We start from the raw sequence: 288,358 nt of genomic DNA, 5'->3' as shown, positions 1-288,358 counted from the left end.
CGAAGTGTAATCTCTCCTCCAACTGCCTATAATTCACTCACTCTTATTTTGAGTTTGACTTTGCTGTCTTCATTCTTCTCGAGTATCTGGCCTGGTTCTAGAGGGGACCCAAGAGGCGTGTCGGCCTTCCTCTTCAACCCCTGCTGATGAGGTAGGGGGATAACTGCTGCTTCCTTGGCAAGGTGATCATCGTCCTAAAGAAACAATTTTAAAAACCTGATTTAAAATCTTTACATCCAAAAGAGAAAAGAAAAAGATGTTATAATCACAGGAACATAAACAGCAATAATTACCGTATTTTCCCGTCTATAAGACGCCCCCATGTATAAGACGTCCCCTATTTTGGGGGACTCCTATTTAAGAAAATGGGGGGGTGGCCTAGAGTATAAGACGCCCCTTAATTTTTGACATTATTTTTAAGGGGGGAAAACCTATTCTTATACACTGAAAAATACGGTATTCTTTTGGGAACCCAAAAAACATATCATATAGTATCCTTTGTCGTATCAGCAGCTGGTGTCGCTGCTGAGAATACAGGAGCTCTCATTTCTTCTTATCAAATACAGTGAAAAAGGCTGCTGCCCTCCAGACCTGCCATATAACCAATATGTTTCAAAACAATGATTTATATTTGTTGCAGACCGAGGTTTGGGATATTAAATCCCTGCCTGAGCAAGCATAAGGGTAGGTGGGATTGGGTGGGAGTATATTTTTAATGCTGCATTGTGACTTGAAAGTAGGATAGGTTCAGGCTTGAATACCTTTGCACAATCCAACAAGTAGCATAGCCTTTTCTGAGAGGCGAATTTTTCATCTGCCGTATAAAAATGTCAATTTAAAAGGCTACAGCCCCACTCCTTTAGGACAATCTCCATCACTCATCTATGAGGCAAAATTCACCCCACAAGCAGACACCACTGAAATCTGTGTCGCTGGCTGAGATTTCCCCCACCTAACAAAATAGTATTACATATTTTAGGAGAGAGAGGCAGGCAAAATTAAACTCTGAGAAATATGAATGTGGAACTGCCTGTGGCTTCATGAATCAGTGGGGATGGGGAGGAGGCATATACTACTTCAAGACAAATATTCCCAGCAAGTGGAAGCAGATCAGATTTGCAGTACGAGGTCAAGGATAGAAGCATGAGACTAGGCTAGAGAGCAAGGCCTGAAAACTGGTTGCATTGTGTTACAACTCCACTACTGTGAGTCATGGGGAGGCTGTGAAAGAATAAGGAAATTGCTTACAGTGCTTTGGAAGCCAACTATTTGACCCAGATTGTTTGGATTGTTAGGCGGTTCTGGACCACTTGCCCCTGCCTCAGGAATGATGGTAGGATTCAGCACAGCTTTCTTTTCTTTTAGGTTAAGGACAAGCCCAAGTTCTGGCAGCGGCAAGCAGGAAGGCCTGCTGAGGCCAAACAGCGTGAAGTACAGGTCGACAGCCCCACAGCGCAGCCTCCAGTCGTGGGATGTACCTATGGAGTAAGGGAAAAAGCAACCATCTTCTCACACTGTCTGTGTGCCTTTTGAAGCAGGTTCTACTGCAAACTGTAGGAAATGAAGCAATTCTTCCTGTACCTGCCGGCTGCTTTGCATCAACAGGAGCACAACCCCTAACAGAGACCAATAGGAGATGCCTCATCACTCCGTAATAACAGCATGCATTCTGCTAGCAATTTTTAATCGCCACCACCACCATTTCAGCAAAGACAAATTAAGTGTACCGTCATGCCTTCCAGTGGACCAACCTGGGATTTAAAAACTAGGTCAACTCCCAAATAAAGGGAATTGCACGGAACAGGATGACATAAATCTATATACACGGGCCTACAACAAAATGCAGCGCTTGTTCCAGCACAGTTAGTATCAGGGGAGAAAAGTCTGCCCTGCTGGAGAAGAATAAGCTTAGAAATATTATTAGCAACAACCTACGCCTTGCCAAATTCTATCCTGAGCCAGCTGCTTGTGTTCCATAGTACAAATAGCCATTTATAATTCTGAAGTTGTTAAATCAAGCTGGACCAAGCAACAGTTTCACCACCTGGCTATTCCACAGCTATTCTACAGAAAACGCAGTGCATTAAGTCGACAGTATCTTTTCCCCCTCCTCAGCAGAGAAGGGTAATGTTTGCCCCCCCAAAATCCCAAATCACCTTTGTGCAAGAGACAGGCTTTTCTAAAAAAACACCAGCAGCCAGCACTCATCTTAGGCCATTTTTCCCCCAGCCACCAAGAAAATAAGATGTTGGACTAGGTGGGCCTTTGCTCTGAACCAGTATGGCTCTTCCGAGCTCCTGACATTCAGCCTATCCAATGCCAAAGCCTTGTCCCAGATGTTCTCTAAGATCCCCAAAACTCAAAAACATATTGAAAGTCACAAGCGTTAGTCAAAAAACAAAAACCCAATGCAAGAGAGTTTGCTGGACTGACACCTCTGTAAGTATTTTTATGTCATAGAACGGGGTCTCTTTTATGTACAGTGGTGCCCCGCTAGACGAATGCCTCGCAAGACGAAAAACCCGCAAGACGAAAGGGTTTTTCGGTTTTTGCGACGCTTCGCTAGACGATTTTCCCTATGGGCTTGCATCGCAAGACGAAAGCCCATAGGGAAATCTCGGGGACCTTTTTTTAAATGCTGGCGGTGGGGAGCAAAGCCTTTTCCCCCCCTCCGGACTTCAGAAGAGGTCCAGGAAGGCCGGCGGGGGCGAAAGGCTTTGCTCCCCACCGCCAGCATTTTAAAAGCGTCCGGGATAGCAGGGAAGCGCTTCCCGCTATCCCGGACGGCTTTTGAAGGCAGGCAGGGGGGGCAAAGACTTTTGCCCCCCCTGCCTGCCTAACCGGGGGCTTTTAAATCGCCCCGGGACTGTCCGGGGCGATTTAAAAGCCCCCGGACGGCTTTTGAAGCCTCCCCCCGCCGCCCGGCTTCGGGGCATCGTCCCAATGCCGGGCGGTGGGGCAGGAACGCCTCCCCCAGCCGCCCGGCATCGGAACGATGTCCCGAAGCCGGGCGGCCGGGCGGGAAAGCCTCCCCCCGCCGCCCGGCTTCGGGGCATCGTCCCGATGCCGGGCGGTGGGGCAGGAAAGCCTCCCCCAGCCGCCCGGCATCGGAACGATGTCCCGAAGCCGGGCGGCCGGGCGGGAAAGCCTCCCCCAGCCGCCCGGCTTCGGGGCATCGTTCCGATGCCGGGCGGCTGGGGGAGGCTTTCCTGCCCCACCGCCCGGCATCGGGACGATGTCCCGAAGCCGGGCGGCCGGGCGGGAAAGCCTCCCCCCCCCCCGCCCGGCTTCGGGGCATCATCCCGATGCCGGGCGGCTGGGGGAGGCTTTCCTGCCCCACCGCCCGGCATCGGGACGATGTCCCGAAGCCGGGCGGCCGGGCGGGAAAGCCTCCCCCCCCGCCCGGCTTCGGGGCATCATCCCGATGCCGGGCGGCGGGGCAGGAACGCCTCCCCCAGCCGCCCAGCTTCGGGGCATCGTCCCGATGCCGGGCGGTGGGGCAGGAACGCCTCCCCCAGCCGCCCGGCTTCGGGGCATCGTCCCAATGCCGGGCGGTGGGGCAGGAAAGCCTCCCCCAGCCGCCCGGCTTCGGGGCATCTTCCCGATGCCGGGCGGTGGGGCAGGAACGCCTCCCCCAGCCGCCCGGCTTCGGGGCATCGTCCCGATGCCGGGCGGTGGGGCAGGAACGCCTCCCCCAGCCGCCCGGCTTCGGGGCATCGTCCCGATGCCGGGCGGTGGGGCAGGAACGCCTCCCCCAGCCGCCCGGCTTCGGGGCATCGTCCCGATGCCCGGCGGTGGGGCAGGAACGCCTCCCCCAGCCGCCCGGCATCGGAACGATGTCCCGAAGCCGGGCGGCCGGGCGGGAAAGCCTTTGTCCCCCCTGCCTGCCTTCCCAGGGGCTTTTAAATCGCCCCGGACAGCGGAGAAGTCCTCCGGTGTCCCGGGCGATTTTAAAATGCCGCCCGCCAGAAGAGGTCGGGGGAAGGCTTTTTCCATAGGAACGCATTAATTGATTTTCAATGCATTCCTATGGAAAACCGTGCATCGCAAGACGAAAAACTCGCAAGACGAAGAGACTTGCGGAACGAATTAATTTCGTCTTGCGAGGCACCACTGTATAAGATTGTCAGTATCACAATAAGCACAATATGGTACTCCCATTGAAACAAAAAAGCCTAGTTTCTACTGCGTTCTCATTCCAAATACAGCATTGCCATTAATCTTGATAAATGTTTTAGTTCCTGTACACAGATGACTTTAATGAGAAACAGTTTTAACAAGTCATAACTGAGTAGAAATCCGGATTATTACACTGGCAACTGAGGACCACACCTCTGGTCCACAACAGCTTATGCCAGGAGAACAAATGTGTTAATCTTTAAGGTCTCACAAGACAAAATGATGCTTTTCTTGTAGGCAGGCAGAGTTGCAGTGCACACCGTCACTGCAATGCACCACCGTCAACATCCAGCCACTGCCACTAAAGACTCACCAGCGAGCCTCTTCGCCACTTCCTTGAGCCTCCAGTTCCAGTCTCTCTGCACCAGCCTGAAATGCAGCTGTGCTCCCAAAGGGAGCACAAACAGTGAGACTAGCAGCGAAGTCCTCAGCTTGCAGACAGCAAGGCAGGCAGCTGAGGTAGAACTGGGCTGCCCCGGTGCTTACGCTTTCCCTGAACCCAATTCCACTGTGAGCACAACAACTAAGCCACACAGTCGGGCTGGTTTGCCACACTATCCTCTATGCCACCTCAAGCTGCCCAGAACAACTAACTGGTTTTTTCGCCAGCACGACAGACAGCCTGCATTTGAACATGCCCATTAGGGCTGGGCGATATCAGGTTTTCAACATTGTGATATATCACCGGCTAAACATCACAATATACTGATGTGTCATGATGTCTGAAATAAGGATGGAGCTATGTAGAGACATTGACTGACTTCACGGTTTTTCAAGAATTGTGTTTTTTGCTGGTGCATGTTCTTGTGATTTGTTGCCCCCTGCATGAGGCAGCGGAGAGCTGAGCTGGCAGAGTTAACAGGGACTGAAGGAATCAAGAGATACACAGTGGGCTGGCTTCATGGCTTTCCCCACATTGTGATTTTTGCATAGCGCGTGCAAACACACACATGCATCATGATTTGTGATCTATTGCCAGGTCAAAAATTATGAAACTGACATAATGATATTGACTTCAAACTGGTTTTGGAAAATATATTGATATATCGCCCAGCCCTAATGCCCACAATGCCAAACAAAGGCAGTCATATTCACACCCACACCCACACCCATTTGAACTGTTTTAGAACAAATGGTTTTTTTTAAAAAAAAAAGATCTGTTAGGACATATGTTTGTTTTCTCTGTCATAACAGGCTTGTGTTTTTAAAGGGTAATTAAGAGAGAAGGACTATATCACTCAAACAGCCTATAAATAATTTTCTAAATGAAATAAACAAAATAAAATCTCCAGTTGGTAATGGATGCCTAATCAGTTTGCGAGCTTCAATGAAAATCACAAACAATGGTGCTGAATCTTAAGTCACAGATAACTAGGCAAACGGAAGGTCGCACAATTTGCCAGTGAACAGCAGCAGCACCCCACAAGCTGATCTGTTTACTGCATGAGGAGCTAAAATGGGACAGATTTTGGTCATCTGAAAGCACGTGACTCCAGTAAGTTTACAGAGTAGGCGATTTCCAGAAAGGAAAAAGATGTTAAGTAGCAAACAAAGCAAAAGGCACATGTCTCAAAGAAAACTGAGCAAATAGGAAAATTACAAGACAAGATTCCCATGGATACAACTGTCACGAGGGCCCACAGTATATGATACCCAGGGTTGCCTACGGAGATGCAGACCCCTTTGCCCTGATAAGACTTTTCGGAATAGCTGGGAAAACACAATGAAACAAAAGCCCAGCTGTTCATGTCATCCAAACTTGAACAAGTCTTACAGGAGATAAGAAACTAGGGATTTCCCCACCACCCCCATTTTATTTCACAAATTATGTCATCACTAAATATACATTGGTTTCTACAGCACCTGGAAAATAACAAAATCTTACTAAAGAATTAAGTTGTTCATTTGCAAAGGCAGTTTTCTATCTGAAGAAGTGTGCATGCACACAAAAGCTTATACCCAGAACAAACTTAGTTGGTCTCTAAGGTGCTACTGGACAATTTTTTTTATTTCGACTGCGTCAGACCAACACAGCTACCTACCTGAATCTAGAAACTAGCACTGTTATCTTAACTTAAAGACTGATCAGTGAAGATCTGAACTGTTACTGAAACAAATATTAATTATTTTTAAAAAATTCAAACTTAAGTATAGTTGAATATCATCTCTCATTTTAAAAAGGTTTGGAATTCTCTATCTTTAGCTTTCTAGAGTCTGGCATTTCACTCTTTCTCTCCAAAAAGCAACAAAAACATTTGTTCTCCTTTATGGGCTTATAGGCATCAGCAAGTTTCAAATCATTAAACCTGAATGGGTGGTTTACCCTAAGAAATATTCTTACTGGCACTCTTGAGATTTTGTAATTGCTCTTTACAGAAAGTACATTTTGAGTAGAGCATTCACATGATTTGCACAGAGATTTATGCCGTTAACACTCCCCCCCCAAAAAAAAAAATAGAGAAGGGAACATATCTCCTATTATGACTCCTTTTGTTACAACAAGGTCAATGAGTTAAAGACTAGCTTTGTACACTCAATTCTCTCGAGGAAAAGAAAAGGGAACATGAACTCCCCGGTGGGTAGATGTAAACTGTTTACTTCCTGAGTATGACATCTGGTTAAATCTTTCCAAAAAATTAAGTAAGGCGGATCCCATTCCCCCCCAGGTTGCTTCAGCCCCTAGTGGAGCTGAAAGCTTCCAGGCTCTAAAAATAATGATGCATAGAGAGCACACAGCCATTAATGTCCCCTAGAAGAATACAAATAAAAGTTTGTATGTAAGCACTGTAAGCAACATGCCAGATTTTGAAGACAGTGCTGGATAAGGCTGATCTGCTAAATGAAAACAGATTAATAGCAATTGGATGTTGATTCTTGGGTATCTTCCCCCGCCCCACATGAAGGAATAAGCAATGGGTTGGGAACGTGTAGAACCTTTGGAAAAGGCACATGAATATTCTGCTCAATGACTTTCCCCTGCAAAATTCACACAGATTTAAAGAACTAACAAACGTAAGGTTTTTCTGTATGGCCCAATTCAGATATAACAATGAATCACAGTTTGTTATAAGCAGGAGCATTGGTACCAAACATCAGCTACATAAGACAAACTAGCAACCAGGTACTAGGGTAGGTGGGATGCAGGTGGTGCTGTGGGTTAAACCACAGAGCCTAGGACTTGCCGATCAGAAGGTTGGCGGTTCGAATCCCCGCAACGGGGTGAGCTCCTGTTGCTCAGTCCCTGCTCCTGCCAACCTACCAGTTCGAAAGCACGTCAAAGTGCAAGTAGATAAATAGGTACTGCTCCGGCGGGAAGGTAAACGGCGTTTCCATGTGCTGCTCTGGTTCGCCAGAAGCAGCTTAGTCATGCTGGCCACATGACCAGGAAGCTGTATGCTGGCTCCCTCAGTCAATAAAGCAAGATGAGCGCCGCAACCCCTGAGTCGGTCACGACTGGACCTAATGGTCAGGGGTCCCTTTACCTTTACCTTACTAGGGTAGGTGGGTTTGGGGGGGGGGGGCTCCTGTTAATGTATACAGCATTTGGGTTGATCTAGTCCTGACCAAAACGAAAGCCTGGACGTTAGGGAAATGCTCCCAATAAAATGCAACATACAAAGAATTTCAAGTTGCATGCCTTCATCTGCAATCCAGTGCAATATGTCTTGAAGGCATGCAGGATATAGCAACCATGATCGAAACTGCATAGGTTTGGCTTTGGGGAGTGCCTGGATGGAAAACTGCTTGGGAATCATGTATGCTGCCTTGAGAACTATGTAAGAAAGGTAGGATATAAATGAAGAATTAATTAAATAACCCCTTCTCTAATCAGGGCGACTTATTTTCAAGCAAACATGCATACAGCCAGGCTGATTTGTGTTGTTAGAATTTTTTTGAAAAAATAAGTAGCAAGACTAATACTAAATAAATTATAATAGTAATAATAATATTTAACCTGAATTCATAAGTTTCCAGAGCTGATCCACCAGCGCTTCATTGCACAAAGGAGATTCCATGTTCTTGGTAAAGGGAGGGTTCTTTGTCAACATATTCAATATCTTATGTCTAAAAAAAAAGGACAACAGTCAGCTCCTAACCCATATACAATCTGGCCTCCCAGTTATTAGGCTTTGCATCTTCGCCAATCTTTTTTTGGCTCCATAGTTTTACATCATGATTACAAGGGTTGAACGTAAACTCAAAACATGTCCCCTGGTGCTCGCCTCATCGCAGGAAATCAAGATCAATGACCTTACACAGGGTTCTAAAAATGTATCAAACAGCCATTTTTGTGAAAAGGCCTGGGGGCAGTAACAGTCAGTGGAAATAGCAGGAAAAGAAACCGAGAGGGGGAGACCTGAAAAGAGGCTGCAGTGTTCAAAGCTGTCACTATCTAGGTCACCAGGGGAACTGACTTGTACTGGCAAAGTCTAACCTAAAGCAAACAGGCAAAAAGTTCAATGACAAATGTATCATTTATAATCTTTGTCCCTCAGCTACAAACAAGAAACCAATTTATATTTTCTTTGGTATCTAAACATAACAAAGCCCGGCTCTACTCTCAATACACTGAGCCCCAGTGTGGATTTTATTTTATTTTTAAAGAAAGATGTAAAGAAAGATCCTGCTTCTATGGCCAAGAATTGAAAAGTACAGTGGTACCTCGGGTTACATACGCTTCAGGTTAAAGATGCTTCAGGTTACAGACTCCACGAACCCAGAAATAGTATCTCGGGTTAAGAACTTTGATTCAGGATGAGAACAGAAATTGTGCTCCGGCAGCACGGCAGCAGCAGGAGGCCCCATTCGCTAAAGTGGTGCTTCAGGTTAAGAACAGTTTCAGGTTAAGAACGGACCTCCGGAATGAATTAAGTACTTAACCCGAGGTACCACTGTAGATGCAAGGCCTTTATAAAGAAGTATGAACGAGTGCAAGGAAAAGCACAAGACCTTCCCCTTGACCTCTAAGGGCTTTGCCATGAATAATTCTCATCTCTAAAGGAAGTGGGAGAGTGCTGCCCTCTTGCTTAATAGCCACAGATTACCCTTTGCTCCAGAATGCAACCAGTCTCTTGATTCAGGCAGAAACAAAGTTCTGGTGAGAAGGATCGCCATTCTAACCTGTAGCCACTGAGATGTTGTTCCACCACAACTCTCATCAGTGACAGCCAGCACAGCCAATGCTCAGAGATGGTGCAACTCAACTGAAGTGTCGCAAGTGCCTCGCATATTTCCATCATCTGAAGCTGAGGGTCAACTGTTACCTGAAAACCCCATGCATGCTTCTCAGAAGAAAAGCAACATAGCAATAGGTGATTTTAAATCCTTCCCACCGGAATATACAGCACAAGATGGTTTGAAATCTATAACCTAAATGAAACACCTTTCAAGTCGCCAGCAAGGAAGACTAACCTGACATAAGGCACAGGGTCATTCTGGACCATATTGAGCAGCCACTGTAGTTCCTCGTAACTTCTGTCAACTATGAAGACAAAATGAATCTCTTTTTAAGTAAGATGTTGGAACTGCACCAACTAGAAGTCAGAAGTTATTAGAAAAAATATCGTCAAAAATACATATAGCCTTTAAGAAATAGAATGGAGCTGATGCATTATAATGTGTCACTATTAGGTAGGATGAATGGACTCTACAAATCTTGCTCTTTGTGACACACGATTTCCCACTTTCCCTCAATTCTTCTCTCTTGTATTTGGATGCAGTTGCTTAAACTTCTGGAATTTAGCTGTGAAACCTGTTCCCCCCCCCCTCCATTTTGGGTCCCACACTATAGGAGTCCACCCTGTGCATAACAGCTCATTTGGGATGCTGACTATTCCCTCCTAGCAAAGTGCATATATTCTATATATACTCCCAACACTTTGCGTGTACAGCAGAGTACAAAACATTTCTCATTGCAAATCAATTGCCTACACACAAAACCCTCCTGCTACAAGATGGCATCATACTCAAGAAATTGAGCGGTCAAATGAATTTTGCCCAATCCAGACAGTGATGAGGTTTCCCAGCTCCTACTACATTTGTTTTCAAACTAAATTTCATGGCAGATTGTCTTCCATGGAAGCTCATCAGATTCCTCAATGAGAAGATCAGTAATGGCAAACAAGTTTCCTTGAAAGAGAGCCCACAAAACACTACTTGTCTGCCCCAAAGATTCAGAGCTTAACGAAGTGGCCGTGGTCTAGGGTGCACAGGTCTAGATATTAAAGGCCAAATAACTGTTCAGCGCAACAACTTTTCTTCACCTTTTGTGTAATCAACCACTGCCTCCAGAGCTGCTATTCGGATATCCACAAAGTGCCCATATTCCGCATAGGACTTAAAGACAGCAGGATCACTTGGGACGTGCCCGTTCTTCTGTAGTATGCGAATGGCATTCAAGCAACTAGGCACATAGAGAAGGGGGAAGGAAGAAAAATCTGTTATAAAACCTGCATTCCAGTCACTGGAATAAAAACTTACTTTAGCATTATCACAGCAAGTTCTTGATGAATTTCACAAACTGAATTATGCCAAATTAATGTGAATTCTTTTTTTTTAGGAGCCTGTTAAAAAATTTTACAAAACAGCAACACCAATAAAATATCATTCTTGACTTCCAAAGAGTTCTAAAGAAACCTGAGCTGAAAGGAGAGTCCTAAAGAAGCTATTTTCTTTCTTCTGTTGGATATTTCACCCAACACAACATACACTAGTAGAGAATTTCAAACCCGTAAGAGCAGGGGCAGGGAACCTTTTCCAGCACAAGGGCCACATTCCCTTCTTGGCAATGTTCTAGGGGCCACGTGTGCCAGTGATGGGTGGGGGCAGAAGCAAAAGCGAGTGGAGTAAGAAATGTAAATGTTAAAGGTAACGGTAAAGGGATCTCTGACCATTAGGTCTAGTCGTGGCCGACTCTGGGGTTGCGGCGCTCATCTCGCTTTATCGGCCAAGGGAGCCGGCGTACAGCTTCCGGGTCATGTGGCCAGCATGACTAAGCCGCTTCTGGCGAACCAGAGCAGTGCACGGAAACACTATTTACCTTCCCGCCAGAGCGGTACCTATTTATCTACTTGCACTTTGACGTGCTTTCGAACTGCTAGGTGGGCAGGAGCAGGAACCGAGCAAGGGGAGCTCACCCCGTCGCAGGGATTCGAACCAGCGACCTTCTGATCAGCAAGTCCTAGGCTCTGTGGTTTAACCCACAGCGCCACCCACATCCCTAATGTAAATGTTACCTTTGCACAATAGATTTGTTTCTGCGCACACCCCTCTATCCGGGCAAACAAAAGGCATTTTATTAGTCAGAGGGAGGATTTCAACATCATGTTCTTCTGACAGTTCCGTCATGCAAGCATTTCTGCTTGCAGACGGAATGATCCCCCTTCTCTTCTCCCTGCATGCTGTTCTGAGGATTCAGAGGGGATTTGTGGGAGTCATGGCAGGGGAAGCCCTTACACTAGCTTCTGCGAATGCAATGGGTTCACAAGTGAATCTGGCCCAGAGGGCACACTTCAGACAGACAAAAATGCTTAAGGGGCTCTTTGTAAATACTGGCTACAGGTAACGAATCATAAGTCTATGATGTTACAGCAAACCTAACATGCCTCACTTTATCATGTCTGAATGGTACAAGACTGTCTCGGCTTGCTTATTTGTTGTCGCTGGCATCCTTTTGTAACGAGAGACAATGGAGTGTGCCGTCGGGGGTGAGGTCAAACCACTGTGTGAGCGGCACCAAAGTGGCGTCCCTGAGGAGCAAGCCTGGGCAGTGTGTATGGAAGTCCTGGGCTGCCCAGATGACAGGACCTCCCTCTCCGCCTTGCTAATACTTCTCCTAGATGGGCTACCTTCCCATCTGCTCCTATTATCTGCATTTTCTTTATAAAAGCCCAAGAAGTAGTTATACAATAAAGGAGGGTACAAAGCAAGGCTGGTGAGTGGCATGAATTGGGTGAGAATCCCGAGGGCCAAGCAGAGAGGCCCAGAGGGACATATTTTGTCTCCAGGCCTGAGTTCCCCCACTCCTGCATAAGACACCAAGACTAGCAGGTAAGTAAGAGGACGCGGGTGGCGCTGTGGGTTAAACCACAGAGCCTAGGACTTGCTGATCAGAAAGTCGGCGCTTCGAATCCCTGCCACGGGTTGAGCTCCCGTTGCTCGGTCCCTGCTCCTGCCAACCTAGCAGTTCGAAAGCACGTAGATAAATAGGAACCGCTCCGGAGGGATGGTAAACAGCATTTCTGTGCGCTGCTCTGGTTTGCCAGAAGCGGCTTAGTCGTGCTGGCCACATGACCCGGAAGCTGTACGCCGGCTCCCTCGGCCAATAAAGCAAGATGAGCGCCACAACCCCAGAGATGGCCATGGCTGGACCTAATGGTCAGGGGTCCCTTTACCTTTTAAGAGGACAGTCCAGATACGTTATCAGAAAAATCTAGCCCCTTGCAGCATCCTTCCCAAGTGCATGGCTCCTTGTTTAGGATTCCCCTACTGCTGACCAGCATCAACCCGCTCTGGAGATCTGTGCTCATGAAGAGGCTGAACATGTGCATTGCCTTGAACATAGACATGTGATACGCAAAACACACTTAACTCAGTGTTACGCCACCATAAACAGTAGATTTTATCTTCCCTTTGTTGCATAAGATCAAAAGAAAAGGAGAAAGCTGTGGTTTCAAGTCCTACAAACATTCTGTTTTTAGAAGAGTATTTTCTCTTAAGGTCTTTGCACAATTTGCAAAAGGACTTTCTCGGCACCCGTTAAATCTCCCCACTGTCTCCCTCGTGTGTTTATTGAACACAGTGAGAATATTATGAAGAGCTACATTGTGCAAGAACAGAACGAGTGCATCAGGATTAACAGCAAAGTAGGAAGAAGTGAAAAAAGATGGGAGTGTACTGTGCTTTTTAGATTTGTATTTGCAGGAATTAAATACATTAAAAAAAAAAAAAACATACCTGACCGTAATGGTGTGCCTATAGCTGGGCAGTAGCTTTTCCATGTTTAAGAACCTGGTAATTTCTTCAAGAATGAGGCGAACATCAGGATTTAAGTTATCAAGCGTCCGGGCTTCATTGTTCACACTGACAGCAGGAGTTACAGAGTTTGCTAGCGCATCTATCAGCTCTGCACGGTAATAGTTGTCTGAAAACTAAAGCCAAAGACCGAAATAGGAGATAACAAGCATTACCAAAAAATAAATAAAATTGAGAAGAAGAGCACTGCTCTTTTAGACAAACTCAAGTCTAAAAATGAATAGAAGAGGGTAAGAGTATTCCACATCACAACATTTAGCTGCAGGTCCTGTTCCTATTACAAGTAGTACTTAAAGTAGTTCTCTGCACATCGAAAGTGTAGGGTCATGGATAGAAAACTGCAATGTTTTGAGTCAACTTTTTTTACCTTGTTTTTTCTATTGTCGTTGTACTTGATCAGATCTAAAATGAACGTCAAAACCTCTTTAGGACATAGATTATGGACATCTCTCAGCAAGGCCATTGCGACAGGCATCGTCTGCAAAAAAAAAGGACCAAGATTAAACGAGCAACTGCTTTCGTTTAAATATTAAATCAGAATCGACAGCTTTTGCTTTGCCATATGATGTTCTGCCGTCTACCAGTCCGGATTTCCTCCACTCCATAATTCAGGAGGTAGAAGCATGAAAATCAACATAAGAACATGCTAGCTAGCTGGTAATAAAACCAAGTTTATGAAGTTATCAGGTGCTTTTTAAAGTCATTTGGGCAGGTGGTCATCACGATAGGTCACAGCAATGAACTCCCTTAACTTGTGTGCTATTGTAAAGGCAGGATTCCTTTTGTCAGTCCCAAACCTCTCTCTGCCTCATTTCATTAAACGGCCTTCAGCTCTAATAATTTCACAAATAGAAAGGATATTGCCTTCTATTCAATATTCCGCACGCATAATTTTATACGTCTCCCCACCCCCCAATTTCTCCCCTCCTGATTTCTTTAGCTTCTCTTCGTAGGGAAAATACTTCTGTACTTTCATTTCTTTTGAGGCAGATGGGACTTAGGACATCTATCTCCAAAAGGGTGCTGCCACTCTTCAGGCGAATACATCCAATACCTACAACCATTTCTCTTTTGCATCCACCACTGTAGACCAGCCTTGAACAAGCTGTAAGAGAAGCTGCTACGTTTAGAAAAAGCTAAATTAGGCAGCAATTGGCCTTTTACCTTCTGCAGAAAGTAGCTCTGGTAGTTCATGAAGTTATTGGTTTTCACAATGTTTGGGCAACTTTTGCAACAGAACATCCGGGTGAAGAGCGACTTCATGGCTGGTGGTCCTGTCCACGTGCTCACCATGAAATTTGCAATCTACATAATTAGGGAGCAAGAGAGAAGCTACATTATTAGCAAGAATGTGAGGTTTGATCTGTTGCCCTCTCCCAAACCCCGACTCCTCTCTTTCTTACTTTCATTTCCAAAGGACTGAGGAGAAGAGAAGCTGTATTAAGTGAACAAGATCCGTAACTGTTTAACAGATAGAAACTTTCAATCAGCACTCCCCCCCCAAAAAAAACCTTTCCTATCCCTGAGTTGCCTCTTAAGGTGCTTTTGTGGAATTACTGTGTTGCAGAAGATACTGAAACCTATCTTAGGACCTGGATCCCCAATGTGGTGCCCATGGGCACCACGATGCCCTCAGACAACGCCATAATACCTATCCAGCTCCCCTGCCTCTTGTCTTTTTAAAAAAGAATGAAAGGGTTTGACGGAGGGTGATTGGGTAGGTGGGGGAGTTATCTAGGGTTTTTTTGGGGGGGCTGCTTTTTCTCTGATGTTTTGGGACATATGCAGGTATTTTGCCTGTTTTTGTGTTTGGGGTGGGGGGAATGGTTTTGAGCAAGACTTTTATTCTTATTCATGAGACTTTCTTAGATTTCTCAATGGACTCTTAGGCCCAAAAGGGTTGGGAATCCCTGTCCCAGGACATGCAATCAATGGTGTGTAGGGTAAAAGCCATGTTTCTGTGCCCTAGAATACAACCAATACCATCGTACAGCTGGGGAGAGCAAGGAAAGGTTCCCAGCAGTGACTTAACAGCTGTCAGGCAGCTTCTTTGCCATTATCAATCTGGTTAATTCAGGAATGCTGATGAGCTTGCAAGGAATCCCGTGGTTCGAACACAGTTTGAAAACCAAATATACTACCTAAAACCAGACAGTCTCTCACCACCATTGCTTCTATAAACTGGAAGTATGGAAATGGTTTTTACAGGTCATCTGCAACTAATTATCTTCCCACAATCGTGATCTGGTTTTAATTGTTTTAATTGTTTTCCTCCCATTTACATTTCAGACAGTCTCCCCCACCCTAGTTACTAAAGCCACATATTCATTCAGTCTCTGCAGAAGACAGTCATGGAAGTGGCCTGAGCACTACCAGTTTTCTCAATTTACCATGCCAATAACCTCAATGCAGATTTCAAACATGCCTTAGCCGCCCTGGGAGTACGAGACCACCTGAAGAGAAACAGACAATTCTGAACCCTGTCTAGCTTTTAAGATACGGTTGGACAGCTGAAATCAAGTTAACAATCAGTATAACAAGGGAAAGTTTGCTCAGCTCCCCCAATGCACAAGCCTATTTTGCTCTAGCTAGCTTTCTCATCAGTTTCTGATACAATGTACCATGGTATCCTCCTGGACCGTCTATAGGAGATGGGTTTCAAGGGTTCTATAGGGGTTACGTCTAATCTCTAGGGATGGTTCCAGAAAGTAGAGTTGGAGCACTGCTTCTCAGCCCCCTTTGAGCTACAAAATGCCAGAGCACTATACTGTCTCCAGTGCATTTAACATCTACACAAAACCATTAGGAGTGGTCATTCAGGGATATTGGGCAATGTTTCACCAGCATGCTAATGATACCCAGTTCTATTTCTCTACAAGATCTGAATTGGGAATGGCTGAGAAGACCCTGGGTGCAGTAGTGAGCTGGATGAAGACTAATGAATTGAGTATGAATCCTGGCAAGATGGAGGCTCTGTGAGACAGTGGATCTGACAACTAATGAGGCCAGCAGATTGTTAAGCTTGGAGTGAAAATTTCACCACTCCTCTAGATTTCTAAGGCGCCAAAAGAGCTTCAAAGAAAAACCTAACATACACTTTGGCAGTCTTTAAATATGTTAGAACAGCAAACTTCCTTTAGGCCTGAGGATTAATGCAAAAATAAAACTGTTGGTTCAAATGTCTCGTCTCTTCTTCAACAATTGTTATGAAACGTTTTTCTAGTTTCCTTTTACAGACAAAAACTTAAGTTGCTTTGTTTTGACATCAGTCACTTAAAAACACTTGATAAATATTTCCATAAGGCTGGACGCCAGACCGGTTTAGGAGACGTGGTGAAGTTTTAACTCTTACTCAACTGTGTGAAAATATGTAAAAGAGACTGATATTTGGCAAAACCACTTAAAACTAGAAAAGACACATTCACCAAACTTCATAGAAATTGCACCCATTTAGCCTGCCCCCCCCCCGACAGTGAACATCAAGCTATACAGGGCTGAACCCTGAAACATCTGCCACTCTATTCAATATGACAATTCAACACCTGGTCAGATCAAAGAGTGGGGGACCACTGTGGGGTCACATAGTTTCACAAACACAGGGGAGGAATTGCTACACAGGTAAATAAGTATAGGAACTCGAGCCCATGGGAGGAGATAGAGCTTTTTTTGGATAGGGTAAGTCCTCTTTGCTATAGAGTTTTCAAGTAACCAGGGGCGGAAAACTACATGCATTTTTCTCCTATTGTTCAAGTTTAGATTCTCTGCGAGCTGCCCAATTTAGATGTCACAAATGCTACTGTGCAGATTTCCAGCAATGACAAACCTAGACAGCATCTTAAAAAGCAGAGCCATCACCTTGCCGACAAAGGTCCGTATAGTTAAAGCTATGGTTTTCCCAGTAGTGATGTATGGAAGAGAGAGCTGGACCATAAGAAGGCTGATCGCCGAAGAATTGATGCTTTTGAATTATGGTGCTGGAGGAGACTCTTGAGAGTCCCATGGACTGCAAGAAGATCAAACCTATCCATTCTTAAGGAAATCAGCACTGAGTGCTCACTGGAAGGACAGATCCTGAAGCTGAGGCTCCAATACTTTGGCCACCTCATGAGAAGAGAAGACTCCCTGGAAAAGACCTTGATGTTGGGAAAGATGGAGGGCACAAGGAGAAGGGGACAGAGGACGAAATGGTTGGACAGTGTCCTTCGAAGCTACCAGCATGAGTTTGACCAAACAGCGGGAGGCAGTGGAAGACAGGAGTGCCTGGCGTGCTCTGGTCCATGGGGTCACAAAGAGTCGGACATGACTAAACAACAACAACAACAACAAATTTCCAGAACCTTTGATTGCATCTGTCCAAATTATCTCATGAAGTTTGTCTGGCATGGCCCATTCCTACCTTTGCAAGGCAGAAGCATGCCATTATCCTCACTCGGTAGAAGCACTGCTCTTGTTCAAGTATATCAGTCAGCGCCAGTCGTGAAGCTGGAGTAGGGAACTTCTGGAGGGCCAAAATGGATTCTTCCTGTGCAACCACATCTCTCTCGTATCGGAGCTGGTACTGCCACATGAAGTCAGCCTGTTCGAATTCTACCTTCCTCAGTACAGACATATCTGGGTCTATTCTGATCCAGAGTAAGGGAGAATCAGCACTGAAAGAGAGGACCAGATTTTGTATCAGCACTTAAAATACAGCAAATGTGTGCAGACATTTTAACATGGGACTGCTAAAACATGGCACCTTAAAAAGAAACCGGACTCTTGTTTACTTCTTTTTGCACAAAACCAACAGTTCTCGCTTAATACTGTCTGAACAATCATGAAGCTGCTGACAACCTGATAATATCAATCTGAACAAGCTTGATGACAGCTTTGCACTTTATAAATTTCCCAGTGGAAGGGGCTTCAGTGTAGAAACAATGAACAACGGGCATCTCTGAAATTAAATCTTTCCCTGGTTTCCTTGCCTCCACTTCCAATTGCTGCACTTCAAGAACTTGCCCTACATTCCCCTGCATGTTCAGCACTGTCATAAAGAGACTGTGGCTCATATGGACAGTGTGGGAAGAAAGGCAGCATCTCCTAAAAGGGCAGATATGTGAAACTAAGCTTCTGCATTCATAGTGCTGCTATTGGGACTGGGGCCAGTATGATTCTGTGTGTCTGGAACAATACTATATAAGAGCTTCAGGGAAAGCAACAGCCACACTTTACTTTTCTAAATTAACTTACTCCATGGCAGAAAGATCCATGTCAACTTCCTCACCATTCATCAGAGGAATCTTTTTCTTCTTATTTCTGCATTTCAAAAAAAGAAGATGTCTATTAAAATAATTTTCTCGTTTTCTTATTGCGCAAAAATGTATCAAATGATGTTTAAATACAAGCACGTTAACAAGGCCACAAAGTAAATCCTCGATGATGATATTATGAATATCTTCATTTAATCATATAAACTGTCCCCAAATATTTTGCCCATCCCCACTTCAGAGGTTTATCCTTATCCTAAACTTCATACTTTCTATGCCCTGGAGACAGAATAATGCATCCTGAATACCTCTTTTTGGGGGGGAGGGGGAATAATGCTTACCTGTTTATATTTTTCAATCACCAAGGGAAATCTATCACTAGAGTGGCTGAACAGTAGCAGAATGGTGGATTATTACAACACACCTTTATCCCTGAAGGATTCAAGGTCATATTAGTGACTAAGGGTTGTCTCCAACTCTGTTGCTTGGATCACAAAGCAGCTTTCCACTCACACACTGAAGCTTCCCCTCCTCTCCTCCACAGACCCCTGCATATCCTGCAAATCTGCTCCGGAGAGTTGGGGGAGTTGCTCTGGAGCAGCCTTTGGGGATACACAGGCAAAGGAAGGAAGTCCCATGCTGGACTGGATACAACTGTCAGATCTTCTTACAAATATGATTCTTGCATTAAAACAGTGGCCACAACAACACTAATCACCCCCAACCTGTCGGCGCGATTTTAGAAGCCACGATCCACATGGGAAGGAACCCACACAGCACTACCTATATCTGGAGAATGAAACTGGCACTGGGAGAAGCCAGAGGGTGGGTTCTTGCCATAGGACCTAAGGACCCCCCTGGTGGCTTGTAAGTTGTACAACTGACAATAAAGTATTTCAATTCAATTTGGGCATGTGTAGCACAGTAGCGGGACAGAGTGACGCTGTGAATTAAACCACAGAGCCTAGGACTTGCTGATCAGAAGGTCGCTGGTTCGAATCCCCATGATGGGGTGAGCTCCTGTTGCTCATTCCTTGCTCCTTCCAACCTAGCAGTTCGAAAGACGTCAAAGTGCAAGTAGATAAATAGATACCGCTCTGGCGGGAAGGTAAACGGCGTTTCCGTGCGCTGCTCTGGTTCGCCAGAAGCGGCTTAGTCATGCTGGCCACATGACCCGGAAGCTGTACGCCGGCTCCCTCAGCCAATAAAGCGAGATGAGCACCACAACCCCAGAGTCAGCCACGACTGGACCTAATGGTCAGGGGTTCATTACCTTTACCTAGCACAGTAGCAGCTACCATACTGCCTACGTTAACAAAAGGAGTAAGCTACAGAATATGAAAAACAAGAAAGCAGTAGTTATTTCAGGTACATGTTTCACAGGGGAAGTCTACAAATAGTCTAAACCCTACCGTCTGCTTTTCGAGTGGCAGGGTATGTCGTGTTTAAGGCTGTTTTCTTCTATCTGAAGCGTGTGGTTGAAAGATCCATCCAGCTCTTGCACCGTCACTTTCAAGGGGCCCTTAGGGAGGAAATGTATTGTATTACCAGAACAAATGTTGAAAAAGGCTGACAGTAGCAATAATTTAACCCAAAGGAACATCTCCACTCCCATCGTTCAGCCCAGACACTGTGGTCCAGCCTCTACAATTCTATGATTCTATGAAAGTAGGTTTCTAGATCTCAAAGAATATGCTTGCCATCTCATTTTAAAATGTAGTTCTGTAGTGAACAATAGGAAACAACGAAGTCAGGAGTTCACTGAATATTGTGTCTAAATGCCAGTTGATTCAAAGTTTACTTTAGATGAACACTGCAGATGAGTAAGTTAAAAGCCTCACTATAATTTATATTGATTCACAATAATCTAATAATAAACATGATGCCCAGCTACAGAAATTACATGCAAATTTCTGTATTTGCCATAGGCAACTATCTTTCTACCAGATATGGTTCAGAGCTCCGAGCAAGTTGCCCACCAAAGGTTGACGGTACAAATATGTACAGTAAAAAGTAAAAGTCACAGAAAATATGTAGCAATTTTGACAATTTTCAGGAAAAAGAGAAAAACTCACTCACCACATATTTCTGTGTCCCAGGAGATGTATAGTCTTGCTTTATTTCTAACTCTAGCACATTTCGTTTTCTATTAAATGCAAAGCTGCCATAAAACTTTACCACACCACTCTGATCTCTGTGAGACTGAATAGGATAATAACAGATAGGTTTAGAAATATGCAAAAACTAAATTCCTCAAGTTTACAGAATTGCAACAGTACACCCAAAACAAGCATGACGGTCTTGCTTCAATCAGACTTGTGACGGAAATTCTAATGGACTGTCTCCATAATTTGCAATTTGATGTATAACATAAATGCAGATTTTGAAAATACTGCACAATTCCTTCAATTCCGACGCTAATGGCTAAAAGGAGATCATTCAACTTCTGAGCTTTCCCTCCCTTTATGCATTTCAAAGCTCATAGCTTGCTGCTCTTGGGGGCAGGGGACACGTGTCTGCTCTCACTTCCCCACCTAAAGCCCTGACACATTCTTGTATTTTGAAGAAATTCCATGGCGTTTTCATTAATTAGGGTTTTATGTATCTCACCAGGACTTTTACTTAAAGCATTTGGTCTAACACAAAAAGAAGAGGGCATTTTAGTAGCAAAAGAGTGATTTTGTGAAAGTCAAATAATGAACATTTGGAAGCAAAAGCTTTGCTTTGATTAGCAAAGTCTTCAGTGTATCCTAACTCCTAAAAGAGAATCATGAATCCATACTACACTGAACTGCTTATTTGTCTCTGTGTATTTACTACAAAAGACTCCCTTTTCCAGGGTGCTTCTGTCCACCATACAGGACTTTGTGGAAACTTGGAAACTGACTTCCAGATGCACAATTCTCCTTGTGAAAAAAATCTACTACCGTATACAAAGTGTGTCAGAACAGCAGGTGAAATCCACAGTTCTGAATGAGCCCCTATAGAAATACCAGACACTAACTGCATTTGTTTCTGTGAACTTCACTCCATATAACTCTATTTTGCCTTTATCAAGGTGGACTGAAATATTATTGAAAGCACCAGATCAGTATTGCCAGGCAGCTTTGCAACTGCCAACTGAGTTCCGCACCAGCCAATCTCTCTGCTATTCATTTGGGTGATTTAAACTACTTGTACATAGACCCAAGTGTTTTGCCAGGGTGAAATTTTTGGAATTCACTTCTAAGAATGCACCAGACGGTGGCATTTTCCATATCTGCCTTAAGAATGTTTTTGAAAATCCTCTGGATCCTTGCTGTGTAGCTTGGCTCTGTGGTTTGTCTTTCAGAACAGCGCACACTGGTACGAAATGCTGCATTTCTCCTCCGACAGTAGCATCTTGAAAACTAAACAATCAGCCACAACAAGATGCAATTCAAAAGGAACAACAGCAATCTGAGCTAAATCTTAAACTTCACTATTTGAAACTCTCTAGACAAATTTAAGGCTGCTTCTTATGTCCCGGTGTATTCATTTAACGGGCCAAAGAACAGCTATTTTTCATCTCCTTTGTTACTAGCCTGGAGCTAGAACGAAAAAGGATACACCCATTGCTTTATTAACGGTTGAATGTCTTTGCCAGAGACATTGGAGATGGATTTCAAAAATCCAGATGTGGAAACCAGCATCTGACTCCACATATGAGACTGGAACTTCTGAGATGAGGCAGTGCTGGCCAGGCTCAAGAGCTTGTTGAAAACCTATGGTGAAATTAGCCTCGGTTAGTAATCAAACAGGCCCAGCGATCATAAACTTTTAAGAAATATCAGTGATGGTAATATCATAGGTACAGTTCATTGGAAACAAAATCAGGTAGGACCCAAGGTGATTCAGACATTACGTTCAAACTGTGCACTGCTAGATGGGCAGAGGATTTCAAACCACATCTCTATCAAAGGGGATGGTCGCATTTCCTGCAACTATTTTGAAATGAAGATGTGACAGAAAAGATGTCAGCTCTAGGATGAGGGTTTTTTTTTGCAAGCTGATGTGGTGCCTCGTTGGATAAACCCATGTCCCATATTATACAGCATCCTACTTTCAAAAACAACCAGCCAATGCCTCTGGAAGCTGGAAAGAGGACCATAAGTTGGTGGCCTCTTCTGATGGGACCTGTGGCCCTCCAGATCTTGAGAGTTCAAATCTCTCAAACCTCAGCTAGTATGGCCAATGGTCAGGGATTATGAGAGACGCAGCCCAACAGCATCCAAAGGGTCACAGGATCCTCAGCTCTGTCTTATTGCTTGCATTGTCTTATTGCATTTACTAGCACTGTCTCTATACTGGAAATCACATTCAGCTGTGAAGGTTCATAACTTTTGATATAGTCACTGTCTGCAAGTGGCTTCCTTTACCATATGCAGAAATTAAGCTGCTGAAAGTGTTTACCTAAAATGTTTCCATTGAACAAAACAGTTCTCTGCAGGAAACAGATTGAATCATTTAAGTAAATGGTGAGTACCCTAGTTTTTGTAAGCCGCGGCCTGATTTCCATGACATGTGATCCATGACACAAAGAGGAAACCTCGCTTCCCGGGTGTGGTTATAAATCGGCCCAAACCACACCAATCAATTATACAAACAGCTAACCACGCTGAGAGGTGCCCGTGCAGTCTGGGCTGCAGAGAAAGTGAGGTTAAGGCAATATGATGCAGCTATAATGCTGAAGTGGAGCAGATGCAGGCCTCTAACACTATCTGACAACTTCGTATGTGATGCTCTGACATAGGGCTCAAATATAACAAATAAATGCAAATTGTTTAGGGCACCAAAAACAGAATGCTGGCTCTCCCTTAACCATGGTTAGGTAGATAACCAAGGGCAGTCAGTGGGATCACACACTCTGTGGAGAAAATTTCCACCTTCCTGCAGTGACATGAAAAGCAATGCATTCCTACACATGCCTATACAGAAGTAAGTCTCAGTGAGTCCATTGTGGCTTACTCTCAAGGTTAAGTATGCATGGGATTGAAGCTTAATGGATAGCTCATGACCAATGTCAGCTTTGGTTAAAGGCTAAACCTCTTAACTAGGTTTTGTTAACCATGTTCTTGTTTACAAACCCTGGTTAAGCAAGTCAGAGGTAGCTGCAACATAAAATATATTCAAAGCTTGCTTTGATGCCATGTGGATGACAGTATACAAGATTTAACACCTGTACATGTATTTATCTTAGATGACAACACTTTGGTCATTAAAAAAAATCAATAAAGTTTGTTTTAAAAAAGGAGAGAAGGGGAAGAGGTTGCTAACCCATGATTCTCTAGATGTTGCAGGACTCCTCCCACAATCCCTGACTTTTGGTCATACTGGCTAGGGCTGATGGGAACTGTAGTCCAAAAACCTGGAGTGCCAAATCTTAGTCACCCCTGTTGAAAGCCATTAATTGAAGATGGTGCTGATGTCAGTACAGACATTAATTAGGCGGGGGGAAGGGAGGGAGTCTGCTCTAGAAAGAGAGCCCACAATTATGGTTGGCATAAAACTTATGTGGCCAAGAGGAAGTTCATGGTCTGAGGGCACCATCCAGTTGTGTATTAACGGTAATAAGCTTCATAGTCTGCTTTTAGGGTCACATTTTTTATGGAAGGCACTGAAATTCAAGTATTTTTTTATTTTTTTTAAAAAGGAATTATAAATAGGAAATTTTAAAAATGTCCAAACACTTACTTGTAACATGAACTCCATGCTTATTCTGTTTTCTATGAGTCTCATGACTAGGTGGGCTTTGCACTGGAACATAGTGTAGTACTCCCATGATAATGTGTGAGGATGCTTTATAGAAAAATGCAGGTGTGATGCAGGGCTGGAAAATGAAAATCAATATCATTTCAGGAATATTTAATTTTGCATTTTAAGGGTAAGTCCCACATACAGCAGAAAGTTCAAAAGTAAAAATTCAAAGAGTCAGACAGGATTCTCCTAATTCAACAATTGAAAACTAATTAATTAAAACTCTGATTATATTAAGAACAGAGGCTCAAGAAGTACGCTCACAAATTTTACTCAGTGTTTTTAAAAAAATATTCTCAGGTAAACTTTGGGTAAAACTAAAACTATATGGGTAAATTGCAAAATATTAAACATTCAACATCAGCAGTTTACTTCTGCCTGTAACAATCTATGAACAGTTCAGACAGGAGCACAGAAGGGAGGAAAGAGGAGAAATAATGACTATCCTATATTCTCTTTCATTGAGTACTTTAAAAAAGATATGAGCAGACCCTTTCCGCTAAGTAAGTCAGCAGTAATTACAATGGGGTGGTACTCAATTAAGTTTACTCAGAGTAAAGGTAAAGGGACCCCTGACCATTAGGTCTAGTCGTGGCCGACTCTGGGGTTGTGGCGCTCATCTGGCTTTATTGGCTGAGGGAGCTGGCTACAGCTTCTGGGTCACGTGGCCAGCCTGACTAAGCCGCTTCTGGCGAACCAGAGCAGCGCACGGAAACGCCATTTACCTTCCCGTCGGAGTGGTACCTATTTCTCTACTTGCACTTTGACATGCTTTCGAACTGCTAGGTTGGCAGGAGCAGGGACCGAGCAACAGGAGCTCACCCCGTCGCAGGGATTCGAACCACCGACCTTCTGATCAGCAAGTCCTAGGATCTGTGATTTAACCCACAGTGCCACCCGTGTCCCTCCTTACTCAGAGCAGACACAATTAAATTAATGGACCTATCTTAGATACGTTCATTAATATCAATGGGTCTACTCTGAATAGCACGTGTTACTCCTGAACCTCTCCTTTGAGCCACCAAAAGCCGTCATCTCGCTGCTGGACCTTAGCCATTCTTAGCCATCACTAGCCACCTCCAAACTGCCTAGCCAGCAGTGCTTCAAGCAGCAAACCAGTGGTAAGGAGCCAGTGAAAAGGATCTATAACATATTGGAGAAGAGGTATTTAAGCGGCCTTTTGCTTTCAATTAAAGCCTCTTTAATAAAACTATTCTCGGACATCTGAATTAGGCAACTCAAGTTGAACAACTGTTCCCTTTCATCTCATATTGCTTATAAATCCATGTTGCCATCCCAATATAACCAGTTTAAGACTCTGGATGTAGTATTTCAGCACCATTTAATGAGCAATAAAGTCACCTCCCTCCATATGGCTACATAGAATGAGGTTCGTCAGCCATATGCTCTAATATTTTTTTAAAAAAAACTGCAGTATGCTCAAAGCTGATGTGCATCAGTCATTAGAAGGACTCTAGTGCTTGTAAAAATAGCAGAACGTGTGTTTTAAAGAGATTTTCACACCTGTAGCAAAATAGTTTCCCTTTCCTTTGAAAGGTTTTTACTCTACTTAGCATATATTTTGTTAATATACTTCCATTCTGTAATTCAAAGAAGGCAAATGTTTACCAAGGATGTCCTTTATGGGACCATTAGGTAGCTGAGGTAATGAAGCCTTTGGCCAAATGTCTCATTACTCACCTGAAGAGTGTGTGTGTGTGTGTGTGTGTGTGTGTTCGTTCGTGTGTGTATTATTGGCCCTATAAATCTCCTAAACATACTTGTCCTTTTCTTTTCCTCCACCAAAGATTGGATGAAGTAAGACTCCACCGGTCTTCAGTTCATACACAACTATTTTGTCCAGTTCCTGAAATGCAAATAATAATAACAATATTGCAAAGGTGTATTTGGCTACAAAGAGAAGACAAGCTATACATGGTCTTGTTGAAGCATATTAAAATTATGAGCATATTCAATTTGGTTTCCATCATTTCCCCTCCTTACAAATGTACCCATCAGGGGAATACTGTGCATTCAGATCACAAACCCTTCCCCTTTTAACTCAACTTCCACTACTTCATATCAAAGATAAGCAGGCACAAACATTATCTGCAAAGAGCAGAACTGCACACCACTGTGGTTTTTCAAGTGCATTTCAGATAATCCTGGGGTGCCCAAGAGACAGCTTGGGCACCACTATTAGTTGCCCCTGCAATGTGTGATTGCCAGAGAGCACTGAATGAATTATAACACACACACACACACACACATTTTCTACACAACCCTTGAAAAGAGAGGCAGTTTGCCTTCCTTTCCATCTGCTGCTTGGTACCTTACTCTCAGTGAACTGTTACTGAAAAATTGGGTGGGTTTTTTTGGGCGGGGCAGATCTGTAAAAAAACCCAGTGCAATATTCCGACGACAACATATGAGGCTGTTTAAAAGGGGAAATGAAGACAGGGTGCAGGGTTAGAAAATTAAATCAAGATCACTTGAAAGCTTTTTATGGCAAAACCCATCACACTTGTTGACAGATATAATAAAGACACGCAAGGAAAAGAGGCAGATGGTCTGGACTAATTCATAAACCATGCACTTGGCAGAAGGGTGTAGGACCCCCTAAAACAGAGGCCTAATTCTCACTAAGGTAGAAAACCAGTATCTGGGCTGTTCTTTCCTCAGACAGCAAGTCAGGGCTCACATGATTGGATGCTCGTCTGCAGGGGTGGGGAAAGAACTGCTGGGTCCTACCTGAATGGCTGTTCTGTCGCTACAGCAGGGCATCACTGAGGGGGTTTAGTGCCACCCTGTGGCTTGCAAGGGTGGGTAATTACCTTTGACCCAAGGGTGGCATGGTGGGTTGCTAACACACTTCCAGAGAGAGAAAAACCTGATCTGTTAATGCTTATGTAGCCAACCCAATATAACATAATGCTTCCTCAAACAGAGGAACACATTGAGGTTGAATTTTGACAAGACAGAAGTGCAGGCAAAAGTCCTATTCTCGGCCCTTGCCCGTCCCCTCAGGCACAAGACACAGAAGGTTAACCCTTCACTACACCCAACAGGAAGTATTGTTTTTGGGGGACAGGAGATGGGCAGGTGTGGAGGACTCCCTGGTCCTGAATGGGGTAACTGTGCCCCTGAAGGACCAGGTGCACAGCCTGAGAGTCATTTTGGACTCACAGCAGTCAATGGAGGCGCAGGTCAATTCTGTGTCCAGGGCAGCTGTCTACTAGCTCCATCTGGTACGCAGGCTGAGACCCTATCTGCCCACAGACTGTCTCGCCAGAGTGGTGCATGCTCTAGTTATCTGCTTAGACTACTGCAATGTGCTCTATGTGGGGCTACATTCGAAGGTGACCCAGAAATGACAACTAATCCAGAATGTGGCAGCTAGACTGGTGACTGGGAGCGGCTGCCGAGACCACATAACACCGGTCTTGAAAGACCTACCTTGGCTCCCAGTACGTTTCCGAGCATTCAAAGTGTTGGTGCTGACCTTTAAAGCCCTAAATGGCCTTGGTCCAGTCTACCTGAAGGAGTATCTCCACTCCCATCATTCTGCCCAGACATTGAGGTCCAGCGCTGAGGGCTTTCTGGCGGTTCCCTTACTGAGAGAAGTGAAGTTACAGGGAACCAGGCAGAGGGCCTTCTCAGTAGTGGCGCCCACCCTGTGGACGCCCCCCCCATCAGATGTCAAAGAAATAAACAACTATCTGACGTTTGGAAGATATCTGAAGGCAGCCCTGTTTAGGGAAGTTTTTAACGACTGATGTTTTAATGTATTTCTAATCTTTTGTTGGAAGCCGCCCAGAGTGGCCAGGGAAACCCAGCCAGATGGGCGGGGTATAAATACTAAATTATTATTAATAATTATGATGATGTCACCCAAAGCAGCTTCACTGGTCAGTTACCCAGGGAACACTGTTTTGCCAAATATTTCTAGAACTGCACACATAGGTATTGTGTAATCTCCCACTTAATTGTGACAGCTTCACCTTAAAATGCGTCAATGGAAAGGATAGCTCCATTCGTGCATCCCCTTGTGTATCTGTGTAAAAGGATAAAGATGCTTTCAAAATCCATCGGGGTTCATTACCTCCTTGATCCAGTGCCGATACTCATTTACACCAAAGGTTTTCTTCATCCAGAGGCCATAAATATAGCCAGAGATTCCTTTCAACACCCACTCATCTGACCTGTAAGCGAAGAAGCAACGCAAGAAAAAACCCTCTTGATTTACAGAATCTCCATGCTGAATGCACTCTTAGTGAAAATACTTTAAAAGCTAACAACTCTAACCATCTAAATAAATAAAGGACTAATGAACCAAGAACAGATGTATATATCCTGGCAGTAAGTGACTCAAGAAAGCCTTAACTGTAATTAAAATCTAGGCAACTACATCTTTTGGTATCTTTATTTAAAATATTCTCTAGCATACAGAAACTTAAAAAATCTATGTAAGTAAATAGACATTAAGAGCTTGTAGGTTATCTTGCAAATTTAAGAAACCCCAAATGTGCTATGATTGCTGTGATAGCTATAGAATTTATCTGCATTTATGCCTTTTTATAATGATTAACATACCCATAGCCAAAATTCGACGTGGGAGTTATCTATTTTAAGATGTACTCACCAAGACATTCTAGATATGAAACAGCCAAAAAACTGCTGGGCCAGAGCCTGAGCCAAACATCTCCTGGTCAGCGGGGTCTCATCTATTATCATTGCACTGTGCAAAAGGTTTGTGCTAAAGGAAAAACACAAACAAGCATATGCACAACGGTGGCAAACAAAATCTTCAGGAGAGACAAAACCCTCCACCTCAGTTTAATCAAGTAAACATGAACAAATAATAGCAGAATTTTAACAAGCGAAGTATAAAACAGCTTTCTTAAGTCTTATATGGCTCAGCTTCACATGCAACATGAAGCCAAACAATCACTAAGTGTGAACCAACAGGTGTGTGTACTCAGAGTAAAAATCACGGCTGCATCCCTCCTTTGCCAAATGCACTTTGGACTATGGTCACAAAATTAAAATTGGGAACATTTTAAAACACCCTATGCTTCTAAAACTAGCTGTTAGTGGCACCCGCCCTGTGGAATGCCCTCCCACCAGATGTCAAAGAGAAAACTTTTAGAAAACATCTTAAGGCAGCCCTGTTTAGGGAAGCTTTTAATGTTTAATAGGCTATTATATTTTAATATTTTGTTGGAAGCCTCCCAGAGTGGCTGGGGAAACCCAGCCAGATGGGCGGGTTATAAATAATAAATTGTTGTTGTTGTTACTATTATTAGTGTTATTACTATGCATTGGATTGAAGTCAATCCGGCAATAATAATAAATGTCACAGGCATTTAACGTTTTGGTGCTGCCATGTTATTTACAATTCTTATCTCATCAGTCGATTCTATGACAACCTTTGGCATCATTTTATAAGCTGGAAACTGAATTGAAATGTGGAGCTAGCTCAAAGGCATCCCCTGCAAGTACGGAGCTGAGTTTCAGCCAAAAGCCCAGGTCCCAGTATAATGTTATCCTTGGTCCTATGAACATAAATGATGGCACTGAGTTTCCTTTAAAAAGACAAAACAGCAAACACAAAAAACCTCTAGTGATTTGGACTGAAGTATCTCTCTGCCAGCATGAGATACGATTAAGTGTGATGGATATCTGTGCATTTCTCAAATCACTTCATTTTAGTTGGGTTAGTTTTGAGTAAAGGTAAAGGTCCAGTCGCAGACAACTCTGGAGTTGCGGCGCTCATCTTGCTTTATTGGCCGAGGGAGCCGGCATTTGTCCGCAAACAGCTTCCGGGTCATGTGGCCAGCATGACTAAGCTGCTTCTGGTGAATCAGAGCAGTGCACGGAAACACTGTTTACCTTCCCGCTGGAGCGGTACCTATTTATCTACTTGCACTTTGATGTGCTTTCGTACTGCTAGGTGGGCAGGAGCTTGGACCGAACAACGGGAGCTCACCCCATCGCGGGGATTCAAACTGCTGACCTTCTGATTGGCAAGCCCTAGGCTCTGTGGTTTAACCCAGAGCGCCACCTGTGTCCCAGCTAGTTATAAGTACTTACCTAAAAATGCTCATGGAAGCGTAAGCAGCTACTTCAACGTAGGCCTCGTCTACGAAAACTGTCTTGAAACAGGAGTAAGGATAGCGGCACGTAAGTATCTCTTCATAGAATTCAAATACTTCATGGAGATAAGATGTGGTGTGTTTGAGCAGCGGGAGAAGCTGGGGTAAACAGAAATGAGTCACCTACAACAACAACAGAGGAGAAAACCTTTTTAAAAAACAAAACCAAATTCAAGTCAGCAAATAGCTAAAAGTGAACATTAGAAAACGCTGCCAATGGAAAATATAAAGATTAGCAAGTTTGACCCTGAGGTCACCATCACTGCATGCATATAGCTTAGAGATGCAGAACATGAGGTGGTGAACTGGCTATGCAGCTTTGCTAGTCCTCCACAGCTTTCCAGAGATCCAGGAAAACAGTTACCGTGAGGCACAGCCTGAGGCTACGTACAGCAGCCTATCTGCAGTATGAAGTGTCATAAAGTAGCAGCTTTCAAGGAGTGAACTTCCAGCAATTGGAATCGACTGCAAGTTACAGCAAGAATTGGTACTTCCCAAAGATAAGGCAACAGACTTACGACAACACACAAAACTTTTATAAAGCAATAGTGAGGGGAAATAGTAATATAAATAAAGCGATAAATTTATATTCCGACTTGGAATATAAATAAGTTGCGATAAATTTATATTCCGACTTGGAATATAAATAGGTTGAGAACTTATTTTAGCTGTTATTCTATCTCTGGGCATTCAGGACAGGGAACATGATTTCTTAAGAACTAAGAAATATAACAGGACAAATTAAAAAATCACTGAAAAATCCTATATGACCAATAGTGCAAGAGTAAAACCCTAATCAATAACCACCCAAGAACCTCACACCAGGACAAATCACGTGGAATAGGATAACAACAACAACAACAATTTATTTATTATGTATAATAAATAATCTGGCTGAGTTTCCCCAGCCACTCTGGGCGGCTTCCAATTGAGTGTTAAAAACAATACAGCATTAAATATTTAAAACGTCCCTAAACAGGGCAGCCTTCAGATGTCTTTTAAAGATAAGATAGCTACTTATTTCCTTCACATCTGAAGGGAGGGCGTTCCACAGGGTGGGCGCCACTACCGAGAAGGCCCTCTGCCTGGTTCCCTGTAACCTCACTTCTCGCAATGAGGGAACCGCCAGAAGGCCCTCAGCGCTGGATCTCAGAGTCCGGGCAGAACGATGGGGGTGGAGACGCTCCTTCAGGTATACAGGACCAAGACCGAGAAGTGCCACACAGAGGCTGCCTATGAAAAGAATTACCTCATGCATGTAGGGATCAACAAGGATTTCAAATGGTCCAATGGCCAAGGAGATGTTAGATGCTGCAGTTGGAATTGTCAGCATATAATGGAAGGTCTTTTTCCTCATATCATGAGTATACACTGTTTCCACCAGGTCTCCATTTGAGACAGCCACCATTGTGGCATCCACAGTATATTCCAGTTTCCATGTGCATAGTTCAGAGTATGAATCAACACAAGGAAACCAAAACCTGGAGAGAAAGTGAAGTCATTAAAAATCATAATCATCTTCCCAATCCAAGACAAATGTTGCAGTACTGTGGTGCCTCGCAAGACGAAATTAATCCGTTCCGTGAGGCTCTTCATATAGCGGTTTTTTCGTCTTGCGAAGCAAGCCCATTGACAGCTTAGCGGGATTAGCGCTACAGCTGTCAAGCGGCTTCCAGCGATCAGCTGTTAAGCGGCTTAGCAGCGGAACAGCTGATAAGCGGCTTAGCAGCTTAAGAAAAGGGCGGAAAAAGCGGAAAAAAACCGCGGGGGGATGCAAGATTTTTTTCGTCTTGCGAAGCAACCCCATAGGGGAATTTGTTTTACGAAGCGCCTCCAAAACGGAAAACCCTTTCGTCTAGCGGGTTTTTCGTCTTGCGAGGCGTTCGTCTTGCGGGGCACCACTGTACTTGATGTGTAGGCATCTGGGGCCTTGGCTTTACTAAAACAGTACAATCCTGAAAGCAGCTGACCCTTCCCAAATCTTTGATAACTGCATTCTGTCAATGCATAAACACAGAGAACTACAAAAAGCTAGCCAGTTTAGGACTCCCGTGAGGCTACTACTCCATGATAAGAATCTCACTTCTACAATACTGAAAGACTGATTAGTCTGGGGAGGCTTCGAAAGTTGCCCTTCAGAAAAGTACACTGCAAGGCACACTTGAAATATGTTTGCACCTTGGCAAGACAGCTCCCGGGGTCCAACAGTGATGTCTTCAGTCCTTTGTTTTTTGTTCTTCTTGTTGTTGATGATACAGGGAATGTACAGATTAATTCCTCCACCACAACCACCACCCCCAAAAAACCCCAGGGGTGGGGATGGGGAATTTATTCCAGTTATCTTGAAGTGGCATAACATATAAAAAATGGAAAGCTAAACAGGTAAAACGCTAAAATTTGTCCTTTTCTATTCGGACAGACCGCCAGTCTTAGGTGCTTTCTCATTCATTTTAACAATGATAAATCAGACTCTGATAGCTCTGGAAATTAAATATACATTATTCAAAAGAGAAGAAAGGGAGGGTAATGAAGCCACCACAGGTCAACTGACCCTATATTTACTGAGCAGCACGTACAATATCTATTTTTCTGAATGACCATCAATTGAAAAGCTGCCCATTGGCAATGGGTGCACACATGGGTTATTTGTTTTCTTCCATGTAAGGAAAATGCCATGTCTCAATGGTCTTAAAATATTCTGAAATGACCGTAAAGCAAAACAGGACCTGATTTCCAACTTTCACAGCACTCTTCGATTTCAAGGCCCATGGGAAATGGGAGCATAAGACTCTGCAACTCTCACCTTGTAGAATTTTGATACCCGCAAGAGAAGACATGGGCCCCCCTCTCTGCTAAGCTTCCTTCCACGTTGGGTACCACAAAATGAAGGCCTCCTTTTGGCTGGTCCAGAGAAAAGTTGATATGTACCTTCAAGACTTTTAATTCTGCAGCAGGAAAAGAGCAGCCACGTAATAAAATATGTATTAATCTGGCATTTCTGGAAGAAACGTGGCAAACCCACCATTAACTATTCATTAACTTGCAAAACCACTTTGTACTCAGAACCTCATGGAACTAAGCAAGAGAAAAAGATGAAAGAATGAAGGTGAGATCTTTGACGATGACCCAGGACTCTCAAAGCGAAACAGAATTTTCTATTATAAAACACATTTTATTGAAAATATGCGCGGGAGATTATTTATTTTGGTATATATTTTTCTGTACACAGAAGCTAGTCTATGAGGGTTGAAGTAACTCTTAAGAACTTGCCGTAATTCACATAATCAAACAGCTTGCCTGATCTACGCCTCAAAATCAAAAGCGCTCCACCAGCATTGCAGGGCCATTGAAGCCCTGCCAAAGTGCAGCAAGGCCTGGAAAACTATTCTAGATCGCTAGCAAGTCTGTAGCACTTTCATTTTAAGGGTTTCTGGTCTTTACCATCGACGTGCTTCCAAAGGTCTGACGGCACCTTGATGCACAGCTCTCCATTTCCAGCATCCGGGTCCACAGCACTGACTGCAGCAGCATACGCATTGGAAAAGTAGTTGAGATTTCTCCTGCAACACAAAGGACTCAGAGTTCAAATTCAAAAAAGGATTTGGGGTCAAGGGACTTCACATGCTGCAAGAAAGCAGATGAAAAACGCCCACAACAGAAGTGCTTAAAATTGTCACCTCTAACAGTAACCACTTAGAAATGCCACCTCAACACTCATGGGCAGATTGTACACCCTCTTTGAAATGTCACAAGAAAAGCTTAACTGAGAAAGTCATTTGATTAGCTTGAGACAATTGCAGTGAAAATCCTCTCCATCGCTCCACTTATCATGACTTCATGTGGCAAGGGCACACGGAGCAGGGTCTGCCCTACACAATGGAACTGGAGACTTAAGCACATATGGAGAGAGGGAGTCTCCTAAATATGTCAGTCCCAGGCCACAAAAGACGTCGAAAGGGTAGGATCCAGCACCATCAATTGGGCCAGGAAGCCAAATCAGCAGCCAGCATGATTGCCAGAAAGTAGGCTGAGTATTATTCTGCCTCCTCACATTTGACAAAATAATGGTCTGAATAACTATAGCAGGGGTTGGCAAACTATGGCCCCCGGGGTCCTAAATCCGGCCATTTAAGAACCTGCTGCGAAGCCGAGACTCCCGGCGATGACGGTGGGAGGAAGAGGCTGAGCGGCGGCGGCTCTGCCAATCACAACGCCGTGCATGGTTTACCTCAGCGCGGTGCAGGGACTTCTCTGCCAATCAAATGCCGCGCCTGGTTTACCTCAGTGGCATTTGATTGGCAAAGATAAACCAGGTGTGGCATTTGATTGGGAGAGCCGCCGCCACTCGGCCTCTTCCTCCCGTTTCCGACCTGGTGCTCCTATGGGCCAAAGGGTGGAGCGGAGGAGCTCGCTTTGCCTACAAGAAGCAGCAGCGGCGGTTGTGGTGGTGGCGGCAGTCCCTGGGAAGGTAAGAGCAGTGCCCTATTTCTCTAGGTGGGGTGGAAGCCTTTTTCGTGCCACCACCGCCAGCCCTTCGGCAAATGAGGCAGGCGGCAAACTGAGAAGGTGGCTGGGGCTGGGGGTTGCGTGGGGAGGAAGACTACTTGCCCCCTTTGCCTCTTCTTCTAGCCCTGCCCCCCCTGGTGCCGCTTCTCCGGAGCCGCCACCCCTCCTTTGCCTCGGCCGTTCTCTGCATATTGAACTTGCCACCCTTTTCTCCGTGGGGCAATTGTGGGTCTGTGTGTGTGTGTTTTGGGGGGTGGCTGAAGGATGAGCAGCATGGTGGTGGGTGAGCTTGTCTGTTGAGGAGCCTTCCCCACACTGCTTTAATGCACACCATTTTATTTTATTTTACTTTACTTTACTTGTTTTATTATGCCTGCCCTTTCCCTGCCCCATTCTTCCCAGTGTGCATAGGAATTCGTTCATTCCCCTCCCCCCAAAAATATAGTCCATCCCCCACAAGGTCTGAGGGACAGCGGACTGCCCCCTGCTGAAAAAGTTTGCTGACCCCTGAACTACGGACTAGCCTGGGAGATACCGTATTTTTCGCTCTATAACACGCACCTGACCATAACACGCACATCGTTTTTAGAGGAGGAAAACAAGGGAAAAAACATTCTGAATGAAACAGTGGATGTATCATTTTTGTGCTTCATGCTGTGGCCACAGACATGTGATCTGATGATGAATTTGGGGTGACCCAAAGCAAAGATCCTGAGGATCCATGTGGATCCATGCTTTTTAACCACATTTTTGCACCATTGCAGCCCCAGGCAACAGTGGGTGCGTGATTTGGGGGGGCAGGCTGTAGCCATGGACATGCTATGTGATCTGTTGGTGAATTTGGGGTGACCCAATGCAAAGATCCTGAGGATCCATGTGGATCCATGCTTTTTAACCACATTTTTGCACCATTGCAGCCCCAGGCAACAGTGGATGCGTGATTTTTGGGGGGCAGGCTGTAGCCATGGACATGCTATGTGATCTGTTGGTGAATTTGGGGTGACCCAATGCAAAGATCCTGAGGATCCATGTGGATCCATGGTTTTTAACCACATTTTAAGTGGGGAGGGAAGGAAAAACACAGAACGGACAAGGAGCACGAGAGGGGTGTGCAGAGAAGCAGCTGGCTAAGAATGCAGGAGAGGGGTATAACGGCAGGGAGGAAAGGAAGGCAAAAGTTTTCCCTCACCTACCCACCCAAGCCAGCCAGCTCACGCACGCTCTCTCTCTCTCTCTCTCTCCCTCCTGCATGTTTTCAGCAGCACTCTGCTTTCCCCTCTGCTTGCCTGGAGGGGAGGGGCTTTCCCTGCTCTTTGTTCCGTTTGAGCAAACACAGCAAAGAAACAGAGGAGGGTAGGCAGTAAGACCCTGAGGCAGAATGCAGGAAAGCAGCCGCTTCCTCTTTTCAGGTTTCCCTTCTCCGACACGCGGTTTGAATTTTGCCTGATTTTTCGGCTCCAGGGACCACACATTCGCTCTATAACACGCACAGACATTTCCCCTTCCTTTTTAGAAGAAAAAATCTGCGTGTTATAGAGGGAAAAATACGGTATATTGATATATTGCCCAGGACCAGCATGAGGAGCAGATCACGATGTCGGTTTCACTCAGCGGTATATCGCTGATGAAACCGACATGCTTCCGTGTCCCTCCACTAGCAGCACCCCCTGGATGAAGTTGCCCTGCCAGCCGAGGGACTCAGGAGCACGGCGGTTTCATCAGCGATATACCACTGAGTGAAACCGACATCGTGGTCTGCCCTCAAACCACTGCAGAAGGAGAAACAAACTGCATCAGTGAGTGCCGATACAGCTTATTTCTCCCTCCGCATCTTTAAACTGCTTGGCTGAGGGGCACCCAGTTGCCGCTCCCTTCAGCCAAGCATTTAATGTAGCCCCCAGTCCGGCAATGGCAGTAGGATGGGGGCTCCATGAAACTGCCCACTCATCTGAGAGACCCTGATGTCTCAGCAGCATTTGATCGCTCAGCTGGGGTGGGAGGGGGGATGCTTCTTCTATGCCACAGCTGCGCGAAACCCAATGCTGCTGTGGCATCAGATGGTTCAGATGGGGGGTGGAAGAAGCCTCCCCACAGCCCCATATGAGCGATCCGATGCTGCTGAGGCTGGCTGCGGCCAATGCAGCTTGTTTCAACATTGCGGTATGTCGCCAAACTGTAATGTCTGGCTGGTGATACATTGTGATGTTGAAAATTTAACATCACCCATCACTACTATAAAGGTAAAGGGACCCCTGACCATTAGGTCCAGTCGCGGACAACTCTGGGGATGCAGCGCTCATCTCGTTTTATTGGCCAAGGGAGCCGGGTACAGTTTCCGGGTCATGTTGACAGCATGGCAAACCAGAGCAGAACACGAAAATGCCATTTAGCTTCTTGCCGGAGTGGTACCTATTTATCAACTTGCACTTCAATGTGCTTTCGAACTGCTAGGTTGGCAGGAGCAGGGACCGAGCAATGGGAGCTCACCCTGTCGCAGGGATTCGAACCGCCAACCTTCTGATCGGCAAGCCCCAGGCTATGTGGTTTAGACCACAGCGCCACCCGCTGTCTACTACAGACTGCCTTATATTACTGAAACCATTCTTATTGTGGTGCTGATCTTTTCCTAAATGGATGATAATATACAATGTGCGAGCTGTATGTTCAGTTTTAACATTTTGCATATTACGTTTCAGGCCGCAAATGCATGGAAACTCAGAGTTAAAAAAGCAACCTTCCAAAACCAAGCCACAACGAATCCCATTCATTACCGCCAACTCATCTACATCCTGTTGCACTCTAATGGTGGTGATTTCACAGTCAATTGAGCTCCTTGGCTGGGTGGCTTTGCACCATACCCTTAACAGTCTTTTAAAGGCTGATCTAATGAAGAACAGAGAATATCTTTCTTAGTTGGAGTCCTACAGCAAGTTCTTCACAGAACTAGTTTTACAAATATGTAGCATTGCTTTCTTTCCTCAATGAGCTCAAGTTCATCTGCTAAGAGATACTTTTCAAAACTAGCAATATCATGCCTGAAACAAGTCAATAAAATTCAGCGACTAAAAGGAGGGAATAAAACTGCCCTTTCCCCATTTGACTTAAAGGTTTATTAGTTGCTCCACTATAGCTTACTTTTTTACAATATGCCCAACATGAGCACTATCCACAAGGTTCGAACACAAAAAAGAAGTCACAATACTTTCTTTCCCACACCAACTCATCTTCCACAGAAAAGGAGGGTTATGTACAATAAAAGGGTTTGAGCCAAATTAAAACCTCTCAAAAATCAGACATGACCTCATTTCAAAGCTTTCCTTCCACCTCATTCCGTACCCACCACATACTGAGTAAACTTCATTTTGAATTTTTGAAATCTAACTTGGAAAACTCAAAAGGCTAAACTGATTATTCATGAATATCCCAGAGGTTATTCATGCATAGTCCAGAGGATGTAAACACCTCGGTCCTGAAGGACAAACCAGAAAGAATTTTTGACCATTTATTAAGAAAACATGTTAGCTCAGTTTTTAGCCTTTGATAATACTATGGCTGCTGCACAAATGGTGACTTGCATGTATAAATAAGCAATTCCAGCTCAAACATCACAGGCAGAACTTTCACTACCATCTCATGCCTTCATAAAACATGATACTCTTCCATGGAGTCAATTCATACACTCAGAAAGGAGTCATAGAATGAGATGATCAACAACAATCAATGTTCATGGTGTGCAAATTAGCCCTAGCTTTCCAATCTTGCTTTTTTAGTTGTTGAAATCTATCCGAATCTGAAGGCTTGGAGCATGTTACTACCAGCTAAGTAGCAAGAGGAACAACAAGAAGATACCCACTACAGTGGTACCTCGGTTTTTGAACAGCTTAGTTCCCAAACAACTCAGTACCCGAACACTGCAAACCCGGAAGTAGGTGTTTTGGTTTTCAAACTTTGACTTGGAAGCCAAACGTGCTCATGAGCTTCCATTTTTACCGTTGTGCAGCTCATTTGAGTCCCCCACATAGTAATTAAGGCTTTTTTCATCTTGTTTTACCCTTGCACAGCAAATTTAAGTCCCCCCCCATCATAATAAACGTTTTTTCATCCCATTTGTAACCTTGAGCAGCTAATTGAAGGCCCCCCCATCATAATTAAAGCCTTCCATTTCTGATTGCAGTGTTCTGAGGAGATATTTGGTGCTTTTGTTTTTTCTATTTTTTGTGTTATTGTTTGTGTGGCTTTTTCATTTTTGTGGCTGTGGCTTGTTTTTCATTTTATGAGTGATTGATTGATGTGTGACTGCAAAAATGGATAAAAGCCCCCCATCCAAACAATGACTATCATCAGTGCAGGTAAGAAAAAAAAATAATCATCTACAATACTGCCTTATTTATTTTATCGTACAGAAAATTGATCACTGCTTTCATTTTATGGATCAATGGTCTTGTTAGATAGTAAAATTCATGTTCAATTGCTGTTTTAGGGGTTGTTTTTAAAAGTCTGGAACGGATTAATCCATTTTGCATTACTTTCTATGGGAAAGTGCGCCTTGGTTTGGGAACGCTTTGGTTTTGGAACAGACTTCCGGAACCAATTAAGTTTGAGATCCAAGGTACCACTATATTTCAAGTCAGAACTACCACATGCTAACTTATCACTTTACACTTTACATTTGCTATTTTACTGCCACTTTGGAGAGGTCCTGTTGAAGCTCCCTGCAATCCTTTTTATTTTATTTTGTTTTACCATCTTTAACAAATCGTATGCTATGCCAGTAAATGCAGTCTATCTGTACACTTAATTCTTTCCAGAATCAGATGCAAGCCCAGCAAAAATAAACCATCCGTAAAGCGATTCTTAATTTGTACCTTGCCCTAATGGCATTTTCATATTTTAAATCTTTTAGTGATTATCACACATAATAAGCACCAGAAATAATAAACAACACAAGTCTCAACTTCAATATGAATTTCAGGGATATTCAAATCAACTTACTTTAAAGTAAATATGATACAGGAATATTCTGCCTCTAATTATCACCAAGGGACAGCTTTCCGAAATGTCTGTATCTAGAGGGAACTTGTGGTTAGATACTAAATACCAGTGGGTTCACAGACAGAAATGGGCCATATTTTATGTAATGAGAGGTAGACTCCTTGGAACAGAGGCTAGTATTTCACAGAAACCATTATTTATTTTGTTCTCTTTTTCACATGTGCATTGGTCCTGTTCAAATATGTGACTCATTGTAGAGGAATCTATTTAGAGGACCATTATGGTGGAGGGGGTGTCTTATGGGTATGCTTACTTTCCATACAAATGGTAGTAGCTGAGAAGTGGCGATCTGGATTGACATCCTTTCACTATATATTCATTTGTATTTAACACTAAATCTTCGTGGCACTTACTGATACTGAAGGCCCAAGTCTCAACTTAAAACCAGTGCAAGCCAGTTAGAAGCTTCTTACATACTGCTGAAAATGGAATTTGTTAGGCACATGTAGTCTTTTATTAAAAATAAAAATGTATCAAAAATAAAGATATACTTTGGCCAGGGGTACTGTTTTGCTAAGAGAGATTCTGGCCTTTGTTGTGACAAAACAAAAAACCTTTCTCTGGGTTGTACATCTGTCACAGATTTATTTGGCAAGATGCATAGTTAATCTAGACTATTCCAGCAAATTATTATTTCAGCTAGTTAAACTAGTTGGGGCCTCTTTCACCACACCCTTAATATATAAAGATACTACATAGAAGAAATCTTTTTTAGGTGTCTTACTCAAAAATACACATACAGTATTTGTAAATTGTGGGTGTAAGAGTTGATTGTTTCCTGTTGGCTCAGATATGCAACATTACTATGTACAGTGGTACCTCGGGTTAAGTACTTAATTCGTTCCGGAGGTCCGTTCTTAACCTGAAACTGTTTTTAACCTGAAGCACCACTTCAGGTAATGGGGCCTCCCACTGCCGCCGTGCCACCGGAGCACGATTTCTGTTCTCATCCTGAAGCAAAGTTCTTAACCTGAAGCACTATTTCTGGGTTAGCGGAGTCTGTAACCTGAAGCGTATGTAACCCAAGGTACCACTGTATCCAGAATGGCAATTCTAGCTATCACAAACCAGGATAGTTGGTAGACCACAAGACTCTTAATCTCGGTTGTGGGTTCATGCCCCATGTTGGGCCAAAGATTCCTGGATTGTAGTGGGTTGAACTAAATGATCCTGGTGGTCCATTCCAACTCCACAGTTCTATGATTTGGTGGGGAAGCACTGTCTTCCTCCACAAAGACATGTCTTAAATAAATCCAGCAAAGCTTTATTTGTACCACCCAGAGTCTCTGCTTGCACGTGCATCCTTTTTATACAAGAGGGTATGGTGTCATTGGGAGTCAGGTAGGCAGCAGGAACCTAAAGTGTAAGAATGTGCCATCATTTCCCAACAATGTCCACTAAAAGAAATACTTAGCATCACTGTAACATTTTCCCTAAATAGTCAAAGCACTTCCCATACTTTATCTCAATAATCTTTCCAACCATCCTGCAAGACAGGCCAATGCTATCGTTCTCATCAGTGCTATTTTTCTGGAAAATGAGGTGCTAGAACTCACTATGAATACCTCCTTCATTCTCTCAGAATGACAATGGCGCACAGTTGAGAGGTGCCAGAACTGAGTTCCAATGAGTTCCGCCCGAAGAAAAGCCCTAGTTATCATATTTCAGAGCGAGGCTGTAATCTGAAACATGCTTCTTTGGAACCATTCCATTGAAATCCATGTCATATCATTTTGGGTCAGTATGGTTAGGATCAGCCCATGAGACAGTAGGATCTAGCCACTAGGTTGAATTCAAACCATGGGCCCCTTTGACAGCTGGGTAAGGCTGCCCAATCGTTGATAATCAGCATTATCAAGATGTCAAGCGCAGCATTTTCTTTTGCCTGTGCATTGTCTGAAAGTAAGCAATGCAGGCCGCTGTGAGAACAGGATGCTAGACTAGATGGATTTTTGGCTTGATCCCGGACTCTTCGTATGTTCTATATTATTTCAAAAACTTCAGATTTGTGAAATACTAAGACTTCCCATCATTACTTCACTTTTGACACCTATTAAATGTGTTGATCAATCTTGTTCTTCAAGAACACTCATGACTCAAAGCCCACTTCATACCCTATCAAAAAAAGATATTGATCACTATTCCAGAGACGGTAGCAACTATGAACTATTTACTTACTGTTTTGACTCATGGTGACAAACCTCCAGCGTGGGGTCATTATAAATAAAAGCCGCTTCCAGATCGTTGACTCTCACTCTGTATATCCTACATTGTTTACTGTTCAGCTTGATTCTATTCAGATTCGCAACTGTGGGAAATATTGTCAGCTCCACGTAACCCTGCACAGATTTAAAAGAACAACGTTTACACTCCAAAGCAATCTAGCTTTATAAATACTATTATAACGTCAAAATGAGTTTTCTTTTGCATCAACTGAAAGGTTTAAAAGCGCACCAGCTCTCACCAGATTGCTTCTCATACTGCTTGTTAAGGACACACTCTGTGTCAGAAGTGAGAAAGTAACAAGAGGAGTGCAATGTTCCCTTCAATCAACAAAGAATGTCCTATGTACTGTACAGCTAGGCTGACCAGATGCAAATGAGGACAGGGCTCTTGCATCTTTAGCAGCTGTGCAGAAGGAGGAATTTCACCAGCTGCAGCTTGTCATTGTTGCAACTATTAAAGCAGAGGTGGGAAGCCTGTAGTCTTCCAGATGTCCTTGGACTCTAGCCCCCATCAGTCCCAGCTAGCATAGCCAATGCTCAGGGAAGATGGGAGCTACAGTCCAACATCTGAAGTCACCAGCACCTCTTGCCTATATTAAAGGTACAGGAGCCCTGTTTGTGTGTTTGTTTTTTGGCCACCCTACATCCAGCATGAGGCGCCATGATTCTCCTTCACAGGAGAACTCTCCTTCACAGAAACTAGGGGGCACATTCCTACACTTTTCAAAACTTGTGATACTGCCTTGGGTCACATAGCTTGTGATACTGCCATGGCTCACAGAAATACATTAGTGCTTTCAACCAGCCACTGTAAATTAACGGAGCACACCTTATGACTTGGGACAAGACTTTAAAATGCTGCTTGTCCTGAGACACAACCAGACCTTTTGGTCTCTGGTTCTCCCCTTCCTATTTGTTCACACTTTTAACTCCAAGCTCACAGCAGCATTTATGAGAGCCTCCCGATTTTCCCCACAACTACCCTGTGAGTTAGGTGCCTGGCCCAACGTCACCGAGCGAGTTTCATAACTGAGAAAGGAATTGAAGCCACATCTCCTTGATCCAATTCCAGTGAAATCTATCACACCGTATCAATTCTCCCTGTGCCATGGTCCCTGCATCTTTTATTTTAATCCTGTTTCCTTGCTAAACCAGAAATGTTGTCATGGGCATACAGCACTGTGAGAAAATGTGGCCAATGAAAATGGGGACAGCGGGCACCAGGTCCTTAGAATAATGGATTAGGGAAGGTGTGGAGAACCTTTTACCAACCAAATGTCACTGAACTACACCCCCACCCCTTCAGCCCCAGCTACCATGGCAGGTAGCCAGGGATGATGGGAGTTGCAGTTCACCTGGAGGGCCAATGGTGGCTGACCTAACCTGCCTGATAATTTAACTGATAGGCAAAGCAATCCAAAGTAAACATGGAAATGCATGGAATTGTGGTGTTGCGAAGGAGGGAAGCAGCGGGTTCACAGATGCATTCCAAACCCTGCCAACAGAGAAGGTTGGGGTGGCAAGTTTTGTTTTTATTGCTACATCAGCTTCAGCCTGGTAGAGCTGAGGGGATCCACAGAGCTTCTGATCCAGCAGACCCCAGGGGACCAGGGCTCTCCCCCACCCAAAAAGGCCCCTTTCAAGGGCCTTCTGCCCACCTGACTGTAGCAGGGGCCACCACTGCAGAACCTTACCCACAGACAGTGCTCCTCTCTACCAACAGCCTAACTGCCTCCAGCCACCAATGGTTTATGTGTGTGCAGGGTGGGGAAGGACTGAGCTCTTGCATAGCTCAACATGATTACATCTGTACATGTAGAATAATTTGGGCGTTTTAGAGGGACTTTTAAGTATATACTTTTACATCACACTGTGAAGATTTGTCCACTAAAATTTCATCCGTGTTCCCAGAGAAGCTACTCAGATACTAAACCCAACCACAGCTCCTTCACAGTACATGTAAAGGTATAGCAACAAACAACTGGAGGCAGGATCACAATCCCATCAAAGCCTTCTTCACTTTGACCTAAAAAACAAAACCCCACCCTAACATAACTATTCAGTTCTCCCCCATGAAACCGAGGAAACAAGAGACACAACTTGGTTGGTGGCACTCATTCATCTGCAGCCCGGGGGGTAAGCACATAAAAACAGAGCATGTGGAATATATTACGGGTTCCTGGGAACACAAAAGCTCATGAAAAATGAAAGAATTTTGCACTGAAATACATCGATCTCTATCAACACAAGGATGTTGTGCTAGACCCTCCAAACAAGAATTCAGTCATTCATGTTTTATTTGCTCGATAACTCATTTCAGGAGACAGGAATTTTCTTCCCTCTATTTGTAAACATCGGGATTGACTACTGCAATGTGCTCTTTGGGACTGCTCATAAACGGCTTTCAGCACACAGCAACCTACCCTGTCAAGTGTGGAACAGTACTTATATGTTGATATCGTTCCACATTTTTTATGTAAATATCAATAAAAATAAGCCTATATAAAAAGGTGTGGAACAGTATCGACATATAAAACCTGAATAAAACTGCATCCTCTGCCTTTTAGCTTTTCAGTGTGATGGCACTGACTTTTAACACTATTTATAAACTACCATATCTACAATTTGTAGATGAAGTGGGATCATCACCCTGCCCCCCCCCAATAAAGAATTATGCAATGGCTTTAATGTTGCATATCTCAGGCAATACTTTTCCTGTTAAGAGCCAATCTGGCTATTAAGATCAAACACAAAAATCCTGTCAAAAACCAGCCACCTCAATATCAATTATACCAGAAAGTGGAACAAGTTTTTCTCCATAATGGTTTTGGAGTTGTGGAATTCCCTTCCAACAGAAACATACCTGAGCCTCCCTGTGGCAGCTTTTGGAAAAGACCACAATATTTTCTCTTTTAAGAGGGCATTGCATGTTAAGTGAATTTTATTATTGTCTTTTTATGATGTGTTTTGAAGATTTTATTTTCAGAAATAAATTTTGCTGTTTATTAACCTGGGCCCATCTTAAGCAAATAAATAACCAATGGGGAAATGCAAAGTTCATCTGGCTTTAATATTTGAATGGTTTATGCCTAATCTATCCCTGAGGTCTTGGCAGTGAAGCTGATCCTTCACACTTCTTAGGCGTGGCTTTTTTGGCTCCATAAACAATTCCCTGCTGTTGTGATTGCAATCATTTTAACAGGTTTCAGTTCAGGATAAACTCTCACTAAAGTCAATTGAGGTAGCATGAAATTTTAGAGCACTTCTACAAGCAAGCTGTAAAATAGTCAGTGGCAGTTGAAGGCCAGCTTGATGGTAAAGAACAAAAGGATGGGCTAGGCACCTAAAGAAAAGGATAAAACTCCTCTAGAATAACCTCTCTGACTACTGGTATTTTGTAAATATTACAGCAGAAATGTGAGGTTGTTTGTTGCCACAAACTGGGATGCATGGCATACATAGCATGAAGAAAACACAATTAACCAAGTATAAAAGTGAATCCCTTAATAGCCAGAAGATTAGAGGCTTAAGACGTAGACTTTCACTACGTTAATTAAATAGGAACATGGGGAGCTGGCTTATACCAGGTCACGCTATTTGTCCAACTAGTTCAGGACTGCCTGGTCCAACTAGCAGTGGCTTTCTAGGGTCTTGGACAGAAAGTATTTCCCATCACCTGGTACCTGGTTCTTTTTGTTGGAGATTCCAGGGACTGTGCCTGGGACCTCCTGTACACAAAACATATACTCTTCCTTCGAGCTCTATAGTCCCTTCCCCTCAATACAGTGGTACCTTGGGTTAAGAACTTAATTCATTTTGGAGGTCCATTCTTAACCTGAAACTGTTCTTAACCTGAGGTACCACTTTAGCTAATGGGGCCTCCCGCTGCCGCTGTGCCCCCGCCACACAATTTCTGCTCTTATCCTGAAGCAAAGTTCTTAACCTGAGGTACTATTTCTGGGTTAGCGGAGTCTGTAACCTGAAGCATCTGTAACCTGAAGCGTCTGTAACCTGAGGTACCACTGTATACTTACAACAACAGATTTTCTCTGGAAATTTATGTTGTTGATACAGACCACCTGGTGGGTTGTGCTGGGGAAAGGAAGAAAAAATTCAAAATAAAGATCTTGATGTGTATAACCTTGCAGAGAACTAGAAAATAAGTTATCAGACCATCTGTCTGCCTGCACTCATGTGTCACATAACAGATTTTAGACACAAGCCATCCTGGGCACTTCATCATAAAGAATTATTGCACCCTCCATAAGTGGCCAAGTATCAAGCTGATATCAAGTAAACAACGCCTATATTGTATGTGTGAGTATGCACCACATTTAACACTGCAACAAATAGAGAAGATTCCTTCTATATATACTGAGAAAATATTATAAATTGTTTTCTATTAATGCAGATAACATCAGTTGTGGGTTCAAAAATATCAGTAAATTTTCTAATATTCCATTATATACTCAAGCAGCTAGACATGTACAACTGAAGCTTCTCTCCTGGGTGGGATTCTAGTTAAAACACATCCACCCCAGCAATTCCAACCCAAAGCAGCCAACTACGATCATGCATTAGTTTTAGCACCCTTTTTCCTCTATAGTTCTCAGATTGTTTGGCACTTCACATCACAATTAGCCATCACCAGAAACAAATGTAGATAATTCCCAGTATTTCCTGTATCTAAAGTACAGTATTCTGAAGTCAATGCAATAGCATAACATGAGACGTTAAGCTGAGATACGGAAATATATTCTTAAATAGCCTCAAACCAATAGGAATAATAGACAGTGGCTGAGGCAACCCAGGCCGATGGAAGACGTATTTCATTGTTGTTGCTGTTGTTGTTATTACATAAAAATATTTCAGTTCAACTTGCTTGTGGATCATTCATGGTACTTTCATGTTCCAAGCAAATTTTGATGCCTAAGGAACTAAGGTCACAAGTCTAATTCTATGTATCTGAAAGTAGGCCTCACTGAATTCAACAAGACTTACCGTACTTTCAAGTTGAAATAGTTAGGAGTGCACTGTACATAATTACATGTATCAGGGAAAAACCAAAAATGCAGTTTCCCACATTTTAATGGAATTGATTTATATTACCAAACTAGTTGCTGAAATGCAACTTCAATTTCTCTCCAGTTTCCTCATCACAATGTAGTTTTTTTAAACAACCTGCAGCTTTCTGGACTCCAAAGGCCTATTGCGTCAGTTTAAAAACATCAACCTATGGTCATAAGAAAAGAAACAGTAGCAGATACTTATAATTTATAAGGTCTTGGGCTCTCAAACCCCTTGTCTCCTTTCTTCCTGTTCATCATAAATAGTAGTACTGAACCTTGATGAAAATCAAATACACATCACAAGCCTCATTAGCAGTCTTTTCAAAGGTAACTTTAATTCTTCCTTTCTTGGCTGATTTCTTCCCATTAAAGATCTTTCACCAGAAAATTTTAGAATAGTCCAAAGAAATGTCCAAAGAGGCAACATTCCCCATAAAGCATTTTCGGAGTGTGAATACTTCAGATTTCGGGAGACCTAACCTACTAATACTGACCTCTTAAATTAGGGAGAATTATATATGTATCAAACTTAGTATCTGTTGTGCAACTTACTGACATTTAATAAGGGAAGGGGATCCTTCCTAGAAAGAGAACTTCTCCCACCCCAGGTTAAAAGATGACGACTTCTGAATCCTCTAAAGACCTACCAAAGCAAACTAGATACATCTCTCTTTTTTGTGTAGGCATTTAGCTATTTACAACTGCAAAAAAAGAGAGATCTCTTGTCTTGTAGTCTATTTACTAAAGAAGCGACAGCAGTTTCCAGTGATTCCTGGCTAACTTGATAGGCGCACTTTTAGACCAAAAACTGATCACTGACTAGGTTTCTATCTGGGAGAAAAAATCCCAACATAATGCAGTATGCAACCTTCCTGATTTGTGGGGGCAGCATCTGGACCTAGGAGTGGGCGAAGCTGCTGCTGAGCTGCCCCCAAACTATCCTATGGGTTTGTAGTTACCCTTCCTTGAGCCAGGGCTGGGTACAGCCTTTCTCTACAAAGGCGATGCCAACAAGGGGACTCCTGATCTGAGAGGTCGCATCTGGTTTAAGCAGGTGCGTTGGCAGCTGTCAAGGTCTAGAGATATCTAGCCAGCATGGAGCCCGCTTCCTTTTGGAGCTTGTCTAGGAAGGGGGCGCTTTTCCTGTGGGTCTCCCAGGAGGATTCTTGTTTCACGGCAGGGATGTGTCGCTAGAAATGAGGTGGGCATGAGGGCTACTGAAGCTCCGGCTAGGAATTTGGGGCGCGGAGGGAGAGCTTGTTCCGAGGCGAGGAGCTGCCGCAACTTCAACTCCCGATTCTTCAGCGGGCGCGGCTGCCTTGTTGAGGGGACCCTCGCTAGTCCTCATGAAAAGCGAGTTGCTTTAGGGAGGCGGTGGGTGTCCTGTGAGGAAGAATGACGTCCGAGGGAGGCAACGGCTGCAGCTCGGAGGCCTCCTCTTAGAAGGGTCCCGCCGGGGCCTGAGAGCGAAGTCTGGGCGGACGGCGGCTCTCAGGAGGCGAGGCGTCTCTCTCCACGACCGGCGGCTCCCCTTAGGCCCGCTTCCAAGTACACAATCAGCGGCTCGCTTCTGGCGAGGCGGCCGCCATTTTGCTCGCAACCTTTGACCTCACGTTAAAGTGGGCGGGAAGGTCGTCGACGCAGTAGGTTTGTTAAACCCCCACCTCTCCCCTCGCGCTCCCGTTTCAGATTCGTCAGCGGGCCAATCAAGAGGCCGCGTCTCACGCATACGCACGAAAGCGAAGAATGCTCATGCGGAGCGAAACGAAGCCGCCTATTGGTGGACACCGTTACCACGGCGACCTGGATTTGCTTTGGGGAAGTAGCTCGCGCCCGTTGGGAAGCTTGAAGGTGGTTTGAGGGAAGAGTTTCGCGCTCGCGCGCAGGCGCAGTGATTCCTCCCTCAGGCTGCCCTAAGCAAGGGCGGAGGAGCCAGTTGGGAAATAATTCTCATTTTCAGAGCTTTTTTTAGTGGCTCTCCCTTAAGTTAGATGGAGCATGCCTAGGTTTTGTAACTTTCTGGCATAGGCGTCTTCGTTTTGCACCTCAGGCTGTGTCCCCTTTGGAAACAAAATTAATATTTTTGTTTGTATTTGGAAACACAATAAAATATAGCAGTAGCGCCTCCTAGAGAAGCATTCTTTGATCTGATTTGCAGATGTGCTTCTGAGCAGACTGTGCCTCTTTCCTTTTCATAGAGGAAATCTTCCCATTGACAGTTCATAACAATAAACCATCCATGCAAACGCCAAGAGTCCTGCTGGATCAGACTGTTGCTGTTTGCATCCTCTGGAGAGACAATGGAGTGCGCCTCTGGGGATGAAGTTACCAGCACCAGTGACCTTCCCGGGGTGCAAGCCTGGGCAGTGTGTCTGGAGGTCCTAGGCTGCCCCGACTACAAGACCCTCCTCCCTTGGCCTCACTGATGTGATCCAAAGGAAAACACAGCAATACTGTTTTGGCATCTGCTTGGCTGCAGGAGTTGCACAAAGCACCATCCAGCCATCTAAGGGACTCCACACTGGATTTGTGTAGGGTTTACTCCTGAGCCTTTTCTTCTCCCAGTGGTTTAGGATCAGAGTTTTCCTTCTCCTAGATGGCCTCCCTTTCCTGGTTGATGAGCCCCATCTGCTCTTCATTTCCCTCTGCAGCACATGCAGAAACCGCCTGCTTGAACGTTGGACCCCACTATTGGTCTCTTCCACTCAATCTGCCTGCCTGCGTCGCATGAAGGGTCAAACTAAAGGCCCATCAAATTCAGCATCCTGTTTCCCACAGAGGCTGATCATTCCCATAAGGGAATGAAGGAAATAGCCCTCTCCCATCATTGCTCCCTGAAACAGTAACAAGTTGCACCTGAATCTGTAATTGTCATACTGCTATCATTGTAACACACGTATTGAGGCATGGATAAAGTTACCCATGTAAGCATATCAACACCCTGTCGTGTTCAAATGCGAATCGACATTACCTGTAGCATGCTGCCACAGTGCAAAGTGTATTTAAAATGTGACAGGGCATGAGTGACGTGCTGCTACACAGGAGCATTTTAGCTGTGACTCACATCCAATGACTTTCATCCACAGCAAGGAGTCTACAAATAGGGCAAGACCTGTTTAGATATCATTGGCCAAGTCCAAAGAGATAGCATGGTGACTTGTTTCCCATCCCACCCCAGACCTGTATCACAAGCAGGTTTTAAAATTTGATTTTAATATGCCTTCTGAGACTGAGATGGGTTGCAATACCATGGGCAAGAAATATATAAACACCCCACATGTACACATATCTCAATTTCCTTCTTTCAGTGGGTTTTGTTACTGGCCCCTCTACATATTACAATATGATACTACTATATGCTTTATTATACATCAGTCCAAGAGATTTTTACCTCTGAGATTCCAACACAGCTTTATGAATAAGGTTTTAATAATAGACAGTTGCAGAACGTTTAAAGAAAGTATTTGTACACTGCATTTTTAGCTTTTCAAAACACTTCAGTTTTATCTATAAAATAATTCCAATGCTGGATTTCAGCATTGTTACATGATTAACAGAAAATCCCTAGGATTTTAACTATTGCTGCAAAAATCCCAACAACCCCATTCCAAATTTGAGCCACCAGTCTTTATGTTCTCTTCAGTCATTACTTCTTATGAAACGGGTCTTCTAGAATTATAAACTTTAAGTCCATTCTGCACTGAAGAACGAGCATATTTTGTCAGCAACGCACCAATCGTTTGCTTCTCTGAACATAAGTCCCTGCAAAAGAATACAAGCACTATTCATGCAACTTCAAAGACCACACAGAAGGACCATTTGCTTCAGTTACTTTTAAAACACTCCAATTCAAATTATGGATTTATCCCTAGTATTACAGTGCATCATATCAAATGCCACACACTCTTAACTGAAGAACAGCAGTGGAAACAAAGAACAAAGTAACAGGAAAAGGTGCAGAAGGAAATAAGAAAGTTGGGTTGTGAACAGCTTCAAAAGCAAGGAGACCTAAGTTTATTCTGCAAAAAGTGAAGCCATTCCATTAAAAGATATGAAGATGTTTGTGGTGAATTGTGCCCCGTGAAACAAAAAATGAGGTATGTTTGTGATTCTGTAACATTCAGTATTTTTATTACTTACTGTATATATGGAGCTATATCAGCTTCTGTCCATTTCTCCCTAATAGCGAATAAACTGTTAAATCTTTCCTGGTTATCTTCTGGTAAGTCTTCAACATTTAGGAAGGAAATGGTTTCTGGTCTGGAAGATTTGTCCACAAGAGCCAACCCCTTGAAATAAGAAGATATAGAAAACAGAATCATTGCATTTTGTCCTGCTCCTACTTTGAAGAGATCAGGGTTGGTGAACCCAGCCCTCACATTTCCTCATCCTCAAAAAGACCATAAAAGGTGGGTTTTGAACTCTGGCCTGATCCACTCCAACATACTGAGTCTCCTCCTGCAGAGCAGTTTTATTTTCTTCTGCCTTGAGAGCACCAGTTCTACACCTGACACACGACATTTCCATGGATGTAAACTGCTGGCTTTATTTTACCTTTAACTGGTCCTGTCTAGTCGTCATTCCTTCAGGGACGCTCTGCTGCCATACTTCTTGGAATTCTGCAAGACTGAATTTGACTGCGTTTTGTAAGAGCATCTGTGCCGTTGCTCTGCATATCTTCTCTTCATTCATTTCAAAGTAAGTCTCGCCTAGGAATGAGTATTAAGAACACAATAAATTATGGGTGGGGGTCAACTAAATTTTACTCACAGCAGACCCACTGAGATAAAGGAACATGACTAAATTAGGTTCATTAATTTCAGTGGGTCCACTCTCAGTAAAACATAATTAAATACCATCCTTTATCTGAATTCTTAAAAAAAAGCAGTCACTTTAAAAGTATGCAGTTTGGGCAAATTTGGATATATCGTAAGTGTGCCCTAACAATGTATATTTACCAGGGAGTATGCTGTCAGTTTTAGAGTAAAAAGACTCCACAAGTTAGGGAACCAACCACTGTCACTCTCCTTCTCCCTCACCCTGTGCCCTTTTCTCCTTGACTGAAGCTTGGCTGCAAGCAAAGCATGTGGCACAAACCTGGATTTAAACTGGATGATACAATGACCTATGCAGTGTGCATGAGAAGGTTTAAACTTCTAGGCAAGAATTTTAGACAGCAGCTGTGTTTCACAGCATAGGTATAAACAAACAGGTTGTCTCTATTACAGCTAATTTGGCAATAATGCTGCTGCTACTCACATTTGACCAGATACACTGTCTTCACTTTTGTCAACCCCTGCCTACAACTATTTAATCAGGTGCTTTAACATTATTACTTTTTTAAAAAAACATGCACTCATGGAACTAACTTACCTTCATCAATGCATCTCTTTCCATAACTCACAAGAATGTGTTCTATCATTTCCCTGGAACAAATGTTTTGTCTACTTTTAGTATATGAACAAAAATTATACTACCATATGTTACAGAATTTGGCCATCTCAGTTGATCCTCATATTTCTTCAGGTTTGAGGGAAAAAACAAAAACACCTGTACTTAAATTTGTAAATAGCAACTGGGTTTTCCCCATTCTCCTACTGTTTTCCAGAAACTGTGCCTATATTCCATTCGTTATGGTGCCAATGGGAACTCTTTTTGTTTGTTTGGGGATCATAGCTGCATAACTGGGGGTAGGGTTAAGCAAATCCCATGTGTTGATGTTCCACTCATAGCTGTCAACCTTCCCTTTTTTTGCGGGAAATTCCCTTATTCCAGCGCCATTTCCTGCTGCTATCCCGGATTGTTAGATATTCCGTAGACTGTCCCTGGGACAGGTGAGGCTGCTGATCCCTTATTTTTGAGGCTGCTGATCCCTTATTTTCAAATCTGAAAGTTGACAGCTATGGTTCCACTGAACATCCCCTCCAGCACCTGCTGATATTTTATGTATCTGAAGTGGTCCAGAGGATGGAGCTGTTATAACCAACAGAACAAGAGCAACTTCTGAATGACAAATGAAGGTGAGGGTGGGCCCTTCTATTCTGGACTAAAATTCTGGACCTTACATTTTTATGCAAGGGCTAACAAAAGAACTTACTTGGGCTCTAAAGGTCCGAGTTCTTGAAGACATATGCTTAAAGGGACCTTGCTGAATGGCCAGGACTCGGTATATATCAATTGTGTCACATGATTCAACAATTTCATCTCATAATCAAAGTCTAGAATCCGCCAACAACCTGCCAAGCAGAGAAGCAAGGTCATAATCAAAAAACAGCAGAAATGGTAAAACTTCTTCTATGAAAGTAGACTATGATCTTCCACATCTTTTTAAAGAAGAGGCACTCTAGCCAAGTACCCATTGTTATGATACCGGGGACAATTCATACACTGCAGAAATGTTTTGCATAGTTGTCCAAAAAAGAGTTCTCTTCTATGCACGCACGCACGCACACACACACGTGTGCTCCTCTACATGCACACCCAAATGGTGTTCAAGATTACAGCCTGTTACTTTGTCTCATTTGAAAATGGAACCCAATCTTATCTGCACAGCCTCTGTCCTGAAAAATGGAGTGCCACACAAACAACACAAAAACTGGCTTTTAATAAAAACTGAGGAAAGCCAGCTAGAGTAGGAATAAGAAAATGCTGTGCTACTTTTCTGGAAAAGAGAGCTTCCTACGGTCACCATAGCCACCATGGTCAGTCAAAATAAGATACGCCCATAATTATCCATCAAAATCCTTGCAAGTAATTTTAATCCACTCCTTTTCTTGTTACAATATAGTAGAATCAAGTAAATCAACCTTTAAAGCTCAGAAACCTTTAGATAAGAAGGAATTCTAAGAGACAGGGAGAAAACAATGCAAATAGACCCCCCCACACACACACATTAAAAATATGAGCTCCAGATTATCTCCAAATACCTTCAATTTGGCATGCTTTTAGAACCTTCAGTTGATCCATTATTTCTTCCTCACTTGCTTGGACTTGATCTAGTAACTCTTCTGTTGTGTACTGTAAAAGACACACAAAAGTATTAAGCCAATATTTATTCTCATACTAGACTTTATGACTATCTGTCTGTAAGGGTTATAGCCAATGAATTTATACTGTTAGCATGCAATGGGACTACTTCTCCTCTCCCTGTGACCACCCCCTTCTCTTTTATTAGGTTGGGGGAACCCCAGAATATATTGAGAGGGATGTGGGGAAAGTGAAAGTACTTGCACTAATGGGACAACTACATTTCCTTGGATACAACCCTGAATCTCCATTGACATTGATAATGCTACATCCCACAGTGGGAACGGGGTGTAGGAAAGAGAGATAATGTATATTACTCTCAAACTGGACAAGCATACACTGCACCAATCCCAAGTCCTTGCAGCATGCAAGTCCTATCTCAGCACATGCCTCACTTATCATAATGACAGATACTTAAGTAACAATGTCAAAAAGAGGAAACAAAAAACAGCAACCCCATCAACTTATTTTTAAGATTTGTGAAGTAATTCAAACTCTTTAAAATATAATTTTTCTGGCAACCTTAATTGTTTTGAATTATGTGTTAAATAGAAGTAGATTCCCATCTTCTTGAACACCATATCCACTAATCTGTTGGTTATAGATAAGCCAAAAGGAATGAACCTTCTGGTACTCTTGGAGCTAGCTTTATGTTTTGAAACATAATCCTTTGATAAGTAGCATTGGGTAACAGAGGTGAAACAGAGGATTCAAAGTTCATCTCTGCTGTGAGCTCGTTAGGTGACCTTAGCCAAGTCTCTCTCTCTCCTTTCCTACTCAGCTCACTTCCACCAACAGGGAGAGAATAATACACACTTTTACCTTACAGGATTGGTGTAAGGTAGGGCAGTGTTTAATACCACTTGATATTCACCAGTTACACTCATTACCTTGCAATCATTTAATAGCTTCATTTCTATTCTTTCACAAGAGCAATCTAAACTATGCATTTTTTAAAAGCTGATGCCCAAGAAGCTTTTCCACCAACGCCTCTCCCATTTTTACCTTTGATTTAGTTGAACTTCTCTCGTTTTCACTGTCTGGTCCTTCATAAGGATTTTCCATCAGAAGTTTCTTGAGTTTCTTTAACTTAGGTCGGCATCTTCTTAGTTCCCAGTAATTATTGGAGAAGCCTGCAATCTATAGCAATAGCCTTAATTGGAATTTGCCATTACTAATATTTAAATCTGTCAGTCGCAGACAGAGATCCCCTGATCAGCATCAGACCTTGTAATGAAAATATCAGGATTCCCCTCTGTTTGGCATATTAGATGCTCCTTCGGAGGGCACCTTTCCAGTTTCCAACAGAAGGTAGCCATTGAGGTGGTGAGAAGAAGAATGAATGCAAAAAGGAGAAACGTGTTCCCAAAAGCACCAATGAAGAAAATTTATAAGCTCAATGTGTTGCAGAACACAAGATCCATCTGTGGGATCAATCTTAAAAATTCAAAATGTTGTAGAACAGCTGAAGCTGCTTGCACAAACATTGCTGCCTAGCTGGCACTGTAGGGAAGACCCTTTTGCAGAACACATTTCTCCTTTTTCCGTTATTTATGGTTCTGTGCCTCCCTCCTGTTCTTTTTGTATTTGGGTGGTGCGCCAATGAAAGACAAATAGGACTTGCCCTATGGACGTGCAGGGCCAGAATAACTCCTGTATCTGCTTCATGGTCTTCTTGCCACCAAAATGGCAACTTTCAAATAGGAAAAGAATTCATGCTAGTGTTCTGTCACATACACTTTTTCTTTAAGAGAAATAAGATGCTTGTAAATCATGTAGCTAGAAATGGGGAAAAATAATAATGCTATGTATGGCACCTGATTTGAAACTGGGTCATCCAACCACCAAAACCAGCTCTGTGTTCTAATTCCTGTTCAGCCATTAATATTTTTAGGTTATCTTGGATCAATCCTTCTTATTCTGCTAACCCAAATCATAGAATTGCACTAAGCATAAGATAGGACCACCCCTTATAAACCACTTTGAATGCCATGGAAGGAAGGAAGGATATAAACGTGATATTTTTTAAAAGAGTATATAAATGGGAATGGGTTAGAACCTACATTTTCAAAGATAGTTAGCCATTTGCAGTTGGCTTCAGAAAAGTCTCTCACTCACACACAAAATACCTGAGTGTAAAGTATATTAGAAGCTGTCTTGTTTATACCAAGCTGCTCTGGAGTTTCACAGCCAGGTATGAAAAGCAATGTATTAGAGGTATCTGCAATTTTCATGTCATAGGTTTTATCTTTACTGCACAACACAGCATGTTCATCGCGGTCTCCACGGATCACCAGGCTGCAAAACAAAACAAAACAAAACAAGGCAATTAAATACAGAGTTACTGCAGCAATGGTTTGTTTGGGTTTTTAAAGCAGCATTTACTTCTGAATAGCAAACTTTTAAAATAATGAAAGGATGCTAGGTATCAATTGTTACAAACGATACTATATATCAGCATATTATGTATAAAAACAATGAATTTGATTTGCTCAATGTTAAAAACAAACAAGCAAAAAACCAGCCAAACTCTAACTTCATTCTCCCCATTTGATTCACAACATTTGGGCCCTAGTTCAACACATGCGTCACTGTGTTGTTATTTTTAACAACCCAGAAGTGCAGACAATAAGGCAGGCCACAAGTCTTTGCTATTTCAGTACACTTTGTTGTGCATAGACTGTACAAATATGTCATGCAAGTCTAAAGCTGCATCACTCTGCGATCTACTAAGGTGTAACCATAAGTATAAATGCTTACAATCCTGCATACAGGATGCATCCAATTGAAGTCACTAACCATCAGGACTTATTGAATAGCAATCTGATAAAACACGAATGCATTGCAACCCACAATTTCTAAATGTTGATCATCCTGCCTTGACATAAAGGCGAGTAAGGCAGTTCTCTTTTTTCCTCTGTAGTCCAGCCTTGAATCCCACCAGGGGGAAAAGGCTGGGTAAAATTAATGCATAATAATAATAAAATAAGTTTAATAACACTTTAAAATATATTTTTTTAAAAAAAACTGGCTGACACTTAAAGCGGGGCACACTTTCAAAGCGGTCTTTTCAAGTGGAAAATGTTAATTGCTCCAAAATCTGAAAAGCCAGTCATCCTGGTAAGGAAGGGGTGTCAATGGACTTGTACTGTATATAAAAACCGTGAGGAGCTCTCCACGTGGGAACTACCTAGGACATGCTATTAACCCTCCGGGCCGCCTGGGGTCGCCGTAGCCTAGAGCCACGCCCCACCACAGAGCCGAGTGCTAGAAAGTACCGTTTTACCCGCTCCCCCCCCCCGCAGCGTGCGCATGCGTACCTCCGCCCCGCTTCCAACTCGGCGCAAAGCTCCGGCTCCAGCTGCAAGAGGCGGCACTCCCCGGCGTCCGCCGCCTGGAGGCTGAAGCTGAGGCACTGCGCCGCGGGGAGCAGCTCCGCCGGGTCCAACTTGGCGACGTGCAGGGTGGCGTCTACTTCCTCGCGGCTCCTCATCCTCGTGGCGGGGGTGTGTGCGGCCCGTAACGGAAATAACGGCCTCCTCCCACGTCTCCTAGCAACGGCGCGCGGAGGAAAAGCGGCCCGCTCCAAAAGCGCGCCAAAAACCGCTCGGAGTGGGCGGGGCCTGGCGCTAGATGTTTCTCATTGGTAGGTGGGAGGGGACTTAAAGCGGCAAGGCTGTGATTGGGCGCGAGGGTGAAAAATCGCTGGTGTACTGAGCGCGCGGCTTTTACTTAAGGGTTGATCTTATGGTTCTTGTGCATGTTCGGTGAAATAGAAGGTGGGAGGGAGGGAAGATTATTATTTTTTAAATCCCTGTAAATTTTTAAGAAGTTAAAGCTTCTGTGTTCTCTGTTTTAAAAAATTACTCCTAATCCAGAATTATTTCACTAGTGTTTAGTTGAGATTCCTGCATTGCAGGATTACATAAGCCCTATGGTAGCCTCCAGCTGTACAATTCTATGAGTCTGTGTTGGATTATTTGCAATTAACTTTCCTATTTATACAGTATTCAAAACACAATGCTCTTCGCAGTTTACAGTATCTTTAACTATTTGCACCACACAAGCAAAAAAAAAAAAAAGCATGGAAGGGTTTTTGGTTTTTTTAAAAAGCAAAAGTTAAGGTTTTCCCATCTAGACCTACGCATATTTATGCAAATGTTAATCCAGTGAATTCAGTGGAGTTTACATATAAACAAGATTGCCAGCTGCCCATGAACCGGGCTTGGTGACTTAGCAGCTGCCAATGCAGTATCTTTAGGATTGGAATGGCATGATCCTGTCTGGCTGCAGCCAATAACCGTGTTGCAGCTTCCAGACCATTTTTCCAGGGAAGACACATGTAGGGCACATTGCAGTATATATTACCTCTAAATGGGTCAACACCAGACTGCCTCTCCTTTTGAGTTTGGGAGCAGATTAAAGGCTGTATAAAGAATGGTGTTTTGCTCTTCGTGCGGCTTCCCCCTGTGGTGAGCCACAGAGGTGCAGATTGGATCGTCTTCCTGGGCAGTGTGGAACAGTATTCCTAGGCTCTGGACCAGCCTCACCAAACTCAAGCTAGCCCCATGGTCCTCCTAAATGGAGGTTTTGTGTTTCGGCTGGAACTTTGGAGCACTTGTTTCTGGCACAAATCAGCTTTGTTTCTGGCACAAATCCTGGCAGGTGCTCTTGACAGGTGCTCACAGCTCTTGCGCCAAAGATTGTGGGTGCCCACAACGAAGGGCTTCAACTTTGCCCATTGACTTTGTGGGGCCTCATCCCCACAAATATATTATGGTGTTGTTGTTTAGTCATTTATTCCTGTCTGACTCTTCATGACCCCATGGACCAGAGCACACCATACGCTCTCTTCCACTGCCTCCCGCAGTTTGGTCAAACTCATGCTGGTAGGTTCAAGAACACTATCCAATCATCTCGTCCTCTGTCGTCCCCTTCTCCTTGTGCCCTCCATCTTTCCCAACATCAGGGTCTTTTCCAAGGAGTCTTCTCTTCTCATGAGGTGGCCAAAGTAGTCCCAGCTTCAGGATCTGCCCTTGTAGTGAGCACTCAGGGCTGATTTCCTTAAGAATGGATAGGTTTGATCTTCTTGCAGCCCATGGGACTCTCAAGAGTCTCCTCCAGCACCATAATTCAAACGCATCAATTCTTTGGCGATCAGCCTTCTTTATGGTCCAGCTCTCACTTCCATACATCACTGCTGGGAAAACCATAGCTTTAACTATACGGACTTTTGTTGGCAAGGTGATGTCTCTGCATAGTGGGTGCCAAAGCACCCATGGTCTCCAGTGCTCACAGCTTAGCCTTGTGGGGTGGTCACACAGATATGAAAGCAACAAGGGAAGCCTTGGGAATGGGCAGAAGTGTCTTGCTTTTCCTTTGTTGCTGCCCACTTGCAGATTGCTGTGCCCTTCCTAGCCACACGGTTGAGGCAAATAGCAACTGCCTGACCGTTGGTGACCAACTTGGCAACCCTTTGTTTATCATTGAAGATCTTCTGTTTCTCAAGGGGAGACTGTTATAGTGCAGGGATAGGTTATCTTTGGCCTTCCAGTTGCTATTGAACCCTCAGTTCTTACTTTTCCCAGCCAGGATTGCTAATGGGAAGGAATAGAGTGGTCTGAGAACATCTGTAAGACCACACATTCCCCACACCTATGAAAGGCACTCCTCAGTCTCATTCTATGCCCAAATAAAGCCACATGGGGGCAGACTGTTACAGCACACACAAAGTGAAACCTGTTGCATTGACAAACGTGAAACACAACTAGAAATCTACTCCAGAAAGCTCAGCAGATACTGACTGTTCATTTCCTGCTTGCTTTCACTGCTGGAGAAAGTTTGTGGCATGTACCTCCTCATAAAAACAGCAGCTGGATTCATTCTTGCAAATGGAGCACATTACAGTGGTGCCCCGCAAGACAAAAAACTCGCAAGACGAAAAACTCGCAAGACGAAAAGACTTGCGGAACGAATTAATTTCGTCTTGCGAGGCACCACTGTATTTGGGAATGGGATCACACACTGGCTTGTGGTCTTCAGCATGTGATTGTGTCACTGTCTTAATTCATCTTTTTGCAGAACTATAACTGTGAGCACTGACTTACCTATTGCAGAAGGGTGTGGGAAGGATAAGTAATGGCAAATACTTGTGCTGTCTGTCCATGTTTCAAGAGCTACTATTGCTTGGGTTTGCAGGATCACATTGGGTACACAGCTCCTTGCATGTACTTTTGGCATACTGTGATGCAGATGGTGCAGAATACTTTGAAGGGTAAGCATGACTTAACGTGTAGCATGTTTGTGGACTGCTGTAAAATGTACATATAGATTTTTGGTTTGGATTTGGTTAGCAGCCTCCAAAATGAAAGAAGCAACTTTAATAATAATTTTCAGACTTTTAAAAGGCTTGGTGATGATATAAAAAACAGAGGATTTTTGCCTCCTCTTTTGGTTTCTCGTGAGCCTCTGATCATATCAGTCAAGGCTGTTTGTGGCAAAAATGGAAGATGACTAGCACAGATAACCGTCATAAATTGAGGCAATTATAATGGGGCCGATTGACTTCTAGAGAAAGGAGGTGCTGGAAATTGCCCACAAACATATTGTGGGTTTGTCAATTGCCTAGTGTAGCTTGGCCTAAAAAGCTAGTTGTGATTGTTCTTTTAACCACAGGATGTCTCTTGTTTAGGTGTGACGAGTTTGTGAATTGTGTGTGACGTTCAACGTGTTTTGGAAATAGAGCAGAGTGGACACAACCAGTGTGGTGGTCCTTGGTATTAGTAAGTATTGATGTGTATAGAATTAAAATTCTAAATTTCTAGAGCAGCACAAAACCGTTAGATAAGATATCCTCTTAAATAGCAATATAAACCACAAGCTATCCTCTTCAATAGCAATATAAACTACAACAACTTAACGTATGGGGACCATAATATCTACGGAGCAGATCCGAAATGCAGCAGAGACAACCAGCCCCACCCATCCAATATACAAGTGTGTATTTGTAGATAGCAACTGAAGTGAGAATGCTTCCGCTATCCCCCCAACTTAAGATCACATTAGAAGGTAACTAAGGTTTATTTGCACATAATTGCAGGCTGAGGGTATGACGGAAGGCTCACAGCATTAGCACTCCCAACAGATCCTGCAACCTTAATTAGATTTCTAGTGGGACCACCAAAGCCATAGATTTGTATTTTGCACAGAGTAAGTCGCACTTTTGTCTCATGCAGACCTAGTTCAAGATTGCCAATCTCTTTTGTTGTCGGAGACTGGCTGGACGAAAATTATATTTCTGTTTTCCTAAACGTACATCATAAAATGGCCTAGTCTGCACATAATGCTAAGCCATGGGTTGTAAAATTACTGCTCTGAATACATTATTTGTTGTTGGTTTATAATCCTTGGTTTGTTTTAGCTATTGTGGCTTGGAGTTATGTCCCATCTGAGCATCTTTTCTTGATTTGTTTGGCCATTCCTTAGATCTTTACAAAGGAACAAGGCAAGAGCAGCTGGAAAACAAAACAAAAAAATGGAGATAAAGCTGTGGTTTATTTGGTCATCTGAGGGACAACTTGTGGTTAACTCATGGTCTTTAAAAGAAACCATGGCTGGACATTAAGTGTGAATCAGGCCAGTGAAGTGACACTGTAACAACCAAATTAGGTAGTTGCAAAGTTGTGATTATCTCCCTCGCCCCCAAATTACTCTTCCTAGGAGATAATCTCACATGCACAAGGTTTGTTGTTTTGTAATAGGCAGAATAAAATAAAAGCTAAACATAATTGAAACTGGGGGAAAATCAAGTTCTGGTTGCACCTGATCAAAATGAAGACTAAACATTACATTTGATAGACTTCACTAAAAGCAAAACTAGAGAACTGACATGATTTCATTAGATAAATGGAAGCAAAGCAAATAAACACATGGCAGAGAGTCTTATTTCTTTTGCTGAGCTGTCGTGCAATTACTTGCAACTGGTAAGTTTTTGAAGCGTTGGCACCAGCTTAATACATTTTGCTGCATGTTGATAAGGGTGATTTCTCCCAACCCAATCCAAAAACTGATTGAGTGGCAGTTGAATCTTGCTTCCTTGCTATTGATGGACCACCATCTTCCATGGCACTTGGAGGTAGTCAGCTTGCTTAGGTAATGTAAGGTAGTCCACAGGGCCAGGGCAGGGAAGAGACCACTTGCCTCCACATTACCCTTCTTCGGCTCCCTGGGACAGTCACTCTATTTTGACTGACGGTAGAGTTACTCAGGGATGTTACATTGGGCCAGGAAATAAGGCAGAAATAAGCAATGGGTTTTGGCTGCAGAATAGTGAAGCCACGGAAGGAAGGAAGGGAGTAAACTGTGAACATTTTGAGCAGCAACAAAAAGAAAAGGACATATGACAATACTCAGGGGGGAAATCAAATTATTTCTCATTAGTACAGGAAGTTTGAAACCGGTTGGTGGATTCCCAAAATACAACCCTTCTGGATCTCGATTTGTCAAGAAATTTGTCACTTCCCCACCTCAGTTTGTCTGAAGCTGGAAATGTACCCACACACTACAGAGAGATGGTGTCCCATTCATCATTAGCTGCCAGGGGAATTATTACCAGACACTGGAAAGATTTAAATGGGGCTACCCTCTTAACCTGGTACAACAATCTGTGGGAGATAGCCTTATTGGGAAAAATGCACTTTAAGAGTAGCAAGAGGGCAAAACAAATTATTTGTAATATGGTATGATGTTATTAATTATGTAAAGGATGACTTGCACAATTTTAACCTGTGACCAGCATTCAGATCCATGGTTGCTCTAAGATGACAATCTTCCCTCCCAATATGCTGTCTATATACATCAATGCCTAAATCCAAGACCAGACTTTCTGTTTTCTGTTTATTGTTAAGAAATGCATAAATAAACTCCTAATCTGTACCCTTCCTACCTCTGTATCCTGAATTTTTCTTTGTTTATTGCATATTTCTGTATTATTTCTTGAACTAAGTGCCTTCCACATTGTATGGTTATTCTGAATCTTTGTATTCCTTAAAATCAATAAAACAGCTCTTACTGTCAGAAAGGTGGTATCCAGTTATTTCCTCCGCTCAAGTAAGACACATTGAAATTAATGCGCCTAAATTAGTCCTAATCATTCATTTCACTAGGACTACTGTGGGACACAAGCCCTAGTATTTAAGGTGCTGCAAGGTCTGTGTTGTTTGGTTCTATTCGGTGTGGTTATTTTCTCACAACGGTGTGCAGTGTGGCACAAGCGTACCAGGATGAGTGGAAATGCATGCTGTCACTCAGAAGTCTACCTCAGCCTATGGACCTGTGTAATGCAGAGAGAATTAAAAGAAGCAGAGATAAAGGCAAGACTATGGTGCTGTGGGTTAAACCACAGAGCCTAGGACTTGCCAATCAGAAGGTCGGCAGTTCAAATCCCCACAACGGGGTGAGCTCCCGTTGCTCAGTCCCTGCTCCTGCCAACCTAGCAGTTCAAAAGCACATCAAAGTGCAAGTAGATAAATAGGTACTGCTCTGGCGGGAAGGTAAACGGCGTTTCCGTGTGCTGCTCTGGTTCACCAGAAGCGGCTTAGTCATGCTGGCCACATGATCCGGAAGCTGTACGTCGGCTGCCTCGGCCAATAAAGTGAGATGAGCGCCAGAACCCCAGAGTTGGTCATGACTGGACCTAATGGTCAGGGGTCCCTTTACCTTTTATGCAGTGAAGCAGACCATGTAATCACAGGATACCTCTGACACATCTGAAATTAGAGGGCAGGAGCCTTCAGAGCAGAGGTTGGTTCAAAAGTTTATATACTGTATATCAGGCATGTCCAAGGGACTGTGATCTACTCCCAGTATAAAAAAAAAACTGGTAGTGATTTACCCATTGTCATTGGAGGGAGGAGGAGCATGCGTGGGGTGGGTGGGTGGAAGGGGAGCGTTGCCAAGAAGAGTTTGGATTTGATACCCCGCTTTATCACTACCCGAAGGAGTCTCAAAGCAGCTAACAATCTCCTTTCCCTTCCTCCCCCACAACAAACACTCTGTGAGGTGAGTGGGGCTGAGAGACTTCAGAGAAGTGTGACTAGCCCAAGGTCACCCAGCAGCTGCATGTGGAGGAGCGGAGACACGAACCCGGTTCACCAGATTACGAGTCCACCGCTCTTAACCACTACACCACACTGACTCTGCCAAGGGTTGCTGAGCTTTTTGGGGGGAGAACAGAGTTGTTGACCTTTTTTTGAGATGATCCTGCAATCTACCAGGGATCTACCGGTAGATCGTGATCTACTGGTTGGACATGCTTGCTGTATATATTACTGATGTACACACCCCAATCTCCAAGCAGTGTGAGATTCCAGATGCCCTCTGTTTCCTTGGAATGAGGGGCATATATATTTCATGATAAATGGTTTACATATAAACAACCTGAGCTTATGGAGGAGGCACTCACAGCATGAAGGTCTTGCTTGCAAAGTAGGCATTGGTCTATGGGGCTCCACAACAACTAATCTTTTTTTTTTTAAGAATATTTATTGAGCTTTTACATAGACATAAGTTTACAAAATACAGAAAAAGGAACAAAGTATATAAAAATAAAAAAATAAAAAGGAAAACATACAAAAATACATAAAAGAAAAGAAAAAAGTACCAATACAAAATACAAAAAACAAATAGTTAAGAAAAAATTAAAAACAAATCCATTTGTTATGACTTTGAGCTCATTAGCTTGTTTCCTTGACCTCCTCACACCTCCACTTTTTGTATTCCCATTTACATAATCAGATCAGCAAATCCTTACCCTTTTTCATTTATCTTAACTCTATATCTTAACATATTCTAGCTCCTTATTTTCCTCCATTATCAATTCATTTTTGCATACTCTTATTAACTTTTGTTGCTAATGCCACTTATTTTCAATCCAACATCATTTTAACATTCATTAATTTTACAATGTTTCTGTAGATAGTCTTTAAATTTCTTCCAATCTTCTTCCACCAACTCTTCTCCCAGGTCTCGGATTCTGCCAGTCATTTCCGCTAATTCCATGTAGTCCATCACCTTCATCTGCCACTCTTCCAAAGTGGGTAGATCTTGTGTCTTCCAATACTTTGCAATAAGTATTCTTGCTGCTGTTGTTGCATACATAAAGAAAGCTCTATCCTTCTTTGACACCAATTGGCCGACTCACAACAACTGATCAAAGTAATATTGATTTGATCTTGAAAGAAAATTATAAAAATGTATTAGGAGATAATTTGTGAGGGCCCCCAAGATTTTGACTGCCCTCTGCAGGGTTTACTCTGGCACTGTTCCTCTTCCCAGCCCCTCCAAGTGTCCCTATTTTCCAGGGACAGTCCCCGATTTACAGTTTCTGATTTGATCCTGGAATGTCCTGCTTTTCCATCGGATGTCCCTATTTTCATCGGAGAAATTTTGGAGGCTATGTGACCCCTAGCCAAAGAGATAAATAACTATAAAACCTTTAGAAGACATCTGAAGGCAGCCCTGTACAGGGAGTCTTTTTTAATGTTTAATGTTTTTATATATGTTAGAAGCTGCCCAGAGTGGCTGGGGCAACCCAGTCAGGTGGGCAGGGTACAAATAATAAAATTATTGTGGAATAGCAGGTCCCTATTTTCATCAGAGAAATGTCCTCCCCCTTTTGCTCCACAACAGCCCTGCGAGGTAGAGGCAGATAAGCGTATGGCCCACGGTCACCCGGCGAGAGCTGAACCTGGACCACAGCTGTCAGCTTTCAGATTTGAAAATAAGGGATCAGCAGCCTCGAAAATAAGGGATCAGCAGCCTCATCTGTCCCGGGGACAGTCTAAGGGATATCTAACAATCCGGGATAGCAGCGGGAAACGGCGCTGGAATAAGGGAATTTCCCGCAAAAAAAGGGAAGGTTGACAGCTATGACCTGGACCTTTCCAGCTCATGATCTCCCATTTTGCACCACCGCACTTGGCTTGGCTGGCGGAGCCCCGACTGCCTTTCTGTTACTTATTCTTAGGAAGAAGAAACGCAGCGCAGCTTCTTAATCGACCACGATCCCCCTTTGACCCATTTTTCTCTCCTCCTCTCCCCCCCCCCCAGCTGTTGTGGAAGGAAGAAGAACAGGAAGAACTCAGTTAAGTCGAGGGGGGAAGGGGAGGGGGGACCCAAGCAGCTGGAGTTGCTTCCCTGTTCAGCAAGCAGGCAGGCGCGCAAAAAGAAGCGCCGCCTCTCCATTTCGCTAGCTCGCTCTGCAATCTTGTGAAAGGTCGCTGGTGGTAAATGAAGAGGTGAGCCCTTCCTCCCTCTCCCCACCTCCCCTTTCAAGCCTTCCCAGCCCCCCTCCGCCGCCGCCCTTGCCCTGAACTGGATCATCCTGCGCCGCAGCTGACATTGAGCGCACGCTTTGCGCAAGCAGCGCCTGTGCCCAGCCAGTGCCGGACGGAGGGGGTCGCTGGTGCCTCGGCTGGATCGCCTCTGCTGCAACCACGTGTCTCCCTCGCCAGCTGTCTGTCACACACCACAACAAGAAAGCCAGCGGGGGGATCTTTTTTGATCGCCTGCAGAAGGAACGCACGACTTTCCCCCAGCCCAGGTGAGTGGAAAGCCCGGGGTGGGTGGTGGTAGTTTCTGTTTGAGCTTGGAGAGCCTCCGGTGGCTTTTCCTCCCGTGACTGATGATGCAAGAATGCAATTCTCCGGGGACACAGAGAATCTGCTTTTATATTTCTCCCTGCGGCAGGATTGGAGGGGAGAAGGGCTGCGTTCCCTTCGACCCGTCCGCAGCTAACATTCCCAAACTGCCGCATGCAAAATTATTGCAACGTGAAATGAAGGTGGGAGAAGGGGGTGGGAGGAATCTGCCCAAGAGCGCTTGAATGCAAGGCTTGCAGGACGGATCGGAGCGAGGCAGCTCCTCGGTTCCTGCAAAGAAGAGAGGAGCGCGCGAGGAGAAAAGGGAAACTTGTGAAAGCGAGGAATAAAACGCCTTTGCGCGTTGCCAGTTGCGAAAGAGCTCAAGGGCAGGAGGTGAAACAGAGATGCAGCGAGCCAACGGGCGAAAGAAGTTTTAATTGAAGCGGGGCAGAAATGGTCTCTGGAGAGCGCAAAGCTTAGAGTGGAAGATGCCACCGTGAGGGACGGATGGGAGGGGTTAGGCACAGAATTGGGCTGCTGGAGGGGGGCTCAGGGTGATGTTGAGGTTTCTCAGAGTTGAAAGGGACCCTGAGAACATTTAGTCCAACCCCCTGCAATGCAGGTATATAAAGGTGGCCCATGTGGGGATCAAACCCACGGCCTTGACGTTATCAGCACCACGCCCTAGCCAACTGAGCAAACTGGTGTTTGGGAGGTTAGATTGCAAAGCGGCAGCTTTGAGCACTGGAGAGGCTGAGGAAGGAATCCAATTCTGCTCCCTGTTAACCTTCTGGCTCTTGTGTGCAGCTGGCCAGGTTAGTGCCGAGATGGAAGAAAGCAGCCTGGGCACCATGCAGCAGAGAGCGACCGAGCTGGAGCACATGGCCGAGGTCCTGCTTACAGGGGAGCAGTTACGGTAGGAGAACTGGACTTTTCCCATTGCACAAATGTCGTGAAAGTGAACTGGGGAGTGGGAGATCTTTTTGCTGATGGGGACAGGCGGGAGGAACCACTACTGGGGGGCCTGGAACTCTACCATGGGCAATGTGAGGGGTCTGCAGCGGGTGCTAGGGAGAGTTGCATGTGCCACTGCCCTGGTCTTCCTAACCTCAGATGCACTGGACAGGGCTGGGCCAGGTGCTCAGATGCAGTGGAAGAGGCTGCACAGAGACATTTTGGCCCCTGAGGTGCCGTCCCCTTCCCATCAGGAAAGACAGGGTGGGTGAAGATATACAGTGGGACCTCGGGTTACATACGCTTCAGGTTACATACACTTCAGGTTACAGATTCCACTAACCCAGAAATATTACCTCGGGTTAAGAACTTTGCTTCAGGGTTAGGGTTAGGGAACAGAAATCGTGCTCCAGCGGTGTGGCAGCAGCGGGAGGCCCCATTAGCTAAAATGGTGCTTCAGGTTAAGAACACTTTCAGGTTAAGAACGGACCTCCAGAACGAATTAAGTACTTAACCCGAGGTACCACTGTACATCAGGAACAGGGTGAGGAAAGATTGACATCAGGATATGCTGGCCCTGGGGACCCTGCCACCTGAGGCGGTCACCTCCCTTGGCCTCATGGGTGGGCCGGCCCTGAGGCTGCATTGAAATTTGAAAACAAGAAGAAGAAAAACCTGCGCCTTTGAGAATACAGTGGTACCTGCGGTCCGTTCTTAACCTGAAACTGTTCTTAACCTGAAGCACCACTTTAGCTAATGGGGCCTCCTGCTGCTGCTGCGCCGCTGGAACACGATTTCTGTTCTCATCCTGAAGCAAAGTTCTTAACCCAAGGTACTATATCTGGGTTAGCAGAGTCTGTAACCTGAAGCGTCTGTAACCTGAAGCGTATGTAACCCGAGGTACCACTGTACTGTCCTGCTGCTTATGTCTTTTTATAAGGTTTACAGAGAAAATGAACACTCTCGTGCACCTAGTTTCATATGTGCATTCTTCAATGGCATGAATCACCATAGGCAAAACTTTTCAGGGTAGAGAAATGTCTTGCCGCGTCCTGCAGTATCTGTAATCTACTGTAATTTTGTGCAATTTTCAGTTCAGTCCAGTGAATTATTGCTGTGTGGGTTATTTGACAGCGGGTCAGCCAACGAATTTAAAAAGGCAAAGGGAGGAGGAGGAGGTGGAGTAAGAAAGGAAAGATAGTGACTGCATTCTTTGTATGCCATGAGTGTTTAGCATGGGCAGCTTCTTATATCAGACCAAACCTGTTAATCATGCTGAGCTCCCTTCAGGCTGCATAAAGTCCAGGTCATAAGATAAGACAGGAAAGTGGGGGAAGTGAGTAATCAGAATGCAGGTCTTAGCATCTCTTGGGCATTAAATTCATTATGGAAACTCTATTCATCTTTCATGCGGTCCCAAATTAATTAATTCCCCCAAAGAATGAATGGAAAAGTGCCAATACCACAGCAGTACATTTAATTTTGGAAGATTGCTCCCTTAAACCCAATCCTGAACATGTTTCCTGAAAAGTAAATTCTGTTGATCTCAGTAGGATTTACTTCCAAGGAAGAAGGATCACGTCTTAAGCAGAATGACAGTGTTTTCCCCCCATACATTTCCTTCCCTATTTTTAAGAACTAGCGTGTAACGGTGGTGGTGGTGGGATTCTGCAGGTGCAGAAGTCATTATGATACAACTTTCTAATATCTGGTGCGAGGGGAAATGATTGTGTGTTTCTATGAATTAGGGGGAAAGCACATATCCAGACTCCCGTTATCTGTATAATAATGTGTGGTTTGGGGCCTTTCCATATATTTATAAAAATTGCACTTCTCTTTTAGCAATTAAATACTGATCCTTTCTCTCTTAGCAATGTAAATCTCCTTAGGAGAGCCCTCCTGGATCAGACCAAAGGCCCATCTAGTCCAGCATCCTAATTTCTCAGTCGCCAATCAGATGCCTACAGAAAGCTTGCAAGCAGGACAGGAATGCAACAACACTCTTCCCACTTGAACTCCCCAGAAACTGGGTGTTCAAAGAAGAGGCATACTGGAACTCATTCTTGGCCAGAAGCCATTATCCTCCATGAATTTGCCAAATTCATCTTAAAGCGGTCTTGGTTGGTGGCCGACCATCACTACCTCTTGCGGCAGTGACTAGAATAGAATAGAATTTATTATTTTTACCCCGTCCATCTGGCTGGGTTTCCCCAGCCACTCTGCGTGGCTTCCAACAGAGTATTAAAATACAGTGGTCTATTAAACCTTAAAAGCTTCCCTAAACAGGGCTGCCTTCAGATGTCTTCTAAAAGTCTGGTAGTTGTTCTTCTCTTTGACATCTGATGGGTGGGTGTCACCACCGAGAAGGCCCTCTGCCTGGTTCCCTGTAACTTGGCTTCTCGCAGTGAGGGAACCACCAGAAGGCCCTCAGCGCTGGACCTCAGTGTCTGGGCTGAACGATGGGGGTGGAGACGCTCCTTCAGGTATTCTATTCCATAGCTTAAGTATTATATGAAGAAGTAATTTGTTTTGTCTGCCCTGAATTAAGTTTCAGCATTCAGCTTCGTTGGATGGACCCCAGTTCTAGTATCATGATAGAGAGGTTTTTACTTTCTCCAACCTCAGTGAATATCCTTTTAGAAAATACTTGGGTAAATACGGGCGCTTTGCCAGTAGCCTGTACAGATAATAGATGGAGAGAAATCCATTTGTTGCCTTTCATTTTCCGAAGGAAGAGGTATGTGCTACAGTATGGAGAAGGACACAGCCTAAAAATAAATACACATAACATACACATCTAAAGAGCAAAAGCTCCACAAAATGGCAAGGGACCAGAAATAGCCTTTGTTGGGGAGGGAATCAAAAGCTCTGAATATTTATAGGAGTCGGCAGAAGAAGAACCGAAAGTTCACAAAATGGCAAAGGGAAGGAATTGTGTTATCACGAGCAAAAGCCGATAGGTGTCTCTGACACTTACCTGCCATTTTCCCAGCAATAATAAAAAAAAGAATAACCATGTAAGAAAAAGTAGCATATCTATTGCTATGTCTTCTAGTTCCTGAGAAATGAAGGTATAAACTTTATAAGCTAAATTAGCAGCTTCTAGAGATTATCATAAAGAAACCGTTGCAGGAAGAACTTTGTAACACTACTAAATTTTGCACCCATTGCAAGGAAATATGCTTGGGGATGGTTGAGGAATTTGATTGTTGCAGATTTTAATATGAACTGTACTTTCTTGTTTAATGCGTGGTTACAAAATACTGTGATAACAGGATGAAACAGATTTATAAATAAATCTATGAGAAACTGACCTGGGCCTGAAATAGTCTGGTCTGTCCATCCCTAAATTTATTTTAAAACTCTGTGGTGCATACGTTGAATTTTATAAAAAAAAAGATTCAAGGGCAGCTTGTTGACATGCTGTAGTGAGGCAGGTTGACTGATGTCTATAACTGGTTAAAAATGTTTTAACCAGTGTTGCATTTTTAATATGAGTGGCATGGTGGAATAAGCAATGGAACTGGGTAGGGCAGAACAGGTGCACAATTGGCCTTGGGCATCAGCGGCCACAAGGTAGAATAGTTTCTGCTAGTAAACTTCTGGCTGATCGAAAGGCAAGGATTTCGGACTCCCAGTCATTGAACAGTAGTAAATACAGCTCTTTTTAAAAATTCTCTGGAGTGGTTAATCTTTTGCTAACCGTTTATTTCTGAGGTTCAGGGCTGGCACAAGAGATTGTGCCGCAGACTCCTCTTTGCAGCAATAGCAGCAACACGGCTATTCTCTTCCTTCCATCCCATTTCTTCTCCACCTCTCTCCCCCCCCATCCCACTTTCCCCTCCCCATTTTTGGGGTGGAGAGCTATTCCATTATCTGTAGCAGCACAGGTGTCTTCTCTGCCACCTTATCTTCCTTGCCTCTCGATGAGAAATGGGGTCCAGGTGATCTGGGCGATGTTTTAAAAATGAATCTAAAAGCTTTAAAAAGATTCTAAGTTTGAAACGCGGGTGGTGCTGTGGGTTAAACCACAGAGCCTAGGACTTGCCGATCAGAAGGTCGGCGGTTCGAATCCCCATGACGGGGTGAGCTCCCGTTGCTCGGTCCCTGCTCCTGCCAACCTAGCAGTTCAAAAGCACATCAAAGTGCAAGTAGATAAATAGGTACTGCTCTGGCGGGAAGGTAAACGGCATTTCCGTGAGCTGCTGTGGTTCGCCAGAAGCGGCTTAGTCATGCTGGCCACATGACCCAGAAGCTGTACGCCGGCGCCCTCAGCCAATAAAGCAAGATGAGCACCGCAACCCCAGAGTCGGCCACGACTGGAGCTAATGGTCAGGGGTCCCTTTACCTTTACTAAGTTTGAAAAAGTCACAGCAGTGCCACAGGTATTCTCTCGGCCACCTCGCCCAGAATGCCTGTATCCAAAGAAGGAACCCACCCCCCTTTAAATCTTGTTTTGCTTTGTTATGGAAACTGTACATCTTTGGAAAGAGGAACATGGGAAGAAGAGAGGAAGTGTCGAAGACCAGCCACTCAAGCATATCAATAATCAGTGGAGATTTTTATACTGAAGTCAAAAAATTGTCTGCATCAGGATTCTATACCCTTCAACAGGACACCACTAACATTCCAACCCCATAGGGAATTGTTTGGAAGTAAAGTCCACCCCAAAGTATTTAAAAACAGATCATAGTGTGCATAGTCAGCAATTGAAATAAATGCAAACATGCAGAATTAGCATATTTTGAGTGTCAAAGTGCTTCATAAACTCCTTTATTTGAAGGAGTTTTCTATCTGAAGGGTCAAGGCCAAGTCTGGTTTAACAACAACAACAAAAGAACCATAAAAAGGGAGCGAAGAAGCTTTGAGTTTCCCCATCTACAGTGATCACCTGTTTGTCGGACTGAGGAGGCTCACAGCTCACCTGGTCACAGGTGATTCCACCGTGGTCTTTCCATTTATATTTGAGCAATTGTTTCTAACTTTTCATCTGTGCATTTTAATTAGCACATACAAATTATGTGCAACTGTTTTGTCATCTTGGTGGGGGTTTTTTTGGGTGGATCATTTCCACTTTCCCCCCTCTTTAGCATATTTTGAGGTGTCGGTAGGTGCACAAGTTCACATGGAACCAGCGACTGCCATTTTGCCAATTTGTTTGGGCTCATTTCAAAGGCTTTCAAGGGGGTGGGAGGCTCCTTCACAGTTCGCCTATTGTTTGATCTCTGCCAGACTGATATTGTGGTGGAGAAATATATTCAAATGGGGTTGTGTGGTGCTGTTTTATCAGCGGTCTCCATCTGTAGGGTAAGAGTGAAATTCTTTAAGAATGAGGTGATAGTGTTATCGTTGTATTTTAAAAGCACTTGGCTCTACAAGCATAGCCACATGCCTGTGGACCTCCCAATAATTAAAAAAAACCCAGGCATTTGCGAGTAATCGATAAAATTCTTGACTGAGCTTAACAAATCATTTTTGAGGAAAGGGTGGCTATTAGAAACCTGCTCCTTAATTGCAAGAAATCTACTACCTAATCAGAAGAGTTAACGGCAAGAATCTCCTCTTCAATATGTTGAAAAACCACATTCCACATAGCATTTATAATCCCAATTGACATGCAACCAGCCCTCGTTTACAACAGGTTTTATTACAACTAGATTTATACTTCACCTTAAATTGAATTGAATTTTGCTGGCAAGCAACACGGGGTCAAGTTTGTTCTAATGAAGGTCTTGTAAAATGGCTGCCATTAAGCTTCTCTCCCCCCCCCCTCTCTCTGTGTGTGTGTGTGTGTGTGTGTGTGTGCGCGCGCATGTGTGTCTGTCTGTCTAACATAAGAATGAGTGGGTGCATATGTGAATTTCACTGCTCCCTGCTCATTTCTTCCCATCCTCATACAGCATGGGGTTTTGCCCCATCTCGTTCTCATGCAGGTGGGTGTGGAGGACTCCCTGGTCCTGAATGGGGTAACTGTGCCCCTGAAGGACTAGATATGCAGCCTGGGAGTCATTTTGGACTCACAGCTGTCCATGCAGGCACAGTTCAATTCTGTGTCCAGGACGGCTGTCCTACCTGCCCACGGACTGTCTTGCCAGAGTGGTGCATGCTCTAGTTATCTCCCGCTTAGACTACCGCAATGCACTCTACGTGGGGCTACCTTTGAAGGTGACGCGGACACTACAATTAATCCAGAATACGGCAGCTAGACTGGTGACTGGGAGAAACCGCCGGGACCATATAACACCGGTCCTGAAAGAGCTAATTTGGCTTCCAGTTCGTTTCCGAGCACAATTCAAAGTGTCGGTGCTGACCTTTAAAGCCCTAAACGGCCTCAGTTCTGTATACCTGAAGGACCGTCTCCACTCGCATTGTTCAGCCTGGACACTGAGGGTCTTCTGGCCTTTTCCTCACTGCGAGTGAGGTTTCAGAGAACCAGGCAGAGGGCCTTCTCGGTAGTGGCGCCTGCCCTGTGGAACGCCCTCCCATCAGATGTCAAGGCAATAAACAAACATCACTTTCTACTGCTATCTAACCAACTTTGGAAAGGTGCTAAATTCTTTGCCGTCATGTTTTCCTCACAGCAAGGAGTTCCATGGCTCAGCTTTCCTCAAATTTGTTCCGAAGGTATTGTGACTCAGCTGGCCCGTTTTAGGCAGAATTTGCTGAGCCAGGTATTCTGAGTGGAGAAGACTTGGATATATATTTTTTCCCCTTGCTATCCCTTGAAGTATTTTACCCATCTCCTGTCATTTCTTCTCCCATTCCCCTTTCGTACCCAAATTGTACCTTATTCCCACCCTCCAAATGGCCAATTTCATCCCTCCTCCTTGGTCCAATTTCTTCCTATAAAAGTTTCCCTCTGTTTATTTCTCCCTCCTTTCTCTAGCCTGTTTGCTTGGTGATTAAATATTAACTTTTATTTCACTTTCTGATTTCCTTCCACTTCTCCTTTGGCCCTTTCCCCTCCAGGGAAGGAGGGAGAACTTCCTTTCCACCTCCCTCCTTGAGCATCTGTCTCCCAGCCACCTTTGCACAGCATATAAGGAGCTGCTGGTATTGACATTCATCAGAAGACACTGAGTCAGTGGTGGCACTGAAGCTCATCTGGAAGCAGCTCAAGGCTCACCTGCGGTGGGTCCTGGCTCACTGTTTGAGGAACACAGAGTATCTCCATGGCTGAGACTCAGCTAGAAAGAGGAACGTGGTGTGAGAAAGCATCAAACACCAGCTGCAGTCAGCTGCCAGAACTATGTAACTAGTTTTTCCTAAGCAAGGAGCATTGTGTCTTTGAGATGCCTCCTCCTAAAGCTCCTAGACTGTGTGTTTTCTGCCAGCTGGCTTTTGTGTGTCAAATAAAAGGCCACACAAAATCTGGGATGCCATCTTCCCGTTTTTCGTTGTGAGAGCACAGCAGCCGTTTTGGTTGCTGCGATTTCATGACATGGTCGTCCCCCCCCCCAAAAAAACCCCCACACTTTTTCAGGCACAGCACCCTAAAACACACAATCAGGTAAAAAGCATGTTGCAAAATTGTGGCAACCAAAATGGCTGACGTATTCTTGCGATAAAAAACGGGATGCCCCGGTTTTCCTGGGACACTTGCGGGGTATATTAAAACTTTGTCACTGGAAATATATTGGGACTTATGGGCTAAGGGTTTGCCATACCTCTTCTAACACAATTCAGTTAATATCGTAGCTCAAAACCAAAATGGCTGCACTGCTTCATATGTGAAATAACTTAAAAGCAAACTTCTTCCAAATAACCTAAGTGCTTTCTGGTGTCACTTTGCTCTTCTGTGAACAGTTAGGAACACATGAAGCATCTTCTTCTGAGTCAGAACATTGGTTCATCTATCTGTGCAGGATTTTGGACAGGTGACTTTCTCAACTCCCCACTTTGAGATGCCAGGGATATTGAAACTTGGACCTTCTCTGCAACTCAGCCAAAGCCCTTCTTCAAATTATCTAAGCATTACCCAGTCTTGCTTTATTTTAAAATACATTTTCTAGAACACCTATTTCAAGGCCTAGGCTGAAATCCTATCTCTTTCCCTACAGCCAAAAGTGCTAAAAAAAGCTGCAAAGAACCATGTACCAAGCCTCTTGCCTTTTGTACGCAAAAATAGACGTGGAAACATTTATACGGTGTCCATACAGTCTGCTTAGCACCAGATCTAATTTTAATGTGTCAATTCCTGGTTTGGGTCCAAACTGACAGTGATCTAACTGCATGCAACATGCTGGTCACATAGCAAGTGACACTCATGAGAACTATATTCTCATTGTCTCTTCCTCAGAAGCCAGTTATGGCTTGGAATAATAGGAAGTTCCAGTCATGGTCGTGGGATATGTAGCTAGAAGCCTGAGCTATATATACTGTACATAGTGACAGTTCAGATCCCGGTTGCTCTTCAGAAAATGTTGCTAGAGAGCAGAGGGTCAACTTGGATTCCCTAGTCAGGAGTGAGTGAATGTCACGGACTGGCTGGAAGCAGAGGAGTGGTGGAAGGCAACAGCTGGGGAACCCCCTAGGGAACCCCAAAGTGAAGAAGAATCAAAGCCAGGGTGTTGGTGGTGGGACAACAATGAGTGGTCAGAGGGAGAAGAGGGGGCAGATGGGGAGGAGGAGGTGTCGGAAGCTGAAGAGGCAACAGGGTTTAGTGAGCAGGAAGAGGCTGTGGCAGAGAGCAGTCCAGACTCAGAGGCAGGAGAGGAGAAGGGCCAGAAGACGGAGATGGTATGGCCTGCAATATGAGCAGGCCTGCAATGCTCTGGGGCAGCCTTGTAGCTGCCACGAAGTCCTGATGTGCTGGTCCCGGGGGCTAACTGAGAGGCGAGGTCCGATTCCAGTCCAAGGTCGATGGTGCGGTATAGAGGCTGTCCGTCAAAGCTGTAGCTGGGTCCAAGGTGGGGAGTCAGGTGGGGTCAGGAACTCTGGCAGAAGAGCAGGACAGGGTGCAGGCAGGAACAGGCTAGCAACAACATTGCTCCCGCAACCTGAGACTGGGGCTGACTGGCTTTTATCTGGCATAGGGCGGCCCCGGTCCACAGGTGACTCGCCTCTCCTGGCCTGGAGGTGAGCACTCCTCCTGTGAGAACTTAGTTCCCTCCGCCTCTCTGCCCTGAGCCTCTGCAGCTCAGGAGAGGCTGGAGGGTTACCGGACCCAGAGGCAACCTCCTGTTCCCCTGACGGGGCTGAGAGTGGAGCACCTGAAGGCAATGGGTCCTCCATCACCTCAGGGGCCAGAGCAGACTCAGCTGGTGCCTGCACCTGAGGATCCAGCACAGGTGAGGACCCTTCAGGCTCAGGCCTCAGCCCCGGCTCAGCTGGTTCTGGAGGCGGGGAGTCCTGTGCAGGCTGGGATTCTTCAGGTTCAGCCTCTGAGTCCAAATCCCAGGCCATCACACCTGAGCCCAGTCCTGATGTAACGCTGCAATCCCCCAATAAAATAGCATGAGGGTGCTCCACCATGTTCAAGACCTCCTCCACCAGCTTAGGCAGGAAAACTATAGCGCAACTACAATGTAGTTCAATCAAATATTGAGGGGAAGGCCTTTTGAGTTCCTCACTGTAGTTCTCAGGCTATGAAGCATATTTGGCAGCAGAGGAAAATCCCAGGCCAGGAAGCTTATACCAACAGATCCTGAAGAGCCCTCAGCATTCATCCTCATGATTGCCCATGCTTGCTTGGGCCGGTGGCAATTGTACTTCGGCAACATCTGCAGGGCCAAAGGTTCCCCAGCCTTGCTAGAAATATACAGGGACAGTACAAAAAAAGTCTTAGATACCAGTCACCACATTTGCACCTCAGTCTAATGTTTGAACCTCCTGCTATACTTACCTGTGCATGTATATATTACAGCATACATCCACAATGTTTTCCTGTAGCTCTGGATGTCGTTAACGTGACTTTTGGCAGCTGGGTATCACAAATAATGTGGTAATGAGAAGCTTGTTAACACTTATGTGGAAGAATTATTCCTGGCTGCTGCCGACATTCAAACTCGTTTAATAGACACGCTGGAGTGTGTTTATTTGTTTTAACATATGGCACTGGAAAACTGATTCCGTGTTTCCTCGTGTTTTTATTTTCCGTCAGGCCAAGAACCAGTCTCACCATCTGCCAGGCCTACAACAGTCTTTAAGTACTTCGAGTGTGTCTCTGTTGGAGAGTTCAACTTGTGTAACCATCATCTCCCCTTTGCAAGTAACTCCGGTCATTTTAGTTCTGTGAGGGGACCTAGAGATCTCTAGCAGATGATACATCGGCTGAAGCAAGGACAGTTAAGCTGGAATAAAATCAAAATTCTAGGGGCATTCACACTCAGTATGTGTGTACCATCATACCTTGGGTTACGGACTGCTGAAACCCGGAAGTACTGGAACGGGTTACTTCCGGGTTTCGGCGGTCGTGCATGCGCAGAAGCGCCGAATCAAAACCCATGCGAGCACATACGTGCTGCTGCGGGTTGCGAACATTGCGGGTTGCGAATGTGCATCGCGCACATATCACGTTCGCAACCCGAGCCACTGTACCTGAATACTTGAGCTGAAATGCTTGTATAGTTATTCACATGAGCGTACACTCTGAGTACCTGTGTACACAGTACGCGAGCTTTGCAAACCAACAAGTGTGCGTTCTTTCACGCAAACACCTGTACATGGGTAGAGACAACTGTGTTCAGTGTGCTGTGTGAACAAGCCTATTGTCTGCCCTCCTTTTTCCATTCTCAGACTGTCCTTGTGTTTTCTTTTTTAAATTTTCCTATTCATTTCTATATTTGCTGCTGCTTCCATGATCTCCAGACACCAGAAAGCGAGCTACTTTTTAAATGAAAGGGGGAAAGGGGGGAACAGGGCCTAGAAATTCTCCGAAAGAAGACCTCCACCACATCTGGCCTCCCTGTGGCTCCCGTCTTGTGTATAATTGTGTTTTCCTAGTAGTGTCAGGGGAAGCGGGGACATTGCTCACTTTCCAAAAGAGATGCCAAGAAGGCTCAGGCCTATGTGGGAGTCTTGCCATCTTCCCTGGATGGAAGCCTGATTGCTTCTTAATTCTAAATGCTTCCAATTCTTAGTTGTTGCTTTTTTAAGGCTAGCGTATTTCAAATGGAAAGATGCTCCTTCTGGAACCGCCTTTCCAACGTTGCTCCCCATGCATTGCTAGACCTCTGTGGTTATTTGATGGGCAGGCACTTCCTCATGCAAATTATAACTGAACCATAAGGTGGAAATCAAAATAAGGGCCGGCCCTATTATTAGGCAACTGATTTTGTGTGTCGTGAAAGAGCAGGACATTTTTAGTTGTAATAAAATAATAATAATAATATTGTTATATTTTTACTGACAGGGCATGGGAAAAACACTGGTGGGATGTCCTGCCTCAGGTGCCAAAATAACTTGACTATTTTGCTGCCTTGGATATTCCATACCTTGACTTTGCCTCAGGCGACAATGTCTCTTGAGCCAGCCCTGAATCCAAAGCATGCTTACCTGTAAGTTTAACTCCATCCGAATCTATAGGACTTATCAGAAGTGAGGATACAAGGCCAGCGATACCTTCAAAAGATGTTTATTATTATTATTTAGCTGACACCACTGCTTGCAACTCTGATACGAGCTTTTTCTTTCCAGCTTGTAATGTTGAGGCAGATGCCATGCAAAGATTTCTCACGGCGTGATATTGTTTGGTTCACAGGCTCAGACTGCATGAAGAAAAGATAATTAAAGATCGGAGACATCACTTGAAGACGTATCCAAACTGCTTTGTTGCCAAAGAACTGATAGACTGGCTGATTGATCACAAGGAGGCCTCTGACAGGGAGACTGCAATTAAACTGGTGCAAAAATTACTGGATCGTAGCATCATTCACCACGGTGAGTGGGAAGAATTAGCACATCCGAGCCCATAGCCAGAAACTATAGTTAAGGGTGCAGGCAGGTCCGACCTGGTGATCGTCGTGTGTTGTTAGTCAATATGAAAGAACAAAAACCTAAATAAGGATTGTGAAGATTGCTTAACTATTATAATAGCATTTATATTTGGAGTGTTTAGCATGCGTTATTTTAGGGCCAAACCAAACATTGCATTATTCACATTTTTTTTAAAAAAAATAAAAGTCCTGTTTATTTTGAAGAAAAAGCAGCTGGATTAAATCATCATTTATTTATTTTTAAATTTTATGTTATTTATTGAAAAAGTATAAAATTATAAGTGAACAAGGTAAAATAAGGCAAGACGTGACAAGCATAATAAAGATAAAATAAACCCATGTAGAAAATATTTTTAAAAGAAACATTACATGATTGTTATTGTAGTTACCTTAAACACACATTATAAAACACACATTATAAAAATGAATTCCGAAAATCATTAAATTTGTCCATGACAAGCCTACGTTTGTACATGACTTGTTCATGTGTTGCAAGTTTGTGCATATTTTCTTTCCATTTGTTGAAGGGAATTTATGTATGTGTACACACACACACACACACACACAGGGCTAGCCAATGTTTTCCCCTCCAGATGATGTTGGACTACAACTCCCATCAGCCTCAGCTAACATTTTCAGGGGTCAGAAATTATGGCAGTAGAAGTCCAACAACATATGGTAAGCCACATGTTGGACACTATCGGACCCCGTGCACAGATTAAATCCATAGGTCTCTCTTACCCACAGTCTCAAGATCGGAATAAAAATAAGAGACTGAACACTAGGTTGGTAGGAGTACAAGAAAGCAAAAAAGAAAATTTGCAGAAAATTAAAATAAGATGTGTTAATTAACCTAACGTCAAGAAAAGGAGCAAAGGGAGCAAAGCAGAGAAAAACAAAAAAAGGGGTCATAAGAAATGATGGAAAACATGGAATTGCAAAAGGGAGTTTAGTGAAGGAAGATAAGAAGGGGTAGAACTCTGAAGATAGTTGAAACTTATAAGACGTTTTGAATAAATATTGGACAATGGAGGGAACTGTTAAAGAGAAATATATAGAGATTTAAGTGCATAAAAGAGAATGAAATAAGTGGACAAAGGAACTGAGAACAGAGATAGGCTGAAGCTGAGAGACAAAAAGACCAGTAATTGATTGGCCGTGTTCACATGTAACAATAAACTGGGGTTTGTAGCTTACGATAAATGAAGATCTAGCCACTTGCTTTGACTTCACACCTACCCTGGTGTAAGCAGGATAAATAAACTGGGGATTGTGGTTTGTTGCTTCTGAACAAAATGCCATTGGTAAGTCGGCAACAAACTATGGTTTTAGGTTGGCCAGCGATCATGCCTCTCTAGATAGCAATGATTCAGGATCTCATCTTTGAACGTAAGGGGAGAAGCCAAGTTTTCCTGGTTTGTTTAGCCTGCGCACACCAAAGGAGGGTCAAAGTGGGAGCGACTGGGCAAATTGCTTATTCATCATAAACCACAATAAGCCAGAAACCTATCATTACCTGTGAACACGGCCATTGATCACAAGATAGAAAGAGAGTTTTGGTAAGTGGTACAAACCTAAGGCGGGGCCCTGTTTGTGGATTGCCCTCCCTTCTAAGAAATGGCCGGTGCTGATTCTTATTAGTTCACAATGCAAGCTGAAGGTCCACTTGTTCACTTAGGCTTTTGTTTGGTGTTGCAGTATAAAACAGGAATGAGTGTGACGTTCACATATATGAGTGCTGGAGGTGAAGTAGTTAAACAAGTTACCCAATCAGAACCCAGGGGGGTGGAGTCAGAGGGACTATAAAACCAGCTCTGGGAGGGGTGAAGGGGGGAGTTCGTTGGGAGTTGGGTGGTTGGTTGGAGTGTGAGTGAATTGGGATAGAGTCTGTGGGTAGGTTGAATTAGTGTAGCAAAATAAGCTGAGTCAGAAACAATTAGGAGCTAGGAATACAAATAAATATCTGAGAGGTGGTTTAGTGAGTGAGAGCAGGTAGCGGAAGTTATAGGTCTGGATAGGCACCCCATGGTTGTAATTGACTGATACCGTTTATGAAACCACATGCTTATGAAACTGCAATAAATAAACAGAAGTTTATGTTACAATTTAACCCTGACTGGACTCGGTATTTTACCAGGTAGGGCCTGGGTGGTGGCAGCGAGAAATAAAGTGGTGGCACAGGGATCAATAGACGGTGAAACGTCCGGAGACCCTGTGTGATCGCCACAATGAGGATTAGATGTTATTCTGTTTCCGTGTTACGCTGGTTTTAATATGTGTTATTTATTTATTTATTTATTTATTGTTGTATGCTGCTTTGAGTTACTTTTGTGGGGGGAAAGTGACTTATAGGTTTAATAAATAAATAAAGTGGAATAAAACTGGAATTCTTCTCTTCTCTTTCAGCCTGTAAACTTTGCACAAATTACTATTTGTGTGTTACTGGAGTCAGTGTAGTGGTTAGAGGATCAGGGAGACTTAAACTTAAGTCCCCACTCAACTACAAAGCTCTGTTATCCTCCAGCTTAACTTATCACACAGGGCACTATGAAGATAAAATGGTGGGGGACACAGAACAATGAAACACCACCCCACGCTCCTTAGAGGAAGGGTGGGGTAAAAATGCAATAAACTATAATCAACAGATTTTTTTTAAAAAGATCAGTAATTCCCCCCACCTATAAATGGCTGCTGATAATACAATAAAGTGGGAATACGTGTAGAGCTTCACAAACTAAGTTTTTTTTTAACGAAGTACAATAAAAGGTCAGTTGCTTTTGTGGTTTATCTGAAGCCTGGTTTTTTTTGTAAAGGAAAACAATGATTTAGTATCTGCATTGCTTCCAGATTCATAATGATAATTGCTTCAAGTTCTTGATGTGGTGTTTACTATTTCTTCTTCTTCTGGGTTCTGCACTTCAGTTTGCGATGAGCATAAGGAATTCAAGGACCTCAAACTTTTCTACCGCTTTCGGAAAGATGATGGAACGTTCCCACTTGACAACGAAGTGAAGGCCTTCATGAGAGGACAGAGGCTCTATGAAAAGTAGGTTGCACACAGAACGTTGACACTGTTAGCTGCTCTTTATCGGCTTTCGTTAACAACTAGAAAAATGGTCTTACATTTGTAGGTTCTTGCTGAAATGCATTACCCTTTGTTAAGAACGCCATCTTCCATCTCCTCAGTTTTCCCAAGAGAAAGGTTATACTGACAGAGATGAGTCCTGAGCATATAATTAAGATTTGAAACAGATGGTTGCATGGAGATTCTGAATATCCTGTCAGATTATATGGGTCAAATAACAGAGGAGTTTGCCACCTGCGACGAGGTCCGTGTCATATTTGCTCAGACTGAAGGGGTTGTTTGCAGCATGCCTGATTTAGGCGCAAGTAGCAACAAGTACAACATGTGAGCTGACATTTACTGGAAATGGATATGCAAAAGGTGAACAGATTGGTCAATTCATGAGGGGTGTTTTGGTACAACACTAGCATTCATGAGCAGCGCACGTGGTTCTTTCAGGTGCAAGAAACAGAGTGAAATGTGTTTTTATTTGTCTGATTGCAGCTAAGGATGGACCAACGTGTCAGCTTTGTTTCCTCTCATTTTCTCGTTTCCACAAACTTAAGTTCTGTCCCCTGTATTACTCTGCAATTTTCCTAAGTCCTCAAGACCACACACCAGCATTTTAGTGTGAATTTCTCATTAACATGCACGTTTGTATGGAATTTTGCCTAGTATATGCACTTCTGCAAAACAATTTCCCCTGAAAAAAAGCATTTTTTCTGTGTTACTCTTACCAATAAACCAAATATACCTCAGTTCCCAAACGCCATATATAACCAACTTAAAGGTAAAGGTACCCCTGACCCTTAGGTCCAGTCGTGGACAACTCTGGGGTTGTGTCCGACTCTTCGTGACCCCCTGGACCAGAGCATGCCAGGCACTCCTCTCTTCCACTGCCTCCCGCAGCTTGGTCAAACTAGCTGGTAGCTTCTAGAACACAGTCCAACCGTCTCATCCTCTGTCGTCCCCTTCTCCTTCTGCCCTCCATCTTTCCCAACATCAGGGTCTTTTCCAGGGAGTCTTCTCTTCTCATGAGGTGGCCAAAGTATTGGAGCCTCAGCTTCACGATCTGTCCTTCCAGTGAGCACTCAGGGCTGATTTCCTTAAGAATGGATACGTTTGATCTTCTTGCAGTCCATGGGACTCTCAAGAGTCTCCTCCAGCACCAGAATTCAAAAGCATCCATTCTTCGGCGATCAGCCTTCTTTATGGTCCAGCTCTCACTTCCATACATCACTACTGGGTGATAGTCACCAAATAGGGGATTGTAAATCTTTAGGCACAGAGACAGAAAACAAGTACGGTAGGTCAATTGTTATTCATCTGGTCACCAGCGGTAAGTAAACAGGCCACCATGATCAATTGGATGTAAGCTGGCTGTCAGGTCTAGCGTTTCTCCCACACAAGACATGGTATATAAATTCAATGAATAATATAAGAAGAAGAACACGAGGAAACTGTGATAATGGTTCCTCAGTCCAAGTAGGATAGATTTGCTTTTTGTTTGTTTGTTTGTTTTAAATTTCCCTTCTTTTTGTGTTTCCCTTCTTGTTCCGTTTGTTTGCAGTAGCCAGTGAAACAAATTTCCCTTGCTTTTCAAATGTCAAACACAGCAAATGGAAGGACATGCTGTGTTTTCAATACACTTCCCTAATGCCATAGAAGAATGTTTTCATAAACAGAGGGAAATTGCAAGGCTTAATGGCTGTGGTTAAAGTTAGATGTTCCAACTTGGAACTTAGCCTAAAAGAGATGGGAAAGATGCTCTCTGCCCTAGTGCTAAAAGGCAGAAAGATCCTTCAGATTCTCCCTTCCGCACCTACTTCAAATAACAGTGTTCTAAATAGTACATGGCAACCACAGAAATTTTTAATGTAAAGGAAGGCCTGTGTGTTCTCAATAGGTTTTAAGACAAGCCAAATTCTACAGCAAGGAAACATGTTTTCTGCGCTCAGAATAAATACACACATGTTATGCTAGCATTCATTTCATTCATATGAACTAATATTGAATTCATATTCAATAAACTACTATTAACTAATATTTAAATAAACGAATATTTGTTTCAATGTGAATTAACTGAGCCCAACCACTGATTTTTCTAGCCCATTAACTGGTATCCCAAGGTCTAAGTAAGAGGTTTTTCCTATGCTATGTGGGCCCTTTTTAAAAAGGAGATCGAACTTTGTTGTTGTTTAGTCGTTTAGTCATGTCCAACTCTTTGTGACCCCATGGACCAGAGCACGCCAGGCACTCCTGTCTTCCATTGCCTCCCGCAGTTTGGTCAAACTCATAAGATTGAACCTACAACCTTGCATATGTTGTAAACTGCCCTGTGGTCTTTCTTTTTTGAAGGGCAGTCCTGTTTACGAACGATTCGGTTTACGAACTCTGCAAAACCGAAAGTAGTGTCCCGGTTTGAGAACTTTACTTTGGTCTAAGAACGGAATCCGAACAGTGGAAGGGCACCGGTGGTGGGAGGTCTCATTAGGGAAAGTGTGCCTCGGTTTAAGAACAGTTTCGATTTAAGAACGGACTTCCGAAACGGATTAAGTTCGTAAACCGAGGTACCCCTGTATATGCATTTTAAAGTAGAGTAAATAATAATAAAATAGTGGAAAACCATCTCAGGTTAAGTCTTTGAGTGCCAGTAAATACTGTGATAGTGTGTGTCTTTAATATAATTTTCTGTTTCAGTTAGTTTATTCCCTTTCCATGTTGTTCTATGCCCTATCTGGTGTTGTGAGGCTTTAAAGTCTACATTGGATGACACAGTCATTAGGAAATAACTGTGTGTTTAAAGGGGAAGTAGACAGGATGACTTAACAGGCTTTTCATTTCCATTTGAAAGATTCCCATGATGCTGTTTTATCATCTGAGACTGTACAAAATCTGCTTACTAACAGCACTTTTAAATCCACTTTGTCAGGCTACCTGCAATCACTTTGTCAAGGCAGATGAAGCAGAGCTGTCTAACACACAAAAATCCCATGTATCTCCTGTTATACGTTAGAGCTGTGGCTGCAGGTGGCCTTTAGCCCTTGCAGGGGGTCAGTTCCGTTCAGGTTTGTGTGAGCTATGCGGTCAGCACCCATTAATGCCACTCTCCACCACTGCATGTGACCCCCAAGCAAACTTTTGATGTGGGTCAAGAGTGCTTCATAACAAGAAGGTTTCTCACTCCTGCTCTAGAATGACCAAAAATTAAAAGCGGAATGGAGATGGGATTCTGCTTGATTTTTAATTATTGAGCTCACTGGGAGGTAGGAACAGGTTTTGTGCGGTACTGAAACATACACTGACGGTCTCCAAGTGTATACCTCTTGACTTCCTACAAAAGTCTTAACTAGGTCTCAACTAGGGCCAGGGCCTTTTCAGTACTGGCCCCGACTTGGTGGAATGCTCTGTCACAAGAGACTGCGGGACTTGACATCTTTCTGCAGGGCCTGCAAGACAGAGCTGTTCTGCCTGGCCTTTGGGCTGGACTCGGTCTGACCCTTATGTTTTCCCTCCTCTTACTGTTTTAATCCATGGGCTACTTTTAAAATGAGGCTGCATTTTAACCTGTATTTTAGATTGTCCCCCCCCATTATGTTTTTATTGTAATTTTACTGGTGTTAGCCACCCTGAGCCTGGCTCTGTCCAGGGAGGGAGGGGGTAATAATAATAATAATAATAATAATAATAATAATAATAATAATAAGTGATTTATTGCCATTCACCCCTATGTGCATGAAATGTGAGATGAAAAGCACTGCATTTGGGGGGCCAATTTAATGGTAAGGGCAAACCTGCCCCCCTCTCTGCCCCATACTGACACTTACAAGAGTTCCCATGGGAAATGCAACAGGTCTGTCTGTGCTCCAAGCACAACACAATGCCCATTCAGCCTTACAGACGCAAGCCCTCCCTACCCACCCACCCCTGCAAAACTAAACATAAAAGAGAGTGTGTGTTCTAACATTGCACCTATCTCTTAAAACTGCTTATAGAACCTGTTAGGTGGTCTGCTCAGGATCAAGATCAAGGCAGGCGGAGAGGGGGAACTGAAGCCTTTCCTTCTTCTATTCCACTTTCAGTGAGAGTCAACACTCAAAAACTGATGTTGCTGTGAATACCAGTGGGATGTGTTTAACATTGTTTATAGTTTGATAGACACACACATGTGAACACAAACACACACACATGTTTACCATGATGGGTATATTTCTACCAATTTTAATTACAGGGCTCATTTGCACAGTGGGCTTGTGTCTGGACAATAAAATCTCCCTGTTGCACCTTGTTTTTGAGTTCCTGTTACCATGGTGAGACCATGCATGCTTGAGTAGCTAAAAATTAAACTCTGTTTAAACTCTTTGTCCGCTGTTTGGATGTGTCCCCTGTGTGGATAAAACACAGTCAAAACAAGATAGCTTTTGATAATGTTTATTGGATTTACACATCACTCTCCAGTTTGCCCCCTGGCAAGATCCTTGTTTTTCCTCCCCTCTTTTCTAAAACCCAGAACATTTTGTCCCTGCCAAAAATTAAGGAGGCATTAGCTATCATCGCATGCAGATGCGTAGCTTCCGAGAGTTTGTGTCTGTGTGCGAAGTACATGAATTACATGGGGTAAACAACCTGGATACATGATGCAAGCAGCTAACTAGATTTGCTCAGTAAAGAGGTTTCAAATCACAATTGATTGTGCTAGCTTTCTGGCCTCAGTTTAGCTTCTCCCCTGAACAGGGACTGTTGAAAGGTGTAATTATCAGACCCCAGCTTCCTCCTGCTGATGGAATAAGAAGGAGAACCGGGGAATCTTGAGGTTACAAAATCAGATAGCAAGCAGGGTCACGTCCATAGGGGGAAGGTAGCTAGTTGTAAGGAGGCCTTAAAGGTAAAGGGACCCCTGACCATTAGGTCCAGTCGTGACCGACTCTGGGGTTGTGGTGCTCATCTCGCTTTACTGGCCGAGGGTGCCGGCGTACAGCGTAGAGGTCATGTGGCCAGCATGACCAAGCCGCTTCTAGCAAACCAGAGCAGTGCACGGAAACACCGTTTACTTTCCCGCCGGAGCGGTACCTATTTATCTACTTGCACTTTGACATGCTTTCGAATTTCTAGGTTGGCAGGAGCAGGGACCGAGCAATGGGAGCTCACCCCATCGCGGGGATTCAAACTGCTGACCTTCTGATCGGCAAGTCCTAGGCTCTGTGGTTTAACCCACAGCGCCACCCGCGTCCCCTAAGGAGACCTTACCACCCTCAAATAACAACATGGCAGGCATAAGGGGAGTGTAGCTGCCGAAAGCCTTCTGGACCATTTGGGCTCCATTTCAGGATCTAGAGCCTTTTCACCAAATGAAACCAATCCCCTAAAATCAGCTGTGATACACATGGCAAGATTGACAATAATGAATAAAGTTAAACTAATTTATGTCCAGAAAAATCCTTTGGTTAAGAGTATTAAAACCAAGACACACAATATATTTTAGGAGATTCTCTCTCCCTCTCCCTCTCCCTCTCCCTCTCCCTCTCCCTCTCCCTCTCCCTCTTCCTCTGTGTTGGAAGGGATTCATACTACAGTATATGAGACTTTATAGGTCAAAAACAGAACTTTTGTTTTCCTCAAAATTTCCCCAATCAGCAGATTCCTTTAAAATATTGCTATTCATTTATGTTTGGATTATCCTTTATTTCTAGCCGCTGTTTTGAGGACTAAATTAAAAGGAATCATTCCCATTGCATCCTATAGACTGAAAGTTAATAAGACGCAATCCCAAGAAATGAGAACTTATATTTTTGTTGGAAGGAAGGATGGGGTTTTTCTCCCCAAAAATAACCTCAGACATTTCTGAGGTTCAGTTTCAGATCAATTATTTATTCTTTCTGCTGTAATCTTTCTAGCAATGCATATACACATGTTTTTGATATTAAACTCCCAGGATTAGTGTATAATCCAGTATCCTACTGTTTCCACTCAAATGGGCATGAAATCAGCAATTTTATATTACGAGGGATCATATAAGTACCATCTTCAGTTTTGCATTTCATTGCTGAGATATTTTTTTAATGTACTGTATATGTGGATTCTTAGCCTATAATGAATTTCCATAGATTTTGAACAAAACCTTCTTCATTGCACAAATTTATATTACTCTAGATACTGAGAACTGATAGAGACCAACTGCTATGTCCATTCAAATATAGGGGGTTGGACTAAAAGTCCTTTTCGGTCCCTTCCAACTCAACAATTCTCTGATTTTATGGAATGTTCTGCTGCCACTACATGCAGCTGAAACTGGTGCAGTCCACAGGAAGGTTTGATTCTAGTGCCTCTATAAACTGGCTCACTGAAAATTTCTGCCCCGTGTGTATGGTGATTTAACTATTACACTGATATGAGAAAAGAATATTTTCATGTCTGGGGTTTATCAGGTTCGTTTTGATACACATCTCTAGTGTTGCAACACAACTGGCTCAAGCTATTCCTTGTCGCCAACTTTGGCATTTCATTGATGATCTTGCACAGGTCCGTGGAGCACAGGTCCGTGGAGAGCCAGTGTGGTGTAGTGATTAAGAGTGTTAGTCTTGTAATCTGGTGAACTGGGTTCGCTTCCCCGCTCCTTCACATGCAGCTGCTGGGTGACCTTGGGCTAGTCACACTTCTCTGAAGTCTCTCAGCCCCACTCACCTCACAGAGTGTTTGTTGTGGGGGAGGAAGGGAAAGGAGAATGTTAGCCGGTTTGAGACTCCTTCGGGTAGTGATAAAGTGGGATATCAAATCCAAACTCCTCCTCCTCCTCCTCCTCCTCCTCCTCCTCCTCCTCCTCCTCCTCCTCTTCTTCTTCTTCTTCTTCTTCTTCTTCTTCTTCTTCTTCTTCTTCTTCTTCACAACAGACATGACTGCAGAAGTGTCCTCTGGGAATATGCCTTATCTGATCTGTCAAAATTCATGCCCTACTTATATGTATACCAGTCAGGATTGTTAGGGTAAATCCCCGCTGCAGTCGTAGCATTTGCCCACACTTCCACTTGTTCTGCCACTTTCCCCCGGGAAAAGCCACTGTTTACAGCTGAATCGATTTTTTTCTGCCATTGGATGTTTGTTCTGATTCGGCACTAGACAGGTTTTCCAGGGGAAAGCAGCCAAAAAACCATTCAGATCCATGCCTAGAAAGCATGGGGCAAGCGGAAAACCTCCCGGACCTGTCTTTTCAGGCTTGGGACAAGGCAAAATTGTGTACGAGCTCTTAAACAGCTTCATTCCCATTTCATTTGTTTTGTTTTGAGTTTTATTTATTTATTAACATTCTTATGTTACATCGGTAAACATTGTCATATTACTTCACAAGGCTTATTATAATATAATTTTCAGCATGTATACAAAGTTTATATACCTAAAGAAAAGAAACAAGGACAAAAAACTATTCCAAAATCATATACGGTATGTACCAACACTTTGGACTTCCTGTCTATCCCGTTGTATATTCCTTTTTTACAAATGAATGTACTCTTCTTATTGTATATTTCTTTACATTTTATCTAATACATTCCTATATCAAGATGTACCCTTGATCTTATTTCTCAGCTCAGTCTCTCTCCAACGTCAATCGAATGCTAGCATAGATAGCGCACCGTTACTATATTTTTGAACATATATCTACCCCACTTTTCCATGAATTTTTGTTTTGAATTGCCTCTCAGGCTGTTTGTCAACTGCGCCATTTCAGCAAATTCTTGTAGCTTGTTATGCCAATCCATTATTGTCATTTGAAGTTGTCTGCAAGTGGCAGTTGTCCAGCAAGCCCATGAACAATTTTTCGGAAGACGTCCAGGTGGTTAAAGTGGCATAAAACCAGCATAGGTCTGGGGTTCCAGAGTCTTTGTTCCGTCCTTCCTGCTCTTTAGCTGATCTCTTCTGGATTCCTGAAGTGGAAGTCCTGAAAGGTCCCTGCTGCCACCAACAATCCCCACTTGGCAGTTTTCCAGATTCCTTTCATGCGCTTGTCTACTGCAGCCATTAGCATCTCTTTTGTTCTTCCTGGCCACACCAAGCAGCCGGGCATGTTATTTATAGACTCCTCAAAGAACCATTAACAAAGAATTCCCACTCAGAGTCTACAAAACCTGGATGAGAGCTGCTTAGAAAAAGCCTTAGCTTAATGTCTATTGGCTTTAGAGAGAACAGGATGTGATCAAAGGTATCATCTCTAAAATGTTGTCCGTACCATTTCTATTATTCTGAATCAGCAGTCAAGAACTAACGTCTTGCATTTGAACGGAAAGGGGCTTGTCAAATGATTATTGCATCTGATTCGCTTTTTATTGATGCAGTCAGGGAAGTATTTTAGCTCAAGCTTCGTTTTCTCCTGATAAATTCTATTAAAATAAAAACACTTGGTACCATTAGGTAAAGGGACCCCTGACTATTAGGTCCAGTCGTGACCGACTCTGGGGTTGCGGCGCTCATCTCGCTTTATTGGCCGAGGGAGCCGGCATACAGCTTCTGGGTCATGTGGCCAACATGACTAAGCTGCTTCTGGCGAACCAGAGCAGCGCACAGAAACGCCGTTTACCTTCCCGCCAGAGCGGCACCTATTTATCTACTTGCACTTTGATGTGCTTTCAAACTGCTAGGTTGGCAGGAGCAGGGACCGAGCAACGGGAGCTCACTCCGTCATAGGGATTCGAACCGCCAACCTTCTGATCGGCAAGTCCTAGGCTCTGTGGTTTAACCCACAGTGCCACCCGCAACTCTCTTGGTACCATTAGAATTATAAAAATGCCTACAGCAGAGCTTGTTCCATTCACAGGATTTCGCCCCTTTCACAAACAGAAGAAGTACTTCTGTTTAGCCATTAGTGGACCTGAAAGGAATCTGGAAAATCGTCAAGTGTGAATGGTGCAAGCCTGTTATTTCATGTTGTAGGCCAGGAAGAGAAGAACTCAGGAGAAGGAACAAGTGAACTTATTCTACAGTTCACGTAACACGAAGTTTCGGATGAGTTCATTGCCCTATTACTTGGTTAACAAAACCGTCAGTTCCCACCCCCCACTGAAACAACTGACATAGGTCTAATTTTAGCTTTCACTGTGGAATTAATATGTTGCAAGCTTTCTCCACTAAGTTCCTGGTCATATATTTCATAAGGAAGTTGGGTAGATAAGCCTGATTTATCAAACCTGCAAGGCAGTTAAGAGGAACATTTTTAAGGAGACTGTAGCAATACAGTTATAGATCAACTATTTAATGTGATGGATGTGCTGTCTCATGTCTTCCACCACCAATATGCCACAGACCACCTGTATGAATCTTGCATAGCACTGGCGTCTTTCCGAGCCCTACAGAGAGATCCTGGGGATTGATCCTGGAAGGTTTCAAATGCAAAGCAGATAGATGCTTTGGTTTGGATGATGAGGGGCCCTTGCAGGGAAGAACTGGGAGCTGTGTTTGGATAAAAACATCCTTGTTTCATTACTATATGGCTCAGTCTGCTCAGATGCTGTTGATTTTATGCAGGACCTTTTGCTTACAAAGCATGTCCTCACCCTCTGATCTATGTGTAAAAATGTAAAGGGACCCCTGACCATTAGGTCCAGTCATGACCGACTCTGGGGTTGCGGCGCTCATCTCGCTTTATTGGCCGAGGGAGCCAGCGCCCAGCTTCCGGGTCATGTGGCCAGCATGACTAAGCCGCTTCTGGCAAACCAGAGCAGTGCACGGGTGGCGCTGTGGGTTAAACCACAGAGCCTAGGACTTGCCGATCAGAAGGTCGGCGGTTTGAATCCCCGCGACGGGGTGAGCTCCCGTTGTTCGGTCCCTGCTCCTGCCAACCTAGCAGCTCGAAAGCACGTCAAAGTGCAAGTAGATAAATAGGTACCACTCTGGCGGGAAGGTAAACGGTGTTTCTGTGCGCTGCTCTGGTTCGCCAGAAGCAGCTTAGTCATGCTGGCCACATGACCCAGAAGCTGTACGCCGGCTCCTTTCTTAAATTCTCCCAACTGGAAGCAACCACTTGTGTTACTTACAATGTCCTTGCACCATCCTTGGGTAAACCCGGACCAAGGTGGAATTAGAACACATTTCTGCAGTTTAACCTTCACATGCTCACGTTTCCTCTCCCTCCCTTCTTTCGTTGCAGGCTGATGAATACCGAAAATGCACTTTTACAAGCCAGGGAAGAGGAAGGAATAAAATATGAACGCACTTTCATGGCATCTCAGCTGATTGACTGGTTGATCCAGGAAGGAGAGGCCACCACAAGGTCTGAAGCTGAACAACTTGGTCGCAGACTGCTGGAGCACGGAATTATACAGCATGGTGAGAAATGTTCACTGCTTTAGTAAGCTCTGTCTAGATGCGAAGAATCTCATAAGGTGATTGCATGTTTTAACATGGACTGCTTAACCCTACATATTTTAAGTGGTGGGCATATATATACTGTGAATGCTCCTCACTTTTGGAATCCCAGACAGGCAGCAAAACAGAAAGTTATATTAAGTAACTATACTTAGTAGTTAGTGGTCAGCTTGGTGGGTCACAATTTGTGTAGATCTGGCATCATTAGATTGGTCATTTTGACCCATGTCCTATTGAGCGGCTTATATTTCCTTTTCTGAGAAGGGTATATCCTTCTTTCTTTTTTCAGCTGTACCCAAGAAGGGTTTGGTTGTGGTGGTTTCTCCTCCTTGTGGAAAACCTGTGATTCAGAGTTCAGCACAAGCTGCCAACTGTGAGAGCCCAAAGTTGGAAAAGTTAGTTGCGACCTGAGTCCAGTTTAAAACATCAACATAGGATTTGGGCTGTGTACACATCGCCAGCTCAGAACACAGCAAGGTTTTCCTTTTTCTATATATTGATTGAAGCTGAGCAAGCCCATCATAACGCAGTATTTCATAAGGAGTGACAGGGCAGATACAGGGCAGATAGGGATTGTGGCTGATGTCAGGTGTGCACTGCTTTCCAAACCAGTGGCGGGAGTGCACTGAATGCAGAATAAGCAGGAGTGTGTATGCAGCCTTAGTTCTGATGCACACTCTGCATTTGCTGTGCATAGGAAGCAGGGGTCCGAGCAGTTTTCCCCTTGCCCTGCTCCTTTCCAAGGAAGAACCCACTCTTTAGTGATAGATCGGAACAAATGCCAATCCAGGGGGAAACCCAAGTTGCTGTTTGGTCTGATTGAGCACTAAAGAGTGATTTTCTCCAGGGGAAAGCAGCAGGACAAGACAAACTGTGGATAAGCCCTTAGTCTTGACTATCTTTTAAGTCCAGTTGATTTTAAAAGCTGCAAACTGTTGGTCACATCTTAAGCAAACTGTTAGTTACAATCCAGCAAAAGTTAGTTACATCTTAAGTCCAATTATGCCTGGTTGTTGCCAGCAGAAGGTAATTTTCAGGCGAGATTTGGGTAGTGTAGGGCTTGGGCCACATCATCCATCATTTCTTATTGTCCTGTATTTACTTGTAGTGATCTGCTCACTCCTTCTTGTCCCTTGGCAATGCCAACCCTCAAAGGGATTGAATTACAACTGGCTCTGAGGCTTTTCGCTTTGGTTTTTTAATCTTACTGCTCTTCAACTTGGGCTGGAAATAACGCAACGAATGACTTTTCGCCAGCTTACATCATAGTTGTGCAATTAATCTTGCTGCCCGAGAGAAATTTATAGGGTGCCAGCTGCTAAGGGCACAGCCCACAAGTAAAGTGTACTCCCTTGGCCTCTGAAGTGGCAAGAACATGCTATAGGTAAGGACTGGGAGGTAAAAGGGAGAGGTAGAACAGGGTGAAGATAAGATAATGCCGGGAGAGAGAGAGAGAGAGGGAGAGAGGCGCCACTGCAGGTTCTTAATCTGCACATCACACAGACAGATATGCCTCACATTCGATACTGGTTCCACCATCAGCCTTGGCCTCTTCAGGTCCCCATCTGCTTCAGGCGGGCTGTCCATCTTTTAAAAAATGAAAGTATCACAGCACCACTTTTACCAGCTTTCTCTAGACAGTAGATTCTCCTCATTCTAACGGGATTCTGCAGACCCTCCTGCCACCTTTGCTAAGAACTTGCACTAGGGCTTTGTGGGGGGGGGAGTATGTGGCTGATGTTCAGTTAGGTTCCACTCAGACCTACTGAAATGAATGGACCTAGCTTAGTTGGGCTTATTGATTTTAATGGGCCTACCCTTGAGTAAAACGTAGTTGAATATCACCCAGAGCCTTTACGCAGCAGTGAAACTGTCTCTTCCTCTCAGAATGGTACAGTCCCAGGGACCTACAAACCTGACCACTATATTGAACCTCTCTTCCCTCTCTAAATTGCCTTGAAATTGCCCAGACAAACTCCAGCCCTTCACTTCTTCCTGGAAGAAAGTGAGTTGATTGCTCCTGGCCTTGTACCAGTAGTATAGTGGATTAGGAAGGGGAATTGAAACACAGCTCCAATACTCTCCCCGCTAGAGCGGGAGCGATAATATCAACTGCTGGCATGCCAGGGTGTTGGGAGACCCACGTTGGTGTGGCAAGTGAATGAGGGGATAGCAAGGCTTTCAAGTTTTGCTATGGTTTGTGGTGGAATGTATACACAAAGAGAGGCTGGATGCTTCTTTCCTTTCACAGGGTTGCTATCTCATGCACAAGATAGCTCAGCTAGTAGAGCATGAGACTCTTAATCTCAGGGGGTTGTGAGCTCGAGCCCCACATTGGGCAAAAGATTTCTGCATTGCAGGGGGTTGGACTAGATGACCCTTGTGGCCACTTCCAGCTCTCCATTTCTATGATTCTAAGTAGTTGTTGTTGTTTAGTCATTTAGTCGTGTCCGACTCTTCGTGACCCCATGACCAGAGCACGCCAGGCACTCCTGTCTTCCACTGCCTCCCGCAGTTTGGTCAGGCTCATGTTTGTAGCTTCGAGAACACTGTCCAACCATCTCGTCCTCTGTCGTCCCCTTCTCCTTCTGCCCTCCATCTTTCCCAACATCAGGGTCTTTTCCAAGGAGTCTTCTCTTCTCATGAGGTGGCCAAAGTATTGGAGCCTCAGCTTCACGATCTGTCCTTCCAGTGAGCACTCAGGGCTGATTTCCTTAAGAATGGATAGGTTTGATCTTCTTGCAGTCCATGGGACTCTCAAGAGTCTCCTCCAGCACCAGAATTCAAAAGCATCAATTCTTCGGCGACCAGCCTTCTTTATGGTCCAGCTCTCACTTCCATACATCACTACCGGGAAAACCATAGCTTTAACTATATGGACCTTTGTTGGCAAGGTGATGTCTCTGCTTTTTAAGATGCTGTCTAGGTTTGTCATTGCTTTTCTCCCAAGAAGCAGGCGTCTTTTAATTTCGTGACTACTGCATTTGTCATTAAAAAGCTAAAGCAGGCCGAAGATCTTTTGTTAAAGTTCAAAGTGTGTTATGAGTTATACCATCCTCTGCAGTCAGAAGAAAGCACCTCTGAGTTCAGTGGAACTGCTGCCCAGCTAATTCTGAGCAGGACTGAGCCAGGAGTGTCTCTTCCAATATCTGCTAGCCCTGTTTGTCCTGTCAACAAGCCGTCTCTTTTTCTGCCAGATTCTCTGTGTCAGTTGAAGGCATACCTTTTCCATTGGGCCTTTGAGAGGTCGAGGATGTGTGAAGCCCAATTTAGTCTTCTGTCTGCTGCTGTGCTGTAATTGTTATGGCTGAAATTTCAATACTTTATCAAAGGGGTTTTTTTAAAAAAGATTTTAATAATTGCACAATTGCATGTTGTGTTTTATTCGAATACTTTATGTGGATGACCTGGAATCCTATGGGATGAAGGTGATTAAAAATTAAAACAAGCAAACAAACAAAAAATAGAACAAGGCTGCAACCCAGGTTTCCCCGATCAAATCAAAACATGCTAATGCACCACCTGAAAACAAGCAACTTCCTCCCACTGGCAACTATAATTTTTGGCCGGCTACCAAGGGCTAATCCGACAGTGTTCTGACCCAGTCATGCAAGATTTCCCCTGGGGAACTGAAACACATTGGAATTGCAGACAGAGGAAATGTATGCAACTTCCTTGTTCCTGTTTAATGTTAGAAATGGAGTGTTCTTATTGACTTTCCAAGAACTTAGGATGAAAAGGACTGGTGTAAAATCTGATTAAAGCCCAGAGAGGCTAAGCTCTTTATTTATAATACTTTGCCAGTAGGAGATTTGGTTTAGAGACTTAGTTTCTATAGATTTCATTGTGTTTCACCCGAGTTAGAAACGATATTGGTTACACTCAGCTGAGATGGAATGATTATGGATTTTAGCTGTAGCAAACAAAAATAACATCTGTTTTGACTGCATCTGTACTTATACTGAAACTAGCATAGCTAAAGAATTAGAAATCTTCCCTTCTCACCTCCCCCCCATCCTGTTTCCAAATTGCAAGCTAACTTTGAAATAACAACAGCTGCCTGCTTTTCACTCCGTTGTCTGTTTATTGCAATCTTTATAGAGTCTGCTCAGTTTGCAAGTAAATACCATGGATCCGCTGGCAAGTCTCCTCTGCTCTCCAAGGGCCGAGCCATTCTTTGTGACTTACATGTCAGCATTGTCAATACAGTTTCAATTAACACTAATTGGCATTCTGCTGTAGCCTGGCAAGAGCTGAATGAGATATTTGGCTGACGACTGAGTGTAGGATAAAATACCTTTGTGCCTCATTGGTTGTCTTTATAAACTGCTGTCACAGTTTATAATAGAGCTCGACTACCCTTATTGCTGAATAAGCACAAAGAATAATGACATGCAGTTTCCTTCTCTAGTTAATTTATTGTCATAGAAAAGGGCCTGACTGTCAACTTTAGTTCAAATCCTAGCATTGAGGCAAGAGCTTTCATATCAAAATGCCTGTCTGAATAATAATAAATGTTTTGTGTTTCTATAACGCTTTTGAGTGTGTATAGCATTTCATGCACATTAATTTGTCATAACCTTTACAACAACCCTTGCAGTACTATTATCCCAGTTTTGCAGGTACAGTAGGTGAAACTGAGGGGACAGACATCTGTGGAGTTGATGGCAGAGACAAGGTTCCAACCAGAATTTTAGGTTAACCACTATGTTACACCAGCTCCCTCTCTAACCAGAACCTTCTGTTTCCTCTTGAATGTCTATCTGAAAATGCCACCCCTTTCTGGCAATGCTCTGTGCCTTAAGTTGGTCCTGGTCTTTCCCAATTTGGTAAACTTGAGATGTATGCATACCATGTACTGAATGACTGCAGCATGCAGAGCTTGGCTGCAGGAATTGTTGGAAGGAAACGTGCAAGGCACCATCCAATGGTCTTAGGGACTCCACTCTGGATTTGTGTAGGCCTTTTCTTCTCCCAAAGATCTCCTGCAAGGCAGCAGAGGTTTAGGACCAGAGTTTCCCTTCTTGTAGATGGGCTACCCTCCCAGGTTGATGAGCCCCATCAGCTCCTCACTTCCCTCTGCAGCCCATGCAGAAACTTCCTTCTTGACCATTGGACCCACTACTGGTCTTGTCCACTCAATGCAGGGGAAATCTCTAACTCACCAAAGGTTTGAGACCCATTGGCTGCCCTCACTTGGTTTAGCTTGGCCAGTGAAAGCTATTCCCGGGGTGTAGCCGCTGTCTCATGCTGACAACCCCACTATAAAGGTAAAGGGACCCCTGACCATTAGGTCCAGTCGTGATCAACTCTGGGGTTGCAGCGCTCATCTCGCTCTATAGGCTGAGGGAGCCAGTGTTTGACTGCAGACAGCTTCCGGGTCATGTGGCCAGCATGACTAAGCCACTTCTGGTGAACTAGAGCAGCGCACGGAAATGCTGTTTACCTTCCCGCCGGAGCAGTACCTATTTATTTACTTGCACTTTGATGTGCTTTCGAACTGCTAGGTTGGCAGGAGCAGGGACCGAACAACGGGAGCTCACCCCGTTGCAGGGATTCAAACCGCCGACCTTCTGATCAGCAAGCCCTCGGCTCTGTGGTTTAACCCATAGCGCCACCCACGTCCCTCCTATACATCTGCATATAACCCCACCCTGGGATCTATATCTTGGTATGACACTAGACTGTTATGGAATGCAGCACAAGCATTTTAGAAATGTAGACTAGCTAAAGATCTGTCACCTTTGCTGAGACTGGGTAGCGATGCCCCTTTCCCTAATATTTCAGCTACCTTCAGAAGGGAGAGGAGTGGTACAGGCTGTGTCTCTCCCATGGTGGAATGGATGGCAAAAGTAAAAGGATCTGTAGACACAGTTGCAGTTGGGACAAACTGTTCCTTGACTTTAGAGATCAAACTGTCCTCTGTCAAAAGTAATCTATTCTAACTGCCTGCCTCTACAGGAAGTTCGACAAACACCGGCTCCCTCAGCCTGAAAGTGAGATGAGCGCCACAACCTCATAGCCTTTGACTGGACTTAACCATCCAAGGGTCCTTTACCTTTTCACCTTTAAAGCATAGATGATAGATGGCCGTTCACACTTTGCTTAAAATAATCTAACAAAGAGTAGTCCACCACCTTCCAAGGTGGCCCATTCCATTGCTGAACCACTTATATCTTCAGAAAGCTCTTCCTAATGTTTCGTCTAGATCCTTTTTCTTGTAATTTGAACCCATTGGTTTAAGTCCAACCCCCTGGAACAACCAAAAGTCTCTTTTCTTGAGCCCAGTAAAACATGATGAAATGTTAGGAGAGCGGGATATAATATTGGGAATTGGCTTGGATAGAAAGATAGATGAACACCAGTAACTGAACGTCTGGATTTTTAATGACAGGGTAGATGTTCTGAATTGATGCTACCATTAAAGCACATTTACAGATGCCAGATTAGCTCTGAAGACCAAAAAGCCTTTGGAAGGAATAGGGGGAAAGCTCTCTGCAATATCATATGTTTTTGTCTTGTGGTATTTATTCTCCACTGGGAGGAAAACTGGAAGGGAAGCCCTTCTGCTATTGTACTTAGTGGGTCAGTGTGTGACACATCAGGGTTATGCAGAGATGAAAGCTGCACATTTAACGTGAAAATCAGGTCATCAATCTCTAGGAAATATGGGCAGGGCAGAAAAACACAAGATTTTGCAAATGCAAAAGAAATGAGTAATTTTTTTATTTTTAAAAAATTGGTCACTATCCTAAAGCATTTATAGAAGATTCATGTGCCAAATGTTCAAAGGATGAGGAATTAAAGATTTGGAAATCTGTGGTGCTTTCCATAATGACAGTGATTTCTTCAAAATCTTTTTTATTCAGTTCTTGGAAGATTCTTGGAAGGAAAATAAAGTGGACTTTATTCAGATATTTTCTTTGTGAGCTGGGCCAAGCTTGAAAATAATGTAGCTGGCGAAAGTGGATATTCAGTGTACGTGGTGGGTGGGGGGAATCAGACTTAGGAGACAGCTAGCCTTATGTTCTCTACCACTGAGTTTGGTTTTTACTTACAGTGCTCAAGCTCTGTTTCACTCTCACCCACTCACCCCCACAGTTATCACTGCATATGTTTAAAACCATGAGATCACCTGCTTTCTACATAATGAAGTCAGACACCATCCATGGTGTAATTAGAATCTAGGAACCAGGAAATGAATTGCTACAAAATGTAACATCCTCTGCAATTTTAATTTTAAAACTATTCAGCTTAATGAAGGCCTTGGGGGGGAATTGGAAAGCACACCTGGTGGGGCAAGCCAATAAAGTTGCCACTGAAATAAACCAGAAAGCTGAAATAAAGCAGGCTGAGATGGAATCTCTTTAATAACAATAATTGCAAGCGGCAGTTGAAGAAGCGAATGGCAGGAAGCGCAGCAATTTGTCTTTTTGTCAGCGCTTGGAATAATGAAATTTTGGCTCCCTTAAAGAGGGCATGTATTGCGGTGAGACCTGGAAAACTGACACCCAGTGTTGTAGGTGGGTACGATGGTCAGCCACAACACCCGATTGGTAGGTCCCTCGAAGCTGGGTGCAATCTGGCCAATGGGATGCAGCCCAAACAGTTCGAGGGACCTATTTATACCCATGCATGTGACCCAGAGCTTCCTCTTTTGGTGCGTGCATTCGGAATACCCACCCACCTCTCCCTACTTTTAGGACTTGTGCGCTTGACCTTGCTATGCCATCATGTGTCATTTGTCATTGGGACAGAGGCATGGCAGGAATTTTCCCCACTTGGCTGATTGGCTGTTGCCATTTGGGTTTTGCCTGCCGCATAGCAAATCGTCACAACTTGTAAGGCTGCGGGTAGGCACTGGTTCAGGTGACAGGCATGGGAGAACACTTTCACCATCCCTATGTGAAGGGTATTCCGTTAAAGGAATCCAGGGACTCAGTGGTTTGGTCAACCCCTGAGAGGGGGTTGTGCCTGTGTCGGAGTCCAGGGGGACATTTGGGTGGCGGAGATAGCCTGTTCCCAGCTTTCCGCTTATCCAGGTGTTCACCCTTGGCTGACCTATGCTGGTACCCTGGGTCAGCGCTACCTGCATGGCAGGGAGCTAGTCGAACCAGAGCCTATGCAACCACTCACTTTCTGTAATCAATAACGTTGTGGCTTAAATTCCTCTAAAAACCAAACCAAAATTTGAGTCAAGTGTGAATTTATTTAGGGGGGAAGTTTCTGGGTCTGAACACGCAATTGCAAGCGGCAGTTGAAGAAGCAAATTACAGGGAGCACAGCAATTTGGAATAATGAAATTTTGGCAGCTCCAATCTTTGTCTTCCTTAACTTCCATATCATCTCAATTGTCCAAGAAGATAGCTTTAGATGTCCTGATCTCCTCCTTGCTGTTATCCCCATCACTAGTTCAGCCACTGCGGGGCTGGGGGATCAGGATCACAATCCACATGGAAGTGTGCAGTGCATAAATGCCACACTGCATGTTACCTGCTATTTCTCTCTCTTCTAGTGTCGTGCTACATACAAAATTGAGGTTATAGGAAGTTGCCGTGTGGTCATTATCTTAGGGCCACCTTAGACTTTATGAATCGATTTCATGGAAGGAAATTCCATGTGGCTAATCATTAAAAATCTACACCTAGACTGGACTGTGTGATGATTCCACTGTTCCAATAATGCTCCAGCTTTAAAATCCATGTTAGTATATGTCCTTATAGTTAGGTAACTTTTTTGGTATCTATTCCTCACCCTCCATAGTCTGAAGGGTGCTTCAGACAACCAGTAGTGACCCATCAGTTTGAGTCCGAGAACATGTGAATGGCCTAATCATCTGTAGTATTGGAGCTGTAGGCTAATGAAGGATGTCAGCTGTCTTCCATGAAGAAGACATGAGTTTGTGTGAATTTATTGCTCTGATGCAACCCGGCACAAGCTATTATTTGCAATAAGTGAAATGGTGGCTAACCAATGTCCAGCCAGTACAGTACTTGGTTTATTCCACTTTTCTAAGCAGGAGAGAAATGCTTGAATTCTAATCTTTTACGTCAGCATCATAAATTTGAGGAAACATCAGACCATCTTAAACGAATCACTAAAGAAAACTTTAACACAATATGGGGTTGCAGTTTACCATTTTAACTATCTCCTTCAAGCAGTATTGTTAGGAGTTAAACAACACCCTTATTATTAATATTTGATTTGATACCTCCTCTATGCTTGCAAGTCGTCACTCGATGTTTGAGTCATCAAGCAAAGAGCATGCGGGAGCATAGCCATAGAGTCTTTTTAAAATGGAGTGGTGTGATGGAATGGTAGGCGATGTTTCTACATTCAGTAATTTCATAAGAATGAAAATATACTCTGGATAATGATTCACTGTGAAAGTACCAAATAGGTAATATTCAAAATGATATATTTAATGCTGATGTTGTAGTTGTTGTCCAAAATTTGGTGAATTGTGGATGTTCAGGTTACATTATCGAATTACTATGCACTAAGGGACGTGGGCAGCACTGTAGGTTAAACCACAGAGCCTAGGACTTGCCGATCAGAAGGTCGGCGGTTTGAATCCCTGCAACGGGGTGAGCTCCCGTTGTTCGGTCCCTGCTCCTGCCAACTTAGCAGCTTGAAAGCACGTCAAAGTGCAAGTAGATAAATAGGTAGCACTCCGGTGGGAAGGTAAACGGCATTTCCGTGGGCTGCTCTGGTTTGCCAGAAGCGGCTTAGTCATGTTGGCCACATAACCCGGAAGATGTATACCGGCTGCCTCAGCCAATAAAACAAGATAAGCGCCACAACCCCAGAGTTGGTCATGACTCAACCTAATGGTCAGGGGTCCCTTTACCTTTTTAAGGTACATTCTTACGAGCATTTTTTATTCATTACTTTTGATTTTTATCTGCTTTTCATGCTTTTGCTTATGAAATGTTTTGTTTTGCATAGCATTTTGCAATATTGTGTACAAAACTTCTATTTGAAAAATTGACATCACGCACAGATACTGTGAAGGAATCTTGACAACCCCAAGAAAACTAATAAATGTCCAAAAACATACAGATGTGAATGCTGACAGTAACCTAAATGTGACTTTCAGTGTTCTTTGGTGCATGTCCAATGAGAAGTGAGGAACAGGTATCTTTAGACAGTCACAAATTTCATCTAGGATGGTTAGCATTCACATGAGTCTCAATATTCAGCAGTTTTGGACATTCCTTGCAATAGAAATGAACCCCACTCTGTATTCTTTCTTCAAGTCCATCATTCACTCATATATATATATATATGCGCGAATGTCCAACACATTTATTTCCATTATTAATTGCAATGCTTTTAGGAAATGGAAGCTTATCCTCCCTGCTGCCTAAGGTATTCAGGGACTGCAGCTTTTAAGAACTAGTGGTTCTGGACAATTACTGCTGCAATAATAACGTAGATGCATTTATTACACTGCAGCTACTTCTGGGTGCAGAGTTGAGCCTGGCATTCTTATTCAACATCAAAGCATGTTGTGTAAAGTTTTGCAAAAAGTAAAGAGATCATTGCTGCCCTGGGCAACTTGGGGAGGAAAGATGGGATATAAATTCAGTCCGTCTTGGCACCAAACATGTTCTCAAACCTGGCATAGACCTTTTCAGAAGTTATAACAGCAGATAGGTAGGAAACACACCTGGTTGTGAGTAGCTCTTGCTGCCTTAAGGGCGAGGAGTGAGAATGAACTGATGTCTCTGTTGAGAGAGTGCATGTTGAAAAATGTAATATAGCAAAGCCTGTCCTGACTTATCAAGGCTGATCTAAATAATAAACACCAGGTTTTGTGGTCCTGGGCCCCTGTTAGCACAGAGACATACTATGAGTGTGTACAGGAGGAGAGATTGGTATTACCAAGGAGTTCCAGAAGCCAGACGTTCAGAGCTTCATGTGGAATGGGAAGTCCAAAACTCAGGTTGGCTGGCCAAGCTCAAAAGGAAAGCATCTGTCTAAATGGAGTGGGAGATAGGAAGGTTGTGAGTTAGATAGGTATCACTAACACTTACCTGGAAATATTTAAAGGCATATCAGTACATAGAGACTCAATCTGTTCTCTGGCGGATGGCACCACTTTGTAGCCTAAAGACAAACAATGTTGATCTTTCCTCCATTCATTCTATAGCCTCCAATGGCCAACAAAGGCATTACAGTAGTATGCAATCCAAAAAACACCCAGTTCGGGTCTTGGTTCATCTTGATATATCCATAATGGCAAACATAACAGGTTTTTTTTTTAAAGTTTCCCCACTCCAATTAGGTAAGTTCTAATATACGGCTTGGAAGACTCTGTAGAGAGCAATGAAATCTGAGTCTGTGGCCTGTCCAGATGACCTGTTTATTGAGCATTCATCCTTTCCTTGCACAAAGCTTACATGGAGGTTATATTATATCTTGTCTTCACTGATCATCCATTCTGATTTGTTTGTGGGGCACCTGTACACCAAAGCGTGTTCTCCATAATAGAGAGCACGTATTGCGGTGGGGGGCCAAAAAGGCCACCCCACTGTTGTTGGGCAAACTGGCCTCATGCTGTGATTGGGCAAGGAGTGTTGCTGGGGAGAATAAAGGAATCCAGGGGCTTGCCATCCCTTTCATCCTAGTCTCTGGCATCGGATTTGGGCCGTGCAAGCCCCAGGGGGCATGAGGGTGAGAGATGGGGGACTGATGTCCAGCTTCATTTCTCCCCAATATCGTTCTCCCTGACTGGCTTCCGCTGGAATCCGGAGGTCAGTACTGTCCCTGGGGCAAGGACAGATAGTCGTAACCAATGCCTAAGCAACCACTCACGTGTGTGTATTTAAATAAAGTTGTGGCCAAATTCATGCCAAAAACCTTAAACAAAAATTGATGTGTGAAGTGTGAGTTATTGGGGTGGCTTGGGGGACCTCGACGCGCAATAAGCGTTTCTCTTGCGTTCATCCCAATCTGCTTGCGTCTTCCCATTTTTGCTGATGTCTTCTCCACCCCAGTTCAAGTAGCTTACTGCAAGCATTGTCCCCTTATTCCTGACACATTCTGTATTCTCTATCCCACTAAAAAGGCCTTTCCACTTCTCTCTCCCTCTCACCTATTTTCCTTCCCAGTGTGCAACAAACACCATTTTATAGACAGCAATCTGCTGTTCCAGTTCCGAATGAATTTCCGCCGGAGGAGGAGATTGATGGAGCTGCTCGCTGAGAAGTCCCGCTTGATGCCGGAGAGTCACGACAGTCCCTTTTGTCTACGAAAGCAGAACCATGACAATAAAAAGCACACCAGTTTTCTCTCAGGTATTTGAGTACCAAGGCAGAAGGAAGTCTTCGTGGTATTAGTAGGAAAAAAATAGTAGTTTATCAATTTCCAGTGGCATAGCGTGGGGGGTGCAGGGGGGGCCGGCCGCACCGGGCGCAACATCTGGGGGTTAGGGTTAGGGGGCGCAAATCCACGGGTTAGGGGGCGCAAATTACTTGCCTTGCCCCGGGTGCTGACAACCCACGCTACGCCACTGTCAATTTCTATAGTACTTTCAACCAAGATTCAACAAGATTCACTTCAGCTCACTCACAGAACCTGGAATATGTGCCTCTGAGCACTTGCAGACTGCTTTGAGGGGAGTGAAGAGTATGCATTAAATGCTGTTTGAAAAGGAAGGGTTAAAGTGATAGAGTTCTAGAGAGGAGAGGAATAAATGGTTAGAGCACAATCTAACCAAATGCAAGTCATTGCCACCTTGGATTAGCTGTGTGCTAGGTCATCTATCCCTGAGGAAATTGTTCAGCTGTTCCATTTTTTCCAAAAGTTGGGTTTTCTGTGCTCTGGAAAAAATCCAGAAGCCGAAAAGGGGAAGTATGGGAGGAGAATGTTTCAATCATTACATTATGCAGGTGCCCTGTAAACAATCTAGTACAAGATGACAGCTTCCCATATTGAAGTTGATCCTCTTTTGTGCTATTTATGAAAGCATAAATCTTTTCTTAATTTAGAAGAGAAAGCAGAAGAAAAACGTTAGTAATGTGAGCGAGCATTCTGGCCAGTTTAGTCTTTATATTGTGCAACTGACTCATAGCACAATCCTATACATATCTAGCCCAAAGTTAGTCCCGTTGGGTTCATACGACATTGCAGCCTGAAGCATAAAACAAAACAAAAAACTACTTGTGTATGGAAGTACCCTACATCTTTCTAAGATGTAGCTGTTCATGAATGGGCAACACAAGTTTTAGAAATTTAGGTGACCGCCGGATATAAAATCAAAGCAGTGGCATTTCTGATATAATAATATATAGGTGAAATGGACTTAGAAGGCCATCCCAAAAAACTCAAATGCTTTGCTTATTTGTTTTGAAAAGCACCATTGTACTAGAGGAGCAGTTTGTCATCAAAGTGATGGAACTATTGAAGGTGACAAGATGCACTAGAACAGGCACCCCCAAACTCGGCCCTCCAGATGTTTTGGGACTACAACTCCCATCTTCCCTAGCGAACAGGACCAGTGGTCAGGGATGGTGGGAATTGTAGTCCCAAAACATCTGGAGGGCCGAGTTTGGGGATGCCTGCACTAGAAACTTCTGAAGTTATGAATCATGGGAAGGCAAACTAAGATCCAGGGGCCAGATCTGGCTCAATCGCCTTCTCAATCTGGCCTGTGGACAGTCTAGGAATCAGTGTATTTTTATATGAGTAGAATGTGTCCTTTTATTTAAAATGCATCTCTGGGTTATTTGTGGGGCCTGCCTGGTGTTTTTACATGAAGAAGAAGAAGAAGAGTTTGGATTTGATATCCCGCCTTTCACTCCCCTTCAGGAGTCTCAAAGCGGCTAACATTCTCCTTTCCCTTCCTCCCCCACAACAAGGTGAGTGGGGCTGAGAGACTTCAGAGAAGTGTGACTGGCCCAAGGTCACCCAGCAGCTGCATGTGGAGGAGCGGGGAATCGAACCCAGTTCACCAGATTACGAGTCTATCACTCTTAACCACTACAACACACTGGCTCTCTAGAGTAGAATGTGTCCTTTTATTTAAAATGCATATGGGTTATTTGTGGAGCATAGGATTTTGTTCATTCCCCCCCCCCAATATAGTCTGGCCCCCCACAAGGTGTGAGGGACAGTGGACAGGCCCCCTGCTGAATAGTTTGCTGACCCCTGTTATGAATGTTGGTAAAGAGAATTGTAAGAGAGAGAGAAATTAATTTATGTCCTCCTGCCTATTTCCCTTCCTCCTCCTCCTCTGCTTGGGAAAGTGAGCCCCACCAAGGAGATAAAGATTGTCTCAGCAGTGAGACGGAGCAGTATGAGTAGCTGTAGCAGCAGCGGGTACTTCAGCAGCAGCCCAACGATCAGCGGCAGTCCTCCAGTTCTGTGCAACCCCAAATCTGGTAAGGATCGCTAAGACTTGTTTGCATTGGTGAATGTTGGATGCACTTTTTTAGATGCACCTTCGCATCATACATGCATGCTTAAAAAACAAAACAAACCAGAAATAGCAACTGCTGATATGATAATGGGAATGACTGTAAAGGGATGGGGCTGCAGTCTGGGTGGCGCTTGCTCCTCCAAAGCTGCTATTAGCTCTCCCACCAATGCGAATAGCAGCTTTCGAGGGGGAAGAAATGATTAAACACCCCCCCCCCCGTCAGCCTTCTGTAATTCCCTACCCTTAGCACCTGCTAGTAGTATTTTTGTAAATCCAAATATGCATTTAAATCCAGATATACTTTACCCCTTAGAAGACATCCAGGCAATTTAGCTTTGAGATAGCAGGAGTGTATTTGTTTTTAATGAAGGGGCATGTCTTTGCAAAACCAAACACCCATTATTTCCCTCACAGAATTCTGGGCACCATTGTTTCTTATGGGTTGCCCGAAACTGTAATTCTCTAAGGGGTTAACTGCAGTGCCCAGAATGCTCTGAGGGAAATAATGTGCTTTGAATGTGCTTTAAATGTACAATGTGTATATGGCCAAAACCAATTTACATTTAAGGAGGGGAGGACTAAGCGTTTGCATGTTCCCTCATCTTTAAAAATAAATATATATTTTTTGTACATTGAAAACTAAGGAAAGGCTAGACCAGAGTTCTAATGGGCTATGTTTGAATATACGGGAGTTTAACACATGAAAGCGTTATCTTCAAAGCTTAACCTGAATTGGTCTAGCCCAGCAACAGACCTCTCAAAATCTGTTCAGGTTTTCCTGGACTCTGATTCCTAATTCTTCAGCTTTTCTGTGCATGACTCAGGTTTTAATCAATGGCGTATAGTTTTATTCCATTTTTATTCCAAGTTTTGAAAGCTTCAGTTTGATTGTTGTTGCGCTTTGTGAATTTCCTCCAAATTACCTCTTATGTAAACTGCTCAGATGGGATGCGGATGGCGCTACGAGTTAAACCACAGAGCCTAGGACTTGCCGATCAGAAGGTCGGCAGTTCGAATCCCCGCGACGGGGTGAGCTCCCATTGCTCAGTCCCTGCTCCTGCCAACCTAGCAGTTCAAAAGCACGTCAAAGTGCAAGTAGATAAATAGGTACCACTCCGGCGGGAAGGTAAACGGTGTTTCCGTGCGCTGCTCTGGTTCGCCAGAAGAGGCTTAGTCATGCTGGCCACATGACCCGGAAGCTGTACGCCAGCCAATAAAGCGAGATGAGCGCCACAACCCCAGAGTCGGCCACAACTGGACCTAATGGTCAGGGGTCCCTTTACCTTTACTAAACTGCTCAGAGATTTCTTTTTATATTAAGCAGTTTCTAAATTATATACGTAAATAAATCAGGCCAGTTCCCTTAAAAAAAATAATACAGTGGTGCCCCGCAAGACGAATGCCTCGCAAGCCGAAAAACCCGCAAGACGAAAGGGTTTTTCGGTTTTTGCGACGCTTCGCTAGACGATTTTCCCTATGGGCTTGCATCGCAAGACGAAAGCCCATAGGGAAATCTCGGGGACCTTTTTTTAAATGCTGGCGGTGGGGAGCAAAGCCTTCCCCCCCCTCCGGACTTCAGAAGAGGTCCAGGAAGGCCGGCAGGGGCGAAAGGCTTTGCTCCCCACCGCCAGCATTTTAAAAGCGGTCCGGGATAGCAGGGAAGCGCTTCCCGCTATCCCGGACGGCTTTTGAAGGCAGGCAGGGGGGGCAAAGACTTTTGCCCCCCCTGCCTGCCTAACCGGGGGCTTTTAAATCGCCCCGGGACTGTCCGGGGCGATTTAAAAGCCCCCGGACGGCTTTTGAAGCCTCCCCCCGCCGCCCGGCTTCGGGGCATCGTCCCGATGCCGGGCGGTGGGGCAGGAACGCCTCCCCCCCGCCGCCCGGCATCGGGGCATTGTCCCGATGCCGGGCGGTGGGGCAGGAACGCCTCCCCCAGCCGCCCGGCATCGGAACGATGTCCCGAAGCCGGGCGGCCGGGCGGGAAAGCCTCCCCCCGCCGCCCGGCTTCGGGGCATCGTCCCGATGCCGGGCGGTGGGGCAGGAACGCCTCCCCCAGCCGCCCGGCATCGGAACGATGTCCCGAAGCCGGGCGGCCGGGCGGGAAAGCCTCCCCCCGCCGCCCGGCTTCGGGGCATCGTCCCGATGCCGGGAAGTGGGGCAGGAACGCCTCCCCCAGCCGCCCGGCTTCGGGGCATCGTCCCGATGCCGGGCGGTGGGGCAGGAACGCCTCCCCCCGCCGCCCGGCATCGGGGCATCGTCCCGATGCCGGGCGGTGGGGCAGGAACGCCTCCCCCAGCCGCCCGGCATCGGAACGATGTCCCGAAGCCGGGCGGCCGGGCGGGAAAGCCTCCCCCCGCCGCCCGGCTTCGGGGCATCGTCCCGATGCCGGGAAGTGGGGCAGGAACGCCTCCCCCAGCCGCCCGGCTTCGGGGCATCGTCCCGATGCCGGGCGGTGGGGCAGGAACGCCTCCCCCCGCCGCCCGGCATCGGGGCATCGTCCCGATGCCGGGCGGTGGGGCAGGAACGCCTCCCCCAGCCGCCCGGCATCGGAACGATGTCCCGAAGCCGGGCGGCCGGGCGGGAAAGCCTCCCCCCGCCGCCCGGCTTCGGGGCATCGTCCCGATGCCGGGAAGTGGGGCAGGAACGCCTCCCCCAGCCGCCCGGCTTCGGGGCATCGTCCCGATGCCGGGCGGTGGGGCAGGAACGCCTCCCCCAGCCGCCCGGCTTCGGGGCATCGTCCCGATGCCGGGCGGTGGGGCAGGAACGCCTCCCCCAGCCGCCCGGCTTCGGGGCATCGTCCCGATGCCGGGCGGTGGGGCAGGAACGCCTCCCCCAGCCGCCCGGCTTCGGGGCATCGTTCCGATGCCGGGCGGTGGGGCAGGAACGCCTCCCCCCACCGCCCGGCATCGGAACGATGTCCCGAAGCCGGGCGGCCGGGCGGGAAAGCCTTTGTCCCCCCTGCCTGCCTTCCCAGGGGCTTTTAAATCGCCCCGGACAGCGGAGAAGTCCTCCGCTGTCCCGGGCGATTTTAAAATGCCGCCCGCCAGAAGAGGTCGGGGGAAGGCGTTTTCCATAGGAACGCATTAATTGATTTTCAATGCATTCCTATGGAAAACCGTGCATCGCAAGACGAAAAACTCGCAAGACGAAGAGACTTGCGGAACGAATTAATTTCGTCTTGCGAGGCACCACTGTAAATGGATGGAATATTTGCGTATTCCTTAGACCTAATATAGCCAGAATTCAGCAACCAGCTAAAAGTAAACGCGGAATGGAATTAGGTACGTTGTCATCTTAGGCATATGACACCAGCTGCTCCACCGAGCGCTTTCACACCCCCACTGGTTGTGGCAACCAGCCCTAAATCGGCTGACAATCCAAGTTTTCTGACCCGCTTAGCAACAGTTTATAGATCAATCTGTCATTCTTCTCCATTACGCAGAGAGAACAGTGACAGCAGTGGCCGGCATGTGAAGACATTTACTTTATTCGAGCCATTAATGAATGAGGTCAGCACAGGAAAGGGGATAGCAACGATGCGATCATGCTGTTTGCTAAGAGGAATTAGGAATACTTCAGCAATCGGTTCATTTTCAACAAGCCCCTCTATGATAAGATGAAAACTCTCAGCTTCCAAGATTGTTTTCTTTCTAAGCTATTTCCTGTGCCTCTAGAAAGACGAAACATCCCCCCTTTGTGCTCTTCCGACTGATATTAAAAGGCGGAGGAGGGCAGTAAAGAAATATGCATTTTCCCATCCACACTGTTATCTGCTTCAAAGGGAGAACAGAATGTCAAAGGGAATTCTCACACTCTCCTTTCTCACTTCAGTCTTCCCTTCAGTTACGTATAAATATACTGGCGTGTTCTGAAGATGATTTCAGTAGCTCTGCAAAGGCATTAACCTGCGAATATGAGGGCTCCAACTCAAGTGACTTGCCCTGTGTACAACACGGTGCAGGCGTGTCTCCGGCAACTATAGGAGACACTCATGATTAATAGTGCAATTCCCTCTCCTTTCCCCCTTGTCGTGGTTTTATTTAAAATTTATTTATCTGCGTTCTTTAGAATCTGGGCACGTCCTGGCTGCACAGTTAAGTGTGGGAGTGAACACACTGGCCTCTGAAAAGTGAGCAAAAATCAGAAACTGTACCTGTCAGCGATGCTCTGCTGTTTTATATCTTGTGGCGGGGAAGTGCACCTAAAAGGAACACAAAAACACATATTATTTATTTAGCAGTAAGCAGTCGTTCCTTTATTGCCCACTACTATCTACCCTTGTGCCAAGAAACAAGGGTGTAGCATTCATTTTAGATCCAAAGATTAGATTGCAAGTGTTTAATTGAGGGAAAAGATTTTTGTGCAGATAGATAGATAGGTAAGAGAGCTGAAAATAACGCCGACAAATTTTGCAACTGACAAGCCCTGTGCCCCTTTGGTTCCATATAGTACATGAGTTAAAGGTAAAGGAACCCCTGACTGTTAGGTCCAGTTGCGGACGACTCTGGGGTTGTGGCGCTCATCTCACTTTATTGGCCGAGGGAGCCGGCGTACAGCTTCCGGGTCATGTGGCCAGCATGACTAAGCCGCTTCTGGCGAACCAGAGCAGCGCACTGAAACGCCGTTTACCTTCCTGCTAGAGCAGTACCTATTTATCTACTTGCACTTTGATGTGCTTTCGAACTGCTAGGTTGGCAGGAGCAGGGACCGAGCAATGGGAGCTCACCCCATCACGGGGATTCAAACCGCCAACCTTCTGATCGGCAAGCCCTAGGCTCTGTGGTTTAACCCACAGCGCCACCCGCATAGGCGAGTCTAAAAAGCCTGGGACACAAATTGTCACAGCCATCTAGCAGCTGGGGAGGCTCATTTACCAGAAATAATGTATTTAGCATTAACTCTGGAAGTGTGTACTTGATTCTGACCAAACTAAGCCTCCCTGATGTATATTGTGTTCTAGGAGGCTTAAACCCAAAGCAAGCATTGGTTGCCAGGTTTGTTGGTGTGTTTTTCCAGCTCTCCTACCCCACCAATATTGCAACAATAGTTTTTCATTTCAGCAGTATTTTGCTAAGATTGTAGTGTTCCGTTGCTAATTAGAAGATTGGTTTTTGTTTCTTAATGTGGAAGCGACATAGGAGAATCACAGCTGGATGACAATGTCGTTGACAACCTGAGTAAAGGAGACATGGTGATTCCAGACTAAGCAATCCCAGCTCTTGTGAAAGTCTTTACTTAACATCCTCCTTGTGTATTTGCAGTATTGAAGAGACCAGTGACTCCTGATGAACTTCTGATGCCTGGGGCACCATATGCCAGGAGAACCTTCACAGTATGTCTCCAATTACCTCAATTATCTTCTGTTGTGACATTTTGATCCATTATTCAGACATAATAATGGATGCAAAAAATAGATAAAGGAATATTTTCATTCGCATTTTGGTACAATTTTGAGCCCAGGGTGTTTAATCACAAAATCTGAAGGACTATGAAAACTGTGTTCCTATTAGTCCAGGAAGTGTGTGAATCAGGCCAGCTTTCTTAAAATTGTGGCTTGGTTTGCCTAAAATCCCTGAGCGACCCTAGAATCTGGTGAATCACAGTGGATTCACAAGAATATGCTTGTGTTGTTTTGGCTTGCTACCAAAACAGCAACAAAGAGAATTGCTAAAGCATTCTTGTTCCCTCTCAAGATTGTAGGCGATGCCGTCGGGTGGGGATTTGTGGTGCGTGGGAACAAGCCTTGCCACGTCCAAGCTGTGGATCCCAGCGGCCCAGCAGCTGCAGCAGGAATGAAGGTAATTTTAACGAATGCAGGTTAAGTACTTTAAAAAGGGGAGAGGGGATGTGTTGACATGAAGTCAGGACTACTTCAGATGTGACACCACGCAACACAACTCTATACACCTGGTGTGGGGACATACCTTCCAGCGTTCCTCTGATGAGAATCAGGACGCATGTCTTTTGCTGACATGCTCTTGTGGGAGCCAGCTGATTCGTGTGAAAGCACAGCATCACAGCAAGCACCATCTTGCCCTCTTCCCTGAGCTTGGCAGCCACACTGGAGAGGGAAACAGGCGGAGGAAGGAGGGGGCAGTGGGGGCGGACTGTGCACCCGGGTGTCTTCGCTGAGGGGAGTGACATTTGGCACGCTGCCCGCCCGTGACTCCTAAGCCTACCCCAAGCCGTCAGGGGAAGGGGGAGCTGCGCCACTTTGCCAGCGGCATTCCCCCCTTCATTTTGACAGCTGGGGGAGGCTTGGGAGTCGTGGGTGGGCGGTGCGCCGAATGTCTGCCATGGGCGGCTCGCTCCACCCCTGGCTGCAGGGCGCGTGCGCCACTCCATGCACCCAAGCGGCTATCCCATGCCTGGGAGCGCACCCTCCACACCCTGCCCCCCTTGGGAGCGTGCCCACCGTGGGCAGCGTGGACATATGCTCCGCCACTGGTGGGAAACGAGATTCTGGGATCAAATCAGGAACTGGGATGGTTTCTGTAATTCCAGGATTGTCCTGGGGAAATTGGCACACTTGAAGCATATGTAAGGATTTCCATGAGTAATTAGGTAAAGGTAAAGGGACCCCTGCCCATTAGGTCCAGTCGTGGCCGACTCTGGGGTTGGGGCGCTCATCTCGCTTTATTGGCTGAGGGAGCCAGCGTACAGCTTCCGGGCCATGTGGCCAGCATGACTAAGCCGCTTCTGGCAAACCAGAGCAGTGCACAGAAATGCCATTTACCTTCCCGCCGGAGCGGTACCTATTTATCTATTTGCACTTTGACGTGCTTTCGAACTGCTAGGTTGGCAGGAGCAGGGACCGAGCAACGGGAGCTCACCCCGTCGCGGGGATTCGAAGGGCCGACATTCTGATCAGCAAGTCTGAGGCTCTGTGGTTTAACCCACAGCGCCACCCGTGTCCCCCACAGCGCCACCCAAGTAAATACATATGAACTATATACAGTGGTACCTCTGGTTGCGAACGGGATCCGTTCCGGTGCCCTGTTTGCAACATGAAAGGACGCAACCCATGTCTGCGCATATGCGCATGCACGGGTCATGATTTGCCGCTTCTGCGCGTGTGCATGACGTCGTTTTGCGCATGCGTGAGTGGCGAAACCTGGAAGTAACCCTTTCTGGTACTTCCGGGTCGCTGCGGGACACAACCTGAAAAAACGTATCATGAAGCAAACGTAACAAGAGGTATGACTGTAATTACATATTGCCACACAGGACACTGCTTTATGCTTACTCAGACCATTAGACTATCTCGCTCAGTGCTTCCTGTACTGCCTGACAACAGCTCACAGGGTCTTTTCTCAGCCCTGCCTTAAGGGTGTTGGGGACTCAACCTTCTGCATGCAATGCAGATATTTTCCCACTGAGCTACAGCCCTTCCCCACCATCGCATGCCACTATCTACATGGGATCTTCACACTCCTTCCTGGCAGAAATGTATTCCTGTAGGAGTTTTAAGCTGGCCTAGGACATTGCCAGGTTTGCGTCTTCCTTTCCTGACGCGAGTCTCCTTTAGGCTTCTTTATGCTCAGCGCAACAGTAATAAGAGCTGGCAGCGAAGAAGAATCCGTCCTGCTCTAAGAAGCTTTGTCTGCCAGAATTGCTTGGAGCAACCAACCAAAAGAGACCAGACCAAGAAAACTTGGCAAAGAGGGAAAGGGCAAGAATTTGAAGAGCAGCCAAAGCTCAGCGTTTTGCTTTCTAGAATTGTCCTTGGCACCGAGGCAGCACCCTCTTCCCTGCCTTGTTGAGATGCACCCAGAAGTCTACACATTTCTGGACGTTGGCTGCATGCTGTGGTTGTTTAGAAAACTTGCAGTCTTCCTTCCCTCCACGCTCCGCATGTTATGCTTCTCTCCTTTGCACTGTGTGGTGCAAACTCCTGGGGCAGGACTTTTGGCCCGCCGCTCCCCATGTGCACTCGAAGGCCTTTTGTTCCAGAAAGCTGTAAGGAAGATATACTTACAAAGCCAGCGCTGTGTGTCTTGCATTCCATAAGACGACTTATTCAAAAGCCATCAATCTCAGTGGATTCCAAAGAGAGAGGCCTGAACCAAGCCTTTGTAGCGGCGAGGAAAATTGCCAGGATTTTAATTTCAAGAAAAATGAGTCTTGGGTCTGTCTGGAAGGCCTTCATTTATGGTGTGTGCACGACTCTGTAGTAGCCTAGTGGTGATAGAAATGTGCTCTGTACTTTCTCGGTGGGGTGGCTTTTCATAAGGATGAGAGCAAGTCTTTGGCATTGAAAGCAGATTCTGGATCCTTTAGCAATCGCTGGCATTGCTCCTGCATAGCCCATCCATTCTGAGGGCTGCTCATGGGCTATATGGCCAGAGGAGTGAAAAAACCATGGCAGAAGGACAGCATCTGCCTTCTGCTGTTGGCAATGGAGTGAATCTACTGCTTTTTGCAGAAAGAAGTTCAGAGGAGGTAGGGCAGGTCTGGAAAGGCTCTTTGGCTGTCTTCCCACCAGGTCCTTGCAAGCTCTTTGAAAATAAGTCTGGTGAGAAGTGGAAAACTCTCTTTGTTTTCCTCGTTCACTTTACAGGGTTGGGCGTTACATCACAAGACTGAAACTGAAGTGGGGTAAATATCGACACAGCGATAACATTGTGATTGCAGCAAACACCAGCAACTCACTCCCTATGTTAAAGACACACCATGTAAAGATTGCACAGAAATAGACACGATAAGGCCTGCCCTCTGTTTCCAGCACGAAAACTGTGAAACCACCTGCTCAGGGTTTAGTTTGGGGCTATTTTAATCTCATTGTGTTGCTAAATATGGCGAATATGCTAGCTGTACAATGAAAAACCGCGCTGGTTCTTACTTTGGAGACAGAGCAGATAGTGTAAGCTGGGCAACACATCTCTCCTACTTTTTTGTTGTTGTCTGGGAGTTTGAACAAACATCAGCTGTTTTCCGATACGGTTTTACTCGATGGCTTTTCTTTAAATAATACGACAGATGAAACAGAACTGGCATTGGTCTAGTATATAGCTGTCAACTTACAGATTTGAAAATAAGGGACCAGCAGCCAAAATAAGGGACCTGCAGCCTCACCTGTTCCAGGCACTCCAGTCTTCCTGTCCTCCTGCAGTTTGGTCAAACTGATGCTGGTAGCTTTGAGAACACTGTCCAACCAACTTTGTAACCAGAGGTTCAACTGACTAGAATCTGAATCACATGCACCACAAGGCCTATGCAGCCTCAACTTAAGATGGCTCCCCGGCCTGGCTTTGCACTGCAAAGTTTGCAGCAGCACGTGCAACAAAATGGCATCCAGCATTCAAAAACCCCTTCAGCTTGCATTAACTAGCAACACACAAGGCATGCAAGCTCCACCCCCCAGTCGTTCTTGGACTTCTTATTGGGTGAGCAACACAGCCAAACAACACAGTTGGAGCCTCCCTCCTCCCTGGCCGGCAGGGAGGGAGAAGAGCTGCTTCCTTTGAAATTTAAGGGACATCCTTTAAGGGACATCCATCAATAAGGGACAGCAGCGGGACCCGGCGCTAGAATAAGGGACTGTCCCTTCAAATAAGGGACACTTGACAGCTATGGTCTAGTAGCACTTTTGCAGCTGGTTTGAGGACCAAAGTGGAGCTTTGGCAGAAGTTCTGAGTCTGCGAATCGTATACACACCCCACACATTTAAGAATCTCCAAAGAATCCTGCATCAGAGACAGAAACATCTGCTGAAGGGAAGTGCAGGTGGACTGTGGAAGATGGAAGAAGGATTGCTCACTTCATTTCTCCACTGCCGCTTCCCCTTTCTAAATGGCACCCTCCCTCCATCACTTTTTTGATAATTAATGTCTCCAGATTTCTGCTGACTGTACAGTTTGGCTCTGAATTTCTTCTATTGGTTGTATTCTCTGCCAAGAGTATAATAGATTTCACCTGCTGTTACACTAGAGAATGAGCATAGCCGAAGAATCTTTATAAGTGTTCTTTGATATATAGCTATTAATCAGCAAAGTGCTACTGAGTCATGTCCTTCCTTTGGTGACATCATATTATTGCAAAGAAGCTGGGAAAAGGTGGGCTGGACGAGGTAACTCTTAGGTGGATTTGCAGCTGGTTAATGGACCGAACCCAAACTGTACTCACTAATGATTCCTTGTCATCCTTGAAAAAATTACAAGTGGAGTGTTGCAGGGTTCTGTCCTGGGCTGTTGTTGTTTGTCTTTATAAACAACTTGGATGAAGGAATTGAGGGGATGCTCATCAGATTTGCAAACTGGGAGGGGTAGCTAATGTCACCTCGTATTTATGGGACTGCCTCTCCTGGTATGCCCCGCAGAGGACCTTAAAGTCCATGAATAATCACAGTTTAGAGGTCCCGGGCCCTAAGGAAGTCAGATTATCCTCCACCAGGGCCGGGGCCTTCTCAGTGATGGCCCCCGACCTGGTGGAATGCTCTATCCCATGAGACCAGGGCCCTGCAGGATTAAACTTCCTTCCGCTTTCAGTTTGACCCTAGCCTGATCTTTTATTCCCCTTCCTTCCCTCCCCCTCCCCTTTGTATGAAGATTACCCGCTCAGGGATCCCACAGCTAATTCTCCCCTGGTCTCCTCGCTGGCCCAAATAGGACTAATTTAGCCAGCTAGCCCTGGTGACCATCTAATGTTTATTGGATGGATCTTCCCCCTAAATTGATTTTTGAATTCTGAATTTATTGTTATTCACGTTTTATACTGTATTTTATGCTGTTTTTTTTGTTGCATCAATTAAGTGTTTTAAATTTGTTGTTAGCTGCCCTGAGCCCGGTTTCTGAACCGGGAAGGTCGGGGTATAAATAAAAAATTATTATTATTTTATTATGAAGTCGGGGGCATGGGGGGGTTGCGGCTCTCCCCAGGTGTCATCTCTGAGGGGGTGACCAAATGGCACACTGTGGGGGGCAGCACTTACCGTGGGGCCTGGCCTGCAGCTCGCCTGAGCCACGCATCTCTCCTGGAAGTAAGGCGATGGCTTGGGGGCCCCCGCTGCCCAAAACAGCAGCGTGGGGCTTGCGTCTGCCATGTAGACACTATGGGCAGCTTTCTGCGGCACCCCCGGGTGTGGATCACAGTGGCGCCCCCCCTTTTTAAAGAGCCAGTGTGGTGTAGTGGTTAAGAGTGGTAGTCTTGCAATCTGGTGAACCGGGTTCGTGTCTCCGCTCCTCCACATTCAGCTGCTGGGTGACCTTGGGCTAGTCACACTTCTCTGAAGTCTCTCAGCCCCACTCACCTCACAGAGTGTTTGTTGTGGGGGAGGAAGGGAAAGGAGATTGTTAGCCGCTTTGAGACTCCTTAAAGGGAGTGAAAGGCGGGATATCAAATCCAAACTCCTCCTCCTTTTCTTCTTCTTCTTCTTCTTCTTCTTCTTCTTCTTCTTCTTCTTCTAAAAGAAAACAACCTTAAAAAACCCAACAATTCTGATAAACCCACCATTTTGGCTTGCTTTTGTCAAACCAACAGGACTGTTACTAGCCACTTATCTTTTTCAAATTAGTTTTAAACAAGGACAATCTCGAGGCTACAGTACTTTTTCTAAAAGTTTTTGTAAGAAGATGCTTGCAGGGCCATTTAGATTAGGAATGCATAAGATACGAAGGCATGTCGGGCTCTTTGTCATCATGAGTTCTGGGAGCCGCAACAGCCGTACCTATTCAAATTGCGGTGAAGCCGCTCCGAGTGCATATGCCAGCGCAGAAACAGTGCTGCGCTTATGTGTTAATTGAGCTCGTAAATTCCTGCCTGGGCCGCAGCCCAATTACAGATGCATCATGTTGCCAGACTGCACAGCTGAGACCTTTTGCCCTTTCGGAGCATTTGCTGACTACTTAAAATAGCCCTTGGCCAACAGCTTTTGCTGCAACGGTGAAAACCGTTGGTGGAGTTCGAGTGTGGATTTCATGCTCTTTATTCAGCTCATAGTAGTGAGGAATGGAAGTTTTCCCGAACTGTCTGCTTTATATACATTATTTACACAATGGGCTCCACGTGATTGGCTAATTCTGGGATTCTCCTGTAGGCCAATCAGGTTGCAGATTCACATCCACCTGAAGTTGGATTGGGTGGCTCCTGCAGACCAGTCAGACTGCTGCATTCTGAATCCTATTGTTCTAGGACCAATCAGACTGCTGCAATTTGGATCCTATTCAACTCAGTACATAACAAACAGGAAGACAATTTGGACACTGGAAGTTTGGGAAGAGTGCAGAAACTTAATAGCGTTGTAGACAACCCCGGTTTCTTTGGCCCTGCTGTTGCTGTCCTTGAGTTAAGGTTGCCACCTCTTGTTTCCTGAAGCACCGCTGTGCCAGGCAAAAATTCTACTGGTATAGCTTTACCCACCATGTAGATGGGGAGAATTTCACCTGTTCCCTTTCTACATGAAGAGTTTGGATTTGATATCCCGCTTTATCACTACCCGAAGGAGTCTCAAAGCGGCTAACATTCTCCTTTCCCTTCCTCCCCCACAACAAACACTCTGTGAGGTGAGTGGGGCTGAGAGACTTCAAAGAAGTGTGACTGGCCCAAGGTCACCCAGCAGCTGCATGTGGAGGAGCGGAGACTCGAACCCGGTTCCCCAGATTACGAGACTACCGCTCTTAACCACTACACCACACATGCAGGTGTTCAGCCCTCTGGAGAACCAGCAATACAAAGGTTGATACAGCCTTCTCCTCTGTGCCACATCATGATGTGCTGCATGTAATGGTGGCTCTGAACTGATGGTGGCGAAGCAGAATCATAGCGTTGGAAGGGACCTCAAGGCCATCTAGCCCAGCCCCCCTGCAGTGCAGATCTTGAGGTTGGAGCAAATAACTCAATGAGAATAGCAACACAGTGTGAATCGGCTATGAAGCAAAAGGGAAATTACCTGCTGCAGCTTATTAAAAAGGAACCTGAAGCTTAATTATTTATTACAATTATTTCAGGGTTAGTCTTATCATAAACTATGGGTGCTCTTAATGTCCGCTGGAAAACAGAAATGAACTAGTTTGCGTGAAATGGATGCTGTGATCCATTTGGGTCTCTCCCCCCCCCCACTTCATTCACATGTGCAGGAAATGAAAACAACAATTCTTGTTGTCATTTCTCTGAAACACCCCCCCCCCCAAAGACTAACCATTACGCCGTCAAATTTACAACCTGTGCATTAAATTAGGTCAACAAGTTTACGGCTCATGTTCTGCTTAGCTGACATATTTACTTCCCCAAATTGTTAACTTGGAAATCAATGTCGGTGAACTTAAAAGAGCCTCATTAGCCTTACTGTTCTGATCTGAAAAACTCTGGTTTGGCGTCATATCAATTAACTAAACAATAGTATTAACAAAATTGTTTGATCTTTAAAGTAGAAAGTGCCAGGCTTACCTCTGCTTAGAACTGGTGTCCTCTGACCTGTAAATCTTCCCTTATAATCCCAGATGTGTGGGTCCTGTTGTGATTGTTCAGTGTGTGGAGGGAGGCATTTTTCACATGCTTAAAGGCACCCTTGCCATTAGGATTAGGCAATTAGGCTTTTTACATTGCACTAGTTACCCGCAATATCCAGGAAGGAAGATGAAGCAGTGAGCTTTTCAACAGGTTACAGTGGTACCTCGGGTTACAGACACTTCAGGTTACAGGTGCTTCAGGTTACAGAATCCGCTAACCTAGAAATAGTACCTCAGGTTAAGAACTTTGCTTCAGGATGAGAACAGAAATCGTGCTCCGGCGGTGCAGTGGCAGCAGGAGGCCCCATCAGCTAAAGTGGTACCTCAGGTTAAGAACAGTTTCAGGTTAAGAACGGACCTCCAGAACGAATTAAGTTCTTAACCCAAGGTACGACTGTAGTTGAATCTTTCCCTCAGCTGAAGGAGTGGCAAACCTCAGGAGGAGGGGGCAGATGCTAGGCTGATAGGGTAAGAGCAACTATTACAATGGGAGCGTGTGAAATCCTCAGTGCAGGATATCTTGATCCTGGGAGCTCAGGTAAAGTCATCAGATCCTTTGAAGTCTATGCATTGAGTAAGGACATTCCTGAGTTATCTTCCGAATCTACTCCTCCAGGAGAAACAGTTGGTTCTGTCTGGTATGTATGTGATCTCCCAGATGCTTGATGCTCTGGGAGGGAGAGAGGCAGCAGTTCTGGAGATTTATCAGAAAGCCGTGACTCATGGCACATGGTGGCTAGGTCCCAAGGCGCCCTGCAAAGAATGGTGCTCAGATAGGCGTAGTAACCAACCCCTGCAGAAGAAGAGGGACTACTTCTCTGAATGGCTGGTACTCCAGCTAATGAATGGCCAGTGCAGCATTCTAGGATAGCCACCTGTCATGTGCTTCCGATGAAGCTTTGTTTAAAGGTAAAGGTACCCCCTGACCGTTAGGTCCAGTTGCGGACGAATCTGGGGTTGCCTGCTCATCTTGCTCTATAGGCTGAGTGAGCCAACGTTTGTCCGCAAACAGCTTCTGGGTCATGTGGCCAACATGACTAAGCCACTTCTGGCGAACCAGAGCAGCGCACGGAAACACCGTATACCTTCCCGCTGGAGTGGTACCTATTTATCTACATGCACTGGTGTGCTTTCGAACTACTAGGTTGGCAGAAGTTGGGACCGAACAGCAGGAGCTCACCCTATCACAGAGATTCGAACCACCGACCATCCGATCGGCAAGCCCTAGGCTCAGTGGTTTAGACCACAGTGTCACCCGCATCCCACCTGAAGCTTCGTTTAGGCGAGTTCTAAACATCCTCCCCTACCCACCCTATACAGGTGGCTGAATATGGACTTGACGTCCAGCGTTTGGTTTGTGCCACATTTGTTCAGAGGGATTACTTCTTCCTCGCTTCTTTCTTAGGCTGTCTTCTTGCCTTTGTCCACCTGTACTTCTCTGCCTGCTCTGTCTCTGGCTCAGATATGGTCAGAACAGGAGGCGGAAAGTCAGGCCAGTGGGGGTGTTGTCCCACAGTTTATTGGATGTTTCCTCCATGCTCCTGTCGAGAATGTTCATGGTAAATAACCATTGTTTTGTTCTAGCCTGTCTATGCATATTCCCTCCCCATTTGGCACTCCAACATTGCCTTGACTCAGCAAACTGGATGCAAACTGTAGACGCTTTAGCTCTCAGCGCAGCTTTCCTACAAACAGGCTGCTTTCTCTCTCCTTTTGCCAAAGCAGTAAGCACTCAGCGATGGGTTTTATCTGAATGAAAATAGCACCTCGGGACAGAAGGAGTAATAATACAGGAGTTTGTTTATTTCTCCTTAGACAAAGTTGTTTTTTCTCACCTCCACAAATTGAAACCTGGTTTGCAGCAAGCGTTCTGCAGAAAGTCTCGAACATGACACTAGGCATGTTTTGAGCCTTAAAGGCGGAAAGCGAATGCCAGTTCTCTGGACATGCAATCTTGTGTTTATGCAAGAGCTGGATTGCTGCCTGCACCCACACCGCCCACTCTTTTTAGCCAATGGCGCACTAGCTAGACATACTCACATACACAGTAAAATGTAGTATGCAGAAAAAGATTCCTCCCAAGGGTGGATGTTAAAGGAATGGGGAGCAAAATATGTTACTGGTGTAGAGCATGGAAAATGAGCCCCTGTCTGCAGAAAGTTTCACTCTGAAGATGAGGAAGAAGGAAGGAGTTCTCTGCAGACTAATCAGATTAGACCTTTGGCACACACGAAAAAGGTTTATACGATGCTTTAGACAAGCATATAAGCCCCTTTCACATATTACTTGCAAGAGAGTGGGGCCATGCTCCTGCCCCACTCATTTATTTATTGCTTTAGGATCCACACTTTGAGAACTATGGTCAACAAAGTGGTATCACAACAGATATAAAATGTAATTGAGATTCAAATGGGCTCTAGTAATTTTAAAACAGCCATTTCCTGACATTAAAAGCCTAACAACCCACACAGAAAGGCAAAGGCCTTAGGGAAGAGAGAGGCCTTCAAGGCCTAGGCAGCTATGGATGAGCCCTGTGGGGCCACCACCAAAAAGGCCCTGTTAGCAGTGCCACCCTCCCACAGTCACATCTCTTCTTCACTGGCAGACATTTCAATGTCACTTCATGTCAATCTCAGAGTCCTAGCAGACTGACACAGGGAAGATCATGTTAGTATTTCATGCAGCCGATGCTGCAAATGTGACTGGTGTGAATCACATGCCTGTCTGAGAAGACTGTGGGAATGGAAGACAGCCTTATCTGTATTCCGCTGTGTGTACTTTGTAACATACTTTCACTTTTTTTTGTTTTTTCAGAGCTGAGGAGAATGGTGAACATTATGCTGTAGTCTGTATATAGTGTGTAAATAAATAGTCGTTTAGATCTACGGTGTCTCTTCTTGCTGTTATGCCAGAAAATTAGTGTGCATATATCAAGCTGATACAGTGGTACCTCGGGTTACATACGCTTCAGGTTACAGACTCCGCTAACCCAGAAATAGTACCTCGGGTTAAGAACTTTGCTTCAGGATGAGAACAGAAATCGTGCGGCGGCAGCGGGAGGCCCCATTAGCTAAAGTGGTGCTTCTGGTTAAGAACAGTTTCAGGTTAAGAACGGACTTCTGGAACGAATTAAGTACTTAACCCGAGGTACCACTGTATATGATGCTGAGCTTCCTGGAGAAGAAGGGAGATGCCTTTTCCAGTGCTGCTCACATTGGAGGACGCTTGAAGTTCTGGCCGTTTGCAGGCAACCCCAGGGTGTTTCCCAACAGATCACGTCCAGCACTTTGAATTGAGCCCAGGAACATATCTGCAATGAGCACAAAGAGGTGCAAATTGGTGTAATATGTTCCAACTGCCTGGCGTCCAGAGTGGAGTCCCTACGGTGGTTGGATGGTGCCTTGCATGCCTCCTTCTGGAAACTCCTGCTAAAGGGGTGCCCAATGTATTGTTCTGCTTTCCTTTGCACCACGTCGGCAAGGCCAAGAGTGGGGCCTTGTCATCTGGACAGCCCAGGACCTACATACACACTGCACAGCTTTGCACCAACAAAAACGTGGGAGGCAGCATTCACGAATTGCCGATCTCTGCAGCCACAGCAGGCGCTGTGATTCTCCAGCATTCTGACTTCACCCCTGGAAGCACACTCCATTGTATTTCAAGACAGATGGGTACCAACAACAAACTGGCATCAATTAGCAGCCAATATTTTTCTCCAGTTGATGTTTCTGGGCAACCCTTGTCAGTCACACCGCCTGATCTTGCCTCCAGAGAACCACAAATTAGTGTGTTTATTTGTGAAATAGCCGTGGTGTGCCCTGTTTCTCCATCCGTCCCCTTTCCCCACTCACTGTAACAGTAATTTTTTAATATAAATTGAGTAAATAAAATAAGGAGTCAGATTTTTAACAAGTTGGAGGAAGGGCGGGCAAGGGGACCAGTGGAAGAGCAGGGCAGGAGAAGCTGCAGTACTTAAAATTTACAGAACTAATAACCTTGATATTTTGTGAGATGCTGGTATATAAATACATTTAGTTATTCATTCATTCATTCATTCATTAATGAACCTTTGATAGGAAATGCACAGCACCCCAGATTTGCAAGCTGACCATTGTGTTGGAGAGGAAGATGTTAAAAATAATATATTTTTTGTTGGCCTTGAGGTTTTCTACAGCCTGTTCTAATAAGAGCCCCCCCCCCCCCGGGAATAACCAAGGCGGTGGTGGGAATTGCTTCCTTGTTGCATGTAATGGGAAATCAGCGTCAGGTTTACAGAGGTTTGTTCAGGTTCCACAGTCAGTATCTTTGAAGCTTCTCCGACGGAAGTGCTGGCGTTCTGCTGAATTGTAATAAGGTTGTGTCCGATTCCTCCCTTTCTCCAGCTGACTTGCTGTACAAGAAAACAACCAGGTGCCCTTGTTGACAGTAGTTCATGCTGACATTGGTGACTATCGGTTGGCTCACTGTAATGATTTATTATTATTATTAATAATAATAATAATAATAATAATAATAATAACTTATACCCTGCCCATCTGGCTAGGTTTCCCCAGCCACTCTGGGCGGCTCCCAACCAAATATTAAAAAGATATGGGTTAAGATTTGCCCAAAAGCTTTGTAAAATGAAGTGCTTTGGGTTTGTTCCAGTTAAATGATGCAATGCTGCAGCCTTGCCCTTGCCAAACCCTTCCTCGTTCCTAGCCTTTGTTTTGTTTCATTTTATTGCCATTATAAACTTTCATGCTTAGCACATTGAGCTTATTAACAATTTCCAGAGGGGTAGCCCATGGCAGCAGAAAGAATCTTGCGACACTATGTAGACTAACAAATTTATTACAGAAGCATAAGCTTTCTTTTTTAAAAAACAGGGTTCTTTGAGTAAGCAGTGTATCAGATGAAATGGCATGTAATGTTAATGGGTTTTGAAATATACTCGGAGTCGAGAGTGGATTTCATGCTCTTTATTCAGCTCATAGTGGTGAGGAGGAATGGAAGTTCCCCCATAATGTCTGCTTTATATACATTATTTACACAATGGTTCCCACATGATTGGCAAATTCCGGGATTCTCCTGTAGGCCAATCAGGTTGCGGATTCACTTCCACCCGGAGGTGTATTGGGTGGCTCCTGTGGACCAATCAGACTGCTGCATTCTGAATCCTATTGTTCTAGGACCAATCAGACTGCTGCATTCTGGATCCTATTCAACTCGGTACATAACAGGTTTAAAATGGCCAGAAGTGCTTGGGATTTAAGATTACGGCAGACGTTTTGCTGACATGGTTCATCCCGCATTGTCTGTGAGTTTCGAAGTGTTTTCTGCTGCATATGGTGTTGGGCCTCTGGAGCAGAATGTGTTGCCTTCGCCCAACACTATGAGCATCCTTGCCTCTTTCTCCCCCATTTCTTTTAGGTCTGCCAGTTTGTGGTTTCGGTGAATGGGCTGAACGTCCTCCATGCAGACTACAGGACAGTGAGCAACCTCATCCTGACTGGTCCTCGAACCATCGTCATGGAAGTGATGGAGGAGATAGAGCCTTGAGGAGGACACTTTGAGATGAGGACACCTTGTCCAAGACAATTATCCTGCCTTCAAAGTACTTTCCTCCCTCCCCTCCACCCCCAGTTTACCAGTAATAAATACTTGGGTGGATACGCTCTTCAGCCAATCTTTGTACCCATGGTACTGATGTGCAGACTCACCTGCGCTATGCTGTGGGCCAACTGCATATCCGAGATGTAGCCAGCTCAGGTGGCCTGCATTACAGATGGCTGTGGTACCAACAGAAGGGTCAGAATCATGTCAAGAATCGCATCCTTGCAGGTTTCCCCAATGCTATGCCGCTCCTCTTTTCCTTCACAATTTTATTTCTGCAATGGAGCCGCCGCTGAGATCATCCGAAGGACTTTCACCTTGGGAATTGGGCAGCATCGTATATTTTCATTCGCACTTGTTATCGGAACTGTAATGTGCCAATTGGAAGCATTGCCAGGTGGTGTGTGTGCATTACTTCAGGAAGCTGTAGCAGAACATCAAATTCTAATAAATTAAAAGGAGGTGTAAAAGTAAAGGGACCCATTAGGTCCAGTCGTGGCTGACTCTGGGGTTGTGGCGCTCATCTCGCTTTATTGGCTGAGGGAGCCGGCGTACAGCTTCCGGGTCATGTGGCCAGCATGACTAAGTCACTTCTGGTGAACCAGAGCAGCGCACGAAAATGCCGTTTACCTTCCCGCCAGAGCAGTACCTATTTATCTACTTGCACTGGTATGCTTTCGAGCTGCTAGGTTGGCAGGAGCAGGGACCGAGCAACGGGAGCTCACCCGTCGCGGGGATTCGAACCGCCAACCTTCTGATCGGCAAGTCCTAGGCTCTGTGGTTTAACCCACAGCGCCATACAGCAAATGTGGCCTAAGTGAACAATTTGGATACACCCCGTGCATTTTTCTGGCACTGTTAAGTCTTAAGTTGCAGAATTGTCGAGTTTGAAGGGACCCAAGGGTGATCTAGTCCAACAACCTACAATGCAGGAATCGTTTGCCCAATGTGGGGCCTTGAATCCACGTCCCTGAGACCAAGAGTCCCACGCTCTATCCACTGACCATTGTTCAGTGACTGAGCACATGCTTTGCATGTAGAAGGTCCCAGACTCCACACTTGGCAGCTACAGCCAAGCAAGTAGCGATGAGAAAAGCTTTTGGCAGAGACCCTGGAGATCCACTGCGAGGATCTGGGTTTGCATCTCTCCTCAAGCTTCCTGGGCGAGTCACTATCTCTCATCCTAGCCCATGTCAGAGCATCATTGTGTGGCTAAAATGGGATAGCTCCCTTGCGTGTTACCCTGAGCTCTGGAGAAATGCCAGGATGTACATATGAGAAATAAAATATTTCTCAGTCTCAATGCCGCATCTTAATGAGGACAATAATGATCTACCTCCCGGGATATTGTGGTGAATGTAAAAATCCTTCAAACTCGTGCATTAACTGAGCTTTCACAGGCCATATAGTTCCTTGAAAAGCGTGGCTTTAATAGCACAGCGATAACTAACAGTATGATGCTCAGTGGCTTAAAAGAACCTATTACGTATACAGTTTGGGTGGAATGACTGGATCTGGGAGGCTTTGTTTAGCCTCGTTTTCAAAACGCTAAAAATAGAGGAAGCTGCAGCCATACCTGCATTAAAATGTGCTTCTCTCACTGTTGAGTAATACGCGCTTGCTTTTAAAAGAGCAGAGCTTTCACTTTTTGTAAACTCACATCTGAATCATTGTTTTGTAGAATGCTGAATGAACTACGGAGCCAATCCTACCTTAGAGCCAAAATATTAAGTGGGTTAGGCAACAGGATTTGGGGGTTGTTGTTTTTTCAGGTTGTTGAAGGTAGTTGGGGGGGGGGGGAAATGAATTATTTCTTATAATGTGGACACTCAATTCACTTCTGCTGCAATAAGCAGGTTTTTTCACATTAGGTCCAAATCCAAAATATTGTCTATTTTCAGCATAAATTTAGATTCGCAGACCATGATGAAGCCCCTAGATTGAAATGTCTGAATCCCCCTTTTAAAACCCAATTCCTGGTTGAAGCTTTTAGAAAGCGGTGTGTGTGAGTGTGTGTGTGTTTAAAATTTGGCAGCATATCTTCAATAGCAAAATTCAAACACTTAATACTTGTAATTGACCCTTTCAAATGTGACTTTAGAGAAATTCACTCCTGTTTGTGCAGGGAAAATGCACATTTGGATATAGGCTTGCTTTGAGCTACGGTAAAATGTGATAAATTTCGAAAGAGGGGGAAATATTTGTGCCAGCTTTGTAATTTCTCGCTCCGATGAGGAAAGGTGTGCCATAATTTTTTTGAATGTATACATATTTATATGTTTTCCACAAGACCGTGTAAGCTATACATAGCAGAGGTATTCTGGTACTGTTCGATTTATATATGTCAGTTGAGTTTTTGAATAAACCTTTTTAAAAACGGGATTTGTTTGTGGCCACGTGTAAAAGAAAACGTTACTATCTCGGTGTTCTTCTCCAGTAAAGGAGATCTTTGACTCATGGGCCAAACTTGGCACATCGGGGCGTCGGGGGCAAGCCACACCCTTTGCAAGCCACACCCTGTGGGGCAGGATTTGGCCAAAACGGGTTTTGCAGACACCAGTTGTCAGGAGCCTCTGAAGCATTGTGCAAAGCAGGGTTGAGCATGCATTGGCTGGTGTGTGTGGAGGTTCAATCCTGTTCAGTTTGGGTGCACAAGAATTGTGCATGAATTTTTCTGCTTGTCAAATTTGGCCTGATTCTGATAAGCCAGAAGGCTTCTCCACCCTCAGTCACACAACAGCTTTATTGTGTATATGTGCAAAGGGTGAACGCAAAGTAGTAGTTAAAATGCCATGTTGATACATGGCCATGTTCATCAATAATTTTTTAACAAGGCCCATCTTTTTGTAATAAGTAAGAGCTCAAGGTTAAAGTGGCCTTAACTTCACCCACTGTTCTGCTCACATATAAGCAAAGATCTCTTGTATATTCATATCGCTGCGACCAAGAAGCTTTTGCAAGAGTGCTCTGTATAAACACTGACCCCCTCTTATTGAGGAGTGCGGGTGGTCCGTGTTGTGGCAGGCTGTGGCAGTGCTTGAGTGACAGGCGTATTGTGTGACAGGAGACCTTGCGCCTGAATGCGTATCGCAGCGCAAATGGGCATGGACTCCTGACCCACTCGTTTTATTTATTTATTTAAGCGGTAAGTGATCCCAGAGAAGGTTTCGATAAAAAACACTTTTTTAAAAATGGAACCATTTCATCTAAATATCAGAAAGCAAGGTCATCGGTAGCTGGCAGCAACCAGAGCAACAATAAAACCAAATATAAATAAATGAATAAATAGCCAAATAAAAATAAATAAATCAGAAAACAACCCAACACTCTTAACCAGGAAAATGCCTGTATGAATGAAACTGTTTTCAGCTGGTAACTAATGTTCATAAGAATCAGTGATAGCGCCTCTTTGAGGTTTGGTAGTCGTGTTTTTACAATCATTTGCAGTTTTGTATTTGTTTCTTCCTACATGTTTTTGTTCTTTGTTTTCTTTCCTTGTTTTTCTTTTTCCCCTGTATCACTTTTTTTTCTTTATAATCAAAATGCTTTTGATAAAACATTAATACCAAATTGAAAATGAAAATAAATAAAATCAAGCAGTATAGAAATTTTATGAAATTGGTTTTTTAAAAAAGGAGAAATAATGTATTTGCCTGCTGCTGAAAGGCAAGTGAGCCTGTCTGGGTCCTCATTCTACTCTTGGTGCCAGCACTGAGAAGGCCCTCTCTATAGTAGCCATCTGCTGCCCCTCCCATAGGATGTCTTCCCATGGGTGAGGAATTATTATTTCATTATTTACTATATTTATTAGTCACTTTTTTTTCCAGAAAAGCAAAGCACAAAGCCACTAAAAAATATGAAGATTAAAAACAAGGATAGACAACACACACAGAGAGAGACACACACAATCCAACCCAATCCCATCCCACTAAAATGTAATAAAAGAAAATCAGATTCAAATACCTGACAGAACAATCATGTTTTTGCCTGCCCCCCCAAAAAACATATACTGATGGCACCAGATGTAAAGGTAAAAAGGACCCCAGTCAAAGGTGATTATGGGGTTGCGGCGCTCATCTCGCTTTCAGACCGAGGGAGCCGGCGTTTGTCTGCAGACAGCTTTCGGCATCATGTGGCCGGCATGACTAAACCACTTCTGGCTCAACAGGACATCGTGACGGAAACCAGAGCGCATGGAAACAGCGTCGACCTATTTGTCTACTTGCACTGGCATTCTTTCGAACTGCTAGGTTGGCAGGAGCTGGGATGGAGCAACAGGAGCTCACCCCATCACGGGGATTCGAGCCGCTGACCTTCCAATCAGCAAGCCTAAGAGACTCAGTGGTCCTGATATACTTATGAGGTACATATCAGGCCACTCAAGACATTTGGGCACCTGAGGTGGACTCCAAAACGGTGCCTCTCTCAGTGCCAGGGAAGGAGGGGTGAGGGAAGATCTATGTAAGGAACTAGGGTGGAAGGAGATTGACATTGGGATCTGCTGCCCCAGTGGATCCCACCGCCTGAGGCAGTTGCCTAATGGGTGGGTCGGCCCTGGGTTACATAGAAGGGATAATAAGATAAAATGACAGGAAGTATTTGAAACCCGCGGAACCAGAGATTTACAGAAGATTGGAAGAAATATACAAACTATTTGAAGAGCAACTGTAATCAGCGAATTACGCTAGTAGGACTACAAGAGGTTTTGTAAGGAGAAATGTATGAAGCTGTCAGGGAACTGCCATCGGAAAGAGAGATGGTGCAGAGGCTCCAGCAGACTCGGAGAGATTCTGCAGCGGAGGAGGGAACCAGCAGGGGGAGAGCAGAAGCTCCGGCAGAAGGGGAGTCGGAGGAGGGAGGGCTCTGGGATACTTCTAGTGAGAATAGTGCAGAGGTAACAAGACCCCCGTTGGCAACTCCCACCCTTCGCCGGAAGCTGTCACGCAGAGAGTCACGAAGGCGCATGTCCGTGAAACAACTTTTATGTTGGCGTAAATTTCGTAGACGCCCACTGTCAGATTCTACCAGCGACTAACGGAGTCACGCCTTGGGAGGCTCCGTTAGTGCCTCGGTTTGGTTGACCAGCCAAACACCAGAGGGATCAAGCTTTTACGCACAAGCAGCTCATTATCCCATCACAGCAATCTGACAGTCTTTGAAAGCAGCTTGTGCAAGCAGAGGGCATCATGAGCGAACCAGCCGGAACTGCAGGAGCTGGAGCTGGAGCAGGTCCAAGCCTGGAGGAAAGGTACAGGGCGATGGAGGTCCAGCTCGCGCTGCAAACGGCGAGGCTTGAGGAGAGGAGGGCTCAAGATGCGGATAAGGGGAAAACCGCCCCACTTGCCAGAAAGGTGCCTGGATTGGTGCAGAGATTTGGGGGGGATCCCAGGAACTATCAAGCCTTTAGAACGGAGATGCAATATGCTCTCAATCTACTGTTTGATGACTTCACCGATGAGAACTCTAGAGTGGCGTACGTAATTAGCCATCTAGAGGGAGGGGCGAGGGACTGGGTTCGACCCCTGATGGCAGCCAATAATGATATCTTAAAGGACACGAGGAAGTTTTTTCGCGCCATGGACTTGATGTTTTCCAGCGAGATTGAGCAGGGGGTGGTGCGGAGGCAGTTGATGGCGTGCAAACAGGGGAGCCGATCTGTACGTGAGTACTGGACTGAGTTCACTATGCTTACTCATAGACTGGGGTGGGATCTAGCAAGTGAACCTATTCAAATGTTATTTGAAGAAGGGCTCTCTCCGACCGTGAAAGATGAACTTTCCCGGGCGCCCAGGGCGGAGTCTATGGATCAGCTGACTAAATCTGCACTGTCCATAGGAGCGCGCCAAGAAGCAAGAGCTTTGGAAAAGCGGGAAGGAAAGGGGGAACGTTGGAAGGACTTCCGCATTCCAGAGATTCCGGAGCAGTCTTTCCCGCCCGCAGAGCCGATGGAACTGGGAACAGCGCGCGCGCGCGCAGTTTCAAACACCAGTGAAGGGCGGAAGAAGGAGGGAAAGAGTGCCAAGAGATGTTATCTCTGCCAACAGCCAGGGCACTTTGCCAGAGTTTGTCCGCAAAGGAAGGAATGGCAGGGCATGGCGGGAACTGTTGGGGGAAAGGAGGAAGGAGAAATAGAGGAGCAAGTAAAAGCCAACGCCTGGTTGCCAACATCAGGGCACAGCAGCCAGGCCAGGGAGTAGTGAATGTGCCCACGCCGGAACCTCCAAGACCAGCGCTTGTGATAGAGGTGTTGCTGGAACTGTCAAACGGACACCCACTAAAGATAAAAGCGCTATTGGATTCAGGCAGCTCCTGTAATTTCATGAGTAAGGAGTTTGCTGCTGAACACCAGATACAAACTCTCCCATTAAGTAAGCCTTTGCAAGTAACCACGATTGATGGGAGGGAACTGTTGGGGGGAGAAGTGAGCCAACAGACTGTACCAATGATTATGAGGGTGGCAAGACACACAGAACTGATAGCGTTTAATGTAGCCACCTTGGGAGGAGCTCCCATCATTCTGGGAATGAGCTGGCTGGCACTACACGATCCGCTAGTAGGCTGGCATCAGAGGGTGGTTTCCTTTGGTTCAGCACATTGCCTAGAACACTGCAAGGAGGGAGAGGGTCAGGCAGGGGCCAGAGCCACTCTAGCAGGGATGGAAGTGACTGACAAGGGGAAGGTGCCACCACAATACGCTGATTTGATTGACGTCTTCAGTGAAAAGGAAGCAGATAAACTGCCCCCGCACAGACCCTTTGACTGTCAAATCACCTTACTCCCAGGAGCACAATTGCCAGTGGGCAAGCTGTATGCCATGTCAGACCGTGAGATGCAGGAGTTAAGGGAGTTCATTGACAAGAACCTCAAGCGAGGTTTCATCAGAGAGTCACGAGCGGTGGGGGGCAGCCCAGTGTTCTTTGTGGACAAAAAAAACACGGGCAAACCCAGGCTTGTGTGTGATTTCAGGGCCCTAAATGCTGTGTCAGAACCAGTGACTTTCCCTATGCCCAGAATTGATGACATTCTGACACGGGTGAGAAAAGGGAAGATTTTTACCAAGCTGGACCTTAGGGGGGCATATAACGTGATACGTGTGAGGAAGGGGGATGAGTGGAAGACCACTATGTTCACCCCCTTGGGGGCGTTTGAGTACCTAGTTATGCCTTTTGGATTACAAGGGGGCTCCGCCTGCTTTCAATCATTCATGAATCACGTCCTGGGGCCATTGCTTTACAAGAACTGCGTGGCGTTCTTAGATGACGTCCTGGTGTACTCAGAGAATGAGGAGCAGCATGTGCGAGATGTTAGAGAAGTACTGAGCAAACTGCGAGAAAATCGGCTGTGGGTGAAACTGGAGAAATGCCAGTTTCATAGCAGGGAGGTGGAATTCCTGGGGTACCGGTTGTCTGACAAGGGGTTGGCTATGGATCCCAGCAAGGTTCAAGCGGTACTGGAATGGAAAACACCAAAGACCAAGAAGGACGTGCAAAGGTTCCTGGGCTTCGGAAACTTCTATAGGAAGTTCATCAAGAACTTTGCCCATTTAACAGCGCCCATCACGGATTGTCTTAGCAGCAAGAAAAAATTTGCTTGGACGGAAGAAGCGCAAGGGGCATTCGAACGCTTAAAGGCAGCGTTTGCGTCGGAGGAGCAACTTTTGCACGTGGATCTACGGCAACCAATGCGAGTGGAGACTGACGCGTCAGACCGAGCGGTAGGGGCCGTGCTTCTCCAGCCGGGGAAAGATGCGTCTGAATGGAGACCGTGTGCATTCTTCTCGCGGAAGTTGAACAAATCCGAGAGGAACTACACAGTATACGACCGAGAACTGCTCGCCATTCATGAAGCATTCCGGAGATGGCGGCACTTGCTGATTGGGGCGCAGCACAAGGTTCAAGTCCGGACTGACCACAAAAATCTGGAGTACTGGAGAACAGCCCGAGTGCTGAACCAGAGACAAGTGAGATGGGCCCAGGAGTTCTCCAAATTCAATTTTGAGATTCGTTACGTGCCAGGGTCCGAGAACGTAAGGGCGGACGCTCTTTCCAGAAAGCCTGAGTACTTAGAGGGGGAGGGCGCGCCGGAAGCAAGGCACGTAATCCCTGAAGACCGCTGGGTGTGTGGGGCGGCTTTGGTGGGGCAGAAAGAACTGTTAGAGGGTACGGAGAACGACGAATACGCCCAAGAGAAACTCAGAGAACTCAGGAGGACAGAGGAGAACACAGGGGGGTTTGAAGAAAAGAGTGGGGCGTTGTATTACAAAGGGGCACTGTACATACCCGATGGGGAACTGAGGGGCAGAGTACTCAAGCAGTTGCATGATAGCCCCACAGCGGGGCATTTTGGACAGCACAAAACCATGTGGTTGGTTACCAGGGAGTTTTGGTGGCCCAAGGTGAGGGAGGATGTACGGGAATATGTCAGGGGTTGCGACAGGTGCCAGCGAGCGAAAGGGGAGAGGGTGGCGCCAGCGGGGCTCTTACAACCCTTACCCACACCAGAAAGGCCATGGGAGGCAGTCTCCATAGATTTTATGACGGACCTGCCAAAATCCAAGGGCAAAACGGCGGTCATGGTAGTGGTAGATCTATTAACTAAGATGTGTCATTTTATAGCCTGTTCACATGCGTTCACAGCGGAGGAAACCGCCAAGTTGTTCGTAGAGCATATTTTCCGGTTGCATGGCGCCCCCTTGAGGGTGGTCAGCGACAGAGGGAAACAGTTTACTTCCAGGTTCTGGAGGAAACTTATGAGCTTACTGCACGTGGAAATCAATTTTTCCACTGCCCGGCACCCGGAAACAAATGAGCAAGCGGAAAGGGCAAACGGGATTTTACAACAATACCTGAGGTGTTATGTAAAGGACTGAGAAAATGATTGGGTAGATAAGTTACCTCTGGCAGAATTTGCCTACAACAACGCTGAGAACGTGTCCACAGGGCTGAGTCCCTTTCTGGCAAATTATGGGTGTCATCCCAGGGCATTTCCAGGAGAAGGAGGGGAGAGGTGGAGTGTGCCGGCGGCGGAACATTTTGTTGAAGAGATGGAAGCCATCCACCGTCAGCTACAACTTAACTTAGAGAGAGCCAAGGAAGAATATAAAAAGCAAGCAGACAAAAATAGGAGGGAAGGTGAAACTATAAGGGTGGGAGACCGGGTGTGGCTATCCACCCAGGGACTACCTTTCAAGGGGGGTTGTAAGAAACTGAAACCCAAAAGATTGGGACCCTTTGAGGTCATACAGCAGGTGAACCCAGTAGCATTCAAACTCAGACTGCCCAGTCACATGAAATTGCACCCAGTATTTCACAGGTCATTACTGTCGCCGTACCGAGAGGGACGTGAATGGGGGGGGGGGGAGCGTGAGAGAGAGGTCTCCCGAACGCCCGTGATAGAAAAGAGAGAACGCGACATGAACGTGGCAGGAATCATTGATTCCAGGTGGAAGGGGGATCAGGTGGAATATCTGGTAGAATGGGAGGGGGAAGTAGAGTCGGAAAACACTTGGGTACCCGCTGAGGTAGTCAATGACGAGGTTTTAATAGAAACATTTCATCGGCGTTTCCCAAAAAAACCGCAACCCGTGGCACGATTTAGAAGGGAACACTTTGGGACCACCGATGAGGAAGGAGAGTTTGGAGGGTTCCCAGAGTCAGGGGTGGGTGAGAAAGCCGACTCCGACGAAGAAGAGGAAGACGGGGAGAGAGACGGTAAGCCATGGTTAGAAGTGTTTGAATCCTCGGACGACGAGGAGAGTTCCTTTAGGGGCTTTCCGCCCTCACCGCCAGTGGGAGAGGAAGCGGGGGGTGAAGGGGGCCCTGAGGGGGAGGTGGATGTCAGGGAACTGCCATCGGAAAGAGAGATGGTGCAGAGGCTCCAGCAGACTCGGAGAGATTCTGCAGCGGAGGAGGGAACCAGCAGGGGGAGAGCAGAAGCTCCGGCAGAAGGGGAGTCGGAGGAGGGAGGGCTCTGGGATACTTCTAGTGAGAATAGTGCAGAGGTAACAAGACCCCCGTTGGCAACTCCCACCCTTCGCCGGAAGCTGTCACGCAGAGAGTCACGAAGGCGCATGTCCGTGAAACAACTTTTATGTTGGCGTAAATTTCGTAGACGCCCACTGTCAGATTCTACCAGCGACTAACGGAGTCACGCCTTGGGAGGCTCCGTTAGTGCCTCGGTTTGGTTGACCAGCCAAACACCAGAGGGATCAAGCTTTTACGCACAAGCAGCTCATTATCCCATCACAGAAGCAGTGCAAAGCAGAGAAACCATAGAGATATTAGTTATGAGTTAAATGTAATTGTGGAAGTAAGAAATGTATATTTAGTGAATAGACTGGAAAATTTTCAGATGTGGTTGATGGAAGTAAAAAAAATGGTATAAGATATGAAAGTATGTTTAATTATTGTTGAAAATGATACGTTGAAAACTAATAAAAATTTATATATGTAAAAAAAAAAACCCACCATAGAAGGGATAATAACACAGTTAAGCCCATGGAGGTTGGTGCGTGTGAAAATGAAGTGACCGATTCTTCAGCTATTTGACTGATTTCCTCTGCAATTGCACACGTCCTGAACAATTTATGATTTTATTTAATTTACTGGATTTCTATACCGCCCTATACCCGGAAGTCTCAGGGAGGTTCACAGAACAGATCACAATATATGAAATCAAACTAAAAACAATAACCCAATAACACACAAACACACCCTGCCAAAAATAAGAGCCACTGAAAGAGGTGGATGCAACCATTTCTCTGCTGCTCAAGCCAGTGGCAAAATCTGCAACGGTTTCAGGAAACGGCATTCTCTGTGACACAACGAAGCGTCGCTCTTTGCATTGCAAAGGAATCCATCCCAGCGCTGTCACAGCAACTGAAACAGTTTGATGTGTGCAGCACCTTCTTCCAAGCACATTTTACGGCTTAAAAAGAGCTTAAGCAAAGGGGCTTTCACAGAGTCAGCTGCCTGATGTTTGATGCCTATGTGAGATGACATCTTTATGAAGTATTTAGGGGCTGGGACTGTTCCCACTGCATTCCATTAAGGGAAACGGCACAGTGCAGAGGCAAGGATAATGCTTATCTCAGCATATTCTTTTGAGAGTCTCTTAATTTATTCTCCGGCATAAAATCTGCTGGCTTTCTTTGTTCCCGAGACAATCTAGTGTTTTCCTCCAACTCTCAGTTTGGCTCTTGTATTTATTTATTTCTTTTTAGGTGATATCATCCTGTGACTTACTTAATAATCTCTTGCCATTTCCCCTCCCCCTCTGCTGCTTAGGGAAAATGGGTCACAATTTAGCTCTGCAGTGCCATACAGTGAGGGTGAGTGAATTTGTGCATGTTATTATAGGTCCCTCTGAGAATTATCTGCTTGCCTGCTGATTCATGTTATACTCTACCTCGTTCTGTGTTCTCAGACAGGGCAAAAATTAAACTTTCTTTGCATTTTAACGAGAAACTATTTAATCCACATTTTTCCCCCAAACACAGCCAGCCTTTGAAATTCACACACCTACGAATTTTGCAGTGCAGTTCTCCAGTCAAGAACTGTGTACAAACATGCATATTCTATGCTACGGTGTGCATAATAATGCACATATTAGTGATCATAATATATAAAATTTCATTACATGTGGGCCCTCCAAAATGTAAGCCTCCAAAAATGCAAATAAAGCAAACTGCATATAAAATGTGTTTATTTGGAAAAATTCATACTAAAATGCTGACAAATTTTCATAATTTACAATATAAATTTGAAAATGGTCTCTCATATAAAGTTGGGCTATGCAGGTGTTGGCTGAGGAGTAAAGTTATGTAGAAGCAGAGAAGTAAATGTGCATAATCATTTTTTTTTTCAGTTGTCGGAGGTAAAATGGAGGCTAAAACTCCCTACTTACAGCTTCAGTCTCACCTGCCTGAGGTTAAAGACAGACTGGGGAAAGTATATGGGAAAAACGTTTGCAGGATCAAAGCCACTCCTGCCGATAGTGCTAATAAAAGCAGATGGTTATTTTGCAAGGAAATCCACATCGAAAGAAGCAATGCAATAAGTAAGTAAATAATAATCATATAGTAGAGTGAAATCTACACATAAATATGCACATGCAAGTGAAAATAACATACCCAAATGCATTATGCTAGTGGAAATTGCTTTGCAAAAATGTCACGATAGGGCATGGTTGGCCAACTGGTGCTAAAGAAGGACAGGACTTTTTTCATGTACGCTACCACAGCAGCAAGAATTCTTCTGGCAAAGTATTGGAAGATGCAAGAACTACCTACTCTGGAAGAATGGCAGACAAAGGTGACAGACTTCATGGGACTAGCAGAGATGACCGGCAGAATCCGAGACCAGGGGAAAGAGACAGTGGAAGAGGACTGGAAGAAATTCCAAACATATCTTAAAAACTGTTGTAAAATTGAGGAGTGTTAAGATGTCAAGGGGTAAGAAGTAGAAAATTACAGCTGTAACTAATAAGTTTAAGGAAATCTAATGAAAGGGAACTAATAGACAAATCGACTAAAGGGTTGCTAAAGAACTGCAAAATAAGGATGCAGCGAAAGGGAGGTATGGGGAAGTCGGAGAAAGAAGGTGTACGAAATTAAGGATATGAAATCATACATGTTTAATGTTTTGTATGTTTTTGTTTTGTGTTGTGTTTGTTTTTTATTATGTGTTTGAAAAATGAATAAAAATTATTTTTTTAAAAAAACAAAAATGTCACGATAGGCCAAATTGCAAAGAAGAAGAAGAAGAAGAAGAAGAAGAAGAAGAAGAAGAAGAGGAGGAGGAGGAGGAGTTTGGATTTGATATCCCGCCTTTCACTCCCCTTCAGGAGTCTCAAAGCGGCTAACATTCTCCTTTCCCTTCCTCCCCCACAACAAACACTCTGTGAGGTGAGTGGGGCTGAGAGACTTCAGAGAAGTGTGACTGGCCCAAGGTCACCCAGCAGCTGCAGGTGGAGGAGCGGAGATGCGAACCCAGTTCCCCAGATTATGAGACTACCGCTCTTAACCACTACACCACACTGGCCAAATAGTGAAATTTTTACCAAAATGCTGCTGAATTGTCACAAGGGCTGTGCTAAATTCACAAACAGATGTGGCAATGTGAGGAAGTGAACACGGGAACTGAGGAATTAGAAAGTGAGAGAAACAATCATTGACAGGTGCACCCCTCCCTGTGTGAAATCACACACACAAAGGTGTGTTTCTTTGCATGACTTAAAAAGGAATGGGGAGGCACAGAATCTCCCACGCAACATGGGACTGGCTCTCTGTTACAGAGAGAACACTGTGAGATTTAAAGAGAAGAAAGGGCACTGCTTTCTTATTCCGGTAGATCCCTGGTTGTGATTGTGCCTTCATTCGCTGGTCTTCCAGCATTGCTTCACCAGCTGTAAAAGGTTAGATCTAGCGTGGGTGGCAGGCAGGCCACATCGCTAAACAGAAGATCACTTGGATCAGCCAACCATAAGAACTGCTGACTTTTCGGGATTCAACTTCACAGTGCCACAAGACAACAGCACTGTGACCCATAAATAACCCTACTTTTTCAACAATGTTTTTCTTCAGCCAAACCCTGTTTCTTTAGACAATGGCAGCTATTTACAAGCTCTGAATCTGAATGCGTGAACAAACTCCTTTTTTCAAAAAAACACCCTCACAATTACGATAGATTGTCGAGATGTGACTTTTTATAAACGAAACACTCCTCCTTTCTGTTTACACAAAGTGCAAGTAACCCTCTCTTATTTGCACTAGTGCTATTTGCAAATGTGTGACTTGCAATTTGCCTTTGTGGTAAATGCATGGTTTCATAAGAGCTGGTTTCACTACATAGACTCCATGGCCTGTTTTCTAGGCAGTTGCATTTTATTTGTTCTCATCCCAAAGAGCATCTGATCAGCAGTGAGATGTTTATCTTGCCTTAGACACATGGCCTTCCAGGATAGGCCCCAGACTCCAGAAATGTGTAATAAACAAAAATCTGCCCTTATTCCCTTATGGGGAACACAAGAGCCCTTATAGAGTCCTTTGTAGGTTCTCCATCGGTCGGAGAAAATAACAGGGGCCAGCCAGAGAATATTGAGAAGCAAAGCAGCTAGTAAGCCTGATCTTTATTGAACTGTTGCAATAGGGTGCTCCCCTCACATGCAGGAGAAAGGAGGAGGACCCAGAACCAAGGTGTGTCCGCCCTTATATAGACATTTTAAATTGCCCGCCCTGGAGTCCAAGAAACATCATGCCTACATCACAGAAAGGGTGTAGCTCAAGACCACCCCCCAGATACATCATACCTACATCACAGAAAGGGTGGTCTACAACAGAAATCTGAGTGCATTGTTTATCTCCTGTCTGGCAGACCTGTTAATGGTCACTTGATTGGATACCCTGGGGAGCCTGGCCAGTCTTTTGTAATGACAAATAGTTCCTGAGCCAGGTCACAGGCTCACCCTATTCATACACAGATATACCCTTAAGACAGGATTTGTGGAGGAGGAGGAACACAGAGAGAAAAAATGCCACGGTACATCTGTAACAGTGAAACTGGATGCCTCCATCTGCCCCAGCTACAATAAAACAGGTGTCTCCTGTATTGGTCTCTACAGCCACAGCAGGTGCTGTAACTCTCCAACAGTTTGACTTCACCTGCAAAGGCACATTCTTCCATTGTCTTCTGAGACAAACAAATGCCAACAAAAGACATGGCACTCCAGAATGAACCCTGAACTCCAGAGATGCAATTCCCCTCTTCTCCCTTCCTCAGAATGTGGGCTTTGAACCAAAACTGAGGGTGGGAGGACAAAGCAATGTCCCACATTTCTCAACAACCTTTGCTGTACTGTGCAGACTTTCAACAAATCAAACACCCCAGCCAGCAATTGCAGGGCAAATATGGGTTTTCGTGAGTCTAAGCTCATAGGGTGCATCCAGACTGCTGCTATTTTGGGGTTGGAATCAATTGCATATTTGCAAATTCAGATTGCGCGGGAGGTCTTGCACCACAAACCCGCTTCCCTAAAAGATCAGAGTTTTGGTAACCCGAAAAGTGATGGGTTGCTTTGATGCAACCACCATCTAACCTCCCTGCAAACAAATCAATAAACAGGTTGTCTGAAAGCACCTATTGCCTTCAACATTTACCCATGGGAACTGAGTACAATAACCACGCACCCTGCTTTAAAGAGGACACTCTTCTATTTCAAAGACTGTCAGAGAACAGTCCTCTTCTGTTTGAAGGGCCATCTAGACCAAGTCTGGTTTAAAGACGAAGAACCATCAGAAGGCGGGCCCACACCGAAAAGGCCCTGTTCGTGTTAGTTGCTAACCTAGCGTCTCTTGCCAACAAAGCAGAGAGCAGGGTCTCAGTCAATGACCGTAAAGCCCAGGTTTTCAAAACTGGGTAAATATAAGGACAATCTTTACCAGCGAGAGGCAAGTCCTGAGTCCTGATAGGGACCATCGGAGCATAGACCTCACATCACCCATTTCTCAAGCTATTTTATAACTCATGCAACTTTCTACTTTATATCACTTGTTTTCAACTGATGTACCAAAGCATGTACTGAACTGGCTCTTGACCTGGTTGTTATCCAAGCTATGGTCCTTTTCTGCTTACAGAGACGCAATCTAAAATAAACATTGCAGGGTAACCCCAATGGCCTCAAATGTATTTTCAGCGGATCAGCTCTGAAACCTGATAACCCCAGTTGCTTTCACCCGAGCCAAGCTGCTTCCACAACACTTCAGCCTGGCTTGCCAAATGTTCAGAAAAATCAGCCCCTAAGCTGCTCCAGAAACTTTCAAAGCAGTAATCCATACGCGACTCCCCCCTGCCCCCCGTCACCTGCTAATGTCAGCAGACTGAGCTGGGAAAAAGACTGGCAATCTTCACTTCTAGCAATAATGTGATTAATATGTTTTAAATTGAAGGCCAGGAGTCACGACTGGTTGTTAGAACTCATACACGTTGCATGTCCAAGGTTCCCAGCTCAAAAATCTCAGGAGACAGAACTTCAAAAAGACCTTTTGCCAGCCAGAACAGACAGCACTGTGCCAGGTAGGCAAAAGGCTATACAAGAGATAGTTTTCATGTAAAATATGGGGAGATCTGCTACGTTTGAAAATCCTGGTTTCTCCTGCACCCCATTTTTTTCTTGCTTGTTCCGCTCCAGATACAGATCAATGGAGATGCCAGGGATCAAAGTAAAGGCCTTCTACATGCAAGAAGGTAAACGGCATTTCCGTGCGCTGCTCTGGTTTGCCAGAAGCGGCTTAGTCATGCTGGGCACATGACCCGGAAGCTGTACCCCGGCTCCCTCGGCCAGTAAAGTGAGATGAGCGCCACAACCCCAGAGTCGGCCATGACTAGACCTAATTGTCAGGGGTCCCTTTAACAAACAATTGTGCTTTCACCAATCAGAAAAGCTCCCTACTAATCAACAGATCGATTAAAGGGGATTACTTGATTCATCTACTAAAGTTTGCAGCCCCATATATTAGATCTGCTTTTATTGAATTGCTAAGGATACTTTTTACAATTATGCATTGTGGTTGTTGTTTTTTTAAGTACACCACTTTCTAGAGGAATCCATTCCACTGTGAAGTAGCTCTTACTGTCCGAAAGTTCTTCCTAATGTTTAGTAGGAATGTCCTTCCTTGTCATTTGGAATCTATTGGTTTGGCTCCTAGCCATGGGAGAAGAAGAAAACATCTTGCTCTATCCTCCATGTGACAACCCTATAGATATTTGAAGATGGCTATCATATTTACCTTGCTGGGACGCAGCTGGTGCTGTGGGTTAAACCACAGAGCCTAGGACATGCCGATCAGAAGGTCGGCGGTTCGAATCTCCACGACGGGCTGAGCTCCCATTGCTCAGTCCCTGCTCCTGCCAACCTAGTAGTTTGAAAGCACCTCAAAGTGCAAGTAGATAAATAGGTACCGCTCCAGCGTGAAGGTAAACGGCGTGTGCTGCTGCTCTGGGTCTCCAGAAGTGGCTTTGTCATGCTGGCCACATGACCCAGAAGTTGTACGCTGGCTCCCTCGGCCTATAGAGCGAGATGAGCGCCGCAACTCCAGAGTTGGTCACAACTGGACCTAATGGTCAGGGGTCCGTTTACCCATTTACCTTTATCATATTTACCTTAACCTTTTGCCTGTCCAGTGGAAAGCAAAGAGCTTCTCTCTCTTTTTTTAATTTGAAAAATTACTTTGCAGAATCTTGTTGCATATTCTCAGCACAGAACTTTAACAATGAAGTTAGAGCCCTTGGGTGGGTGTTACCCTTATATACATTTACCTCACTGAGCTTAGTGAGCCTTATAGGACTGCATTGTTAATAACCTGAATATCAGATTTTACACAATGCTGCCCTCTGCTGCTTTAAAATGCTTCTGAACCTTTACGAATGCAATGACTTTTCAAAAGCGTAGAGCCAAGCCACACTATCGCATGACCTACATTTTAATCGTGTTGCGTACCAATTAATTTCTCTGGGTCCACAAGCTTTTATTGCTGTTCTAAGCCTTGCCTTGAGAAAACCCAATCTTACCTGCTGAACTGAAGCTTGGTTAAGCAAAAAGCTCTCTTCAGATTTTCCAAGCATCTGATAATATCCGATTGAGCGGATAAGATCGGATTTCTGCAAGATGCAACTGTGGAACAATGAGAAAAGCTCTTCAAAATTAATTGGTACATAATAATCAAGATCAGGGTAAAGAGGAAGTGTGGACAAATGCTTTGTTTTGTAAACAGCCTTTAGGTAAAGGCAAAGGGATCCCTGACCATTAGGTCCAGTCGTGGCCGACTCTAGGGTTGCAGCTCTCATCTCGCTTTATTGGCCGAGGGAGCCGGCGTACAGATTCCGGGTCATGTGACCAGCATGACTAAGCCGCTTCTGGCGAACCAGAGCAGGGCACGGAAACGTCGTTTACCTTCCCACTGGAGTGGTACCTACTTGTACTTTGACGTGCTTTCGAACTGCTAGGTTGGAAGGAACTGGGACTGAGCAACGGGAGCTCACCCCGTCGTGGGGATTTGAACCGCCGACCTTCTGATCGGCAAGTCCTAGGCTCTGTGGTATAACCCACAGTACCACCCGCGTCCCAAACAGCCTTTAGTTTTTCTGCCGGCCCTACCATTAGGCAGAGCCAAGTGGCCATTTCAAGCATCAGGTGATGGGATGTTTGGGAAGGCAATAGTGGCAAGACACACATGCATACCAGTTTCTCCTGATAGGAAAGGGGGAGAAATTTTCAACTCAATTCGCATCTTCCAAAACAATATGCAAACTGAAACACAGTGATCTATCAAAATGTGCACATCTCTGAATTTTGCAACACAATGTTCCAGTCAAGTGAAGGAATACTATTCAGCTACCACATCCCTAGATGGTTGGTGGAAAGACCCTGAGTGAGAGGCGGGGAAGGGAAGATCTCCTGGGATGAGGGACTGGGAGAAGAAAGGAAAGCTCCCCAGTTAGAGCTGGGAGGGCTCACGTCTTTCTGTGGGTTACAAGGGTTAAGAAAGCAAACCTTTTCAGCAGGGGGCTGGTCCACTGTCCCTGAGACCTTGGGGGGGGGAGACTATATTTTCTTTGGGGGGGGGAATGAACGAATTCCTATGCCCCACAAATAACCCAGAGATGCATTTTAAATAAAATCACCCATTCTACTAATGTAAAAACACCAGGCAGGCCCCACAAATAACCCAGAGTTGCATTTTGAATAAAAGGACACATTCTACTCATGTAATAACAGGCTGATTCCCGGACCATCCACGGGCCGGATTTAGAAGGCGATTGGGCTGGATCCAGCCCCTGGGCCTTAGTTTGCCTACCCATGGGTTAAGAGCTAACTTTGAGAGAGGGCTCTGCCTTTTCTTTTCTTTTCTTTTCTCTTTCTCTGCATTTGTTTTTAATTAAATTAGCTTCTTTTACAGTACAGTAGTACCTCGGGTTACAGACTCCGCTAACTCAGAAATAGTACCTTGGGTTAAGAACTTTGCTTCAGGATGAGAACAGAAATTGTGTGACGGCGGCGCGGCAGCAGCAGGAGGCCCTATTAGCTAAAGTGGTATCTCAGGTTAAGAACAGTTTCAGGTTAAGAATGGACCTCCGGAACGAATTAAGTTCTTAACCCAAGGTACCACTGTACTGCATCATGAAAAAGTTTTAATAAAATCTTAAGGGGGGGATTCCACGTCCCATCAATGCAAAAATTTCAGCTTGCGCAGTGGGGGGGGGGACTCCACCTCATGTGTGCTACATACCCTCCCCAAATCTGCTCCCCCTTTTTTCCAGGGAAAATCTGAAGTGACAAAGGAATCTCTTGCATATGATGAACCAGATATATGCAAACCAGATATACGAGGCTCAGGAGCAAAAGCCTTTCCCTCTTAAAAGTAATTATACATGTAATTATTGCTTGATAACATTATGACGGCTATATATTTAAATGTAACAAGCGTGCCAAACAGGATAATAATATATGCTTAATTGGTAGGGTAAGTTTATGTTTTATAAGGAAGTGTTGCAGGTTTTAATTTTTCCTCCCACCAGCATTTCAACCTGTCTGTGGTTGAAACTGAGCTTTCTGTCGGTGACTTCAGCGTGTTCTAATCCTTCTAACCTCCTTTGGGGTAGGTTTGCAGGTATGGCAGAAGGAGATAGGGTCTGCCCGTGCGATGCCCACCTGGTGGAAACTCTAGCTCACTTGGCCCTTAAATGTAAAACGTATGATGATCTCCACCAACAATTTCTAGACCATCTATGTATTCCAACATGGAAACTAGAGACAGAGGTTATACACTTCTTATTACAGGGGAGAGACCAGGAGCTCCTCAAGAGAGTAGCTAAGTTCCTCTATTTGACTTTTTTGTCACCAAAGTACGCTACAGGATCCTGCCCTTGCTGGAAACCCACAGAGATGATACAGATTGCTTGCCTCTTCTTCTGTTTGGCAAATGACTGTACTGTTGAAATGGCGACGAGATCGCACTGGCCTATTTATTCTGAATGTATTCTGAATGTTCAGATGTGATGCCAATAAAGGTTACTTGACTTGACTATAAAAAGGGCTTAGCCTGAGGTTTAGAGAGTGAGTTGGTTGGTTAGTTGGTTGGTTGGGAAAAGGTAGTTGGGAAAGCAGTTGGCAGACAGATGGAAACCGAGAGACACTTAGTGCAGCTGGTTATTGTGTGAGGGGAGGTAGAAGAGTTAGAGGCAGAAGAAAATGCATTTCAAATGCATTTAAATGCATTTATTTGTGATTGCGGGGACGCGGGTGGCGCTGTGGGTAAAAGCCTCAGCGCCTAGGGCTTGCCGATCGAAAGGTCGGTGGTTCGAATCCCCGCGGCGGGGTGCGCTCCTGTTGCTCGGTCCCAGCGCCTGCCAACCTAGCAGTTCGAAAGCACCCTCGGGTGCAAGTAGATAAATAGGGACCGCTTTCTAGCGGGAAGGTAAACGGCATTTCCGTGTGCAGCTCTGGCTCGCCAGAGCAGCGATGTCAAGTTGGCCACGTGACCCGGAAGTGTCTTCGGACAGCGCTGGCCCCTGGCCTCTTGAGTGAGATGGGCGCACAACCCCAGAGTCTGGCAAGACTGGCCCGTACGGGCAGGGGTACCTTTACCTTTACCTTTATTTGTGATTGCAATAAACTACAATCTTCATTCGGGACATGGGTGGCACTGTGGGTTAAGCCACAGAGCCTAGGACTTGCCAATTGGAAGGTCGGTGGTTTGAATCCCCGCGACGGGGTGAGCTCCTGTTGCTCGGTCCCTGCTCCTGCCAACCTAGCAGTTCGAAAGCACGTCAAAGTGCAAGTGGATAAATAGGTACCGCTCCGGCGGGAAGGTAAACGGCGTTTCCATGTGCTGCTCTTGTTTGCTAGAAGCAGCTTAGTCATGCTGGCCACATGACCCGGAAGCTGTACGCCGGCTGCTTCGGCCAATAAAGTGAGATGAGCGCCGCAACCCCAGAGTCGGCCACAACTGGACCTAATGGTCAGGGGTCCCTTTACCTTTACCTTACAATCTTCATTGTTAACTTAAGAACCTGACTGAGACTAAGTGATTTACCAGGGAGGACCTGGTTGGTGGCAGCGGATTAGTGGTGTACGGGTCAATAGTCCGTGAGACGGCCAGGGGCTCAGTACGAATGCCACAGATGCTTTAGCTGAGATTCCTGTATTGCAGAGGGTTGGACTAGATGACCCTCAGAACCCCTTCCAACTTTACAATTCTATCATTCTATAATGGCAAAATACAGCGAAAACCTGTGAAGGAGTCCACAGGCCTCTGTGGTTGATTTGTCAGAACCACACTCCTATTTAATCCAGGACTGCACTTGATTTGATTGCAGCCTGTTTTTTTTCACACATACCTCACCGTGTTGCTACCTAATAAATGACATTTCATATTGACATGAGTACAACACAGCTCAGTCATCACAGCTGAGGATGATGAGATCTCGTAAAATCCATGGAGGAAATTAAGGTAAATGAGTCAGGCAACCAGCATTTCAACTAATAAAAGGGGGGAGGGAAGTGGACTTCCCATTCAGATTTCTAGGTATGTGTACTGATAAAAAAACTCACATCTCCAGAAATGACAGCATGGAACGAAGTTTATGCACAAAGAAAACACTGGGAGATTTACTGTTTCAGTAAGTATGCTAGGTGTTTCGACTAATTTTGCCCTCCTCATTATGCTTTTATGTGACAAATTAATTGCACGTCTGGCTTGACAGCGAGTGATGGGGTGTCCAGGGAGAGAATTTGTTTGCAATAGGAACCTACATAATTTGCAGACTGAAACACAGCTACCTTTTGAAATTCACATTTCTCTGAATTTTGTGATGCATTTCTCTAGCTGAAAGGTGTGTGCCAGAATTCATGTATTTTTAATGTTGTTTTTTTTGGGGGGGGGAGGATTGTTAACAGGAACACACCTACCCGTGCCACCAAAATTCTCCATAGTCTTTAAATGTCTTTAAATGCCCTTTGAAATGGGCTTCTTACTGTCATTGTGTTACTGCCTCCCATGGAAAATACTATTTTGTTTCTTGTTGTTTAGTTGTGTCCAACTCTTCATGACCCCATGGACCAGAGCACGCCAGGCACTCCTGTCTTCCACTGCCTCTCGCAGTTTGGTCAAACTCATGCTGGTAGCTTCGAGAACACTGTCCAACCATCTCGTCCTCTGTCGCCCCCTTCTCCTTGTGCCCTCCATCTTTCCCAGCATCAGGGTCTTTTCCAGAGAGTCTTCTCTTCTCATGAGGTGGCCAAAGTAATGGAGCCTCAGCTTCAGGATCTGTCCTTCCAGTGAGCACTCAGGGCTGATTTCCTTCAGAATGGATAGGTTTGATCTTCTTGCAGTCCATGGGACTCTCAAGAGTCTCCTCCAGCACCATAATTCAAAAGCATCAATTCTTCGGTGACCAGCCTTCCTTATGGTCCAGCTCTCACTTCCATACATCACATGCTGGCAAAGCTTGACCAAAACATTTTGCTGCCTGACATAAATTCAAGGTATGAAATACCCAAGACTGATCAATTTATTGTGGCACCTCAGGAGGGAAATCCCAGCAGCACTTCTTGCGCTCCCTAGGAATAAAAAGAATAGAATAATAATGTTGCACGACACCCCTCCCCCCCAAAAAATATTTGAGTAGTGCAATATTCCGGGGGTTGGTTGCAGGCGATTACTCAGGGTTTGTGCTCCCTTTGGAATGAGGTGCAGCAAAAACTGTGCACCTAAAAACATATATGGTTTATACACAACCTGATCCTACTATGGAGGGGTTCATAGCATCAACACCCCAAGAGGGTCTTGCTTCACCCATAGTCACAGCCGTGGATGTGAGCAGAAATCAGGCATAGCCAGGGCTGGATTTAGGTTTGATGAGGCCCTAAGCTACTGAAGGTAATGGGGCCCTTTCTATGACTATCTGTCCTTTGTCAAGAACCAATTGTCGCTGTTTTTTGTGTGGAATATATGCTATATGGTAATTTATGGACCTAATAGGTATCTAAAGCCATTTGTACTTACAGAATGTAGGCACCCTATATATAGAAATGAGCAAACCAGTGATGTTTTAGGGAGCAGGCTAGCAGGCGGGGCCCATTATTTACATCATAGGAGCCCACACAACACAAAACACTGCTGCTGTATGTAGGTTTTATTTTATTTGTTTTTTTATCTTATATTTTGGAAATGTACATCCAGGTGTTTTTTCCCCTTTCATTTTTTTTCCGGCCCCCAAGAGAGCAGGGTCCTAAGCTATAGCTTGTTTAGCTTATATGTAAATCCGACACTGGGCTGCATAGCTCTGCCTCACAGGCTTCTGCTTGTTTCTTCGCCCAGCATCTAGCTCTCACACACGCAACTCACCTGTGGCCTTTTTCTTTTCTAATGCCCCGCCCATCTGGCACAGAGCCACTTCCTTTGTTACCTTAACGCCCCATATTTAGAAGGCCCTTATCAAGAAGATTGCCTGGCTGTTCCGTCACTTTCATTCCTTACTTAGATGCCTACAATTTCTGGATCCAGGAATGAGAAGGGTCTTGGCATGCAGCCTACCCTACTGCCACTTCATTACAATAGCAAATGAAACAGTGGACTCAATAGCATCATATAATTGTAGAGTCAGAAGGGGCTCCGACGGTCATCCAGCCCAACCTCCTGCAATGCAGAAAATAGAATTATAGCAGGCTTCCTCAACCTCAGCCCGCCAAATGTTTTGAGACTACAATTCCCATCATCCCTGACCACTGGTTCTGCTAGCTAGGGATCATGGGAGTTGTAGGCCAAAAACATCTGGACGGTCGAGGTTGAGGAAGCCTGAATTATAGCATCAGAGGCTAAGGCCTAGGGCTGGCTCTGGTCAAGTCTTGGGTGAATCAGTCTCTCTCTCTCTCTCTCTCTCTCTCCTGTTGTACAACAATCATGGGAAGATTAGAAAGGTACAGTTATTTGTACATTGAAACATGCTGCATCAGTGGATTGCAAGAATCAGGCAGGACAGAGTTGAAATCTGACACAAGGTGGCAGTCACACACTTTCCTATTTTCCTCCTCCTCTCTCTCTCTTTTAAAGGCACAAAAGGCAGAGGGAGCCAGAGACTTTCCTCTTTGAAAACTGGCCCTCCTCCCTCACTTCAGTTCCTTGAAGTACCTTTCAGAATCCCAGCCACTCTATTGGAAACTGGGCATCAAGCAGCAACCATGCATGAACCCGATTACTTCTCTCTCTCTCTCTCTCTCTCTCTCTCTCTCTCTCTCTCTCTCTCTCTCTCTCCATCCGTATGAACACTTCAGGAATCTGCGGCTAAACCTGCTCACTTCCTTCCCCCTCCCCTCCCTCTCCCTTTCTTTAGCTGCATGCAACAATTTCAGGCATTTCAAGCGAATGTTCCTTGTGACAGTTCCAGAGAGGAAAATAAATGGTCCAGAGTCCTTCTGCATCAGAGGGAGGGCTGGGCAGAAAAACCCAGGCATGCCTTCTTTCAATTTCCACACACAGTACTGCAGAAGAGGGCATGGAATGCAGCGCTTTTTATTCTATTTTTAGAAGGGAGATAAGGGGTCTGTTTTGGATTATGCCTCTCGGGGCCGGATTAATTCACGCAAGGCATTAATTAACAATAGGCAGACGGTCTCATGTTCCATCCCCAACGTCTCCATCTAGGGCCAGGAATATTCCCAATCTGTTCGAAACCTTGGAGAGCTGTTGCCAGTCAGTGTAGACAATACTGAGGTCCTGGATGGACCAAGGATGCAGCATGCAGAGCCTTGATTCTTCAACATCAACTTCGCTGGACTGGTCATGGTGTGCGGATACCTGATTATCGTCTTCCAAAGCAACTACTCTATTCCAAACTTAAAAACGGAAGGCGTAATGCTGGTGGTCAACAAAAGAGGTTTAAAGACTCTCTCAAGGCAAATCTAAAAAAATGTAGTATAAACACCGACAACTGGGAAACACTGGCTCCAGTTGGAGTGCTCCAATTGGAGAACAGTCTTTACCAAAGGTGTCATGGGCTTTGAAGATGCTCAAACTCAGGACGAAAGGGAGAAATGTGCTAAGAGGAAGGCACGCTTGGCAAACCCTCACCGTGATCAACTCCTGCCCAGAAACCTATGTCCCCACTGTGGAAGGACATGTGGATCCCGAATTGGCCTCCACAGTCATTTACGGACTCACTTTTAAAACTGTGTTTGTGGAAGACAATCTTAGTCAGCTACGAGCGATTGCCAAAGAAGAATAATGCAAGTCTGCATTAACACATTGGAGCCTCTGTTTGGTCAATAGAAGTGCAGTGGCGAAGATTGTCCTTGAACAAACACTTCCTTGTGGGAACAGCCACCCATCCACCCAACCAAAGAACTAATAAGCGTGTCCAAGAGTCTTGCGGCATCCAATGCTGGATCATATATGGCTGGGAGATGGGTGCATAGGTTGCTCTTGGAGGTGTGGCCCTCCAGGCGTGCAGTTGGGCACCAAATGTACAGTTGTCAAAAAGAAAGGTTGTACAGTTGGAGCACTAATAATGTGAAGATGGAAAAACTGAGTGGGAAACTAGACATATTAGGCTTATTAACTGTGTTAAGATCCCTTAAATCTGATGTTTTCAACCTTTTCGAGTCCATGGCTCCCTTGACCAACTACATTCTTTGAGGCAGTGAGGTGTAGTGGTTCAGAGCGGTGGACTCATAATCTGGTGAACCGGGTTTGCGTCACCGCTCCTCCACATGCAGCTGCTGGGTGACCTTGGGCCAGTCACACTTCTCTGAAGACTCTCAGCCCCAGAATGTTTGTTGTGGGGGAGGAAGGGAAAGGAGATTGTTAGCTGCTTTGAGACTCCTTAGGGTAGTGATAAAGCAGGATATCAAATCCAAACTCTTCTTCTTTCTGTGGCACCATTGTGGCGCTCAGGAGCCCAGTTCTGTCACCCCTTGCCCTCAGAGCTGGCTGCCTCTTGCCCTTTTTCAAACATTCTCCCTTGTGGAGTGCTCCCTCAACCTCCTCTCTCTTCTCCTGGGAAGTCCTCCAGGCAGCTGCTGCTGCAGCCCCTGGTCTCTGAGGTGCCCCCCTCCCTGCCCCAAAGAGAGGTGACTCCTCACACTGTCCATTCCCAACAGCAAGGGCTGGAGGAATGGCTGGCTAACTGGGCTCCCTCTCCCACTTGCTTCCTTACTCTGAGGCCACCTCAGCTCCTGGCAACCAAGACCCCTGGCCAGCCCCAGAGGCACCATTCACCTGGGGAGCCTGTAGTCAGGGCTGCTGCAACAAACAGCTGTGCAAGACTTTTGTAGGCAGAGATGCGAGAGGGCAGAAAAGGAGGGAGGGAAGGAAAGAGGGACAGGGGCCATTGTTGCCCGCGGCACCCCTGACCATCATTCAAGGCACCCCAGGCTGCCATGGCACACTGGTTGAAAACCACTATCTTAAATGACAGGCAATTTCAGGGACAGTGTGCGCACAGATTGCACATGGGTGGAATGCATGCAGTTTCCACACTTAAAACAAGATGCTCCTATTAAAGCACCTTCTTCTCTTTTGGCCAGAACCTCCTCTTCTTTGGACAGGTGACATTACTGAACCAAGGCATAAACAAATCGCAGAATTACTTCTATGGTGAAATGGCCTCTTATACAGGGTGCAAGCTGTGTTTTTTTTTTTAGCCAGAGCAACAACTTAATGGTGAGTTCCGGCACCTTTTTTCTTTTTAAAGAAAGCACTGGGTGTAAAGCCAAGCAATATTGTGTTCATTGGCTTTTGTGTGCCTTTAGGGACGCAGGTGGCGCTGTGGGTTAAACCACAGAGCCTAGGACTTGCCGATCAGAAGGTCGGTAGTTTGAATCCCCGTGACGGGGTGAGCTCCCATTGTTTGGTCCCTGCTCCTGCCAACCTAGCAGTTCGGAAGCACATCAAAGTGCAAGTAGATAAATAGGTACCACTACAGCAGGAAGGTAAATGGTGTTTCCGTGCGCTGCTGTGGTTCACCAGAAGCGGCTTAGTCATGCTGGCCACATGACCTGGAAGCTGTACGCTGGCTCCCTCGATCAATAAAGTGAGATGAGCGCCGCAACCCCAGAGTCGGCCACGACTGGACCTAATGGTCAGGGGTCCCTTTACCTTTATGCAGGGCTGTCTGACAGAGAATTTGTGAAGTTGGGAAATCTGCTTTTAACTCCCACCCCTCTCCACGAAACCTTCAGCATTTCTTCTCAGTCCTCATTCCCGGCCCCTTACCAAGCCCCAAAACACATAAATAGATCAATACTAACATGCAGCTCTCTCTCTTCCCTCCCCTGATGTTAAAATGTAAATTTTAAACTGCTTAGCAGGGGTGGGGAATCAGGTGGATGAAACTTTGTTCCCAGCCAGGAGCAACCAATAAATGAAGAATTCTGCTTGCTGAAGAGTCCTGTGCAACTGGAAAGCTTGCATGCTTCCATTCCAACAGCAATGGATTTTTATTTATTAAAAATGCTTGGGCATCACTTAGGGCAGATGTATGCTACACATTTATGAAGTGCTTTTTTCTTTAAAAAAATGTTTAGGGGTTCTCTCATTTTCCTACTCATATTGAAATACTGCCCTTCAACGAGGCCAAACTTAGATTCACGAAATGTTTAGGGGTATGTGTACCCCTGCGTCCCCCCAGGGGAAAAAAGCACTGCATTTATGAGTGTTTATAACAATTTCACTGTGACAGCCCCCCCATGAGAATTCCAATTAAGGGAGGATACAGAGAACTACGCCTGCACTTAGGTAAGGTTAACCCTGCAATCCTATACAGTACATTTCTATTCAGAAGTAAATATTGGAGTACTTGTACTTCGAAGTTGGGCTGCGGTGCAGCAGCTTAAACCAGTTTTAAAACCCGTAGTGTTTTAAAATGCCTTGATTTCCTCCCCCTCCTGGGACGGGGGGGGGGGGGGGAGACAGCTGTCCATGTGCCAAACGAATGTTGTGGGAACCGTGCCTTTGAAAGACCACTCCCCTCTCCTCCCAAGATGGATTTGTAAGCCCATTTCCCATACTTGGAGAAACCCTCTCGCTTGAACCAAAAGGCTCACATTTCTCCCTCGTTCCCATTGTACACCTGGCAACACCCCCCACCCTCCCGCGGGACTGCCCTTCCTCAACTCAGGAGCGGAGTGGAGAAGGTAAGGGATTGGGGTGAGGGCTTGCAGGAAGGAGAGAGGGAATGGGTGCCGGGGATTATTCTTGCGTCTTGGAATCGCTGTATATCTCTCCCCCACTAACCCACCTCGCTGCTCCCCCCCCCTTTTCTCCTCTTTCTCCTCATTTCCACCTTCTAGTCTTTCATCGGCTGCCTTCTTCCTCTCCCATTGCTGCTGATCAAACAGAAGAAAAGGGCAACTGACGGGGGAGAAACAAACTTTTCCTAAGAGTTTGCTGCTTGGTTTTGAGCTTGCGCGCGCGCGCGCTGCTGCTGCAAAATCTGGTTTTCTCGCAGGGAATTGCACCCACTTTGCAATGCAATAAAGCAAAATTGTTCCTGGCTGCAAAGGTTTGTTTGATTTCCAACCCATCCGGCTTTGACCATTTAAAAAATGAAATAAAATAGTAATTGGGTGTGTCTAAAAAAAAAAACCTTAACAGAGGATGGGGTGGGTGGAAAAAAAGGCGAAACATTCTAAATAGCTAATCCCCTCTCCCTTTTCTATTCTTCTTACCTTCGTTTCATCAGTGAACAAAGACACATCTGTGCGCCCTGTAATGATGGGGTATAGAAATAATTTTCCCAGAGAGATGTAGATAAGGAAGGGAAGGGGATTTGGAGTGAGCGGGTGCGCGCGTTGGTTTAAAGGGAAAGCGAGAAATGTCTCCATCTGGAGGTTTTGGAGACGTGGCTGTGTATTTGGGTGGGTGGGTGTGCTGTGCGCTTTCTGAGGAGCGCGGTTGCCTAATCGGAACAGCCAAGAAATGCGCAAAAACGCGCCTTGCCAGATAAATGGATAGCTTTCCTTCCTTGCAAGCAGCACCCCTCTCTCGGCGCCTGGGGCTCTGCTATTCTGCCGGCGATGATGGTGGTGGAGAGCTGCTGGCTGTGTGAAACGGATCCTGTCCCAATATAATCCCTCGAGGCTTAATCTGAGCCGCGGCGGGTGGGGAAAACCCTCAGGACGCTCCCCGGGCCATCAGTGAAGCCATATCAAAGGCGAGAGTGCCAGTGCGCACGTGCAGATGCGCAAGGCTTCGTTTGAACCCGGGCTGAACCTGCACGTCTTTTCCCCGTCCCCCTCACTTCTCAATGGCAGGGCACACCCCTGTTATGTAGGTGCAGTGGTAAGAAAGTACAGAGTGCCTCTGAACATGTGCAGAGAGCCTTCCCTCAGCACTATGCAAGGATTTGTTGTTGGGATTCAAGCCATTTATTTATTTTGAGACTAGAGAAAAGCAATAAAATAAGTAACTTGTGGGAATGTTTCAGCAATTTTTTGAGAAAGGTCAATACAGCGTCTCTGCCCACCCGTCCTCATGTTTGCCTTGATTATCCGAACCTGTCACAGGTGTAGCAAATAGCACCTTTCAACCCCCTTGTTTTGTTTTGTAACTATGCAGGAATGTTAATTCAGGTATAAATGCAGAGGGGGGCCTTTGTGAAATGAAATGGACATTCCAGCCACCCTAGGTTTTTATATTTGTATTCTGCAACATGTGGTAAATGCAAGAAACACATTGAGTATCATGTGTGGAAATGTTTTGGGGTTTTTTTTGAGGGGGGGGGCTTGCCCTGCAGTCTGTTAATGCTGTTAAGTCGAGGTAGAAAGTGGAAGAGAGAGTTTTTCGAGCACATTCTTTCCTTTGGAAGCTATGTGTTCACATGACAGATGTGGGAAGTGCCAAAAACTGATTGAGGGAACTTTCTGACGGCCTGTTTATTGTACATTTATCACGGTTAGTTTGCAGGGAGATTAGATGACAGCTGTCTAAGGAGCATTCCTTTTGAATTGTTTGTGGGGATGCTGACTATTTAATAATATCCTGCCATGGTCTCCTGTCATTCCCTTCCAGTTCTGGCTCGTGGCCTGTCCCACACCTTAACACGACGAAGGCCAATATTTCTAAACTTAAAAGTGTGCAAGCTTACCTGTTGAATGTGCTCAGGCTGGATCTCTCTCTTTTGATTCAGAGTTGCAGGTAATATGACGAGTGGTATCCTAAAGGTAAAGGGACCCCTGACCATTAGGTCCAGTCATGACCGACTCTGGGATTGCAGCGCTCATCTCGCTTTATCGAGAGCCAGTGTGGTGTAGTGGTTAAGAGCGGTAGTCTTGTAATCTGGGGAACCGGGTTCGAGTCTCCGCTCCTCCACATGCAGCTGCTGGGTGACCTTGGGCCAGTCACACTTCTTTGAAGTCTCTCAGCCCCACTCACCTCACAGAGTGTTTGTTGTGGGGGAGGAAGGGAAAGGAGATTGTTAGCCGCTTTGAGACTCCTGAAGGGGAGTGAAAGGCGGGATATCAAATCCAAACTCTTCTTCTTCTTCTTTATTGGCTGAGGGAGCCGATGTACAGCTTCCAGGTCATGTGGCCAGCATGACTAAGCCACTTCTGGCGAACCAGAGCAGCGCACGGAAACCCCATTTACCTTCCTGCCGGAGTTGTACCTATTTATCTACTTGCACTTTGACGTGCTTTTGAGCTGCTAGGTTGGCAGTAGCAGGGACTGATCAATGGGAGCTCACCCTGTCGCAGGGATTCGAACCGCCAACCTTCTGATCGGCAAGTCCTAGGCTCTGTGGTTTAACCCACAGCGCCACCTGCATCCCTACTGTATCCTACTGGTGATCTAATAGTGAGTGCAGAACTTTTAATGCCATTAGAGCAGGGGTCAGCAAACTTTTTCAGCAGGGGGCCGGTCCACTGTCCCTCAGACCTTGGGGGGGGGCGGACTATATTTTGAGAAAAATAATAATAACGAATTCCTATGCCCCACAAATAATGCAGAGATGCATTTTAAATAAAAGGGCACATTCTACTCATGTAAAAACACGCTGATTCCAGTACCGTCTGTGGTCCAGATTTAGAAGGCGATTGGGCCAGATCCAGCCCCCGGGCCTTAGTTTGCCTACCCATGGAGTAAACAAACAAACACACACACAAACACAAATGGTGTGATCTGGATTGTGTGCTGCACTTGCAGAAAGGGCTCACGTCTATCGGTTCTGCATTTCCCTCAAGTTGCCCACAGCTGGCTTTTCCCCAATAGCATACCATATACGCATTGCTCAAGAGTTCTCCTGTGTGGCCACTGTGTGATGAACACAACTGCTCAGCAGATGCACAGAGAAAAGTCTTGCCCCTCCTGTTCTGATCACCACTGCCAGCCTTCCCGTTGTGGTGCATTGCTGGCGCCAATCTTCGTTGGCTTCTGAGAACCTTCACAGCAGCTGAAACAGCAGGGCTGCATTTCACCTGTCCTATATGAGTTTCCAACATGTGTGGAATAGCTTTATATAATAGTGGGGGGCGGGGGGCGGGGCGGGAATGATACTGCTCAGATTGTTGCAGTAGCTTTCCTGTGCCTGAACAACAGGCACAAGTGTTACTATATTATTGATATTGTATTTTGTATCCAGTGCCTTTGGTGGGCAAGGAGACCATACAATCAGACATGGGCAAACTTGGCCCTCCAGCTGTTTTGGGACTACAATTCCCATCACTGTTGACAACTGGTCCTGTTAGCTAGGGATGATGGGAGTTGTAGTCCCAATATAGCTGGAGGGCCAGGTTTGGCCATGCCTGCCATACATCAATTGTCAGGTTTTAAGGATGCAATTGGAGCCTCAGCTTCAGGATCTGTCCTTCCAGGGAGCACTCAGGGCTGATTTCCTTCAGAATGGATAGGTTTGATCTTTTTGCAGTCCATGGGATTCTCAAGAGTCTCCTCCAGCACCAGACTTCAAAAGCAATCCAGTGGCACCTTCCCATGTTGTATAAAAAAACACAAGCATACCTGTCTCTTTGGCCTCCATTGTCCCAGGTGCAATGAGTTGGGATTTTCAGGTTAAAATCCTGAAAACCTTACCAAGCAATGTGCTCAACTTTCCTGCTATGTGTGTATGTATAACCCTCATAGTTTGAATTAAGTAGCTGGGATTAAAAAATATATAGTGAATTCTGGAGTTTAAAATCTTCAAATTGAATGTCACTTTAACTTGAAATAACACAGATGGCGCAGAAAGCTTCCCCCTTAGTCTGGTCATGCTGTCTTATCCAAGAGACAATATCTTTGGATTCTACATTGGTTTTAACATCATGTTTGTGAAAGCTTCCTTGGTAAACCATTCAAGTTACAACAAGAGACTGTTGGGCCCAAGGAGTAAATCTCAAACATTTTTGACCTGACCTTTCCCCCCCCTTGATGGTTCTATTCCAAACCTTTCTGCTATTCTGCCCCCTAGCATATTCACACCCCTAATACCTGGAGAAATTATGTTTATCCTGGCAGCTGAAGGTCTAGTAGTGAATTAATTTGAAACCTGTATCCCCTTCATTAGGGATATGGGTGGCGCTGTGGTCTAAACCATTGAGCCTAGAGCTTGCCGATCAGAAGGTTGGCAGTTCGAATCCCCTCAATGGGGTGAGCTCCCGTTGCTCGGTCCCAGCTCCTGCCCACCTAGCAGTTCGAAAGCACGTCAAAGTGCAAGTAGATAAATAGGTACTGCTCCGGCGGGGAGGTAAATTGCATTTCTGTGCGCTGCTCTGGTTCGCCAGAAGCGGCTTAGTCATGCTGGCCACATGACCCGGAAGCTGTACGCCGGCTCCCTCGGCCAATAAAGCGAGATGAGCGCCGCAACCCCAGAGTCGGCCACAACTCGACCTAATGGTCAGGGGTCCCTTTACCTTTACCTTTATGGTTTGGCCTGCTCTATGGGCTGCATTCCATGGTAGCTCTGCTAAGACTTAGGTCTATTAATTTTAATGGGTCTAACTTAAGGTTACCAGATTTTTTTCAATGAATCTGGGGACACTTTTCAACTTCAGTTGGAATGGATGGATTTTGTCAGGGGACTGATTTGTAAATCCGGGGACTTTCCCCGGGAAACAGGGATGTCTGGTAACCTTAGTCTAACTCTGGGTAGATCTTAGTTGGATGGGGCACTTTGTTCTTCAAGTGTTTGCCTTCAGCTTCTCCCATTCTAAGGCTGAGCTATCGCTAAGGCGATAAATCACTTTGGAGAACCATGTCAGATTTCTGGTGGGAAATCCCCTACTGATATGGTCCTTCACACCAAAAGGAAGGAGAGAAATATCCATGCATGAAGAAAAGTAGTATTTCAGGGAGAAGCATTCGAGAGAAGTCTAGAATATATGCAAGGAGGTTTAATGTGTGCCATGCACTCAACCACAAAAAACAAAAGAACCCAACCCATTTGTTGTCTAAAGTGATTCAGCCCAGACACAGGCTGACAACCTCACTGAGAACTAGGCTAATGAGACTCTCTGCATGACGAGACACCAAGCATGCCCTAACAATATTTCAGCTTCTAGCAAGCAAAAAATAAAAAATCGCAAATATGTGGCGTCCCCTCCACCTATAGTGCACAGGGCATATTTTTGCTGCAGGGGATAGCTTTGTTCCTTGCTTCCCTAATATTTATTTATTTTACAGTTTTAAAATAGTCGTTCTGACTAGATGAGGGCTGCAGGAGAAAAAAAGTGGGCTTTTAAGGCACGAGACTTCCTCCGAAGAAACCTGGAAACTGTAATTTATTAAGGGAATTGTAGCTCTGTGAGGGGTGCACTACAATTCCCAGGATTCCTGTGGGGTGGGTAAGCCACGTCCTTAAATGTGCTTTAAATATATGTTGTGGATGTGACAATATATACTGTATTTTTCACTCTATAAGATGCACCAGACCACAAGATGCACCTAGTTTTTGGAGGAGGAAAACAAGGGGAAAAAATATTCTGAATCTTAGAAGCCAGAACAGCAAGAGGGATCACTGCACAGTGAAAGCAGCAATCCCTCTTGCTATTCTGGCTTCTGGGATAGCTGCGCAGCCTGCATTCACTCCATAAGACGCACACACATTTCCCCTTACTTTTTAGGAGGGGAAAAGTGAGTCTTATACAGCAAAAAATACGGTATAGTTTATAGCGTTTGTATTTCCCTTTCCCCCTCAGCTAACAGGAAAATAACCTTGACGAGAATCTTGCTTGCCACAACTGAAATCCCAAAGGGTGACCACAACATCTGTTGATTAAATACTTCTGTGCGATTACAGGTTTGTTGATGTTACATACATCCGATGGCAAAGGAGAAGACCCACCGCTGGTTCAAGATGCTGAGCTGGTTCCTCTTTGTCTTCATAGCCATCACAACTCAATTAATGACGCACGTCCGGGGTCAAGGTAAACTTATCTCTAAGAAACCATTATATTTCACGAGGGCTCTCTGATGTGCAGAAAAGGGGCTCCTGTGTACAATTCACGCTCTCTCATTAAGCAGTGCATATGGAAACAAATTTGATCATGGAAAGACAACCTGGTGCTGGCAGATGTGAACTCCAACACCCATCATCCCCTGTCACAATGGCTAACACAGTAGCCAGGGATGATGGGTTTTGTAGTCCCACAATTTTGCAAGGACACCATGTTGGCTACCCCTGATTTAGACAAACTAAAATGTTGTGATTGGAGGAGTGGCTACTTTGAATCCCAGACAGGATGCCGTGTTTGTGTTTCTGTGCAGGTCATACTATTCATTTTACTTTACCTCTGAGAGCATGTGGACCATTGTTCTAGGAAACAGGTCTGGATAACAGAGTACCTTCTTCCTCTACCCCACAATAAGTTTTTTTTTGCCAGTTCCATGAAACAGGTGTGGAATGTATGCAGCCTTTGCCAGTTTAACGAATGCCCTCCGTATTGTTCAAAGTTTCTGTTTTCTAGCACCTGCCTTCAAATACTGATCACTTCTGCTTGGTTCCATAACAGCTGGTTTTACTTTTAACAAATATAACAATACTGCAGCCATGTTTGCCTAGGAATTGTGACCCTTTTTGACAACTGGATGTGTGCAGGGGTATGCAAAAAACTATTCCTTTCCGTTTATGGATATAGGTGGACATAAATAACTAAGACTCTCCTGGTACTTTAGAAAATCAGGGCTGCAATCCTAACCCCATTTACCTGGTAGTAAGCTCCACTATACTCCATGTGACTTACTTCTGAGTAGAGATGGTTTGGATTGCACTCTAACCAATTTATTATGACGTAATAAAGTCCATTTTATCGGATGCACAACGAGTCATCCTCAGCTGCCAGGTATATAAACACATTGGTGCAAAAAGCTAAAATCAAATGAAAAATCTACTGTCTGTTAAATGTGTTCAGAATAAGACCACTGACCCTTTACAACAGCAGGATTGGTAGACTAATACATGTTTACCCTTCTGGAAAGAGATGGGCATGCTTGTTTATATGTGTTCTCAAGTGCTTCCTAAATTCATAATTTATTTCTACTAATCTACTTTACGAGTGCAAGATCTTATGCACTTTATGGACCAGTGCTATGTATGCTTACTTGAAATTAAGCTGATTTGAATCTACTGAATTTACATGCTGTCCTTGCATTCTGGAAAATGTAAGGCAGAAAAGCAAGGTGGGCCAGGAATGGCAATGCTAGCAACTGGAATGAGACTCTGCATTTGCTTATCTGCACACTCTGCAATTCAAACAATATAAGGAAAAAAGCTGTTTTAAAAGAAAATGAGGTTCTCTTCTGTAAAGAAAGCCACCAGCTTTCTGATTCACACACTGAGCATTTCAGACCACCTTCCACGTCTGTCGTCAGGAATTATGTTTCTGGAGCACTAACAACAACAATGAAAAATGTCCAAGTTTCGATATGATCTGCACAAACCCAAAGGCCTTGAACTTGTCTCTCGCCTTCTTTTGGATGAATGCTTTAATGTCGCTGCCGGCCATGCGCTTGCACATTCCTGCGAAATCGCTTAACAAGCTTGAGCTTCTGATTTTTATCAGCTAACTTCACCGATACGTAGACTGATTCTTTTTCTTCTTTTGCAAGAAGTGAGATTTTATTCCACAGGCTATAAAGGTGCTCCACAGAAATAAAGATTCCCTCTCCAGGTTGGTGGTCCTGAAGTCATTCCAATCAATATATTGTTATGTTTGTCCGAGAGTTAGATTTATTTTTTCACTTTCTCTAGTTGTATGTGCTTTCTTGTGCAGGAATGATAGTCTTTGCATAACTAAGCTAAATACTTGCTTTAAGGAACTGTTTTGGCCCTTATATGGTCAGTTATCGGCACGGAAATTGTTGGGTCTCATTTCTTCTTTCTTTCCATTTGAAGAAACAAGCAAACACTGGGTGGAGATAATCTAGTTATGTAAAGACTTTTCTGCACATTTCTTCTAGACTGTTGTGTTGTAGGTTTCCAGTATATACACAGAAACACCTGACTGAGTTTGTCTTTCTTTTCCTATCTGTGTTGGACGAGTGACCGGTTCATGGGTTCTGGAAATGTGGTTTGTTTGGTGACGGCTTCTTATCAGTGATGTTGGTGCTCTTGTTTCTCTGATAGGAAAAGGACCATAGCTCAGTAGAAGGACCCATGTAGAGTCCCTTACATCTAGAGCAGTGCTTCCTGACCTTTTTTTGGCCATGCCCTACCTAAGCATCTCTAAAATCCTGATGCCCCCCCATGACATATAATTCTTATTATTCAAAAAAAATTAGCTCCTATTCACACGGAGGAAGCCTAAAGGGTCATTAACTTGGTCTAAACCAGGCTTCCTCAACCTTACCCCTCCAGATGTTTTTGGCCTACAACTCCCATGATCGCTAGCTAGCAGGACCAGTGGTTAGGGATGATGGGAACTGTAGTCTCAAAACATCGGGAGGACCAAGGTTGAGGAAGCCTGGTCTAAACAAGCTTCCAAATCGCCTCCCTTAAAAAATCAAATCACCCCCCCCCCGTAGGGCGTATGCCCCATATTGGGAACCGCGGTTCTGGAGTTAAAAAGATCTCCTCCAATAACAGTACTGGGAAAAACCTTGGCCTGAAGGACAGCTGCCAGTCAGAGTAGAAAATCCTGGGTGAAATGGTAATAAAGTGGAAAATTTAATAAAAATGATTTTTATTTTTTTAAAAATAAATGGTTTATTGGGCCAAGCCCCAGGATTTTTACACCAAACCCAAGATCTCCTTTCTCCCCACCCCCCTTTCAAAAATATTACATTGCTTACAGGGCAGCTTCTATACATATAAATGACCATATGTGAATATGTGTTGTGGGGTTGCACATTGAGGTTTTTTAAAAAAGGACCTTGGAAAGTCCCTGTGGTACAGTGATCTAACTCAGTAAGAGGCAGATGTGTATTTGTGTATTGTGCGTATATAGTTGCGTTGTACATTTACATACATATATAGTCCTGTGAAAGAAACGGCTGTTATTTGATCTAAGATGGCATGCGCATTGCCCATTTAAAACACAAACCTCGAGATGGAAAGAAGACACAGTCCTTACCAGAGAAGAATGGCAGATTAAATTTATGGACTATGCCAGGTATAGGCAAACTCGGCCCTCCAGATGTTTTGGGACTATAACTCCCATCATCCATGACCACTGGTCCTGTTAGCTAAGGATGATGGGAGTTGTAGTCCCAAAACATCTGGAGGGCTGAGTTTGCCTATACCTGGACTATGCTGCAATGGCAAAAATGACCGGAAGAATTAGGAATCAGGAAGACCAATTTTTTTAAAATAAGGAATGGGGAAAAGATATAATTTATCTTAAAAATCATTGCAAACCATTAAAATTACTAGTAGGATTGGAATGACGCTTGTAGTTAACTATGGTTAACTATGGTTGTAAAGGAGATTTGATAGAATTGGATTAACAGAGAAGATGCAGGAGGAAAAAGGTTAATATAAGGATCCACAAAGGGGAGGAGGAAAGTCCATGGGAATTTGTGGAATTCTCTTTTTGTTTTGGTTGTTTGATGATTGTAAATTTCACAATTTGGAAAATTAAATAAATTTATTTTTTTTAAAAAAGATAGAAAAATAACAAAATACTGTACTGTAAACTGTTCATTAGCAAAAATGCTAAACAACAGGACTGGCTTATGGTGGTGCCAGATCAGTGAAAACTAGTCTCGTTCAGCCAAAAACATGACTGATGCCCCATCGACCCTTTGCATTTAAAGCAGTAACAGTCATGACTTCCCTCAAAGAATTCTGGGAACTGTAATATGTTATGGATGCTGAGAGTTCTTAGGAGACATCTGTTCCCCCCTCACAGAGGTGCAATCCCGAGAGTTTTCTGCGAAGACGGATATGTTTTCAAACCACTCTGGAAACTGCAGTTTTATGAGGGGAATTGTTGTTGTTGTTTAGTCATTTAGTCATGTCCGACTCTTCGTGACCCCATGGACCAGAGCACACCAGGCACTTCTGTCTTCCACTGCCTCCTGCAGTTTGGTCAAACTCATGCTGGTAGCTTTGAGAACACTATCCAACCATCTGGTCCTCTGCTGTCCCCTTCTCCTTGTGCCCACCATTTTTCTCAACATCAGGGTCTTTTCTAGAGAGTCTTCTCTTCTCATGAGGTGGCCAAAGTACTGGAGCCTCAGCTTCAGGATCTGTCCTTCCAGTGAGCACTCAGGGCTGATTTCCTTCAGAAAGGATAGGTTTGATCTTCTTGCAGTCCATGGGACTCTCAAGAGTCTCCTCCAGCACCATAATTCAAAAGCATCAATTCTTTGGCCTTCTTCATGGTCCAGCTCTCACTTCCATACATCACTACTGGGAAAACCATAGCTTGAACTATACGGACCTTTGTTGGCAAGGTGATGTCTCTGCTTTTTAAGATGCTGTCTAGGTTTGTCATTGCTTTCCTCCCAAGAAGCAGGTGTCTTTTAATTTTGTGACTGCTGGGGTCTCTTAACAATTCCATGCCATTTCAATGAACTACCATTCCCAGGATTCTTTGGGGGAAGCCATGGCCACTTAAAGTGGCGCCATGGTGCTTTAAATATGTGGCCGAATTACGCTTACTTGCCAGGAGGTGGGAACCGAAATGAAATCAGTTAAGGCTACTTTGTAAAGGAGCCTAGAAATGTTACTAGCCTGAAAACATTTTGCTAGCCTGCTGGAGGCTGACAGATGGAGAACCACACCCCTTCCACAGTAGCCTTTGACTTTCTATAATGGGTGAAAAGGAAGGGGACTTTCGTCCTCTGGCAGCCCACCTGGTTTCTATACTGATCACAGAGGAAGGACAGACCACTGCATCCTTTCACACACACCCCACTCCTTCAATGGCTTAGCATCTTGTTCTCATTCATTCATTCAAAGTCTCTGTCTCCCACTCCTCAGCCAGAACGTTCCAGAGCAGCTTCCTTATCAGTGAAAACAGTCCCTGCCCTTGGCCTTACTATCTAAAAAGACACCGCACAAAAGGGGTGGAGGTGGAAGAAGAGAACAAGTGGATTCAATTCATTGTTGCTATGGCTACCAGGCAAGTGATTAATTACAAGACTGCGTCTGGCCAGCAAGTGCAGGGTCTCTTAATTTATATCCAGACAAGTCTCCTTGCTTCTACTTAATTTGAGAGGTCTCTCTCCCCCCCCCTTCTATACTGTTTTACCTGACAAATGCAACAATTGTATGCTTTTGCCATTGTCGTTCTTTCTTCTCTGTGGAGGGTGAGGAAACACCCTGAAATAATAACAACAACAACAACTTATTTTATTTATACCCCACCCTGTGGGTGGTTTACAGAATACATAAAACATAATAAGGCACCAAACATTAAAAAGTTCCTGATAATCATTTTTTTGTGCTTGCTCCAAAGGTTTATTTAGGCTGTAATTCTATACCAATTTTACTTGTGAGTAAGCCAAGGCGCACTGAAATGTCTGCTTCTCAGTAGACTTACACTTAATAGCAGGAGTGAGGAACCTCCTATTTACATGTCAATTTGGCCTGTGAGGCCATTTCTCCCAAAGTCACATCCACCTGTCAATCAGGTAGTGTCACACTAACGGGTGGGTGATGTCAGCTGATGGGCACAGTTCAATTCCTCATTGGCTGAGCCGGCCAGTTATCCACAGGAAACTACTGTGTGTATCCAAAGCAAAAGAGTTTAGCCTCCCAGCTTGCAGGGAGGGTTAAATCCTGCTCAGACCCCTGCAGAGAGCAGGATTGAAAACTCTGCTCTCCAGCTGATGAACAGAGAGCTCAGATGGTTACTATCTCTTCCTCCCCAATGGGTCAACCTTGGTAGGTGGGTGGGACGGCCCATCTATCAATCAGCTGACCTATTTATGATGTCAGATGATCAACAGGATGGGAGGGGGGTCTGTGCTCCCCCTTGCTTAAGAGGGACAAAGTGAATTAATTAGTCAATGTAATTTCATATTTTAATGAACCTCTCTTGGTGCTAGTCATATCTCTCGGTTCATTCTTCTCTAGTTACCCCATCATTGGAGATCCTGAATCATCTAATCCAATCAGCTGCAATGCAGGAAACTTTTGCAGCCCTGAGATTGAGAGTCTCACACTTTGAAAATGAATTCAGTGTTGCCTTTTGTAATAGCAGCCGGCTGAGTTTTCTAAAATGTGTCAGAGAACCCCGCAGTTACTTCAATATGAATCTGACACACTACATTTTCAGCAGGCCACTTATCTCATTGTTGTTATATTTCTCCTCCCCTTCCATCCCTTCACCCTTGCCCCAAAAGAGGTCCACATTTTCAAAGATCTGTGGAGGTGGTTGGTGTGTTTCCTCTTGGCCCAAGGTTGTCTCTTGGTCGTTACAGCTGATGGATATTTGTGGGTGTGGTGAGCATCTTTTAAGCACAACCAAAATGCAAAGCCATGAGCACATTCCAGAGAAGGCCAGGCATCCTTTTAATCTCACAGATACTGATGTGAATTGATTTGGATAGACCATCTTGGTCCGATTCCAGAGGCTGCCACTAACAACCTCTGTACAACCCAAGATTCTGCAATGGCCAAGTGGAAGGAACCTTCCTCTTAGCAGCAACCACAGTCATCAGCATGCTATATAATGACTTGTGCCACTGCTGATCACTAGAAGCATAGCATGACCCTGATCACCTGAGTGTAGCACAACCCCCCTCTGGACTCTTGGTCACCCAAGAGAGGGCTGATCCCTCAGTCTTTCTCACTGCAGATTTGAAAGGTGGGGTTATTGGTAAGGTGGGGTCAGGTCATTGCCCCAATGAGCAGTGGCGTAGCGTGGGGGGTGCAGGGGGGGCCGGCCGCACTGGGCGCAACATCTGGGGGTTAGGGTTTTAGGAAGGAGGAAGGCCCATTTGGGGGGGGGGGTTCGGGTCAAAGTTTTTGAGTTTTTTCAGGGAGGAGGAAAAATGTTGAGCTTGTTTTAGGGGAGCCACAGTTGTTCAGCTTCTTTGGGGGAGTCAATGATCTACCGGTGATCTACCGCAGATGTCCAGTGATCTACTAGTAGATCATGATCTACCTGTTGGACATGCCTGTTTTATGTAAATCGCCACAAAAAGCCTGAGCAACCTCAGGTCTGTGAGCTTCCTTTGAATTGCAAATGGCAGGTCTTAAGAAGTGATCTCCGCTCCCCCGCTCCAACTTGGGGGCTCCTGTTGCTATTTTGCTGTAGGATCTAATCACATTTTGTAGCAAGTTCAGGTTGTAGCATTGCCATGGTATTTTTATAACAAGAAAAGTGATAGGAAATGTACTGTTGGAAGTATCCTGAGTTGCACCCTGAGACTTGAAGAAGAAACAGGAAGTGTAGCAAAGCAGGAAGTGACTTCAGCATCAGTCTAACAGTGAAGCGAGATCAGCTCAGGACACTCGAGGAAGCAAAATGGTTCCTCTTTCTAGCTACTCTTTCTCACGCAGATACATCAGCCTGCAACACAAGCTGAGTTGCACCCTGACACTTCCACCAGATGCAACATTGTCTAACCTCCGCACAAACAAATCATTAAAAAGTTTTGTCTCAATTGCTTGGTGAGGTTGCCCCTGGCATTTAGTTGAGAACTCAAGTGCTGTTGGTTTTGGATCCTTGCCTTTTACCCTTTTGTTTTTATGGGCACTTCCACCATTGTTCCACCAGATTCTGAGTAAGCATGCATTGCTCAGGTACTCAGTCTTGTTTATTTGTTTGTATTGAAATGCATATGCATGGCTTACCCAAAGGCTTGGGGTGGTGATAGTAAAGGTAAAGGGACCCCTGACCATTAGGTCCAGTCCTGGCTGTCTCTGGGGTTGCGGCACTCATCTCGCTTTATTGGCCGAGAGAGCCTGCGTACAGCTTCCGGGTCATGTGGCCAGCATGACTAAACTGCTTCTGGCAAACCAGAGCAGCACACGGAAACACCGTTTGCCTTCCCACCGGAGCAGTACCTGTTTATCTACTTGCACTTTGACGTGCTTTCGAACTGCTAGGTTGGCAGGAGCAGGGACCGAGCAACAGAAGCTCACCCCGTCATGGGGATTCAAACCGCCGACCTTCTGATCGGCAAGTCCTAGGCTCTGTGGTTTAACCCACAGCGCCACCTGCATCCCTTTGGTGATAGTAAGACCCCACTATTAGGGCATTTTCACCCTCATCAGCAGAATCACATAGTGCAAATCTTTCTAAAGTGTACCACTCAGACTGCAGAAAAGAGATTGTATGTTTCATTGTTTGTGCAAGAGCAATGGAGACTATGTCACGGTAAAGGCAGTTCAAATATGTCTGGAGTGGTAGAGCTCGGAAAAGCTATCTCAGATGTGATTCTGCTGGTCATGTAGCTTGGTTGCTGGGAGCACACCTAACTGAGATGTGACAAAGCTGGCCTATTCTCTGCAATTCCTCTCTCTGACTCCATTTATCCAGCTCACGTTGCTTGTCTCTGCTTGCCTGAATTGCTCAGTTGCTGTCATGTATATTAAATTCCTTTTGAGGCTATATACAAGACCAGTCACTTCTTACAGTTGCTCAGATGAACTGGGGGAAGTACGGTTGGGAATTAAACTGGCCTGATGTTTTAATGGTAGGATTTATGTATGCTGTGTGTGTGTGTGTGTGTGTACATGTTACTTTTCTGGTTTGCTTTGGGGCTCAGCTTCATTATTTAAAAAAAGTTACCGTATTTTTCGCCCTATAGGACGCTCCGTTCCATAAGGCGCACCTAGTTTTTTGGGGGGGAAATAAAGGAAAAAAAATTATTTCCCCCCCCCCAGGCACGGGGCTGGGGCAGGGGAAGCCCGAGCTTCCCCCAACCCCAGCCCCCAGAACAGGCAACTCTCCCCAAGCCGTGGGAGCCTGGCGCCGGGCTCCCGTGCCTTGCGGAGAGCTGCACGAAGCCTGGGGAGCGAGAGGGGTCAGTGCGCACCGACCCCTCTTGCTCTCCAGGCTTCAGCGAAAGCCTGCATTCGCCCCATAGGGCACACACACATTTCCCCTTCATTTTTGAAGGGGGAAAAGTGCGTCCTATGGGGCGAAAAATACGGTAACACATACATCAATTATGTGAAGCTGCTCTGAACTGCTGGGATGTTCAGGCACAAGGAAGTTCATGCACGGATGTGCACGAACCACACACCAGAAGGAGAAGCCTTTTAATACCATTTCAAGCACAATGGTTCCCATTTCTTTTGCTGACGATGCAGCAACCTCACCAAGTTGAATGGCTGAGATGGGAAGGAGCAATAGGGCATTGCAGTGGAAAGCTTGAGGATATTGTAGGGTTAGGAAATTGGAACTTTTGGTTCGGCAAGGATGAGCGAGGCAGGCATAGGACGAAGGTGGAATTGCTTGGAGGTTTGCCACGTTTAGCAGAGGAAGGCGTGGTACTGGGTGGAGAAGGAGAGTTGCTCATATGCCATCGCACTCTGGGCAATTTGCAAGGCTTGTGCCTTGCTAGTTATTTTGAGCTCCAAGGCAAGTCTGCACAACTTGTCTCCCCTGCCAAACCGAGCTCACCAGCTGCATATGATGGCTTTCTAGATCTCTGACAACCTACTGTCTCTACAGCCTCAGGCAGCACCCAACCAGAGGTTGTTAAGCTCCTGGTTTGATTGAGTGGATTGCAAATTGTGCAGCACTGGGCTACAGGCAGATCTGTGATTCTGATATCAGTAATAGATGTATTTGGCGGGGAGTGGGGGTGGTATGTGCACTATGGGATATCTTTTTAAAATGTTGTACCAGCATACAGGATTACCTACACAGCCACGTCAAATAAATTAACTGCTATGGCTTTTCCACACCTCTCACGGGAATTCTGGCAATTTTAAATAGTCTGTAAATTCTCTGGATCAGAATTTCAGAGGACTAAAATTTGTAGGGTCCATCGGTGGGAAGCCATGTCAGTTGGGCATATTTATGTTTATTTTGTTAAAAATTATTGCTTTAGTCATCTGCAAAGCAGTTACAGAGTAGACCTCTTCTAAGTGACATTCTGCCTAAAACTAAGGGACTTCTAGCACACTTAATCGCTGGTAGGCTTGCGAGCACCAGCGAATCAGTGTATTCCATGTTGTTAACTTGGTCCACCCACCACCCTTTGAAAATTACAATGCTCCTTTTTCCTGCATGCACTATAAAACATACTCAAAATTCATGCCTTCCCAAGTCTTTCACAATATGACCTTGAGCAATCTCCACCTCCCTACTCTCCAGGAGACCCCCAAAAGCTATAAAGCGCCCATTAGAATGTTCCCTGCACCATAACATAACAAAGAACAGATAATACACACCAAAATAAAGTTTGTGCATCGACTTTGCTTGCTAAACTATAGGATGTTTTAACCTCTAACCCCAGCATTTCTTTGTCTTTCCCTGTGGGGACAATAGTGCTTTTTTTACATTTATTGTGTAGCTTATGTCTTTGGGAACTGATAATTCACCTTGACGTATTTCAACGTCGTTTTACAAACTAATAGACGCTCATCACGGGACTCTCCTGATAACCCGCATCCTTTGTCTTGTCTGAAAATTGTGTCGTCTCTTGTTTAATTTGAATGTCTGTATGTGCTGTAATCTTAAGTTTTAAACGAAGTGCGGGAAGTCCTTCAGTGCTTATATTTTTGCTTCCCTTTCAGTGGCCCCGCCGTCGAGATTAAGATACACTGTTGTTGCTCATGACAGTGTTCAGATTTCATGGAAAGCCCCTAAAGGGCAGATTGATGGATATAGACTCCTGGTGACTCCAAATGCAGGTAAAGGGGGGGGGGTGAAATGCTACCTTTCCCCTGTATTGCCAGTTTTCAAGCTGAGCTCCAAAGAACCTGATGAGGGATTTGTCCATTGAAGATGGGACAACAGCAGCCCAGCCCAGACCCATTTATTTATTTTTACAAGTCACTGAGCTAAAAAGCTAGGCTGGTTCTACACTTGGCATCGCTGAGGCATTGTTCTTTCATTCTAAGCTATTGTCTTGGCAGCAACAACAAAGCTGCTTTCTCCCCACTTCCTATCAGATACTTTGCTCTAAGGAAAACAACAGGCATCGGAGCCCACTCCTATGGCCTGAGGTCCCTTCGCCTCCTCCCAAGAAGATATATGAAGGGGCTGGGTCCCCTCAGAGTCGATGGACATTGCCATTCAAATAGTGAGGGTGAGTCCCCTCATGTGATCAACTATGCAGGGCATAATCCCCCTGCCCTATATTTTATTTACTGTACTTTTCCGTGCATAAGACTCCCCCATGTATAAGACGCCCCCTATTTTGGGGGACTCAGTTTTAAGAAAATGGGGGGAGGTGGCTCAGAGTTGTTGAGCTTTTTTTGGGGGGGGGGAATTGCCGGAAATTGCTCACATGCAGCACCGATGCTGACAATCGCCAGCAGCTGCCAATCCACTGCCCACAGCAACAGCTGATCACCAATGAACCTTTCCCCAGCAGAAATTCACTAACCCAACTGAGAAAAGCTGTCCGCTGACAATCGCGCGCATCCCAGAACAGCAGCCACCAATCACGGCAGCGACAGCCAATCCACAGCAGTCTTTGCTGCAGAAACCAATCACCAACCCAATTAGGGCAGCAGCAGCCAATCCAAAGCAGCTCTTCTAGCAGCTAACAATCTCCTGCTCACGGCTGCAGCCAATCACCCTCTCCCCCCCATTCACTATCCATGTTTAAGATGAGGTGGGTGGTGCTGTGGGTTAAACCACAGAGCCTAGGACTTGCTGATCAGAAGGTTGATGGTTCGAATCCCTACAACGGGGTGAGCTCCCATTGCTCGGTCGCTGCTCCTGCCAACCTAGCAGTTCAAAAGCATGCCAAAGTGCAGGTAGATAAATAGGTACCACTCCAGCGGGAAGGGAAACGGCGTTTCCGTTCACTGCTCTGGTTTGCCAGAAGTGGCTTAGTCATGCTGGCCACATGACCCGGAAGCTGGACGCCGGCTCCCTTGGCCAATAAAGCGAGATGAGTGCCACAACCCCAGAGTCGGTCATGACTGGACCTAATGGTCAGGGGTCCCTTTACCTTTACCTATAAGATCAGGCACATTTGTGAACATTATTTTAGAGTAAAAAAACCTTGTCTTATACACAGAAAAGTATGGTAAGTTGGCACCCCTGGTGACAGGGAAATGCCCTGAATAGTATGGGATAACACACTGAACCCGGGCTCATGGTTTAACTCTGTCCAGGCTAACCACAAGCTGTAACCATGGTTTGGCTTGGCGAAACTTGCAAACCAGGCCTACCCAGGTAGCTTGTTCACTCACACAGTCTGCTTGTGCAAAGGCTTTGGGAAATGTTTACAGCTGAAGTTGGAATTACCGTTATGCGAGCATGCAAGACTCCATTGGCTCAACACTCACAGTATTATTGTAACTGAGGGGAAAATTGCATGTTATACACATCATGCAGCCTGGATTATTTTAAAATTCAGCAGAAATTCAGCATCATGCTTCTGTTGCTGCTGAGTTCAGAACTGCAGCCTTTAGCAAGCCCTTTAAAAAACCCAGGAACAGTTGACGCTTTCTTACACACATCTGTGTGTAACTTGTAGTTTGCCCTTGAGGATAGTGTTTGCTGAAGAGATATTATTCTGGCTGTTGCTGCAGAAACTCTAGTTGTAAAGAAATTGAAGAAGTTGTACTTGCTTCATGCAGTGATCAAAGGTATATTTAGGGGAGAACACCATACATTTGGACTATTCCTCTAAACCTACTCTTTCGCCTAGTTAGACAATGTTTGCAAAAGGTTAAAGGCTGTTCAGTGAGAGCATGCCTTATGTCTGCAACATGGCTGTTCTGAAGAGTTTGGCAGTTAACCGTTCTGAACTGCAAACACGGAGCTGCTTAAAACCAAACCGTTAGGGCAAAGGGACAGTGCTTGCAAAACTGAGTGATCAGCTGATTGTCTGGGCTTGCAGAACTTGGTGCACTGGACTTTCCAGGTGCAACTGATCAGTGATGCCTCAAAGCCCTGCTTTTAACTTCCTCACACCTGATGTCGTATGATACACAAGGCATGGCTTGGCTGAGACAGCCTCATGGGCCAAATGGGGAGGTCTGGCAGGCCTGACTAAGCCTGTATGTGGGAGACTGCCATTGTCATGTAGCAATTCCAAGGACCAGACATTTCACAATCAACCCCATCACAATGGTCGCAAGCTTCTTGCCATGCTAGCTGTATGAATCGATGCAAACATTTCTCCCACAGTGTTCAGATTGGGATATTGCTTCTGCTGCCTCTGAGGGTAAATGGGACTTGTACAGATATTGACCTAGCTGCCAAAAAGTTTAACCTTCACTCATTTAAATAATAACAATAATAAGTTTTTGAGAGTCACTATCTGGCAACTTTAAGCTTCCCTTTCTGGAGTTATGTCCATGCTTAAATAAACTATCATTCTTTGCAATCCAAGCTATGCCAGAATCTCTGTTCCTTTCTCTTTCATGAGACTTGAACCCTTAGGAGGCTGTAAGGAGCCCTCCCTCTCTAGCCATAGAACTGGTTCCACCAGAATCTTCTGGTGTTGGATGCAGATAAGTCTTCTCTGGATTTGAAGGCTTGCAAGCCACCCACTTAAAGGGATGGAAGGACCTGTCAATTTCATTTCTCTGAGTTTCTCATTCTTTCAAATTTCGGTTCTCCACATTTTGCAGAAATTGCAATTACTTTTTTTTAAAATCATCATAAAATTCACCAGCATTTTGGTCTGAATTTCTCCTAATAAACACATCGGCTGTATGCAGTTTTGACTAATGTACACATTTTTGCAAGCAGTTTTCCTTAATGTAGTGTGTTTTTGTTATTCTTCACTAATATCATCATTTTAATGCACTTTTTCCCCATTTCATGAATCTTTGTAAACATTTTTTGGTTGGGGAACTGCATTGCAAAATTTGGATAAGTGCAAATTTCAAAGGATAGCTGCGTTTCATTTCACATATAGTTTCAGGAAGTCCACATTTGATAGATTTGACTTTAAATGTAGCCAAATCAGATTTCTCCACCATTTCCTACTCCCTTATAAACAGACCTTGTCCGTTTGCATTTGGTGATATCAGGGGTGGTGAGTCATGCCCTCTTGCTACATGGCAAGATGACTCTAAAGTTCAGCAGGTATGAATTCACAAAAATAATAGACACAGGTCCCACTTTACGAATGTTCACTGTGCAAAAATTCACTCATGCCAACACAAGGAATTTGTAGCCAAACCACTGCAGATTCTGTGGTTGGGAACGCATTAGAAATTTCCCCATAGGAATCAATGGAACTCATCAACTCATTATGTGAACAGAACTTGCCAACTTGCTATGCAAACAGTTGCCTAATGAACGACTTCCAGGAAATGTATTGTGTTCATAAAGTAGGAGCTGCATGAACAGCTTCATAATGTGGGACATGCTAGTTTTCTACAAGCAACACTTTTTATTTGGGGTTTATATCCAGCCATAGGGACGCGGGTGGCGCCGTGGGTTAAACCACAGAGCCTAGGACTTGCCGATCAGAAGGTTGGCGGTTCGAATCCCCGCGGCGGGGTGAGCTCCCGTTGCTCGGTCCCTGCTCCTGCCCACCTAGCAGTTCGAAAGCACATCAAAGTGCAAGTAGATAAATAGCTACCACTCCAGCGGGAAGGTAAACAGCGTTTCCGTGCACTGCTCTGGTTTGCCAGAAGTGGCTTAGTCATGCTGGCCACATGACCAATAAAGCGAGATGAGCGCCGCAACCCCAGAGTCGGCCACGACTGGACCTAATGGTGAGGGGTCCCTTTAGCTTTCATCCAGCCATACAGACTCCATCCCTTTTGTTTTGTAGTGTAAACATTTCAACTGTAGTGCTTCACGTTATGGAAAGGGATCCCAGATTGCTCAAGGCTCTGTAACTTTGCTGCCTATGATTGCAAAGGATTAACGAGTAATTTCCCAGTGAGGAGACAGGTAGAAACACGATTTAAAGTTTAAACTTATGCCAAGGATGTATCGTATTGTGTTGAAGAATATATGAATGCATAGAGCTACTTATTTATGTATCTCCATATCCAAGCTGGAATCTAAAGAGGCTTTAATAACTACTTTAAGATTTTGGAGGGGCTTGGGTGGGGTGCGGGTAATGGAATGCAGAGTGCCTTTTTTCCTTGGAAAGTTACACCAAAAAAGTTCTGGAACAAATGGGACCGTTCTGATTTGTTATAAGACAGCTTTGCATGTTTATATAGTTTAACTGTGGATTTATGTTGCCTTTATGAAACAGGAACATTGCATGCACATACAAAAATGTGGATCTCTGTGCTATTTTTGTTTTTAAATTAAAAATGCAACTCTGGTCTTTTTTTCTTTTTTCCCCCCTTTCCGGCAGGTGGAAAAACCAACGAGCTCACTCTTCAAAACAATGCAAACAAAGCAATTATTCAAGGCCTTATCCCCGATCAGGGCTATACGGTACAGATTGTGGCTCTTGCTAAGGATCAGGAAAGCAAAGCAGCTCAAGGCCAGTTCCGAAGTATGTTTTCTCTCCCGTTATCTACGTTTCTCACAGGGCTTTGCAAGAGGCTGGTTTTTGATATGAGCATTTGAAATGTGTTTTGCAATGTGGAATGTGTGCTTTCTTGCCTGTCATCACACCGCAGAGTCTTGGAATCAAGGATCCAAACTTGAAAAGAAAAGCCCCCAAGGCTGGTGCAGACATGGGGAGCCAGATTCAACTAAACAGTTGTGTTAGCAGGAGCCACTGCAATGAGTCCTGCTAGTGTAACTGGGGCTTACCCACCAATTCCAACACAACCCGCAAATCTGCTTGGTGGAAGGGCAAGAGAACCTCCAGAACAGTGCGTAGCAGGAAAAGTGGGGAGTTCATTCCATCTGGCTTCTGATTATGGAATGATTGTAATAGTGTGACGCTGATTTGCAATGCAGCCATACTTTATCTCATACTTAGAGAACTCCAGCTTCTCCAGTTCCAGCTCATAGCTCCGTGGCAGAACACATGCTTTGCATGCTGCAAGTTCAATCCCTTACACCATAAGAAATGAGGATGGGGAAAGAGATAGTTTAAAATACTAACTAATAAGTGGCAGGAAAAACCCCTGCATAAGACTCTGCAGAACCACTGCCTTTGGGCAAGGGCCTTAGCTCAGTGGTAGAGCATCTGCTTTGCATGCAGAAGGTTGCAGGTTCAATTCCCAGTATCTCCAACTAGGGCTGCCCCTGTATGGGCCTCTGGAAGGCTGCTGCCAGTCAGTGTAGACCATACTAAGCTAAATGGACCAACAGCCCAAATTGGCATATGGCAGATGGTGCTTTTCTTATGTGACATTCACAGTACAGTGATACCTTGGTTTTTGAACATAATTTGTTCTGGAAGACTGTTTGAGTTCTGAAACGTTTGAAAACCGAAAACTCAATAGCCGACAGCTAGGGTGCAGGATCTTGCACTCAGCAGAAGCCTCATGGCATGTTTGACTTCCGAGGAGTGTTCAAAAACTAAAGCATTTACATCTGGGTTTACGACGTTCGAAAACTGAAATATTCGTCAATGGAGACGTTCGAAAACCGAGGTACCACTGTACATAATATGGAGTCCTAAGGTACCTGTCTGAGTTCTCCCAACTCCAGACACTGATCTTAAAAAACTCTGAACTGGAGCATATACTAGGGTTGCCATATTCCCCAAAGTGGAGAATACGGACAAAGCTGTTGAGCCTTTATAATTTTATTTTATTAGGTCGAAGTAGTTGAGCTTTTTCAGATTTTTTAAAGGATTTAACAACAACAACAAATCACCCCCCTTGACAATTCTGCACAAAAATACTCCTGGACACCATTTTCCTTCCCAATTCCTGGATGTTTCCAGGAAAACCCAGACGAATGGCAGCCCTAGCATATAACCTCTAGGTGCAGAGCCAAGTATGGACCAGTGGACTTCTCCCGTCAGATGTACACCAGAGTACAGGTGGGAGTACAGGCTTTTGGTAGCCTGCGACATCCCTGGCAAACTCACAGAGCAGGCTCTCCTTTGCTACAACCGAGTGATGTGACTTGGATGCTTATCTGGTATGCAATCAGATCTTCCCTTCCATGTCTCTGCCTCTTGAGGCCAGTGCTCTCTCTAGCTCATTTCCATGCCCCTTGGTGCTGTGGGCCCAGAGCTGTAGCTAGGTGATCTTGCGCCCCTGGCAGAACCATCCAGATTGCGCCCCCAGCCACAGACAAATTAGCTCTTCTTTCCGCCTCTCCTCCAACCTCCACCCTCTATTTAAAACCATTTCTTAACAGGCAATAATCAATATTTATATTTATGAACATATTTTTAGCCAATTTTGTATGCCCCAATTGCCTGCGCCCCTGGCGGGGGCCCACCTCACCCCCCCAGCTGCAACCCTGAGTGGGTCACTGGCAGTGACCCCTAAAATATATGAGTCTGGACCCAGAAGGAAATTGTGCATCCATTGGCAGAGGCCTGATATCTGTTGATGAAGAGAAGCTGGGCCAAGCTCTCTCAGAGCCATTTCTCATCATAACTGGCTGTATTATTTGATATAACACTCCGATGCAAGAAAACCGCCAAGCCACATGCTGCTTTAAAGTTAAAGAGCAAACTGTTGAATGGTTGATCCAGGCTCTGAGTTATTAGCTGTGGTTGTTTTCAGAGTTGCTTAATTCCACCGGAAAAGCAAGGTTGACAGTGTGATTTAGAATGCAAGGCTGTCAGTATATTCCAAAGCTTGGCTTTGGTCTGTGTTTATTGGCTGCAGTGAGACGTCCAAATGGAAGCATAACGGCTTGTCTGAATGAAATCAGACATCTTGTGCCTCTCGGAGCCCGCCTTAAATGTGGATGTGCTGTAAATGGATAAGAGTTCTGCGGGCACCTTAAAGACTGACATGTTTGCCATTTGCAAAACAAAGACAAACCTCTGGTTACATGAAACATATTCAATAAACACACAAGACGTAACCTGCTGTACCTTTGAATAAATAAGGTATATTATTCATTGTATCAAATTGTAGATTTCAACAGAAGTAGCTCATAAAGCTCATAAACCTAGAGTTTGTGCTACTGATGAAGCCCAGGACGGTGAAACAAGGCTAATATCCCGGAAATCCTTGTCTTAGACTCTGTGAAAGGATTCTGTGGAACTGTAACAACCTTTCACGTGGATTGTTGGACTCTATGAACACACAGGTGGAATAGACACTTATACATGCATGGACCTTATGCATGAACTGATTTGAGAATGAACTGATCCACTGGGTCTTCTGCTTTTTTCTTTTTTTAAAAAAAGAATTTTTATTAAAGTTTCAACAAATTTTATCATAACAAAACAAAACAACACAATAACAAACAAAAAACAGTATAAAACATAAAAAACAAAAAGAAATATATAAATTCAAATCTTAATTTCTTGTAGCTTACTTTCCCGACTTCCTCACACCTCCCCTTTCTGTATTCCAATTTCTAATTTATTTTCAGCAAATCCTTCCTCTATTTTGACTAATTTTAATATTGCTTATTTTCTTTTAAATTAACCATTACCGCTACTCATTGAACTTTATGAGCTACTTCTATTGAAATCTACAATTTGATACAATGAATAGTATACCTTATTTATTCAAAAGTACAGCTGGTTACGTCTTGCGTGTTTATTGACATGTTTGCCATGTCATAAGCTTTTGCAGACAACTGTTATCTTGAGTTGCAGGTAAATATGTACACATGGTTGGCATTGGGAGGAGGTGGGAAACAGCGAAGTCAGAGGGAAATGAAACGCTAAAACGTAGATGAAATGCTAAAACATCTTATTAACAGTGGTAATTCACAAAAAATAAATAAACACAATTGTGTTGACAACACAGGTGTACCAACATCGGGAAGCCAATTAACACATGCAGCACCATGAAGAATGCATTACCTTGTGAAACGCCCCAAAATCTTTTGATGAATTGCAGTATATAAATCTAAAAAATAAAATAATTTCCCCACCAACCCCCACCCCAAGAGTAGATATACTTGAAAATCAGGATAACAGGTCATACATCTGTTAAAGTAGACTGCAGTTCACAAAAACTTAATAATTTGTTAGTCTTTAAGGTGCCCTGTCAGTGGCGTAGTGTGGGGGGTGCAGGGGGGGCCAGCCGCACCGGGCGCAACATCTGGGGGGGGCGCGTTCGCAGCTCTCTGCCCCTACCTAAAATCCACGGGTTAGGGGGCACAAATTACTTGCCTTGCCCCGGGTGCTGACAACCCACGCTACACCACTGTGCCCTGTAACTGCTTTTGCTTCAAGAGACAAGCAGCAACTCTCTGAGAAATGTGGCAGATAGCTAACATTTCTTAAGACCACTAAGATTCATCTTTATTTTAGCGGCTGATTCACATAAATATTATTGTTACTATTCTTTTCCATTTCATTTCTATACCGCTTTATATTTTTAAAGAACAAAATCTCAAAGCGGTTTACAAGCTGCATTAAAACACTGAAAGAAAACAACCCAGAATAAAACCATTACTGAAGAAAGTATACATTCAAAGCAACAGAACTAACAGGAAACTAAAAGATTTCCAAATAAAACATTACAAAGCTACGGAATACATATCAAATGCAGCAAAGTTAACAATTTTTGCTACCTTAAACATTTCAAAAGAAAACATTACTAAATGCATACTAATGCATATTTAAAGCAGCCTAAGTAACAAGAGAATAAAATAATGTGTGAACAAACTGGAGTTTTACAAACTTGTGTTTGCAAATTAAGTGTATGGTGTATATCCTCACTTTGTAACCAAGGTTTGGTTGTGATGCTTTTAAGAGCGTCTTTTCGCTAGCAAGCCATAATATGTGAAAAGGCGCAAAGGAAGGATGAAAAATATAAAAGGGGAAATGTATAACTGACAGATCAGTAGCATGACTGAAAGAGGGCCATGAGCAGAACATGATTTTTTAATAAGATGAAGCCACCTCCTCCCCAACAAATGCTTTTAATAGATGGCTTTTATTAAGTTGGTTACACAATAATAGAGGCATGGTCTTGCTGCAGTAAGACTATATTTAGTTTTCCACATTTTAGGAAGACTGTACAAATTGGAGAGGATTCAGAGGAGACTGATGACAATGGGTGTTGGTTTTTTCTTTAAAAAAATTCAGAGATATAAGAAGCATCTGAAAGGGTTGTTTCTAGTCTAATGAAGAACAGATAAGGGTAACATTAAAATAGTTCGGCAGAAACGCCAAGAACCATTTTTCTTCATTACAGCTTGGAAAAAAGTCAAGACTTTCATTAGCACTGTATTCACTATTAGCCAATAGTTAAGGGGTTGGTTTAGGTTTATAAAGCTTTTTAGGGTTTAGACGCGGGTGGCACTGTGGGTTAAACCACAGAGCCTAGGATTTGCTGATCAGAAGGTCGGCGGTTCGAATCCCTGCGACGGAGTGAGCTCCCATTGCTCGGTCCCAGCTCCTGCCAACCTAGCAGTTCGAAAGCACATCAAAGTGCAAGTAGATAAATAGGTACCACTCTGGCAGGAAGGTAAACGGCGTTTCCGTGCGCTGCTCTGGTTCGCCAGAAGCGGCTTAGTCATGCTGGCCACATGACCTGGAAGCTGTACGCTGGCTGCCTTGGCCAGTGAAGCAAGATGAGCGCCACAACCCCAGAGTCGGTCATGACTGGACCTAATGGTCAGGGGTCCCTTTACCTTTGTCCCATTGCAGTCTCTGAATATTCAAATCAGCCGTGCCTTTTTGAATTGGTTCTCTGCTCACCAAATTTGGACATTGACGGCTCAGAGAGAGGAATCTGTGACATCCCTCCTACAAGACTGGACTCCTGAAGACTCTTTTCACATGGGCTGGTGCTAGAGTTAAGCTCTTTTGCATCCTTGTTGCCTGCTTCAAATGTGTTGTTCAGATTGGGCCTCAGTCACGCATTGTGCTATGAGAGACCAGCCTTTGCTGACCTGATGACTGCTCATTTTGCTGGTGAACCGTTTATTTTGTTTTATTTCTCTTTTTTGCAAAAAAATTAAAATATTTGGCAGCTGCTAGGGACCCAAAAGATGCGGGTGGCACTGTGGGTTAAACCACAGAGCCTAGGATTTGCTGATCAGAAGGTCGGCGGTTTGAATCCCTGCGACGGAGTGAGCTCCCATTGCTCGGTCCCTGCTCCTGCCAACCTAGCAGTTCAAAAGCATGCCAAAGTGCAAGTAGATAAATAGGTACCACTCCAGCGGGAAGGGAAATGGCGTTCCCGTTCGCTGCTCTGGTTTGCCAGAAGTGGCTTAGTCATGCTGGCCACATGACCCAGAAGCTGTACGCCAGCTCCCTCGGCCAATAAAACAAGATGAACGCCGCAACCCCAGAGTCGGCCACGACTGGACCTAATGGTCAGGGGTTCCTTTACCTTTAACGTGGACCCAAAAAGGAGTCTAAACATTTTAATATATGTAATAGGCATATGTTGGCGACAACAGAATTCAAAATTAGAGCATGGGAGAAATGGAACACAAACTGCCTCATGTAGCACAACATGGTAATTTCATCTAAAGAAGCCCATTTAATCACTAGGATGCAGGGTTTGTTATGCTTAGCTGTTCCTGTTTTAACTCTGTCCACCTTTGCAGTTAAAGATATTGAGAAGAAGAAGGAGACCTCAGGAAAACCCAAGGTGAAGCCTGCCACCCCAACGAAGGATATTGAAAGTACACAACTTCCAGAAGTAGAAGGTCAGAGTTTGTGGGGAAGGAATGTAACATGGCAATGTTTTCAGTGTTTTCTAAAACAGGCCACATTGTAATATACACGGTGGGCATTGTTGCAAGCCAACATTTCGCTTTGTTCTGTTTAAACCATTACTCACGTCAGTGACTTTTCAAATACATCGTTAATTATTATGAGAACAAAATGCTACACATCAGTAACGATACAGTATTTTGGTTCAGTTTCAGTGCTCTGCACACCTGTTAAAGCAGCAAATTTAGGAGTGGTGTTTGTAAAAGTAGAGCTGTTCCACTAGTCTACATTCCAATCTGAGCATGGTCCATCAGATGTGGAGTTGGGAAGTTTTCTTCAAATTGTGGAAAGAACCCAAATCCTCCCCCATCCATAGACTTGACCAAGTAAGGTTAGGATGTTGAGTTGTCCATTAAGATAAAAACCAACAGGAATGTGTCCTTGGAAAACAGCAAGCTTAACTCCATGCCAGTCAACATAAGCCTTGAGCAAGCAAGCACTTTTGTCGTGAGAATGATGTTATTTTCTGATTAACAAACTAGGTTTGTCAAGGGTAATGGTAGAGTACGTTTATAATGAGACATGCTTCGTGCTTAAATAGCTTCTGGGATCAAATCAGGTATTTTTTCATGCTATTATAGAATTCAAAACACCCTTTAAAAAAAAATAGCATTCCAAAGTAATTAGACCCCATTAGCAGTAATTTGCAAAGAATAAGCACATGCAAGAGCCTAAGATTTCCAATCTCTAGACTTCTGAAATCCTCTGTCTTTTCAGGTTTGTATGCTTGTGGGGAAATTTTGTGCTTATCTCTTTTATTCCATGCTGGAGAGAGTCTGGCTTATTTGGGGGTTACCAGTAAAAAATACTTTGCTTTTGAGCAGTATTGGTCATACTAAAGTGTCAAGTGTCTTAAATGCAGAAGGAATACATAGAGAGATGTGTCCAGAATCCATGCCAGAGACTTACTAAGAATTCACTACCTAGAGATATGTCCGTCGTCCATTATTTTAGATGGATTCAGGAAGTAATACAAACTGAAGATCTCCAGGGATGAGCTGATTTTGGAATAGGTTGACTGAGCTGTCTCAGCCATAGATACTGGGATTTCATGACATATCTTTAGGCACCAGGTGAAAACATTCCTCTATATTCAGGCCTTTGGCTGATTAACCAATATATGACCTTTGTGTTTCTGGGAGGGGAATAGATTTTGCTTTTTAATGTATTATTTGTTCTCATTTTGTATTTCTATGTTGTGAATGACCCTGTGATCTTGGGATGAAGACCGGTATACAAATGATAATAATAATAATAATAATAATAATAATAATAATAATAATAATAATTTAAAAAAAGGTTGGCTCAGCTGGAAGTAGCTCTGCTCCTGAACTGAGTTTTGAATACAGGTGAGTTACACCGGCATCACCTTGCCAACAAAGGTCTGTATAGTTAAAGCTATGGTTTTCCCGGTAGTGATGTATGGAAGTGAGAGCTGGGCCATAAAGAAGGCTGATCGCCGAAGAATTGATGCTTTTGAATTATGGTGCTGGAGGAGACTCTTGAGAGTCCCATGGACTGCAAGAAGATGAAACCTCTCCATTCTGAAGGAAATCAGCCCTGAGTGCTCACTGGAAGGACAGATCCTGAAGCTGAGGCTCCAATACTTTGGCCACCTCATGAGAAGAGAAGACTCCCTGGAAAAGCCCCTGATGTTGGGAAAGATAGAGGGCACAAGGAGAAGGGGACGACAGAGGACGAGATGGCTGGATAATGTTCTCGAAGCTATCAGCATGAGTTGGACCAAACAGCGGGAGGCAGTGGAAGACAGGAGTGCCTGGTGTGCTCTGGTCCATGGGGTCACGAAGAGTCGGACATGACTAAATGACTAAACAACAACACCAACACACTGGCATAGTTTAGCTCAGCGTATATCAGGCTGGCTTCCTGTAGTTTGGATTGCTCCATTGGACTAGTCCTAAGCACGCTTACTTGGCAGTAAGCTCCATTGGCCCCAGTGGAATGGTGCTTTCAAGTACACATGCATAGCACTGCTCTCTAGGAACACGGTTACACAGATTCGTGGCGAATTGATCCGTCAGTGGCAACATGCTATAATGAGAAAGTGAAACTCCCTTTTACAGAGTTGGTATCACTTTGAATGAATACTACATGCTGGGGCCAAAGGGAGGTAAGCAATTGCCTTTATTTAGTCATTATTTGAAATGTGAAAGGTGAAAGATTTATATGATCTGAAGAAAAACCAGAGTATACACATACACATGAATGTAGCCCGGTCGATTTATGAATGAAAACATGAAATGCAGAATAGGTTACATAATAAGAGAAATTGTTCAGCCTTAGAAAGCTCAGAGGCCTTTTTTTGTAGCCACTATTGGAAAGCTAATGATGAACATTGACCTGGACAGGTGAGCCCAGTTCTGATGTCCGGAAAGGCAAATGGTTTCATTACTAATGACTGATGGGAGCTCCCTGGAAATGTAACCACGGTTTTTAGAGTTTTCAGTCATCAAAAGCGTCTTTGTTCTTCTGGTTTCTATCCTCAACCTTCCCTGGCCAGGCACTTAGATTGTCTTCACGCTTGCAGAGTTTTAAGCTCAATGGCTCATTAATCCACTCTAGTAATTTTGCTCTCTTCAAAGAAGAGAGCGATTCCTTCGGTCGCTTTCCTGAGCTTCCCTGCATTGAAAAATCTTTTCTGTGCTAGATGAAAGGGGCAGTGGGCTCTTTCTGCTCTCACCGTTCCTGAGTACACGTGGCATGAAACACTTAAATGCCTTTGGTGCCTCTCCAAAAAAGCCTTTTGTGTTGCCCTGTGTCTGGTTGTCTTGTCATGGTTCTCCAACTACGTTGCTCCAGTTATTTCGGTGGAACAAGACTTAACTTGGCAGACAGCTGCAGGGGCTCTTTCATTTAAAGCATCACTTTCATTTAGAAGTTGTACAAGTTCCAATGTTTTTTAAAAGACATATAAAAATGTGTGTTTTGGGGGGGGGGGACTTGACTATCAGTGTGAGACTTAGTTATATTCTTTAGGCCAAGGGATAATAATTCTGTTTAAAGGACTTGCCCCTGATACGATGATGCAGGCACAAAATAGACTTCTCTGTGTGGAAAAGAAATCAACATATGTCAGTGTATTTATGGCTGTTTCTTTTCCACACGCAAGCTGTGGAAAAAGCAGTGTGATGGAGAACAGCGATGGGGACCCTGTGGCCTTCCAGATGTTGCTCTGCTGTTGTTGGATTTCAACGGTATCTTGAAGGCTTCAGGTTTGGAACATCGCTGGGATGGGCACACCCAACATTTGCAGTGTGAAAGTATTCTCTCATGTTTGTTCATATGTCTGGTCCTTTGGTGAGTTGGGGGTCTCCCCTGCGTGTGAAGATAGGCTCCACAGGACTGAGCGGATGAAACCAATGGTGGATTTAATGGTCAAGAAGGTGGTTTCTGAATGTGCCCTAGAGGGAAGTGAGGGGCAGAAGGGGCTTGCCCAGCTGGGAAGGGAGCCCATCTAGGAAAAGGAAAACTCTGATGCTAAACCTGCTGCTTTGATTGAATTGTGCACCCTGCCTTGAGATCATTTTTGGCAGAATAGTAATAATAATATTTTATTATTTATACTCTGCCCATGTGTCTGGGTTTCCCCTTCCACTCTGGGTGGATTACAACATATATAAAACATAGCAAAACATAAAACCAGTAAGTTTCGCCGGTCTTATTCTTACCGGAAGAATAAGAAATCAAGATTGAGTTAATTTGGATATGCAGAAAATATTAAAAATAAATTTGAGGAACCGCAGAAAGAGGGGGAAGGAAGTCAAGTTTTGAAATGTTAAAATGACCCAGAAGCTGTCCGCCGGCTCCCTTGGCCAATAAAGCGAGATGAGTGCCGCAACCCCAGAGTCGGTCATGACTGGACCTAATGGTCAGGGGTCCCTTTACCTTTACCTTTAGTCCTCCTGTGCACTTAATGCTAAGGTACCCACTGAAAGGATAGCAACTCCTCTCCTTAAAACATTAAACTATAGTGAAACCTTTTCTCCCGACTGGCAAGGATATAACTGCCCTCAGAAAGATTACAGAATGACAGAGCTGCAAAAGACAATATTGATTACTTATTGGGGTTTCCATTTAAATTAAAAGGAATTTAAGTTATCCCTCAAGTTTAACCTAAGCATGCACGCACGAACATACACAATCAGGTAACATATGCCCTAAACCCAGAGGAAAGTAAATGCTCTGATAATATTGAGAACAAAATGGGCAACCCTTTCTTGATCGTTAGAATAGCATATATTAGTATGAGAAGATTTTTATCAAGCTGTGTGTTATTTGGTACACTTCTGTAGTATACAGAAAATAAACCAATAACGTTGCATTGTTGTATCCTTGAGCCATTATCTCTCTTTATATGTACACTTTTTGAACTCTCGACTCATTCTATGTCACAAATATGTCCCAATATGTAGCTTGCAATGTGTGTTTTTTCTGGGTGCACAGGGTCCCCCTGGCCAAATTGTATAAGTAAAGAAAAGAAAACACAAGATATATCTTAAGACATCCAAAACATAGACTAAACATCTAATTTAAGTTGCCAGAAGGCTGGACTCGATATGTCCATTCACCCTTGCGTTTAAAGCGCATGATAATACTTGTCTCCAAAGAATGTTGTCAGGCTTAATTAATTTGTTGTTTGCATGTCACGAAGCGCCCAGAACTACTTCAACTGTCAGATGGATTGAGAGAAAATGTGTGTGTGAAAAGTAACAGTACAGTATCAGCACGAGTGAAGCAGGTTAATGCACTATTAGTATCTCTCTGTCTCGTAGACGAGTGAATATATTATTATAAGTTTACATTACTAGTATAGCATGATAAAGTGTGGATTTTTTTCAGGCAGAAATATCTGCCGTAGTTTTGCCACCACCTGCCTGCCCTCTGGGTGCTGAACTTTGGAGGAGGAGGGAAGTACAGCTAAGGTCAGTGCTGTCAACAGTTCTTTCTATGCCTGGGGCAGGCTCAGAATATCCTCCCGGAATCAGAGCCATGAAAATCACACTTCGTGTGTGTGTGTGTATATATACAGTGGTACCTCAGGTTAAGTACTTAATTCGTTCCGGAGGTCTGTTCTTAACCTGAAACTGTTCTTAACCTGAAGCACCACTTTAGCTAATGGGGCCTCTTGCTGCTGCCGCACCGCCGGAGCCCGATTTCTGTTCTTATCCTGAAGCAAAGTTCTTAACCTGAAGCACTATTTCTGGGTTAGCGGAGTGTGTAACCTGAAGCGAATGTAACCTGAAGCGTATGTAACCCGAGGTACCAATATATATATGTCCATTCACCCTTGCGTTTAAAGCACATGATAATACTTGTCTCCAAAGAATGAATGAATATATATATATATATATATATGGCGGCAAAGGGTTAAAAGTATAAAATAGGAGTTCTCCTTGTGCAGACCCCTGTGAGAGTCATTAGTAAAAACTGGAGGGAGAGAAGAATGTGGACCTCGAGGAAGACTTCTGGTAAAATTCCAAGGGCTCATGGCATTCAATCTGCTTCTGCTCAGAAACGCTTTTTTTTTTTTAAACGTTTGCTGGTGGCTGCTGTCTAATCAGCAGCTGCAGCCCAGAATTGCATGCCTCTGATTTCCCCCCCCCCATCTTTTCCCAGCCAACATTATTCAACCCTGGAAACTACATTAGCAAGCAGAATGTGCTGTGCTGTGTTAGGATGCAGGCACAAACGCAGTGAGCATGTGCTAGTCTGTGCCGCTCTACATTGCTGCTGCCTCCGTCAAAAACCAAACCAGGTGTGATGTGGATATTCTGCAACTGTTTTTGTTTTTTGTTTCTGTTTTTTTGCAAAACCGAAACTTTTTTTTTTTGCAGTGATAAAAAATGAGGGAGACAGGAAGTGACTGTGGTTCTTTTTTAAATGTTTTTTATTGGTTTTACATATAATCACATTAAAAGGTAAAGGTACAACTGACTGTTAGGTCTAGGTCCAGTTGCGGACAACTGTGGGGTTGCACGCTCATCTCGCTCTGTAGGTTGAGGGAGCCGGCGTTTGTCCACAGACAGCTTCCAGGTCATGTGGCCAGCATGACTAAGCCACTTCTGGCAAACCAGAGCAGCGCACAGAAACTTAACACCATATCCTCTTATTTTATCTCTTTGGTTCAACTGAGCCTAGCGACTTCCCTCCCTCCCGTCTGATGGTTTACAAAATTAAATTTTACATCTTTACATTTCACTTCGTTTCCCATCCTTGTTATATCGTTACCTAAAATATTATATTATTCAACCTGAATAGGTAGCAATTTCATCTTACAGATCTTCTGATAACCCTGCTAGTGGTGTTAATTGCTTACTGTTGTCTTTCAAATGTAATATAAATTTGTTCCAGAAATGACTCTGGTTCAGGACTGCAGGACACGAGGAAAGGGGAATTAATCCCCTGCCCTATCATTTTCCCACTGAAAAGCACCCACCCCTAAGGCTGCTATTTGCTTTCGTTGGCAAAACTGTGATTATGCCCCACTGGAGGAAAGGAACATATTTATTATTTCAGTGGGTTGGACTAGATGGCCCTTGGAGTCCCCTCCAATGTTACAGTTCTACAATTCTACAACCCCTGTCCATTTTGTACCATTTTTCTGTGCACCTCGGGGCAGATTTCCTATCACACCTCACATAGAAGTGTTGACTGGGGGCTGATAAGACTTGTAGTCAAATACTTAGGGAATACCTGGATTAAGGTGATTAATCTTATTTCAATTCTGATCAAGTTGATTTTTTTTTAAACTGATTCCTTTTGCAGTCCTAATGTTAGAAACAAACAAAACTTCCTATTGGATCTTTAAATCAATTCAGGATTGTCAGTTGTTGTTCGAGGGTTGTGAAAAGTTAGTGTTGGCAACTTTCTGTAAGCTTACAGTCTAAACTTTTAGTTAAACATTCACAGCCGTTTATAAGAAAACTGGGAAAGAGAAACATTAATTAAAAACAACATCGCACAAGCTGCACCGCTTGCAAGAGGCAGATGTGGCTTTTGTTCCGAGGAGGCTTTTGCTTTAGATTATTGCCAAAAGAGACATCTCACATATTCAGTTGAAATACAGCCCACAAAACAACGAGCTCAGATTGGTGCAGCGGGAATTTATCATGGCTCGGGGTGATTTATGGTAAAGTGCAATTAAAAGCACAAGATACAAGTAACCTAGTACGAGGGATGAACAAATCTGGCAATTTCAGGGGTTTTCTGCTTCCCATTTTTTTCTAGTCTTCAGTTCAGTTTGCTGCATTTCTGCATCAGTTTGCAAAAATAGTATTTTAGTTCACACTTCTCCTAAAATGGCCTCCCTCATTCCACTCTCCTGCTTCAGCTTCTGCCTCTGTTTCTTGACTGCTCTCTGCCACAGACTCTCCCCGCTCACAAAGCCCTGTTACCTCTTCATCTTCCGACACCTCCTCTTCTCCCTCTGACCACTCAGCATTCTCCCACCACCACTCTGAGCTTTCTTCCCTTGGTGGTTCCCAAGCTGGTCCCTCCCATGATTCCTCTATGTCCAACCAGTCCATGATGACATCTTCTGATGTAGGCCAGTCATTTCTGGCTTCCTTCCTCTTCCAGTCTTGGCTGAGCCTCCTCATGGAAAAGCGGTGGCACAGCCCAGGAGCATGCAGAGGGAAATAACCCGTCCAGAAGAAGAGCTTTCCTGGATCAGACTAAATATTTGCCTAGCCGCATATGCTTTTTCCAACTAAGGCCAACCACAGAGAACCCCACATGGAAGCAATAGCCCTTGCCCACCATGCCCTGAATTCAGACAAAACTTGTCTCAGTCTGGAGGCTCTGTTTAGCTGTCATGCTTCAACGTTATTTTCATTTTGCAGCCAGGTGAAAATGTACCTCTTTGTCCAGGATTTTGAGGTGAGGCGAAATGCATTGAAGTTGTGTTGCGCTGTGTCCTTCTTCTCCCAAGTGAATTTCATTGGCTGTTACGCAGACAGTTCAAGCACCTACCCTCCAGCCCTGCCCTTCTGTGTTATAAATAGATGGCCCCCTGTCACCAACTTGAAAAGAAGAAGAAATATGAAGGGCTTTGAAGACCCAAGTTTGAGTTGGAATCCAGCCTAAGAAAAGTAGTTGGACGTAGAAGCTCCACAGCCTCAGAAAAATCTTCAGTGGATTAATGGCCTCTTTGCTACTCTGATTGTTAACAACCTTGCATCAGTTCAGTCTAAATATATTTTTGATTTCATTTTACAAAAAAAAATAATAATTGGGATTCTTTTCATCTATCTTTAGGCGAAGCATTACCCATAAATTTCAAAGAGGGGGAAGCAGCACTTTGCTCTGGACTGTATAACTCCTTTTTGGAAACTGTGTTGATAGCTATTCAGTGCTTGGTACTGAATAACAGCCAATCAACAACCAATCAATGAATGATTAGTAAAACCAGACCATAAATTTTACAGTGGAACCTTCTCTTATCTACAAGCCAACAAAGAGAAAACAATTATTGCCCTGCTCATCTTTCTCTAGAAATCACATATTTAGCAAGACGCTATCTTTGTGGTTGGTCATACCCTGACCAGCATTTAAAGTATTTATTAACACACACCACAGTGCAGATGGGCATAGTATGAAGACATCATCCAGTAGAGCAGGGATGGAAATGCCTGGGGTCCTCCAGATGTTGTGGGACTCCGAGTCCCATCAACCACAGCCAGCATGGTCTATGGCCATCATGGTATTGTGGGAAAGATTATGGGAGCTATAGTTGCAACAACATCTGGAGGTTCCTTACCCTTGCATTAGAGTGTCAGATGTAAGTGTTTGGGACCAGTGACCAAAGTAGCTGTGTTATCTGCATTGCTGTTTTTCTAGGAAGAGAGGTGCCGAAACTCACTGTGAACACCTCCCTTGTTCTCTTATACTGGCAATTGTGGTCACCTGAAAGGTGCTGGAACTGAGTTCCAATGGGTTCTGGCTGGAAAAAAAAAACCCTGGTTATCTGTAGGAGTGTCATGGACTGGTTGGGCACAGAGGAATGGTGGGAGGAACCAGCTGGGTTTCCCCCAAGGGAAGAAGGCCCAGAGCCCTGGGATTGGTGGTGGGACGGCAATGAGTGGTCAGAAGGAGAAGACTGGGAGAAGGAGGTGTCGGAGGCTGAAGAGGTAACAGGGCTTAGTGAGCGGGGAGAGTCTGTGGCAGAGAGAAGTCCAGAATCAGAGGCAGAAGTTGAAGCAGGGGAGAAAGGAGGCCAAGAGGCAGAGATGGATCAGGATGGTGAAGAGTCAGGGGTGTCTGCCCCTCCTGCTGCAACAAGCTCCCCTCCCCTTTGTCTCCCAGTACCAGAAGAGGCATGAAAAGGGCAGAGGAGAAGTTAGCTTTGTGCAGGTGCAATCTCTGATTGCTTGGGGAAAACCCTGGAGAGGAGGGGACTTAGACAACTGCTGGGAAGCAGGAACCTTCAGTCTCAGCAACTGCTTCATGGGGGCAAGACCTACTGGAGATGAGTTGCTTTGCTCATTAGGCCCGACACTCCTGTGCAGATCCTGTTTTGGCTAATAAAGAGTTAATTTGAACTTGCTCAGTGTGATTTACTGCTGGCTCGCTCCTGTCAAGGAGGTTGCAGGTGCAATCCCTGCCATCTCTTATTAGAAAGGTTTCCAGGTAGGAATGCAATAACAGGGGACTAGTGCACCCAAGCAGTCACTTGTGTCAAGAGCTCCAGGTAGAACATGCTGTAGATAGCATACCATGAGGTCATGTGTGCAGTATTGATACCAACCTCTTTGTGGGTCAGCTTGTGTTATTCATTTGACACATTCCAACTGAGTAGCTCCATGTGCCAGAATTTTGTTTGTGCAAACCACCAGTTTGTGATTGCTGTGCTACCACTTTACTGTTTGATAATGAATTTTTAAAAAAGATTTTACATGGCTTAAATGGGATTGACTTTAAAATGTCAGAAAGTGCATTTTTTGAGGTGTTTAAACAAATAAAAACAAATGCTTCTGATGAAGATCTTTTCTCTGTTGTTTCGTTAGCACAGTGATTGTATATAAATCTGCAGTTTTTAATATCTCACTATTGTCATTCCATTTTAGGATCTCTCAACACCTGACGATAAGTTCAAGTGAAGTGCTAGGAGAAAATCAAATATATAAACTTAGTGGGTGTGCGGAAGTAGCAAAAGTTTTATGAATAGAAGCTTTGAGCAAGTTCATTGCAACTGCGAAGAATTATAGACGTTCCAGACTTCTGTGGAAGCGCAATATGATATGGAACAAAGTCACTAATGCTTGGGTGTTAATATAAATCTTGTGGGATTTAATAATGGCTTGCTTTGTTCTGATAATTTTGAAATAAAATATTGTGAGGAACGCAGTTGTAAATTTTCTCGGCTGCTGTCATTTTGCAAAATGATTTATATAACCAAGCTGAATTTATTTCTTCTGCATAATTGTAATAGCTTCACACACCACGCCAATTGTAACTATCTTAAGAAGCAGATAATTTTGAGCTAAGAATGAGTGGACTCCAAAGTTAGCCTACTTTAAAAATGTGTAATGGGGACATGAGGGATCTAATGCTTCGATCCACAGCACTCTTAAAACTGAGTAATTAGATCTAAACCATTTTGCTCCTAATTACTTGAGGTGGAATACATAGGTGGAAGCAAGTATTTTAGCTCAACCTGGTCCCATTTCTTACTGATAGGGTAATTCAATTTGATTAAAGTACAATTTGATGCATTTGATTTGGGGGCAATCCTATGGCAAGGTCCACTGGGATGCGCAGTTTAGGATACAGTGAGTTGCCAGCTTAAGTGGTTGAGTCTCAAACTCAGCCTGCATTACCTCTTCTAACCTGGAGATTTAATTTCCAGAGTTCCCTGGGAAGAGGGATTGACTGTTAAGTGTAGCTAACAGGTTTCTGTGGGAGAAGCCATGACTGTTTTAATGGCATAACACTGCTCTAAATGTATTGTGTAGAATATCCCTGTTTGGGTTCCCAGCTGTTGTTGGAACACAACTCCCATCATCCCTGACCGCTGGTCCTGCTGGCTAGGGATGATGGGAGTTGTAGTCCAACAACAGCTGGAGACCCAAGTTTGAGAAACAGATGGTGCCATAGTTAGGCCTATTCATCTGAGCTGAAAACAACCTGTTCTCTAGCTTGGCCCCCATATCCCATGTAAAACCATCATTTGGGTAGCAGGACCAGACAGATCCTGCACTGAAAGAAGCATGTCAATTCCGTGTGGAGCTCAGCATGAAAAATTCACTATTTGGGGGTAAACCAGCTTTATAAACCCAAATAGCCCACTTGCCTTTATATTAAGAATTGCATCAGTGCACCAGGTTACTGACTGGTTTTTCGTTGAGACCATTTTTCAGTGCCTATGTTACAGATAGAGCAATAAAAATAATGGAAGAAAATATACACATTTTTAAAAGCTGCTTAGGGTGTAAACCTTGTTCACCAGCTCTGCTCCACTCTGATCCCTACTGAAATTAATATCTTTAGAATGGCGTCATGAACCGTCCTATGAGTTCCACTTGAGTCTTACAGTCACACTTCTGGTATTGATTAATTCTTCCCTTTTCTTCCATCGCAGCATGCGTCCGCTAAAATTGTGAAAATGAGATCATGTTTGCTTTTCTTGCATCAGATTATCCCTGTTTTATTGCACGCAATTGCACACTTGCAAGCAGGTCCGGTTATTGTGCTTTATTTAACCTATTGCGTGCTGTAAGTGTCTATAACAAAATCATTTTCATTGCAACACGTGTGTCTATTTGCATTAGCTTTTATGTGCTTGCACTGTTGTTATCTTTCTTTCTTTTGCAAATACGTACAAATCAGAACTTACAAACTTGATAAAGAGAAAAGAAATTAAGAAAGGTTACAAAAAGAAGAGAAAAAGAAAAGGAAAAAGAAAAATGGAAACATATCATACACCGATACAGTTAAATCTTAATAAAGAAAAAAGAAAACAATAAATAAAGCGATATTAAGTCATTCATTATTAAACTAATACTTTACTGATAAAACACATGTGCTTTTAACAATTACCTCTTCCGTGTCATCCATTGTTATCTATCATTGTTGCTTTTTTTTAAAAAAAAATCAGATAAATTGTTATAAAGACTGGTGGCTATTGCCTCCATTTCCAAAGCCCTTCTGCACATCAGATTGCTTTTACTGTTTTCAAAATAATGCCAGCAATATTAATGCTGTGTTGCCAGTGCTGCATTTTGGAAATAAGGTGTTAATAGTTTTTATTAAGTGTCCTAGGGCTGCATATGTACTGACCTTTCAACTGCTGTTGCTGACTCTCTGCTCTTATATTGCATTTGACCAACTGTGCATGGATTTTATTCTGATTTTAATTCTGTTGCTTTCTTCACAGGCACCTGGCAGGTGTCCCTCTCGTCTGCTGTTCCTTTCAAATCCATCCACTCACCTTTATTTGTTAAAAGTCTTTGCCTTCTCAGCTAACTTGAGGCTCAGTATTATAAAGGTCATTGGGTCAAACAGAAGAGCAATTCCTTTGTCACCTGCAGGAGACTTGCCCATTAATATAACCAGGCCATTAACCTAGACTAACAAGAAGGCTGCTCCTGCGAAAATGCAGCTGTTGACCTTACAATGAATTGTTGTTGCTTTCTCCCCAAAAAATTCTTGACAAGGCAGAGAATTTCTGCAAGCCTTCCTTGGAGTCAAGAACTTTGTTATGTGTTTACAGAAGTATTAGATATATTTTTATTTTTAAAAAAAAGGAGAAAGAGGAGGGGGAAAACCTTCTGTTGGGAAATTTTCATGGAGTAAGCTCTTTCGCTTGCTGTTTTGTAATTGACAGAAAACCAATTTAAATGCAAAACTCCAGCCATCGCAGACATAGTGATCTTGGTGGATGGTTCCTGGAGTATTGGCAGATTCAACTTCCGGCTTGTGCGTCTTTTCCTGGAGAACCTGGTTGCTGCCTTCAATGTGGGATCTGAAAAAACAAGAATAGGTAATATTCCAAAATGTAGTTTGTGTGTAGGGGCAGCAATTCCGCCCCTTGTGACCTGAGTTGCTAGTTCTTTGTATCTGCAGTTTGTCTGTATTTTTGTTATCTGCATGTAATTAGCAAAAATAGGGTGGCCTTCAAACTGACACTGAAATAATGGGTGAGAACGTTATACACGCAGGTTCCACGATCGGAATGCTCCATTATATGAAATTTCAATTATCCGAACGCAGAGAATTGTGCCAAACTTCACTATACGAATGAAGCCTTGCCACATCGCCCAACATAACGATGGGTATTTTGTTAGTATCGTAACAGTGTAGTATAGTGGTTAAGAGTGGTAGTCTTGTAATCTGGTGAACCGGGTTCACTTCCCTGCTCCTCCACATGCAGCTGCTGGGTGACCTTGGGCCAGTCACACTTCTCTGAAGTCTCTCAGCCCCACTCACCTCACAGAGTGTTTCTTGTGGGGGAGGAAGGGAAAGGAGAATGTTAGCCGCTTTGAGACTCCTTCGGGTAGTGATAAAGCGGGATATCAAATCCAAACTCTTCTTCCAAACTTTTCTTATGGGATGATGTGCATTCCTTTCTTCCCCAGGCCTTGCACAATACAGCGGTGACCCACGGATAGAATGGCATCTGAATGCCTACAGCACAAAAGAGGCTGTCTTGGATGCAGTGCGCAACCTGCCCTATAAGGGTGGGAACACCTTAACAGGTACAAATATGGTTTTATGCACTTCAGTAATGTGCAGAGCTCCCCAGTTATCCTATTGTTCTGTTATCCTATTCATTCTTTTGCATGAGGGTCTGTGTTATTGCTGTAGTTTGGTTATAAGGTCAGTGAAAGGAGGTTGTTGTTTTTTGTCGGCAGTATGTGCAGGAATTCATGCGCCGAACTCTAAATCATTCTACATGGTGTCATTAGGTTTAAAATAATAATAATAAAGACTACACTACATTGAAGGAGGCAGGGAAGGAAAACAACAACCCAACTATTCAAGCTGACGCAAATCGGTTATATTATTTCAGTTTTGAAGGGTGCATCTTAAGAAATGTTGGTCCCTGCTTAATTTACTGCATTATTTCAGCCAGCAGCATCATGTTGGGAGCTGTACAGAACATGTTAGTTAAAAGGCACCTTTCCTGTAGGCTTGCATACTACACAGTGCCCTGTGTTCACCTCAAAGGAAGAGGTTGGAAGCATCTGCTTTCTTGTTTAAATTACCACAGTTCATCATTGTATCCAAACCACTGTGGTTAGTTTAAACGATGGCTTAAACCCGTGACATCCCCTGCAGGCCACTGAACTGGGAGCAAGCAAAGGAGAACAGGGTTGGCACCACCCACTTTGGGCTCTTTCTCACAGACCACTAGCATGCAGCCCCTGATAGGTTACATTCAAGGGAATGCAACCTCGAGAGAAAATGTTGCATGCCCACACGTGAGGTTTAAACAAACCACAGTTCCCTGCTCAAAACTTACAAACTGTGGTTAGTTCAAACAAGGAACTTAGCAGAGTGGGGGAATGGAGCCATCTAAGCGCCAGAGGAAGAGACAAGAATATTGAGCTTGAGATTCTTGCATAGTCCAAACCACGGTGTAGCTGCTAAACTTTAGCATTTTGTCCAGACTAATGCTGCAGGAGATTTGGAGCACCAGGTTGCATCCCAGATTGGTTTGGTTTGGCTCAGGCTGACTGCAGCCCATCTAAAAGGATACTGAATAATACTTGTTAGCTTTAGAATCTTAGTAAGTTGAAAGAAGAAGCTTAAAGGATTTCCCTTGAGTAACTGCAATCCGTGATTCAGCCCTGAACAAGATCCAGTCTTTCCCATGAGTAATGATTATTCACAATACCAGGCTTAAGAGTCTCAGACCTTCAATTAGTCATGTGGAATCCCAGCTTCACACTCCCACTGACATAACATACCACAGGCTCCCCCTCCCCCTAGTGTGCAGCATTTGGATACATATTCCTTTAATTATCCCATTCCCAAATCCTTGATTTAATTAAATTTTTCACTCTTCAACATGCCAGTTGTCTTTGGGAAGGTTGCTGGAGAGTTAGTAGTGAAGCATGTGCTTTGCATGCTAATCAGTGTCTGTATTGGATCTGAAATTGTTTTAATACAATTCAGTTTGTTTTAATTGTGTTATATATGGACGCAGGTGGCACTGTGGGTTAAATCACAGAGCCTAGGACTTGCCAATCAGAAGGTCGGCGGTTCGAATCCCCACGACTTAGTGAGCTCCCGTTGCTCAGTCCCTGCTCCTGCCAACCTAGCAGTTCGAAAGCACATCAAAGTGCAACTAGATAAATAGGTACCGCTCCAGTGGGAAGGTAAACGGCATTTCCATGTGCTGCTCTGGTTCACCAGAAGCGGCTTAGTCATGCTGGCCACATGACCCGGAAGCTGTACGCCGGCTCCCTCAGCCAATAAAGCGAGATGAGCACTGTAACCCCAGAGTGGGCCACGACTGGACCTAACAGTCAGGGGTCCCTTTACCTTTTACTATGCCATTGTGTGAACTGTTTTTTTATGCTGTGTGGTGGGGAGGGGAGTGAATGAGAAAGATGCTTTGGAAGACGTTAATCAGGCATCCACACAACATTGTACAGATGCCTCCAAGCATAACCCACCACACACTCCTTATCTTTATAACTGTGAGGTAAGTTACGCTGAGAGGTAGTTGCTGGTCATTCTGGCTGAGCAGGAAGTTGTACTTGGGCCTTTGCATTGGAAGTATTTGATGTTTTTTCTTTCAACAATCCAATAATTGGCTGTGGCTGATAGGAACTGAAGTCCTATAACATCTTCCCAGCTCTGCCTTAGAGGGAGGGTACCATCTTTTCCAGTATCTCATTTAAACACAGTGACAATCCCAGCTATCTATTAACCATTAGCTCCCACTGATGAAACATGAGCCATCTATTCTGGGCTATTTGCTATCAATCCATGTAACAACCAGCCAGAAGCTTTTAACTATATGTATGGTCAATTTGGGTAAGGCTTTCCTCTCTCTTCCTCTTCACACAGGCCTTGCCTTAACTTTTATTTTGGAAAACAACTTTAAGCCAGAAGCAGGTGCAAGACCCGGGGTCCCCAAAATCGGGATATTGATCACTGATGGGAAATCCCAAGATGATGTCATCCCGCCTGCCAAGAACCTGAAAGATGCTGGCATTGAATTGTTTGCTATTGGTGTGTATTCTTGTCTTATTGATTAGCTTTGGAAAGTGTTTTCTCTCATTGGAACAGGCTAAAGACCCATCTAAGGGATGCGAGTGGTGCTGTGGGTTAAACCACAGAGCCTAGGACTTGCCGATCAGAAGGTCGGAGGTTCGAATCCCTGCGACGGGGTGAGCTCCTGTTGCTCGGTCCCTGCTCCTGCCAACCTAGCAGTTCGAAAGCACATCAAAGTGCAAGTAGATAAATAGGTAGCGCTCTGGTGGGAAGGTAAACGGCATTTCCATGTGCTGCTCTGGTTCGCCAGAAGCAGCTTAGTCATGCTGGTCACATGACCCGGAAGCTGTACGCCGGCTCCCTCGGCCAATAAAGCGAGATGAGCATCGCAACCCCAGAGCCAGTCACGACTGGACCTAATGGTCAGGGGTCCCTTTACCCTTTATCTTTAAAGACCCATCTAGTTCAGCATTCCACTCTCTCAGTGGCCAACCAGATATGGGAATTTGAGGTGATGGCTGGGAATCCCGAGTGCAAATGTGAATTGAGGCTGAACTGAGGCTTGCAACTTGTGGCGTTTCTTCCAATGCTAGGTGTAAAGAATGCCGACGAAAACGAACTGAAGGAAATTGCCTCTGAACCAGACAGCACTCACGTCTACAACGTTGCCGACTTCAGCTTCATGAACTCCATTGTGGAAGGTCTTACCAAGACTGTGTGCTCAAGAGTTGAAGAACAGGAAAAGGAAATCAAAGGTAAATGAGGAAACTTACAACAGAGCCCAACGAGTAGACGGTATTCCATTTCATGTGGTTAAAATGATTGTTTTTAATTGCCTAAAACTTAGGAACTTTGGTAGCCACTCTGGGGGCTCCTACAGATTTGGTCACATCCGAGGTCACAGCCAGAGGGTTCCGTGTGAGTTGGACTCATGCGCCAGGCAAAGTGGAGAAATACAGAGTTGTCTACTACCCCACAAGAGGAGGACAGCCAGAGGAGGTAATGGTGCAATGAATGCTCATGCACTTAATCATCTGAATGTGTTCAATAGAGAGAGGGGGAGAGAGATGGAATTCGCCACCTTAGAAAATCCTAAGAATAGCTTTGATGGAGTTGGCCAAGACTTCTATGTAATCAAACATCCTGTGGCCACTCAAGGTGTCTTCAGGAAGACTACAAGCAGGCCCATTTTATCTGCTTTTGGCCTAATCAATCTGTTAGACTTCATGGCTTTTTAGGGGTGAGACTTGTGGCGATTACACAGGGTCCCTGGACTTTTCACCGTCTATTGATCCCTGTGCCACCACTTTATTTCTCACTGCCACCACCCAGGCCCTACCTGGGACAATACTAGCAGTTTAACAAGCGTGTGGTTTCATAAACGGTATTGATCAATTACAGTCATAGGGTGCCTATCCAGACCTATAACTTCCGCTACCTGCTCTCACTCACTAAACCACCTCTCAGCTATTTACTTGTCTTCCTAGCTCCTAACTGTTCCTGACTCAGCTTATTTCGCTACACTAACTCAACCTACCTACAGACTCTATCCCAATTCACTCTCACTCCAACCAACCTCCCAACGAACTCCCCCTTTTGCCCCTCCCAGAGCTGGTTTTATAGTCCCTCTGACTCCACCACCTGGGTTCTGATTGGGTAACTTGTTTAACTATTTCACCTCCAGCATTCTCATATGTTAACGTCACAAGACTTTGGCACCTAAAACGGCTGCTGTGCTCTTGCGTGAGAAAACAGGATGCCCCGTTTTTTTCTGGGACACTTGTGGGTTATGGGATGCCTCTATTTTGGGCAGGGCATGAGTAGAGGACTCTTTGGGGGGGGAAAGGTGGAAATCTTTAGTGACCGCTAATGAACTGGCATTCTCCTCCTTTCATCAGTCATTTCTCTTCTCCTGGAATCGTGCTAAGGCTCATTTCCAAGCAAAGGAGAAAACCTGATTTGGTATGAATTTTTTTTTAAAAAACTTGATTTGATTCAGTCTGTCTCGTCCTACAGGTGGTTGTGCATGGCAGCGATTCAACGGCAGTACTGAAAAACCTGATGTCTATAACTGAATACCAGATTGCTGTTTTTGCCATATACATTACTTCTGCCAGCGAGGGCCTCCGGGGTACTGAAACTACGCGTAAGTAATGGAACAGAACAAAGAGTCGGTGCATATCTGTTTCTGAGCTGTGCCGAAGCTGGATTCATTCGACCCTAATCAGGCATTCGAAACCTTTGATGTGATGAGACAGAACAGTGACAATTCATGAGCTCTGCCTCCCCCGTTGCCTTCCCGACTACCCTCCACAAGTTAGAGGCAAACATCTGCAGTGGAAAGCCTGATCTGCTTGGAAAATCCAGGTTATGGAATCCATGTAGAGCTTCCATGGGTTTAAAAACAGGCTCCCCACTTCAAAAGTTCTCTCTCCAGCTGGTGGAGGGTGATAGGAATGTATTTGAATCAGGAGTATTTGGTTGATGAAGCTGGTACCTTGTACGGCGATCACACACAGGGCCCCCGGACGTTTGACGGTCTATTAACCCTGTGCCACCACTGCGATGGCTTTTTCCGCTGCCACCACCCGTATCTCACGGGGACACACAGAGTCCAGTCAGTTGTTAACATAAGCAAATAATCAAGTTTATTTTTAAATGCAGGAACAAGCTTATGGTTTCAGTTAATTTTTCTCTTGTCAGTTTCTTATTCTTAGTTCCTAACAACTCCAAACTGATTATTCCAACTATCTATCTGACTCCACCTAACAATTCCTCTCACTCTCTCACAATACAACTCTACCAACCCACACCTAAACCTCCCTCTTCCTTCTTCAACTCCCAAACCTCAACTGACTTTCAAAACCTCAAAACTTTTATTCCCCCCTTGCATTCTCACTGGCCAATCACATCACACCTATTTTAACCCTTTCCTTATGACCCATCCTAGGAGGCAAATGCCACACCTTGGTTCTCTTTCTCTTTCTCATTCATTGCATGAAGGATTTAGAACACCTGAACAGGGTTTCTGCAATGCTTCTAGTACATTTGGTAACTCCAGGTTTAAGAGCATGAGAAGAACCTGCCGGATCAGGCCAGTGGCTCATCTAGTGCAACATTCTGCTTTCCCGGTGGCCAATGGGAAGCCCACATAGGTTGAAACCTGTGTCTGATATTGCATCAGATTTGAAAGTTTGCTTCCTTCCATGTCTTTCAGGCTGCTGCTGTTTCCTTCCCCCTGTCATTCTCCTCTAGATAAGTTTACCTGTGAAAGTGCCCCTCTCCCCTGGTCAGGCTACATAATGCTGCTTTTAAAATGTGAAATCTGAACAGGCGATGGGTGCTCTCTCAAGAAAAGTTATCGGGGGGAGAATCAGAGGCAACCTGTCATGTCAGAGCAAACACTTTACTTTCTTAATGAGGGGCTTTAGCCCATTCATTGGGATCTGACCACCTTACTTTCAAATAGAGGGGTACTTGCATGAGATAGACTCCTCTGGGAATAAGCTAAAAGCTTCTGCATCGGGAAAATTGTTAGCATATGAACTGTTTTCTCTGACATAGTAACTTCTTTGTTTTCAGGTGAAGTCTGTTTCATTTAAGAGCCACCCCTTGTAAAAAGTGCTTGTAAAATTAACCACAGGCTTACCTTGCTGTCAAAAGAACCCCAAGTATCGTAGCTCCGGCCTCAGTTTGACTTTTCACCATGCATGAGGCTTAAAGTGTTTCTTGTTGCCGTTGGCTTGCGATGAGAATGTTAAATCCACATTAGCCATAACCCACATTTGCATTATGAGTTCCTATCCTCTGGTTTCTGCGTTAAGAACATGTAGCCAGAATCAACCCCAAAGCCTCACTTAACCAGCCTAGGCCTATGCCAAGTCCCATACAGTTCAGTAGGACTTACTCCTAAATAAATATGCACTAGATCACAGCCTCTGTGTGCTTTCACTCAAGAAAAACACACCTGTCCTTGGGGGTCAGCTTTTATCTTGTTGCTTGTTGCTGACTAGTGAGATTAATCCTCCGGACGCAAACCAGCAGGCCTCCTGATAAGAGCTTGCACTCCAACTCCTCTCTGCTGATTGATTCTAGGTTGTGTGAGTAAGGGAATGGAAGGTCTGCTTCCATACCTGGCGCCAATCCTCAGCTATCACCCAGGAAGGAGTAATTATGTGATGCTTGTGCCTAGCAAGGTATTTCTAGAAGTGTGCGTGTGCTCTGCATTCCAAGCAGCATGGAGAAGAGTCTTTTATTTATGCTTAAGCACCATATCTTTAGGGATGCCACAGATGCTTTTAAGAGGTTTGTGTCTTGACATGCTCTTGCCTACGGACCCAGTTTTATATTTCTTCCTTTTCTTTTCTTTTTGGAAAAAGCCATTTTGACGAATACCGCTGCTTTATGGGGGCAGCTGGATGCGAGAGATTTCCTGCATCTTGCTACTTCTTCAGTGCAAACCTCAAAAGAATCTGCCTACAAATGGAGGCCTGTGTCTCCTGTGACTGGCAGAAGCTCTAGGGCCCATCATCTGCTAGCCAAACCTTTAATGGGAAATGCCATTCAATTTCAGGACTGAGTCTGAAAAGCAGGTGGTCTACCTCTGAGCTTATACCCTGCCCTCACAGGGACGCGGTGGCGCTGTGGTCTAAACCACCGAGCCTCCTTGGCTTGCCAATCTTAAGGTTTGAGGTTCGAATCCATGAGATCCAGCAGTTTGAATCCATTGCTCTGTCCCAGCTCCTGCCAACCTAGCAGTTTGAATGCGAGTAGATAAATAGGTACTGCTGTGGCGGGAAGGTAAATGGCGTTTCTCTGCTCTCTGGCTTCCGTCGCAGTGTCCTATAATGCTAGAAGCAGTTTAGTCATGCTGGCCACATGGCCCAGAAAGCTGTCTGTGGACAAACGCCGGTTCCCTTGGCCTGAAAGCAGAGATGCGCGCCACACCCCATTTGTTGTTATTTAGTCATTTAGTTGTGTCCGATTCTTCGTGACCCCATGGACCAGAGCACGCCAGGCACTTCTGTCTTCCACTGCCTCCTGCAGTTTGGTGCTGGTAGCTTTGAGAACACTGTCCAACCATCTCGCCCTCTGTCGTCCCCTTCTCCTTCTGCCCTCCATCTTTCCCAACATCAGGGTCTTTTCCAGGGAGTCTTCTCTTCTCATGAGGTGGCCAAAGTATTGGAGCCTCAGCTTCAGGATTTGTCCTTCCAGTGAGCATTTGGGGCTGATTTCCTTAAGAATGGATACATATTATGCACCCCATAGTCAAATTCAATTAGATTTAACCATCCAAGGGTCTTTTACCTTTTTTTAGCTATACCTTGCTCTGTTGCATCTCTGAATCCAATCACACCCAAAGCAGTGACACAACAGAAATGCCTCCCACTGAGGAAGGGACAGTGAATCATACAGAGACACTGTGGGCAACTTCTGTGTAGGTGGATTATTTGGGTTGTCATTTATCACAGCATGCTGGCAGGTCCCAGCGCACTCATGTGCCCCAACACTGGGAACTATTGAACTAGGGCATCAATGCTATGTATGCTTCTTTGGGAATCAGCGCCATTGTTCCCAGTGGGACTTACTCCTGAGCTGACATGCATTGGATTGCACTGCATAAGAATTAGGTTATGTGTAGGCCAGGATGTGATCCATCCCAGTCAGGATTTGGTTAATGAGTAACTCCATGGTAATATTGCTGCACATTGACGCAGTAACATCCCATCCCATAGCACCTGGCGCACTTTCAAAGTCACTTTTCAAGTTCTGACTAAGCCCAGCCCTATACATTTTTCAGAACTGATCGCACAACTGCCCAAGGCTGAATGTCTCCAAGCGCCGTTTTAACAAATCTTTGCTTGAGTGTCATAAAGCAATACTCTTGAAATGTGCAAATAATTAATCATTCCATTTCAAATATATATATATTAATGCTGCCTTTGGGAGTTTGCGGGGGGAAATATAGTTTACATTTTTGACCTCGCTGGAAGATGGTGACAGATTAAAATGAACGGCAAATATGAAAACCCACACATTTGTGCATAGGTTGCAGGAAATGAAATCTCGACTGAACAGCGCGGCCAGCAATGGAGATAAATTAATTCATGCCATGAGCATTTGAGACATGGAAAATGTTAAAGATATGTGCATATTTGGTGTTGGTGGTGGGGTGGTCAGACCAGGGATGGAAAAACTGTGACCCTCTAGATATTGCTGGACTCTGAATCTCATCAGTTCTGACCATTGGTTGTACTGGCTGAGGCTATTGAGACTTAGAAGTCCAACAACATCTGGAGAGCCACAGGTTCCCTGCCCTTGCGTAGAGAGGAGTGGTCAACAATAACATCATGGGAGACCCTCCAGAGCATCTGAAGACAGTATGACCTTGGGATGGGGTAGGTGTATGAAATTGGATTTAGTTTGCATTTAAATGAGAATATATGAGATTCATACTTTGCAAAGCAATATGAAGCATCCATCCTTCAAAATTTGCACTTATCTGAATTTTGTGATGGAGTTCGCCAACCAACCAATCAACCGATGTTTACCAAAAATGCACATACAGTCATACCTCGGTTTAAAGTTGCTTCAGGTTGAGCATTTTTGGGTTGCACTCCATGGTGACCCAGAAGTAATGGAACGCCGCTTGCACATGCGTAGACGCTCAAAGTTATGTCACACACATGTGCAGAAGCGGTGAATTGCGACCCGCGCACGCACAGACGCACAGATGCGGGTTGCGTTCTCTTCAGGATGCAAACGGGGCTCCGAAACAGATCCCGTTTATATCCAGAGGTACCACTGCATTAGAGGAACGTGGGCATAAAAATGAATATGTTACTACAAATAACATTTTTAAAAATTGCTGAATTGGAAAGGATCATCTAGTTCCACCACATGCAATGCAGAAATCCCACAGCCCTGAAATTAAGAGTGTCATACTCTACCGACTGAACTGTTTTAGGATTATATTGTTTGCAGTTCTTGTGTTGCACCTATGGGGAAGACTTGGGAGCTTCATAGGGCACAATCTTTATAAGTTCAGGGTGAAGGGATTCAACAAGCTCAGCCAATGCTGCGTGTGAATGGAACGTGATCCTCAAACAGGTGTGTGGCTCTCTGAATGCATTTGGACTCCAACACCCATCAACCCCAGCCAACATGGCTGGGGATCGGCTATGATGGGAGTTGTAGTCTAACAGTCTAACATCTGGAGGACTACAATTTACATGTTCCTGCTTTAGAAGATACCTTAGTACCCTTTGGAATGTGGAAGTGATGGGTTGTTGTTTTTTGCAGCTAACATTTGAAAATTCTTGTATCATACCTGGGGCAGCCAGTTTTTTGGCATGCAGATAGGTGTGATGCTTCAGTTGGACTATGGAAACAAAGAAATGGAATATATTGTTACAGAAGTTGGGTGCCACCCCAACACTTTACCAAGTGGTAGTAAGATTTCAGGGGGATTCCAGGCGCTCACCTAGAGTCTGTGCTGCTTTGGAGAATCAAGACGCGGCACAGACTGTTGTAGCTTTAAGAAATATGATTTATTCACATATTTACACCTGAGTTTAGATGGAGGGAGTCCAGATCTTACAGCACGGTCCTCTCAAGAGGGGCTTGTTCGCCACCAGCACTTGAGACCAAGGCAGTATACCTGAAGGAGCGTCTACACCCCTATCGTTCAGCCTGGACACTGAGGTCCAGCTCCGAGGGCCTTCTGGCTGTTCCCTCCCTGCGAGAAGTGAGGTTACAGGGAACCAGGCAGAGGGTCTTCTCGGTAGTGGTGCCTGCCCTGTGGAGCACCCTCCCATCAGATGTCAAGGAAATAAACAACTATTTGACTTTTAGAAGACATCTGAAGGCAGTCCTGTTTAGGGAAATTTTTAATGTTTGATGTTTTATTGTGCTTTTAATGTTGTGTTGGGAGCCGCCCAGAGTGGTTGGGAAACCCAGCCAGATGGACGGGGTAATAATAATAATAATAATAATAATAATAATAATAATAATAATAATAATAATATTTATGCTAATGTGACATTCCCAAGACCACATCCCCTGCTTGTATCATATGTATATACAGAGTGCAAAAAGCACACAACATGCAGTATTCTGACTCCTACCACAATATGGTAACATATTTGGCAAAATGTAGGGAAGTTTTAAATGTTTGATGTTTTATCATGGTTGTAATATACTGTTGGGAGCCGCCCAAAGTGGCTGGGGTATAAATAAATCATCATCATCATCATCATCATCTCCTAATTCTGCTGTTCCTAAAAACTGAGCCTCCTTTATTTGTGTGCATTTTAACAGTCAGTTCTTTTGATGCTTTGAAGTACTAAGGGCTTATTCTCTCAAGCATTAGCTAACAAATTTGACTTCATCAACACTTGTTGATTGACTGGGATCAAAGACTTAAGAGTTTACCCAGGTTAATTAACTCTTCATATTCTAACTGCTGATGCTCAGAAGTAGGCACACACATTCCTACTTACACATGGATCTTGACCAGGCATAGGCAAACTCCAGCCCTCCAGATGTTTGGGACTACAATTCCCATCATCCCTAGCTAACAGGACCAGTGGTCAGGGATGATGGGAATTGTAGTCCCAAACATCTGGAGGGCTGGAGTTTGCCTATGCCTGATCTTGACTGCATTCTCAAAGTCTGGCACACAGGCTTTGCACAATAATTAAACCCCCACAAACCCCTCTCATAACCCCCTTTCTTCTACACATTGAGACTGTCTTATAACATATCCCACTTATAACATCCAAGTTCTAATGAAATCCTAATATCTACTAGACCTAAACCTTTTGCACCATGGCTCTATCACCATATTCATCCCAGTAAGATAAATGAGGAATCTAACAGAAAAACAAGAAACGTGATCCAAAATGAAGAAGAATTTTTTCATCTCCGCCAAGCTAAGCAGTTGGCCCCTTATCTCTCTCGCCCTGACCTAGCCACTGTGATCCATGCGACGGTCACCTCCAGACTGGATTATTGTAACTCGCTCTACGTGGGGCTGCCCTTGAGACTGACCCAGAAACTCCAGCGGGTGCAGAATGCCGCGGTGAGACTCCTTATGGGGTCTTCGCTGCGAGATCACATTCATTCGGTACTATATCAGCTGCACTGGCTCCCGGTGGAGTACAGGATCAGGTTTAAGGTGCTGGTTTTAACCTTTAAAGCCCTATACGGCCTAGGACCCTCGTACCTATGGGACCGCCTCTCCTGGTATGCCCCACAGAGAAACCTACGGTTTGCAAATAATAACATCCTCAAGGTCCCAGGCCTCAGAGAGGTTAGGCTGGCCTCAACTAGAGCCAGGGCCTTCTCGGCTGCGGCTCCAATCTGGTGGAATGCTCTGTCACAAGAGTCTAGGGCCCTGCGGGACCTGACATCTTTCCGCAAGGCCTGCAAGACAGAGTTGTTCCACCAGGCCTTTGGTCAGGGTGCAGCCTGACTCCCTCCTCTGGCAACCTGCACAGAATTTTGCTTAATCAGTTGCCATTAATTTGATTTTAATTAATTTTTATAATGAAATATTTTAGAATGTGTGATTATTTGATTGTGTGATTATTTGATTATTGTTAGCCGCCCTGAGCCCGGCTTCGGCTGGGGAGGGCGGGATATAAATAAAATTTATTATTATTATTATTATTATTATTATTATTATTATTATTATTAAGAATTAGAAGTGCAATGATATTTTCAGGCAGTACCTCCCATGCATATGGCAGCGCAAAAGAAATAAGCTATTTTGTGCCTCATTCATCTTAAAGTCCTTGCATCGGTAATTTGCTGCACGTCGTCCTGGTCAGCACCGTTCAAACAAAGTTGGTTGTTCATTCCTGACAAAGGAAGCCTTGAATTTACTGTTAGAGAATGATTTTTATTTCAGCTGCTCTCCTCTAAGTAACTGCATATTGTTTTCCACCCCTTGCAGTCGCCTTGCCAATGGCATCAGATCTGGAGCTGTATGACGTGTCTCACAGCAGCATGAGAGTGAAATGGAACAGAGTAGCCGGTGCAACCGGCTATATGATTCTTTACGCTCCTCTAACGGATGGGCTGGCTGCAGATGAGAAGGAGGTGAGCTTGGCATCAACCAGAAGAGGTGTTTGTGGAATATGAATGTTTGTGGAATAAGGTCATGGGTTTGAGCTCCACGTTGGGCAAAGGATTCCTGCACTGCAGGGGGTTGGATTAGTGTTGTTGCTGACCTTTAAAGCCCTAAACGGCCTTGGTCCTGTATACCTGATTGAGCATCTCCACCCCCATCGTTCAGCCCGGACACTGAGATCCAGTGCCGAGGGCCTTTTGGCGGTTCCCTCATTGCGAGAAGTAAGGTTACAGGGAACCAGGCAGAGGGCCTTCTCGGTAGTGGCGCCCGCCCTGTGGAACGCCCTCCCTTCAGATGTGAAGGAAATAAGCAGCTATCTTATCTTTAAAAGATATCTGAAGGCAGCCCTGTTTAGGGAAGTTTTTAATATTTAACGCTGTATTGTTTTTAACACTTGACTGGGAGCCGCCCAGAGTGACTGGGGAAACTCAGCCAGATGGGTGGGGTATAAATAATAAATATTTATTTATTTATTTATTTATTTATTTATTTATTTATTTACCATTGAGGGCCCTTCCAACCCTATGATTCTAAGGACATGACAGATCTTCTCTTCGAAGTGTGTGCTTATTTTCTTGAAAAGTCCCACCGCCTCCACAGGACACTTTATTAGGACTTATATGTTCTTCTCAAAGCAGGATGTGTAGACAGTGCCTGAGCCTTGTTGCTGTGTGGATGGGTGTGTGTAGATTTTTTTCTGGATTGTGGCTGCAGAGGAGAGAAAACTCCTCCCTTCCCAGCTTGCTGTGCTCACAATTAGCACTGAGACCCCCCCATACATGTAATTAATCCATGTGCGTCCCTCCCGAAGCTGCACGCTTGGTGGTAGAGGATGACCATCCCAGATAGAAGGAGTGTACCGTTCTCCGGTCAAGGGTATACGATAGCTGTGCTCCCCTGCTAGAACCTCCAAACAAGAAAAATCAAAGATGTAGCTGCATTCTACGCATGAAACATGTTTGGCCCTTGGTAATTTCTAAGATTTAGCCAGAATTAGAGACAAAGGAGAGTATTGATTCATTACACATTTAAAGTCACCCCCCCAAAAAAATTCACTTTCTGAAACTACATGTGAATCGAATTCACACACATCTGAATTTTGCAATGCAGTTTTCCAACCGAACAATGCTTATAAAATAATGTATATATTAGTGGCGTATGTATATATTTGCCAGGAGTACCTGGCATGCTCTGGTCCATGGGGTCACAAAGAGTCGAACACGACTAAACAACAACAACAATATATTAGTGGAAAGTGTACATAAAAATAAAGAATCTATTGAAAACAGCATACCGAAATGCATCAGATTTGGGGAAATTATTTGCAGAAATGTTTCACATTATCTAAGATAGCATATAAAATGTATTCATTAGGATAAAACTTCATTGAAATGCTGATGAATTTTCATTAGGACTTTTTTAAAGGGTGGGAAAATCACAAATAGCTGCAAAATGTAAAGAGTTGAATTTAAGATCAGCAGAATGAGAAACTGTGAGAACTGAACTCTACAGATCCTTCCCTCCATTGTCAGAATCAATATGCGTTTTCTTGACTTGCTGAACTAAACCTCCCCCTTTAGACAGTGTGAGGGAGCACCATCTCTGCCCCATTGCTCAGTTTGTGTGTTTGAAATTGCATTTATTCCCATTCAGAGAAGGAGACTTAACAACATGCAAAGGCATGCAAGGCTCTGGTGAGGGTGTAGAGAGCTCGCATAGACTTGTGCTTTGTTCTTTGCATGATCTGTAGCTATGGGCATGTACCCCCTTCAATGAAAACTTGCTGAAATCAGCAAGCTCGAGAACCTCACCCTATAGACAGATTTTCAACAAATAAGTCAGTCTTTATTATTATTGTTATTACTACTACACCCAGTGAAGAAGCTCAAGGGGACAGAAAGACTTACTTCAAATTGCAAACTGCATTAGCAGTAACTAAACCTCGCCCTATGGAAATAATTCTTAAATGCACTAATCATAGCTGCCATCTCCACAACCATCTGTTTGCAGCTGCCATTTTGAGGTGTGTTTTCTTTTATTGTTGGAGTAACAACCGTAATCTCACAAGAGGAACCTTGAGGCCTTTTGTGCAGAGGTCTCCTCTTCCTCCTCCTCCTCTCACCTGTATACTGGGTTGTTATTTCTAGTCCTTAAAATGAACCATTGTACTGTGTCTCTATGGGCAATACAACATGTACCTTGTTCTGACTCAAGACTAGATCCCAAATAGTACTCCCACCTCTGGATAAAGCCAACACTTTCAAAAGTCTTTTTGTACCATTAAGACACCAGTTCCCACCTTCCCCTGTCTCTTTCTCCATCTTGGTACTGGTCCCAGAGGCAGATTTCTTCACTCTCATGCATCACCAGTGTGGTGTAGTGGTTAAGAGCGGTAGTTTCGTAATCTGGGGAACTGGGTTCGCGTCTCCACTCCTCCACCTGCAGCTGCTGGGTGACCTTGGGCCAGTCACACTTCTCTGAAGTCCCTCAGCCCCACTCACCTCACAGAGTGTTTGTTGTGGGGGAGGAAGGGAAAGGAGAATGTTAGCTGCTTTGAGACTCCTCCGGGTAGTGATAAAGCGGGATATCAAATCCAAACTCCTCCTCCTCCTCCTCCTCTTCTTCTTCTTCTTCTTCTTCTTCTACTTCTTCGCAAGGCTGGCCTTGTATGTTCTTCCTCAATTACCTCAGTTGCTGCTTCTCCTCTGCAAAACTGTATCAGGAGGCAATGATTTATGAGGGGAAGTGGCAGACAAAGAGGTGTTTAACATTTTCCCCATAACACACCTCTGTCCAGTTGCCATTTGTCTCCCAAGAATTCTGGATCTGTGATTCCACGCCCTCCTTACTTGGCTTGGCAGAGGAGACTTTCAAGCACCCAAAATTGACTAAATAAATAAATAAATAAATAAGGGCTTTCCCTTGGGGAATAAGGCCTTCCCTCTCCCCTTTTTATGCTGCTTCCTTGGTTTATATATGATGAACCGTCCCTTTGTTTCATCCACAGATGAAAATCGGAGAAAGCTCAACAGACATCGAACTGGAGGGTCTTCTGCCCAACACAGAATACACGGTCACGGTTTACGCCATGTTTGGAGAGGAAGCCAGTGACCCGCTTACAGGACAAGAAACAACATGTAGGTGATTCAGTGCTCCAGGAGCAAAACTCTAGGAGAGGTTTGCGTGTTTGAAAATGAATTTCTGGCATAGAATATTCATTCCCACAGGGATCGTTTAGGGAAGGCAGGTGGGCACCATTTATGAATATCCCCCAGAACCACCAAAATATCTGGTTATGATGGAGTAGAACAAAGTAACCACAATGCATTGTTTCTCCTTTTTGTTTGTATTTGGTTTTAAGATATTGAAGAGCATTGTCCTGCTAATTTATCCTCCACCAGGGCCAGGGCCTTCTCAGTGATGGCTCCGACCTGGTGAAATGCTCTATCCCATGAGACCAGGGCCCTGCAGGATTTAACTTCCTTCCACAGGGCCTGTAAGACAGAGCTATTCCACCTGGCTTTCAATTTGAACTTAGCCTGACCTTTTATTCCCCTTCCTTCCCTCCCCCTCCACTTTTTATGACGATTACCCGCTCTGGAATCCCACAGCTAACTCTCCCCTGGTCTCCTCACTGGCCCAAAATAGGATTAATTTAGCCAGCTAGCCCTGATGATCATCTAATGTTTATTGGATGGATTTTCCCCTTAAATTGATTTTTGAATTCTGAATTTATTGTTATGCACGTTTTATACTGTATTTTATGCTGTTTTTTGTTGTATCAATTTTAAATTTGTTGTTAGCCGCCCTGAGCCCGGTTTTCTGAACCATGAAGGGCGGGGTATAAAAAAAAAAATTATTATATTAAACTTACCCTCCGTGAAAATATTTTCTTTGCCCCCCTGTGCTGGAACACAGAGACCTGCCTTATGCTGAGTCGCATCATTGGTCCATCTAACTCAGTATTCTCTGGACTGATTGGCAGCCGTTCTCCAGAAGGTAGCGCCCTTCCCCATTCCATATAAAGAAGCTGATTGGACTAGCAGTTCTTCTTACATCACTGCACCTGAAACAAACATGACAGTCTGGAGTGGCTAGGCATGCTGGATACCATACATTTCTCTGTCTTCCATCACTTAGGAATGGTCAGGGGCCTTTAAAGTGATTGCTTCTTCCTCTCAGCATCCGCTGCCTGAGGCAGTCAATGGTAGGGTTACCCCTGGCTAGACCACTCAGGCCCCCGATCCCCATCATGTACTCTTTCAATTCATGGGGGAGGTTCATGTGAAACTCCATAGGTCCTTGTCATTAAAGGTAAAGGGACCCCTGACCATTAGGTCCAGTTGCGGACGACTCTGGGGTTGTGGTGCTCATCTCGCTTTATTGGCCAAGGGAGCCAGCGTACAGCTTCCGGGTCATGTGGCCAGCAGGACTAAGCCGCCTCTGGTGAACCAGAGCAGCGCACGGAAACGCCGTTTACCTTCCCGCCAGAGCGGTACCTATTTATCTACTTGCACTTTGTCGTGCTTTCGAACTGCTAGGTGGGCAGGAGCAGTGACCGAGCAATGGGAGCTCACCCTGTCGCGGGGATTCGAACCGCTGACCTTCTGATTGGCAAGCCCTAGGCTCTGTGGTTTAACCCACAGCGCCACCCGCGTCCCTGTCCTTGTCATTACACGTGTGTGATGACATGTAAGGCACAGTTCCAGCGGAAATATCTCATGTGCCGTCTCTTTGATTTCATGCCAAACCAGTGTTTTCATTTTCGCGTGGCTTGCGCTGAACATTTTCCTAGAAAATTGTGTCTAAAGCCAGAAGTTTCTCAGCTTGCATGTTTTTCTGTTGTGCTATGAAAGGATCCAGACTTTTTCATTCAAAACAGCTTATGCTAGTAAACATGTAGTCATGAAATCAGAGAGCGAGTTGCATGCAACGTTACAAATGTGTGCAAGGAAAAGAGGTTTAAAAATGTAAATAATACAGCCTTGTGAGACTGTGGTTTTTTTTGAGGGGGTAATACAGTGCTTCATCCTTTCCCAGCTGACTGGGTTGTTGTTGTTTTTGCTTATAATTACTTGCAACTGCTTTCTTTACTATAGCAAGGATGGGAGAAACTGTGGTCCTCAGGATATTGCTGGACTCCAGCTCTCATCCAGAAGTCTAAGGGTACCTACACCTCATACCATTTAAAGCACACGACTTCTCCCAAATAATCTTGAGAACTGTGGTTTAGTCCTTACAGAATTGCAGCTTCCAGTACCTTGGACCAACTACAGTTCCCAGGATTCTTTGGGGGGAGTCATGTATGCTGGCGAAAAGCCAAGTTACAGGGAACCAGGCAGAGGGCCTTCTCGGTAGTGGCACCCGCCCTGTGGAACATGTATGCTGTGTTTGTAGCCAGAGATGATGGGGACTGGAGAGTTTCTGGTTTCCTCTCCTTGCTCTATTGGATTCTAGATGCATTTTCCTCCATGAGAAGAGGGATGTAGCAGACAGAGAGCCATAATTTTGGTTGAGAGGGACACTGAGTAAGTGTTGGTGTACATAAACCGCACTTAAAACTCTACCTGGACAGTTCTGCTTTAGACTGCCAGGGAAAGAGGGATTTGTATGTTTGTATTCCCTCCGATGAAAACAAATAAATAACCCTCCACGCAGAAAAAAATAGCATACCGTATTTTTCCGTGTATAACACGCCCCTGTGTATAATATGCCCCCTGTTTTGGGGGACTCCAAATTAAGAAAATGGGAGGAGATTGTATCTGTGTATAATATGATCCCCAATTTTAAACATATTTTTAAAATGAAAAAACCTAGTCTTATACATGGAAAAATGTGTTATATGGCATGTATGCACTTCGTTACACGGGAAGAAAAAAGCATACAACTTGCACATTTTGACAACATTTCCAGGGCCTGATTACATACCAGCTGTTGGAATGATTGCTGACTTCCATTGAAGTCATTGGGACTAATTCAGCTTGAATTCAAGCATATGAAGGTCATGTTTTCTTTTCAATGTGTTTTTTCTTTCTACATGTTTAAGAGATATAGATTTTTTTTAAAAAAAAAAAGTTTGTAATTTGAACTTCCCTCCACCTTCTGCAGTACCTTTAAGCCCACCACAGAACCTGATGTTTTCAAATGTGGGACACAATTCAGCAAAGGTAACATGGGATCCTGCTTCTAAAAAAGTGAAAGGCTATAGGATTATGTATGTCAAAACAGATGGAACAGAAACCAATGAGGTAAGCAAATTTTTAGAAACGGGTTTTGTGTTTTTTTAAGGAGCAAATGTATTATGAAATACCTATATCCTGTTTGCAATCTGCCAGTTACTGATATCGTAATTAGATTAAGTACTTCTCTTTAGGTTAAGAACCACTTCAAAGACCTACAGAAAGCTCTATGCCTAGAGGGATGCCACTCACAAGATAACCTTCTAGAAACTCAGAAGACACCATGAAATATTTAAATAAATCAATTTAAACAGCAAAAAGCTGCAAAAGGGGCAAAATTGACTCGAAAAGAGAGGAAAAAACTGCAAAAATGACTCGGAAAGATCAGGAAAACAGCTAGCAATCTCAGGAGTATTTTTAACAGCAATTCCACAATCCTTTGCACTGAACTTTGAGGACTGTGGAGAGTTAGAGTTTGAGATAGGAGGTTTGGAGGGACCAATTGGATGGTGTTTTCAAGCTTTTTAGAAGCCCCCCCCCATATGCAATTTTACGTTTGCACATGGTGCCCAGGAACATAACCCCTGCCTAAGTGGGGAGACACCTGCAGTTTGTTTGAAAAATGTGTTTCAAGGCTTTGAAAAACGTACATAACCTGGATTCCACCCTTGCTCCCTGAGTCCATCTTTATTTTCTGTTAGCGCTGATGCCAGATTTTCCTCTTCCTCGCTACCAGCCCTGTGAGTGGAAGGTAGGGCGAACCTTTCCAAAGGCAGCTAAGGAGCAACTGCACGGCTCTTGAAACAGAAGCGCCATTTTGCGGTTTGTTTCTTTTAGAAACACTTGTTGTACAGGTGCTCTCCCTTCCTTCCAAGCCCTGGTGGTCCATTTCAGCAGCAGGATCTGGTATTTTATGACAGTAAACAGGAGAGAGGTATAGCACCCCCTTTTTCTCCCTCGTCTCTCTCCTGTAGCTGAAGGAGGGGAGAGGAAGCAATCCGTTTCTTGCTGTAAGACGAGGCTTTTGCCAAACCACTGAAGGGTACATTCTGGCGTCCAGGAGGCTTTCTTCAGCTGTTAGGAAACTCACACAGCTCAATACAAGCCTGCCTTTTGCATCCTGATGTAGACGGTGCAAGCCAGCTGAGCCTTGCCTTGAGACTCTCCACATGGTTTCTGATTGACGGCACTCCTTTTATTTTGCAGGAAGAGGTTGGCCGTGTTTCAACACACACTCTGCAGAGCTTGACATCCCTCACTGAATATACTGTTGCTATTTTCTCCCTCTATGACGAAGGGCAGTCTGAGGCACTCACTGGCAGCTTCACCACCAGTAAGTCTTGGCTGCATTTCTGAAAGCTATCCAAGCACAACCGTAATATTCCTTTGCTTTTCCGGAAAGAAAAGTAATTGCAACAGTCTCGCACTGCGATTTTATTTTTTTTAAGGAAAAGGGAACGTAATAACCCCTCGACTTTTCATTCGCTCGACAGTTTAGAAACTTGAAGTTAAAAGAAATGCAAATAGGCATTTTTGTCCGATATCTTCTAATGGTGGCTACAGAAAGAAAGAGGGGCATTTAAATATTGGATAGCTGGGAGGCAAGTTGGGTTTTGCCAGTTTGCTGAATAAATTATGTAGATGAAGCAAACCCCTCAGAATTCCTTTAAGAAAAGTTTCTTTCCAGCATTTCAGTTGCATTGGGGTGTTCTGAACCGCAAAAACACACACAATTCAGTCAAATTTGAACCTCTTCAGGCTAAGCAATCCCCTGTGCCAAAGAACTGAACTGAAAATCACTCCATGGGATTCTGTCCTCCTCTCCTTGGTTGCTCTAGTTTTTGGAAATGGAACAAATGCAGCCCAATTAATTCTACCATGTTTATAGGGTGCCATGGAGAGCTTTCATAGCGCTTCTCTTCAATCATCTCAGTGATCCTTATAACAGGTTTTCTTTCCGATGTGATACTATCTTGCAGAAAAAGTTCCATCTCCTCAGTATCTGGAAATACAAGAAGTATCCACAGATAGTTTTACAGTCAGCTGGAAGCTGCCATCTTCAGACGTTGCCCTTCTTCGACTGGCATGGATTCCACTGGGTGGGGAAGAAGCCGAAGAGGTGACTGTTCTTACCTCTCGTATGGTATCCTATATTATTAACAGCAAGCTCATGCTCCAAGTACAATCATACCTTGGTTTCCGAACACCCTAGTTGTCGAATGTTTTGGCTCCTGGACAATTGAAACCCGGAAGTGACTGTTCTGGTTTTTGAACGTTCTTTTGGAAGCCGAATGTCTGGCGGGGCTTCTGTGGCTTCTGATTGGCTGCAGGACCTTCCTGCAGCCAATCGGAAGCTGTGCTTTGGTTTTCGAATGTTTTGGAAGTTGAACGGACTTCCGGAACAGATTCTGTTCGACTTCCAAGGTACGACTGTACTGGTCCTTTCTCTTTTGGCCAAAACAACAACATCCATGCACAAGAGAGAACTATGAGCAGGCTCGGGGGAAACGCAAGATTTGCAGAAGTACAAAAAAAACCCCTTTAATATTACTATTTAATGTTAATTTATTTTTTCTACCCTGCCCATCTGACTGGGTTTCCCCAGCCACCCTGGGCGGCTTTCAACAGAACATTAAAAACAGAATAAAACTTCAAACATTAAAAACTTTCCTAAACAGGGCTGTCTTCATATGTCTTCTAAAAGCCAGATAATTGTTTATTTCCTTGACATCTGATGGGAGGGCGTTCCACAGGGCAGGCACCACTACCGAGAAGGCCCTCTGCCTGGTTCCTTGTAAGCTCATTTTTTGCAGTGAACCTCTAGAATGTCCCCGGAGCTGGACCTCAGTGTCCAGACTGAACGATGAGGGTGGTGATGTTCCTTCATGTATACAGGGCTGAGGCCATTTAGGGCTTTAAAAGTCAACACCAGCACTTTGAATTGTGCTCGGAATCGTCCTGGGAGCCAATGATGGGGGGGGGACAACTCGAAGGAGGGGGCAAACCCAAAAAGAGCTTGGTGAGGACTGAGCATATTCAGTGGCCATGGAATTCAGACTTTTTTAGGAGTGGGGATGTGGATGGAAAACTAGAGGAGGGAGAAGGCGAGGAAATGGAATGGAGTATTCTGGAAATGGGCATGACAAATGAGCAATCCCCACCGCAGCATGTTATTGCAGGTACCAGAGTTTTATGTATGAGTAACAAATCCCACTGAGTAGCCGAGACGGATGATACAGTAGTAACTCGGGTTACAGACGCTTCAGGTTACAAACCCTTCAGGTTACAGACTCCACTAACCCAGAAATAGTACCTCTGGTAAAGAACTTTACTTCAGGATGAGAACAGAAATTGCACGGCAGCAGTGGGAGGCCCCATTAGCTAAAGTGGCACCTCAGGTTAAGAACAGTTTCAGCTTAAGTACGGACCTCCAGAACGAATTAAGTTCTTAACCTGAGATACCATTGTATGTCTTTCTATCTGCTGTTCTGTCTCCTTCAGATCGTCCTCAGCGGAGAGGTGGACACGTACGAGATCGAAGGCCTCCTGCCAAGTACAGAGTATGAGGTGTCCTTGGTGGCCATCTTTGACGACGAAAGCGAAAGCGACGTCATTGCTGTCCTTGGGACCACACGTATGACAGGAAAAAACATTGCAACCTTCTCTTCCCCTCCTTTCCCCCTCACTCCCCAGGGGCTTAATTTCTAGAAAGGGAGATGTCTGTCTGGGAACACTGCCCTGTGAGCTGCAAAAACACAATTCCACAATTCCCTGATACACAGAGTGGTGGGTGGGTGAAGATGACTCTTTGCAGTCACTTGGCGCCTTCTCAAGGGCAATTCCCTCTTTCTCCACTTAGGGAAGTGTAATGGTTATAGGGGTTGCTCGTGCATAAGTTGCCGCCACTCCTGGCTAGGTTGCCTGGTTAAACCTTTTCTGTCTGGACAGCCCTTCACTTCGTGGCTGTTTCAGTCGCTAGCAGAATCCGTCAGTGGGTGTTTCTTGAACCTCTTCCAGCAAAGAAGTTCTTTGACGCCAAGTCTCCGCCTACTCTCCCTGCGCGGAAGTCTCCCTCGCCGATTCCCCCATCTGCCCCCCTTTATCCCTGGTGTTACGCTGATTTCCTTCCCCAGCCGATGAGCTGCCTCTCTCCCTGCTGGGCCCTTCTCCAGCATCACTTTGGAGCCTTGCCTCCGCCTCTAGCTCCGATGGCAGTTCCCTGACAGGAGGTTCTGTAGCTCAGTGGTAGAGCATCCGACTTACACTCAGAAGGTCCTGGGTTCAATCCCCAGCATCTCCAGGCAAGGTTGGGAGGAGCTTCTGCCTGAAACCCTGGAGAGGGGCTGCCAGTCAGTTTAGACAGTACTGAGCAATAGGGATCAATGGTCTGACTGAGTATAAAGACAGCTTCCTATGTTCCTATGCATTCCAAGATAAGTTTGGGCATTCAAAATTGACCTCTGCTATGCCAGGATTGTCAATCAAGCATTGTCTCATGTTAAATAACGGCATTATCAATCTATTAATAATTTCACCCATCCCCTCTTCCTAAATATCTGGGATGTATGGAAGGAAGCCCTGTCACAGGTTTAAGAAGCGGGAAGTTTGGAGTGGAGAAGCTGTGTTTGTGTGTGTTGCTTAATTTCTTCCAGTCTGCAGCTTTACCCAAATCTACCCACCTTCTGCTGGATTAATAATGTGTATTTGCTACAGGAGAAAAAGTGTTGTGGGTGGTAGAATTTGGAATAGAGAAACCACAGACAGTGCAAAGCTTAAATACTCCTCCTCCTCCTCAGTGCTTCTCTTTTTCAAATTTCCCTCTCCTGAAGCTGCTTTTCTTAAAAATAAAAAGAAAAGAAAAAGGGTTTACACATTTAAAATTGCAGTACTAATGTATAAGTGCCTGCGAGACCGTTGAATTCACTAAAATGTTCCCATATTTCCACAGCCAGTAGATGAATGTATGTGACTGGCTTGAAGATGTGATTGCTAAAATGATGTTTCGCTTGAAAGGTTCCATATCGTGCTGTTTTTTTTCCAGTTGAAGTAACAACTACTGAAATGACCACCATAACCACGACTAGTACCACAACTTTCCGGCCTACAACAGCAGGTACAAATTTCTTTTTTTATTTAGAAGATGAAAAATATCGTAAATATTTGTACAGCCGATTTTTGTCTGCAATTTTATTGGGCCTGTTTGTTTTTTGGGAAAAGTAAAAAGGAAACGAAAAGGAAAGGAAAGCATGCCAATATGTCTCAAACAGATTTTCAGAATGTGAATTTTCCTCACACATCCCCGCCTCTAACTTAAAATTCTCTTCAGAGGCCCTGCAAGTGAAGTGTGGCCGATCTTAGGGAGGAAGTCTTATTGGTGGTGGCACCCCAGTTATGGAAAAGTCTCCTCAGAGAGGATTTTATGGATTTTTTTGGTCCCAGGGGTTACCTCATTATCCACTTAGATTTTTAGAACCTGTGTTCTTAAAACCTGAATCTGTACCCTACCTGTTATATGGAAATGTTTGCACTGCGATGGTTTTATAATGTTTCTTAATTATTTTATTTTACTGTTGTATCTCCATGAGCTAGACAACTATGGTATTGTGTGGCCCCCAAACTCTCTGTGATATTAATAAAATTCAGTTCTTAAAAAAGATTTCGAAAACAAACACATGTTTGATATCATTTCAGTCTTTCGAACAGGAATAAGAAATCTCATCATAGACGACGAAACTACCTCAAGCTTGAGAGTCAAATGGGACATTTCAGACTACAATGTTCGTCAGTTCAGGGTGACATACCTCACTGCTGATGGTGATCGGGGTGAGGAAGCGGTAAGAACGGTTGGTATGACTTTTCTGTGTGGCTCAGCTTGGAGTCTTAGTTTTCATAATAAAGAGGCAAATGACTTATCCTACAATGGCTAAATTCTAGCAGACGCCCTGAGATATACCTCACACATAATTATGCTTGTGTGGCTTGTGAGTTTATAGATACTTGCATGCTTACAATGTCATCAGCGCATGTATTATTTTGCAGTTTCAGCAGTTAAAAATTGGCAGGATAGCAAGGGACAAAGCAGCAAAAAATTGGCAGGATAGCAAGGGACGGATGAGAGCAAGTAAAGTTAAATTTGGGCCTCACATGCACTATGCACTCAAAGCAGTATAAAAGGTAAAGGTAAAGGATCCCTGACAATTAAGTTCAGTCGCAAACGACTCTGGGGTTGTGGCGCTCATCTCGCTTTACTGGCCGAGAGAGCCGACGTTTGTCCGCAGACAGTTTTTCCAGGTCATGTGGCCAGCATGACTAAGCTGCTTCTGGTAAAACCAGAGCAGTGCACAGAAACACCATTTACCTTCCCGCCGGAGTGGTACCTATTTATCTACTTGCGCTTTGACATGCTTTCCAACTGCTAGGTTGGCAGGAGCAGGGACTGAGCAACGGGAGCTCACCCTGTCACAGGGATTCGAACTGCCGACCTTCTGATCAGCAATCCCTAGGCTCAGTGGTTTAGACCACAGCGCCACCCGCGTCCCTCCTCAAATGCCACTTTAAATGGTCATGGCTTCCCCCAAAGAATCTTGGGAACTGTGGTTTGTTAAAGGTGCTGAGAGCTACTCTCTACTCCCCTCCACAGACCTACAGTTCTCAGAGTGGTTTAGCAACAGATCCCTCTTCCCAGGGAACTCCAAGGTTTCCTAACAACTCTCACCACCCTTAAGAAATTCCAGTTCCCAGGATTCTTTCAGAGGTTGCCATGACTGTTCCAAGTGGTATGATTCTGCTTTAAATGCAGGTTGCAGATGGTGGTCTCTGTTGCAATTGGGATATTGATTAGTGGGTGAAGCCAAAGTTCTCATGGAAAGGTGGGTTTTTAAGAAGGGATTTGAGTGAAGAGAACAAGTACAGGATCAGGGAGTGAGTTCCAGGCCTAGAGGATTGCAACAGAGATCTCTGGAATTCCTTACAAGCCTTACAAGTAAGGCTTATGATATCTTTTTGTCTCCCTGGGAACAACTAAAAATGCTTCTCCTTTTGTAAAAACAGAGCAAATTGTTTATCCTGAGGTCCAGCTCTGAGGGCCTTCTGGCGGTTCCCTCGCTGCGAGAAGCCAAGTTACAGGGAACCAGGCAGAGGACCTTCTCGGGAGTGGCACCCGCCCTGTGGAATGCCCTCCCATCAGATGTCAATGAAATAAACAACTATCTGATTTTTAGAAGACATCTGAAGGCAGCCCTATTTAGGGAAGCTTTTAATGTTTAATAGGTTATTGTATTTTAATATTCTGTTGGAAGCCGCCCAGAGTGGCTGGAGAAACCCAGCCAGATGGGTGGGGTATAAATAATAAATTATTATTATTATTATTATTATTATTATTATTATTATTATTATTATTATTCTGTTGTGTGAGTACAGCTCAGTTGGTAATTAGATTCTTAATCTCAGGGTCATTGGTTGGAGCCCCACGTCAGGCAAAAGATTCCTATATTGCAGGGGTTGGACTAAATGACCTTCATGGTCCATTCCAACTCTACAATTCCACAATTCCAACCGTGAAATGTGAGTTTTTCCTCTCCCACCTTGACCCACCATGCAATTTGATCTCTCTGCTTTGTTTGCTAGCCTGTTGTGCTCTGATGAGGTTCTTGTCAGACATTTGCAGATATACACTGGTACCTCGGGTTACAGACGCTTCAGGTTACATACGCTTCAGGTTACAGACTCCCCTAACCCAGAAATAGTACCTCGGGTTAAGAACTTTACTTCAGGATGAGAACAGAAATCATGCTTGGCAGCACGGCGGCAGTGGGAGGCCCCATTAGCTAAAGTGGTGCTTCAGGTTAAGAACAGTTTCAGGTTAAGAACGGACCTCCGGAACGAATTAAGTGCTTAACCTGACGTACCACTGTAAAGGATTATTCGCTGCATGGAATAGCGCTTCATGTTTATTCTTGCAGTCTGCTGCCTTAATCAGATCTCTATTTTGTAGGAAGCTCTTGTTAATAAAAACGTCAAAAGGCAGGGGTGTTAATTGATGATCTCTCCCTTTTTGTTTCAGTTAATTCTGGGTTTTATGAGACTTTGGTAGAAAGTGTGTTTTTTTTTACAATAATAATGAAAAGCAGTCTGTCAAAGCAATGTGTACTTCTCCCCGGGCTATAAAAAAAGTGTGCAAACTTCCAAAAAAATTATTTGAGAAGCGTGTAAACAATGGTATTGTATAATTACCAGCCTTTAATCATGTGAGACCCCAGCTGCATTCTGAAGTGGTACAGTCCTGGACTTGATTTAGCATCGCTCTGAGCTGACTGTGGAGTGGGGTTGAGGAACCGGTAGCCTACCAGTTGTTCTTGGATTACAATTCCCACCATGCCTGACCATTGGCTGTTCTTGATGGGCTGATGGGAGATCAGAGTTCAACAAGATCTGGAGGTCCAAAGGTTGCCCCACCTGCAGTAGAGAATCTTCTGTCCAGCTTTTTTAAACAGTAGAAATGCGTTGTTCATGGATGACAACAGTTGCCATTTTTGTAAAGCTGAAATTTCTATTTGTTCCTGTCATGTGTGGCTTCAGACCAATGCGTTTGGTTCTAGAATGTGCTGCTGCTGCTCTCCAGATGTGCGATGTGGCCAGTTGCGCCAAGCCTCTGTGGCTTTTGCTGTGGTTATGCTGCACATTGCCAAGCCTTTTCATGAACGACGTGAACCGAAAATCAGTTCCATAAAGTCACGAAGGCTGGAGCTTTGTTTTCTTCCCTTTGACGGTCGCACATGATATCGCTTAGTGCTCTTGCAAACTTTTAAAGCAGCCGGTTGGTTTTCTTAACTCCCCGAGTCCTATCTTCAGCAAACAATTCCATATTGTCTTGAAGGCCAATAAACCCAGTGAGAGTCTGCCATGGAATCTCTTGCATGTTGCAAAGGATTCTGGGCCATGCTCTAGACAAGTGCACACTCTGTTGACACAGGATGCTGGCAGTGCCTGTTTCAGCCTCACTGTCACCCCTGCATGAAACAGAGAATAGGCCCCCAAAATGCATTGAAGCACTCCCCTTTGTCTGCCCATTACAGTGGTACCTCTAGTTACAAACTTAATTCATTCCGGAGGTCCATTCTTAACCTAAAACTGTTCTTAACTAGAGGCATGCTTTCGCTAATGGGGCCTCTTGTTGCCGCTGCACGGCCGACACATGATTTCCATTCTCATCCCGGGGCAAAGTTCTCAACTTGAGGTAACTCTTCCAGGTTAAGGGAGTTTGTAACCTGAAGCGTTTGTAACCTGAGGTGTTTGTAACTCGAGGTACCACTGTACATGTAAATGGTGAGCAAGCTGTATCTCAGGGATGCTTATATGTCATTAATTATTCTTCCATCTATGTACGCTTGATAACCCTTGTTTACTCCTGGGACAGTTTGAAAACTCTGGTTTTGAACCACCCCAACTGAAACTGCCTGCTTTGACCACAACATAAAGGTTGTTTGGAGCAATATTCCAAGACTCCTTTACCTTGTCTCTCGTCTTCTAGTCTCCCCTTCCCCCATTCAACTTTTTTAATCTGTGGACATTCTCTCCATCTCCACAGAGCCCTATTTTCAACTCTTCTATCTTTCCCTTTGATTCTGCCCTTCCAGCATATTCACGGAGCCAACAACTGGAACCTTTATGGACTATTGGGCGCATTTCAAGTTTTCAGGGAGTTATGGGGGCGCCAGTCACAAAATGGCTGCCATGGGGAGTGTGGGATAACACAAAAGCAGAGAGACAACACTGTTGACAATGTTGGGCTTACCATAAGAAGTCAGCCGTGTCCTGCACGTCCTGGTTATGGAGATCACACACCAACACACACACATACAAACACAGAGATGATGTTGCTGCTGTCTAATTAAAGGACAAATAGCATCTGTCCTTTCAGGAAATACAGATAAGGTAGCCACACCACTGTTAATATATCACATAAATCGCTTAGAAGTTGCCTGCCCATTTAGCCCCATAGTTTCCTTTCTAGGAGGCCTAGAATCATAGAAAGTGTAGGAATGTTAAGGAACGTAAGAGAGGATATAGTGTTTTGATATTATCCCTCCTCACTCAAGCTAGTGAGTAAACCTACCTGGACCCTGAGATGAACCTACCTGGACCCTGAGAACATCTTCTGAGGCCCTCCTTCATGTGCCTCCTTCTCAAGAGGTCCAGAGGGTGGAAACACAAAAATGGGCCTTCTCTGTAGTGGCTCCCCGTCTGTGGAATGCTCTCCCCAAGGAAGTTCACCTGGCGCCTTCATTATACACCTTTAGACGCCAGGCAAAAACATTCCTTTTTAAACAGGCCTCTGCCTGACTTCATCTACATCCTATACCCTTTTAAAAATGCCGGCTCTTTTTTTTGGGGGGGGTGTTATTGGGTTGTTATTTTTGTTTTGATTTTGTGTATTCGATATTTTATGTGAACTGCCCTGAGACCTTCAGATATAGGGTGGTATAGAAGTTAAATATATAAAATATAAAATATAAAATATAAAATATAAAATATAAAATATAAAATATAAAATATAAAATATAAAATATAAAATATAAAATATAAAATATAAAATATAAAATATAAAATATAAAATATAAAATATTATTATTTTGCATCAGTTTCTAAGGGATGGACGTATGACAAACCCACACAGTATCAGCATTTTCACGTTGGAGAGTATACATAGATGTACGTGGCTTTTCTTTTTCTAGAACCTAGTCCACTGGTGCTGAGGAGGTTTAATCACCTAAAGTGGTCCTGTGGCTCAAGAAGCTCTGAAACAGATGCAAAACACAGAGGTTAATCATAGATCTTTTTTGTTTTGTTTCCCCTGACTAGGTAATGGTCCCTGCAAGGCAAAACAGTTTGCTTCTTCAGCCTTTGCTCTCAGACACTGAATATAAAGTTATGGTTACCCCCATCTATTCTGACGGGGAAGGTGTCAGTCTGTCAGCTCCAGGGAAAACATGTGAGTACAAAGGTTTCTCTTCTGGCAAAAGTTGTAATATAAGCAACTGTCCCTTTTTTAAGCAAGCGCTGTTTCTCCAGGATGTACTGAGAACCATTTCATTTGTAATATGTTTTCATTTTGCAGTGCCCCTGTTTGCTCCTCAAAATCTCAGGGTCTCTGATGAATGGTACAACCGATTGCGGATTAGCTGGGATGCCCCTCCATCTCCCACAATGGGATACAGGATTGTATATAAACCTGTTAACAGTGAGTGTCTAAAATGGTTGCTTATGTAGTTTATTTAAATATGTGGTAAATATGTTAAATCAGGTGTGTGAATGGAACTCGCCTAGGTATAGTTCTCACAAGATAAGGTGGGAAACCTGTGTTACACTAATTCCTTCCTGAGAAGATCCCACTTTCAGTCTGACTGTCCACAAAAAAATGATTCCTGGCCATAGAAAACTAGTACAGTGGTGCCCCGCAAGACGAATGCCTCGCAAAACGAAAAACGCGCAAGACCAAAGGGTTTTTTGGTTTTTGCGTCGCTTTGCAAGACGAATTTCCCTATGGGCTTGCTTCGCAAGACGAAAACGTCTTGCGAGTTTGTTCGCTTTTTTCCTAAAGCCGCTTGAAGAGGCGCAGTTGCGACGGACCGTGCTTCGCAAGACGAAAAGACTCGTAGAACGAATTAATTTCGTCTTGCGAGGCACCACTGTATTTCAGGAAGATGTTGGGCTAGAGTGCTTCTTCCTAACATGCTAGCTTTCTGCATGCAGGGATTTTTATTTTTTATAACGGGGGAGCATTCAGTCATGCAAATTCCCAACTGCAGTCCAGACAGAGGTATACCATCTTATCTACTGTCAACGAGACCAAGGTTATTTATGCTCAAGTCACTCATGACAAATAAGACTTGCCTTTAAGAAACTAGCAGAGGGTGTGTGTGTGTGTTTTGTAAACTGGAATAAAGTGGGTTAGAAAAATATTTCATTTTAAGAATGAGCATGGTTTTATGTGATCAGAAGCTAGTAATGAAATTTCACAGTGTCTTCAAGCTGTGTTTCCCTGCCTAAGTCATTTATATTCCTCTCACTTCTTGCAGTCCCTGGACCAGCCCTGGAGACATTTGTGGGAGATGATATCAGCACCATCCTTATTTTGAATTTGCTCAGTGGAACCGAATACAGCGTTAAAGTATTTGCTTCCTACTCAACGGGATTCAGCGATGCTTTAGCTGGTGTAGCCAAAACTTGTAAGAGACCTCAACTTCTTGTTATCCAATTTCTAATCTCCATGGACCATATTTCAATGGTAACCTTAGCCTTGAACAGAGTATCGAACTCAACCACTTTTCTTTTGCGCTGTTCCTAAAGGAAATGTGTTTGCTTGCTCTTCAGCATGAAGTTCTTACTTCAAGTTTAAGCTACATAAAAGGAAAACGCACAGAACAATATTAATAACAAACAAGACAGACAAGTCTGAGAAAACCCTAATTTTAAATCAATGACAAGTAGGTTTTCCATCTAAAGAAATGACGAATGTTTTTTATCCCTGTACTCCATTTCAGTGTACTTGGGAGTGACCAATCCGAGTGCTTATCAAGTCCGCATGACAAGTATCTGTGCTCAGTGGCAACTTCAAAGACATGCAACGGCATACAGGGTTGTGATTGAATCACCTCTTGGTAAGTCATAAGGACATAGCATCAGTGTGATGCCATAACATCTGTCAACTACTAAGATACTATGTTGCTTGATTCATGATTAATATCCGCTTACCATATTATAGTGAAACTTAAACAAAGATTAACTCTCATGAAAGTGACCCGCCTTGCACGGAACGTGAGGATTCCCAAAGAAAAGATCATGAAGAATGTACTCCTCCCCCAGTCCTCCTTGGTTATGGCTCTTGGTTTGTCTGGAATGAAACAAACCATAGTCCCAGGTTCAGATAAAATGTTAAGTCAAACCATGGCTTAGCTCACAGCAGTGCGGCGGCAGCAGGACTGGAGAACGAGAAAAGCAGTTGCGTGTCGAGGTCCCCAAACCACCCCAATAAAACACAATTCACCCAGAATTTTTGTTTAAGGTTTTTGGCATAATTTTGGCCACAACTTTATTAAAATACAGAAAATGTGAGTGGTTGCTTAGGCATTGGTTGCGACTATCTGTCCCCACCCGGGGACAGACTGACATACACACCACAGAGAGTCAGAAAGGAAAAACATTTTGGGGAGAAAGATGGAGCTGGGAACCATGCCCTCACCTCTCCCCAAATGCTCCCAGGGGCTCTTGCGTAGCCCTAGCCCCTTGACAGGGGTTCGGACAAAGGCATGGCGAGCCCCTGGATTCCTTTAATGGAATACCATTGCAGCAGCAGCATTGGAGGGGCAGCCACAGCCAATCCATGCTCCTCCACCAACCAATTCATAAAAACCGCAACCTTACAAGTTGTGACGATTTGCCAAATGGCATCAGCCAATCAGCCAAATGGACAAAATTCCTACCAGGCCCCTGTCCCCAAAGCAGATGACCCCATGACAGCATAGCAAGATCAATACAAACAACCCTAAATATAGGGAGGGTGGGCAGGTAATCCGATGCGCGCAGCGAAAAGAGGAAGCTCAACGCTTCGCGCAGGGAATATAAAACTTTTTGGCTATCAATCATAAAATGGCAACATCAAATTCTCCCCAACGACAAGAGGAGCCCAATCGCAAGGGTGGCCAACTACCTTTACCTGTCCAACAATAGTGGGATGTCTTGTAAGACCCCTTGGCAACATGTGCTCTCCATGAAGGAGAACATGCTTTGCGTTCTCTGCAGGAGCATGTGCGCTTGCACATTCTTACTAAGTCATAGTTTGGTTTAGCAATACCAGCTAATAGAATCCAGCTCAAAGTGTCTCTTCTTCTTCTTCTTCTTCTTCTTCTTCTTCTTCTTCTTCTTCTTCTTCTTCTTCTTCTTCTTCTTCTTCGCTGTGCTTCACTTCACTGTGTTACCTTTATTTTAGACCAAAGTCCTAATCTTTAAACAGCTCCATTTCTAATTTCAGATGGGACACAGGAAGAAGCATTACTTGGAGGAGGAACTCCTAGGCATTGCTTCTTTGAACTCGTTCCTGGTACAGAATACAAAATCAGCATCCATACGCAGCTTCAAGAAATAGAGGGGCCTGCTGTTAGCATAATGGAGACCACTTGTAAGTATACATACCAAGTGGAATTCGGTTCATTTTGCTGTCATCAGACATAGGCACTAAGACCTCCTTCACACCTGGTTTCCTAAACTTGGCACCGTTATCTGATACAATTGCATCAGGGACTCCATGGCTGGAGGCAAGCGCCTCCGGACCTGAGGATAGAGTCTAGCTTAAGAGGCTACCTGGGAATTTGTGTGGCTAGGCCTCAAAGACAGAGCCTTCTTCAGACACAGAAGGATGCACCACTGACCTCTGTGATTGGTAGGCCACATGTAGCCTCTGGATTGGCTAGGCCTGGTATAGGCACTAGGAACTTGGCTTTTTGACTTTTGCCTAATCAGCATAGCAGGATTGTTTCCCTGTTACACCCCAAGCCTTCAGTTCCAATACCGGACATCAGAAACTGCCTTTTACCAGGGCTGTCCATTCATCCATCCATCTGGCTGAGTGTTGTCTACAGTGACTGGCAGAAGCCATCCATGGTTTCAGATGGGGGACATGGTTTTTCTACCTAGGGACTGAACCTTGGGCCACTGCACATGCAAAGCAGATGCTCTACTACAGCCTTTCTCAACCTTGGGTCCATATGTGTTGTTGGACTACAACCCCCATCATCTTTGACCATGGGTCCTGCAAGCTACAGGTGATGGGGGTTGTAGTCCAACCACATCTGGGGACCCAAGGTTGAGAAAGGCTACTCTGCTATATTGAGCTATGGTATTTCACCATGTCAGGGGGATTCCAGATCACAGGGATTCTGGACTGGAGGAAAAATGCTTCAGTACAGCCCTGGTCTGGCTTTGAGACAAAGAAGACAGATGTGTGTTTGGGTCTAATGTTATGCATATCTAATATTGATTAAATCCCTCCCTCCAAACTCCCATTTCCTACCCTCTGCCTTAGGGATGTGTGCTGATTGTTGAGGGTAAGTATCAAACTGCTCTCACCTTACTTCATTATCTTAAACTTCACTCAAATGCCTGTGTGGTGCTAAAGACTGCACCAACCCTGCAAGATAAACCAGAAGGAGCACCGCAAGTTCTCTTTCGTCAGTGAAATTATCTGCATTTAGACTTTGCCAGTGGAGATGGACTGAGAGGCCTTCCAGATTTCAGGCAAATCTTTGCAATCATGAGGGCTAGCAACTCCTTTTTGAAACAGATGAAAGCTCAGATTCTCAGCAAGCCAAATTCTGGGCTCACTACAATATGAGCTGGGCATATAACAAAACATTCACATTTCCTGCATTCTCCCAATATCCGAATAATGCTTTCACAATTGACCTGCTTACACAGTCAAGCTTCCTCTTACTGTTCTTTTTTTCTGTTTCTAGTGCCATTCCCAACCCAACCACCACCAACTCCTTCAACCACCACTCCACAACCTACAATTCCTCCTGCAAAGGAAGGTAAGCTCTTTCTGTAGCAGAGTAACAGGTGTGAATGATGCAATGATTATCTTAAGGATTCTTCTGTTTTGAAAGCTGTTTTTTTATTATTATTCTCCAGGGTAGAGCTCATGGTTACTCAGTGAGATCCTAACATTTATTGGGTTCCATAGGCAGGTTTACACATGTCAGGGAGGAGAGGCATCACTTTAGAATGGAAAACCTGCTATCTTTCTTTATTCCAAAGTACTTTGTATGTCTTTAGTTTGCAAAGCTGCGAAAGCTGACCTTGTCTTTTTGGTGGATGGCTCATGGAGTATCGGAGACGACAATTTCAACAAAATCATTGGCTTCCTGTACAGCACTGTTGGAGCTCTTGATAAGATTGGCCCTGATGGAACTCAGGTGAGTGAATGAGTGAATGAGTGTGAAAAAGAATTAACAGGATTCAAAACGTGAGCAAACATCTAATTCAAAGGAGGCTTGGAATGGGATGAATGAAAATACGATATTATGGCGAAGGCTTTTCAAAAGCATGCGGTGGGCTCTTTCTTTAGATCTGTAAATATTTATATTCCAGAGTGTCATTAATTCCTGTACAGAGACTCACTGTGTTACTGAAATTCCCCTAACACCTCAATTCCAAACACACCCACCTGTAAGTTTATGACGTAGGTTATTTTTTTGCATAACACACTTCCGAGCAAGTCTGCTGAAATTCGAAGGCTTGCTGTGGTCTTCAAAGTGGGCCACACAAGCTGACTTCAACACGACTGGGAGATGGCAGGTGTTCACATAGCTCCTATTGGGAGAACTAAGCCCCTTTCTCTACACAGAATTCGGTGAGACGCGTTGATGAGCAAAGTATCATAGAGAGCAGCTGTAAGCTACACTGGCCACCTCTGTTCAAGGGAGAAGGATTCAGTGTGAACGCCCATTCAATTTATCTCCCACTTGCCACTGATCCATTCTTCTTTGACTAGATGTTGGTCTTTAGAAAGGTGGACACATGAGAAAAGAGGAGTCTGGTGTCTGTGTTTCTTGTGACCCAAGCAGGAAGTGAGCTGGTTGGGTTTGCCACTTTATCCTTCTTGCATCTGATGCAAGTTATAGAGCTCTTGAGGGCAGCAGTGCAATGCTTCTCCAGATACTGCAGACCAAGAATGGTTATGTCATCTGCCAGAGTACCAGGGTAACTGATATGCCCTCCTTCCTTTGGCACTGATAAGGAGGCTTTCAAGTTTGTTTGTGATAGATTAGCACAGAAGGGACAAGCAGAGGCTGATTACTTCTTTCTTTTTCTTTAATGGGCTACCTGCTTCATGCCAGCAGTTGAAAGGATAACGCTTCTTTGCAAATTCAAAGCTAAAGGTTGCATTTCAACTAGCTGAAGATCTTTTATTAAAGCTCAGTGTGTTCTACAAGCTGAACTTATGCAGTCAGATGTAAACACCACTAAGGGCAGTAGAGCTTACTGGCAGGAAACTATGTCTAAGTTTGAAGTTATGCTGATCCTAATATCTTTGGTATTCTATATTACTGATCTTTGATGTTTTTGTAATAATGGATCCACACAACTGCCTTCATTTTGGGACTCTCCTTGGAGGTGTCGCTGTAGTGGCTCTCATGATGAGGCTCCTAAACTTCAAAATTTACCGCTACCTGAGGTGTGTAAGTGTGTCTGAGAGAGTGTGGATCCCAACCAGCTCTCACTTGCCCATGCTGTGTCTGCCATAAATGAGTGAGATGTCTTTTCTATGAAGGTGGCCATTGCTCAGTTCAGTGACGATCCCAGGACAGAATTTAAACTGAATGCCTACCGAACGAAAGAAACACTTCTGGAGGCCATCCAGCACATAGCATACAAGGGAGGAAATACCAAAACAGGTATTTGATTGGCAGGTAGATTTTGTCATTGCAGATTTCAACTTTCGTTGGGGCCATGGTTTTTATGGAGAGAGATAGAAATTAAATAAATACACTTCTACGTGTTGTTTATGTTACTCTCGTCTTCTTCTTTACAGGCAAGGCAATTAAACATGCCCAACAGGCCTTATTTACTATTGACTCAGGGACCAGAAAGGGGATCCCAAAGGTTTTGGTAGTGATCACAGATGGGCGATCACAGGATGATGTGAACAAAGTCGCCAGAGAGATGCAGCTAGATGGTAAGAAGATAGGGACGTAAGGAAAGCTCAGCTTGATCAGGCCAAACACCCCAAGCAGGACATGAATGCAATAGGCTTCTGTTGCCCATCTTCCCTCTGATATTGGTGGCATAGCTGTCAACTTTTCCCTTTTCTTGCGAGGAATCCTATTCGGAATAAGGGAATTTCCCTTTAAAAAAGGGAAATGTTGACAGCTATGATTGGTGGTAAATGGCCATTCTCTTACGAATTACCTGTTCCAACTGTCTCAGGAGGCCTTTCATAAAATACAAAATTTAAAAGCAAGTGGCAAAGTGATTGGTTTGCTTGATGTAAGTTTTAAAAGGAAGTAATTTGCAAGGCACATAATTGCTTTTCTCTCTCTCGGGCTTCTCTTTTGCTGATATATGCAGACTCTTCAGCCATCCATTAACCACTTTTATAGGTGTGCATGCATCTAAATAAGTGTGCATGCACACGAAAGCTCATACCAATGACAAACTTAGTTGGTCTCTAAGGTGATACTGGAAGGAATTTTTTAATTTTGTTTCGACCACAGCAGACCAACACGGCTACCTACCTGTCACTTTTATAGGTGCTCTCATAAAAGTCAGGTAGAGAGAGTCAAATGAGCTTTCTCACCATATTTGTGTCAGTGATTTTTGCTAGTGTGGGATAAAATGCAGAAGATGCTGCAATTATTGGAGTCTCAGGTCTCTTTCTCTTCTCTGATGCAGTAGTTTCTGTATCTGGGGCATGGGCTATTAAACTAGCATCCACCAATCTAAAAATAAAATAAAATTGTGGGTTCAGTGCACCAATGGTTCAAGCCCCTAGTCTGTTGCATTGTGTTGGCACAATGGTCAAGACACCCTAACTTGCAGGATTGGTGTGTTGGCAAAGCAAGTGTTAGAATTAGGTCATACGTTATTGAAAGAAAAAAGGGAAATTAATCTGTGTGCTTCTTTGTCTGTTGGACACACTACGTAGTTTCTGTTCCTAAAATAAACTTGGCTGGTTGAAGGGAGAGAATTCCTTTTTCTTGGCTGGCTAAAGGGAGAGTCCTTTTATGAAAGTGCTGAAAGAGTAATCTGGTGATGTTTATTGGGGTGGAGAAGTGAATTTGTGCCTTCTGGTGTGCGATGGAGAAAACTGGTTTTATTTTTCCATACTGCGTTTAGTTAAAAGATTCGCAAGAGGAAGAACGGCTGTTGCATCTGAAGAATTTTTTATTTGTGTTTTTCTCCCTCCAACCTAGGGTTCAGCATATTTGCCATTGGAGTAGCAGATGCTGATTATTCAGAACTGGTTAACATTGGCAGCAAGCCTAGTGACAGGCATGTCTTCTTTGTGGACGACTTTGATGCCTTTAAGAAGATTGAAGATGAACTGATCACTTTTGTCTGCGAGACAGCATCAGCAAGTTAGCGATTAAGACTTCATTTTTATCTGCTTCTGTTTATACAATATACAATATCTTTATTGTCATTGTCCCATACAGAACAATGAAATTGAAAAACTACATAAAACATTCAAAAACCCCTAAAAACTCTGAAACCCCATTTTAAAATACACTATACTATACTATAAAATACACTATACTATGCTATGTTTAGAATCAGAATTGCATTTGTGTAGAAACTGTTTCTCAGACGGCTAGTCCTGGCCTTTATAACCCTATACCTTCTTCCAGAAGGCAGAAGCTGAAAGAGATAATTTCTGGGGTGCGTACTATCCTTAGCTATCTCTGCCGCTTTCTTATGGCACCTGGAAACATAGATTTGATCTAAGGTGGGAAGAGTGCGCCCAATTATTCTCTCTGCAGTCTTTACAACCCTGGATAGCATTGTTTTTTCCCTGGCCGTGCAGCTCGAAAACCACACACACAGACCAACGGTGTGAAATTATCATTGTTTACTGGAGGTTAGATGTTCATCGGGGGTTTTGTTTTGTGTGCGCACACATGTCTTCTTACAGTGCCAAACTACACATCAAGATCCTGGTGTCTATTGATCTCATAGCACAGATTTTGGTTTCCATTTAGAAATATGTTGTGTAGCCAACCATTTTTTTCTCTCTTTCAAGGCTTAAAGATATTCTCTTCTTCCTTTTTGCAGCTTGCCCATTGGTTTATAAAGATGGCAACAGCCTAGCAGGTATAGTATTTCCATATATTCCTTCTTCCTTCCTTCATTTACATTTCTATATTGCCTTCCTGCCAAAGCACCCAAGGTGGCTTATAAGTTTAAAGCACAAATTTAAACACGTGAAATTGGGAGTGGAGAGAGACTGACTGGAGCAGACCTTGCTGTATCTGCTTCCCTACACTCCCTCGGACTCTTCATCTTCTGTTAATTGTTTAAAGGATTATATTTCTCATTTGCAGATCCTTCCCTAACTGACATGCCTACTACTAATATTTTTGAAATATACGAGCTATATATACATTATTTACACAATGGGCCCCGCATGATTGGCTAATTCCAGGCTGCTCCTGCAGGCCAATTAGGTCACTGATTCACTTCCACCTGGAGCTGGATTGGGTGGCTCCTGCAGACCAATCAGACTGCTGCATTCTGGATCCTTTTGTTCTAGGATTCAGCTCAGTATATAACAAATTTAATAATAATTTATTATTTATACCCCACCTATCTGGCTGGGTTTCCTCAGCCACTCTGGGCAGCTTCCAACAACAAATTAAAAATAGATTAAAAATACTACTGCTCTGGAAAGGTTTACTGTTCAACTGTTAAAAGGGGTAGTCACATAATGAGACTGTCTGGCACACTCTGCCAGGGCCGTGTCAATCATTCATGGCATCACACACACACACACACACACACACACTACAGGGCTTCAGCTTGCAACCAATCTGGTTAGGAAATTACTGCTGGGCTCAGATAATAAGAGACAGCAGCTTCATTGGAAGTAATGATTTATGGCTGATGGTTGCCTGAACGTGTCTGGGCAAACCTTGGGCTCATGTTCTCCTCTCTCCTCTATTCCCCTTTGGCAAGGGCTTGAGGAGATCAGAAGCTTTTGCTTCTACGTTTGACTAGTTGCAATTTAGCGCCGTGTCCAATACTGATAAAACTGGTGGTTAGTTTTGACTCCAGTTTGCTGAAACAAGCCAACTTTGAAGCTGTCTTCTTTCAATAAATCATAGTCAAGGGTAGTCACAGTCAGGGTTCAGATGTAATACTAAACTGGGGCTAATTGAAGACGGAACTGAAATCTTCCAACCTTTTTAGAGCTACACTGCAGGAGCAGGGAAGGGAGAGAATGTGAGCATGAGACTCATTCCTTTACCAATAAACTATAGTTTATCATTACACCGAATGCAGTCAATGATTGGTCAAGGTCACAAAGGAGAGTTTGGGAAGACTAAGCACCTTGGAACAAAGTCTCCAACCTAAATACTTCATTCTCAGGGCCAAGCTGGCCTCTTATGCACAAACCCCATTGAAGAACCCGAGCTATGAAAGACCATAATGGTTCTATTGCGAATCTGTTTTTTTCCATGGGTTTTCTGCTGCTGCTGCTTCTCACCTTACAGCAGTATAAATAAATATGCATTCTCTAGAGCTCATGCTTTGTATTTAAAAAGGTTTAATTCCTGTCAGATGCCTTGTACGCCTCCTTCCAGCAACTCCTTAAGCCAAGCTGGCGCCAAATGTATTGCTCGCCTCCCTTTGGACCGCATCAGCGAGGCTGAGAGAGGGGTCTTGTCGTCTGGGCTGTCCAGGACCTCCATACATGCTGCCCAGACTTATATACCTTAGAAAGTCACTTCAGTGCTTCTAATGCAATGGTTTGACTTTGTCCCCTGGAGGCACACTCCTGTTACCAAAAAGGAGCAATGCAGCAGCGAGCAGCAGCTTCTTCAGCTGGCTGGAAAGCCAAACAGGATGTTGATGTTTGTGACTGTTACCGTGGGAAGAAAGGGGCAGTCCATTCACTGTACTGAGCACCGGATGTTAGCTCAGTGTGTCATCTGACCTGTACTGGAAGTACATGGGAGGAGTCTTCTCTCTCTCCGCTGTTGATGTAAAGAGAGTGCAGACATGTTTCTCTGTACTGCTGCAAAAGACAGAAATAAAGGCATGTAAATATATTTCTGTCTGTCTCTTTCCCCTCCCTGGGGATAGCAGGGAGGAGAGTGAAGGAGTGGTGTGTTCTTCTCACGTTTGAGAAGGATCGCTGATTACAGACCTTGCCTGTTTCCTGCCGGGAGTCACAGACGGGGAGGTCAACAAGGGAATCAGCCGGTGCCTGGAGAGTGGCACATTCCTCTGACAAGGCCTGATTCCAACAACTCCATTGTTTCTCTAGACAGGTGGATGCCACCACTGCCACCAATTCCTGCCATTTTGTTCAGCAGCTTTCAGTTGGAGGAGAATTCAGTACTTGAACCAATGGCCTGACGCAGCACCAGGCAACGCCATGTTCCAATCTCTTTTAGCTGACAACATTTTCCACTTTTCCTTTCAAGCACCATTAAAACACGTGACACTTGAGCAAGTTGACGACCACCTTCTTACATTATTTTATAGGGTTTTGTGAGATGAAAGTTCCCAGGGAAATGTGCCCATGCTAGTAAACTTAGCGGTGGTATAAATCTTTAGTCATTTTCACTCCCAAGCCACATTAAGAGAAGTCAGTGACATGTCTTATGTTTTTCAGGATTCAAAATGATGGAGATGTTTGGTTTGGTGGAAAAAGAGTTTGCAACTGTGGAAGGGGTTTCTATGGAGCCTGGAACATTTAATGCCTACTCCTGCTACAGACTGCATAAGGATGCTTTGGTTTCCCAGCCAACCAAGTATGAACTCTAGATGTATTCTTAAAATATGTTGGTGTAATTATAGCCAAAGCTAATGGAAGCTAAACCATAGCAACATTTTCTAAATCTGCATCTGAATACTGGATTTGTAAGAGCGGGCCCTACCATTAGGCAAGACAGGCAATCCACCTCAAGCTCAGATTTTGGGTGACAAATTGTGAGTGAGATCCCATGGGGCTTTTCATTCCTTTCCTCCCTCTGCAGCCTCACTGTGTGTTAAGATGTGGGTGAACATATCAGACGACACAGCGATTCTTCAAACAGCTCTTGTTTACTCACAGGCCAGAACAGAACTGAACTGAAGGGTTCAGTCAGCTTGCTTATATAGAGCTCCAGTATAACGTAACTGTAACAATTTTCTAAAACTATCCAATCACTGAACGTCACTTTCGATCCCTTATTTGCATAACTATCTACAGTATCCCCCTGCTGGTCCGGGGTGAGAACTTCAGCACATAACACCGTGCACCCCCAAAATCTGCTCTGAATGATTGGAAGACCCTCTGGAGTAACAGAGAGTGACATTTGAGTTTCTGCCTCAGGTAGCAAAATATCTATTTTGGGCCCGTCTCAGAAGCTCTGTATGGTATTTAACCATTACAAAAAATAGCAAAGGTGTCAAGTTATTTGGGGGCATGGCAGTAAATGTTTTCACTGGTGAAAAGGTGAGAGTTTTTATGGATGCAAATGATGCAATCTCACTAAGCAAACAGGACAGTGTTTTTGGGGAGAAGAAATGAAGAAACTGCAGCACCTTGCAGTTCAGGAAAATGCAGAATAGCAGCGAGTTACTTAATTGTGTGTTACTTACTCACATGCTCAGTGTTTCCCAGATTTATCATCTCTGAGCACAATCAAGTGCAAGATCTTCTGCACAACAGAATATGTTTCCATGTGGAGAATTTCCCCCATCACATGTGCAAGTTTCTCTAGATCTATGGAATTCTCCCCACTCCCAGTGTACCTGGTTGATTATGAAATAAGTATCCCAATTCCAAAATCTGCTTGGGAGGCACAATCCCTTCCCACTACTGGCGAGTGGGGATTTCCTTAGTTCTCCAGATGTCACATTCCTGCCTCCTGTCAGTCATTTGATTGGCAGGGGAAGGGGTCGAGTGGAAGGTCTGTGAGTAGCACTGTTCTCGGAGCTGTCTGAATTAGGGCATCTAGCTATAGTATTATTATTCTTGAACCAAGATTTTGCTTGCTTCCCAAGAAGAAGTCGTGGGCAGAACCTTCCTTCCAAACATTTACAGTAAGCATCTCTCCTGTAACGCAAGTCTGCCCAGACTGCCTCTGGAATGTTACCAGTGTTAATCTTTACCTTGGCCAAACCAACGTGCTTGCCCCTTAAAAAAAAAAATCTGTATTCATTAAAACCCCTTGTCATATGTCACACTCTGGCATGAGGGTTGAGTGCTGAAAACACGAGAGAGGAGCATATTGAGTTTCAGAGAAAGTTGAGTCCAAGAGCAGGATTTGACTTGGGAAGGGAAGCACGCTGCTTAAGTGGAGAGATAAAGCTAACTCAACCCATGTGTGGATTCTGAAAATGGTGGTGATTAGAAAAGGCAAGGCTTGTGAGAGAGCACAGAATGTAACGTGGCATTCGGTGCTGGAAGAAGTGGGAACTTACAGGGTGGGTTCAACATGGCACACTTCCAATTATTCTGTCTGCACAATGATTTGTGCTTGCCAGATGGAATATCCCCCTCCCCCTCTTCACTGTTCTCTGCGTTCTCCTGCTCCCACACCCGAGCCAATTTCAGGGGATTCAGGAGACATATGGGAGGAAGCTGTATCCCAATGTAGCTGAAAGACCTACATTGGCTCCCAGTACGTTTCCGAGCACAATTCAAAGTGCTGGTGTTGACCTTTAAAGCCCTAAATGGCCTTGGCCCAGTATACCTGGAAGGAGCATCTCTACCCTGTCTTTCAGCCTGGACACTGAGGTCCAGCTCTGAGGGCCTTCTGGCTGTTCCCTCCCTGCATGAAGTGAGGTTGCAGGGAACCAGGCAGAGGGCCTTCTTGGTAGTGGCGCCCACCCTGTGGAACGCCCTCCCATCAGATGTCAAGGAAATAAACAACTATCTGATTTTTAGAAGACATCTGAAGGCAGCCCTGTTTAGGGAAGTTTTTAATGTTTGATGTTTTATCGTGTTTTTAATGTTCTGTTGAGAAACCCAGCCAGATGGGCAGGGTACAAATAAATTAGTAGCAGTAGTAGGAGTATTATCCTGTCCCAGCAAGAACAATGGGCATGCTCCACGACCATCCACTCCCCACAAAAGTCCTTGTGGGTTTGTTTTTCTGCACAAGCAGATATCTTTACTACAGACGAGGCTTGCTAGGTGAATCCTGCCCAAGACCACTTGCATTGGTGGAGAACCTTAGGACTGGGCCCAAATGTGGCCTTCAGAACTCTCCCTAGGACACACCTGCTCCCCAGGCCACCTTCCCTCTCCTCTGGCCCCACTCTTTACAGATCTTGCTCTGCGTCCTCCTTGCGTGGCTCCTTTTCCTTGACTAGATGCGATTGTGATAATTCCCCTTGTTGGCCTGGATGGAGAGGGTGTGTGTGTTTTGGGGTTTAGAAGGCTCTGGTTTTCATGTGACAGAAATGTAGCCTAGTGTACAAAGGTTAAGAGACAGGCCTGGGTCTTTTTGCCTTTGGCCTTGCCCACCTTTGCCTCTGATCCTCCACACTACTGGCAAACAGACCTTGGAAAGTTTCTCACAAGGAAATGTGCCCCTCAAGCTGAAAATATTTCCCCATCCCTTCTGTAGAGCATGCCATGTTGTTTTTCAAATGTAAGTCATGCTTAGCCGGAACGAAACAGGTTGGCACTGTGCACACAGCCCTTATTTCAGCCTCCCCAAGCTGAGAGTTAAAGACAGTAAGAAATGTCTTTATTCCTTTCACAAGATGCCTTTCCCACTGTCTTATATGTTTAATTCATTGTTAAAAACATGTTCTTGAAAGATCCTCTGAGCCTTTGAGGTAAGAGCAAGACAAAAGATTGCTTTATTCATGTGAGAACAAATTACTGCCACAGAGTTTGGGCCATACCTGATTAGGCATGTGCAGCTTAAAGGTAAAGGTAAAGGACCACTGACCATTAGATCCAGTCGTGACCAACTCTGGGGTTGCAGCGCTCATCTCACTTTATTGGCCGAGGGAGCCGGCATACAGCTTCCGGGTCATGTGGCCAGCATGACTAAGCCGCTTCTGGCGAACCAGAGCAGCGCACGGAAGCGCAGTTTACCTTCCCGTTGGAGTGGTACCTATTTATCTACTTGCACTTTGACATGCCTTTGAACTGCTAGGTTGGCAGGAGCAGGGAACGAGGAACGGGAGCTCACCCCGTCGCAGGGATTTGAACTGCCGACCTTCTGATCAGCAAGTCCTAGGCTCTGTGGTTTAACCCACAGCACCACCCGTGTCCCTATGTGCATCTTAGTTGCACTGAAATTTAGATTCTGTGTTCGAGTGCTTGCAGAGAAACACAATGTGTTCAAATTCAACCCTACAGTGGCAAATGCTACCTGGGACGCAACGCTGTGCTTGATGTTTTATTTGCTTAAGTGGTGTTGAGTCTTGGGTTGTGCACAAGGTGGATAGCTCTCACAGTAACTCTCTGGTTGGTCTCTGTCAAGTAACTGGAGGAGGAAATGAAATCCTATGAAATGCGGTTACTGTATCATAGGCTTCGCTTCAGCAAAGGCATTAAGCATCTCTTCTTGGCTGCCCTCTTCAAACCACTTCCTCTGGAGTCGTCCTGAAGAGATGAAATTGCCCCTCGGGAGCAAGTCTGAAGGCTGCAATGTGGTTAGACTCTTTTCTGCATGTCAGTTTCAAGATGTGTGAAATGACATCAGAAATACAATTATAAAAAAGTTTGCGGCAGTCGGCCACTCATCTTCTAACAGCTTAAGGGCGGCTTAACTAGAATAGGCAAGTCTACTGTAGCCAGACCTCCAGGTCATTTAATTAAAAGTTTTAAAGGAGAAATAGGTGGTTATATGTAAAACTGAGAATACCGTAGGCTCCCTAGTTTAAACGTTTTGGAATGAGGCCAGTGAGAGCATTGTACTACTTTCTAAACTCAGTCGAGTAGACTTCTTATCTGCAGCAGTCTTCTTTTCCATAACCTTCTGGTTTTGTCATCCAATGATCAGCGAAGGGCCATATCACAAATGCATTGAGAACTATGTTTGCTTTCTAGTAATGTACATGTTGAGTGTATGCGTATGTATGTATGTATGCATCATCATATAATAAAATCATACATAAGGTGGCTTTCAAATAAAAAATATAAACCACAAAAATTAGCAACAAACCTAACAATAAAAAAGCAGCAGTTTGAAATTAGTGCTCTTTGGTTCTTTCCTTTTACCTCAGAAGTGCTAATTCAAGAAGATAGGAGCAATTACGACTGGGGCGTGGGGGGGGGGGCGGAGGTGTGCTTTCAGGACCCCATTTCCTGTGATGACATCAGTTTCTGGAGCCTTATTTTCCTTTTACAGATATCTACACCCAGAGGGACTTCCTTCAGATTATACCATTACGTTTCTCTTCCGTATACTCCCTGAAACGCCCGAGGAACCGTTTGCTCTCTGGGAGATTCTGAATGAAGAATATGAGCCACTGGTTGGAGTTATTTTGGATAGTATGTTCATTGTGTCTTCATCATGGACCTTTTTTGATTTGGTTTGTTTATATTCTGCCTTCCCATTCAATGAGACAAAGGAAGTCATCACTGAATTCCCTGCCACACCCGAAAATAAAGTTATAACTTGTACCCCTGTACATTGTTACCACACCCTTTTATGAGAACCTATTTCTATTTTCTATTTTATCATTTTGATGAAGCCTTTAAAGAAAATAAATTACTCGAAGGTATCTAAGTTGATGTTCCTCCTTTAAAAAATGCTGTAAGCATATATCTCTGAAACATGTTCTGTCTCACGCTCCACAGATGGTGGCAAAACATTGACTTTCTTCAATTACGACTACAAAGGTGAATTCCAGACTGTCACTTTTGAAGGACCTGATATAAAGAAAATATTTTATGGAAGTTTCCATAAGGTGAGATTTGCTGAGACATTCGGGGGGGGGGGAGATGAAATCGTGTAAAAAGAAGTGATAATATTCTGAATACTTTTTTCTGGTTTTGCTTTGTCCCTACCGAAAGCAGTGCTAGAATGGGGAATTAGCAGGTTTATCTGTTGTTGATTTTTTAAAAAACCCTATATGTATTTTCCTGGGCTTGCTTTCTTTTCTTTTCTTTGTATTAAACACATAATTTTCTTCCCTCAGTTGCATGTTGTCATCAGCAAAACTACAGCTAAAGTTGTGATTGATTGCAAACAAGTGGGTGAGAAGATGATCAATGCAGCAGGCAATATTTCTTCTGATGGGATAGAGGTACTGGGAAGAATGGTTCGATCGAGAGGGCCAAGGGACAACTCTGCACCAGTAAGTGAAGCAGCTTGGTGTTTCGAGCTAAAAGAAAGCATTTTCTCTTTTTAAAAGGGTTGCCATATTAATATAGGGTTCATGATGTAATGCGTGTGATGAGAAAAAAAGCTGCTATTTGGTTATTTAAAGAAATGTTTGCCTGAGAAATTCTGGCTCATATAGAAAGCTGACAGAGAGAAGATTTAAATATCTGCCTTGGGTATCAGGAAAACTATTTTTAATAAGTTCTTAACATGCTAGGGATGATTCCATGCCTAGATACATTGATGCCTACAACACCCACATTGAATAGTTTCATCAGAAGGGCACCATGGTCAGTGATGATGGGAGCTGCTGAGAGATCTAAAGGAATCAACAGGGTCATGCTCTCCCTGTCCCGGTGAAAGTCATCCCATGGGACCATTTCCACACACACCCCAACCAAATCTGAAACCTGATCAAGGTGGATCTAGAAAACCAGTCCTATCCAATTGTTTCTGGAGTTGTATGGCAACCACTTGCTTGAGCACAATGCCCAGAATAGCAATGCCAATCACTGGTGCACAGCATCAAAAAACCTAAGATCATGGCCACTGGTCCCATCACTTCCTGGCAAATAGAAGGGGAAGAAATGGAGGCAGTGAGAGATTTTACTTTCTTGGGTTCCATGATCACTGCAGATGGTGACAGCAGTCACGAAATTAAAAGACGCCTGCTTCTTGGGAGAAACGCAATGACAAACCTAGACAGCATCTTAAAAAGCAGAGACATCACCTTGCCAACAAAGGTCCGTATTGTTAAAGCTATGGTTTTCCCAGTAGTGATGTACGGAAGTGAGAGCTGGACCATAAAGTAGGCTGATCGCCGAAGAATTGATGCTTTTGAATTATGGTGCTGGAGGAGACTCTTGAGAGTCCCATGGACTAAAAGAAAATCAAACCTATCCATTCTGAAGGAAATCAGTGCTCACTAGAAGGACAGAAGCTGAGGCTCCAATACTTTGGCCACCTCATGAGAAGAGAAGACTCTCTGGAAAAGACCCTGATGTTGGGAAAGATGGAGGGCACAAGGAGAAGGGGACAACAGAGGACAAGATGGTTGGACAGTGTTCTCGAAGCTACCAACATGAGTTTGACCAAGCTACGGGAGGCAGTGGAAGACAGGAGTGCCTGGCATGCTCTGGTCAATGGGGTCATGAAGAGTCGAACATGACTAAATGACTAAACAACAACAACAACAATGGTTTATTCAGGGACATGGTTAGGGTCTTCAGTGGTGTTTGAATTATGGATTCTTTTCGTGAAAGTGGTACAAGCCCCTCTTAACAAGACATTTACCTTCTCCTGGACCCATTGAAACACCGACTTGTTGGACGTGAAAGGGTTGAGCATACAGGTGGACTGCCCAAGCACCTTTGTTAACAGCCTCAAGCCTTGAAGACTTAAAGTCATTTGCTTTGGATGCCTTCACAGATTGGACTTCATTAAGTACGGAGTCCATATTGTGGTGAATGTGAGCAATTTTATCAAAATTGCAAATACGTCTTGGCTTGCTACCAAAGGTACCAACATATCTCCCTCTTGCAAAGGGACACTGGATGACCCTCTTGCTTCTTCACCATCATCTTGATAATGAGTTCTTAAGTTGTGTTCATAAACTTGTGATTCTAAGAAGAGCATTGCCCTTATAGTGTTGTTTCCTCCAAATGATTTGATATCATTCTTTCGCAAGACACCAAACCCTCCTCTTACCAAGACTGGATCTCCCATTCATCATCTCCAAAAATGTCTTCAGGAACAGAACCATTGCATTCTGGGGATTAGAGAATGAAATAAGCTGAAGATATAGGAGGAGAGGTGGATTCACTGTAGAGGAGCATGAGGTGAGACAGGTATTGAGGATGGTGAATCCGAGGAAGGCTGCTGGACCTGATGGCATCACTGGAAAGGTGTTGAAGGGCTGTGCGGATCAGCTGGCGAGGGTCTTTACTAAGATCTTCAACAAGTCCTTACACCAGTCTATTGTCCCACCCTGCCTGAAGTCGTCAACTATTGTTCCTCTGCCCAAAAAATCCTCAATCAGTAGTTTGAACGACTACAGACCAGTTGCACTGACTCCAATCATCATGAAGTGTTTTGAGAAACTGGTGCGCCGTCACATTATTTCCTGTCTTCCATCAACTTTTGACAACTACCAGTTTGCATACAGGGCAAATAGATCCACGGAAGACGCTATCACCACCACTCTCCATGCTGCTCTGTCCCATCTGGAGCAGCCGGGGAGTTATGTGAGGCTGCTGTTTGTGGATTTTAGCTCTGCTTTTAACACTATCCTCCCCCATAGACTGGTGTCCAAGCTAGAGGCGATTGGACTCTCCAACTCCACCTGTCTCTGGGTTTTGGATTTTTTGTCAGAACGTTCTCAGAGGGTTAGAGTAGGGTCACATATGTCCACAGCCCTTAGCCTTAACACCGGCTCACCACAGGGTTGTGTGTTGAGTCCCCTGCTCTATACTCTCTATACGTATGACTGTACAGCCATCTATTCCAGCAATAGAATCATCAAGTTTGCTGATGACACTACGGTGGTGGGGCTCATTTCAGGAGGGGATGAGTCCGCCTATCGGGACGAGGTGGAGCGGCTTTGTGCTTGGTGTGGAGAGAACAATCTGGCTCTTAATACGGCTAAGACCAAGGAATTGGTGGTGGATTACAGGAAAAAAAAGGCGGACATTCAGCCCTTGTATATCAACGGGGAACGGGTGGAGAGGGTGGCGGAATTCAGGTTTTTGGGAGTGACTATCGATCAGGGCATGACTTGGAGCGCAAATACCACTGCTCTGGTGAAGAAGGCCCAGCAGAGAATTTATTTCCTCAGACTTTTAAAGAAGAACAATCTGAGTGAGAGACTGCTGGTGTCCTTCTACCGAGGCTCCATAGAGAGCATTCTCACATACTGTATTTGTGCTTGGTTCTCCAGTTGTACAGCTAGGGAGAGGAAGGTGCTCCAGAAGGTCATAACCACAGCCCAAAGGATTATTGGTCATCCTCTCCCATCTTTGGAAGAACTGTACGGTTCCCGTTGTCTTAGGAAAGCAAACAACATCCTGCAGGATTCATCTCACCCGGGATACAGTCTGTTTGCACTACTGCCTTCTGGCAGGAGATATAGAAACATCAAGTCAAGGACAAATAGACTGAAAAATAGTTTCTACCCAAGAGCTGTAGCCTTTTTGAACGCCGTAACTCGATAGTGTGACCTGGGAGTTCGATGGGTGTGGGTGTGGGTGCGGCTGGAATGTGGTTTGTTTGGTTGTTGTTGTTGTTTTGTTTTTGTTGTTTTTAAGGGATGGCATCCAATTTCGTTGCACTTGTGCAATGTTGCACTTGTGTAATGACAATAAAGAATCTATCTCTATCTCTATCTCTATTTGTGTCAAAGTTGGACAATCTACCCATGGCCTTTGACCTCTATTGAGCAGCTAAGCTCCATTAAACCTAATAGGACAAAGACTCAAAATAGACCTACTCAGTGCTTTTTTTCTGGGGGTACGCATACCCTTAAGCATTTTGTGAATCTAAGTTTGGCCTCATTGAGGGGTAGTATTTCAATATGAATAGGAAAATGAGAGTACCCATAAACATTTTTTTAAGAAGAAGAAAAAGCACTGGACCTACAGCTTCTTGACCTGTCAGGAATATTTATCCCAAAATTATGCTAGAAGAAGAAGAAGAAGAAGAAGAAGAAGAAGAAGAAGAAGAAGAATTGCTTTCAGGCCTCAGGCTTAAATATGGGAATGAATACATCAGGCCTCACAGAACAATTGAACAAAACAACCTTTGTGACTACATTCCAAAGCAAAAGACAAAGATGAACTTATAAAAGGTTGCAGTTAAAGGGCCTTTTGTAGAAAGAAAAAGAAAGAAATGATGGCTTTTGTTAAGAGAGTCAGAACTGTATGAAGGATAAATGACATAGCAAAATCTACACCCACAGAAAAATGCTGGTTGCCTTCAAGTGAATTGGTTGGTGATTATGTAAGTCCGCAAGCATGCATTTCGAAACACAATTCCGTTGCTCCATAATGTACACTCAATTACATCAGTTACAATGTTATCCTAAACATTAATAAAGCCTGTGTTGTATGATGCAAATTCAAGGATCCAAAGGTTTAATGCTTTCTATGGTTCAGGCAGGTAAAACCCCAGATGTGCTCATGTCTTCTCCAAGCCAGGCGGATGTCCAGTCCCTGGGGTCAGCCATGTGTTTGCTGCTCCTGGAGGGAAGACCTATTCTCAACTATGCCTGGCACCTTGATTACAAATTAGGAAGCTATTTTACTGTGGACAAATGCAGCGGAAATCATTGTTAATCAAAATTCCAACAGCTCCAACGTCTTCAAACTTGCTGTAATCTACTGCAATGCTTTCGAAGCAGCATTAATATTCAGTAATAAAGAAGGCTGGTCGCCAAAGAATTGATGCTTTTGAATTATGGTGCTGAAGGAGACTCTTGAGAGTCCCATGGACTGCAAGAAGATCAAACCTCTCCATTCTGAAGGAAATCAGCCCTGAGTGCTCACTGGAAGGACAGATCCTGAAGCTGAGGCGCCAATACTTTGGCCACCTCATGAGAAGAGAAGACTCCCTGGAAAAGACCCTGATGTTGGGAAAGATGGAGGGCACAAGGAGAAGGGGACGACAGAGGACGAGATGGTTGGACAGTGCTCTCGAAGCTACCAGCATGAGTTTGACCAAACTGCGGGAGGCAGTGGAAGACAGGAGTGCCTGGCGTGCTCTGGTCCATGGGGTCACGAAGAGTCGGACACGACTAAACGACTAAACAACAACAACAATGATGGCTAGGCCAAGAGCACCCCAGACAACTGATCCCTGCATATGTGCAGACTGTGATGCTCACACGAACATACTCTGACCACAAAAAGGCTTCCCTATTTATATTCTTTGAAGAGGACCTCTCTGCATCTTCAGATAGAGCTCTTTCCTCTCCCTTCCATGAATGTGCCTGCTTATGCACATGCAAGAGTTTGCATGTGGACACCAGCAAATTAGGACAGTATATTTTTTGCATTTATGTTGTGTTCCTTAAAGCACCCTAGAGAGGCTGTTTGTTTATTCTGTCCAAATCACACACATGGGTTTTACTGCTGTTCGGTCCAATCCTTCACAGATTTCTATGGATTTGCCTGCATCTGAATCTTGACCACGTGAAGTTTAAATGTAAATGTCCAAGAGTAAATGCCTCAGAAACAAGGAAATCTTTGTTTAGCAACTTAGCTGGAATAAGAAAGAGCAACACAGGTCACAGTTCAAAGTCAGAAGAATGGCTGATTCAGCCGGTTTCAGCATCAATGTAATAAATCAATTCAAACCACTGTTTCTTGGTAGTTTACTAAAAAAAACAAATGCAATATCACATTGCATCCTTAGCTTGATTAATACTAACCCATGAAACAGAAGAAACCCACTTTGAGGTTTTTATTACAAACAAGGAGTTTAAAAGTGTTGTGAAATAAATAAATACAATAAGGAAATAAGGGCATATCATTTTCATTTTTTGTGATGGGATGAATTCCGTGAGCACACAGAAGTATCAACAAGAGGCGTATTACAGTGGTGCCCCGCAAGACGAAAGCCTCGCAAAACGAAAAACTCGCAAGACGAAAGAGTTTTTCGTTTTTGAGTCGTTCCGCAAGACGAATTTCTCTATGGGCTTGCTTCGCAAGAAGAAAGCCCATAGGGAAATCTCCAGGGACCTCTTTTAAATGCTGGCGGTGAGGAGCAAAGCCTTTCGCTCCCCTCCGGCCTTCAGAAAGAGGTCCAGGAAGGCCGGCGGGGGCCGAAAGGCTTTGCTCCCCACCGCCAGCATTTTAAAAGCAGTCCGGGATAGCAGGGAAGTGCTTCTCGCTATCCCGGACGGCTTTTGAAGGCAGCCGGGGGGAGCAAAGACTTTTGCCCCCCGCCGGCCTTCAGAAGAGGTCCTGGACGTTTCTCCGCTGTCCCGGACGGCTTTTGAAGGCAGGCGGGGGGGGAGCAAAGACTTTCGCCCCCCGCCGGCCTTCAGAAGAGGTCCAGGACCTCTTTTGAAGGCTGGCGGGGGGCAAAAGTCTTTGTCCCCCCTGCCTGCCTTCCCGGGGGCTTTTAAATCGCCCTGGGACAGCGGAGAAGTCCTCCGCTGTCCCAGAGGCTTTTAAAATGCTGGGGGACGGCAGCGAAGGGTTCACTGCCGCCCGCCAGCATTTTAAGATCGCCCCGGGACAGCGGAGAAGTCTCCGCTGTCCCGGGAAGGCAGGTGGGGGGGGAGCAAAGACTTTCGCCCCCGCTGGCCTTCAGAAGAGGTCGGGGGACAGACTGTCCCCGGACCTGGTCTGAAGGCGGTTTCCATAGGAACGCATTGATTGATTTTCAATGCATTCCTATGGGAAACCGTGCTTCGCAAGACGAAAAACTTGCAAGACGAAAAGACTTGCAGAACGAATTAATTTCATCTTGCGAGGCACCACTGTATGTGAAACAGCTGAAAAGATGTAAAAAAATAATTTATCATGTTTAGTCTGTGATTCCCCTAAGTACACACACACACACACACGGGATTTACATAGAACATATTTCTAAATACTAGTTTTAAAATTCACTCTTTTTATTAAGTTTGTAAAAATGTTATAATATGTGAAATGTAAGGATCTTGTGGAAGCAATCCTATACACAAGAAGCTGCCATAAAGCAAGCAGGAGTACGTTAAAAGTTCCTTGGGAAGAAGGATTGATTGCTAAACCCTTCTGGGAATTGTGGGTCTCTGAGAGGAACAGGGGTCTCCTAACATATTGCCGCAGCCTTAACAAACTAGTTTCCAGGATACTTTGGGGGAGAAGCCATGACTGCTCAATCTGGTATGATACCCCTTTAAATGTACAGTACAGATGAGGCCTGTGAGCAACAGTTGCTTCAAGTCAAAACCACTACACTATTAAAAGCCAAGTATCTATGCCAGCAGGGACGCTGGTGGCACTGTGGGTTAAACCACAGAGCCTAGGGCTTGCCGATCAGAAGGTCGGCGGTTTGAATCCCCGTGATAGGATCAGCTCCCCTTGCTCGGTCCCTGCTCCTGCCAACCTAGCAGTTTGAAAGCACATCAAAGTGCAAGTAGATAAATAGGTACCACTCCGGCGGGAAGGTAAACGGCATTTCCGTGCGCTGCTCTGGTTCGCCAGAAGCGGCTTAGTCATGCTGGCCATATGACCCAGAAGCTGTACGCCGGCTCCCTCAGCCAATAAAGCGTGATGAGCGCCGCAACCCCAGAGTCGGCCATGACTGGACCTAATGGTCAGGGGTCCTTTTACCTTTACTTTATCTATGCCAGCAGCTGTATAGCTCCATGCTTTGCAAACTGAGCAATCAGCTGATCGTTGAGGCTTGCAAAGGACCATGGACGCACCAAGGATCAGCTGGTTGTCAAGACCTTTATTGTGCTTGTATTGCGTTGTGCAAGTGCCTTTGGCCCAGACATGTCTCCACCTGCTCCATGTCTGACATCACATATGAGGTCAGATGCGTGTGCCTTCGCCAAAACAGCCTTGTGGGTCAAGTGAGCAGGGGCGGAGCAAGGGGGTGTGGGCAGCATTGGGTGTCATCCCGAGGGGGGGGTGACATTCAGCCCCCTGCCTGTGACTCCCAAGCCTACAGTGAGCAGTGGCAAAGCTCCCTTCCTTCCCCTGGCTTGCTGTAGGCTTGGGAGTCACAGACGGGGTGGTGCGTGACAAAATTTCTGCACCGGGTACCACCTCACCTTGCTACGCCTCTGCAAGTGAGGAAGACCAAATTAGGTCTGTAGGCAGGAGGGTCCCTCTCCATCCTCCAATCTAAGGCAATTCTTTTATTGTTTGAGATGGCTCTCCTTCCTTCGTCTTCTGAAGCGGCTACATCTTATGTTATATTTCCCCTTTTTCCAAACCAGTTCCAGCTGCAGATGTTTGACATCGTCTGCACCACTTCATGGGCCAACAGAGATAAATGTTGTGAACTTCCAGCTTTGGTAAGCTCTCGCTTTTTAAAACTTCTGTTTGGTGACATGTGGTTCTAATTTAATTTAAGATTGATGCAGAATGATGCCTAATTTGGAATCTACCAAACCAGCCATGACAGGGCCTTCTTTTTCTCACCAGAGAGATGAAGAAAGCTGCCCTGCCCTACCTCATTCTTGCTCCTGTTCTGAAGTCAGCAAGGGAGCTAATGGACCCCCTGGACCACCGGTAAGGTTTTAGTCATGTTTGATCTCATGCTTGACAAAGTTGAATATGAACTTATTTGAACCAAGAAAGGTCTGATGCTTTGAGTATAGTGGTACCTCGGGTTACAGACGCTTCAGGTTACAGACTCCGCTGACCCAGAAATAGTACCTCGGGTTAAGAACTTTACCTCAGGATGAGAACAGAAATCGTGCGGCGGCGGCGGCACTGGGAGGCCCCATTAGCTAAAGTGGTATCTCAGGTTAAGAACAGTTTCAGGTTAAGAACGGACCTCCAGAACGAATTAAGTTCTTAACCCGAGGTACCACTGTATAGTTTTGTATGTTTGGTGGTTTATGTTGCCTCAGCTGGTTTGCAGTTTAGCCAGACCAGGCCAAGACATTTTGCCACCTGAGGCAAACCACAAAATGGCACCCACTGCCAGGGAAGAAGGGGTGAGTGTAGATTTCAATTGGGAACAAGGAGAGGAATCAAATCAACCTGACCTGATGGTTGAAGTCGAAATCAAGCGCCATCACGTGGGGACCTATATCCCCTGACTCTCTCCTGACAGAAGTCATCCTACACGATGACCAAAAATGTTTTAAAACAAATTTGTGGCTGCATACACACTATACCTTTAAAACACATTAAGCGTTACAATTTGGTTTGCTGGCATGCTTGTGGCTTGTAAAAAAAAAAACCTCTCAAGTCTACTGATACGCTAAGTAAAGTCCCATGAGAAACACACCATAAATTTTCACTGGAGATAAAATGTCTCATTCATTCCACCCAAATCAGCCAGACAGACAGGGCGGAGGTGGGGGAAGGGAATCTAATTCCTCGTCATGTTTCAATTTGGACAGAAAACAAGTGTGATTTGGACTTTTTATTCCCTCTAATAATATTGGAGTTGGTCTAAGTTCAGCAAATTAAATCAAAATGTGGAAAAAGAAATACAGGTTTTTAGAGCTATGCACTTATGTGCATGTGTGTCGGCAGGCAAATCAAGGTGGAAGCATGTGGAAATTTTAAATTTGTGTCCTTTTTTGTATACAGTGTACTGAGCCCAGAAAATCTTGCTGCTGCTGTTAATTAAATTTGTATACCACCTATACCCACTGGTCTCACTCACCATGTTCCTTGTGGTTTACTTTTCCTCGGAAGAGTAAATAGCAAAACTTTAGCAATCCAGCCTCCATTTGTAAAGGCCCATTCCAAATTTTGGCTATTGGTCATGTTTAGGTTTGACAGAATGTTGGGAGCTAGTTTCACATAGAGAGAGAAAGAGCGCTGGGAAAGGGGAGGGAGAGATATATTCTAAAGCCCTGGACTTCATCCAGTGGGTTTGAATCCAATTATACAAATATACAACTTGTGTACAAGTCGGTTAGACGACTCAATTGCAAAATTCAGGAAAATAAAAAGGAGAGCCGCAGTTCAGTTTGTGCACTATTTCAAGAAGTGTGAATTAGGGATATCTGCATGAAAATTGGGAACTGAATCCCCTCCCCCATCTCTGTTTGAGCTTCATGTGTTTGCTGGTCTCTGCTGTAGAGCAGCACCGTTACTTGATGTGAGGAGATAATCTGCTTTTAGTAGACTACTTAGTCTCCTCTTTTGAGGCATTTTATCAAATATTGAAGCACTGCTTTCATTAATAAGTTAGGGAGGAAAATAATATACACTTTTCTTTAAAAAGGAAGAATGGAGGTATTGGGGATAGCGGGATATCATCACTCTCCCTAAAAACGAACTTGGGTGCTGAGTGTCTCCAGGACTAGAGCCAAAACATGGACATGAAGAACCAAGAGAGAAGTAACAGCATGCACTGGGGAGCCTGCACATTTGCTGAAAGGCAACAAATCCTAAAAGCAGACTAGCCTGTTGAGGACGGTGAAGATTCAGTAGCCATGGGATGCTGAGGGTCAACTGAAAGGCAAAACAGGAGGTGATTGGGATGGAGTTTCCTGGAGGAAGGCATGGCTTTAACCTGAACAGGAGCCCACCTATTTTGAGGAAATTATGTGCAGCAACTTCTCCTAACTCTAAATGTGTTTTGCAGGGTGGACCAGGTCTCCGAGGTCCAAAAGGTAACCGAGGCGACCTTGGCCCAAAGGTAATTTGTCTTGTTGCTTCTTCTTTTGCTTCTTCTTTTTAATGGGTTTGTGATTGCATAGTAAAAAAAAATGATTTGAATATTCTGTAGGTATAATCCAGGTCCACAGGGATTTTCCCCTTGACGCAAGGGATACTTGAGACTTGTCCCTGCGCTCTTTTCCATTGCATTTCCTCAACCACAGATGCTATTTGCAGAAACTTTCATTGTCTGTTAGGGTGATGAGAGGAAGAGTCTTTAATAACTGCATGGATTTCTACAGAAAAATGTAGAATTGCATTCATTGGAATATTTTTTATGAATGTAGAATTTATGAATGTAGAATTACATTCATTGGCGTTACGTATCCATTGGAATATTTTTCATTTAGGAGCAGATCTACATGCAGTAAATATTTTGCTTGATCCAACCAGGCCTTTGTGGAGAACTTTCTTAGATCTCCTCAGCAGTTGGGTTAATTAATGTGTCACTTTAGTTTAGTTTGGAGGGAGCTGGAGGCTTTCTAGTCAGAATAGATGGCTGTTCCTCTAATATAGATTCATGATATGATGACCTTTTTTGTTCCAGGGACCAGATGGACCTCGTGGTGAAATTGGAGCTCCTGGTCCTCAGGGGCCTCCTGGACCCCAAGGACCAAGTGGGCACTCCATCCAAGGACCTCCGGTAGGTTCTGAACAGTTGACAGCCCGGTCTTATTTGCACCATAGCAGTTAGAGTTGCCGGGTTTTGCAAAACAGTGCAATATTGAGCTGCAAAAAAGCAGCGCTAGAATCACAAGGTGCTTCCAGAGGACAGGGGTGGGGTCTGCCCTATGGGGGCAATATTTGACCAAAAAAGGGAAGACCCAGGTGAATTTTGTTACACAGTTCAAGCCCTGGTTGAAGGCAGATTTGGGATCTTGTTTAGTGTCCTCTGATTTGAGAGTCTTTCAACGTCTTCCCAAATCTTTAGCAAAAAAAGGAACAGAATTATCCCTTATAAGGCTGTCACTACACACTGTACCTTTAAAGCACATTCGAAGCACTTTTTTATTCATGTTTTCCATCCAGAAAAGCTCAATCCCAATTGATTTCAGAGGGAGAATTAAGAGCTTGCTTTACTCGTGAAATTGGTAGAATCTAAAACTTTGGTTAGACCGTGCCTCGTGTTTGTAGCTCACCTTTGCTCCCCCCCCCCTTCTTCTTCCCCAGAAATAAATCTGTAGTTCACAGTTTTGTACCTCTGTTTTGATGAAAGAAATTGGATAGCTGGACAAACAATGTGCCACTGGTATGATTAACTCTGTGGTCATTTATCAACAGGGAACAACTGGTGAAAAGGGAGAAATTGGAGAAATGGGCCGCCCTGGCCTACAGGTTGGTATGACTCTGCTTCCCAGCTCTCAAACTGCTGGAAATGCCTGTTCACGAGACTCCGTTTGTCTCGGTGTACCGTAATTGCAAGCAGAGGCAGGGCCGTCTTAAGTTTATCCGGCGCTGTGGTGCAAAGATTCCTCTGGCGCCCCGCCCCCCTGTTTCCCAGAGTTGCTGACCTTTTTACGGCACTGCCAGCAGCTTTGTGGGGCTGGAGGAGGCGGGCAGCAGCTGGAGGGTGGCTCCTCTGGTGGAGAAGAGGCAGAGGCTCCAGGCACGGCGCTCCTTCAGCGAGGCAGGCGAGGGCATCGAGCTGATGCCACGAGGCGCCGTGCCCACCCGCCGCCCCTTCTCTGGCACCCGTGTTGCGGTGGCCACAGCAGGCGGAGGCTCCAGGAGCAGAGCTGCTTCGGAGCGGCATGGCGGAGGCGGGCGAGGGCAGTGAGCTGATGCCAGGAGGCGCCGCGTGCAGACTTCGCCTCTTCCCTGGCGCCCTCCAGAACATGGCGCCCTGGCACCCTGCACCACTTGCCTCTATGGGCAAGACGCCCCTGAGCAGAGGGTGAATGTTGTTGTATCTTTTGAAATGTGTTATCTTTCATGCAGGGGGTCCCAGGAGCATCTGGATCCCCAGGACGAGATGGAAGCCAAGGCCAAAGGGTAAGACTGGACAAGTGACTCTTCTTTTGCTACTTTTCTTTCCTCTGGGTCGTCCTTTCTAAGTTAATGTTCCAGCCCCAGAACTTCTGTGAGTCAATTTTTGTACATGTGACATTGGCTGCTTCTCAAGAAATCCTGGCGAAAGAAGGTTTGGCCTGTGGCTCCTTTTTTCTTCCTTTCTGGACCAGCAACACACTGACTGTAAGTTTGCACAGCAACAGGAACTGGCACAAATTCCAGCTACATTTAAGTGCCTGAAATTCATCTGAGCGGTCTCCTATGTTTTCTTCTGTGTGTTGCCTTTCATCTTATAATATCTGCAGAATAATTATAATACAGTACAATAAATACAATACAATAAATACAATACAATAAATACAATACAATAAATACAATACAATACAATACAAAACAAAACAAAACAAAACAATAATTATTTATACCCCTCCCATCTGGCTGGGTTTCCCCAGCCACTCTGGCCAGCTTCCAATGAAATATTAAAAATACAAGAAAACATTAGACATTAAAAACTTCCCTAAACAGGACTGCCTTCAGGTGTCTTCTAAACATCAGATGGTTGTTTATTTCTTTGACATCTGGTGGGAGGGCATTCCACAGGGCAAGAGCCACTACCGAGAGGGCCCTCTGCCTGGTTCCCTGCAACCTCACTTCTCGCAGTGAGGGAAACTCCAGAAGGCACTTGGAGCTGGACCTCAGTGTCCGGGCAGAACGATGGGGGTGGAGACGCTCCTTCAGGTATACTGGACTGAGGCCGTTTAGGGCTTTAAAGGTCAGCACCAACACTTTCAATTGTGCTCGGAAACGTACTGGGAGCCGATGTAGGTCTTTCAGGACCGGTGTTATATGGTCTCGGCAGCCACTCCCAGTCACCAGTCTAGCTGCCGCATTCTGGATTAGTTGTGGTTTCAAAGGTAGCCCCATGTAGAGAGCATTGCAGTAGATTATTTCATTCCAGATGTGAAATATGTAGCAGAGAGAGAGAAAGGGGCTCTTCTCAGTGTTCTGCTATATTGCCTAAAGAGCTGTGCCCAGTTCCAGCATGAACCATTTTGCTGCCTGAAATATAGCTCAGATACCTTCTCCGCTTCTGGCTAGCTTTTTCTTCCAAAAAAAACCCCACAAACATTTCTGACACCAATATCTTCCTTCATTTCTCATAATCACCACACACACCTCATAGCACCCCTTAAAACAATCCCTTACTGTAGGCTCACAGTCTAACAGACATGACACAAAAGGAAAAGGAATGGGGAGGGAAGAAGAAGGAGAAACAAGCAGTTGCTTCTTCACTGGCTAATGAATGGGGACAGGTTAATCTCTCCCTCCCCCCTTGCTATTATGCAGCCTCTCAGTGGCCCTAAGTCACCTGGGTGGTTGCAGAGACCAGTGTGTGTCTTCCTTCAGCTCAGATGTCCCACGTAACTGGCAGGAGCAGAGTGTTCAAAACAGATGAAAGGAAGTGGAACCCCATCCAGTGTCAAGTGTAAACCTTGTCATTTCATTACACGTGCGTGGCATTATTTAAAGAGCAGAAGCAGCAATGTGAACCTGCTTGAGCGGCAGAGAAACCCTACTGTCAACTTGGATGGAAGATTTCTCTAGTTGCCTTTTGCTTTCCGTTTCCTTTGCTTTAATTATTAAGCTTTTAAAACATACGATCAAATATATGACAAGCAGCAAAAAGATTGTGAACGTTTACTGCTGTTTCTCACCCTGTAATTATACGATCACATAAATCGCTTTCTGTTGATTTGTTTTTCTTTCTTTCTTTTTAATCTCAAGTTTTCTGATTAGTGCTTTCAACATGGAAGAAGTTATAACACATTACCCAAGCCAGCCTGCAGAAATAAACAGATCAATTTCATGATGGATTGCACATACAATAAAATATATAGCTGAGGGCAGATTGGATTGCAGTTTTGAGACTGATTCAAGATGGTAAAAGCCAAATTTTTGTGTGTGCTTTTTTTAATAAAGTAAGAAACCCTTAAGAGGGGTTTTGTCCTTAATTAGATTCAATCCACTGAGGAATATCAAGTCAGAGCAGACCCATCAAAAACAATGGGCACAACTAAGAAGTCCCTTAGGGATGCGGGTGACGCTGTGGGTTAAACCACAGAGCCTAGGGCTTGCTGATCGGAAGGCCAGCGGTTCGAATCCCCACAATGGGCTGAGCTCCCGTTGCTCAGTCCCAGCTCCTGCCAACCTAGCAGTTCGAAAGCACGTCAAGTAGATAAATAGGTACCACTCCGGCGAGGAGGTAAACGGTGTTTCTGTGCGCTGCTCTGGTTTCGCCAGAAGCAGCTTAGTCATGCTAGCCACATGACCTGGAAAAACTGTCTGAGGAAGTGGACAAACGCTGGCTCCCTCGGCCTGTAAAGCGAGATGAGTGAAGCAACACCAGAGTCATTCATGACTGGACTTAATTGTCAGGGGTCCCTTTACCTTTAAGAAGTCCCTTGATTTCAGAGGTATGACTGTTGAGTTTGCTTAACCATATCGGGTAACAGGATTAAATAAGACCACATTCCAAACTTACATTAAGGTAATTATTCTAAACAGAGAAATATAGCAAGAAGTTCTGTTTAAACCAATGGTACCAATTTTTTTTAAGAGCAGGACTGCAGGGCTGTTCAAATCAATCAGCTCTTAGACTACATCTAGAAACAGATCTTGGGCTCCCACAATTCCCTCTTGCTCTTTCTCTGCTCCCTTCATTTAAGCATCACAATAAAACCCTCTGCAGTCCTCAAACCTCTCAACTTATATATGCCCTGCTGAACCTCCTCTGGAATTAGGCTCTTAAACCATGAAGAATAAGCAAGGGGAATTCTGGCATCTGTTACTTATGAGAAAGGTGGTAATAGAGATCTATTCCCTAAGCCTCTCTTTGCTTAATCCCTTTCTTGCCACATGCAGTTATTGTAGCGGGCCTTTCGCTGCATTCAGGCACTGCGAAGCGAGGGCTTGCATTAGTCCGTCAGCTCAGTAGACAATGCCGCTGCTGTGAATGAGGGGTGTGTGCCTGTGTTTGTGTGTGTGTTTCTGGACAGCAGATGCTGTCCAAGATTGACTTGGCAGCGGTCGCACCACGTTAGTTTCGTTTAGTCAAGAATTTCTGTGCCTTGCTCCAAGAACAGCACTGAGCGAGTTCCTACGCCTGGATTTGGGTCTTTTACCAGAAATACTGTGTCAACGCAGCCACGCTGAGTGGCAGCTGATACGGTCCTGAGCCCACACTGGAACTTTTCATCTCCTTCGTTGCTCCAACTCGTTGGCTGGGACTCCCGGCATTTGCAACCACCGTTTGCATTTATTTAAAGAAAAAGATGGAATACAAAGGAGAGGGTAGGAGAAACACAGATGGAGGCTGGCGGGCCAACCAAAACATATTTTTAAAAAGTCAAAGTGGGCCTTGTTGCAGATTTGGTTGGATCCCAGGTCTGAAAAAGCTGAAGGCTACTGCTTGCTTCAAGGAACATTATCCAAATAGATCACATCACTGGCGAAAGAAATAGAAAGGAACGCTCTCTTCTCCCCACAAATGGGAGACATACCAGAGGTCAGAGTGCAGAATCCAACTGATCTGAATGCATTCTAATGGAGATATTGAAAGAATCTGAGCCAGGAAAGAGGTCTGGCTGGAAGAATACAAATCTGGTGGAAACCGATGGGTGGGAAGGGGTTAAAAATATCTTGCAACGTCTTCTTCCCTGCAGATTTCCTCCCATCTGCACAGGCAGGATTGCCAGCAAATACAGGACTGGGAATCCCCATTTTTCTGCTTACGGTCCAATTTTGATCTTAGAATCTAACCCCCCCTCAAAAAAAATCATAAATGGGAATGAAGTATTGTGCTGCTACAGCTGGTTTGAAGCTAATGCAAGTATAGCATCAAGGGGAAGGAACAGAATTTCTTTTATTTTCTAACATCTGAAAAGTCCCATATTTCCCACTAATTCACAGATCTAACGCAGTGGTGCAGTCAATATAAACGCATTCCCCTTCCTTCTCTGCAGTCTGCATTTCTGGTTTAAGATGTATACCTGCCGTTTGATAATCCGGGAGGCAACATTTCGTAGCAGCTTCTGAAAGTTTCTAAAGGCTGGCATGTATCTCTTGTTGGAGGGACTGCAGAAGCAGTGCTGCTTCCCCAACTTCAAAAAGACTGCTGCTTGACTTAATTTATAAAAGACCCATTTTCACACCTAACAAAATACAGTAGGAGGAAATTCGTCAACGGCCAAAAGATACAGAAACAGTGCCAAAGTAAATATGCCCGGAAGGCTTGCATGGATATACTATTTAGCAGCTAAACAAGAGAAAGCAGCAAAACCTGAAAATGTATCATGTTGTATGCTTTTAAAACGAAAGCTAGAAAGAAACTCAGGTAGAAGCATATCTTTTCACTCCCATTTGAAGAAGAATTGGCAGAAAAGTTAATTCACCCCCATCTTCAAAGAACTGAAGGGTGGCACTGCGGTTTGCAAGCACCAACAGGTAAAGGGACAAACAGATTCCTAACTTACCGTACTTTGTTGGCTCTGAACAGTGACTGCGCAGCTCACACCAGTGTTGTATGTTGCCCACGTGCAAATCCTAGTTCTTTTGGAGTTTTCTTGGACCTTGGGGACTTCCAGAAAGTTGCGATTTTCAAGCAGAATTCCATCGAAAACCAGCACAATACCAGGTTGCACAATTCAAGTTGATTGCACAACAAACCTGCTTCTCCCCCCCCCCAAAAAAACCCACAGGCTTTTGGTGACAAAGAAAGCAATGGGGAAAGGGCGGGATAAACAATTGCTTGACGCAACATCATATATAACCTCCCCGCAAACTGATCAGAACAAACGCTCAGTAAAAGCCAACATCATCTAACCACCCTGAAAACTTTGCAGAAACGAATCAGGTTTAATGCTTAAAAAACTGGCCATGTGAATGGATTGGTTTTGTGCTTGTCCTGAACATCCTATAGAGAACATCAAGAGGTCTGTGGAGTCTGGGATTGTGGCCTTCCTTGTCTAGTGAACAATACTGTTCTAGTCTATGGGAAATTGGTCCTGCGTCTTATGCAGGATAAAAAAAACCAATACTCTAATTTATGTACTTGCCTCTGATCTAGGGCCTGCCAGGCAAAGACGGACCCACTGGCCCTCAAGGGCCACCAGGGCCTGTGGTAAGTAAAAATACACCAAATTCTAGGTAACGTGGATTGAGTATTTGATATGGTAGGAAGTGCATGTTTATTTAAAACCACAGAACCTACGGCTTGCCGATCAGAAGGTCGGCGGTTCGAATCCCTGCGACAGGGTGAGCTCCTGTTGCTTGGTCCCTGCTCCTGCCCACCTAGCATTTCGAAAGCACATCAAAGTGCAAGTAGATAAATAGGTACCGCTCCAGCAGAAAGGTAAATGGCATTTCCGTGCGCTGCTCTGGTTCATCAGAAGCGGCTTAGTCATGCTGGCCACATGACCCAGAAGCTGTACGCCGGCTCCCTCAGCCAGTAAAGCGAGATGAGCACCGCAACCCCAGAGTCGTCTGCAACTGGACCTAACGGTCAGGGGTACCTTTACCTTTTAAAGGTATCTACAGCATGGTATGTGCTAGCTAAACACCAGAACATACAGCTGTTTGGTGTTGTGAGGGTATAAGGAAGCCTCCATGAATAAACTATTCATTTGGGGTTGTGCACAGTCCTGTTGATATTCCAACTTGTGTCAAACTTAAATTTAGGCTGCACCTCACCATCTTCTGCAGGGATGGTTAGGCATATTCTCAAGACGCATTGAGTGCATCCTCAGTTCTGGGGTCAGAAAATGCCAACTAGGAAACTTAAATGGAACACAACTTTAATACCATCCAATTTTGGGAGACTCAAAATTGGGATGCATGTCTTCTGGAACACGCTTCCGGGCGTGACCCATGCCAAAAAAAGTGCTGGTGCGGCAAGATCTTCTGTGGCATCCCAAAATATGCATTTTTTTAGCACAGGACCATGGACCCCCAAAAGCACTTTTTTCAGGGCAAGAGCGCAGCGTGAGAGCATGTGAGATTACAACACCCAAAATGGCAGCTGTAATCTTGCGCAAAAAAAGGGATGTCCTGTTTTTTCCCCCCAGGGCCCTTGACAGGTATGAACTTTATCTGTATGGGACTGTGTGGTTCAATTGGTATATCGATGTGTTGTCTTGTTCTCTCTGTGCAGGGAATACCTGGTGCTCCAGGTGTACCAGGAGTCACCGGCAATATTGGGCCACAAGGCGATGCTGGATCACCTGTAAGTAGTAGAACACTTTACTGAATGTATCACTATGGCCATGCTTTTTGAGATATTTGCCACACGTTCAGTACACAGGATAAGCTCTACCTTAGGATTCACAACAGTGCATATTACAACTTCCCTCCAGGGCCTAGGTGGTGTCAGGAGCAGGTCAGCAATAAATCATACGGAGTAAGTGAAGTTAACCCTTTATTAGAAGGAACAAGAGCTGCTCAGCGGTGCCAGGCCTTATGAGCACAGCAACTCCTCCCAGTAGATCTGGCCCCCAGAATGACACCTAGGAAGGAATGTGGCCCTTAGGCTGGGGGGGGGACACCTTCCCTGATTATGGGAACTAAACATCTGCATGGACACATTGCAACTTCTCACAATGATACGACACTAGCCCTTCACCTGCCAAACTCTGAAGCTGTGTATGAAATGTGTAGTGAGATATGATTCAATCCCATTGTCAGAACTGCTCCTATAATATGACCTGGGTCCACCAACCTGCAGTCACCACATTTTTAAAAAAACCTCTTAATCACAGAGGCAGAAGAAAGGGCACATGCACAAATTAATTTTTATTCTTTTTTGTTCCTCCGCAGGGACTTCCTGGACCAAAAGGCGAGAGGGGTGAACGCGTAAGTGCACTGTAAATACAGAACTGTACAGAGAGCACAGCAGGCATATGAATTACTGTAGTTTTTAATTCTTTTTAAAAAGCTATTTGTTTGCCTACTATATTTACAGCTCACCTTTCATCCAAGGCAGTCCTGAGAAGGTTGGTGGGACTTACTTCTAAGTGGGCATTGCATAGTATTGTACCGTTGAAAGCCAAAGGTTACCATGGCAAACTTTGTGCAAACAAATCAGGACAAAGGCTCAATTAACTGTTAATCTGGAATCATAGAATTGTAGACTTGGAAGGTCATCTAAGGGAGCTAGCAGGTGTTAACATGTTATTACAATGTTCTTATCACACAGGGAGACCTCCAGTCCCATGCCATGGTACGGGCAGTAGCCCGTCAAGTATGTGAACAGCTTATCCAAGGTGGGTAAAAAGAATTTCCATGTTACAGTTCTAAAACACAGTTGTGGAAGTTGTGATCAAACAATCCACCAGCCCAATTATGGTGGCTGTCAAAATAATGCTTCATTGGGACCTGTCAGGGAACTGCCATCAGCTCAGAGGCAAAAAGTGGAAGGGCAACTGGATTACAGAGAGCCTCTAAAGCAGCACTTCCTCAGCGGAGGAGGGAAGCCCCACCTCTAGTGGGGAAGAACTACAGGGCTAGGAGGTTGCAAGAAAGAGCCAAGACACCGTGCATGAGCAAAGTGGGGGGGGAGGGAGCCCCCCTTTTCCCAAACCTTCCCTGCGCAGAAGGTTTTCGCGCAGAGAGGGAAGGCGTCAGATGGGGGTCAAGAGACTACTCTACTGGGGAAAGTTTAGGGACCGCCCACTCTCAGATTCTGCTAGTGACTGAGCAAGACATGGAATAGAGGTGTTCTGCATTGTAAATGTTTTTTCACTAATAATAAAGCCTTTGAAAAGACCAGTGAGGGATCTTGCTTGTTCGCTCTTGAGCAACCACACCAATAGGCATAACAGGACCAGTTGTTGAAGGGCAAGTTTTAAGGATATGTCTGTCACGGTCTGGTTCACGGGCGATCGAAGTCCCGGCAGGGAATGTCAGGACTGGGGGCAAGATGGCGGGTTGGGAGCAGGAATGGGGGTCCAGAAGCCAGGAAGCCGAAGGTCAGAGAGCCGGGAGTCAAGAAGCCAAGGGTCTGAGAGTCAGGAAGCAAGGAGTTACGAAGCCAAGGTCCAAGAAGCAAGAAGTCACGGGTCCAAGGATCAAGAAGCAGGGAGTCAAGAAGCCGAGGTTCAAGGATCAGGAAGCAAGGAGCCAAATGCAGCAAGGCAAGAAGCATGTTGCTGTGGCAAAGAGCTGAAGGGAAATGCTGATCTTATATCCCTTCCCAGCTCTTGCCACCAGGTGCTGTGAGTTACCAATCGGCCTCACCTTGCCTCTTCAGAACAAACCTAGGAAGGCCCCAGTTCTTCAAAGTCCTATTGGTCACAGGGCCTGGCTCCTGCATGCACACCTGACACTGCTTTTCTTTGCAGGTCACCTGGCCAGGTATAACTCCATCTTAAATCAAATCCCAAGCCAGTCTGTCTCAACACGAACTGTCCCTGGACCCCCCGGTGAACCAGGGAGGCAAGGGTTACCTGGACCTCAAGGAGAACAAGGATCTTCGGGAAGGCCAGGATTTCCAGGCAGTCCTGGCCAGCCTGGAAGACCTGGCGAAAGAGGTGAGTTGTGAACATCGAGATTTATAAAACTGGAGCTTGCATGAAGGGCACCAAACACAATAAACCTATGTCTGACATCAGAGGGAACATGAAAAGTGGGAGAGATATAAATAGCTTTGAGTTCCTGGATAGCATTGAGTGTGATAAAAAAAAACCAACCATGCTGAATTTTTCCAAAATTAATTAATCTCTGAGCAGCACTATTAAGAGTTTCTTTTTTGGAACTGGCCTTTCAGAAAGAGTATTTCATGCCAAGTATAATTCTGTATAAAGCATTTGTGAAAATGGGGTCAAATTGCTTGATAACAGCCTATCAAACCTTCCTTTTTCCAGGGCATTGGGTGAATAGGTGTGTGTGTGTATAATCTTAACCATGTCTACTCAGAAGTAAGTTGAATTGAATTTAGTGGGGCTTAGTCCGAGAAAAGTAGGGCTAGGATTGTAGCCTAGGGGTTGCATTCAACTAAGTCATGCTTAGAGTAGATCCTCTGAAGGCAGTTTCTGTCAGGAGTTCAGCCTACACTCGAGTAGGACCCTGGCAGAGACACATTCCCAACTGGCATGTTCTCTCCCTCCTGGTCGATCGTTCGGGAGCTTCATAAGCTTTCTTCAGCCCGAACATCACAGCGACCAATGCCAACCGACACCGGCACACTTAGGGATCCGCAGAGTTTGCACAGCATTGCGTGACAAACCTTAGCAACTCAGCATTTTGGCTAATCTACTTTATTTACATATAAACATACATGGAGTACTGCAACATAGCTCCCCCTCTCTCTCAGACAGCAAAGAGAGAAAGAACAAAGGACAATAGTCCCACTTCACAGAACACAGTAACACAAACATCCTGTCTCCGTCACTTCCCACTCTGTGGAGTCAAAATATACACCGTCATATGAAAGACAAAAATCCCATGACTGCAATCGTAGAGCAGGAATTCTAACAGTTTCTGCATGTGCTGTAGAGGGAAGTGAGGGGCAAATGGGGCTCATCCACCTGGGGAGGTAGCCCAGCTAGGAGAAGGAAAACTCTAATCCTAAAGCTCCGCTGCCTTGCAGGATCTCTTCAGGAGAAGACAGGGATAAGGAGTAAACCCTACACAAATCTGGACTGAAGTCCCTAAAACGGTTGAATGGCCCCTCATATGGCTCCTTCCAGCAATTCCTGCAGCCAAACTGGTGCCAAACGTATTGCTCTGTTTTCCTTTGGACCACATCAGTGAGGCCAAGAGGTCTTGTCATCTGGGCATCCTAGGACCTCCAGACTCACTTCCCAGGCTTGTGTGCCATAGAGGTCATTTCAGTGCTGCTAATGCAGCAGTTTGACTTCAGAGACACACTCCATTATCTCTCAAGACAGATGGATGCCAATAAATAAATAAATGCCAATAAATTTATCCCTGATGGGACTGAAGATGTCTTACAAATTAAAAACACAAACCGGTAAAAACACAGAAAAACAATATATATATATAAATTAAACATTGATGGAATTAAAACAATAGACATATATAAAAATCTGTTAAAACCATACAGATAATTACCATAAAAACAGCACGGCACCAACTCTTTCATTAAAAGCAGTCAGTTCCCCAGAGCCGGTTGGAATAAGAAAGTTCCTCATCTGCTGGAGGAAGGACAATGAGGAGGGAGCCAGTCTAGCTTTTCTAGGGCATGAATTTCAAAACCTGGGGGCAGCAACCAAGTAGGCCCTGTTCAAGGATGTTCCTTATGCAATGGGGGTTTTCCCCTTGCCCCATAGGAGGGAGGAGGGATAATTCCACCAGGCATGCCCAAATGCTTCCTAAGATGGAACGATCACTTTAGCACAATGTTGAATTTCTCCCAAATACAACAAAGGGTCTTTGGTAAAGACCAGCAAATTTAAACTAGCACATACTTTTGCAGACTAGAGTCCATTTCATCAGCAGCATCAGAAAGCTTATGCCATTATAAAACATTAAGGTGCCCCAAAAGACTATTCTGCTGTTTTCTGCGGCAACAGACTAACACTGCTCTTCCTGTGGAAATAGTTACAGTGGAAAGCCAGTGAACTGTATTTTTCCTTCGCTGGTGCAGTCTTTCTCATATAATTGCATAATTTTTACGGCCTAGCTTCATTTTGTAATTTTAGTAACTACAAATAAAAGTTGAACACCAGTCAGTAGCACTGAGACTGAACAGGAAGGAACTTGTTTTCCAAACTTTACAGCAGGTGGGATTTTGTAACTGAGCTAAGGCACTTTCAACTGACTACTTCCCATTGATAGTTAAGGGAAGTTGGAGTCTGTGTGTGTTCCCTTTAATATGCCTCCTGAAATTATTGCAGCCCCATTTGTGAATGATGGATCTTATATGGTGAATGATTTCCACCATTCCCCCGGAATGAGGGTGTGTGGGCATGGCAAGGGGGAAGTAACTTGAAGTAACTTGAAGACAGAATCAATCTGTGCTATCCAAAAATGCTTTGTGGAAGGAATGGATTTTGACAAGGAAAGAAGGTATTTCAGGTATAGATATTTTTCACCGAATTCAAAATCGCAGTACAATAAAAATGCAAGGTAAGAAATAAAAGAAGAAAATAAAATGAAAATACAGTTTAAAAATCTATGTGAATATTTCTCAATTCCCAAACCTTTGTTGGCATATAGACAAGATTGCAGGAAGGTTCAGTACAGTAAAATCACTCAGCAAAATCTGCATCTAACAATTAAGATAATGTATAAAGGTAAAGGGACCCCTGACCATTAGGTCCAGTCGCAGACGACTCTGGAGTTGCGGTGCTCATCTCACTCTATAGGCCAAGGGAGCCGACGTTTGTCTGCAGATAGCTTCTAGGTCATGTGGCCAGCATGACTAAGCCGCTTCTGGTGAACCAGAGCAGTGCACGGAAACACCGTTTACCTTCCCGCCGGAGCGGTACCTATTTATCTACTTGCACTTTGACGTGCTTTCGTACTGCTAGGTTGGCAGGAGCAGGGACCGAGCAATGGGAGCTCACCTCGTCGCGGGGATTTGAATCACAGACCTTCTGATCGGCAAGCCCTAGGCTCTGTGGTTTAACCCACAGCGCCACCTGCGTCCTAAGATAATGTATAACATGCACTTAATCCTTGTTGCATGTTGCAGAAATTGGGCAGCTATCTCCATCTTAACCCCATCCCAAGTAAACCTAAGGAAGGCTGCCTTACGTTCATCTGAATGCCACTTCCTGCTAAGAACCACCTGATTAATGAGCTTAGATGGAATTGTCTGAATCAAGCGGCAGTGCAAAAGAACATGCACAACGGATTCTATATGTCAAGTTTCCTCAACCTCGGCCTTTCAGATGTTTTTGGCCTACAACTCCCATGATCCCTAGTTAGCAGGACCCGTGGTCAGGGATGATGGGAATTGCAGTCTTAAAACATCTGGAGGGCCAAGGTTGAGGAAGCCTGCTACAGTATATGTTTTTGTCCAGAGAGGTGTCGTCTCTCTGTGAGTGGTATTTTCTGGAATCTCCCCTGTAGCAATGCCAAAGGTAGCACATTCAGTCTCACATGTATGCCCTGTGTTGATTCAGGTTGGGAGAGATAAGTTGCCGTTGGGAATCCACATCGTACCATCCCCAGACTTGCACAGACACTGTCCCTGATTTGGCGACTACCTAACAATCTGTGTTTAATTATTTCTCTCACACACACCCCACATTGAATTATCTATGTGAATATTTAAAGCGGCGGATGCGTTGCCTTTCATTTTCAACCAAAAACCCGCAAACACACTGCAGACAACCCAAACGAAAATTGCAGACCGCTAGCAGTCCATGGACCACATCCCTTCGCCTAGAGTCCTCATGATGAATGGAAATCCTAAGTACCTGTGATTGCATTTGTTCACATGAGAATGCAAGACAAGCCTGCTTGATCGGGCCTGTGACTCATCTAGCCTGGCATACAGATTTCAGCAGATGCCTGAGAGAAGCCTGCAAGCTGGACATGAGCCCAGCAGCACCCTGCCTGCCTTCGATTTCCACCAACTGGTATTCAGAGGTACTTCTCCGACAGTGTAGGCAGAACATAGCCATCATGGTGTGAACCTGTCAATAGCCTTGTCCTTCACAAATTTGCCCAATCCTGTTTTAAAGCCATCCAAATTGGTGGTCCCCATTGCCTCTTGTGGGAGTGAGTTCCATAATTTATGCATTCCATGAAGAAGTAGGGGTTTTTTTTAATCGGCCCTGAGTCTTCATGTCCATCCATCGTTACCTTTAACTCTCACCTTCCTCCTAATAAGCTCTTTGTGGTGGTTTTGCTTTAGTTGTTTGCTCTGTAACATGCCAAAAATAACTTAAAAGGGCAGCAGTACAGAGGGCACAAAAGCAAGGGTGGGTGTGTTTGTGTGGAGGTGGCAATATCCTCAAGGAGTTTAAGCCTGCTGACACTTAACTAGCTTAAGGCTTAAATCCTGCACACACACACAGCCTTGGGTGTAAGTTTAGACTATTACAATGCACTGACAATCTGGAACCTGCAACTGTTTCAAAATTCTTAACCATTCCAACAGAGGCTTGGACTTACTTTTGAGTAAGCAGGCATAGGATTCTTCTATAGTTTTGTAATCCAATGCACACTTTTACTGGGAATAAGCCGCATTAAACTCAACGACTGGTATTCAACTAAGTTTTACTCAGACCTATTGAAATCATTGGACCCAAATTAGTCATGATCATTACTTTCATTGGGTCTCCTTTCAGTAAAATGTGGTTGAAAAATTACCCAGCAGTGCTTATCTTTGAGTAGACATGCAAAGGATTGCACTGTGAGTCTTTTGGGAGCAAATACAACTGACAGAATGATGCTAGTAAGTCCCACAGGGGTCAATGGGACTTACTCCCAGGTAAACATGTGTTTAGTATTACAGCCTAAGTGACTTCAAGTGCACAATATGGGAGTTGCATTGCGTGTTATAATCCCTGCACGTGAAAACCATTTTGCATGCTGTAATGGCAGCTCTTTGGTCATTTTTGTGTGTCAAACATCTTGCTCAGTAGTCATGCTGTTGGCTCTGCTGAGGAAACCTTTAAGTGACCTCTGAGACTGCCTCCCACCTAAAAGAAGGAGAAAAAGGAAAGAAAACCAAAGTCTCTGAGGCCATAATTCTAATTACTTCAGTGTAAGAGGAGAAAAGATTTAGGAGGGCAAGCTTGTCAGCCCCGGGTTTCTATGGCGAAGCTGAACAAAGAGTGACATTGTTTGTGGTATAAGGGAAAAGAGCATTGAGGTAGGAGGGAAAGGGGAAGTTGGAGACAAGAAAGGGACCGATTCACTGTTAGAGGGGGTGGGCTAAAGAGTTGTGGAATGCTGGAGGAACTGCCTGAAAAGCATAATTATTTGTGCCACTTAAGCAAATGTATTGGAGTGTGGAGAACTTAACACAAGGATTAAGCAGATGTACAAGATAAAGGAGAACAAATGATGTTTCGGATTGTAGTAATAATTCGCAAACACGCAACAACAAACTTTATAGCCTTGTCTGTAGCTTGCAGGGAACCTGCCAGCGAATTCTGCAGAGAAGCGTTAGTTTGCGATAACGAAAAGAAGAAGAAGAAGGCGGCATGGGATCAAAGTTCCCTCATTCTCGTTGCTAAAACAACTGTCAAAGCAAAAGAGACGTTTTGGCAGGACTTGCTTGGAATTGATATACACGTACATCTTCACCAGCATTAATGGCCATGCTTTCTAATGTCAAAAACTGGTCCTGGGCCAACACAGAAGTAGAGCCAACTACATTGCATAGTTCAGTAAGCTGACCTTGGGCTAAAAACTGCTTATGTCAGAGTAGACTTGCAAATGCCCCGTGGAAATAAGCACCCTTGAGCTTGTTGCAGTTTCAGTTCATTTTGGTGGGACTTGCACTGAACCTACCAGTTGACTGTGCCATTAAGAACATAAGGAGAACCCTGGTAGATCAGATCAAGGGTTCAGCTAGTCCAGCATCTTCAGGAGCATCCCATCCCCATCGTCCAGCCCTGACACTGAGGTCCAGCTCTGAGAGCCTTCTGACGGTTCCCTCCCTGTGAGAAGTGAGGTTACAGGGAACCAGGCAGAGCACCCACCCTGTGGAACACCTTCTCATCAGATGTCAAGGAAATAAGCAACTATCTGACTTTTAGAAGGCATCTGAAGGCAACCCTGTATCGGGAAATTTTTAATGTCTAATGTTTGACAATTTAAGTGCTGTAAGCTGCCCAGAGTAGCTGGGGAAACCCAGCCAGATGGGTGGGGTACAAATAACAATAACAATTATACTGTCAGAGAGGCTAGCCAGACACCTCTGGAAAGTCCACAAGCAGGGCTTGAAGACAACACCCCTCTGAATATTGAGTCCATTTTACTATCAAAACTTAATTTACAGACCTGTCTCTCCATGAATTTGCCTAATCCACCTTGGCACAGCCAGAGTCATTTAGCAGCCATTGCTACATCTTCTGGCAGGCAAGCACAAAAGTTAGCTTTGTGTTGTGGGGGACATTATTTCCTCTTGAATGTTAAGAAGACTCTGATGAGCCACACCAAAAGCCCATCTAGTCCAGCACTGAATTCTCCCTGTGGCCAACCAGATACCCATGGAAAGCCAGTAAGCAGGACCAGATTGAATTCTCCCCACTTGTGATTCCTAGCAACTGGCCTACTGGTCTCCAGTGGGGTAGCTCAGCCTGTAGGGCACGAGACTCTTAATCTCAGGGTCGTGGGTTCGAGCCCCGCATTGGCAAAATATTCCTGTGTTACAGGGGGTGGACTAGATGCCCATCGTGGTCCCTTCCAACTCTATGACCTGGGCCCTAAAGAAGTTAGATTATCCTCCACCAGGGCCAGGGCCTTCTCAGTGATGGCTCCGACCTGGTGGAATGCTCTGTCCCATGAGACCAGGGCCCTGCAGGATTAAACTTCCTTCTGCAGGGCCTGAAAGACAGAGCTATTCCGCCTGGTTTTCAATTTGAAATTAGCCTGATCTTTTATTCCCCTTCCTTCCCTCCCCCTCCCCTTTTTATGAAGATTACCCGCTCTGGGATCCCACAACTAATTCTCCCCTGGTCTCCTCACTGGCCCAAATAGGAACTAATTTAGCCAGCTAGCCCTGGTGGTCATCTAATGTTTATTGGATGGATTTCCCCCCCTAAATTGATTTTTGAATTCCGAATTTATTGTTATTCACATTTTATACTGTATTTTATGCTGTTTTTTGTTGCATCAATTAAGTGTTTTACATTTGTTGTTAGCCGCCCTGAGCCCAGTTTTTTGAACCGGGAAGGGCGGGGTATAAATTTATTATTATTATTATTATTATTATTATTATTATTATTATTATTATTATTATTTATTATTTATTATGAGGTGGAGGCAGAACACAGCTATTGTAGCTAGTAGCCACTGAAAGCCTGATCTGCCCTGATTTTTATAGCCATCAAAGGTGATGAAACTGAACTCCATATTTTGTCTCTCCTGAATCTTTCAACATTCATATTCATTGGATTATCCCAGCGTCTAGTATTCTTCTTTGTGGTTAGCCCTGCCCATAAAGTTGCATTATCTGTGCATGCATGACAGCCACTGGTGACAGGACCCATTGGGAAGTGGCTTAGTCCAAGCTTGGGTTAAGTGTCCCAACGGACAGGGGACTGTGTATAAGTTAAAGGTAAAGGGATCCATGACCATTAGGTCCAGTCGTGACCGACTCTGGGGTTGCGGCGCTCATCTCGCTTTCTTGGCCGGGGGAGCCGGCGTACAGCTTCCGGGTCATGTGGACAGCATGACTAAGCCGCTTTTGGCGAACCAGAGCTGCGCACGGAAACACCGTTTACCTTCCTGCCGGAATGGTACCTATTTATCTAATTGCACTTTGACCTGCTTTTGAACTGCTAGGTTGGCAGGAGTGTATAAGTTAGGGTTGCCATATTTCAAACAGACAAAATTCAGATAGAAATGTTGTTGAGTTTCATTGGCAAATAGGCAAATAAAAACTAAGTTTTTGAGCAGATATTTTAAAGGGAAATTGCCCAAAATGACACTGCCGACATGGGTTGCCATATGTCTGGATTTTCCTGGACATTTTTAGCTATTTCTACCCGGCCACTGCTTCCGATTGCAGTATCCTGACTATGTCTGGAAAATTCTGGACGTATGGCAACCCCAGTATAAGTACTGTGTTGTCTTAGCAAAAGGACGGAACTAGGCTGCTAGCTTCACATCCCCCAAGCTGGATTCTTCTTTGTTGCTAAAACGAGATATGATCTCAGTGAGTCTCCTGCCTAAAATTTTATTTAGGCTGTTTGAGAATTTGGAACCCAATGTCCTTTGGGTGGAGAGAAACAAGCCATAAATAATGTCGAAATAGCTAGGAGATGTTCATTTGCCTGGATATGCATGTTTTGGGCAATCACTCAGCCTGAGAAGCGGTAACTCTCAAGGCTAAGTGGTGAAAAGGAACTGGGAGAAGCCAGCTAAAGTTGAAGTTGGGGAGGGAGCAGAGAGGCGTTCGGACTATTAGAAGAACTGTTCTGTTCAAAAGGGGATGAAATTTCACCCGGATGATTCATTGCTTTGGTGGGAATGCATTTAGCAGAGGTGTTCCTTGATCTCTGTTTGATTATTTCGTTTGTATCCCACCTTTTCCTATATAATGTTCCAGATTATTTAGGTACTGCACACACTCTTCCTACACCCACAAAATGCTAGTCTTTAAACTGAATGCAGTAAAACAAGACTATAATTTATGTTTTAATAAAGCCGTGGAAATTGTCATAAAAGGAGGCTCTCTCCCTTTTCGCTTCCCTCTGGTTCCTATCTGCAAATGAGCTCCTCATTAGCATTTTTCCTATCCGAAAAGCACCATCAGTCTGCCCTGTCACTGCAGATAAGAGGCAGGATGGAATCAGGATGAAGTAAAGGAAGGGAAAGGCTCTCTGAAGTCCTTTTTTGTGCTTCTGCCAAATTAGATAGCTTACAGTTCATTCCTGCATTAGCAGTTTAATGACACTAAGCACATGCTTCCTTGATAAGAAGTTATTTTTAATACTCATGAACAATTCCAAATTTTTGGTTTTTTTAAAAAAATAAAAGCTAAGTAATTCTGAGAGGTAAACTATGTTAGCTTGCCAGCAACTGAGCGAGTAAGCAGCTTTTCAATGGCTCGACTATGGCTGAATTCATAATGTTGACACCCATTGTTGTTGTTTAGTCGTGTCCGACTCTTTGTGACCCCATTGACCAGAGCACGCCAGGCACTCCTGTCTTCCAATGCCAAGGTGTTTCAATGGGTCCAGGAGAAGGTAAATGTCTTGTTAAAAGGGGCTTATACCACTTTCACGAAAAGAATCCATAATTCAGCCACCACTGAAGACCCTAACCCAGTCCCCAAATAAACTATTGTTGTTATTGTTTAGTCATTTAGCCATGTCCGACTCTTCATGACCCCATGGACCAGAGCACGCCAGGTAATCTGGTCTTCCACTGCCTCCCGCAGCTTGGTCAAACTCATGTTAGTAGCTTCGAGGACACTGTCCAACCATCTCGTCCTCTGCCATGCCCTTCTACTTGTACACTTAATCTTTCCCAGCATCAGGGTCTTTTTCAGGGAGCCTTCTCTTCTCATGAGGTGGCCAAAGTATTGGAGCCTCAGCTTCAGGATCTGTCCTTTCAGTGAGTACTCAGGGGTGATTTCCTTCAGAATGGATAGGCTTGATCTTCTTGTAGTCCATGGAACTCTCAAGGGTCTCCTCCAGCAACATAATTCAAAAGCATCAATTCTTTGGCGATCAGCCTTCTTTATGGTCCAGCTCTCACTTCCATACATCACTGCTGGGAAAACCATAGCTTTAACAATACGGACCTTTGTCGGCAAGGTGATGTCTCTGCTTTTTAAGGTGCTGTCTAGGTTGGTCATTGCTTTTCTCCCAAGAAGCAGGTGTCTTTTAATTTCGTGACTGCTGTCACCATCTGCAGTGATCATGGAGCCCAAGAAAGTAAAATCTCTCACTGCCTCCATTTCTTCCCCTTCTATTTGCCAGGAAGTGATGGGACCAGTGGCCATGATATTAGTTTTAACTATACAGACCAGTATTCTTATCTGTTTACAGTTTGTTTGTAAATATTCAATAAACCATTTCCATTCTTTTATATAAAAAACTTTGTTATCTTGATTTCTTATTTTTTCCCAGTTAGTTTCGCCATTTCTGCATATTCCATAAGTTTTTGTATTCATTCTTCTTTCGTCGCGATTTCTTCTTCTTTCCATTTAAGGCTAATAACATTCTTGCTGCTGTAGTCGCATACATGAATAAATCTCTATACAGTTTGAGTAGTTCTATGACTATAATTCCTAAAAGGAAAGCTTCTGGGTTTTTTGTTGTTGTTTTTTGCAAAAGTTATTTTAAACATCTTTTACAATTCATTATATATCATTTCCTAGAAATCCCCTTAATCCTGATTCGATTTTATTCTTCGGTAGATTTACAAAAAAGAAAAACAAACATGAATAAATAAATTTTAGAAAAGAACAAGGTTAGACGTGGAATCACAAAGCAATTTTTTAAATAAAGAAAAGCAAGACAGTACAGTATACAAGGCTGGGCTCCTCCTCACCCAGCAGCTCTCCAGCAGCTGCTACAAGCTGTCCAAGGGAGGAGACCAGTGGCGGAGACCATGGAGGGGTAACAGGACAGTCCCTCGAATTCACTACTCAGGATAAGCTCCAGCTCATTCTCTTTTTTTAATAGATATTTATTAAAGTTTCAAAAATTATATAAAAACAAAACAAAACAACAATACAAACAAACAAACAAAAAGTATAATTTCAATCCCTTATTTTCTTGTAACTTACTTCCCCGACTTCCTCATACCTCCCCTTTCTGTATTCCAATTTCTAATTATTAATTCAGCAAATCCTCTCCCTTATTTTTCATTTAGTTTTTAACCTTTCTTTTCTTTTTACTTAACCATTACAGCTGGAAACCACATAATTTCTAAACCAACGTCATTCTAACATTCATTAATTTTGCAATGTTTCCTAAGATAGTCCTTAAATTTCTTCCAATCTTCTTCCGCTGTCTCTCTTCCCTGGTCTCAGATTCTGCCAGTCATTTCTGCCAGTCCCATATAGTCTATCACCTTCATCTGCCATTCTTCCAAGGTGGGTAGATCTTGTGTCTTCCAATACTTTGCGATGAGTATTCTTGCTGCTGTTGTAGCATACATAAAGAATGTTCTATCCTTCTTTGACACCAATTGGCCGACCATACCCAGGAGAAAGACCTCTGGTTTCTTCAGGAAGGTATATTTAAATACCTTTTTCATTTCATTATATATCATTTCCCAGAAAGCCTTAATCTTTGGGCACGTCCACCAAAGGTGAAAGAATGTACCTTCAGTCTCTTTACATTTCCAACATTTATTATCAAATAAGTGGTAAATTTTTGCAAGCTTGACTGGGGTCATGTACCACCTATAAATCATTTTCATAATATTCTCTCTTAGGGCATTACATGCCATAAATTTCATACCGGTGGTCCACAACTTTTCCCAGTCAACAAACATAATGTTATGACCAATATCCTGTGCCCACTTAATCATGGCTGATTTCACCGTTTCATCCTGCGTATTCCATTTCAACAGCAAGTTATACATTTTTGACAAATTCTTAGTATTGGGTTCTAACAATTCTGTTTCCAATTTTGATTCTCCACCCTGAGCTTGGTGGCAGCAGTACTGGCAGCGGAAGCAGGGACATTCCTGGATAAAATCAGAAGCTGGGATGGCTTTCGTAATTCCTGGACTGTCTCTGGAAAATTGGGAGACTTGGAGGGTAGTTTATCTGTGGTTTCTTATGGTTCCAGGGATGCAGGTGGCACTGTGGTCTAAACCACAGAGCCTAGGGCTTGCCGATCAGAAGGTCGGTGGTTCATATCCCCGCAACGTGGTGAGCTCTCCTTGCTCGGTCCCAGCTCCTGCCAACCTAGTAGTTCGAAAGCACTTCAAAGTGCTAGATAAATGGGTACCACTCCGGCGGGAAGGTAAACAGCATTTCCTTGTGCTGCTCTGGTTCGCCAGAAGCAGTTTAGTCATGCTTGCCACATGACCTGGAAGCTGTACGCCGGCTCCCTCGGCCAGTAAAGCAAGATGAGCACCGCAACCCCAGAGTCATCCTCGACTGGACCTAATGGTCAGGAGTCCCTTTACCTTTACGGTTCCAGGGCAGTTATATCTGACCCTGGCCGCTGCTTGCGAAAGTTTTGGGGCAGACGTATCGCTTCATTTCCATTCAGTGTATATCTTGCTGAAATCCTGCAACTTTTCATACCACAAATGCGTGTTGTTGCTGTTTTGTCCTATCCCACCTGGCTTCAGGGGCCTGGTTTTGGCATCATGTAAATGTCTACCTTTTTGCTGTAGGTTTTTTTTTGTGTGTGGAATCTTAGGGTTCTTTTTTTTAGTAAGATGGAGCTGAAGATTTTGTGGTTGATTTTTGTAGGTGTGCTGTGTTCCTTGCTCTTTATTCTGTTAGAATTGTTTTATATTTTGAATGGAATTGTCACCTGCTCTGGGGTCACGTGATGCTGCCATATAAATAATAGAAATGTTTCAAATAGTGCTGGGTCCAAGGCGGAGGTCTGGAGAATCACTCTGGTGCTTTCGCCGCTTGCCTATACTCCCTGCTTTCTGAGTTTAAAAGCACACATTTCATAAAGCTGGCCTCCTGAATGCATATCTGAATCTTTAATTATAACAGAAAGCCATGACCTCAGCTTTCCTGTAAGCTTGAATATGATAGCATTGGTCCAAAAAAAGAAAAAGAAACAAACGAAAAAAACTCCAAAAACACTGGGATACCAGCCTAGGAGCTTGGCCTGGTTTCTGCTAATAGCTTTGCTCTGCTTGTGCCAAATCACCTGACTGTGTCTTGCCTCTGAAACGACACTGTAAGATATTCAGCCTCATTCTTCGCCCAGATGAGGCCCGGGAGCTTATCGTCCACTAGTTAGTTTGGGTTTTAAGACAACTATCTATGTCAACATGAATTCAATCTTAATATATTTTGCTTAAGTTGGGAACTGTTGCTACAAACCATACCTTGTAAGGGGCCTACGAGAGTGTGATCTTATTATATATATATTTTTAAAAAGAAAAATTAAAAGAGAAAGGGAGTGTATGATCTTGGCCACTCATTTTAGGTATGCAAAGATAATAGGAGAGAGAACGTGGTTGGAAGGGATATGCTGCAAGCGTTTTTTCAACAGGTTGTTGTTGTTTAGTCGTTTAGTTGTGTCCGATTCTTCGTGACCCCATGGACCAGAGCATGCCAGGCACTCCTGTCTTCCATTGCCTCCTGCAGTTTGGTCAAACTCATGTTGGTAGCTTCGAGAACACTGTCCAACCATCTTGTCCTCTGTCGTCCCCTTCTCCTTGTGCCCTCCATCTTTCCGAACATCAGGGGCTTTTCCAGGGAGTCTTCTCTTCTCATGAGGTGGCCAGAGTATTGGAGCCTCAGCTTCAGGATCTGTCCTTCCAGTGAACACTCAGGGCTGATTTCTTTAAGAATGGATAGGTTTGATCTTCTTGCAGTCCATGGGACTCTCAAGAGTCTCCTCCAGCACCATAATTCTAAAGCATCAATTCTTCAGCAATCGGCCTTCTTTATGGTCCAGCTCTCACTTCCATACATCACTACTGGGAAAACCATAGCTTTTACCATACGGACCTTTGTCGACAAGGTGATGTCTCTGCTTTTTAAGATGCTGTCTAGGTTGGTCATTGCTTTTCTCCCAAGAAGCAAGCGTCTTTTAATTTCGTGGTTGCTGTCACTTTTCAACAGGAGCAGTCTCTAATTTCAGCATCTATCCCTGAAAACTTCATGGTCCCTTGGTTGTCTTTTGAAGATTCCCCCCCCCCCACTCAAGTTGCAATCCTTTGCCCATGTACTTGGGGGTCAAGACCTGTTGTGCTCATTGGCGCTTGCGATCTGGTGAGACACATGTAGGTTTGTGCTTTGAGAGCTGTAAGGAATCGGAACGCATTCTTTGAACAAAGTCCTTTTGGCAGCCTGTAGTGTTTTTATTCTTCGAGGGGAAGTTTAGAATTTCACACCTTCTCTGCTCAGCATCTTTTGTGGGCTGTGAGTGAGGTGATTCTTCTTGACCCGGGTCTAGCGCTGTGCTGAATTGGAAGAAATATTCCCACTGTGCAGTTAAACGCTGCAGAAACTGTGTACAGGTGGGTGCAAAGGAGTTGGGCATCTGAAACAATCGAGCCATAAATGAGAGCCTTTGCACCTTCTGGCATTGATTAGTGACTTCATGAAGCTATAGCAGTGAAAGGGAATGGAGGAAGACATTGTTTTTATGTTTAACAGGCTGAGCTTGCATCACCTGAGCTCCCTTTTTTTGTTAAAAACATTCTAAAACCATCCCTATGCAGATTAAGGAATGAGTTGCGCTTACAGGAACATCTAATAGCGACTGTTACATCAAATTATGGGATATTCCTACCGTTTCAGAGGAGGAAAATAAAATCCTTGAGCATGCCATTATAGCAAAACTGGCTAGCTACTTAAGAGTTAAAGAAAGACAACACCATTCTTAAGAAAATGCGGTTTGTTCAATGATCAGAACAACAAGGCTGATTCTCGTTGAGGCTGTCAAAGAATCAATGAGGCTGATTCTGTGACAGATGCAGGTATTTGGAACGCTGTCCATTTGAAATTTGTTGGTTTGTTTCTCTTAAATATGTAAATATTGGAACCACAAAAATCTACATGAAATATATTTTTGTGGTTCTAATGAAATCAATACTGAAATAAAAATAAATATCATTTTGACACATTCTAAATAAATGCAATATCTGTTGAAGAATGACACTTTACGTATAATTTATTCTTATTTAAGCTTAAATGTGGATCATATTGTGTGTATATGTGTGTGATTCAAGTAGGAATGGGATGACAACCAGTCTTATAGGTGCCACAAGACACTTCTGTTGTTTTTGTTGCTCAAGACTAACATAGCAAACTCTCTGGAAATTGTTAGTTTTATTGTTGGCATTTGCCTGTCTTGAGAGACAGTGGAGGTGTGTCCTATTCGGGGTGAGGTCAAACTGTTGGAAGATTGCAGCACCTGCTATGGCTGTAGAGACCGATACAGGAGAGACATGTTTTATTGAAACTGGGGCAGATGAAGGCATCTGGTTGTGCCGCTGCAGATGCACCATGGCCTTTCTTCGCTCTGCTAAAATGAATCTCAACAATAGCGTACAGTGGTACCTCGGGTTAAGAATTTAATTCATTCTGGAGCACCGTTCTTAACTTGAAACTGTTCTTAACCTGAGGTATGACTTTAGCTAATGGGGCCTCCCGCTGCCAACGCTGTGCCGCCGCCGCACAATTTCTATTCTCATCCTGAAGCAAAGTTCTTAACCTGAGGTATTATTTCTGGGTTAGCGGAGTCTGTAACCTGAAGCGTCTGTAACCTAAAGCGTCTGTAACCCGAGGTACCACTGTACAAAATTGGGATTTATGCTTTAACCAGTAGATTGAGGAGATAATACAATGGGAAAGTGGAGGCCAAACCAGAACTGTTGTGTGAATCGACATAGCTTTAATATAAATATGTTAGTGACTTCTGACTACTGTATTCAGGAACGGTCTTTATTTTGCTGTATGTCAACAATGTCTTCTAAAATGGCCCAACAAGAGCCACTACAGTGGTACTTCAGGTTACAGACGCTTCAGGTTACAGACTCCGCTAACCCAGAAATAGTACCTCGGGTTAAGAACTTTACCTCAGGATGAGAACAGAAATCCAGCAGCGGCGGTGCGGTGGCAGCAGGAGGCCCCATTAGCTAAAGTGGTACCTCAGGTTAAGAACAGTTTCAGGTTAAGAACGGACCTCAAGAACGAATTAAGTTCTTAACCCGAGATACCACTGTATAACAGGAAACTAGCTATAGCAACACCTTCCAACGAGGCTGTAACAGAAGACGCAACAGAGCCATTTCTCCTTGGCCTCCCTTCCTTTTCTTAATTAATAAAAGATGCTCATGGAGAAGTATTAATCAACTCCCTCCTCACCGGCCCATCTGTTCTGATTTTTATCCTTTCCTCTTAACAGGTTTATCGGGAGAGAAGGGAGAGCGAGGGAGCCCAGGTGTCGGGACCCAAGGCCCCCGGGGCCCACCAGGGGCAGCAGGTAAATTCGCCAGAGTGACCGTATGCCCAAATGACATGCAACGGTCAGTACAATTAAATGTGCATTCCCACGAATAATAAACAACAGTCGGTCCAAGTAAAGTCTGGCTCCTTTAGACAGAGTGCCTGTATAATAAAGAACACGTGTGAAATCACGTTTGGTTACTCAGGTAGTCCATACCTGATGTTGCTCCCTCGTTCTGCAGCAGTGGCAAAGTGATGTTCTGACATCCGTTTCTGTGTTCTGTGCAGGGCCTCCAGGCGAAAGCCGTACAGGTGCCCCAGGACCACCAGGTTCACCAGGTCCAAGAGGACCACCTGGCCATACAGGTGTTCCTGGGCCGCATGGCGCCTCAGGGCAACCGGGATACTGTGATCCCTCTTCCTGTGCTGGATATGGAACAGGTGGTGAGTATGTTTTTCCAAGTTGGCCTCCTCCTGCCACACACATGTCTTCAAAATGAGGTAGCTCAGTCAGTAGAGCATGGGACTCTTAAACTCATAGAATCATAGAATAGATTCATAGAATCATAGAGTTGGAAGAGACCACAAGGGCCATCGAGTCCAACCCCCTGCCAAGCAGGAAACACCATCAGAGCACTCCTGACATATGGTTGTCAAGCCTCTGCTTAAAGACCTCCAAAGAAGGAGACTCCACCACACTCCTTGGCAGCAAATTCCAATGTCGAACAGCTCTTACTGTCAGGAAGTTCTTCCTAATGTTTAGGTGGAATCTTCTTTCTTGTAGTTTGGATCCATTGCTCTGTGTCTGCTTCTCTGGAGCAGCAGAAAACAACCTTTCTCCCTCCTCTATGTGACACCCTTTTATATATTTGAACATGGCTATCATATCACCCCTTAACCTCCTCTTCTCCAGGCTAAACCTGCCCAGCTCCCTTAGCCGTTCCTCATAAGGCATCGTTTCCAGGCCTTTGACCATTTTGGTTGCCCTCCTCTGGACACGTTCCAGTTTGTCAGTGTCCTCCTTGAACTGTGGTGCCCAGAACTGGACACAGTACTAACTCATGGGTCGTGGGTTCTAGTCCCACTGTCAGGGGCTGGTGTGGTTGCTCGAGACCAAACAGGCAAGACTCCAACCTGTCTTTTTCAGGCTTTATTATCTGTACAAACTATTTACAGTGCAGAGCGTCGCAAGTCCATGTCTGCTCAGTCGCTAGCAGAATCTGGGAGTGGGTGGTCCTTATACCCTCCCCAGCATAACAGCCGTATGACCCCCAACCTTCTCCTCCCTTCTCTGCGCCGAAGACTACTGTGCAGAATGGGCACTGGCAAAGGGGGACTTGCCTCCCCTCCGGTTTGCTCAGGCTCGGTGTTGAGGCTCTCCCTAGCATCTTCTGATCCCTGCGCCCCTTCCCCACTCGAGGTGGGGCTCTCCTCCTCCCCAGAGGAAGAACTGCTTTGCAAGATCTTCGGAGGCTCCCTGTAACACAACTGCCCTTCCACCTCTTGCCTCTGAGCTGATGGCAGTTCTCTGACACCCATGTTGGGTGAAAGATTCCCGCATTGTAGGGGATTTGACCCTCGTCGTCCCTTCCAGCTCTACGATCCACACACACACACACACACACACACACACACACACACACACACCGTAGTTGGACCTGTTGCTCTCCCAAGTGATTTTGGAGCTATTCTTTTTACCTGAAAGGACCTTGTAATTACAGTGGTACCTCGAATTAAGTACTTAATTCGTTCCGGAGGTCTGTACTTAACCTGAAACTGTTCCTAACCTGAAGCACCACTTTAGCTAATGGGGCCTCCCACTGCCGCTGCGCCACCGAAGCACAATTTCTGTTCTCATCCTGAAGCAATGTTCTTAACCTGAAGCACTATTTCTGGGTTTGCAGAGTCTGTAACCTGAAGCGTATGTAACCTGAAGTGTATGTAACCCGAGGTACCACTGTAATTGCCCCAGCCCACCAGGGATCTCATTGTAAATGTGATGGTGTCATAGGGGCGTGCAACCTAACCAGCTTAGCTACTTGGTCACGGCAGTGGAGGGAAACAGAACTGCACTGCCTTCTCTCTGAAGACCCTCGAAAGTGCATTTGGACACATACCTGTGTGCGCACTGAAGTACACACCCTTGTATTCTGACACAAATGTGCATCTGGGCCACTACGGATACAAAGTTAGTGTGGTTTCCTCTTCCCCACAGACACACCTGTCTGAGCATCCCCTCCATGTCCACAAATAAAAATAAATCATTTCCTGATCAGTCATCAATACCATTTTAAACATTTCAAAAGAAATCCAAGCGCAGAATCTCAATGCACACAAAAGCAACAAAGCCATATTAAAATCACAGGACCATGGAGCATGTTTGCATGTTTTTTTACTGTAGGGACTTTTAGTTGAAGGAGGTGAATCCTAGAGAAGTTTAGGGTTTCTTTTAATCTTTAAAAATGTCAGTAAAGTAGCCACGGTGGCCGTCCTAAAGCAGGGAGTTCCAAAGATGAGAACATAATACTGAGGCAGGCTTCCATTCCAAGGAAAGAGAATTCCAGAGAGCTGTTGCCACTGGGCTAAAAAACCCTTGCTGGTTTCCTTCACAATGGTGGCACCATTAGTGTAATGCGGGAGAAAATTATGTCAACTGATCATACTGTTCACATAGGAGGCTCAAAGGAACTTCTCCTCTGTGGATTTGTCTTAATCCCTCTGTTAAAGCCATCTAAATTGGTGGCCATCCCTGTCTCCTGTGGGAGCGACCTGCTTAGTTTAACTCTGCATTGTTTGAATAATAATAATAATAATAATAATAATAATAATAATAATAATAATAATTTATTTATACCCCGCCCATCTGGCTGGATTTCCCCAGCCACTCTGGGCAGCTTCCAACAAAACACTAAAATACAATAACCTATTAAACATTTGGGACGCAGGTGGCGCTGTGGGTAAAACCTCAGTGCCTAGGACTTGCCGATCGTATGGTCAGCGGTTCGAATCCCCGTGGCGGGGTGAGCTCCCGTCGTTCGGTCCCAGCTCCTGCCCACCTAGCAGTTCGAAAGCACCCTTAAGTGCAAGTAGATAAATAGGTACTGCTTTATAGCGGGAAGGTAAACGGCGTTTCCGTGTGCTGCGCTGGTGCAGGCTCGCCAGAGCAGCTTTGTCACGCTGGCCACGTGACCCGGAAGTGTCTCCGGACAGCGCCGGTTCCCGGCCTCTTAAGCGAGATGGGCACGCAACCCCAGAGTCGGACACGACTGGCCCGTACGGGCAGGGGTACCTCTACCTTTATCTTTTATTAAACATTAAAAGCTTCCCTAAATAGGGCTGCCTTCAGATGTCTTCTAAAAGTCTGGTAGTTGTTCTTCTCTTTGACATCTGGTGGGAGGGCATTCCACAGGGCGGGTGCCACTACCGAGAAGGCCCTCTGCCTGAAGAAGCGATATATTTTATGTGTCCCGAATCCTCTGACATTGAACTCCATTGGATATCCTTGAGTCCTAGTGTTAGTGGGAGAGGGAGAAAAACTCGTCTCTATCCACTTTCTCCATGCCTTTATACATTTCCGATATATCACCTCTTCCTTGCCTTTTCTCTAAACTAAAAATCACCAAACTTTCTGAAACTCTGCCACATCACTTAACCACAACTCAGCCCTGATGTCACAGTGCCCAGCGTTACGTGTGTCCAAATGTTCATGTTCCCCTGGTCTGAGAAGCACGTCAGAATGGCCTTGTCGTTCTTCTGCTCTGCACTCTTCCAGAAATGCAGAAACTATTTTGGAGAGTGACAGTAGGGGAACCATCGTAAAATGATATTGCAACTGCAGGGACAAAGAGGCATCCTAGCCAAACATGGTTATAAATCCTCAGGCCTACCTTTAAAAAAATTACTGATTAATCTGAAGTGCTCCCCTGTGTGAACCACATACACAGGCTAAGCAGCCATAACTACACCTGTGTGTCCACATTGCAGACTTTGAATAGCTCTGGTTGCCTGTTGGGCAGGGAAAGGAAAATGGTCCTGACTCAGTCCCTGTCAAGCAGCCAATAAGTGCTAAACACTATATCTAACTAGAGCTAATAATGCACAGCCACAGTGCTGAGGAGGGGAATAATAAACATTGTGGTCTACTTCATTGGGTCAGGGAACTGTCAGGAGCTTGTCCTACACTTGAGTAGCACCCTGGCAGAGACACATGCCCGACTGGCATGTTCCCTCCTTTCTGGTCGATTGTTTGGGAGCTTCAAAAGCTTTCTTCAGCCTGAACATCTCAGCGACCGATGCCAGCAGACACCGGCACACTTAGGGATCCAGAGTCTTTGTAGCTTGCATGACAGACCTCAGCAACTCAGCATTTGGGCTAATCTACTTTATTTACATAGAAACACACACAGAGTCCTGCAACATGGCTCCCTCTCTCCCTAGCATCAGACAGCAAAAAGAGAAAGAACAAAGGACAATAGTCCCACTTCACGGAACACAGTAACACAAACATCCTGTTTCCATCACTTCCTACTTTGTGGCGTCAAAACATATACCGTCATGTGAAAGACAAAAATCCCATGACTGCAATCATGGAGCAGGAATTCTAACAGGAACATGCCCAGTTATCTCATTCAAAGAGGAAAAACAACCTTTTAACCTTGTAACTGAAGCAATTAAAACTCCATATAAAAAACAAAGAGCGTGTGAAGTGCAGGGCGTTTTGTTTCTTCGTCTCTTGTGCTTGTCATGTGCCATTGTCACATTGTCTAAAATAACCCAGTCCAACTTTCTTGACTGTCTGTTTGTGTCATCCATCTCCTGGTTTTAACCTGATCTGCCTTGGTTGGGTGGTTGGGAGATCCCTAGCTGAGAAGCTCCTCATTCATGTTTGTCTAAACAGCATGGGAGACCTGAGTGTCACTAACTAAGCCTCTTGTAATAATCTGAATCAGCAGGGCATATAGTTGTAATTCATGAATGACAGTCTTTTTTTTAAAAAAAAGAAATCGGACTAAAATACCCCCATTGCATGGAGAGATTGTGTCTTGACGACGTTTCTTGAACAGTGGTTTTCAAATGGTGTTCCTTGAGAGCATTATTTTTGACTGGCTCCGCCCATTTTTGCCTTTGGCCACACCCACTGTTGGCATTATCACCTTCTGCCAAACATATGTGTGTGTGTGTGTTTGTTGGGTGAATTGTCAACCAAGCCTCAGAATTCTCTGCAACGTGCAACGTTCCCATGGTAAGCAAACTGATACGGAAAAACTCATCGAGGACCTTGAAAAACACTGTTTGGTATCCAAGGGGCCATGGAAGGAAGGTGTAGGAACTTTGACACAAGTTCATGTGCTGCATGTGAATGTTTTTTATTCCTTCTTGTTTCGGTTTGCAAAGCATGAAGCAAAGCCTTAGGTTGTACTTATTAGTTTGAGACTCAGTCTTGGGTACAGCTTAAGTCACAAGATTAACCTGTAGTTGAACTGGCCTTGGAGACCTTTGTTTGTTTTACTGACCTGTATGCATTTCTCTGTTGTTCACCTGCTCCTGTCCCTCTCCCCCTCTTCCCCCCACCCTTCATCTTGGTTCGTTTTCGATTTCCGAAGGCTCATTCCCTTACAATGGCTACCCATACGGAAGGTGAAATCGGGTAGAGTCTGGTTTTTCTTTCTCATATGGATGAAGGTCAGAATGGCAACTACTGAACAGCCTTGATGCTTTCCCACCAGCAACACTGATTATTATTATTATTATCACCACTAACAAAGGATGCCTGCTCTGGTTTTCTTATGCTTTCCGCTAGAATTAAAACACTTGGCACATTTCTCCATGGTGCGCATTGCTAGGCACAAACAACCACTGGACAGGCTGTTATCCAGAACAGGATTGTATCGAAGCCCTGGGAGAGCTTTTGGAAAGGGAGCGCTTCACTTATTTGAGATAGAGCAAAACGGGGGGAATGGCAACAAAATATTGCAGGTTGGAGTGTTCCTATTTAGGCCTCCAGCAAGCCAGTCAGATCCCATATGCAGGATTCTCCACTGAATCAGGATCATTTCCCCACTGAAATAAATGAGGGCTAAACACACTTAATCAGGGCTGGGTTGTGCCTATTGGTTCTTAAGCTGCTCCATGTTCCCCCACACCCCTAACCATGCTGTGCAACAGACAACTCATATCTAATACAATTAGCTCACTGTTACTGCTGGTGTCGGTTTCCAACTAACAGGAAGATAATCATAAATCTTCCCCCATTCACTGGTGCTGATTTAATCTTGCAAGGCCGACTGCTTTGTAAGTAGAAGCAGCCGAGAGCAGCCTTTCTCAGCCTTGGGCTCCCCGCTCCCCCGATGATATTGGACTACAACTCCCATCATCCCTAGCTAGCAGGACCAGTGGTCCAAGGATGATGGGAGTTGTAGTCCAGCCACATCTGGGGACCCAAAGCTGAGGGGGGGAGTTGCTCTATAGAGAGCAGTATTCAACCAAGCTCCTAACGATGGCTTCAATTTTGCTTTCCTCTTGCGTTAACTGTGCGGCTCCTCTTGGTGAGTTAAGGTGGCTATGGGGACCCCACTGATCAAGAGATCCCTGTCGTGCCGTTACCGCACAGCTCCTACCAGCACTATGACTCCGAGGACCTTTACGATGACGATGATCAAGAGCCTTATCTAGTGCATGGATCCTACCATCACCCGCAGTCCCCCTACCCAGCACCTCGCTTGGCTCAGCCAGAGTTCACACCTGTGCGGGAAGAAATGGGGGCTCTCGAACTGAGATCCCCCGGAATAAGCCACCTTTCAAGAAGAATCTCCAAAAGAAGCGCCAGTTCTCTGAGGCTCAAGAGGAAGGTTAAGAAAACCTCTTAACGAACTATTTCTTTTTCTCTCTCTGTGTGCATTATATACATGAATCTTTTAGGCCTCTGTCCAGTTGCCTAATGTTGTCGTGGGAATTGTTTACAGGCTCATATCTTAAAGGGGAAAAAATGATATTGTACATTACCACTTTGGCAGAACGAGGGGTGGGGGGGATAGCTAATTACATTGCATGCCAGAAGTTATTAGCTTTGTAGGGGTTTATTGTTAGATGGAAACTCCAAGGGACATTTCTGTAGATCTTTGTAGTTATTGCATTAGAATGGTTCGATGCACATTTCAAAACACTCCATCACCAGCTGTTATATCTGAATAAGTTAAGGAGCTCATTCCACTATTTCTTGCTTTCTGAATTTCTCTGCCTGGATTTTGATTGTGTGCTTACTTGCAAAGTAACCCTTCTGAAGCCAACTGTGTTGGTTGATTTTATTTTATTTTTAATCGTTTCCTTTGAAGATTTATATAAAGTGGGATTTTCTTCCCACAGCATTCTTATTAAATACCTATTAGAAACACACTAATAATTTATTGTGGGTCTATCACTACTCTATTTTATATACAAATAAACGTGGCAAACTTTTATAAATAATTTCGTCTGTTGTATTTATTATTTTTAAGAGCCCACGACTGTGGTATGAAGTTTAATCTGGGGGTCCCTGAGATCTATAAAAAACACACACACCATCCCACAATCCTTGCAAGTTCCAGTTGTGAGATTGCTCTGTCCATGGAAGTATTTCTGCTTGCCTCTTATATGTGATTTCTGCATTGTTGGGAGTTGGACTAGATGATTTTACAAGTTTCAAATTTCGCTTAAAACGGAACGACTCTTCTAATTCAGTGTACAGGTTTTCCTTTGCTGGATTGGGGT

The 288,358-nt window shown here is 44.6% G+C and overlaps 4 protein-coding genes and 4 long non-coding RNA genes across 14 annotated transcripts in view; 5 read left to right on the top strand and 3 right to left on the bottom strand.

Annotated features, from left to right (window-relative positions):
- TAF2 (TATA-box binding protein associated factor 2) overlaps window positions 1–48,812 on the bottom strand; it is a 63,429-nt gene extending 14,617 nt beyond the window's left edge. The window contains exons 1-24 of the mRNA XM_081918670.1: window positions 47,443–48,812; window positions 46,206–46,260; window positions 42,125–42,285; window positions 33,830–33,948; window positions 33,192–33,333; window positions 31,638–31,869; window positions 30,327–30,511; window positions 28,876–28,989; window positions 28,336–28,435; window positions 26,015–26,100; window positions 24,171–24,306; window positions 22,047–22,201; window positions 20,538–20,652; window positions 19,871–19,980; window positions 18,442–18,507; window positions 17,609–17,861; window positions 14,377–14,517; window positions 13,580–13,690; window positions 13,135–13,328; window positions 10,443–10,582; window positions 9,592–9,661; window positions 8,135–8,244; window positions 1,249–1,478; window positions 42–194 (exon numbers count right to left, since the gene is read on the bottom strand). Of these exons, the coding sequence (XP_081774796.1) occupies window positions 42–194; window positions 1,249–1,478; window positions 8,135–8,244; window positions 9,592–9,661; window positions 10,443–10,582; window positions 13,135–13,328; window positions 13,580–13,690; window positions 14,377–14,517; window positions 17,609–17,861; window positions 18,442–18,507; window positions 19,871–19,980; window positions 20,538–20,652; window positions 22,047–22,201; window positions 24,171–24,306; window positions 26,015–26,100; window positions 28,336–28,435; window positions 28,876–28,989; window positions 30,327–30,511; window positions 31,638–31,869; window positions 33,192–33,333; window positions 33,830–33,948; window positions 42,125–42,285; window positions 46,206–46,260; window positions 47,443–47,498 (3,234 nt within the window). The 5' untranslated portion in view covers window positions 47,499–48,812. The remainder of the gene's footprint in view (window positions 1–41; window positions 195–1,248; window positions 1,479–8,134; window positions 8,245–9,591; window positions 9,662–10,442; window positions 10,583–13,134; window positions 13,329–13,579; window positions 13,691–14,376; window positions 14,518–17,608; window positions 17,862–18,441; window positions 18,508–19,870; window positions 19,981–20,537; window positions 20,653–22,046; window positions 22,202–24,170; window positions 24,307–26,014; window positions 26,101–28,335; window positions 28,436–28,875; window positions 28,990–30,326; window positions 30,512–31,637; window positions 31,870–33,191; window positions 33,334–33,829; window positions 33,949–42,124; window positions 42,286–46,205; window positions 46,261–47,442) is intronic.
- The window catches only part of LOC309374270, a 251,011-nt gene extending 121,953 nt beyond the window's left edge, over window positions 1–129,058 (top strand). The window contains exon 2 of the long non-coding RNA XR_014170475.1: window positions 127,366–129,058. This is a non-coding gene — a long non-coding RNA (uncharacterized lncRNA). The remainder of the gene's footprint in view (window positions 1–127,365) is intronic.
- On the bottom strand, window positions 47,550–57,855 carry DSCC1 (DNA replication and sister chromatid cohesion 1). Its single transcript, XM_081918915.1, has 9 exons — window positions 57,587–57,855; window positions 56,396–56,564; window positions 55,272–55,406; window positions 54,167–54,257; window positions 53,338–53,476; window positions 52,614–52,666; window positions 51,795–51,949; window positions 51,381–51,529; window positions 47,550–51,002 (listed from the first exon to the last, which is right to left on the bottom strand). Exons 1-9 carry the CDS (start codon window positions 57,757–57,759, stop codon window positions 50,894–50,896), a joined length of 1,173 nt encoding a protein of 390 aa, XP_081775041.1. The 5' UTR covers window positions 57,760–57,855; the 3' UTR covers window positions 47,550–50,893.
- LOC309374223 lies at window positions 57,808–62,125 on the top strand. Its single transcript, XR_014170416.1, has 2 exons — window positions 57,808–57,912; window positions 60,348–62,125. It is a non-coding gene; the product is annotated as an uncharacterized lncRNA (long non-coding RNA).
- Window positions 66,469–129,058, top strand: DEPTOR (DEP domain containing MTOR interacting protein). Of its 3 annotated transcripts, none has more exons than XM_081918910.1 (10): window positions 66,469–66,867; window positions 67,728–67,823; window positions 79,563–79,741; window positions 82,720–82,843; window positions 92,994–93,172; window positions 105,328–105,513; window positions 107,464–107,598; window positions 112,898–112,968; window positions 113,330–113,434; window positions 126,494–129,058. In XM_081918910.1, the coding sequence occupies exons 2-10, from the start codon at window positions 67,735–67,737 to the stop codon at window positions 126,620–126,622; spliced, it is 1,197 nt and encodes a 398-aa protein (XP_081775036.1). In that variant the 5' UTR covers window positions 66,469–66,867; window positions 67,728–67,734; the 3' UTR covers window positions 126,623–129,058. The 3 variants fall into 3 exon arrangements, with proteins under 3 accessions (XP_081775036.1, XP_081775034.1, XP_081775035.1); XM_081918908.1 differs by having other exon boundaries at window positions 67,723–67,823; XM_081918909.1 differs by lacking the exon at window positions 66,469–66,867 and having other exon boundaries at window positions 67,134–67,823.
- On the bottom strand, window positions 101,401–105,319 carry LOC309374262. Its single transcript, XR_014170467.1, has 2 exons — window positions 104,099–105,319; window positions 101,401–101,733 (listed from the first exon to the last, which is right to left on the bottom strand). It is a non-coding gene; the product is annotated as an uncharacterized lncRNA (long non-coding RNA).
- A 25,531-nt stretch (window positions 129,059–154,589) lies between the features above and the next one.
- COL14A1 (collagen type XIV alpha 1 chain) lies at window positions 154,590–288,076 on the top strand. 5 transcript variants are annotated; one of them, XM_081918597.1, is made up of 49 exons: window positions 154,590–154,861; window positions 160,957–161,083; window positions 171,802–171,918; window positions 176,520–176,663; window positions 182,777–182,878; window positions 195,790–195,945; window positions 196,541–196,660; window positions 198,984–199,148; window positions 199,724–199,885; window positions 199,978–200,129; window positions 201,147–201,276; window positions 209,089–209,234; window positions 212,273–212,402; window positions 215,374–215,513; window positions 216,651–216,777; window positions 217,424–217,563; window positions 218,946–219,078; window positions 220,486–220,557; window positions 221,136–221,287; window positions 226,305–226,434; window positions 226,561–226,683; window positions 227,522–227,671; window positions 227,987–228,103; window positions 229,474–229,620; window positions 230,954–231,028; window positions 231,273–231,412; window positions 232,771–232,894; window positions 233,032–233,175; window positions 234,413–234,577; window positions 235,272–235,310; window positions 237,838–237,976; window positions 242,525–242,667; window positions 242,977–243,086; window positions 243,318–243,476; window positions 251,433–251,510; window positions 251,641–251,727; window positions 253,769–253,822; window positions 254,390–254,485; window positions 255,124–255,177; window positions 255,781–255,834; window positions 260,978–261,031; window positions 262,061–262,132; window positions 262,723–262,758; window positions 263,102–263,168; window positions 264,246–264,434; window positions 280,572–280,649; window positions 280,901–281,056; window positions 286,216–286,294; window positions 287,168–287,302. In XM_081918597.1, the coding sequence occupies exons 2-48, from the start codon at window positions 160,981–160,983 to the stop codon at window positions 286,251–286,253; spliced, it is 5,409 nt and encodes a 1,802-aa protein (XP_081774723.1). In that variant the 5' UTR covers window positions 154,590–154,861; window positions 160,957–160,980; the 3' UTR covers window positions 286,254–286,294; window positions 287,168–287,302. The 5 variants fall into 5 exon arrangements, with proteins under 5 accessions (XP_081774723.1, XP_081774722.1, XP_081774720.1 ...); XM_081918596.1 differs by lacking the exon at window positions 287,168–287,302 and having other exon boundaries at window positions 286,216–287,062; XM_081918594.1 differs by lacking the exon at window positions 286,216–286,294 and having other exon boundaries at window positions 154,592–154,861; window positions 287,168–288,076.
- LOC309374263 lies at window positions 187,483–193,310 on the top strand. Its single transcript, XR_014170468.1, has 2 exons — window positions 187,483–187,888; window positions 193,031–193,310. It is a non-coding gene; the product is annotated as an uncharacterized lncRNA (long non-coding RNA).
- Window positions 288,077–288,358: the final 282 nt, after the last annotated feature.

This window comes from Podarcis melisellensis, assembly GCF_964234715.1.
Source record: "Podarcis melisellensis genome assembly, chromosome: 7".
In the NCBI taxonomy this organism is placed as follows: domain Eukaryota; kingdom Metazoa; phylum Chordata; class Lepidosauria; order Squamata; family Lacertidae; genus Podarcis; species Podarcis melisellensis.
The sequence above is the reverse complement of the archived record's forward strand: the minus strand, read 5'-3'. Positions and strand labels throughout refer to the sequence as shown.

What these genes read in the sequence shown, in the direction of transcription:
- COL14A1 (XM_081918594.1), top strand. Translation starts at nt 160,981, where the DNA reads ATGGCAAAGGAGAAGACCCACCGCTGGTTCAAGATGCTGAGCTGGTTC. An exon ending in GAGGAGGACAGCCAGAGGAG is followed by an intron (nt 200,130 to 201,146) that starts GTAATGGTGCAA and finishes CTCGTCCTACAG; the next exon opens with GTGGTTGTGCATGGCAGCGA. An exon ending in GAGGCGACCTTGGCCCAAAG is followed by an intron (nt 253,823 to 254,389) that starts GTAATTTGTCTT and finishes TTTTTGTTCCAG; the next exon opens with GGACCAGATGGACCTCGTGG.
- DEPTOR (XM_081918910.1), top strand. Translation starts at nt 67,735, where the DNA reads ATGGAAGAAAGCAGCCTGGGCACCATGCAGCAGAGAGCGACCGAGCTG. An exon ending in CTTACAGGGGAGCAGTTACG is followed by an intron (nt 67,824 to 79,562) that starts GTAGGAGAACTG and finishes TTTGGTTCACAG; the next exon opens with GCTCAGACTGCATGAAGAAA. An exon ending in ATGCCAGGAGAACCTTCACA is followed by an intron (nt 112,969 to 113,329) that starts GTATGTCTCCAA and finishes TTCCCTCTCAAG; the next exon opens with ATTGTAGGCGATGCCGTCGG.
- DSCC1 (XM_081918915.1), bottom strand. Translation starts at nt 57,759, where the DNA reads ATGAGGAGCCGCGAGGAAGTAGACGCCACCCTGCACGTCGCCAAGTTG. An exon ending in AAAAGCATGCCAAATTGAAG is followed by an intron (nt 53,477 to 54,166) that starts GTATTTGGAGAT and finishes TCTGCTTGGCAG; the next exon opens with GTTGTTGGCGGATTCTAGAC. An exon ending in CTAGACAGGACCAGTTAAAG is followed by an intron (nt 51,530 to 51,794) that starts GTAAAATAAAGC and finishes TCTTATTTCAAG; the next exon opens with GGGTTGGCTCTTGTGGACAA.